This window comes from Lonchura striata, chromosome 1 (genome assembly GCF_046129695.1).
Source record: "Lonchura striata isolate bLonStr1 chromosome 1, bLonStr1.mat, whole genome shotgun sequence".
Classification (NCBI taxonomy): Eukaryota; Metazoa; Chordata; class Aves; order Passeriformes; family Estrildidae; genus Lonchura; species Lonchura striata.
In genome coordinates, this window is record NC_134603.1 from 54,828,315 (window position 1) to 55,116,672 (window position 288,358).

A 288,358-nucleotide genomic window follows, 5' to 3' on the forward strand; every position below is an offset into this window, starting at 1 on the left:
AAATTAAATATCTGAAATTTGTAAATAAATTTCTGGAAACTTCCCAAGTTCTCTGTAGTTTAGTTCTTTGGTTCTCATGTTTACAATTTGATGCTAAAAATTTATTGCCAAGCTGAATTTGGAAGCTAGCCTATGAAATCAATGCCTTTATAAAAGACTGGAAAGACATTTCAATGAATGACAAGTTCAAGCTAATAATTTTCTGTCTCTGAAATCCCAGATAATTTTCTATGGTTCTGTTAAACTTGGAATAATACACTTCACCAGTTTAGAAGCTACAGAAAATTGTATTGTGAATGCACCATTTTAATGTATTTTGCATTATTTTTTTAACATATTCTTGAGTCAAATTGTACAATAAATAAATTGATGAAAGATTAAGAAAGAATTTCCACTTGCCTAGATATATTAGGAAAAAAAAATCCTCCTGGATTTTACAGAACACTTTGAATTCAGGAGCCAATTAAAAAAAAGGTATTATCTTTCATTTTATTGCTTTACAAAGAAGTAAAATACTACTCAGTCTATTTTACAGGTAGAAAAATCAATCAAGATTGTCTCAAAGTCACTCATATTCCAGAGGTATGAACATTGGTTTGATTGAGATTCTGCTACAAGACTGGAACTCAAATACAGTAGAACATAAGTCATAAACAAAAGGCAGAATTCTAGAATAGCTGAATCTTGAAACCATTTTTAGGCACATGAGAGACAAGAAGTTGGTTAAAAGTGGTGAGCAAGGATTCGCAAAGGAGAAGCCATGTTTGATTACTTGGAGAGTCTTCTACAATTAAATGACTCAGTGGGTAGATGAGGACATTGGATACCCCATCCTGTGGAAGGCTTTTGACTCTGTCTCCTGTAAGATCTTCCAAGATAAGCTGCTGAAGTATGGGCTGGATAAGCATGGAAGTGGGTTGAAAACTGTTGAGCACCTAGGCCCAAAACATTCTGATCAGTGGCGTAAAGTCTGGTTAGAGGCCAGTGCCAGGCACTGCATCTCAGGGATCCATACCGGGTCTAGACCTCTTCAAGATCTTATTAATAATCTGAGGGAAATGCTGAAAAAATTCACTATCTGTTCCACAAAACAGATATTTGGCTTGCAGAGAGGTAAGAGGGAGAATTTAGAACCCCCTGCCAACACTAGATATGGCAATGGAGGTCAACTTATGTGACTCTTATAAGGAATTATCTACATAATAGCAGTCTTTCTCAAAAAAAGTCATTCAAAGACATAGTAGAGTGAAAAGTTAGGACTGAGATGTAAAACCAAATGCTACAAAATCTTGAAGCCAGAGAAGTTATTACTGAAGGAAAAAACAAGTTTCACTACTTTGACAGTTGATTTCTAGAGATGGATGTTAATATAACAGAACAAAAATATGTTTTAAAAGCAATACTGATTGAAACAATAAGACAACGACTGAGGAGGAAGTTAATACTAAAAAGAATGCTTGAAAGATTAGAATGTATGGAAAAGAAACACACCAAAATAACTATTATTATAGACTAAGGCAGCCTTGTTTTAGTCTGAGCTCATGCTGCAGTTCCACCATACCTGACAAAGTCAAATCAATGTCATGACATTGACTCAAATGTTCATCAGGAAGAGAAATATAATATATATACACACACACACATATATAGGGAGCTGATAAACAGTTGTAAAATATCTTGCTCCAGAATCCTCTACCAGGGAGTGTAATGAAAAAGAGAAAAAGAAGAAATGAAAAGAAAAGAATAAATGAAACTGAATGAGCAAGTACCATCAGCTGTGATAGCTGGCATCACATATTGAACAACCAGAATTTGTCATTCTTACTTGATGCCATCTATCTTTCCTGGCATAGCCAAGAACCTGATGGTCAATAAAACCTCCATGCAAATTTTATAAAATGAGTTAAGAGGAGAGATACCAACAGAATGGGAGCTTCTATCTTAATTGCCTTTTGTGGCAATTAAGAATATATGGGAACTTTTTCATGCTTCTTGCACAGACAAAGCTCACCATGCTTTATGGTAGTTCATTCTGGAACTATGTACCTTCTGGCTTTCAGTTTAACTTTTTGCACACTAGATTTGGGTATCTTAGATTAATCCTCAAGCCTAATTTATCATCAGCTGCCATACTACTTAGAGTGAGGCACTTTGTATAAGCTCTGACCTCATTACTAACGAGGAGGATGAGATTGGTGCTCCTTGCTTTTCCTAAGCTCTGGCTTCTTTAAAGGGATGCTGGTTGTTTCATCTACAGCTCCCTTTCCTGGCCTCTGACTCTCCTACAGAAACCACTGTAGTCTCCAAACAGCAAGAGACCTATTATGGTGGAGAAGCAAAGGAAGTTCAGTCTGTAACACCTTCTATGATTTCCTTTTCCTATTCTTTTATAAGAATTCTTGCTTTATTCTTTTTCTTAGAGATCTTTTCATTTAATGCTCTCTCTTGGTCTCAATACATGCAGTATTTCAAAGCTCTTCATTTAAAGCAATAAAATTTCACCATTGGTTGGTATTGCTTATTTTTCATTCTTATAACAATAATGTCAAAACAAAACAAACACCTGCTCCACTGCAGTAAATTATCTAGCTTTCCATTCTCTGTGCAGAGTAAAAATAGCTGAAGTTTATTTCATAAAGTGAGTGTTTTCAGGCTGTAGTATGCCTATCATGAGTACTGTTCAAAGGCAGAATTTAATCTTTCATATCTGGTTTAAATTGCTCAAATACTCCCCATAATTTCCAGAAATTTTTGACCCTGAGTTTCTATAAGTCTAATATGATCAATTAATTAGAAAACAGGGCACCACTTGAAGAAACAAGTGATGTCTAATGGAAGATCCACTTCTGCAATTTGCAATGTTATTGGATTCTGTTAAAATAGTTAACCCACAAAATACTGATTCATACTCCCCTGAGAAGCTGCTCTTTTGAATTTTACCCCAACAGTAAAATAATCCTCACAGAACTAGTCAGGATGAGGCTAATATTAGAGCAACTTTCTGCAGAGGAGTGCAGGCAGGCAGGTGTAGATATGTCAAGGCAGGCACATGTAAACTTGTTGTGATTTCAGAGCTGCATAGTGGAGCTGCTTTTAGAACAAGTTAGCACCATTTCTTTCTAATAAGGGTTTATTTATGTGCTTGAATGATAATATGGTTTCTATAGCTACAGCTGGCTGGCATCTGGACAGCTCAGGGGATGGTGAGAATATTCACAGTACTCTCTTTTTTCACACATACAGACACATGAACCAGAGTGACAGGAGCAGAGCAACTCCAGTGCAGAGCCTATTTGTGTCACATTTCTTTTGCCACTTTCCCAGCCACACCTCGTGAAGTAGTGCATACTCCATATGCTTTATTAGATACCACTTTTCACAGCATTTTTGGTGAACTCATCAAGCATTCCTAGTCCATTGCACAGAAACTCTTATTGTCTATGTAGGCAGCAAAGTAAATAATTTTGAGCTATTGAAGGATGAGGATCAAGATCCAAATTAGCAATTTGGTTTTATAGTTAGATTTACTATGACTATATTTTTAGAAATCAGAAGTAAAAAAGTTCATGAGGCAGAAAGACATTGTACATACAGTGGCCTAGAAAAGAAATTCAAACAAATAAAAAAAGGAGTTAGCTTGTATACCTATAATCAAATTGAATCTATTGCTGTTTCTGAAACAAAATATCACTGCATGGAAAATCAGCTGCTTGGAATTATATATGTCTTAAGAGCTCTACAATGCATTCATGCTTGTCACAAGAAGAATATAAAATACTTTAGTATTTTTAGTACAGAATAGCAATAAATATATTTATCATTTTTCTCCTCTCCTTCTGCAACTGAACCCATATAGGTAAGCTACAAATAAGACTGATTTATTTACCACTGTATGTTGCATTAACAATTATGTGTTATTTGATAGAAAAATCACTTGGAAAAGAAAATAACTGAAATATTAACATTCGAATGCCTTGTGTGAATCTATTCTGAAATGAATCCTTTAAGAAAGAATTAGAATTATTTGCAGAATTGGTTTACTAGAAGCTGAAAAAGAGGATGTAGAATAAAATTATTTTATGTGGAAATACTGTATTTCTAGCCAAAGTGTTCAACTGATAAGTGACATAAACTTATTAAAACCTAGAATTAAAAATCCCATTCTGTTGCCACTGAAAAGTTAATCACAGTGTGAAGCTAATCCTGGATATCAGGATTTTCCCACCAATAAGCTCCATGGTATATAAAGTAGGCCCTACAGTAGCGCATCTATGCTTTACATGCTAAGACTTGAGCCCATATGAACCATCTTAAGTGAAAAAAAAAAAATAAAAAGAAAGAAAATAAAAAAGAATCGCAATAATCAGCATTTAAGTAAATATAAGAGCATGAAAGGATGTATATAATAATCTACTTAGTGGAAGCTCCTTGTGCAGTAATTCTCAATAAGCACTGGATCTTTGGGTCTTCTGTAAAGCAATAAAAGTTCATTGCCCAAATAGATGAAAAAACTGTTTTCTGCAACTATCATAAAAATAAATATAAAAAGCCAGCAGACCTAGCTATATTTCATTGGGATTGTTTCAATAACTTTGCAAGATAAGTTCAGTGGATAGAAGCTTTTAATACCACAAATACTCTACTGCAACAACAAAGATGTGTTAGAGTAGTAGTTCAAAACTCAGGCGCTTAGTCCTATTGTTTTACTCTAAAGTTTTAAGTAAGTTGCAGAGACCCAATGGACAAATAAGGTACTTATTGAAGTGTTTAGGGTAGCCCAGAAATTCAGAAAAGTTCAGAAATTCAGAAAAATAGAAAAAGGTTGGGCAAACATTTTCAGAATTCTTTCAAGAATATAACATTGTATAAAACTTCTCATTGTTAAAGGATATAGTATATGAGTATAGCCTTAATAAGCCAATGTGCTTCTACAGACATCCAGAATTTCCAGCAGTTTAGTGATCTTCTTCCCATCCATTAGTCTAAGCAAATCTGCATGAAACATAGCCTCCAGTAAATGGCTCCACACTTTAAAAAAAAAAAATCAACACTACAAATATCCCCAAAATGACACCATTTTAAGGTCTTTTTAAATATGGTTTCTCAGTGTATGGACAATTGATTGTTCCAGCCAAAAATCTTCTCTCAGTAAAAAGAAAAATACCTTCCAAGAAAATCAGTAGACACTTGTTTGTTTTCTACTTGTTTTATATAAAATAGGGTTAAGTACAATCTAGGACTCAGAATATAAGTTTCAGGTGGTAGGAATTTAGAACATGTGTTGTAAATTGGATAATTAGGTGGTTTTTTTTTAATTAGATGTTTTGATGAGTAAGAATGCACAGTCAAAAAAGGCATCTGAGACTCGAAGAAGGAAGTTTTTTGAAAGCTATGTCAGATTGTGATGGACTGCTGCTTGGAACGTGTTCAAAGATTAGCTTAAAAGCTCAAAGTGTAAATAGCATTAATGAAAATTAAGTTTTCCTCTCTTTATACTGTTGCCATATATGTACTTTTGAAAACTCAAAGAGTGTTTTAAGGTATAGTGTCATTTCAAAACAATCATAGAGGAAAGAAAATTGATGTTTCTCAGGTTCATCTTTAAAGTTTACCATTTAATGGTATTTCGAGGCGTGAGTTTTTTCTGGTTTCTTAGTTTTTATGGTTTGTTATAGAATATAAGTTATGACTTAATTTTCTTATTTTGGTTTTGAGATGCATGACGTTTGTTTTCTTTCTTGTCCTCACACATTTTTGTCTAAGGTACAGATTGCAAGGCTTCCCTTCAACTACTCTGAGAGAGCAGTAAATGGATAGGAGTACAAGTCCTTTGGGTAGGACTGGTAGGTTGAATCTAGCTTTTTTTGGGGCATGCCAGCTTCTGAAAAATGGCAAGGAATATTAAATTCCCAGGAAGTCAGAAGCAATCAAACATATGAAAATTGCCTAACTGTGATCAAAGAAAGAAATAAGATAGAATTATTGTGTTTAAGATTATGTTATTTATCTACAAAAGCAGTTTGCATGCCTTCTCTACCTACATATGCATAATAATGTTTTCACCACTCAAAAAAAAAAAAAAAAAAACCAAAACAATATGTTTTGGAGTGGTTGAAGTCCACTTCAAGAACCAGTTGAACTTGTCTGGCTCCTTCTTGTTTGTTTGTTGGTTTGTTTTTGAGATTTTTGCTTTTTTTTTAGTTTGGTTTGGTTTTGTGCAAATTGACATAAAGATTTCATTATCTCTTCCTGAAATATTACCTGTGGACAAGGAGCCCCCATTCTTGAACTTCAGAGGTCAAATTTTTGTTTCATACATGAAAAGGTAATAACAATAAAAATAAAAGGAATATGAGATCAGGTAATTTGTGTTTAACGATCTTGATTACATCTTTGAAATTTTTCCTATTTTCAACTCCCAAGTTAGGATTACAAAAATGCTTCCCACAACACTATCACGAACTTAAAATCTACAGTGAAATATCTGTAACACACCACTAAGAGAACAAAAGAGCGGAAAGCATTGCTAATGTCCCAGGTCTCTGCAATAACAGGAATGCTGTTAGATGTCTCTAAGGGTATTTTGCATCCTACAAAGATAAAAAAAAAGGCTGAAATTCTTTTTTCATTACAGCTTAAGTTTTAGAACTCCCAGTAGGTTCCATTTCTGATTGTCTTTCAACTTGCATTCCACAAGGACACTTTTACATTGCTTGCTGAGATTTTGGTCCCCTCCTGCTCTTTTCTTTTTTTCTCTCTTATCTTTTTTTCCACTTATTTTTTTTCCCCGTTTTAAAGGTGCACATTAAAGAAACATCAAGAAAATGCTCAGACTAAAAAGTGCGCACTTGTCAGAATCCTACAAGCCAGTAAATCAATAAGGAGGAGAGACTTGGAAAGCAAAAATTGTTCTGCATGATCTTTGGAGAAAACCAATATACAAATGCAGTGTGTACTTTGCAAGGAATGACAGAAAAAGTTATTTTATGTCCTGGATAATGCAAAGGAAAATCAGAAAGATGGTACGAACTGGATTTAATTTTCAGTGCCAAAAAATTATTTATTTCCATTTACACCTGTCTTTAGTATCAACCCAATATATCAACTATACTAATAGCTGGAAAACATCTGTTTTATCCCTAAGGAATGAAGATTCCAGAGAGCTCTGCTGCAACAGCTATTTGGTGCAATTGGCTGTCCCTACAATGACTTGCATTACAAAGTTCTTTTCTTGGACAGCAGAAAAAGCAAACAAGAAAACATCAGCCAAGTATATCCTTTGAAATTTTGCTGTTCCAAAATCAGCAATCAGTTTGTGATCTTTTTTAGAAGACTGCTTCTCTAATCATCAGGTTCTCATTGTCTCTGCCACTCTCCGAAAATAATGGAAAATAATTATTTCAATCCTGTTGCAATAAACCTTGAAAACTACTTGTGGTTGGTTGGTTTGTTGGTTGGGTTTTTTATTGAATCCAAAACATCTATAACCTAGGAGCAGTTAGAGACCAGAAGACCAACATATTTTCTGCTGGGTAAGGGATGCATAAATAAAAACGTAATTTTGTAAACGTAAATTTGTAATTTCATATTACAAATCTACTCTGAAGAAATAGTAAGGATGAAGTTACATTTCTGACAAATACATCCAAATTATAATATTCTAATATTGTTTACTTTTTCTCTGATAATGCAGACCAACAGAAAGGTAAGGGATATCTTCACCTCCTTTCAGGGAAATTCCTCTTCCAGAAATACTTGAAATTTTAGGAAATTAATTCTTAATTTCTGAATGTGTTTTCTCTTTGAAAACATTCCAGTGATTGCAGAAGTGTAGGTAGCAGCTATGCAGATGTTATTACTTGTGAGTGGCTTGGCATTAAGATAACACAGGCCAGCTATTCTCTGAATTTATCTTGGCCTGAGAAAAGAAGCTATGGCTTGTTTAAACATAAAGAATTATGTAACCATCAGGTAATTATTATCTGATTTATTTCAGATCTGTTTAGCTTTATGTAATCGTTGGTGTAGCTCTATATATCTGTATTTGTATTTTTGCATTTGTTTGAAAGAATTATTTGCTGTAGAAGGAACCTATGATATTAAAATAAAATCCAGAATAGAATAAAATCATAAAATGAGAAGAGGCCTTGAAAATATTGTTCAATTGGATTCTGCCATTAGAACAGGATGCTACAAGGTGCAAACAGCTTACTAGTGCTTAGCTTCTGATCACTGAATGGATGTCATATTGCAACCTGGTTAAAATGAGCTTTAGAATAAGGAAGTATTCAATCTATGTAGAACAAACCATATAGAATATAATCAGACTTGTAGACCACAGAAAAGGGATTAATGAGTAAAAAAATCTAGCAAACATATAAAATGTCCTCAAGCAAATATTTTGGTCATAGGCCAAATATTTTTTCCCAGTGACCTACAAAACCAGAGCTGACCAACTCAGTTTTTATATGAAATGTTGCGGTTTAAAACTAGCTGAGAATTAAGCTCCAAATAAGATGCGCCCCCTTCACTGTGTCCCCTTCTGGTGAGAGAGGGATGAATGCAGAGCCTATGGGTTGAGATAAAAATTTACTGAAAACAAACATTAATGGAATGAGACATGAACAGTAACAACAAGATTAATAACAAAAATATACAAAAGAGGAGATGATTTACACATAAAGAAGGTGCTCACCACCTTGACTCAGTTCCACATGGCAACTGAGACAAATTAAAATGATGGATGATATTTCAGGATCTACAAGTTGTTTCCAGCTCAGGAGCTAACCAACTACAAGAATAATTTGTCCTTGATTTGATGCATCTTTCTCTGTATTTCCTGAAATTTGTGATATCAAAATAGCTATCTCCAGAAGGAGCTGACTTGGAAATCTTTAGCTGTTAGCAGGAAAATATAAAGAAATAATAATAAATCAAGACTGACAGGAACTATCACCAAAGATAAAACATGGCGTTTTCAAAAATGTACATAAAGGTAAAAAGACTTAAATGAGTCCTTATACTTCTATCAGATTGGGGAAAGTAAATGAAACTTTGAGAGTCATTGTCAGTTAGAGTCTACAGAGATGAAGGAGAGTTCTTTGCTATGGAAGGTGTACTGTGTCTAAGCCTTTCCCATAAGGAAAGATGCCTCTCCCATTTTGAAGTCCTGGAGAGTCCAGCCTGCCTTGAATTTCTATGATGTCTGAGGTAGTGGCAGCACAGGACGGGAAAGAAGTTGAATAAATTACTCCAGATTTTTAGGTAGCTGAGGTTGAGTGAGATGTACCACAGCAGTTGCAAGTGCTTATAGAAGCTGTCTAAGATGTTTTTACATTCAAAGGTGTGAAAGCAGAGTAAGACTTTTGTGACAACAAGATACAGAAAGAACCTGGAAGATGTATTACTTTAGACACCAATCACTGAGAATTCTTATAAAATAATTGTAAAGTAATTGTACTAATAATTTGAAATCATAAGTGATATAAGTAAATTGTCTTTTGCAACCAATGAAATGAGGTTTGTCAGATACCAATGAAAGGTGGGCATATTGAATTAGACTGTTGAATGTCTAGAAGGAGATGTTTAAGGATAACTTACTTTATCACCTCTTTTATATCTCTTGGACACCTTAACCTGGTTTGACAAAGTGTTTGTACATTTGCAATAAATAATAAATTAGAAACAAGATTTTTGTCCTTTAAAAATATTTTATAAAAATATTTGGACTATTTTTGGCATACATGTTTAAATGAATGGGTGAATTTCATAAACAATACTAGTGTGGCTCATCAGAGTCTGACAAACAGAATTAGGTGTCAAGTAATTAAACAGTTGGGTAGTCTATTATTGATTTAGGTTCATAATAAAAATTTTATATTACCTATTGTATTGTACAGGTGTTGTTCATATTTAATTTTTTTTTCTGGAATGAATGTTATAATTTCATAGTTATTTTAGCAGCTAGACTATCCTTGTCCTGTTTAATTGCCTAGTGGATTAGTGCCCAGTATAATAGCAGACTTTTATTTTTTTGAGTACTATTTCTAGAGTGGATGATCTTATTTTTATCAATATATTTTAACCATTTTCTATTTTTCTTTTTTCAGGGTCATCCAATTTTTTTTAACTCTCAGGTGTCCCAACTATTAATAATGCAGAATATTTTTGACATTTTTAAGTCAAATTTACTGAATCAGTACATAAAAAACTCCTTTTCCAGCTTCCAAGCTACTAAAATTTGTCAAAGATATCCTATTTAAAGCCTTTTCAGACGAATTTCTAATGACATAAACGGATTTGCTTACAACAGTACCAGAAGCAATGCAGCAATGCTTCGTATATATACTTATATATATATCTATATCTATTCCTATGGGTAAGTCTGTGTCCTTTTAATGTAATAGCTTTTGTAGTATCCATTTGGTGAGATATATGTATGCAGACTTTCTTGTCTCTACAAACCAAATCTATTTGAATCCATATATGTATGGAGAATTACTTAAAATGTAAACATTAATATTATGAAATTATTATCTAAATAATAATTAAAATATATGGGGGATTAAGATCCTTTGATATCATCTTCCAGCTTCTGCTATTTGAGAGTTTTTAGAAGCACTGATATTTTCTAATTATATTTATTAATTTTTGCTCTTAGTGCTATATATCTAACTGCCTTTTACTGACAAACATCTTGTTGAGTCCTATACATACTTCTGACTAATGTTATTATCTGTTTGCTGCAGGTAAGGTGTTTCATACTGATGTAAGCAATATCTCTGTATACATGTTTTATCCTTCTTACATATCAGTTAAACGTTACTGTTCCTTGAACTCTATGTATGAGACAGAAGACTGATATAAGATCATGCATGAATAATTTGTCTTTTTCCAAACAAATACAAAAGCAACCAAATTTTTATTTTCAAATATGTTGACATTTTTTAATAAACATTAATTCTCTCTCATATAAATTCTATTCTATTTTTTCATAATCTGGATCAAGGTGAAATACCTTATTTTCCAGAGTGAAAAATCACATAAACTCCTCAATTTCTGCTCCTTAGAGAGCATATATTAGATCTGACTTTCAAGCATAAAATGCACACTGTCGTTTCAAACAAATGTTACCCTCATCTGACAGTGTGACCCCTTATAATTAAGAATGATTGCTAAAATAACCAGATTTCCAATGCAGATTTTGAAAGCAAAGCTAGGAGTGTAATGGCAATACCTGTGAGAAAAGATGAGACAGGAAAATTACATGAATTGAAGACTAAGACTACTCTCAGTAATGTGCAGAATTTCTTCTCAGTGTTAAGGTAATAAAAAACTTCCATTGCGATATATAAAGTCAAAACCAAACTGAAACTTTTTATTTTGGCTTATTGATAAACAATATATATTTTTCCACTCACAGCAATGATTCTGAAGCTGCAATATGCTATTAAGTGATTTGTATATTTTTTTTAACTTTAGATATCGGAAAGCTAATTATTATTATATATGCATAGTGTTAATTTCCTTGGCTTTTATATAAACAAAACCAACAACACTCTGAATCTTTATGAGTGAGACTGAAACAGACAGACAATCTTTTGTCTGGTATTTCACCAATTCTTAAAGTCACTTTTTACCAGGTTACAGAAAAAGACATCTGTAGGAATATCTCTTCTAAGCATTCATATACAAAAGCAGTCTGTGTGATCACACTTCCTTTCACCATAAGGAATTCATAAGCAAATAAGTCTCCCTTATATTCCCTTGGGCAGGTCATGAACAGCTGAATATTTATTTATCATCTGTCACCATACCTGCACTCTTCAGCTCAGCCAATAACATAATGAATTCTAGCTAGTAATCAAATTTTGAAAGATAAAGATAATGGAAGATTCTGTTGGGAAAACCATGCAACAATTTAATAGATTTCATCATCAGAAACTCCAACCTATAACTTATCCTTTATTAATTTCATGTTACTCATGATTGTAATCTCTTGAATGATAATTTTTTTCTTAGAATGTTTACTTCCTGCAAATAACAAGACTATTCTAGAAAACCTTTGTCTACACATTGTTCAGAAACCTTAAGGGAAATGTGAAGTAGGTTCAGCGGTTCTTTTCTCACATGTGGAAATTAATTGACAAGGCTAGGTTAGATTTGAAATTAATAAGGTGTGGTCAAATAACAGCTATGAATAAATTCTTGTTTCAGAGCAAAACATGCCCTTTGGCTGTTATGTAAACATGATTTAAGGCTTTTTCAGCTAAAGATCATTTAAGATCCATTGCAGACCATTATTCTTTTTAACAAAGAAATTATTGGCAATGGCCTACATGGGGTTAAAAAAACTATGTCATTGGTATGCACTACTTAAACAAATTATTTGTTAAAATAGCGCACAGTAAAGGCAGAACACAATAAAGACAATGGTTTAGTGTTGAAGGCTATTTTCCCACATAAATGGACAAAATCTGTGGATTGAGAAAGGATCAGACAATGTTATCCTTTTTGTACTAAATACAATCTGAAAGCACAAAGAACTCTCTTAAAGCCACTGGGACCATCTGTGGAATAAGGATTTGTTTAGGGTATAACCCTCATAAATCTATAGACCTAATCCTAAACATGAAATAGCTTTCACTATTGTCAACAACTAGTCGTGTATAGTCATTCTCTCTCTAGTCCTCCCCATGAAGCAAATTATTAATATGTAAAATATTTTCTCAAATAAAAGTAATTTTGCCACGTCTGTTTGAAAGCCATTGGCATAAAAGTTTAGAGTCATTACCACAATGTTTTAACCTTTAAAGCTCATTTGTAGTTGCTCATTCACACTGTCATCCTACTATGAGTCTGGCAAGAATTTTTTTTCTTACAAAACAGATGCTGTTTCATCTGCACCTGGTCAGATGGCCTGTCCCCTTACCCCCCTACCCATAATTTTTCAGCTATGAATATAATGAATAATATTTGTGTTCTTACCAGACCTCACACTGGAGATCTCTCCTGATTTTCAAACACCTCCATGGTTTATTTTTAGGTACCAGGAATTTAAACTGCACTGGCACTTTTCCACTTAGCCTACATACCTTGGTTTTCTTTGGTGAAGAGCAACCACTGTAAACATTACAGAATTTGTTTGATGGGGCTGATTTGTTTGTTTGTTTCTTCCTTGCATAAGCTTTCCTGAATCTGTAATTCAGTTTCACTTACCTAAAATCTTATTTAGAAAAAGAAGAAAAAAAAAAAAAAAAAAAGGAAAACAGAGAAATATGTTGCATAATTTGGTTTATCATGATGCCAGCTTTTAGGTAATTTAATCAGTTTATTGCAGGATATAATTACTGTAAAATGAGTACTCAGTGAAATAAAGGTGAGTAAAATACAGGCAGGTTGTTTTTTTCCAGACAGACCATTTTGAAAACATTTGATGACCTCAGTTCCAAAATTGCTGCTGGGTAGTGTTTTCAGTAAAGAAATGTTCTGAGATAGCTATATATTTGTTATGGAATGGTTGGAAAAAAATACAGTGTGAAATTAATTTTGAAATCTTACTTGGGTCTTGCAGAATGATTCAGGCTCATTTTCAAAGTGGATAACATTTAAAGCATTTTATTATCTTATTATCTAATGTCATACATAAAATTTTATAACCATCAGTTTAACATTTTAAAGATTCTTAATATTGTTATAATAAAACTGACTACTGCAGCTAATTTTATATTCCATAATAAAAAAATAAATCTGTGCTGGTAAATCAGTCATCCTTTAAACTCTTAATAAAAGGAAAAAAAAAGCCTGTATTTGTACAGCATTTTGTTCTAAGTGCAGTAATATATAATGTGGTCAATTGCAATATTTAAGTTAAATATTGATTCTTTTTCCTATCTTATTTGCTAAATTAAGTATTGGTTTACACATTTTCCTATAGCTTCATTAAAAACTAAAATGGCAGCAAATACTTGATGATGTTGTAATGTTCTTTAATTTTTCTGATAGGAAAAGACATTTTAGTTTTATCATCCTAAGAACAATAAATAGATGATCTTGTAGAGCACTTATGACAATGGTATTAGAACATCTAGGGTCTACTTTTTCACACAATTATATTTATATAATGAAGCATTATACAAATATGCGTGTTTAACTTTGGTTAATGTATGTATTCAACTGCAACAGCATAAGTCTGTCAGCTTTGGAAACTGTTTAAAGCTTGTGGAGGACAAAATGCTTACAGCATCCACTTATGGCTTGTACTCCTCCTTATGTACTAGCAAGATCCAGATTTTCAGTATCCAGAAGAGGTTCTAGATATCCAAAGCAGCAAGGTTTGCATTTAAGCACTTAAATTACCACAAGGTTTTCAAACTATTACCTCAATCCCTTCATGTGGTAACACCCCTGGTGTGTTTTAATCTTTCAAGATGTTTCCACATCCAAAACTTTCCATATTAAAACCCTTGGGCTCTTATTTCTCCTGTTTAATGTGGGATGACATCCTTTTTAAAAATCCACAGTTGTGTTTGGTTGCTAAGACTTAGGAAAACAAAAGAACAATTCAAAAAGTGCCTAATCCCCCACAGTTCTGTGGGAAGAATACATGCCTGCAAGCTGTTTAAAGTGAGGTCCCCAGTCTGCAAGGTAGTCATAGCTCTGATCCATGTCTGAAGTGTTTGAACCCAACGAGCTGAGGGATCCTGCCAAGGAACCAGTCCCCTCAAATGCATAGGTCTGAAGTGAGTCATAGGGAGGAACGCTAGGATCTGTATTTGCTTCTTCGAGCTTTTCTGAAATGAATTGCCTGAAGATTGCGCTGTCTGGGCCAACCTGCAGAGACTGTCTGTAGAGGCTCTGGATTTCGGAGGCCACCTTCTTCCTAGGTTTGTGTGTTCGCATGACAGTGCGTGTTCTCAGTGCCGAAATATCAAAGGCTTCTGTGTCCTCCTCGCCCCCTCCTTCATCATCATAACTGACAATGTTCTCTCTGAAGTCTTCCATCTTCTCTGAAAAGGGAGGCTTCTTCTGCTGCTGCTGCCTTATAGTTACAATTGCCAAAAAGAACACTGACAAAATAAAAAGGGAAAGGACAAGGGAAAAATTAAGCAGAACTAGAGACTATGAATGTACTAGGAAAGATTTAAAAAAATCTCTTCTTATCTTAGTATCAAGCCTGCTGAAAAATGAAGCTATCTTAACAAATTTATAGAGCTGTAATTTTATGTATTTTATGGTTTTGAGAGGAGCAATGGGTGTGTTGGAAAATGGCTACAAAGGGACTTATAAAAAAGGCGAATTAAATGGAGCAGTTCTTTTGGTAGATGCAAATTTGAAACTGATGGAAACATAGGTTATGCTTTTTGAAAGTGCTTTTTTATCACAAAATATATCCATTTCACATGCAGAATTTAAATTCTTAATCTTTATCAGTCTCTCTGATAAAAGTCCCATCAAGACTAAATGAAAAATGAGACAATGAGCAAGATATCCTCCTCACCCAGTTGAATCATTCAGTTCCACAAACTATGCAGAATGGTGTTCAACTATTTCTGTTGTGCTCGTTTGTAAATTTGAAGACTCACAAAACTCTGTGTTATTTTACTGCCAAGCATATGAATCAAATGATCTTATTTCTATGTGAAAAGTTTCTTAATTTTTCTTTTAAAACATTATTTTTTAATCCCACATAATTTCATTTTAACTGAACCATCCCTTTGAATTAATCTATGACTTTCAGAGAGATTAAGTCTTTCAGTTTTAACTATATGTTGCTGCAGTTCTACTTAATAAGTATTTTGTGGACTTTAGTTTTGTTACTCAGGACATAAAATGATTCAAGTACTAACAATTGCTTAAGAATATAAAGAACCTGGAGTAGTTATTTTTTCTACATATTTACAATAAATGATTCTATTTGCTTCAGTAATACCAACACAAGTTATGAAAGCACTGAAAGCAATAATTTTTACTATATATTCACAAAACAGGTGGCTTTCCAAATGCTTTGCCTGGTGAACTCTTCTGATGATATACTTTCTACTTGAAATTTAGTTTTCAGAGATAAATTGCAAACTTAATTGATATAGAGCATTTTATTATTTAATTTTAAATTATTACAAAAACACATTCAAAGAATTAAGGAATTTAAAATATGTGTGTTTGTAAAGAGTGTAGTAGATTATGTTTTTTCTTCTTTTGGACTAATATATTTATCTATATCCATGCTTTGACTTTTGTCAAAGTTGCCATGGGCTTATTCCTCCTAGAAAGAGAACATTTCTGCAAGAACTAAAGAAATCATTGATTAATAATTCTCCTGATGGTCTGGATAATGCAGTGGTACAGTTTGCCTGATCCTTAGTCCCTGAAGTCAATAACACAAAGTGAACATATTCAGATACCCTGCAACCATCAATCAAAACTCAAAATGCACACTGACCTGTAAGCTAAAACTGACTAAAAGATATAAGGCAGATGTCTAAACTTAGATTTAAATAAGAAAACTCTGGAAGTGCAGGCAAGCCTAGAAAAAATAAATTAATTTTATTTTATTTCCCATGTCCTCAGTTGGAAACCAGGGCATGGAGGTAGGAAAAGTAGTGCATTCCTGGGGTTTGTGAGTCATTTCTTTGAGTCAAGAAATGGCTGCATCTAGAACGGCCAGCCTTGAGTTGTTGGTTTGGTTTTGAGTGCTGTTTGCCAGCTGTGCACAACCCTTTACAGGGGTACTAGTAAAACTCCTGTGCATTTGAACTACTTTCAATTCTAGTTGTCTCCTCCACAAATTTCCAAATGTATTGCAGGTTAAGCTGGTGTCTCCTGAGAGGAAAAAGAGATGTCCAACCTTTAGAGAAAATGCTGTCTAGAGATGAAACCTTAATTGGCAAAGAAACTCCCTGTGTCTGGAACTTTCTGACTGATGTCAGATTCCCTTTTTATTTTGTTATTCATAATTGATCTCAGTTCTACATTTGCCAATCCTAAGGCAAAATTAGTAGTGTGCTACTTCTTTTAATATATTCCTACATAGCAAATTTTTTGTGCAATGCTGTCTTCAGCTTTACCTGTGATCAATACAGATGTTGGGCTCTGAAATCTTTGCTATTGCAAAGCCAGGAGAGTAAAGAGGAACATGAGTCAACTACACCCAACTTTTAGGAAATTATGTTAGAATTCAAATTTTACTGAAAACTGGGGAAAGGAAGGGAGAAATTATAGTTAAGAAAACAGAAAAGAAACTAAACATTTGCCTTATTTCAATTTTTACCAATGGCCCAGTACTTCCAGTCTTTGAGTCAAGGGTCCATTTTTGCTACTTAACCAATCCCTCTGTAAAAGGAAGCAAAGTAATTTCTTGTACTTACCTAGGAATATTAATATGCAGGCAAAAACAGCAACTAAAGCCTCTGTGCTGAGACCCAAGGAATACATGAAAGCTCCGTATCGGCAGTAGAAGGTGTTAACTTCAGTGTCGCAGTCGCAGACAGTGACAGTGAGAGTATTTGTGCTCGTCAGCGGTGGGGTTCCATTATCCTGAATTAAGATGGGCAAGTAGAAAAAAAACTGCTCTTGCCTGCTGAAACCACTTTTTCGTGTGAAAATTCCAGCTGTGTTATCTAGAAGATAAATTATTATGATTATTTGCATTTATGTATCTTGTAACCACAACAATAATATTTAGTGGAATCTGACCTAGTTAAAAGCAATTGTACTCTGCAAAGCTTTTAACAAAAGTTAAAAACATAAAAGCAAGCACTGACATTTGGTGCATATTTTGTCAATTGTGAATAAATATTTTTAATTTTGATATATGTACTTCAGGGGCAATAATAAAATTTGACTGAGAAGCTCTGGTTTTAATGTTCAGAGCTAAAGAAATTGACATCTTTTTCAGTACCTGGCACCTGCTCAGACTAATTAATTGGTTCTTAAAATGGTTCCATGTATCCAGCTGCTACCAAGCCAGAAGTTCACAGATAAAATACAGACAGTTTGTCAATCAAAAAAGTTAAAAAGTGTTTCTATCAGCACTTAGTGAAAATGGGTGGCAAGGGAAAGAAGAAAAAGCAAGGAAAAGTCTACTAAAATGGTCTTTTATTTCTTTCCCTGGCAGAAAAACTGGAGCTATCTGGACTTCTACCACCTAAAATGGCAAAGTTCAGAAAGTAACTCAGATAAAATACTGGAGACCTACAGTCTCTTTTTCTCTTTGTTAGGGCTATCACAATTCAACCAGCCGTTTCTGTTCAATGTGGTAGAAAGGGGCAGGTTGAAATCTGATTGCATCATATTCCAAAAAGTTTTGCTTTCCCAATTAGTGGCCACCAAAAGGAACTGAATGGGTTGCTTTGTGTGAGGGTCTTCTTGGGTTTTGGGCAGAGAGAGGAAAGGTGGGAAAGGCTCATGGTTTGTGCACAATTTGACCTTAATATGATAACTTATCTCTTCCTGGAAAGGAGGGAGAGATAAAGATGGGAACTGAAATTCTTATTGATACATTGACTAACTTTGAAGATAATTGAGAAGCAGTTTGCCATTTAGCGTATTTGGAACTTCCCAAAACTTATTTCTATTGATTTGTTCCCTTAGCCAGCACATTCAAATAATTAGCATGGTCAATAAGAACGATGTGTACTTTAATTTAGTCTGGAGAAGCTTTACTTTGTAGTCTCGGCAGACTGACTCTAAATGGTCACCTCCTTGAAATTCCATCATATATCACACCTATATTTTCATCTCAGTCTGGTTTTGCTTGATATTATAAGATTCTATTCCTAGTTATCTGAGTTTATAATGTTGGTCTTGCTGAATTAATGAAATAACAATCCTATACTTATATCAATCTTCTCTTTCTAGTGATCTTATTTCTCAGGCAAATAATTTTAACAAGAAAATTGGACTTGACCACCATATTCAGCATTAAGAAAATAATTTTTAAGAAATACCAGTGTATTTTTCATCTCAGCTGTTTTTTCTTTCCCTGAAATAAAACTGCCTTTTGCTGATTATATTATTGATGTGAAAAGGAAAATAAACTCTTTAGTACTATTGAATTATTGTTTTGAAATGTGTAATTTTCATAACAAAAAATTATATTTAAATAGAAAATTTTAAGAATTTAAGAACCTGTTGGAAGCATGCATCTTCCATCAGGCAGGTCTTAAAAAGCTGCGTGACTGACACTACCTTGATTGTCTTTCACAGTAAAATGTGAGCTGTTTGCGTCCTCCTGAGCCAATGAGAAAAAAAAATGATGACCTTCTGCAGAGTCATCTTGATCCACTGCACTGATGCTTTGAATTAGCTGGAAAAATAAGAGAACAGAGTTGTTTAAGAGTAAAGAATTTCCTTGTCCTTTAAAGCAATAAAAAGGATATTACAGGTACGTTAAACTAAACTATTGATGTTGAAGATGTGATCCGTGTATCTGTACTGAGTGCATAACATGCAAATATTCACCAAATACCCAAATAGGCTTATTGAGATATATATTCTGCAAATACTCTGCTTTAAGTTTTCATCCATTTGAGACAGGCAGGCATTAAAATCTTGAGAAAGTGTTAAATGTTTTCCATATAAAAGGACTAGGAACAAATTAAGTGTCCATATATAAAAAAATAATACAGAATATTTTGTTCTTTTTTTCTTTTAATCCAAGGTGAACAGTACCCATTCTTTTTGAGTCCACAAACACATTGACATAATTCAACTGGTATATTGTAGCTCCAGTAAGTGACATACATTGCCAAGTTCACATGCTGAATTGTTGATTCTGGATATTATAACAGACTGGTTATGTAAATTTTTTGGCTACTTTTTCTCAGGAAGACAAAATAGCCTTCATTTAGAAATATGTCAAACCAGACAGTCATTGCAAGATAAAATAAAAAATAACACCATTCAAAAGAATGTTTTTCAACTCTGTAAATAAACAATCACATACTTAACATAATTAGCAGTATTTCTGCTTTAAAAAGTCTATATTTCTTATATTTATCAGTAAATATTTAACTATCAGCATATATTAGTGAACATCCTTGTTGATCAGGAGGAAAGCAAACTGCTGGAAGTCCACCAATTTTCAGAAAAGAGAGGATCAAATTTGAACTTTGGCTATATTTTATCAGTTATCTCATGCTTTGTGTATATTTCTACACAAGAACTTAAATCCTCAAACCACACATCACCTGAATGATACAAGCAGGGCTTTAAGTCAGTGGAAGTGACTACTGCTGCTTTCCATATGTGTCTTTCAAAACTCTTTTCTGGTTAAATCCTTTTTCAAAGATTTAGAACTTCATCACACATTCTTTTACTTTTCAAGCAAGCCAAGTTTGATGAAATCATTGCATCAGAGTGCAAAATGTGATTTACACACCCAAAGCTTTGTATTCTTAACACTGTTTCCTCTTCATATGTGAAATTTATTTTAAATCTATATTTTCTCTCTATGGAAACATGAGGACACTTGAATTTTTAGGATTTCTTTTTATTGCCATTAATGAGAAGAATAATTTTTTAGTGATGTCATAGTGTACAAAGCAGAGAGATTCTCAAGAGCGTTTTTTTTCTTTCCTCATATCTAACAAAATATCTGAGGTGATACAAATACAGATATAAAAATGCAGGTCAAGAAATCAGTGAGGATAAAGTGACACCTAACATTTTCTTAAGTACCACAGGCTTCATTTTTATAAGGAAATGTAGTTCCCAGAATATGCTCAATATGAACAGAAATAGGGTACAAAATTATATATCCAGTCTAAATTCTGAAGAAGGACACATTTTATAATATTTTTTCAGCTACTTCAAAAAATCTAAATGAGACCATAATGGATTTTCTTGAAAATTTGCTGTTTACATGTCACAGATGAGGATAAGTCTTGGTATGGAGGTACGCCTGTCTTTAAAATTCAAGGTCTATTAAGATGTACTAAATATGAAGAATAATATAATTATCTACAAAGACATCTTGGCCACATTTAGTTTGTTTTATTTTGTTTTGTTTTGGTTTTAGTTCAGTTACTTGGTAGAGAAAAATTACCTACCTGCATACTAAAAAAAAAGTGATTTTCATTCAACCATGTAGCATCAATGTCTATTGAAAACATATTTTTAGGAGTATATAATGTGTGAAAATCATAAAATTACAGCAGTTGTGAATTAGAACTGTTTTGCTATTTCATTACTGATTTCTATACTTTACATACAGAACGTATTTGGCTCTGTACATTTTATCTGTATCTGATTCAATCAATAATATTCAAAGGAGAATGTGGCTAACTGAAAAAAAAAAACCCAAACCATCTTCCCTTGCTTTGATCTGCAAAAACCTAAGATTCTTATGGTTTATATATATATATATATATATATATATATATATATATATATATATATGCCTTCAAGGATTCACCTTAGCATAGTCATTAGTCTACAAATTATACAGAGAGCAATAAGTACCTTTGATTTTACTGACTCAGAAGAAAAATCACTCAGAGTGAAGGAAACCCTTCTTTTTTTCCTGATTTCCTAGGTTGTTGTAAATATAACCTAGGAGATTCTAGACTTTTACTAGGGGAACTGGCATCACATTCTCAAAAACTGCAATTACTGCTTATGTGTTGAGGCTTACACACCTACATTTTAGTGTATAAACAGAAAAACTGTAGTGAATGATTTGTTGCTGTTGCTGAAAAACTGTAGTGAATTTTTTTTTTTTTTGCAAGGTTATATCAGTTGTGTTGACGTGGCTGAAACTTAATTGCTTGCAAAACTCTTATTTCAAGTCTCATTAATATAGAAGCTTTAAAGGTCCAGCAGTTCATTTAAAAATGAGTATTTCTTTAAAACAGAGATTAATTCACTAGATTATTTTTGAAAAAGTGATTTAAATTTATGATGGCTTTTGAGGACTTAAAGAATGCAGTGAAATATCTCAATGCACTAGTCGAGAAGAAAGCTTTCATAAAATAAGCCACCACAGGAATGGAAAACAGGAAAATGCTCATTTCAGGCCTAAATGGAAGTGAAGATTTAGAATCTGAACATTGGACTAAGCTCCCCTGTGAGGACTTATGCTAAAAGTGTAGATGGCAACAACAGGCGGATACCAGGTGTGGTAATTTAGTTGTGAGTGATCTATCTGAACAAAAATTCCACCCTGGCAAACTGAAAAAGCAAGTAATTCCTTATACATGTGCCACCCCAGGTTGTTGGAATGGCATCTTGTAAACAAATTATTATATTTGTTTGTATTAATCTTGTGAATAAAAAACTGTGAACTATGTAGTAGTTGACTGCCAGGTAATCTTGATAAAACTTAACTGGAAATTTATTTCCTAAACTCCAAATGGTCTTCCTGAATTGGAATTATGGAGAAATCCAAAAGGAAAGGTCAAAGCTTCTTTGTTGCAGTCCTTTCTGCTTCTATTGGCTTTCAACCAAGTTAAATTTAAGGCATAAATTTTTCATCTGAACAGCAACAGTACTCTCAATTTTGGTGCTAGAGAGCTCTGAGTGTAGAATTTTGAGTCCTTTCTGTGTTAGTTTTACCAATCCCATTAGAGAAATGGAGGGAAGTAGAAACATTTGCCACCTCTCTCTTTCCACTTCAGTTTCTTTGTTATGTTTTCCACAAAACATCCTTCAATAGGAGCTCTGCTGTGGATTATAGGATGTAAGAGACCTAATCACCTTTTTTTTTTTTTTGTTTAGGGGGGAGTACAGAACTGGTTTTGTCCAAATTGGCAGAAGTCTCATAAACAGTAAGACTTTTTCTCAAAAAGTCTTGTAATATTTACTGATCATCAGAGTTTAGAGCAGGTAAAAGATTAAAGTGTTATATAGTCATATAACACTATAGTCAGCACTGCATGTTCCAGGGAGACCTTTTACCTCAGGACCCAGGTTCTCCTGTTGAAAGCTTCTGTTTTGAAAAGCAAATTGGCACAGTATTGAATTTATCTGGGTCTACTGTAAATGTTTCTGTTCAACTATAAATAAAATTGTGTACTTATCTGCAAGGGATTAACATTTACAAAGCTCATACTATGACACTGAGGGGCTCACATGTGCTAGTAAACTTCTCCCACCTGTGCCATTCTGCTAAGAGATAATATTGTGGAATCATTGTCCACATAAAACAGAAAAAGGAATTTTTCCTGGGTCACTGTGCCTACTGTTTCAAAACATCACACGTTACACTCAGTGCATCTGCAGGTATAGCTTGGTGTAAGACTCTGTTATATTATACGTTGCTTTCACAGCTTCATCATATTTTTATACTCTAAAGGATACATTAATTGTTGAGGGCTTTTTTAACTTTTTATTTTCTTATCATTTCTGCTCAGATGATTTTTGTAAATGTTGAAGAAAACATGCAATATTAAATAATAAACATTGTCTTACTTCTCACTTTCATTTCTCTGCTAGGAAAAATAATTTTGCACTATGATTTGCTAGAAAAGATCAGTTCTAGCAAACTACTTATTTTTAACATTAATTATATGCTCACAGAATTTGTTTAAAGATTTCCTCTCTTTTCTTCTGTCAACATTTCCTTACATAGAGAAATAATAACAAATGAGTACTTTTCACTTACACTGTAACTGATTACTATTTTATTATGTGCCAAGTACTGAGTAAATAAATTTTCTTTTTTTTTATCTCTGACTCAAAGTTTCTGCATACTCAATCACTTCTTTGAATCTAATAAAAATTGCTAAGCAAGCTTTAATATTAAAATCACTTCATTGGTGATCCCTAAATTAAAGGAACTCAGAATTACCAGAATAAATATGCATTAGAGATGACAATATTAATTCAGACTACAGGTATGTTCAGTATAGTTTATGTTCAGCTGAAATCAGCTTTCTCTCTGATAGGAAGAAAGGTCAATATTCACAAAAGGGCTGAAGTTACCATGCATAGGTACATTATGGATGGTCAGCTTGCTTACATATCATGTTATGATTTTGATACAGTCTACATCAAACTTTCAAGCTGCATCTTCCAGATGAGTTAATTTATTAATATCTTGGGAATTAAGCTTTTTTGAGATCCATTATTGATGAGATGTCTCTAGTGTTACCTTTGAGGTGGATTTGGTGTCTTGATGTTCTGCCTATTTGCAAAAAATTTTTCCTTTGAAGTTTAAAGGTTTATACTTACTGTACACACCAATAAATGGTAAATACAAAAATTTAATAGAACATTGGGGTCATCATTTACTGTGTTTACATGCAGTTATAAAGTCAAAAGTTTTAATCAAAAGGAAATCACAGGATTGAATGCCTTATTAATATTGTTCTATTTGATCTGAGGATAACTAGAGCTGTAGTGGGACAGAAGACTATTTAACAATGCAACTTTCATGTTCTATTCATTTGGAAAACAATTTATAGAATGGTGTCATTGCAGTGAAAGGGTTTTGCAATGTTTTAAAGAAAACTTCATTTGTGGTGTAGTATACAGCTGATTTCTGTATTATAGGACAGTACTAAACTATAACATTAAATGAATAAGAGAAAATCCCATTTAAAATGTCTAATAGACATGATGAATGCATTCAGTATGATGCCAAAAAGACCTATCTGTCTTCTTTACATCCATTTTTATTGTTAAATTTGGATTATAGTCCCACAGACTGAAATCTAATCCTTTTGTTTGAATGATTTTTGGAGGCTAAACTAAACATAGCTGTAACTCACACAAAAACACCATACAGAGGCTTGAAGGTCAGCACTTAGACAATAAAAGCAGACCAAGAATTTTCATAGCCTTTCAGAAAATCCAAAACTTCAAAGCAAGCCCTCTCATCTAGACTGAAGCTATTATTAACTGTATCTGAGTCTGGGTAATTAGGACAACAATTAGCTTTACTCATTATGTGTTTTATATTCTATATCACAAATCAACATCATCTTAGGCTATGTAAAACAACTTAATTGTGACCTCAGTCTAAATTACTTTCACAGTAAATCAGGTTGACACCAAGATAAAGTCTTGATTGAATACGACAATTAATTTTTTAGTGGTATCTTTCGCTCTGCAATGCCTTTCCTTCCTTTTCCCCTAAACACTGTTAACTCATGCAAATATACTTTGGAATGTCCCATGAAATGAGACACAGATCAGCTCAGATCAGGGTAAGAAGTGAATTGCAGAAGTGCAGAACATCTCTGAAAACATCTCTCAGCACAGTGATTCCAGCTTAAAATATATACAGGTGTGATAGGTTAACTATACAATATTTAATCTCAATTTAACATGTAAGCAAATTCCTTATCTGCCTGAAATTGATTGCAGAAATATGGTTAAGATAAAAGGGTATGTAATATCCTGAATAAGTCCTTTAATTGCTTAAACTAATTCTTCTGAAATGTAAATTTTCTTATTCATTGGACGAGCAGGCCACCTATAAAATCACATTTGAATCTTTTGGATTCTTACTGAGAAAAACAAAGGATATTTTTGCTATGAGTAAAAATTAAAAAAAAAAAGTTAACACCGAAGAAGATACATGAGCTAACAATTCTGTTTTAATCTTAAACACTGAATAAAATATCATAAACTCTGACTGTGATAACAATGCATTTCAGTAGAATTTTCCTGTTGTTCTTCCTAAGATAATTTGTTAATGAGAAAATTATTTAACATTATTGGCAAACTCTCAACAGGCTAAACTAAAGATGCCTGTGATTCTCAAAAACCTATAACAATTAAAATAATGAAAAAAAAAAAAAGTAACTATGCTTTTCTGTAAGGCGAGAAAAATATCACATTCATCCCTCATTCATATATTGAAATGTCAAAGAAGAATTATTCAGTGTACTATACTTAATGAATTTATTGTTATTAACACTACTATTCTTTACAGAAGTTTTATCCAGTGATTCTCAAACTACTTAATATATATATGTAATTGATATTGAAAAGTAGCTACTGATAGGTTAGCATACAGATACTATTTATCATGCAACTATGGAATACTAAAAACCTTGAGAAATAAATCACCTGGGTTTTTATCTCACAGGCAAATCCAAAACATGGATAACAAATATCCATGTTATAAGCATCAATATTTAATTCGTGGTGTCTTGAAGCCAAGGAGCATAAAGTGCAATTGATTTAATGCCTGCACTTTTATCTGTCAATGAGATACCCAAAGAACAATAGAAATGGCTTACTCCAAATATGTCCTAAGCAGAGGTAGCCTTTGCAGACAGGAAGATTTCCAAATGCAGGTCAAAGTAGTTGCTGATAGAGAAACATATCAATGTATGGAAAAGGCCATAAAGAGATCACTTGGGCAACAGGAAAAGCTTTATTTACTGCAGACTAAATGAGGTCAAAATAAACCAAAATAGAATAAAAAGAGAGATTCTTTGACTCAGAAATCAACATAACAAAATGTTTGAACAGAACCATAACAGATATCCCAAAGGTCTTTTTTTATGTCCAATTAATGCTTTAGAGTGGTGGAAAAACATATAGATTTTTCTCTCTATAGATTTTTTTGTTTGTTTGGGTATTTTTGGAGGTTGTTGTTTAGTTTGTATACTTTTATTTGAAAAGGACACAAACCAACCAGTCAGTCAAAAAAAAAAAAAAAAACACCCAAACAAACAAACAAAAAAAAACCCCAAAACAACAACAAAAAAGCCAACAAAAAAAAAAAAAAAAAACAACAACAACAAAAACCCCAAAACCAAAACCAAAACCAAAACCAAAAAAACAAAAACAAACTAGAACAAAACAAACCATACCAAAACCCCAATTTTTTACATCCTGGAGTTTTTTTTTTTTTACAGGAGGAACATGGAAAGACAACAGTGTAACTGGGTATTGGGGCAGCTGTCTGATGATACCCCATTCACGTGGATATCAAATAGGAAATGGAAAATAATCTCCTGGGAAGGATGTTAAATATAACAATAGATTAAGCTGCCAGCTAGGAAAGGCTATGTCTTAAACATTTTTAGACTTGCACTGAACTAGTCAGGATTTGAATTCAGTTCACAGTAAGAGATTTCTATCTGAAGGACACAATGGCTGTGTATTCCAGACCTAGTTCTTATGTTGCTGCTGAAGTTACTGGCCATAGGTATTTCATCCTTAATATGACCTTAATATGAAACAAATTTGCACCCTATTTTTTTTCAGAAGTTTCTGCCTGTACTTTATTACTTTTTTTTTTTTTTAATACAAACAAGGAATACATATTTTGTTTTAAAGGGGGAAAAATACGCATCACTGTATGGAAATTTAAATTTCATATTATGCATGTATCAGCAGAACTAACTTTGGTAATAGAAAAAATGCAGTCTGTATTCACAGAATTGAAAGAATCAATGCTAAACATCTCAGACCAAATCATTGTAATGAGAAAAATGATGACTAACTACTTCGTGCTCACCTGTCCAGAAACTGTATTCTCACAAATGAATGTTTCATAATTTTTAGGGAATTCTGGTACATTATCATTAACATCAAGGACTTGGACATACACATTTGCTTCTGAAATTTTTTCAGGATTTCCTAATGGTTGAAAAAAGACATAAATAAAAAAGTTAGAAATAATCTACTACATATTTTAGAGTAATATAAAGATTAGAAAATTTTACCTATATTATGCAGGGAAGAAAATAATCACAAGACCTACAGACATATTTTTATACTATTATAAATAATACAGTACCATTATAATAGTATGTCTTGAAATAAGATAATTCTTGTAAAATTTTGGATTTGTTAATACTTTTCTTTACCCAGTCAGAAAGTGATTTAAATGTAAAAATAAAACCTGATCAGGAAAAATTAAACAATGTTTTGTTGATTAAAATATTTATTGTACTAACCATATCAAAGGTTATGTGGTAGGAAAATGTTGACTCTTCTAAGAGTATCTGGTCAAGGACCTTTTTCAGTGAAACAGAAATTAATAAGACAAAGAGGAAGCCATAAACAAGACCTCACTGGATCAAAAACCTGAGGTACAAGCGAAAAACAGAGGGCATGATGAGGACCTAACCTGGTCAGATATACTAATTGATGTGGTCACCTGAAGTGTGAGAATGTTTTTTCCATGTGATCATCAGGCCTTGACAATTGATAAACCAATGGAGAAAAAGGGAGAAACAGACACAAAACTAAGAGACAGACCTGACAAAATAAACACAGAGATTATGACAATGAGCAAACCTAATGATAATTGATGGGTTATCAAAGAAAACACAGGACAACAATTGATGGGTTATCAAGGAAAACACAGGACAACAATTCCAGCTAGATCAACTTGGACTTTGTAACTGGCAAGACTTTATATGAGAGGGACCCCAGATTAGGGGAAATGGGGACTCAGTGGAGATGTATGGACCCATGGGAAACATGCAGAGAGGAACAAAGAGAGTTCAGCTAGAAAAGGGTATAGAGGGGAATGGTTGTGTGCAAAACAGTGCATTTTTTTGGCTAAGCCTTGTACCTGCTCACCAGTCCGTTCTATCAACTTACATCTTCTTAATAAATATTTTCATAGCCATGTTTCTGCATCATCCCACTCTTTCTCATTGCATATGTTTGTGTGCTGCAAGGACTAAGTGGCAGCTGCTGGTGGCCCTGCATATGTGTGAATGAAAATTGGTTCCAGATACTGGAGTGGGATGGGGGTCTGTGACGTCAGCTACTGACTCAGGAGCACAGGGGACAATTGTCCTCAGTTCTGGAGTGCACGGGATTTGTGAACATTTTAGTGACAGACTTTAAACTGGACTCAACAATGGTCAGGGATCCTTGGGTCCAGGAGAAGTTCTTGGGAGGTCCACGCTTAGGGAAGACTTGCAAATGGACTTGCAAATGTGGGGTGCATGAGAGATTAGTATGTGAGTTCTGTGGGTTTCAAGCAAACATCAAGTGTGCACTGGCTGGTGAGCTGGGGGCCCATGAATTAGAGAACTTGGGATACAGGAAGGGGTATTGGGCAAACAGAATTTGATAATGAGTGTGTGAGTGCTTGTGAACCTGGAGAGTGTTGTGCATGTGTGTATATGCCTGTATTAGTGATCTTCTGCCTTTCCAGAAGAAGAAGGGAGTGGGTTGCCTGTCCTTGTAGTCAGTGGGAATCCTGTATGTAGGTGTTGCTGAAGGCAAAGCCTTGCCTGTGTCAATTCGAGTGACTGCTACTGGCTGAGTCTCCAAACAGGTCAGCAGCCTTCCTGACCTGGGTCTGCTGGTCAACAGCAGCTGAACATCAGCCAACTTCTGCCCAGGTGAACAAGGGTTGGCTGAGGGAGCTGAGGTTGTTTAGCCTGGAGAAGAGGAGGCCTGGGGGAGACCGCATCACTGCCACTATCTGAGAGGAGGTTGCAGGGAGATGAGGCTTGGTCTGTTTTCCCAAGTAAGAAGTGATGAGTAGCTTCAAGAGACACCAGTGGAAATTTAGGGTGTATGTTAGGAAACTGTTCTTCTTGGAAAAAGTTATCTGGAATTGGAATAGGATGCCCTGTGAAGTGGTTGATTCTCCATCCTTGAAGGTATCTATAGTGCCAGATACAGATCGGGCAGCAGGCACATGGTTTAGTGGTGGACTTAGCAGTATTAGATTCATGGTCGGATTCAATGACTTTATCAGTTCCTTCCAAACTAAACTACTCCTTAATTCTTTGATTCGATATTGGATACTTGGAAGTACTTTACCTATCTGCACGTTGAATCCTGACTTATGCAGCACAGCTTTAAGAAATATCTGCTTCTCCACAATGTAATTTATTATTCTCGTAGGAAAAAGTTCCTCTTCAAAAGCCAAGCTCACATTAACTTGAATGTGTTGTTGGTAATGAAGATGCTTTTCCAGTGATTAAAGTAATCTTAAAATATTCCAGGAATGCAGAACATTTGTCAACATAAATGTCTGTAAATATATCACTCACCTATATCTAAAGCAGGAGTATGTCAATAATTATGGTTAAAATATATCTCATGTTCAGTGCTAATGTCACTGTATCTGACCTGTTCAGAAGTTCTTAAGGTATTGATTTAAATTAGTCAAATGGACCTTTAAGAAAAAAGCTAAAAGTTTTCCTCTCTGCAGCTTTTCAAACTATATTAGTTTGATTGGTTCTTGCATTACTTTTTTTAATGTATAATACAGTAGGTGCTTGAAGAAAACATTTGTTTTCTTGGATCTTATGGAATCTATGCTGATAGCTTTGAGTCTTTTGCTGAAGGAAATGGCAGCAAAAGCAAGTACCACAGCAATAAATGCATAGACACTCAGCAGTTTCACATTTCTATTCCTTCTGTGAAGTCATTACAGCTGTGCTAATTTACCAAACCTTGTGATCTGTCAGACTAATTTCAAAAATACTTCTTTGTGAGATGTCATTTCTCTTGTTTCTCTCAAACATCCATACAATAAGAAACTAAATAGTGCTCAGATTCTTTTAGATAAATATAAAAAGTATCATACATTCCTTTTAGAAATAACATCAAGAGTGTAGGAGTTACTTTAATTCTTTTACTGAAGTCAGAATTGGATGTATAGGGCAGAGATTTAACTACATTGTCTTTCAAAGGAGAGTTTTGTAACCTTTAATAGAAATCAGGGAAAACCTTTGGTGGCTTCAGTTGTATAAAAAGCGGCACAAAAAGGACCCAGCTAGTTTTGCCTATTGTTACCTTGCTTGTTTATAAGATTCGTGGGTACTATATTGTCTGTAAAGCCTACCCTTTGCTTGTACAAAACATTTAGGCAGCGCATTGTTGGAATTGCATCTGTATTCTTTCAATAAAAGACTGGGGGCTTTTTTGGGTTTTTGGGTGTTTTCTTTGGTGGGGGCAGGGGGAATTTTGTAATAGCCTTGTTTCTAATTCTTTAATATATTTGGGTTGTAGCTGCCTTGATGGGATTTTTTTTCCTTAGTATTGGGTTAAATGACGAGGAAGAGCATTTCTCTCATTTCTGTATGTATGGAAGTATTTAAAAATATTAAAACTTTTAATTTTAATTTTTAATTTTTCTGAAATCACAGCTTTGAAATCACAATGGAGGGAGAAACATATTACAAAGCCACTCTTGAAATCAGTGCCTGGTGAATGTTTAATGACAGTTTTGGTGAAGCAGAGTTACTGCATTGGTTGCATTTTGAAGAGAAGGTAGGCAACATGCATTCATCTAATGTACCCATATCATACATTATCTAAATATCTCCCAATTAGCAGAATTATTTTTTTTTTTACAATCTCTATGAGAGAGATCAGGACTTGAAAAACAAGGACTAAGAGAATAGGATGTCAAGTGCCAAAGGGTGGATCAGTGTGAAAATTAAGATGACATTTAAATTGCTAGGGACCCATATTATTAACTTGAAAAGAAGAGCAATGACCATCTCTAGACACAAAACAGAACTCAGTGTTTGTAGGGGATTAAAGAAAGCTTACATTGACATCAGCCAGTAAACATAAACTTGCAATGATAACAATCATGCTAGCATTACTACTAACAATAAATATTATCTTCATAATTTATATTTTTATAGTATGTCTATCATGTATGATAGGGCAAATTTCTTTACTTCCTAAAAGTAATGAAAGTAAATAGTTTTTTTTAAGAAAGGACTACTCCAAAAAGTTGAAAGTTTATCAACAAAAACAAAGACCAAGGCAGGGTGGCATTTAATATTAAATTTATATTATCCATATTTAAATTATCACAGAACTTCAATCCTGTATCCAGGTCTGGAGACCCCCATGAAAAGACACCTGCAGGACTTAGTGGTAAAATGACTCTTGTTGTGAGTTAATTTCTTTGGGACTGACAGTATTAAGTAAAACTGATTACAGAATCATAGATAACTGAGGTTGGAAAAGACTTCTCAGTTAATGAAATCAAAATGTCAACCTAACTCTGACATGTTCACCACTAAACCATGACCCCAGGTATCACATCGACAGTTTTTTTGAACACTTCCAGGGAAGGTGACTCATTTGCTTCCCTGGAAAACTTATTCCAATGCTAGACAACCCTTTACAGGAAAAAAATTTCCCTAGTAGTTAATTAAACTTATCCTGGTGTAGTTTGAGGTCCTTTCCTCTCATCTTCTTACTTGTTACATGACAAAGAAGACTGACCCCTACTTCCCTGCAACTCTCTTTCAGTAGTTGCAGACAAAGTTCCCTCCCAGCCTCCTTTTCTCCAGTCCAAACAACCCCAACTCCCTGAACTGCTCCTCACAGGACTTGTGTTCCAAAGCCTCCACCCTCTCTGTTGTCCTTCCCCAGATTTGCTTCAGCAGCTTCGGGAAGCAAGTGGCACAATACTGAACACAGGGCTCAAGATGCAGTCTCACCACTGCTGAACACAGGGGGAAAATCACTGTCCTGTCCTGCTGGCCACACTATTTCTGATCCAAGTCAGGACACCATTGGCCTTCTTGGCCACTGAGTTACATACTGGCTCATGTTCAGCCTCTCTTGACCATCACCACTAGGTCCTTTTCTACCAGGCAGCTTTCCAGCCACTCTGCCCCTTGCCTGTAGTGCTCCTCAGGGTTGTTGTGACCCAAATGCAGGACGGAACTTGGCCTTGTTGAGTCTCATACAATTGGCCTTGGCCCATCAATCCAGCCTGCTCACGTCTCTCTGCAGAGTTTTTATACCCTTCAACAGAATAACCTCCCACAACCCAGGTTTGTGCCGTAGGTAAGCTGACTGAGAGTGCACTCGATCCAATCATCCAGATCATTGATAAAACATATTGAACAGAGCTGACCCCAGTAACGAGCTTAGGGGAAAACTAGTACTGACTGTCCCTCAATTGGATAGTAATGATTTAAGGATTTCTTGCTCTCAGGTAGGATTAGAATGCTATTGTTTGTACTTCAGCCTTGTACTTGTGAAAGTTTCTCACAACCAAGTAAAAACTTATGAAAAGAAACTTGATTTTTCTTGAGATTTAGGCATAAAGTGGAGAGTCAAGAGTTTGCAAGTTCTCCCTGCTCACATTTAAATTCAAAAAAAATAGGCCTACTTCTGAATACTTTTAAAACATGCTCCCTCAATGGCATGAGGTTAGGATGGTCCACATCACAGGTCCAAAATAACAGACTCAAGCCACTCTCACATTAGTGGGGTCTCTGATTGTTGCAATGGACTCAAAAGTCTTCTGTAGTGTATGAATATCAGGACATATCAACAGGCTCCTAAAGAGGTTGCTGTTGTAACAGAGTTTCAATACTTGACTAAGGTACAATGAACATCTTATTTGGATGAACTCTAATGGCATTTTGATTGTGCTTCGGTGGAGCCACCATGTCATCCACCAAATGTCTCATGAACACAGTACATATTATGACTATATTTCAAGGAATAATATACTGCTAGTTCCTGATACAAATCCTTTCAGGTGTGCCCAGGCCAAGGTGACCTAACTTCAGATCTTTTGAACATGTCATTATAGACATTGACCTTTTAATCATTAAAGAAATAAAAAATAAGAATTTGAACATAATAAGATCTCAGTTTCTCTATAATAACTTTAATTACCATGAGAGTATTACTTTATTTTGCTGCAGGAGGCAGTTATTCATTTATAATATTTGGTTCTCTTCTGTTTTATTATTTAACCAAATAAAAGTCTAGGCCAAAGTTATTCTGCTGTGTTTCCATAGAGCTGTTCAGGACATGCCGGAGATCAAGTTTGCTAACACCTGTCATCTGCCCAACAACATGAGAATTAAATTAATGTGTAAAGTCTCACAGAGAAGATGAAAAGCAAGATAGTACCATCAATTCCAAATACAAGTTAAAGACTTCAATGAAAATGGATGCTGATTATCCAGTAGACTTTGAGCAGTAATGCTCTATAGGGAAGTGTGGAAACCCAGGGCACTGGGAATATTTCTGTTTGCTCTGGGGTGTCCTGGCCCCCCAGGGGAGCACTGACTTTGACCCTTATTCATGGACAAAACTTCCAAAGCCTCAAGGTAAACTAGAAACCTTTAGTGTGAAATAGATTGTAGAGATTGTAGAGAGTAGTGTAGTATGTCACATGGGTGAGAAATGTACATTTCAGGATTTTTAGTATGTTATAGATGGGTTCAAGATGGAGGATATAGGGTGTTGTCTTGAGTTCCTTTCTTCTTTCTTCTTCCTCTTTCTTTTTGGGTTTAGGTGGTATTCTGTAAATGGGCAGAAAAATCCTCATTGCGGGTTTTAGGGGTCAGTTATTGGGTTAGAAAGGGAAATAATCGAGGTGTCACTTCCTACTTGGGTAGCTTAGTTTTTGATTAGACTCAAAAGGCCTTGTAACAAGAGATTGTTGGCCATTTTTGTGCTGTTTTTCCTGCACACAGAGTCTGGTACAGACAGTGTGCTGAAGTTTCCATAAGATAACAATAAACATAAGCTGAAGACCGAAAAAGTCCAATGCATCTCTTGTTCCTGATACTGAACTGCTCCAGGAAAGTCTCCCCTGACAGGAGAGCCGCCAGGAAACTACCCAACTTGGGGCCTGCAAACTCACAGGAAGTCACCCTTTTGACAACAATTCAATTTAATAATATATGTTTAAAGCGGTCATAGCAATAAATGGCATTTAACTGAGATTCAGGTGTAAAGAACAGGTCCTAAGAGTATTTGGCAAAATCTGTCTGATTAATTGATTTTACTTTAGTTTCATATGGTTTTCCTCCTTCCTGAGGATGAATGTGATTAGATTTTAAATAATATCCTAATAATCTTAAACTGCCTTAAACTTAAGGCAGTTAAAGTGCCTTATAAATGAGGAACTGCTAAGTTTCTAGTGTTGCCCCAGATTTAGGACAACCAGATCATCAAAAACACAAACAGGTAATTTGCATTTGACTTTCAAACAAAATTGACATGTAAAATCCATATAAAGGGTGCTTCAAGGCTCTAATTGTCCCTGAATAGACATCTAGATGATTTAGGCCTTAACATTCACAATTAATTTGAGCCACGGGTTTCTGACTGATGTTCAATTAGACCCTGGACAATTTCACACTAGTCAAAAATCTGGTGTGAAATTAACCAGGGTCTAATTTAACATAAGATCTTGCACTGCAGGAGCAATTCTTATGCTCCAATGTAACTTGAAAGCATTACACTCTCGATCCTATTACGATTTCTTTTTTCATAAGGTCATCTTTTATGAAAAAGCACAGGACCTTGGAGCTCAAATACATTCCACTTCTATTTAACTAATCATTTTAATAATGCTCCTTAGTGTAGCAAGCAACAGCAATATAATCGGAAAGAAGAATGTATTCTCCACTTAAAAGAATGCACATACAGAGGATAATTACAGTTCCCAGTGTAAAAACCCCAGCATTCCTTACATTTCTTACTCACTTGTTTCTGTGGCTGTAACAGTTATGTTGTGCCAAGAAGCTACCTCTCGGTCCAAGGGTTCAGTGGTAATGATTGCTCCATTGTGCTCATTGATGCTGAACAGTCTCTTTAAATGAGTGCTGTGGACAATAGAGTACCTGCACCAAAAAAAGGAAAGACATTCTGTAGTACTGAAAAGTTTCATCAGAGGCAAGGACATAAAAAGCTATTGTCAGCTGAGAAAACAGAGCTGTGCATATATGCATATAAATGTGTGCTGCAACAACTCGTAAACCATGAAAAACATACATGTATAAACATTTAAAATTCACTGCCACCAAGATCAAAGCTCTTCTTTTTATAAAACTAAATATGTCTCAGATCTATTTTAATATGAACTGGATACGAAATGCATTATTCATTCTTACTTCTAAGTCTGTCTCACAGCAGGTGAATGACTTCATTGAAAAGAAACAGCAAAATTGCCACTTGTGAAAGGAATAACACTAACATCTAAGTGGAGGTATCATGGCAAATCTATTTTATCATTGCTGACACGCTCTGATGCCAAGGGAATGGGCATTATAAAGACAGACAACTATCTGTAATGAGGTGACACTAAGGCAGAGTACAACATCCTAATGCAGGAGATGATTGCAGGAAAGACTCAGTGCTCTCGAGTCTTTGCTGAAAAGGCTCCAGATGTTGTGGACATGTACATGTGCACATACATATACACATGCCACTCAAGCTGTTAAAGTCTAACCACTTGTTGCAGGACAAAGATGAACTTAAATAGAAACCAGAGATATTGGTTCAAATGTAAAATATATTTACTGATGTTTTTAATAGCCTACAAAGCAAAAGATCATATGATGCAGTTGCTAATAAAGTCTATTTCATGGAAATAAAACCTGTTTGAATAGTAGAAAGATTCTTTCCACTTCAATTTAGAATGACCACATGCAACTATTCCTTTTTATTGTACCCTTAATTCTGCTTGAGAAAGCCTGTTTCCTGTTGACATTGTGTCAGCAGTTAAATGACACTCTAATTTTTTGTTTATAAATACATTTTGTGTCTTTTAAAAATCAGTAAGAAGATAAATTGAAGAACCAGAACAATACTATACATGAAAGCTCTTATAATCTGAAACAAAATTTGGATACTTATAAACTTCTATTTAAGGTATTTATAATATTACTGACATAGCCATTATGTTTGGGCATTTTTTCTTAATAAACATTTTTCAAAAACATTATTTTAGATATTTGGGTTTTTAAAAAAAAAATTATTACTAACATTGTGAGGTTTTCTTGCACATCTTTTTTAATTTATTTATTTGAAACCTGAAGTTTACAAAGCAACACAAGCTGTTTTTATATTTTAAGTAACTGCTGTCATTTATGATAGGAATGTTTTAAAAATTAAACTCATTCTCACAGCACTTATCCCAAAAAACATATGTTTATATTAGAAGTGATATTCTCTATTCTAAAATAGCTCATTGATTTATCACTGTTTTGGGACTATGTGGACATATTCAATTTGAAGCAAGTTCCTCCAAAACATTTCTGACTAAGAAGTTATAGATATATGTTAATGTTTAATTGTTCTACAGGAGATGTTGAAGTCATCTAATCAAACCACCAAATGAGCCCATTTAGAGGGGGAAACAAAAAAATCCATGTACATTTTTTCTTATTTAATTCAACTTATTACTACTCTAATAAATAACAGTAAATTCATGGAAAATCATGACAAATCACCACCAACAGCTCTGAAGCCATAGCATAATATATATGTATTTCCTATTAGAAATCTACACACCATAAATTATTTTGTGCCGCAACCATTTGTCACTGTATCCTGCTTTGCCTAAATTGCATAGTACACAATGATGCTAGGCAATTCAAGAAATTATTTTAATTATAAATCCCATGTTAAAGATTAATTACCTGTTTTCTCATTTAAAGACAGCAAAATTATTTATCATTGACACTATAAAAAGCAGAATCTGCTTTTGCTGGATTGAGTGGCTAGGTCTCAGCTGACTTGTGGTGAGCAATTGTTTTGGGTCTTTTGGCATTGCTTTTTTCCTTGGGGATTTGTTGTAGATTTGGGTTTTTCCAATATCTTATTTTATTTGATATTATTATTATTATTATTACTACTACTACTACTATTACTATTATTGCTATTATTATTATTATTATTATATCCTCAATAAAAATAATAAACAGCTTGTACCCATGAACCCATTTGAACCCATGAGTTCTCACAACTTTACACTTTCAATTCTCTTTTTCATCCCAGTGGCTGTGGGAGGGAGTAAGTGCCTTTATGGTCCTTACCTACTGAGGTGGGTTAAATCATGACATCCTCAATAACCTTGGCTATTGGAGTAAAAACAAAATTAACTGTAATTATGAGCTATGGTGAGGAACAGAAATACCTCTGGAAATACCAACTACATTTGCCTTTGATGCCTGTTCACATTTTAAGACAGGTACCTGACTGGACTCCCATCATCATCTGGATCTCTGGCAGTTACGAGCCCCACCAAAGCACCATTCATAGCTCCTTCGACAATCTCCATCATGTAGTTCTCCAAGGTGAAAACTGGAGGTTCATCAGCATCTTCCACATTGATTTTGACAATGGTTGTGTCTTCAAATAGCTCTTCTTTCAAAAAACGCTCATCAATGTATCTGTTTACAGCTTTTACTTGTATACTGTATCTCCTTTGCCTCTCATAATCCACTCTCTGTTAAGAAAGAGAGTGAGATTTGGAATATTTCTTTCTTAATATTTAAATTAAATATAATTCAATAAATGATATGAGATTAAAGACTAAGTAATGCTATACTTGAAAAATTTTTTTTTTAAAAATGGTTACTACTAAAAGTTAATTCTAAGGTTTCCTTTTTATGTTAGAAACCCTTTCAAATTCAAATGTTTGCTTGTTTTCTTTCTTGCTTTCACATTTCACACTGGCTGCAACACTGCAGTCAAGCAATACTGTAAAAAATAATTCCCATAGAATGTCAGCCCTAATAACACGTAGTTTCATTACAATTTTAGATATTCTTTATCTTCTGAATTAATTAAATAAATAAATAAATAAATAAAACCTACTAAATAAATTGCTTCTCAAACTAAAAAAAAAACAAAAACCACAAACCAAAGAAAAATACCTAAACAAACTAAAAACTCTCACACTTAAAGCATTCAATTCTTTCAGGGTCTTTCATTCCACTAGGCTATTGAGCTCTAACTTCATTTCAGATGATCCCTGAGATGACTGAGGAATCTTCTTGAGTGATTCCAAAATAAATTACACAGTATAAAAGAATATTTATTTTCTTAATTCATAAACTGGTCTTTTTTGATTCTACTTAGTATCGTTTTAAAGCTATGTACCAACAAAAACTCCACTATCTAATATGTTAATAAATTCTTGTTTCAGTTAACAGGAGGTGTTGGAAGTAAGGTGAGATTTCTTGCAATTTATTGATAAATATTTTACAGGCAATGCACAAAAGAGATGGAACATAATCTCATAATGGGATACACTCTGTGGCACAGCTAAGGATAACATCAAAATACTCTGAATGTCACTATTCAGCAGTAATAGGAATGAGTCAAAAATGTCAGAAGAAAGAAAAGCATTTTCCTTTTTATCCTTCATAATATTTGAATCAAATCACAAAGCCTAAAGAAAAAAAATAAGACAATCCAAAGCAGTAGACCTTTTTTTTTACACATCCAGCTTGCTTGAGGATTTTCTTTCAAATATTTAGAGATTTTTTTTAAAGTTTCTGAGATCTCACCTTTTTCAGTAAGATAATTCCTTCTTGAGTCTCATTGTTAGTAATGATGTCAAAAACACCTGAGCTATCTGCTTCAATGAAATAGTCCATGGCTGCGTTGTCCCCAATGTCTCTGTCTTCTGCAAAGACTTTGCCTACAGTGGTGCCCACAGGAGCCTCTTCAGAGACACTCATATAGTAGAGTCCTAAAGAAACAATACTGGCAAAGTTTAGTGATCTGCCATGGTTAATAAGTGCTGTAGCTTGAGGTTCTTGGAGAGCTGGGAAAAGCCCCAACTTCGATGTGATCTGGCATTGTATAGAGTAATGGTTTTAAACTGAAGGAGGGAAGGTTTAGATTACCTATAAGAAAAATGCTTTTTACTCTGAGGGTGGTAAAACACTGACACAGGTTGCCTAGAGAAAAGGTGAATGTTCCATCACTGAAAAAATTCTAGGTCAGTTTGCTCTGAGCATCCCTGCCCAAGAAGAGTTTGACTAGATGCAACAAGGTCCATTGCACCACAAACTATTCTATGATTCTGTGACTGAACATGGTGAAGAAACAGTGGAGGGCAGCACTTCCCAACAGCACAGTTTTTTCCTGGTAGCCCAATGAGCAGCTCCCACATCTGCTAGAAACTACCTGGACAGAGTGGTTCACATCATTTGCCAAAAACTCTCTAGAATGCATCAGAAAAAAATGAAGAGAGGAAAAGAAGAAAGAAGAAGAGTTGAAAATTATGCTAAATATCCTGTTATTCAGATTTTAGGCTGAGGTAGTGCAAATTATAGGGAAAACAGTTTAATGATTTGTCTCCAAACTCTATTAGCAAAAAAAACAGCAGACTTGACATTTTTTCAATTATAGAATTCCTTTTCCTCTTGGTTTTTGAGCTTTTGTGAGGACTTTTTTTTTGTTTTTTTTCACTATTTTACTTTTTTACAGCTGCATGCTTTAGTCAAAGCACAGTCCTGTTCTAAAAGACCTACCTGCAAACCTAACAGAGCTACAGTGGATCTAAACTTCCTCAAGACTTCCATTACTGTAATTAGCTTCTACTCACGCTGTTGAAATTCAGGTGGATTGTCATTGACATCAGAGAGATTGATGGTAACAGTGGCTGTTGCAGACAATGCTCCTGGTTGCCCAACCATATCTTTGGCTTGAATGATGACCAAATACTGCTCTTTTGTTTCTCTATCCATTTGGGGAGCCATTCTAATGACCCCTAAAAACAAGAAGTATAATACAATGGCATATAAGTCTCAGTTTTTTCTCAACATCTGACATGGGTATATAGTATAGATGCATGAAACATGAATTTTCATTCCAAACTGTGCATAGCACAACTGGTCTTATACTGGATATTAGTTCTCATGGTGATACGCTGAATGTATGTGCTAGAGAGAAAAAATTTCATTTTCCTATGGGAAAGAAAAGTTGATTATTTTTTTTCAGGTCTAGGAACTATGCCGAGATGGAAGAGTGTAGAGTGGTACCAGTTGATCTTTTTCTTACAATCAAGAAAGACAATTTTGCTTGCATCCATTTTATGAGTTTATGAATGTACAAATTCATTTGTAGTACCTGTCTTTGGCTCCACAGAGAAATAAGGCTGTCCTTCAAGAAGACTGTAAAGCAGACGAGCACTATTCCCATAAGAAGGATCATCAGCATCTGTAGCTGTTACCTGTGTAACCGAAGTACCTCAAGGAAAAATAAAATAGATTATGTTTGTTTTCTTCTTTTATAAATTATAATTGCAAAACATAAATTCTTTAAAAAACTTTTAGCATACCATTTATACTAACAAACAGTCCTAAAAATTTACAGGACCAAATGGCACCTATTAAATTTACTATTAAAAAGGGAAAATATTTCCTCAGCAGCTGTTTTTATTGCATTCAAAATTTCAATTAAAAGAAAAATAAACTGTATATATGCTTTTTCAGCACAACATTTATATTGCTTAAAATGCGACATATCATGCCTATTTTCTAATGTCAATGGGATAAAGCAAATTGTTTCTCCTCCTCTCCTTCAAAGTATTTTATGGAATTTTCCCATAGGAATAAGAAAACACAGTCACTTTATCACCAGTATGTCCACTGGTGATAAAGAAATTAATTGTTAACAAGCAAAGCAACCAAGAAGTATAATAAGGCTCTAATAAAGTTTTTTATTCTTGAGTCTTAATGAGCTTGTCCCAGTGCAAAATTTGTGGCAGAAATCCCAGTGCAAAAACACAGTGGAATCAAACTACAGAGCCTGGTTTCTTCTTTGATGAGAAGCTGTTCATATCCTAGATAGAAGATTGACAGTAATCTCATGACACCTTCTCTAATGACTGTCCTTTAAAAGAAATATCCACAGTAATATAATTTTTTTATGTAATCATAATTTTTGTCTTTTTTTCTTCACCTAGATTCTGCATTAGAATGCAAATATCACTTCTTGTGAGGAACAGCAGGAAATCAAGCTACTTTATAAAAATCTCTGGCATACATTCATGTGGTTGCACCTGCTTATCGATACAGAAGTATAGTTAGGCTGGAGGAGAAAAGAAGAACAAAAGGTGGAGTGCCAGGAGTTAGACCAGAAACACCATTTTTTTAATGACAAAACCAAATGTGATATTTATCCCAAATAAAATAAATATATTCATTGCTGGGTTTTATAGCAGCTAAATAGTTTTATTTTTAAAAAGAAATGAAAAAAGCTTTCTAATATAAGGATAGACTAAATTAAATAACTTGCTTCTTTAAAAATTATTTCTTTTGCATTTTCTCTCAATTTATTGAGCAGCATGTTATGGAAGTGATTCCATAACATGTGTTTCCTTCTCTCAGGCAGAGAGTAAACTAAGCTGTTATCAGTTCCCACCAAATTTTGGACCTATATGTCCTTCATAACTTACCTACAATATCAAATATCTGACCTGTGGGTTTAGATGCATAAGTATAGATGATTTAGATGTATAGATTTATAAATATATATACAGATCCTACTGCTTTGGAGAAATTTTAAAGATAAAATTACAAATTCATATTTAATCAGGCCACATATATGCCTCAGAAATAACATAATTCTTTAATAAGACTGAAGAGTAAATGGAATCTTCGGCTACACAGCTGTTAACATCCTATCGGCTGCCTTCTATGAAAATTGCTCTCACAATCACAGAAAATTCATCCTCTAAGAAAATTAGCATGACTAGAACACAGTTGCTTTGAAAAAAAAATTGTTATTTAGGAAGGGATCAGAAATTATGAATAATCCAACAGATATAGTCTGCCATTTTCTATTCAACAAACTCCAGTGTCCACAACTATGTTTAGGAATGGACTTATTTATAGGAACATATTTAGTAAATCAGGAGTAAAATCCAATATACATATGACTTCAAAGTCATCATCACAGCTTTTGTACATCTCATATTTAAAGGTAAATCTATTTTCTGCACAGTTTCTAAGGAGTATAAAGAAATATTGAATCTAAACCAGCATTTCCCTCTTCTCTGAGACCAAACACACTTTCCTTCTTGTCTGTTAACTCTTCTAGAGTATTTCAGAGCACAGTAGTAAGGACTTTGTTCAGCTGGAGCCAGTGAGATGCAGCTGGTAGATGCAATCAATGGAAATGTAAATAGTCAAAAGGAATCTAGTAAAGAAGGAGCTGACCTGGAAGGAAGAAATAACAGATATACTTCACTACAAGGAGGAAGACAATTTAGTTCTAAATTTGGGTGACAGATGACTATGTAAAGAGCAGGCTATCATTTCTCACATTTTTTTAGAACAAAGATTGTGTGATAGCTACATGAAACTCTATGTTAAGTATAGACTATGTAGCAAGAAGAAGAAAAATGTTACTCAGGCTTTAGAGTATTTTCTAGGTTTTTAATTTTTCACTTTGATGAAACCTGTATTTCTTTATACCTTTGACCATCAGAAAAAAACAATCCACCAAAATGAGCTAAACTAAAACGGAAACAAACTCCCCCTCAAAAAAAAAAAAAAAAAAGAAACAACAAAAACAAACAAACAAACAAGAACAAAAACAAACAAACAAAAAAAAACCCCAAAGCAGAACCCACAAAAAAAAAAAAACCCAAACCCAACTCAAACCATTTGCAGAATGGAATCATATTTACCTAACATTTGTATTTGGGTCAGTGAAATTGAAATTTTAATATTCTATACTCAAAAATTCCCAAGAGCCATATTTGTAACTACATGATTGTGAGAAGAATAACTGAACAGATAAAAATAATATATTTTAAAATAATCAATTAATATATTGCACACTGCACACACCCCCAAAAAATTAAGAAACTGCAAAGTCCTAATTGTGACATTGTAAACATTACATGATATAACTGACAATTTAACTTTTTGATTAGTTTTATTTAAGGTTAACTGCTACTTTATATGTCTGCACCCTTGTTTTTACCCTTCTTGGGCAAAATATGGCAGAGTGACATTTATATGCTGCAGCCCATTAAGTATACTATGGGGCCCTCATATGGGAAATAGCTGTTCATTTTTCTAACTAGAGCTTGAGATCTATAAAGACATTAAGTACTGATAGATTATTGCATCTGACTCTTAACCACTCCATCAGATATACTGCATTTGTACAATTTTAACTGTTATAAGGAAGACAGTGTAAAATTGTACCAAGTGCCTGAGGGTAAAGCAGAGTCCTGTGTTCTCTGAAGAGAGTCCATTTGCTGACATGCTTTTCATTTACTGTGACACTTGCATATAAAACCCTAATAAAATTTAGTACTGAAGATAAAAGAGAGCTAATAAAGTATTAAAATGTATTCTAATTTGTTGGCACATTTGTATATATATTGGTACTTGTAACTAACTTCAGGCACAGCTATTTGTGTCTATTTTCTGGTTTTGCTGTGGTTGTCTGCGGCAAGTGAGCAGCTCTGAATTATTATCTACTTGCTTTCTTAGTTTCAGACAAAATGTGCGGCAGCAGTGACCTGCTTTCCCAAGTCTTGACCATGCTTCCTAAGAGTGCTTTCTGTGAGGAAATTATCAGGAGGCTGAGCATCAGTGAGCTGAATCAAAGCTAGAAAGCACAGAAACAGAGCAAAGAGCAAGCCTCTCTATTGCACTCTCTATAACTCTGTTCTTCACCCCTTATTATGTAAGAGTATGTTTTAGTTTACTGGGAAAAAACAATAATATAATAAACCACTATGTTATTGATACTGCAAACTTTAGTGGGTTATCCTTCCACTCTGCTGTGAGTTTATAAATTTCCTTGTAAGTTTGGTTTAGAATGTGCACTGAAACAGGTCCCACCTCAGTAGTGCAGTCCCTACCTTTTAAGAAGCAGGGTAAGTGAGTACTCATGGTAGTACACCCCAGAAGTACTCACGGTGTATGGCTCAGTCGTTTAATGTTTTAGAGCTGACCCCTATCAAGGTATACACTTCACTTGCTTTTTAGATTCCAGACATAAGTATTAGTGTTGCAGTAATGTCTCCATGGAAGAAGTAGATGAAAGAATGATCTCTGGAATGGCTATGGTACTAGTGCTTTTGAGGTCAAGTGTAGAAGTAGTAATGCAAAAAATATTTCAAAACCCTGGATGACCTGGATTCATCTATCATACACTGGATAATCATAAATCAGTGAGCTTTCTATTTCAAGAAGTCCATGCTTAAGAGAGAAGGCAAATAGAGATTTTACGTCATTCTTTACCCATTCTGACAAGTGGGACATGGTTTTACTTCTGATTTTTAATTTATTGCTTCATTTAATATATTTCTATATTTCACTGGAATATTTTTTATTTATAATATTACAGGAATATCACAAAAATTACATTTTCTGAAGCTTAATTAATCTTATGCTGAAGTGATACCATGTTTTAGGAATCTAAATACATAATAGATGACACAGGAGAGTGGACAAAGACAGCTGAGCTTTTCATTATTAGTGTATCTCTTTATAGAAAACTCAAGGCAGTATAGAGTGAAACTTCTCAACTGTCAACTGCTTATTGATGGTTTCAGGTAAGAAACAGAAGTATATGGGAAAACATTGCTACTGTTGTTTTTTGTCTTAAGTAGTACTATACTTGACTATTTTTCTTATTTTTTTCTTTTTTCCCCCATATAGCCATTGTAAAGACAGAAAGATAAAATGGAAGAAATTCAGTTTTTCATACACTTATGTGAGGGGTTGCAAGTCTCTGCGCGTATAAATGAAGACATACTAAATGATCAGTCATTAAAAAACATTTTTATAAGAGATTAAGGAGCCTATAAACAGTCTTTTATCAACTTGGGGGAAAAAAGAAAAAGAAAGGTATTATCAAAGCCTTAAATTTTTTGAAATCCCAGATAATTCTACGCAATGAACTGTACTCATTTTTACTATAAGAACATAAACCGTAAAAATACAAAGGTCTTTGACAAGTCACCTATCTTGTCTCCAAACTTGAGCAAATGAACAAGATGCAAAGGCAGGAAGAACCCTCTGAACTAGCAACTGATTATGTTAGAAAAAGTTATTCAAACAACAGGTCAGGTGCAGAATTAAGTCTGTCTACACAGAAGAAAGTCGCAGTGAAGAAACAATAAATGTGATTTCTCTGGTGGAAACTGGTATAAGCAGGTAGCAAGTATCCCTAGCGAGTAAATTGATCAAATGCATTTGAAGTCTTTTGCAGCTACTGCTGGCAGTGATGATGAGCTGCTGCATCCTGGCAGAAATTAGGATACTAACTTCACTTTCAATTAACAGGCGTGAATATCCTTTTCTTTCACCTGCTATCCTGGCTGGTAGAAGAAGATAAAGTTTATGGCTTGCTGTCAAATTTTCACTGATTCTGCTCTAAAAGTTGAGCAGATAATGCTTAATCTCATCACTGATTCTATTGCATTAATGACTTCATTGATTCTTACTATTTAAAGCACCACAATATTTGAATTTCTTTTCAAAATCATTTGCAGTAAAAATAAGGAAAAGGAGTAGTTGCAAAAATTTTAAAGATTACTGGGATCTTTTATGTAAGATCTAAAGAATCTACTTTCTGTTTGATTTTAACGACAACTATTTGGAGATATTATCTATAACATTCCTTTTTTCGTCAGCTCTATTAACACTTTGGGTTTTTTGAAGGCTTGGATGTGCACATATTATGAATACATATGTGTATGTAAAAATATGCATGTATATATGCCTATATTCACCACATGTTGACTTTGCTTTGTATTTGTTGTATTAAGTTTCCAAATACATGACAGATCCTAGTACAGGTCTGTCTGAACATGTGAAAGTGAGAAAGAAGAGGTACAGGGATTAAGTTTTCCTCTTGACAGAAAAATTACAAATCATGTACTTAGGAAATTGGAAGGAAGAATGCATTCACTGCACACTACCTAATCCAAACAAGGAGAAGCTGACTGAAGGCAAAGAGGCTTGACAATGTAAATAAGTAGGCAACATGCCAAGAGTGAGAGTGGCCATCATATCTTCCCAACTGGCTGCAGTACTCTACCTATTTCTACTGAGAATGTTATATTTTTAAACAAGTGAAAATTTCAAGTTTGAATCACTGACGGGAAAGACAAATGTCTATTGTCAATCTAAGCATGTATCCAGAATCTATAAAAGGACGTGGTCAGATGTAGGTACCTAAATATTTAAAAAAAAGAATGTTAAGTAGAGGTACTTACAACCCTCAGGTTAAGAATATACCTTTGCAAATTTCCAAACCTGTAAAAGACTTGCTTTCTTCTTACTGAGATGCAGTCTGTAAAATATGCTATTAAGATTTTACTTCAACATAGCTGTCTAGAAAAAAATCAGGAAATAAAGAGTTTGATTCACAGTATATCATACCTTCAGGTGACATCTCTGGAACAGTAGCCATATAAGGTCCATCCAAGAACTGCGGTTCATTGTCATTGACATCTCGAACCTTGATGATAAATTCTGATTCAGGTTCAACAGGAAGATTAGTGCTCCTGTTAATTGCTTGTGCTCTTAGAGTGTAGAAAGGTTTCTTTTCTCGATCCAACTTTTGTGTTACATAAATTTTGCCGTTAAGTTCATCGATGACAAAAAAGCTTCCAGCTCCCTCCCCGGTCAAAATGTATTTTAAGTTACCATCCTGCTTGTCTAAATCTGATTTCAGCTGAAAGTAAAAGGGAGAAAAATAAGTCACAGTTTGGGAAGAATGAAGTTTTGAAACATTCATTTTATGCCTTGTTTTGATTCTACAGTGTCACTAATGAGCCTTATTGGACACTATTGTTTGAAAGGAGGTACTGTCACATTTTCAGACAACCATTTTAATTTTAAGATATTTAAAATTATTTGATTTTAAAGTATGGATATAACAGACTTATAAATGTGCGATGCACCTGAAAAAAGATGCTTCTGCTACTTTGAAGTGAAGGGAATGCATCTAAGTACCTACTTTGGTTCATTGGTTTTCAGCTCCCCTATAATTCTGCTGAAAACAATGCAAAGGTCATTAAACATAACCTAATTTTTTTTATTATTGCAGATGATACATGTACTTTTTAAGTTGTTTATTTTTTAACCAACAATGCTAAGTGTAAATGTATACAATATGTTCTGTTTCTATTGAAATATAACAGGTGAAAAGACATTCTGCAGTGAAAGTCTGTATTGTTTATTCCAAAATAAATTGATGGACATTTTTCATTTCCTTCCAGGATGATCTACATCCTATGTTTTATTGTTAAGACAAACTTTGTGGTGATGATTCCTTTAATGAAGCTGAGTCTTGGAGGCAATTTTGGTCCAGCTGCATTTGTTCATGATAACAAAATAGTGTGGTTAATGCTAGTGATATATAATAGAGGAATATTTTAAGAGCAATAACTTCATTTCCTAACATGGGAGACATCCACAGTTGAATTTTATGGGAACAAAAATTTCCATTTTATCATTTATTCTCTATTTTTTCTCCATTTATTTTTCTTTTAGAACAAAAAAATATCAAACTCTCTAAGAGCCTGGATACTAATTGAAAAATCCAAAGGTAAAAAAAAATTATTCAACTTGCTTGTCTTATGAAGCAACATGTTTAAAATGCAAATAATATGCCTAAATGTTGACTTTAATTATCTCACTGTTTTGCTTATGTTTATTGACCCTAAAGGTCACTGTAAAATGTGAGGTCATAGGACAGGAAACTAACATTTCCCTGTCAGATCTGCTCAAATATTTTGTACTAAATTCTGAAGTTGCAAAAATAGGTTTAACTTTTCTTTGGAAGAATGCCTATGCCTTTTAAGATTTTCATTATGCATAATTGTCTGCATGCATCAGATGGATAATTTATTCAGAATGTGACTGGGACACTGCTCTGAGATATGAGGAACAGTTTTGAGTTCCTACTGTGAGTTCTGTAAAGGTATTTAATGCCTAAAATATTCAGAGTTAATTATTCTTGCCAGTGCAAAAGACAGAATTTTCAAGTCTTAGGGAGTTTAGAACCATTTAAAATATGAACAACTTAAATATTTTTAACACAAGTAGTTGTGTGCTAAACATGGACCATGATACCCCCTTTATAAGTGGTCTGGTCAAACTCATTTTAACACCATCCAAATTTAGCATCTAATTAAGGGGCAGCGCAGATTCTTTGTTACCCATAAATCTTGGTTTCCTTATCATATAACCCAGGACATGGGAGAAGTAACCTATATCTAGATCTTTAAACTAACATGGGGTTCAGATATGACCACAGAGTGTATCAAACCCTTAGGGTCTGGGAGCATGCCTTTTTGACTGGCTGCTAAGACATAGCCTGTGTTTAGCAATTTCACTCAAAATCATTTATCTACAAAAGATTTCATGACCATGAACATGTTAAATGTGAGGTCCCTTACAGATGACATTTGCTGAGAAAGAATAGCAAAGGTTCTAAGTTTACTTGTTTTTTTTTTTTTTAGGCTGGGAACAAAATAAATGGTCTTACAATTGTAAATGAGAACTGAGAACAAGTATTTTATACTCATCCTTGTGTATCTGCCATTGCAGTGCTTATAGATACATTTATTTTTTTCTTAATCTTGATAATGGAAAAGAAGTCATGAGTCTATGTTAAATGAAATTTGAAAATTTAGTTCTGACTGAAAAAAGATTTTTATATGGAATAGTGATTTAAAAACAGAGACTGTCTACCTTTATATTTTCGTTGATGCAGTTTTCTTCAGGGCCTTAATTACTAAAAATTCATGTGTTGATCATAGACTACCACTTCATTTGCTGAAAGCAGCGCATATTCTACTCAATAAAAAGACACAAGTAAATATGTCTTATTAGACAATGGTTTCACTGCAATACATTAACAATAATCTTCAATAAAATCCCCAGTTAACCTGTGAGAAATAAAAAGGTGAGATCATGAAAATACATGACATTTATGAAGCTTCTTTGCAGGAAATACTTTCCAATGTATTGGAAAAGTAATAATAATTGTTTAAAAAATAGTATGCCTTCACTTGTTCTTTCAGAAGTGAGACATCACACTTCCATAGTAACTACTTTGAAAGGGCAGTGAAAAAGTAATTAATGAATTTTGAGCACTTCACCCTTTGGGCCCAATTAAATTTTAGTGCTAGTTAATTAGCAGTTAAACTTATTTTAGTTCATTCATCTAAAAAGGGCCTTAAAGAAAAGAATAGCAGATCTCAAGATTAAAATTACTCCTAGTGATACAAAAATAAATAATAATAATAAATATAATAATAACGATAAGCAGAGAGAGAAGAGGGCAGATAAACCCTCATTAAGACAATTATCTTACAGCACATTTTTAAAAGAGGGTGAAAAATAATTGGTCGTTGTGCTAAACCTACGCTAATCTAATGAACCATGCAGATTCCTGTAGTTTCTCAGTGGTTAAAAGGATTTAGTATTAATCAGCTTCATTAAAAATTAATGAGGGGTAAATCAGCTGCTACTTAGTGTAACAGAAAATCAAGCAAAATGCTGTTTGTAAACTACACTACACTCAGTATGGCTGCAGTGCCAAAAATAGCACAAGCAAATTGCCAGATGTAGATAAATGAGTCCTTAACTTCCACTCAGAAGGAAGAAAGGAACTTTTCAACTTTATACCTTCATCTGCTGTATGTGGAACTAGTTTTAATAACAGCATGCATGTGGAGTTTCCTTGGCAGCAATTCTCAGTGAAGGAAGGTGCTTGGTACTGTCATGGCCTACAGCTCTCAGACTCCTCTGTCCTTGAGAAAGGTCACAGGAAAGGAGAGGTGTAGTACTGCCTTATTAGAGCTTCCAGATCTCCTCTTTCTATGTTTCTTGCTATTTCCACATCACTGGAGATATTTGGCTTTCCAAGTCAGGGTAGAAGCTGCTACTCAGCATGCTAAATCTACCTTTATACTGTCCTTGAATCATTACTTATCATACCTGTCCAATATACACAGGATCTGGTGAAATCTGTTCCTCAGTTACAAAAAGAGGTTCCCACAGCCAGCTACGTTTCACTCTTCGAACTGGTGTGAAAGACTGAACTGTGTTTTGAGCACTGGAGTTCTGCGTGCTGAGAGAACAAGGCCAAAGTTGAACCAGCATCACCATGAGACGTAGCAATACAGAGGAATTCATGCTGAACCGTTCTTTCAATCAGTCCTAATCTGTGAAAGAGGAAAAAAATAGAAAAATCTTTCACAAAGCATCGCTTTTGTCTTTCTACTTCTATATATTGATTCTGTGCTAATGTAAGAGGTGATTTGTAGTGTTAAAAATCTCCTCCTCTCCCCAACAGTAAAAAGCTGAAATGAAGTCTGCTTCTTATTAAAATTTTAATAAGAAATTTTCAAAAGACCTTTCAGAGTCTCTAAAATGAAAGTCAAGTGCTTAACTGTTCTTTATGAATATCCTACAGAGGGATATATTATGCAAAAAAAAAAAAAAAAAAAAAAGAAAACAATCCTTCAATTAATTCATCTTTCAAATTAAGCTGGATAATTGTATTGTGTAGCCTAGGAATAATTTGATTGGAATAATTGTATGTTTCTGCTTAGACAGGGCTCATTTTGAGCTGCAGTCACAAAACTGCCTGAAGGGTGAATATCTAGTCTTAGTAGTCCTGATGTCTGACAGCTGAAACAGTGGTGCAGATATTTTTTTAACCTCTTCTTACCCACTTTCCCAGCTCAAAAAATGCCTGCAAAAATGTTAAAGGTGATAGGGTACCATGAAGAAGCAGCAAAAATTTACAATTTTCTCCTTCCCAGCTAAACAGTTACATGGAAAAGGCAGAGTGTTTAGTGAATTCTTTGTCTGTGCCTTTGTCACAGGTGATTCACCAAGGGGTCCTCACAGCCCTGAGCTGGAGAACCATGACTGCAGCAATGATCAACTCCCAGTTCTTTAAGATTCTGAAGTTGTGCAGGAACTGCTGCTCCAGCTGGATCCCTAAAAATCTATAGGGCCTGATGGGATTCATCTGAGAATCCTCAAAGAGCTGCTGATGTCATTCAAAACATCTCTCAATGATTTTTGAGTGGTCTTGGGAACCCAGAGGAGATCCCAGCTGACTGGATCTCCTATTTTTCAAGAACAGCATAAATGAGAATCCCAGATACTACAGGATTGTCAGTCTCACTTCAGTGCCTTATCAAGTTATGGAGAATGTTATTTTGGGAGGTGTTGAAAAACATTGGGAAGACAACACAGTAATTGGTCACAACCAGCATGGCTTTATGATAGGAAAGTACTGCTTATCAAATCTGTTTTACTTCTATGACATGGTATCTCACTTAATTGATCAGTGGAAGCCTGTTGATGTAATCTTTCTGGGTTTTAGCAAAGCTTTCAATACTTTCTCTCACAGGATCCTTCTAGAAAAAATTTTCAGCATACAGCTGGATAAACACAGTATGGGTTGGTGTTGGCTGAACAACTTGCTCATGTGTTGGGCACAAAGTTACAGTGAATGGGGTGACATCAAACTGGGAACTGGTCACTAGTGGTATTACACAGGACTCCATGCTCAGTCCTGTATTCTTCAACATCTTTATGACTTTCATGCAGAACTGGAAGGAATATTAAGCAAGTATGCAAATGATATAACATTGGGAGGAGCCTTTGAAGGCAGTCAGACCTTGAAGAGAAAACTCAAAAAATTAGGGGACTGGGCAATCACCAATTGTATGATCTTCAACAAGGGAAAGTGTACCTGGGTTGAGGCAACACTGGATGTACGTACAGACTGGGGAATGGGATGCTGGAAAGCAGTGCCACAGGAAAGGATCCAGGGGTCCTGGTCACTGAGCCAGCAGTGCCCTGGCAGCCAGGACGGCCAACGCTGTACTGGGGAGCATCAGGCACAGCATGGCCAGCTGGGCAAGAGAGGGGATTGTCCTGCTCTGCTCTGAGCTGGGGCAGCCTCACCTTGAATATTGCATACAGCTTTGGGTGCCACAATATAGGAAAGACATTAAGCTGCTTGAGAGCATCTGAAAAAGGGCCACGAGGATGGTGAAGGGGCTTGAGAGGAAACTGTATGAGCAGAGACTGAGGTCACTTGATCTGTTCAGCCTGGAGAAGAGGAGACTCAGAGGAGACCTCATTGAAGTTACAACTTCCTTGTGAGAGGAAGAGGATGGGCAGACACTGATCTTGTCTTTGTAGTGACCAGTGACAGGTTCCAAGGGAATGGCCTGAAATTGTGTCAGGGGAGGCTTAAATTGGATATTAGGAAAAGTCTTATCACCTAGAGAGTGGTTGGAGACTGCCGCAGGCTCCCCAGGGAAGTGGTTAGAGCACCAAGCCCATAGACAGGATTCAAGAAGCATTTTGATGATGATTTTGGGTACGGCTGTTACTCTTGGGATGGTTCTATGCAGTGCTAAAAGTTGGACTCAGTGATGCTTGTGGGTCCCTTCCAACTCAACATGTCCTGTGATTCTATTAATTAGAAGTTGTCTTAACAGATTTACCACCTCTAACATTATTTTCTCCAATTAAACTGACAAAGGACAAATGTATCTTAAAAGTTGTATCTTTCTGTAACTACTTTCATTTCTACTATGCATACTTTCAGAAAATGAAGGGTTTTCACAAACTGTAAGCTGTTACTGACTTTTCAGTGATTTTTGGCACAATGAAGGAAATTTTTAATATAATTCTATGCTCAGTTAAGAATTATATTTATATAATTCTATAAATATAGAATTATATTTAAAATTCTTATTCTTTTGCCTTATTCTATGAGGCAAAAAGAAAAATTTTGAAAATACCTGCCCATTTGGCAATGGCATTAGCCATTATTTTCAAGGCTTTAGCATTGAAGAATAGCATTTCCTATGAAGGACAAGTCTGGTTTATAAATTTGTGGTGCACTAGTAGTTTGAAAAACACACTGAAAAAAAATTGGATTAATTTATCTTAAACCTGAAAAATCCATGGCTTTTAGCTGTTCAGGATAAAATATGAGTCTATGTATTTTAAATTCATGAAGTATTAATGATTTAAATACCCATACTAATCCAAAGGGAAATGCCGTAATTGCTAAAAAAAACCCAGATAGATAATACAGAAAACTATTTCTTTCCTTACAGCAACTTTATATGATGTTGGACAACAGTTTGTTAAAATGTAATCTGCAGCGATGGATAAGAGAGAGGAGTTTTAAAAGTCAAATAGAAGCACTTAGACTAAAGTGTACATTCCAATTTCTTCACATTTTATGGTTTTTGACTGTGAAGCTGCAACAGAGTAAGACAAGATTTGAATAGAAAGAATGTGACTTGGGTACCCTCCTTTTGCAGTTTCCTGTAGAAAACTTATTTTCCCATGGCAGCAAGAATAATATTTGTGACATGGAATAAAGTCCATAAAAACCCAATGTGGCTCTGAAATAAGGTTAAGTGAGGTTTAGAATGCCTAAAGACCTTGGACAGTCTCTATGCTATGGATGTACTCAGTGCTGAGCAGAATCTGCACACAAAGTAACCTTGAAAAGGAGCATTCATTTCATTTCAGCACATTGCGAAGGACAGACTACTCAAACAACAAAAGCTGAACAGTCAAGGAGACCTTTTTGAGGAACCACAGAAAAATGTATTTCAATCACTGTTTATATCTGAAGAGAGGTGTTCAGTCTCGGCAATAGCAACTACTTCTGGCTAGGAATTTTTTTGTTGTTTTAGATGCTTTTTCTGGCATTTTCCACATTATTCAACAAAATATCTCAGGGTTGTGGGGCAGTACTTCATGCAGAGTGAATGTCATAAAAACAGTCATTATCAAATTTGTCTGAAGACACTATATTGACAACAACATAATGAGGGTGCAGAATATGCCTATGCTGGTCTGCTGTTGGCCATCTTCTTGCAGTGTACTCAGCAGTTGCCTATGAACAGCATAAAGCATGCAATTAATGTTTTGGAGCATTTTGGTGTCTCCTTTTTACTCATTTATGTTATGATCCTGTGTTACATGGAATTAAACATCACATCTTGGATGAATTGGAACAAGTAAATATTTTTAGATTCTCATAGACTGCACACACTGTTAGTATATAAGAAGACTAACCTGAAAATTCATATGGTAGGCAAATTCCTTTAAAAACAAAGTTATTTAATGGAATTGAGATCTATATGAGTGTCTGATTTTCTCTCCTCTGCTATAGCAAACATTCTAAATTTGCCTTTACTTTCAGGACCTTTCAAAGCCTATTTGCTTCTGATATCTTCCTACCCATTTGGCATTGAGACACTGCCTCCAGCTTCTGGCCAGCGTGTATTGCCATTTTTTATAGTCCAATTTTAGTCCTTGTGAAAAAATCACTTTCTTTCTCTTCCACTGATTGTAGCTCAGTCTCAGAAGTCAGTTTAATAAAATTTCCAGAAAGTAGTTTCTTATTCTTTCATCATTTTCTGTCTTTTCTTTAAAAAAATCTAAACTTCAGTATTACCTACTTAAAAGAAAAAATAAATATAAAAAGGCTCACACTGTTTAAGATGATTCTGTGCTGAGACTGCTGCCTATCACTTTGTCTAGTATTGCCTCATTATTCCCTTTTATTTTCCTGTCTTTCCCTATCCATCAGTTGTCTGTTGTTTTACACTCATTTGCTATCGTCTTTGTAAATATAATGCCCTTGTACTCTGTGTTATAATTATAGTATGCAGCAGAAGGGAGGATTAGTTAAAGCACTAAGCTTTTATTGTATGCACTAATAGATAATTTTTTAATAGAATAGTTTCTCATTGAAAAAAAAAAAAAGGCAAATATATTTTCAGAGTTGAGCAAATGATCTATCACTAAAAATTTCCCAAGAGGAAGAAAGGAATGGAAACCATTGTTCTGCTCCTGTCCTTTTGGAAGTATGTTTCCAGTTTTTCTCACATGCAGTGAGTTGCAATAATAAAGTCTGATAATAACAGAATAATGAGAATATCTATTGCAGTTGTAATATGTGGGCTGCAGCTTTTAAAGTTTATATACCAACATCTTCCTTTCATACCCAAGGAAAACCACAAATTCCCTGTAGACTAGAAACAGATTTACATTCTTGGAACAAAGTTGATGAGTCCTTTTGAAAGTTTATTTTGGAATCTTCAACCAGTGACATCCTGTCTCCATTTGAAACTGGATGTTATTTTAGGTGTGCCAGTAGTTTGACTTGGTTCTGAGTTCCCTTTGTTTCAATTTTTCTTTTAAATTGTTATTGTGTAATTACATTATAAAATAATACATGCTACTGCCTAGCATTGCAAGAAAAACAATAGGAAGAAGCAGATGTCTATAAAAGACTACTTCTGGGATACAGTGAAGTTATATGTTTGTTGGTGGACAAAATAAAAGACTAAAGCTGGAGACTAACATCTTTCTAAAGCATTAAAAAAAAAATCCAAAGAGCAGGTTAGAGTGCAGGTGGTGAAAAATTCTGTTCCAGTTCTCTAAGTTGAAGAATAAGGAACAACCAGCTTACTTTTGTAGCAAACATCCCATAATTTTATATAAGTAAAGCCTTTTAGTTGGGAGGTAGCAAAACACTGAAATAGGGTAACAAGGGATGTGATAGATATTCTTAAGTAGAGACCATTAGGACCATCTCCTATACATGTTTGGTGCTACAATTTTGAAACTGACTCCTGAGAAGAACAAATCTCTCTGTCCTTGAATGTAGTCAGCCAAAAAAATGTTAAAAACTCAGACTGAAATACATAATACATTCCTTTTGTGAAATTTGGTGCTGTCTTTGCTTGATTTAATAGCGTCAAACAAACAAGAGGACTAATACATGTAAGCCAATCTAATTCATTAATATGCAGCTTCTGAAACATTTCTTATCTCAAGAACAGCCTTAACATGATGTTGTTTCAGTTGCGTGTTCTGCTTTATGCCTTGGTTTTATTATGATGGTAGTGAAATTTGTTTCCCTTGTATGTTGCTATCTTTAATTTTCACTTAATAGGATAAAGAAGAAAGGGAATGTGCAACTAACCCCTACAGATTACCATGTTATAAAAAGCTTAAAGGAATAAAAAACTTCATATTTCTTCCCTACAGACTTGTCCATTTGTTCTATGTCTACTGGCTATTCATCCCAATTGCATTTAATGTGGTTGAATACTGATGATCCTAGTGTATCATAAGTGCTCTATATTCTTTCCAGAAAACACTAGATATGGATTTATTTTCATTGACTAGTTTAGGTCTTGCACAATATGTCTTTGATACATAGACTATATTACTTCTGCAATTCTCAGAGAATCAGTAATACATAACATATATATCTTGACTATTTTAATTAATGCATATATTTTGCGGGTTCGCTTTTTTGTTTTTTGGGTTTATAATCTCTACATAACAATTATAAAATATTCTGGCACGTGTAAAGTACTGGGCTTAATTCTATTCTTGCTACTTCTTACCATTGTTGAATTTCAGATAGAGTAGAATAATAATTTTTACAGGTTTGGTTTGTTAAACCTCTGCTTTATCTTTTTCATGTATCTAATCTGTGATGTGGTCTTTTGCAATCAGTACCAAGATGTTTTTTAAAGTAAGTTTTCAATGCTTCTCTTATTTCAACTATTTTATTTGGAGACATTAGAATAAGGCATATTAAACTCCTTAGGAATAAATGTGGTACACCTAACTCCATAACTAATTACGCTGGAAGTCACTATTGTGACAGTAATGTTTAGCTAAGCAAATAATAAAGCAGCAGTGAAGAGAAAGTACTAAAATTTACAAGAATTTTATTTTGCAATTTGAACTTAATTTTTACTAAATACAGTCACACTTACCATTTACCGTACACACATATTTTGTGAGTGACTAAGTGATTAATTGATTTTTGTGACTGGGTAAAACTGATGCCAGTCCTGCTGTAGCTTAAGGCACCTTTTCCACAAGCCTCTCAACTTATATTTATCTGCCGGAATGCTTTTCTTTATAGTTGTCTAGTTTAGCTGTTACTTTCATTGAGTCTAAATATTTCAATTTCATATATTTTGACCTTCTTGTCTTTCACATATTTTTTTTCTTAAAATAAATTTGGACTGCTTTATCTAACAAGTATTCTGAATTTAATTATATTGTGCTTATCAGAACTTAACATCTAAATGCAATATTCTCTTCAGTCAATTAATTAGAGATATAAAAAAAATATTTTTAGTCTACTGCAAAACTAGCTGCTTTAAAAAAGCTACTACTTAAGTTGAGAGGTATTTTCTTTAATGCACATCTTGACATGACATTTGACCAAATTATGTTGACTAGTAGTGCATATTAACACAGTATGGCTGCATGTGTCTCCACCAGTCACCCAGAACTTCACTTACATGGAGAGCAATTACTTAGATATTATGAATATATTTAAATTTCACTTTATTCTAATTGGCACATTATTTTCTTGATTTTGAAAATATACCATTGTGTCTTTAAGGAAGGCCTTCAAACTATTATATAGAATTAGTAGTGTAATTATCTGTCAGATATACATGAACAAAATAGCTTAGAGAAAGGAATTTTTTACTTGATTAGTGCCTTTAAGGCTATATATTTTAATCAGTGTAGAACAGACTCACTAGAAATCATGTCATTCTTAGTGTTTTATATATATTAACAGAGTATATTAACACATCCCCCATATTTTACTACAATATCTGTTCCACTGTACAAAAAGCCCAAATGCCATTTTGGATGACAAAACTCTGAGCCTTCAAAGCATGACAAACAGTAGATAAATTTCTGTCTCTACTAAATATTCAAAACAACTTTTTCAGTGTATCTATTTCTCAATATCCTATGTCTTCCATTAAAAACTTATGACAACTCTAGGCAAATGTAGCAGATTTGTTCAAAATGAGGGGAAGGGGGGCTGAGGTGAAGGATGAGATTTCTGCAGTGAGTAACAAAATGAGAGGTAGATCTGTTACTTGTTAAGCTCACAAGTCAAAGAGAAATATACAGAGGGTGTGGTGGCACACTCTATGTTCTACAATGTCATTCTTCAGTATCATTGGTGGCTCTCATTTTCTTAGTGGAAAACTCTTTATATTAATCACCAATAGACATGAGTAAACCAATGTTGAGAAACAACTCTAATTCAAGTTGGTGACTATTGGTAGTATTTTATTCCATTTTAACTTTGGCATATAAAACTAGCTTTGCAGTACCTATTTCCTAATGACCATGAGCATACATGATGATGTAACCAGTCTCTTGCATTTTTCAACTCTGACCCACCAGTATTTTTAGAACCAATTAATTGATTGCTAACCTGTAAGTTTGCTGAAGATATATGTAGCTGGCACCAGATCAATATTTCTGTGTGTGGTGCAACATTATTGTGTTTGGCTTAGAGGCTTACTTCCACTCATTGCTGTGATCCTGTGAACAAAGGTTCTCATGAATCTCTGAAACACATGATTATGAAAACACAAAATCATTATTTTATTCTCTGTTATCATTCATATAACATAGAGCTGGAAGCACAGCCTCAAACATTTCAGAAGGCAGGAGACCCAAGTCTTGTCATTGCAATTTTTTTGAGATCCTTTAGAAAGAACCTGGAAAAGATGACTCAACCCACCTAAAAATCTCTAGGGACAAAGAAAGTCACCCACACCATTCCCACCAGCAAAATAGAATGCGTGTGTGTAAGGATAAGTTTCTGTTGGGCAGGTCTCTGTCAGACAGCTTTTGCTCTGCAAAGGTGAACTCTTAAAGTGCTGATGAAGGCAGACACTGCATAGGGACTGAGCCAGAGACAAGCCAATGTTTCTGTAAACTTCCTCTGTCAGTGTTTGTTTTACTGTTTTTAAGATAATATTAAAATTAAATGTGCAACATCAGAAAGTAATCAAGTAATTATTTGGAGTCTACTGACATCCCGCAAAGGAACCAGCAGGTATCATCAGGAACATCAAACTGACACACAACAGATGCAATTAAACCTTTGAAATTGCTTCCTGGTTGATGTGGCACCTTGTGTTCTACTGAAAGCATGGCTTTTCCACGTTATTAACTGAGGTATGAAGTTATTTGATTAATAATTCCATAGACAAGACACAGAGATATTCCTACTTCAATTTCTTTGTGGGGAAGAAAATAGAAGCAGGAGGAATACCTGTGTCTCTTTTCTAAACATCGGTAAATTGGTGTTACATTTTGTTCTTTTTCAGGGACTTTCTGCTATACAGCTAAATGCTACTTCAGTCCAGATGCTTCGTAGCTAAAGAAAAATTGAAAAGCTTACCTTAGAACTTAACTTTATGAAAAATTATGTTCATTCTCTGTATTAATTCAATAGCTTCATCATATAAATTTGATTTGATAAATAGATGCTGAGAGGTTAAAAGATCCAGTTATGCCAGTACATGTGGTTGTGGTATACCGCACTGTCTACACTAAAAATAAGCAAGCATTTAGTTTTAATGGTAGCTTTCCTTAACTAGGACAATTATTTATTTCTAAAATAGTCTGCACTATAGAATATTACTATTAATCCCATGTATTTTAGCATAAATATTTTGCTGCTTTAAAAAGACTAGCACGTGTACACAGTAAAAACAGAAATTCTTGCCTTCTGGCATTTGTCTTTTATTGTAGGCAAGTAGCAAATCCAATTACAAGATGTTTGATTCACTGGGCAAATCCTACTGGAACATTTTTGGCTCTGCAGGATACCACTCAGTACTGAAGAACCACTTGTCAGAATAATGATGTAAAGGACCTCATTCTGTGATTCCCACTTGAATCTGTTTGCCAAATGATTTTCAGGATGGCACTTCACTAAATGCTCCAAAACTCTCTGTAGGATTTAGGTTCTTTTAATCTCTTTAATTCATAATTATTCTTTGCATACATTTAAGCTAATAATGCAGTGAACTCACCTTTTCCATGGTTTTGGAGATTTTATTTCACTAAATATGAGATAAAAAGAAGCTTTGATATTTAATTTAAGAGAATGCTTTTTACTAGAATTTGACTTAACTTCTGGGTTTGGTTTTAGAGTTAGTTTTCCACATAAGATGAGACAAATCAGAAACACCCTGAAATAAAATCATCCAGTATATGCCAATGTAAAACCAGAATACTTATATTTGAGGAAATCTATCAGGATGCGTACATAAAGGAAATAAATATTGCAGACAGCAGTTCCTTTCAAGCAGTTTAGGAAACCATATATTTACTTTAAAAAAAGATAAAAGAAAAATAAAGAAAGGGGAAAAAATTTAAACAGTTTTTGTTAACTTAATTTGTTCTCTGTTTATTAATAAAACATATAAGGTAAATAGAGGCAAGAACAATTACTTTTAATGACATGTAGAGTGTTCATTATAAGCTAGAAATTCTGCTCAGATATGTAATCCAGCTACTAAATTTAAAGGTGCAATTTAAATTCATGGACAGAAAAGGTCCATCCACCACCACTGTGGAAGTCAGCTGGAAAAATGCTGAAAGAATGCACCTTCCTCAGAGAGTCTGTAGTTGCATGAGATAGGAAAGGATAGAATTTGCCTGGTTTTTGAAAGAGACAACACATTGAAAGGTATGCATATTTTTCAGAATTGTGAGTAAGAGAGATAAAAAATATCTAACTGAAAAAATTCCTAAAAATAGAATATATTTCCTTGTCTTTTTATTCTCTTAATATAGTGCTCTGTTGATGAATCTTCCCTTATCTCCTGCAGTGAAAGATAAGGGAGATCCTCCATTTCTGTTTTGTTTAGATCTCAATGATCTGAGGCTTGTCTCTCCCTTACATCTGATTTCAATATTTCACTGTTCTACTTTACTACCAAGAATGTATATTTTCTTCAATCTTTCTCTTCACTCTTTCAATTGCATTGAAGGCTGATATCCTTTTATAACCTCTAATATATCAAAAAGATTTTAATTCAATGAAGTCCTTATTTCATTCAATTAAATGTTGTAAGCATTTTACAGCTCTGAGTTAGTCAGAACATTATAGGAACAGGGCAGTATGTCATCCAGGCAACAAAAAAGGTGTACAATAAGTTTCATAGAAAAATATTTTAAAAAGGATTTATTTTCTTTTCTGTTATGTTTCAAAGTGTGGAATAAAAATTTTCAGAGAGAGTCCAACAAAGCCCATCAGATTTGCAAACTGCTTTTTTAAAAAATTAAATAATACTTTATGAGAGTCATAAATATAGAAAATTGTGAAAATGGAAGGAAGTTTCAAGCTATTGATATTACATGCTCTAAAAATTCTGGTATTAAAAGCTATTCTTAAAGGATATATGTGAATTTAGATATTTCTGACATAGCATCAAGATATACTACCAGGTTAATCAAAAAATAACATTTAAGTTCCCTGGGATTTCACTCTCCATAGTCAAGTTGCCTTGTGATATCTCAGCATAATTTTTATCCGTTACTTGCATGCTTACCCCCAGAATTTCTTTTATTACCTTGCTACTCATGCAACTCTTCCTATAAAAAGGGGGCAAAATAGTCCTTAAAATGAATCAAAATATGATATCTTTGGATATTATTATTAATTATTAATTCCTTTTGGCTGAAAATCCACTAATAAGGAACTAATAAACATCACTAGTCTATGTGTTGAAATTTGCCTTTTGAAAAGTCATTGTTCAGGTTTCACTCTGTTTTTGGGTGAGTTCTGTAAGGTATCAATGTAAGAAAGCTGTTGAAACATTTCTGCTATTATTTTGTGCCTTGAACACCCACATATGCTGTCTTTTCAACACACTTTTATCACAGATCTTTATATTCTGGTCATTCTTCAAGTTTTTACTTGTTTCAGAGGGGTAAAGACAAAAAAAAAAAAAAATTGTTATAGCCATGGCAAATTGGATTAAAAATTCCCGATGGCTGAAGACTTCAGAATAAACCTCAAAACTCAGATGATGTTAATTCAGTTAATTGTTATCGTTAGTTGTCAAGATTACTTAGGTTCTGGGCTAGTGTTCTTGATAGAAGAAAGCCTGACACTGAGATCTCCTTGATTCTGGAAAAAATATTGTTTTTTATTTCTCCTTTTTTTTTTTTTTTTTTTTGGTTCTTTTTTTTTAAACTTTTCATTAATTTCTTTCCTTTTACAACCACTTTTTACCTTACTAAAACATAATTCTTCTTCTTTCTAGGCTACATTGTTGACTCCTTTCTCACTAAGCTGAGGCACTGAATGTTCCACCCCAATTGTTTTCCTTTCTTAATTTAAAAACATTTCCTGTTTGCACCTCAGATTAATGAATTACCTATTCACCTATCACTTCTGTCCCTGCTGCTGTAGGTCATCTGCAATAACAATTTATTGCATCCTTTTTTCTCTTTATAATCTTTGTGTGCCATTTTCCACTTGTTACCTGTGTGACCCTCTGTTGCTTCTCTGCTCCATGTTATCTCTCAAACAGACCTCTCCATGCAGATTTCTTTTGATATATTACTTCATAGAAGCCTATTATAAAAAATTATATTGTTGAACCAAAGTCCCTGTGTGTCATTCAGAGGGTAATTTTGCCAATTTCAAGAGCTCTTACATACTTTGTAGCCTTAGCTTTTGTATTGCCAACTGAGAAGGTAGCCTATGAACTTTATGTATTATCAGAGTATTGAAGTGCACAATCGGACTCAACATTTTTACATTTCATCACCTACTTTTTCTTTCAATTTAAGAAGCTTCTTAAGCCAAGAAGCAAGTAGAGGAGACAGCTAGAAACAGAAGGAAAGTAATTCCTGTCTAGGATGACTTTAATAGAGTAGGAATCACGGTGAATGGTAATTGACAAGAAGTGAGATACTGGAAGAATGAGATGTTTGAAATGCAAGACCTCATTCTCACACAGTGATTAGGCAAGACAGGAGCCATACATGGACTAAGACCTGCATCAGAAAGGGACACCAAGTGCACTGAGCTGGGGGATTTTCAGTCCACAGGAGACACTGAGAGGACAATTTCCCTCCTGGTCAGTACACAGATCTGTTGAGCAGGGCTTTGGAAAAGACCAGACAAGTCCTTTGCATGTTCCAGTTTTCTCTGCAGTTCTAAAAACCATACTAAGCTGAAATCTGTAGATATGTCCAGCATAGCTCAACTGAAGTTATTCAGAAATATTATGGGATATTTTTTTTGTCTGGTCATCTGATATATTTATTAGTTGTTGAAATTCAGTGAAAGAAAGACGTGTCTGGGAGAAACCAGCAGAGCACTCTGTTATGTATGAAATACTCTCAGTTGTTTCAAAAAACCAATAAAGGCTGGAGCTGGTGTTGTGACATCAGTGAGGTGCACTGTGTGGTCAACTAGTGTCTCCAAAACAAAGGAGGTAAGAGAAAGGATTAAGAAAACTATAGAAATTATTGTTATCAGATCTTGATAATGAAGTGGCCCAAGACATTTTACTTCAAGAAGTTGTGCAGTAAAGAAAGGAGCAGGGATTGTGGAAAAGATAATCTGAGAAGATTTCAAAGAGCCATGAAATGCTGTATTGACATGTAGAAGGCAGAAGGTATGGGAGTTTAATTAAGTTGCAAATAGCCAATTTGTTCAATAATTATGCATGTTAAAGAAAGCTAACAGCTTCAGGATAAGAATGAGTAAAGGTGAAATATTAATTTCCTGAGAAAAAATTCTGGATAAAGAAACAGAGTAAAAATGTAGATTTTTTTTTTTTTAAGGTAGCAATGTAAACATTAAAAAAACTCAAAAAACTGAAAACAAAAAAAAAAAAAACCTGGGAAACCTACCAATACCAAACTAAATGAAATTTAAAAATATATTAAGAGTAAAATTGACTTTATACAACTAATTTAATATCATTATCTCTATTGATTTTCTTAAGTAGAAGAGACTGTATAAAAATCAATTATTCACCTTGCAAACTTGCCTATAAAAATTAGAGACTTATGGTTCTAATTTGGCAAAATATGACGAGGACTATTTCTGCCAGACAGTTACCACTTTTTATTGGTAACTTTTATATGACTCTGTAAATTAAAACAGCAACTCATGGAGAAGAGCAGAAAGGAAAAGCATGGATTGGAATTTGTATCTCTCACTGCTTTAATTACTAGGTTTGTAAGACACATGGGGGAATTTCCTCTGGGAAATAATGTTTTAATAAAATCTCAAGACAGGAGATATGACACCTCTTCATCAATGCACACATGTATTTCTTAAAAGAGATGTGCAAGGCTTTAGGTACTTCTTTTAAAGTTAATCCCTTCACAGAGATGCATGGAAATAAGTATTGAAGAAATAGTGCTTCAGGGTTCATTAATGAGTGGATACTTTTCAAGCCTCTTGAAAACCACTTCTTGGCCCTGGACATGGGCATCAACATTCCTGCTTTGTAGAGTTTTCCTTACCTTCATCAGGCTATGGAGCTTTATTTGGTTCCTGTGAAGCCAATTAGATAACTTCAATGCATATAAATGTATGAAGATGCATGAACTTTCAGAGATATAGTGATTCACTAAATCATAATTTGCCCCCAAAATAAGTTCTTATAAAAGAAATTACTGTAATAGTTTTTATGGATAGCTCACTATTTAAAAGCAACTTCATCTACATAATTTTCCTTCTTTCAGGAGTCTGTCTGTGTTTCTGACTTTAATTCATTGCAAGCCAACAGAAACTGGGAAGTCCATGAAGTTGCCATAGTAACTCAATGGAAAAAGACATAATTCCCTAGTTTATATAAGACAGAACTCATATCCTGCAGGTAGTAATGGGCTTAAATTATTTAGGTCTAAAAAGTCAATGGATTCTATATTTAATAAATAAGTGTCAGTTCCTTAGTTAGTGAAAAATGAGCTTTGATTGCCCCATGCTGTATCAAAACTATTTGTGTGTGGGCTATTAAGCCAATCAAAAAGCCAAGTGGCATGAAAAGGAAGAGGAACCTGGATGTGGTGAAAGTAGTTTTTTCCATGTTAAGAGAGGCTATGAGTTATGCTATTAGCGTATTAAGAATTTATTTTGAAAAAAATCCCTCTAACTGAGCAGTTAAGGTTCATAAAGGCCATGTAGATTTAACAGAAAAAGATGATGGCACAGTTGGAATTTTTCAATCTAGTGAAAACAATGGGACTGGCATCAATTGTTATTTACGGTTCACAAATGTAATTTGCAGTAACAGTGCTGAGGTAACAAAATGTGGTACAGCAAAACTGAAGAAGTCTGTTGAAAGATGTGTTATGAATCACATAATTTTGTCATGGGCAGCAAGTTTTACTGAGGGGCACTACATCATTTTGGATTAAGAGTATGGAATAATCAACAATTGGGCTGGGTTGTGTCAAGATGGATGTGGAAAAAAATAATGAAAGAAACTATATATTTGCTTACTCCAGACAATTTCTTGCTTCTCAGCTTCCTGATCACAAACTGAAAATCTTTTACCTAAAATTGATTTGAGATCACCCACTAACAGAACAATAACAGATTTCTTTTTTTTCTGTCTGTTTAATTTTGCCCTCCTTCCCTACACCTTCTTCTTTATGCCATATTTAGTGACTGGGTAGAGTGAAATCATAAACCAGGCCTGCTGCAATGCAAATTTCCTAAATAGCATTGGTAAATATAAATATAATAAACATTCTTTGGGACCATTGCACTAATAAATGTGTAGAGATATTTTAATCATTGAGTCTACCAATAACTTCAAGAGTCTTAAAAAAAATTCTATATAATTTAATTCCCTTGCGTAATGAATTCTGTAGGTCTTTTTCATGAGGTTCCTGAATTAATGAGTTATTTATTTTAATCTTGTAAGTGAAAAAAAAAAAAAAACAGCTCATGGGGGAATTACTACTACAGCTTTATTTCATTTTATGTTGCTTTATTTATTCTTTTCTGGTATTTTAATTTATATTCCAGATTTCAATAAGATATTGAGCCTGAAAATCTACCATGCACATTTAATTTGAAGAGCAGATTGACATTTGTATTTCTTCTGGGATGGGAGCTAATCATACAATCATATTTTATCCTTGTATTTACATTTTTTTGTCATTCCAGCTATCTCCTAACATTCCAGTGTCTTGGGTCCTTTCACAGTTTTTTGCTCAAGACTTGTAAACTGTAGATAAATGACATGAAATGCAACATGGCATGAAAAACTATTCAGACAAATAAAAAGACTGTTACCTGCAATCAAAGAAAACAGGGAGCAGCTAGACATGCCACTATCATAAATTTCTTTGTTTCTCCATATTATAACAGGAGGCTTTGTTTTTTTTGTGATTTTTGTTCAGGAAGTTCTCATGAATTGTGAGATGCCATAGGCAGTTGCCTTAATGATAAGTTTTCTTTCATCTCCCTTTTCCAACCTCCACTGCTATTCAACACACTGTTGAATTATTAGGGGTCTCTTACAGAAAATATCCTCTAATTCTGAACATTTAACATATATATATGAGTTTGGGTTTCCTTTGGCCATGTGCTTTTGGTATTTTTTTCTCTCAAAAAAATTTTTTTTTCTGTTACGGAGCATATGAACTTCACATTTTATGTGCTATAGCCTAGTAAGCCTTCCACTGTAAGCATTAATTTTAACAAAATTATCTGTCCTCTGGACACTCAGAATTACAAGACCACTCAGGAACCTAGTGTCTAATTCATCACTTTCCATCATATATGTCAGTGTAATAAAAGGACGGTATTTTCAAAATACAGATATGTGCTTACATAATTTTCATTGAAACTTCATTTGGTAGTGCTTCATAATTTCACAAGGCCTTTGTTTAAATAAAAATCAGATTAAAGTATCTAGACAACTGACTGAAAATTCAAGCAGAGATAAACTGGGATTACTCCCTGGTCTCATGGTTTTGCTACAGGGAAACATGTAAACAAAAGGGCAATAAAAATATTAGTCTTGAATTTGTGCTGTTATTGCCAATTCCTGTCAGCCAGGAAAGTAAATTCTGTACATTTTCACTCTCATTTTCCTTCAAATTACTTTTGTGACCTCCTTGGCCCTAACTGAAATATGACTCCAAATATACATTGCTAATGCTGATTATGTTATTGTACTATTTCACCTTCTCTGTGCAGTATCAAAGGAGCAGAAGCAGGGACGGGATATTGGCACAGTGCTATGGAATCTTAAACACAGCACAGAAATCCCCCTCTTTGGGAAGGGGCCAGGGCCATTATCCATGCTAAGAGAGCCAGCATAGCAATGTGAAAACAAAACAAAAAATCCCCGCTGGGTAGAAAGTGTCATTTTCCAAAAAAATAAATACAAGGGTTTCAAGTTTTCTTAGTAGAACATTAAAATAAGCTCTACTCTGCAGAGTAATGAATAAATCTAGTGTGTTGATTCTACCCATTGCTGAAATGGTGTCAGGAAGGATTAGGTAAAACTAAAGGAGACAAATGTATGAAGCATTCACATACAACCTCCAAGAGTAAAGAGGCAACATGCCAGCTAGGACAGGGAATAGATAAAGGATTTTAGATCATCTGAACTTGTCTTTTGGGATGTCTTGCTATTTCCTTCTCTTGATAGACAATGAATTGTACAGAATACAAACAGCAATATTTAAAATAAGAAAATACAGAAGTACTACAGCTTAAAATTTAAATATGCTTGAACAAAACATTTTATCTTGAGAAAATGATTGAACGCTGAGCTATTTCAAGGTTGAAAATTTCAAAGTTAAGTAAATTATCTAAAATTTTCAATAGATTATTTTTCTCTGTGGAAGAGAATGAGAAAAGAAAAAATTGTCTCATAAAGATCCAGTTAGTTCATATAAAAAAAAAAAAGAGGGTAGACATTTTTTGTATGGCTCACACCACTTGATTTTTTTTCAAATATTGGTATCAAGCTGGATGCTGAACTATTTGCAGCTAGGATCAAGTAGAGACTCAATAGGCTTTGTGAAAAGGTAAACTTAAAATAAAATATGATCTATTTTCACGATTCTTGCAGAACAGTCTATTTGGAATTATAATCTTTGTGGAAACAGCTACTGATTTAATATACAGGGCACATAATTCATCTGTAATGAAAGCACTTCACCTTGAAGAGCACTTCCACTGGCTCTCAGTAGAACATTGTTCTATATTGAGAATTCAAGAGGGGAATTGTAGTTAATGGTAAATGAATTTTAAGAGCTCTCTTTTTATCCCAACAGAGGACCACGATGCTCTTCTGCAATCTTCTTAAAGAATAATTTGCAGTTCATACCTTACAGTTTAACAGCTGTTTTCAGTAGTCTGCTTTTTCCCTCTCATTACCTCAGATACCTTTGCTTCCCTCTGTCAAACCCACTTGTTCTTTCAGTGGAGAAATTGTATGTTTTGAGTTGAACAAACTATAAGGAAAAAAAGCAAAACAAAACAAAACAAAACAAAAAGCTTTTTTTTTTTTTTTTTTTTGCCAGGTTATTTACTACTTGTACCATAGAAGGTTTGAAGGAAGAAAATGTCTGATAAGGTAGGAGAGTGACTATCATGCTTATATGTTTTATGGCTTCAACTCCTTCATAAAGATGGTTTATTTTGAAGGCTAAGGTTAATCTCTTGTCCCAGGACTTTTTCTTGTACAGTGTTGAGTTTCGTGAGCATCTTTAATACAAGGTTTTAGAACTACTTCCAGCATCACTACATATAAATCCAAATGCTCATTCCTCTTCAGAATGCCTGAACAATATCACCTAAATGATGGGATTTATTTCTGCTGAGGAAGCAGAGGGATCAAAAAAACTGAAAGAAAATTGTTATTTCAAGGTAACATATTTTTTTTTATTTTAGCACATTTTCCTAAGTGAAATACATTTGACACAAAGTAGAAAGTACTTGGAGTTTAAGTCCTTTATCCATCTGATAACCAATATATTTCCTGATTTTCCTGATCTTTGACTAGGTTGAGTTCAATGGAATAAATTGAGCTCTATGGGTTGTGTTTACTGGAATCAGAAAATGGCAAAGTAATCTGAACCCATGCCAAAAACTTCCCTGCTCTAATTGTAAGCTGTTTTCTTTATCATAGATGTAGAAATGGTAGAGTTAGAGTACATTATAACTATTGGAAAACAACACATGAACATATAAACATCTATACAGAAATAGTCTAAATTTTTTTAATAGTTCAGAAGTTCAAAGTCAAAAATAGATTGCAACACTAGAGGTATTGCTTTTTTACATGCCAGTAAGATCTCTGGTGGACTATTTCTGTACATACAGGTTGTAGCCTTTAAAGAACCAAAACAAACTCCAATTTATCTTTGTAAACTAAGCAGCTTGTACGTGGTTTAATGGAAATGCTATCAGTTTACTTTTCTTTTACACATTTATATGTAACTATTTTAAATGGTAAATAGTGGTAAACTATTATTATGTATCAATAACTAGTTGCCTAGTGAAGTAGAACTGAATACCTAAAAAAATTACTGTTGAGGTATGCTCTCTTAACGTCTTTAAGGTTTTTTGTCTTCAGTGCCAGATACTTGAATTAATGTTTTTTAATACAGAAAGTTTCAATTGCATTTTATGACCATTTTTTATAAATATCTTGGTATTTAAAAATAAAAATAGTGGGGTTTCTATGTGAAAACCATGTAGTTTAGTGCCTGAGATTTTCAAAACTTGTTTTCTTCAAATTAATTTCCTCTCTTGAGAGAGAGATGTGCGAACATACACATTTAATCTTTTTTTTTTTTAATTTAACTGAGCTTTCATTAATTGTGAATTGATTTCAAACTAATCTTTATCTAACTCTTAAGCTCATGAAGCAGTGCCGGGCGAGCCGGAGAAGGCTGTGGCTGATAAAACCATCCCCCGTGGTTTGTCAGCAGCGCAGCCGTGGGCTGAGCGCCTGAGCCCTGACTGGCATCAGGGCTGGGCTGGCTCAGCATCCCTCTCATCCCCGGTTATCCCCGGATATCTCCTTCCCCAGCCCTGCGAGGCAGCGAGCCCCCGGCAGCTGCTGAGGCTGTCACCCAGGGTTCAGGCTCGCATCAAGCAATCGATGTGTCTGATGGGCAAATACCTCGCAGTGTCTTTTACAGAGATGAACTTGCTGCCACTTGACAGAGTTCCAACCTTTTACACCTATTAAGGAAGGAAACAATAATGCTGTCCTCTTCTCTCCGGGGTTTTCTGTATGCTGCCCCTGACTGTGTCCTAAATGAATCAAGAAATCAATTTGCAGCCTCTCAGCCTCAGTTAAATCAAACTTATTCACAGTTTTTGCTGAGTGAAAAACATCCCATGCTTCTCCTCAGTACCCACCGTCATTTTAACAAGATTTAGCAGAGCCTTGGCCAAAGCTACACTGTCCAAAATGTTTAGCTTTGCCTTTTTTTCCTCTTTCTAGCTTTCCTTGTTACCTTTTTAATTAATTACTTTACCTTTATTAGAATTGTTTGTACAAATTATTTCTTCTGCTACAATGATTTTCTGCTAAATACAGCTGCTAAATGAGGTATAAAATTAATTTTATCACCAGAAGAAGGGAGCATAATATGAAATAAAGTTCTTTTATTGAAAAACAGTGATTACAAGATGAAATGTTACAGTCTTTATAGTGAACTTATAGATATTATAGGCCTGGTAATAACCCAAGAATTTATCTAATTTTTTCATGCGAGTGTTTACTCTTTATGGCCTAGATTACATTTTTGCTTTTAATAATACAGAGCCTGAGGGACTCATGTTTTCTTGAGATGGCATTTATTAATGTAAACACCTGAAAGTTAAAGACTTAGTAATGTCCAATGAAGTCTTCCTAAATAGTCTATGGAAAGAGAAAAGTATCTGTGCTTAACAGCATTGTAAGAAAGGTAAGCAGCATATTGAATCTAAAACACCATCATTCTGTCCAGAGAGAATCTTGGCAATTAACCTAAGGTAATAAGTTACTTAAAGACATCTACAGGCAAGTCACAAGTTCCTCTAGCCCTTTTTTTTTAGACCATTTTTTTCCTAAATTGAGCAAAAGGAATAATGTTATCCTAAGAAGTTGGCATTTCTTTTTTTTTTTTTTTTTTCAGTATATTTAAAAATAGATAAACAAAAAACTTCAGGAAACTTTTTCTCACACATTTTAATCCCTGCTTAATGCAGCTGATCACCAGAATGTTTTTTTTCCATATGATTACTAAGATTTATGATCAATATGATCATAATGTCATAGTATTAATGGTATCATACCAACATATAAATCCTAACCGCTATGTCAAGTAGAAAGAAAAAAGCATATCTCTTTTGGATATGAGAAAACATCAAAACAAAATGAAGTTTTATTACCTCACTTTATAGTGATTTTGTCAAATATACATTAAAATTATCTCATTTTTCATGCACTAGAGGTAAATATGAGTGCAGTCTTTCACTTAAATTAATTTATTCTATTAACAATATGTTCTGTAGGATCACCTCATTTCCCTGGTTTGGCTACAGTCAGCATTGCTCCAACATAGCCAGACATAAAAAAAAGAAAGCCTACAGGCAACAATTATGAATTTCTAGAAATCTGAAGTTGCTGCCAGTGGAAGGCCACTGAAATAGTTCCAAGAGAGTTTATCTTCAGATATCCTACTGAAATAGTGTGCTTTTTACTCCCTTTGACATTTATGATTAGTAATACTCAAGAATACACTCTATCATTTTTATGATGCAACAGTTTTTGCTGTGCTGTCTAGTTTTCATTTGAAACAAAATAGGCTGAATCAGACTGTAGTAGCTCAGACTTAAACAGTATTTCTCCACTTGGAAATCAGCTATTATTCTGAAGAGGTTATCTATCAGAAAAAAAAGAAAAAAAGAAAAAAGGAATAAACAGGAAAACTACACTACAAAAACCCAATAGAGGGAAAAGCAAAAATCCATGATTTATGACAACTTAACAGTAATTCACATCTCTGAATTATTTATTTTTTGCAGTTTGTGCAATATAGGTGGCAAATGTGAATATAAATTTTTATTTCAGAGTTTCTTTGAAAGTTTCATGCATGCAACTGTACTGTACTTGTAGACACTACATTTGGGAGTAAGTTCATGCTTTCAATTTTCTTCTCTTCTGAGAGAATAATTTCATTTTGAGGGGAAATAAGCAATATTATTCACTGAAAATAACTATTTTTTAATACTTAATTATTTGGAGGTGGTTTAAGTTAGTTAATTTTAGGTTTGCTCTTTAGGGACTCAGTGTAATGGAATCTTATATTTTTTCGTTAGTGCTCCATTACTAAGAGCACACATGTCTGGGTCTTTCAGATGGTGGTGGTGGAACTAGGTCTGCCCATCAAATGAGGATCCTTCAAGATCCAGTCTTGGACTGTCACCTGAGGATGGCTCAGGTGTAAGCAGTTTGTGGTGCTGCTCTGCAGGAGCCGCCAGCAGAGGAGAAAAGCTCTGAAAATCCCAGACACAACTGCAGTCATGGGCTGGTGCAGAGTGCTGAGTGTTGGAATGGGGAATCCCTGCCAGATATCCCCCATGGGACCAGTAATTGATGGGGCTGGGGCTGCTCAGAGAATTACATGGAGGAGGCACTCCCCTCTGTCTCCCACAGAGACTGCTCTGTTGACTTGCCTGAATTTCTTCCTGGAGGGCAGCATCACTGCCACTGCCCCAGACTTCAGGCTAGAGTGGTAATGTCACTCATAAAATTTCATATAGCTCTGATTAAAATGTTCAGGTACTTGGGCCCATTTATTCTGCACACTGTGAAATTGGCCTTATGCTGTGACAGTCTTTAAGTCTAAGCTCTGTTTTTCTGCAATCTTTAAGTGGAAAATATTTTCCTTAATATGATCACTTAACAAAATAGTTGAGATAAAGAATCGAGTAAAGAAAATTACAAGTGAGGGATCAGAAAATGGGTCTAATTTTGTAACTTTTGCATGCCCCTGAAAGAGTGCATATGAAAAGCCGAGCAATCATCATGGTTTATCTCTATGTGACATTTCCAAATGATATTTATACATTTTCTGGGTCAGTCTTTTATGAAAATAGCCATGTATGCCAACTATCTGATGACCTGGCATTTGAAACCAATTCAATTTATATGTTAAATTTGATGTTAGGGGAAAACCAATACACTTAGCACATTTTCGTTCTGTAAGACTAGTTGTCGTCTTAATTTGTCTGGAAACATCTTTTTATTTTCCAGGAGTATCTCGTGAGATATAAAGTAACATAAATCATTCTAGCTCTTCTACTACTGGGAATTACTGTTAAGAGTAAATTTTGGCCTAGTCAATATACATCACACTGATACATAAAAACAGCACCAGCAATGCCCTTAATGTTCTCCAACGACTATCTGCATCTCACAGAGGAGTGAGAAATCAGTTGTTTCAAGTTAAGCTGGGCAGCAATTGAAAGCAGCACTGTTCTCTAATTTGTTAGCAAAGATGGAAGGTTTACAGTTTACATTATGTTGGCACACTCCCTCCTCTGTTTTCTATTCCTGAATTTTTCTGCAGGATCCATGGGGATGCTAAAGTGCCTGGAAAGGATGTTCTGAGTGTGACATATTATAATGGCTCATGGACAATGACCTCTTTTTTGTGTTTTTCACCTGAAGTGTGAATGAGAGAAGGAATCTACTCCATGTAGAGAAAAAAACCATCACATTTAATATTGCTTCAAATGGGTAAGTCAAAAGGGCAGGAAAAGTTAGGGCTGCTCCTAAATTTTGTTTGTTTTCATCTACTCAAAAATACCTGACAATGCATCAAGGCGCTAGGGAGCTTCTCCACCAGTTTGCACATATGGGCTGATGCCAACATGTAACTCAGAGCATGGGTAACAGCATGTGTGCTGTATAGCTATTTTCAGTGACCAAAAAAGATGCAGAAAATATTTAGAGTATTTTGCATTATATAAATTCTTACAAGCAGCTGTGTTATGATTTTTATTAACGATGTTTGTTGGCAGATTTCTTGAGATTTTCAGAGTGTATCAAATCTCCAGAAATCACAGAATTATGAATCACAGATTTATTTAACAAGGAGTCATATGTGTTTTAATTTTGGTTTAGTCTTACCCATGGAGTGGGCAGAGTCCTAGGGAGTGAGCTATGTTCACTTGCGACTGCATCCAGGAAACCACAATCTCTTTTCAAAGCAAATTCACGTATAGATCTTTGTTCCATTTCCTGATAAATTCTGCTGGGGTGTATAGATCTCATTTAACAATTTTAAGTTGTTAAAGAGATGCTAAATAAATATAGCTTTATTAAAACACTTTTTGATTCGCTTTTTTTTTATTAAGCAGTTTTGACAGATTACATTATCCCACCTAAACTTATGAATCACAGGAGGTTGATATTCTCTACATACCCTCGATATCCTGTTCACCTTTCTGAAAAGGTTCTCGAGAAAGGAGTGTGTAACCCAGTGTATTTACCATTTGACAAGCATTGTCTCTTTAAATTCCTTTTCATTTTTGTAATCTTGGTAGTTAAAGAAAACTTATCATTTTAATGACACCATCCAAATGCTAACAATGAAAAGCCTCAAACCTTCTTTATGCTGCATGACAATGAGCACAGAGCATACAAAATATTTGTTAACATAACAATAATGTCTATTATTGCTTAATATGCTTGTAAACCCAGTCTTAAACAGAAAATTTTTAAGCAAAATAAAACTTCAAGAACTTGGATTTTCTATTTTATTTAACACTGTCTAAAAGATCTGTAAAATACTGAAAAAATTTGTAGGCTTATTTTGCAGATCTGGTTACATTTTAATCCCATTAAATACTAAAAATAGTATTCAGTCACACAATTCTCTTATTCTTTTGTTACTTATATTTTTTAATTTACACTACTAGGATGTCTTCTGGCTTCCAAGGTGTCAAAATTATGTGTAAAAAGTAAAATGTTGAATGACATCTTATGCTTCCTCTAATGTTTAATGAACAATTTTAAAGTTGCAACAGCAGTTGTTTCCTAGTTATTAAAAAAAAAATATATATAGAATGCCAATGCAAAAAAGAGTTTTCCCTCCAAAAATTTAACATTGTATCAGAGTACATGTGTTAGAGTTCTCCCTCAAGATAGCCTTAGCAATCTTCAGGTATCATATTTTTAACTTCAATGCTGTATTTGCAGACACAAAGTCTGTTACTTAAGTTTTACTTTCTTTTTTTCCTTATATTTTTATGTTAATTAAATATCCCTCTTTCCTTAATTATGTTTTCTAAGAAGAAGTTTGCTTTAACAGTTAGGTCAGTGGCCTAAGATTGAAAGATTCTAATTTAATACCATCGTCCTTGCTATGTTTGTGTCCCTAATAAAAAGCCTGGGAGAAATGTTCTTTTGCAAACATTGTTAGCAGTTACATCTTGTTAGCAGCAGCAACTGCAATTTCTTTTGTGCTGCAGGCAATGCACATGCAGAGAAGAGACCTTGACGTGTGTATCCACAGCAGAATTTTGTCCCCTGGTCTGTCCCATGTGGTCTTGAGCCACTTCAGCTTCCTCTGCAATGGATGTGTACCATGTCTGCTTAGCAGGGTCTGCAGTGGATAACCAGGATAGCTGAGATGGCCATAGACACTCTCTGGCCCTTTGTTTCATCCATTTGCAGAAACAAATATGTTGTTGGATAAAGAAGGACGGATAGGAAAAATATTGTGACACATCTCACTCCCTTTGGCATCAAAGGGGTTGCAACACAGTTGAAATTGAAAAAAGTTAAGGAACTGTGGTGGAACCTATCTCTACTGCCTGTGGTAAAAATCAAAGCTTTCTGCGACTTACAAAGTAAAAGGAAAATAATGTTTTTTAGCTAAAAATATCCAATATTTTAAATCAGTGTTATCTATTGTATTGTTAGATCTGTTGGCAAAGTTATCTTATAAATTAAACTCATTTAAGAAATAGCCAAATCTTTCTGATTAAGCTAAACAAGAGGATTCCATTTATATTTTTAGAAAATATGATGAAAAGACAACATAATGGAAATTTCATCCAAAATATATACATAAAATTTATCAAACCAAATAAACCAAAGTGCAATGATGAAAAGCAACAATAGCTTAAACCACAGATATCATTAAAATATGCCTGTATAGCATATATTATTTTCTTATTTCAATATAAAATTGTGCTGATACAGTCTAAAAACTACTTCATATCAGCAATTGTAAAACATTCTGACACGTGAAAGTATATAGACTTCATTTTTAGGATACTATACATTTTTAAGTTTTGAATATAAAGTGTGCATTATAGTTGCATAAATTACCTTACACTGGGTAAAAGAAGTTAAATTTTGCTTCTAATTATGCATGGCTTTCCACAGTAGATTTGTGACTTTGTTCTTTAAATTTAAACTACTTTTCTTTGAGTATTTTGTAGGCAGGCCCTCTCTCATCCTCTCTTCATTACCTTGAAATAAGTCCAAGAATAGATTTTCGTTATCTAGCTCTTTCATTGATGCATTTTTTATTCTGTAAAAATGCAGAAAGTCTAAGCTCCTGTCACAGCCCTATATTCATTTCATGTAAGTACTTGGCTCACCACTTCCAACAGAAAAATGCTGAACATTGAAATGTATCTTCATAACTCCAAAAACTAAGTCCACAAATCAATTTTTGCACCATAGTGCAAATTCATCCAGGTATAAAATAAAAGTAGTTTATCTGAAGTGCTTTTGCACTTTTGCACCATAACTGATACAAAGTAACAGTCTATAAAAAATAATATTATAATGCAAAAGGTGGGTAATTCCCATCAGTTTCATAGCAAAATAATTTGCAGAAATGAACAAGTTGACAGACACTCAGTATTTCAATAACAAATCAACAACTATTAAATATCTCTGGGCTATACTTTACTGTATGTTTTTTGGTTACAGTCGATTTGAAGAGTCTGAACTTTAAAAATAAATTGTAGCTATACGCCCTAATTGAAGTGTTACAAAAGAAATATGCAATGCAAATATTTTGCCTCTGTATGTAATGCACTGTTCTTTGTAAAACTCACTTGTTAAGAAATTGCCATTTCACACTCAAGATCTGACAAAAGTGTAGGCACACATTTTCTGTGGTCTGAAAGACTTGGCAATTGCTAGCTGGGAGATTATAAAAAGAAATGGAAACAGAAATATGAATGAAAACAAGAAAAAAGAGATACTAATTCTGTTTCTGGAGTGAAGAGTAACAAGACAAGGAATTCCTTTAAAACAGGAGAATTTTCACTCTTGATGCCACCCTCAAAAATTGTAGGCACACATTCATGACAATCACTTGCATAAGTGCAACTGAAGCAATCACAAGCATTCTGTCAGAGCTGGGGGTCTTGCAAAAAACAGATGAACACAATGATTGAACACAAAACAAGCAAACTGAGTATTTCTTCGGGTAAATCCAATTTATAAATTTGTAATTTCACAGATATAGAAGTTAGACAGTGGACTCTGAAGAAACAACAAAAGCAGATCTCTCTTTCTAGAGGTTTTGAGGGCCTCCTGGGTTTGTTTTTGCCTTTTGTGTCTTTTGCACTAGAGGCACCCAGATAAATGTTTTAAGTTTGATTTTAGAATATAATAAATTTAAAAAAATAATAAACAGAGACATATCTTACCTGTGTAACTTCAGGGCCTTCTAGAGGATTAAAGGAATAGATATTGCAAAAGTTGCATAAAACATGGGATGCAGAGAAGTAAGAAGTCCTGTTTTACTTCACAAATCCGCAGAAAGCTCTAGGAGTTACAGCTTCCTGCCAGTATAAGTCAGTTCTGCTTTTACTTTTGAAAACTCACAGTATGACACTGCTTACTGCATGCTATTTTGGGTGCCCTGAGTAAAACTATGAACACAGGCACTTTTGTGCAAAACATCATAAAGCCTCTCTGATGTTCATTCAGAGTCCAGAATTAAAATGCAGAAGGCTCTAGCAAGGAAAATACAAGCTGATTTTCTTCTTCCTAGTGGAAAAATAAAGTACTCCCTGGCAAGTAATCAGGGTGGTGGGAAGGTAATTTATTTTGTGTGAGAGCATTTTGCAAGTGAAAGGGATATGTCCTCTGTTTAGAGATTAGTCAGGGAAAAAAGTGGCCAGTTTAGAGCAGTCACAAAAGTTAGTCAAAGAAAAGAGTTTCTATAGTCTGGGTTTTGCCCTCTGGCCATTTTTTTTCCACCAAATAATTTAGTTTCAAGAATCATGCACTCTTCACACTGAGTAAAAAAAAAATATACCCAAGATATTGGTTTATCTCCTTACATGTTTCTAGAGACATTAAATGAATGCTTGTTCTTTTGTTATAATTCTGTGTGAAAATTGAATTTTATCTACTAGCTAGTGTTGGGGTTTTATAGTAAAAAAAAAATACAATTTCAAAAACCACAAACCCCACCTACAAATTCTGTGGAATAATTATGCAATAATAATGGAATAATTTTTTGTAGACATCAGCTTTTATTTTAAGTCAATTTAGGAAATTTTGAGCAATAATTCAAATACTCATTGTGCTTTTAAAAAAATTAGGATATTTGGTAAAAAACAAGAACTGTGTAATGCAGTAGAACTTCAGTAATTATTTTGGAAGACATGTTTGTGGTGGGATAATTTAGAGTCTAGTGCTACATCAGTTATAGCTCCAGGCCAAGAAGATTTCTGAGAAATCCTAAATGGGAAAAAAAAATATTTTTTCAGACATAATGTGTCCTGTTAATGATAAAACTTAAACTAAAAAAGCTCTAAGCCACCCATCTCAAGAAAATTCTCTGTCCCCTTTTCTTCTTCCTCATATAGCCTCAGAAAATTTAACAACTCTTTCTAGGTGGAAATGAAAAACTTCTTGTCTGTACCTCTGTCATGTATGTTGTACCTTTTCTTTCTTCTTCTTTCTTTTTTTTTTTTTTTTAATTAAATAAGTTATGAACAACTTTGCAGATCTTAGTCAGATGTTCAGGGGTTTCATGGGCTGGACACGAGAGATGACATATGAGGAAATGTGACTCTTTAGCATGGGCAATGCTATAAAACAACATGATGAGACCATGGTCTGCAAAGGGAACAGTTCTGGTTGATGCAGATGCGAACTCTGGTGCCTTGGCTATTGCTGAATCCCTATTTAATGTATTTACATCTAGATGTCAAGGTCAAATTAACATCTACCAAATAAACACAAGCCCCCTCTCATATCAAAGGCTTTAAAACTTGAATTGGATGGGCTTGAAATAACAGGAAAACTGTCCACCCATCATGTCCATCCTGACAGAGTCAGAAGGACTTGTTCTCTATAGGAAAGTATTATGTAAATTATCTGAGCAGCTGGATTTTTGTAAGATTATTCAGAATCATTTGTGAGTATTTTAAAGGATGATCTCCTGAAAACTTCTTGAGGATTATCTCATTCTAATGACTTTAGTATAGGTTACATAATTTCTGTATCGGGCTGGAAATTAATACAGTTTATCAATTTATATATAGTTTTAGCTTTAGAGGTAGATAGATCAGCTAGTTTTTTTTTTCCTCAAATCAAATCAAACATCATAATGTTATACAGTTTGAGGTTCTTTGATACTACTTTGTTCCTTGTACACATTATTACATTATTTAATTATTCATGAACTTATTAGATCAAAAACAAGCTGTCAGAGATTTACTTCTGCTGCTCTTACTTCAAGCATTTTTTCCTCTGTTAGAAAAAATTTGATTTGTCTAAATCTTGACATTAAATTTGAGTGAGGGAATTAAAATGTACTAAGATCACATCTTCAAATCTTCTACATCAGGCTTCATTTTTTGTTTGCTTTTTTGTTTGCTTGTTTTAAGAAACAAGTATGTTTGGTGAAAGCTGCTACTTAGTGAGAATGTTTAGTGAGAATTTACTGTCTATTCATGTTCTGATATCAGCTCTGTACAGACTGAGGTAGAGCAAACCAGAAAAATGTGAAGAAGAGATAGACACTCTCCTAAGTTCTGGAAATTGAAGAACTGTAATTGGAATTCAGATACATGCTACCACTTACCACCTGGAAAAAAAACAGCTTTTCTATGAACTATGCTTCTCACTGACTTTCTACTAATAGAGAGGGAGTGGCAGTTCATTCACCAAGGTAGAATTAACTAGACCAAGATATATAAAACCTACTGTTGACAGTTGGTAAACAAGATATTCTCATTTACTGAGAATGTTGGATCTTGTCACAGGTTATAATCTAAGTAAGATGTGCCATGTGAAGCAAACATAAATGAACACTAGGAAGCAATCAAAAATAGAAATTTCTTGGAAATGCTTACTGAAGAACTGATGAAGGGGACTGGCCAGAACAATGGCTAGGTTTTTGACAAGGTGAAGGTAGTATGCAGCTGTAAGAAAAAAGCTAAAGCTAGTTGTATAGGCTGCCCCTTAAAAAAGAAGCCAAATGAAGGCTGATTCACACAATTATGAGAAAAATTTTCTAACTCATAAGAAAACACATACTTATTCCCAGTACAATGTTCTCATGTGATAAACAGTCTCTGCTTCTCTTTGTATAGGCACCTGTTAATGCTTAGCAGGATTTTAAATATTAATATTAGATTAAATAATTTGGACTGTCATCTATGAAGGAAAATTTGTACCTGGTTAGCTCTTTCCTGATCTCACAGACCATGATATTTCCTCTAGAGAGGGACCTCAGCTAAATGGGAGAGTTCAGCAGAATAACTACTCATTACCTAAGCAAAACCTTTCAGGAGGTTTGGAGGGGTTGAGTGAATTTTTAATTACCAAATAAATGAATTGCTATAGAGAAAGCGGGAACTAAAAAATACAGTTAACCTGTTTGGAGCATTTTCTTTCACTGTCTTTATTGAAATTTAAAATAGGATTTTTATCCATCCAAAACATAGAGCCTAAATTAGGTGTTTGCTTAGAGGTAAGAGCATAATAAATTTGGAATTAAAATATCTATATAATTTAAAACTTGTATTGATCAGCCAACTATAACATGATATTTATTTACTTTTTTAAAATATAAACCTGAAATATAGTGATCAATCATATTTTATGGATATATCTGTACATGCTAGAATGACTTGAAGAGACAGTCTTAAGGATTCAGGCAAGTTAATTACCTGTATTTGCTTTTTGTTTTAAAGAAAGTATATCCCATTTTCCAGAAACTGAACAAAAAATAAAGATGGAAAACCTGTGTGAATTGTTTGGTTTTTGAAAAACCAAAGAATACTGTAAAAATTTTTTAAAGGGCTAATTTTTCATTCAAGGAGATGTACTCTTGGACATTTACCTAATTGGACTGATGTCATAAGATTTCACTGTCTTGGGCTTACTCAGTAAGCTGATATCAGAGTAAGTTGAATTTATTCAGTGAAGGAAAGGAAGTAGGAGGAGAGAGGGACAAAATTTCCATGATTTCAAGGGAGATGCTTCTCCTTTGAAAAATTACTACCTCTGTCCAGACCATGGCTTCTTGGAATTTGTATTTCAAATTTTCATCAAGCTATAAAGAATTACTCCAGGTTAGGTAAATAGAGAGCACAACACTTCTGTGTTGTGGAAATGCCATGTTGTGGAAAGTGGAAGTGCTGTGAAAATAGGAGTTTAATTGCACGCAATAGCAGTGAAGCCATTCATAATATCTCTATCTCTGGAGACTCAATCCTGAATGGTGGGATTTGTGCTTTTTGTTTTGTTCTCTTATTGTTGAGCTCTTTGCCATTTCTAAACGGACTTTATAATGGGAAGTTTGATAGGCAGCTTTTCCTAAAGCTAGTCCTACTTAAAACCACTTAAGGAAGGTATAGCTTCAAGAGGAACCAAGTGGAACCAAGAGAGAACAGAAGTAAGGTCTGGAGGGCTTCATAGGCTGAAATGTAATAGCTTTTTCTTCACTCCTGAGCAGTCTCTTGTCACTATACAAAATAAATATATGATGTGGAATGAACTTTTTTTTTTTTTAATGCCTCTGATTTTTTTTCCTTCCTTTCAACTTTAATAATTTGCAACTATAATTCCATTCCCAATAACATATCTTACAAGTCAGATTCTGGAAGAGAAGATAGAAGTTACACATGAGTCACTGTAAATACAAAAATGCATTGATTGATCTACAATACTAATGAGAGTCTTTTAAATTGAATTATCTGGAATCTATTTTAAAATAATTTTGTGTCTTTTCTAATATTATTTAATGATAATCTTGTGCAAATTTTTTTCTTTCTGTGAAATTATTATTTTTTCCAGAGGGAAAAAAGTTTAATGAATTGCAACAAAATATAATTACTTATGTCTGTAATTATTGGCTTGTGTGAAAAATCTGTGGAAATGGTGCATAACCAGAACCCGAATATCTCACAGTAGATCTTTCCGGAGACGTTTCCTTTCTCTTTTACTTTCCTTTACCCTTTCCTTTACTTTTCTCAGTGAATATTGTTATGATATAGTCTTTTTCCACTCTGTTTCTATTCCCACCACAAGATAGAACCCAATACGAATTAATTCAGAGTGGGTAAATGGCAATGTATTACTATTAAACAGTGTTTAGATATAAGTTGAATGGAATAGGAGATGTCATCTCTTCTCTGTCTTTAGCCTGAGGTCTCATGCTGATGATCAGATCCTAAGAGCCTGAACTGGGCTGGTATCTGTAAGTAACTAGTTCATATTCTCCATTCTCCTGTAGAGAAGACAGTGCCTGTCATGAGATAAAGATAATATGTAGTGCAAGGATAATTTTGTTATTCAGCTGTGAATAACAAAATATGTTGAAGAATAGCAAGACAAATATTTTTCCCATTTGTTTACATAACCCTCATACACTTTTTCATATACATGATCAGTCACCTACAAATGTTTAGAGCTTTTCTACTTCAATGTAAGTAGCAATATAAGTCTTAGTACACCCATTTACATGTAGAAAAAAAATTAACCATGAAAAAAGAAATATTAGAAATATCAAACATATGTTAATGAAGAAAAAATATAACTGTGTCTGATCAGCCCAGTATCCTGCTGCATTATAATGTCCCAATTTGAAAATAAATTAGAAATTAGTACAACTGGAATAGGGACTACAAGGCTGGGGCATTTATGGAAGAGCCACTTATGTACAAATTTCAGTGGCAAAAAAGTAACCGTGTTGGATTAGTTCAGAAACACTAAATTAAATTTTCCAGTTTCAGAAATATCAATGTGTTTTGGTTTGTTTGTTTTATTTTATTTTATTTTGTTTTATTTTATTTTATTTGTTTAATTAATCCTCATGACATTTCAATTCTGAAAAATGAATGAAATCAAATAAAACAAAATAAAATGTAGGTTCTCATCTGAAGAATTCCATAATGTCAACACTCCATCCCATGTCCCACCAGTGAAGCTTAAATGATAGCTTGAAAGACAATTGTGAATTTTAAATCCTTTGAGATAAGCTGCTGGGTAAGGAACCAACTCTCATCACTTTTGCCAAAAGGAAGATGAAAACAGAATCCCAAGTATTATTATTATTATTTATTATTATTTGATTACACAGGGCAAAGTACCCTCAAACTATGTTCAGTGTACCGCCCTAAACCTCTACCTTATTTTGATTTCTAGGGCATAGAGGAAAGGAGTAGAACAATATTTTTTAGTTATCTGATTTCTTAGAATGAAAAAGTTGAGCTATTGTATTACACCCTGACAAAAAGCTTTTCAGCCAGCAAAAATGAAAGAAGAATTTTGCTTTGTTTAACACCAATGCCACCTCCCATTTTGTTTGGTTTTGGATTTGTTGTTTCTTTTTTGTTTTTTGTTTTTGTTTTTGTGGGGTTTTTTTCCCTAATAATTCCCCTCCTTCTTTCCTGCTTTTCTTATTCAGAGAGAATTTTTTCTGCATTGAGATTCAGAGGTAGACGCTTAGCAGAAGAGAACTTGATATACTTTCCAGTTGCACTCTGGGCACATCAGTTTAACCTAAACTGTGATTATAATGACAATTATACTAACTTGTTTTCTTTCATTTTTACCTAGAGGAACCTGTGACTGGATCTGCACCATCTGCCCTGGGTGGTGGGCCAATGCCTCCACCCAAATGGAGCTGTTGAAGGGGGAATCTCCACTGCAAATGCCAGACTGCAGAAAGTCCCAAGATCTTTCTCTTGGGTTTGTGATGGGCAGCAAGGAGGGGTAATGACTTTAAAGAGGCATAATAGCTTTAAAGTGAAAGAGGCTGAATTTAGGTTAAATATCAGGACAAAATTCTTTACTGTGAAGGTGTTGAGAAACTGTAACAGGTTGCCCAGAGAAGCTGTGCACACCCCATCCCTTGGAAATACTTAAGACAAGGTTGGATGGAGCCTGGTTTAGTGGAAGGTGTCCCTGCCCATGCTGGGGAGTCGGAACCTTAATGGTCCCTTCCAACTCAAATCATTGTGGGATTCTTTTCTATGATTCTGTGATCTTTAAATGTCAAAGACATGAAGGATAGCACTGAGTAACTGCTGTTTGCAAAATGCTCCTATTTGATCTATGAGCAGGACAGGCAAATGCAAATGTACCTCGCTTTATTGGCCACCGTGTACAGTCTGCCAATTAGACCAGCTGATGCCCTGATGTGAAGTCTACATGACTAACAGCATGGAAATGCATTGACCTCAAAAAGTCAGAGTCAAGCAACAAACAAGACCTTGTGTGACAAAATCTGGGGAGAAAAATGAGCTGTTTAAATGAGATATTTCATGGTAAACTGAAAATATTCACAAAGCCTCTTCCTTTTAAAAACTTTATCTCTTCTTGTGTTTTACTCTTTGGTACAAAAGATATAAGTTGTTACTATGGAGTTATTTCTATGAATTTGTGTTGTAAATTACCCACTGGAGAGGGAGAAATGTATATATGTATGTAATTTATAGTGTTGTATCAAAAGGACAATTAAAATATAGTACAAATATAAAATAGAGATTTTAAGCTGTTCTATTTTTTGAAAACAGAAGAGAATAAGCAGGACAGTTGTGTAATTATGCGTAAGCAATCTTGTGAGGGACAATTTCACAGGATTAAGGAAACTTTCTGCTACTGGAAAACAAAAAAGAATCAAAGGAAAAAAATTGGGGAGGAGGTGCAGGGCAGGAAGCCACATCTCCTCTCCACAGTTATGCAGAAGTCTAGCCAAAATTAAATATGTGTAGATGAAGTAAGTAGGCTGTGGAGAAAGGGTTGGAAGAGATCAACTGTTCTAAATTAAAACATCCAGTTCATCTTTCCAGGAATAAACCAGATGGAGAAACTGTGACTGGATTGGTTTGGACACTAGCCAGATGGAAGACCAGTTATTCTGGCAGACAGGAGAAAGGGGAGAGAGACCTATGAGAAGCACAGCAAGGTCCCAGACAGATGAAGATGTGAGTAGCCCAGGAGCAAGGTCAGCCCTGCCTTGGGTGCTGGCCAGCTCACCTGCAGCAAGATGGAGAACAGCTTGTGCAGTGGTCAGGCTGCTGCCTTCAGGAGCCAACCCACCTCCCGTGTCAATGACAAGGCTGTGGGGCTTCACACAGGGAAGGATGCTGATAGCAGAAGCAACTATTGTTGTCACTGGATGACTCTGCTCTTTAGGGAAGGTTTAGAGAATCAGGAAGCTAAATCTAGCGAGGATGAAATGGGGTGCTTGGATTCTGTCGTTTCATGTAAAACACTTAAGATCTACTTTTTATTTTTCATCTTGGCCAGATAACATGCTTTCTGAAGTGGAAATTCAAATTTCCCAGTATTTTTAAGGTCAGCAGTAACAAATATTTTATGTCCAGTCTCAAATCTGACCATTTTGACAAAAGTTTTCTCTGCATCATGTTTTTGTGTGTGAATATTTTATAATGTGTAAAGGTGAAGTCTTCCTTTCTCCTTAACAAAATTCCATACCTGTATGCAAATTCAGATTTGAAATCTGAAAGTTTGCACCATAAAACTATGAAAAAATGCATGTGACAGAGGAAAACTGTGTTAGTAATCTGGAAACTAAGATACATGGATGATAAATATATGTGTAGCTTCTTTCACAGGTACCAGTACACTAAAAGCAGGGTTTATCTATTTGGTTGCACTTTTGATTTTCTGTGCTTATACGTAACCTCATAAACCTCTGCTTTTCAATAAAATGACACACACTGGAGTAACATGTCCTGGTATGCAGGGCCCATATGTACCATGGAGCATTCTCTATTGATGGCAGCTACCTGGTCAGAGTATGGAAGATCACTGAAACTGGTATGAAAAGATATATCAGAGCTAAATTTAATAAAGAATATAGCCATAGCTATCTAGTTCTACACTACATTATATGGACTTGACAGTTTTTTCCTTCAGCCATTGGTATCTGCATTTTACTACCTCTATAGAACTGTAGTTTCCCAATAAACTCCTGAATCCAAACAGTGTTTCAGTCTCTGCTACCATCAGTCAGGACTGCATGAAGAAAGGAGCAGTTTCAAGATTTACAGCTTGTTAGTTTAAACTATGTTACAGAAAACAAAATCAATTGGCATGTGCCACTGCAAATTCTGTATTAAAAGTATGCTCCAGGCCTGACCTGCAGAGAATAATTGCTGCATAGTCTCTCACATGGCTCTATAATAACTAAAAAAAGAAAAAAATCTACTATGCCTATGTCTAACAAGACAATCAGTTTATCAGATTTCCATTGCCAGTGACTTAGGGCCTGACTGTCAGTGAGTGATTATATAAATGCCTTATAAATGGACTATATCTTAGGACCTCCTTTTTCAAGACAGCAAGCTCAGCCTTTGAACTCTGCAGAATAAGGTCTTTCCTAGTTATGGGCTACAGGTTTTGTGTTGAGGAATCATCACATGCTCCAGGGTTTGTCACGCTTTTCCTGGATTCATGTCTGAAAATATTTTTTTAGCTTGTTTAAAAATAAAAGAGGTTATCCAATGTTCAGTTTAATATCTATCTGATTTTGTTTTCTCTTTCTTTGGCTTTGCAAAATTGTGTAGCTGTGTATAGACATGCATTTTTGTGTATAGGTCTACACACTTTGGTAGCTGCTTAATATCCATATTCAGCAGCTGTGTTTGGTGCAGAATGAACTCTCTGTGACCCCGGAGTGAAATGCTGCAGAGGAGGCAGAGTATAAGACTAAAGACCTTAGAATTATGGGCAGGGGATGGTGCCAGAGATGACACGCCGATGTTTATGAGGAGGATGTAACCTTGTAACCTGGGTAAGCATGTAAATCATGCATATATAGTGCACTTGGATCAGACATGGTCCTGCAGACCAATGAAGAAAGATCAAGACACTACAAATGGAAAAAAAAAAAAAAAAAAAAAAAGGATGTCAGGCAGTGAGGAGAAAGATGTTATCCATCCCAAGAGTGAAGGGCTAAAGATGCCGATGCTCCAATGCAAAATTTCCTTCGACCCTCACTGAAACTACAGACTTCAGCACACAGCAGGGCACTAGAAAGGATGAGCAGTTCACCAGAAAAATAAAGTGAGCATACCAGGAAATTTGAGCACAGTAATCTTAATTGTCCATATTTTGAACTATGGTTTATTAATATGGTAATTGCAAAAATATTAGCTATTATTTCATTTGACTCTTGAGACTATAATTTGAAAAAGAAGTTCTTGATTTTGAAGAGAATGTGTTGCCCTTTGTTAATAACAAGATTTGCAACAAATTAATTCCAAAGGAATTTAAGCAACCCATTCTACAGATCAGGTACACCAAACTGGTAGCACAAGTATGCATTTACCACAGTATTTTGGAATTTGAGATTCTCTGTTCATCCGACAAGGTAAAATTTTCCTTTTTGCACAAAGCTTTTCGGGTAGTCAAGAAAAAAAAGTAAATGCTTATAAGTAGCTATTTACATGTCTTTGCTCAGCATTATGAACACAGTAAAAATTTATTTAGTTCACACATAGAAAAACCCAATACAGAAAATAAATGAAAAAGAGTGTTGCCTTCTCATTTCAGAAAAGAGATTCAAGAGGAAGATTTAAGAGGATGTTTATAACTTTAGCTTTGTAATCTCTTCCTAGGTCAAAGCATGTTTAATTATTGCTATAAATAAAGTAATTTTCATTAATTCAATAACTTACATTTTATAATTATAAACAATAAATTAAGTTCTCAAAAAAATGGCATGCAAACAACACATCAATTGGCTGATGTATAAATTGATAATTTCTCCTGGATCATAAAACTTTCTGGAACTTACATTTCTAGGACCATTAACATTCAAATGTTTCTTCTTCAACACAATAAATAAATTCTGGTTTTAGTCTAGTAATGATATTTCCAGAGGCAGTTATTTGATCACATATCACAGATTATTTTTTCTCAATTAATTTGTTTGACTAACCAGATACAATAGGTTTATAAAATATTACATGCCATTAGAATTTTTTCCAAAATATCATCTTCAACAAAAGTAGAAACAAAGTATACAGAATAATACCCTAAGATTCATCAAACAAGGTAGTAAGTCTTTCTCATCTTCCTTTTTTAATGTAACATAATATTTATAGATTATAGCTTAGCAATTTTTATACATAAACTTTTACAATCATTCTTAAAATAAGAAATATAGAAAGAGAATGCAGAGAGGTTCAAAATGTAATTTGTGGCTAATAAAATTAACACAGAAATATTACAAGGAATAATATTCATTCTCTAGAGGTCAATGATACAACATTTCATTTTTAGTTGCATTTGACTTTCAGCCCTTTTTGCTTCAAATGCAAATACATTGTCATAAACTAATTCACTCTTTCATGTTACATCTTTACCATTTGATTTTATTTCATAAAACCTTCAAATTACTAGAAATGTAATTCTGTAAAAAAATAAGGGCACTGCTCAAGAAATAAATTTATTCTGAAGTGTTACCTCAGAAGGTTAATAATATTATTAGTTTTTCTGAGTATGAACAGTAATGTCAAGGAGACTCTAAGAAATAGTATTTTCATTGTGTTAGGTACTGTACCTACAGAGAATAAAGTTCCTTCATCCAAAAATATATATACCCTAAATATTGTAATTAAAAATCAGGGGTTCTGATGTTCCTTTTAGATGTTGTCTAATATTCATAAATTAAAAACAATAATTCATCATCTGTAGTTGTTCTGTTTGTTTTGAACATAATCAAGAAAATGTCAGAAAATAGATTCTCCTTTTAACAGAAAAAAAAAAAAAAAAATCTTGGAAAAATTTGTATGTTCATAACACAGAACTTCCAGTACAAAGAAATTATCATATTTAAATTTACCAGTACCTGTGAGTCTGAAAAGCTAAAGATTTTCTAAGAGGTTATGGATGCATAAGAATTTGAATATTCTGTTTAGTGACCCTAGCAGGTCAGGAACAGGTAGAAAACATCCTGAGACCGCAGGTTCTGTGTATTGCCATTCAAGAAGCATAACTATAAGCACAAATGAAAACTATATATTCACAAATATTTTTAAAAGTAGAAATTTGTGTATCTTTGCTTGCTTTGTGCTCAGTTCTTGATTAGTTCAAATTGCTTTCTTGTCTTAAAGACAAAAAAAAAAAAAAAAAAAATGCGTCTTGGCTGATTTTAACTATACTGGTCACATAAACCAATTTTGTACCAGAATTTTGCACCAACCTATTGTATCAATATTTACAAGGTACGTCCTTCATATTCCCTTAATGCAATATCCATCCTTCTTTACCTAGACAATAATAAAAGTAACAGGAATAATTACTTACAACAATCTTTAAAAATATTTTTGTAGACCATGCATTCTTCTGAGACTATTTATAACCTTAATTTCAAGGGTACTTAAAATATGTTTAGCAGAAAGTTGGAATAGATGCAGTACCAGGACAGAAGTAATTGCAGGAACATTGGAATAGCCACACTGGATGAGACTGAGGTCTAGCTAGAGTAGGAGCCAGTTTTCAGCAGCTTGCAATGTAAACCAATCCAGAAAGTTATCAAAATGAAGTAGCAAGGCATTATAAGGTAACATGATTCTCTCTTCCTTTTCTGAACTATTTTTATCAATAGCCTGACCAAATCCTTAAGCAGTTTCAGGTTTCTCCAACACCTTTATCTTAAAGGCAAAAAAAGTAAAAAACATTTCTAACAGAGCAGAGTAAATCTGGAAGAGAGAACAGGTTTTTGAAAAGGTGATAATACTTCAGAATGGCCTAAATAGCTACAGCCTTTCCACAGGGTAAGTAAATTGAAAATATGTATCATAATTCCCTCCACAATGGTGGGAAAAGGACTCTGCACAAGGCACAAGGACTGTCTTGAAAACATAAAGAGCAAGACAGGATCTGAGAAAATAACCCTAATAAAGTCCTAATTTGTAAACACAGATAGCTAAATTTTTACCATCTAACCTTTGACACTGGAGATTTGGGTTCAGATTGGTTCTATTTCTTGTTTTTGGAAAAGGTGAATTAGCAGTCCAGGGCCTGATTTCCCATATGAGTATCATAAAGGTGTTTGGCTCAAAACACAAAGTCTTCTAAAGTATAGCATAAATAAACAAATAAATACATACATACATAACTACATACATAAATAAATCCTCCGATCCATGTAAAAGTAGTCACTAGAAAGAAACAACACTGTTAGGTAATACATATCAGGAGTGATATCTCCAGATTATAGCACTTTTAAATTCTTGCTCAGGAAAAAATGGAGAAATTGTTAAAATGGTTGTGATAATTTTTTGTGGTTTTTAACCAGTCTTGAAAGAAGGCAGCCAATGGAACAAGAAAACAAAGAGTGCTATTCGCATCATCAAATATATCCAACATGAGAAAAACAGCAATCTGTTATAAGCTAAAGCTCAACTATATAACAAAGGAAACAAAATCAGCTGCATAGTAAAATACATAGAAATGAAATATGACTTGACATTAAATTGGAAGGCTGAAAGCTGGTAATTATTTTTAAATATAGCACCAAATTAAGAAACAGTTGGTATTTGCAAAGAACAGATGTTAAAGATCATTACTATAACCACTGGCAATATTGTATCTTACAATATGCAATATACCAGCACAAAATAGCATAGAAGGAAAGTAAACTTCTGTTGAAAATATGGCTTTATGGGTAAAAAAACTGTCTTGGTTATTATTAATTGAGATCCTAAAAATATAGTACATGGCTTAAGTAATCTAAGAGTCATACTTTGCTTATGAAAAGAGAAAGTAGAAAAAAAGTTCAGTGAACTCTCTGAATAAATAAAAAAGCAAAAAGACCTGTAAGAGTGACACCTTGTGTAGTGATAAGTGAAAAAGAACTTCTGCAATGGAGCAGATGATAAACACGATTACCGTGAACATCCATATCAGCATCTAAGTTACATGCACATTTGAACAGTGCAAATGTACTGCTCCCAAAGGGAGATGTTACTGTTTGCTTCTTACCACAGGAAAGAACATTGTTTCTTGTACCCCGCTGTAAATACACTGCTTTGGAGTCCATGGGACACGGACTCCAAAAGGAAAAATATGAAAATGTAAACCAGTATATACTATTTAGCTCACAGCTCAGACAGCTAATATACAAAACAGGAAGAAATTACAGAAATCAAATATGCATACTAAACCTCCAGAAGATTTTCCAGGAAAGAAAAAAAACAACCTTTTTAAACACAGAATGTGACCTAGCCTCAGTAATACCAGAGTAGATTGTAGGGTGGAGAGGTTTGTTTTTGCTTCGTTTTGGTCTTTTATTCCTAGAATAAAAGGACTGACTAAAGATGAAAGAATAGGTGAGCTTTGAGAAAAGCAATCTGGTAATGGTCCACCTTGATACTTTCTTCTAGTTTTTGCTGTTCTTTCTCCCTAACATGGGTATAAAAAGAAAAGATTTTCTTGAGAAAGTATACACCTTCTTTTTATTAAGGATGGCAGCAATAACTTCAGTATGCATATTAGAAAAACAGATAAATGAAAAGCCAGCAATTTTCAGGCACTAAAAATATCTTCTACACCTTGAACTTGACTCGGTAGTCCCAAGTTGTGTTTTAATGTTGCTGCTTATTATACTTATATTTTATTTGCTCCTTTCCTACCATCTAATAAGGAAACTGAAACTACAAAGATAAAAAAGGCAGAGAGGGAAAGACATACATAATGCAATTCATACAAAAGTGCTCTAAGTGGCTCATTTAGATATAGTTTTGACATATGGGCTAAATTAAGACTTTAAATAGTGCAATACATCTTTTAATGCAAAAGAAATAGTATAAATGGGACTCAATTAATGAGCGGAAAATGCAAAAGACATTCTGGAAAAGCTATAAATTGCTTACTAAAATAAACCAGCAAAATTAATAGATAATGACTTTTGTAGCTCACTGTCATGTCCTCTTAACCACAACATCCATCAGAAAAAAAAACATGCTTAGACCCAGTTATTTTACTTATTGAAGCTGCATGTTTGAACACTCTGATGAGGATAACTGGAAGTCTCCTAAACTGCCAGCACAGAGGTAAAGCAGGACTCCAGATACAAAAAAAAAGTTAATTCTTCCAAGCCCCATGTGTTCAAACCTGGCTCCCTACTGCTGAAGTATAAAAAGAGGCCAATATCATCAAGGCATGAATCCTCAGGATGAGGGATGGCTCTGGTGAGTGCTCCAAGCAGGGCCCGCCTGCCTCCCAGGCCACTGCTCCTGCCAGAGGAGCTGGCCTGCGGATGGATGGCAGAACCATGGCGCAGCGGGCAGCCCTGAGGGACGGGGAGAGGCGGAGAGATGTGGGCAAGGGGCACATCCCTCATCCACTGGCACTGCTGTGGCAGTTTTCCTTCCAGGCAGGAGGGGAAGAAGGCAGCAGGGCACAGTGCTGTGTGTTTCACCACACAATGATTAAGACAACAGAAGTTTTTATTCCCTTTCCTGTAACTGTTGATGTTACCGCTATTGCCATCTTCTGAGATAAATTATTCATTTCAGGCTTCAGCAGTTTATTTCATGCTCACAGAGGAAAAACTGATGAGGTGTTGTGATTATTTATATTACAGCTGGGGATGGTGACTTTGATGGTGATTTTAACTCTTTAACAAAACCGTTGTATAGTTCTGTTTTACAAAAGGTACATGTGATATTTACCATGTCATCTCTGATTAGTGAACTACCATATAGCTCCTCAAAGAACAGTGATTGTTTTCTTTTTATATTATTAGACAAATATGAATAATGTAAAATATTAAGATGATTTCTGTTCTTTGATCTACATGTATGAAGACTTTTCTTGTTACAGTATTTTTAATTACTTCTAAGACAATCCAGCCAAGCATGTTCTACCACTCTTAGCAGTGCCCTAGACTCCAACAAAGTTTTGTGTATTTTTACTTAATATATCTGGTGTCTGCCATAACTACAGTTCTAGGGTTGTTGTTCTGTTTTGTGTTTTTTTTTTCATTTCTTCTTGATACTTATCATAACATGGCACTCTCTGATTATTAAGTTATATGTCATTTACCATAAAACCCTTTCTGAGGTTCCTGAATGCTCTCATTTATTGTCTAACTTCTCTGTGTCTTCAGATATTTATAATTTTCCCCATTATTCTTTTTCCAGTTCTCTCTTGCACACGGTTGAAATTAGTCATCTTTCTGATATTTAAAAGTCAGGAAGCAGAAAAATTATATGGAAAATTATTACTGGAAGCAGAAAAGAGAAGTAAACTAGACAGACACAATATATCACACTTTCAGAGTACCATTTGTGAACCAAGAGATCCTTAGTGTGAAACTTGGCAAATTATATAAGAAGCTGATTTGAAGATGGAAGGTGGGCCATGGCCTTCAGTAACTTCTAATGACAATATACCTTGATATCTGTCTTCAAAGCATTTCAGATTTGACAAACTCATCTTTTCACTAAAATATATCAAGCTGAAAAATTCACATTATTTCTAGTCATCTTGTAAGCTGTTCAGCTTGCAGTGGGCCTTGCTGGTGTTTTAGAGTGATGTTGTCATTGGCAGGGAACTCAAATGTTGGGGGAGGAAGGGATGGAGGGCAGTAATTTTACAGTGATTCTGGAGAAAGTTTACAAATTTAGAGAGACATGACAAGCATGACAAGTTATATGTGATGACATGCTTAGATATATTATCATCTGGAGACAGAACTGTCAAAAATTAAACACTCATGAATTATGCTTGTGAAAACATGGGCATATGGAGGTCTTCATGTATACATCCTGTTTCTGTGAGCTATGGATATCTTTCTCCAGAGGAAAGATGAGATCACATATGTATATTTGCTTTCTTATAACAGAACACATGCATAGATCTAAATGTTCTTATTTGTAGTTTATCATATCCAGTTTAGTTCATCATTTTGCTTTGGATACACTAATAATTTCACATATAAAACAAATGTGGTTTTCTGTTTATTTTTGGAGCTTCATCAAACTAGCTAATATCAATATTAATTTTGGTCATTTACACAGTCCCAGGGATAAGCAATGCCATGATTTAGACATAAATTGGCAGAGTGGCAACATGTGATTGAGAACAAATATTGGAGTCAGACTCTTGAATGCAGAGGAAATGCAAGTTTTTTAAGGAAATTTAAAGATCAAAATGAGGGTAATATTTCAAGAAAATTAATAAAGATGCATACAGATCAATGCATCTGAATGCTTTTGAATCATCCAGGCAATGAGATTATGCTATGGATTAGGCTATAAATCCACAGAACTGAGGAAAATCTCACCATGCAGAATATTTTGAAGAGCCTACATAGGTATTGTGGTGTTTAATGAAGAAGAGCCTAATTGTGAAAGGGCAGTCTATTACAATATATGACTTTTTTAAAATATTGAAGTCTGCTAAGATCATAGGGAAAAAAAAAGAAGCAAAAAATGAAGTAATAGGATGTACACTGTAATCTTCATAGGAAGACCAAAAAATAATTAATTTAATTCTATATAAGACAGCATGAGGATAGATATCAGAGGAATAAATCTAGCAGTGAGAATAGGTAAGTTATTTCTTGGTTATAAACTGGGAGGCATTGACCTAAGGGTAATTTATAGAGGAGTTTACAATATGATGTAGCCAAAAAAGTTTTGATAGTGATGTAGGTCTAGATGCAGGAGGAAAGATATGTGACAAATTTTGGCTTTTAGGCCAAACTATTGAACCATCTGTCAGCAATGTTTCAAGTTCATCTGAATCTGCCTTTTGATGAAGGAAAGACCCAATGATGCCTTAAGGTCCATCCCAGTTTTATTTTCTACGATACCAGGGGCCTGGGATATAAGGTTATACTAAAAAGATGTCTTTAATTGTCAAAAGGCTGCAGTAGCAATTTGTTCAAAAAGTGAGTTTTCAACAATGTAATAATTGTCCTTAGCCCAATTTTCTACCAATTATCCAAGATTTAGAGATTGATTTATATTGCATATGGGTGAACATATATTTAAACTTCAGTTACTCATAAAACCATTTAATAAAATGTGGAAGGAAGGCTCTTTCCTTTCCAAATTTTTTTCTCTATAATTTTTTGAAATCTTTTTAATCTTCTTATGTCATTTGCCTTAGACTGTGTCTTTTTTTTCCCTCTTCTTATGCCATTGTAAGCTCTCATCAACATCAGATAACGTGGCACCACAACTGGTATAAAGACAGTGATTTTGATTTGCACTAGTGACTACAGCAGCTGTACCTCATATGAAACTATGTTCCCATTCCAACTTGATTATAAAATGGGTAAAAACAAAACATTTTCAATTCTTGCTAGATAATGAAGACAGTCTAGCGAGGATGACCTCAAGTTTTATGTTTACATCCAATCTTTGTTTCTGAAAATCAGTGAAATAGAAAAATCAATAATTTTTCTTCCTTCAGAGAATTTAATTCATTTCTGGATTAATATTAATTTTAAAATATTCCTGAGGCTTCAGATACTGGCCATCAGATAGAAATTACAGTTTTAGAAATATGCCAATGCATGCGCCATTCACTCCTACACAGAAGAAAGTAACTATGTCAAGTCAGCAAAACAAAAGAAACAGGTGGGAAATTTGCTTCCCATATTTACAAAAATACATCTATTTTTGCACCACTAAATGTCTGAAAGTGGAGAAGTGATGTCAGAGAATGAGGATGATTTTTAATATGCAAGTAAGTTTATCTATTTTAAACAAAATTCCTTGCACTACTCCCAAATGCTTTTTTTGCTTGAAGATAAATAGCCTAATGGCACTTATGGAATATCCTAAAGTGCTTTACATCAACAAAAGTTACTATCATAGGAATTTGAGTGAATTTTTACTTCACATTGAATTATTATTTGTCATCCCTGCAGAGATATGACTCCTCTACAATGTATTTTCATAAAGATTTAATAGGTTATTCCTAATGAATTGGCTTCTTCCTCTCTTTGCAGCTTTTCCCCATAGTAAAACTTGTTACTAGAAAAAAACCTGTATTTTTAAAACAGTATACCTCAGCGATATGTTTTTTAGTGAATAGTGTGTTTCTGAACTGTTAGCAGAGTAATACTTAGGAGATAATATCTCATAAAGGTTTGAGTACTCTATTTTTCATGTGGTAGTATAATAAGAAACGACATGACAGGCTGGGAGGAAGAACCTTGAAGTGATAGCTACCTGAATAGAAATGAAAAATGGGAGAGAAGAAGTTGAGTGACCTTGCTCTGTCATATGTGTGTCATACTCCCAGAGCAACAATCAATTCTAGCAGGACACAGGCTAGAGGCCTTAGTGACCTCAAATTGCTAGTGTTGGTGCAAGTCAGATACTACTGCAAAGAGCAAAAAAAGAGGTGAACTGATGATAAATAACAGAGAATAGAGGAAGAAAAAGGAAAACGGTTAGAAATCTCCAGACAGCATAAATCCTTGGAGAAGGATGGTTGGCCCAGTAAATGTCATATTTCCTGACACTTTCTTTCTTTTCTCTTTCTTTCTTTTTTCCTTTCTTTCTCTTCTCTTTATTTCTTTTTTCCTTCCTTTCTTTTTTCTTTCTTTCTTTCTTTCTTTTTTCCTTTCTTTCTTTCTCTTTCTTTCTTTCTTTCTTTCTTTCTTTCTTTCTTTCTTTCCTTCTTTCCTTCTTTCCTTCTTTCTTTCTTTCTTTCTTTCTTTCTTTCTTTCTTTCTTTCTTTCTTTCTTTCCTTTTTTTCTTTATTTTCTTTTTTCTTTCTTTCTTTTGTTCTTTCTTTCTTTCTTTCTTTCTTTCTTTCTTTCTTCCTTTTTTTCTTTATTTTCTTTTTTCTTTCTTTCTTTCTTTCTTTCTTTCTTTCTTTCTTTCTTTCTTTTTTTCTTTCTTTCTTTCTTTCTTTCTTTTCTTTTTCTCTTTCTTTTCTTTTTTTCTTTCTTTCTTCGGTTCTTTCTTTCTTTCTTTCTTTCTTTCTTTCTTTCTTTCTTTTCTTCCTTTCTTTCTTTCTTTCTTTTCTTCCTTTCTTTCTTTCTTTCTTCAATTTCATGAGGCTTTGTTTGTTTTTCTGACAATAATAATATTTCACTTTTATGTACAGCCTACTATTCCTTATGAATTTTAAAATTAAAAAATTATTCTGGTTGAAGAACAATTGAATTCAGCACTTATAGGTCTATAACACAAAACCCAAAGAAAGAAATAGCTTAGCCATATACCAGAATACTCTGCAAAGAAAAGGAAACATTCTTTACAAATTGAATAAAGATCATATCAGATACAAGATAAAATAACAAAACTCTTATTCTGAGTTTCAGTAGACTGTGAGTCTTTTTGAACTCTACCATTGTCTGGCAGATAAGTGAAGAATAAACTTGTCCCAGTTTTCTACAATGTCTAATCTGTCTATTGCGGGCTTGATTCGAAGTAAAAACCTCATAATTAACATACTTTTTACATTAATTCCATTTAAAAGCAAGAACAGAAACCAAGGAACAATTCAGTACTTAAATATTTAATTGCTTCTTGTGTGTAAATTGAAAGCAACCCAAAAAGGAGTGATCTAGTGCAAAGAAGCATGCTGTGAGATAAAATTTCATAAAAATATTTTATTGATTAAGATAGTGATAAAGACATAAAGAATGAAGATATGAATATACATGTAAAGTTATAAAGATAATTATAAAAATAGACATACTTCTTCCATAGAAGAGAGTTTTCTTCTCCCATATATATCCTATGAGAAACATCATGGGGAAGATCCTTAACAATATTTTAATGTTCAAGACAGGGTCTAATGTTAATTTTCAAAATTCTCTATATTTTCAGCCTGCTTTAACATTAGTCTCTAATTCTTACTTGCTTTCTGCTCTCTTGAACATGATGCTCAAAAAGAATATTTTATTTCAGCGTAATGAATGGTTTCCCACTTGAGTTCTTTATATTGAACAAAATATGCATCCACATAATTCTGCTTCCTGAAAATAATCATGAAGTACTGTACATGCTTGTTGGGTTTCTGTAATTGAGAAAATATAAATTTGCATGAGCAAGGGCTACAGTCTTCTAAAATGTTCTTGTGGGTGATTTGTACACCATATTTTTGACCGTCACTTGGTCTTGTCTTCTGTGGTTATTCCCTCTTTTTCTGCACTCATTAAATAGAGACAGCCTCATGTAGCACTGGGAGATTATGCCCTCTGCCAAGCAGCATGTCTCTGCCCTGGAGGATGCTGAATAGTACATCTGAGGCAGTTAGGAGGACAGATCAAAATCTATGCTCTGTTGGTTTGCCAAGGGTACTTACACTCTCACCAAGCAGAGGAAGGTTTTGAATATGTTCTCTTTTTTTTTTTTTTTAATGACCCTTTCTCTGCCTATGAAAGCTGCAACTATATCATGCTCTGTATCAAGTTTTGTGGCAGAGCTATATTTAGGCTTATTTAAAAAACAGTTATGGAAATAAAGTAAGTGACAAGACCTTGGAAGTATATAGACACACACAAATGCACACCTATGTGCATACACATATGCATACATATTTACATGCAAAATCAGTGTTGCTAAGATTTGTCACTTCCTCATGTAAGCAGGGAAATAGAACTTCACACATTTGTTCTTGAACATGGCAAAGAATAGTTAATGAAATATATGAATTGAACGCAAAGATGCATGTTGCCTGCCTGTATCTTGTAAGTGGACTTACTAATGTGAGCATGCTGTCTGTATTCATTAGGAATTACTCTGATGGCCTTTTTTTGCCAAGACAAATAGAGTAGTAAGTGCAATAAAATAAACTTTTATTGTATGAGAAGAGAAATACTATCAAGATCTTGCTGAAGAAGTAAAAACCCCATAAGATGGAGTTTTCATCTCTCCTAAAAGATAGACTCCAGAAACAGAAGGAAAATCAGAAACAAGGTACAGGGATGGGGGGAGAGGATCAGCCCTGCTGAGGTGAAGGTTCATTTTCCCCAAAAAAAAAGCAGCTCAGAAAGCTGTGGCAGATGTCACCCTGACAGGGAAAGTGGCAAGCAGCCATCTCAGCTCTGCTTGTAACTTCTTTCACAAGAGTCAAGCTGTTTTTTCCACTCCATTCAGCATGTCTGTGAGCGCCGGGTTTGTTCAGAAGACAAAAAAGGGCAAGAGCTCTAGAATTCAATAGAAGGTCAGAATGGTGATCTTTTTTGCTAGGCTGGGCTTCCTTTTATATTGTGACATCTGGAGCCATTACCAGAACAAATTAGACCGATTCAAACCACCAGCAGGAAAAAGTGGGTTTTCTGTTTTCCATATAGCAGAGCTACAAATCTGAGAGCAAGAACTGGGGCTCCCAACAACTCAGCATAGAAATAGATTTGCTATACTTGTTTTACAGATTCATATGGCAACATGTAATCAGTGATTAAGTTAAAGATGTCCACCCTTCAGCACGGCCTCCACAAAAGGAAGAGAAGAAATAATTACACTGATGAGTTTGCACTTCATTTTCAGCCTGTTAAAGCATGAAGTACTAATAGTTCCTAGGAGACATGCAACAGAATACAGAGCACACCTCCTCTACCTGTCTGGCATTTTAATATCAGTAGCTAATGTAATTTTTTAATTCCATACTTCAGGAAATAATAATGAATATTTTGCTTTTAGGTACAGATGTAGATTCCCTAGATTATTTAGAACATTAAGTCAGTTACTAATGTTAAATATTTTGAATATTTGGCTGACTTTAAATTAGTGTTCATATTCTTTTCCATTATACCATACACTTAAATAGAAACAAACTCTCTCTACTGTCTGTAAATAGGAGAGTTGCACAGTTAATACATCTTCTAGGTACATTAGCTGCAGGCAAAACCAGGTCTTACACATGTAATCTATACTTGTTAGTGGGACTCTGTTCAACAGTAAAACAATTTATTGTGTCAGATTGGACTGAATTTCATTTTCAGGAGACTTTCACAGCTTTTACTGTTAAAATCTTTCCCCTGTCAGAATTCGATTTTCATTCTGATGATATAAGCCTTTTTTTATGAAACATATCTTGCTGTGATTCAAGCAGAAAAAAAATGCATCTTGATGAGGTTGAGCAGAATTGTATGTGCAATACCAAGGTCCCTGGTCTATTAATAGGAAATATCTGAATATCAAAGATATTATGCTCTGTTAACTCAGCATATATAAAAATGTTCCCTTCAAGCACCAATCTCACCTTCAGGCTGAGAGCCTGTTCTGACATGTCTCTGATGTCTTGATATTGGACTGATGGCCAACAGATAATGCCTTTTTCTTGTAGTGCTGAGGGGACTCAGGGGACTCAGACTCACAGAATAGTTTGGTTTTGAAAGGACCTTAAAGATAATCTACTTCCAGCCCCCTGCCATGGGCAGAGACAGCTTCCAATAGATCAGTTTTCTCAGACCCTCATTCAGCCTGGCCTTGAACACTTCCAGGGATTGTGCAACTTCTCTGAGCATCCTATTCCAATATCTCATCATCACCACAGTAAAAAATTTCTTCCTAATATCTCATCCAAAGCTACCCTCTTCCATTTAGGAGCCATTCTCCCTTGTTCTGTCACTACATACTCTGGTAAAAGCCCTTCTCTATTTTGTTGTTTTTTTGTTTTTTTTTTTACTTAAGACCTCTTTAGGTACTGGAAGGCCACAGTCAAGTCCCCCCAGTGGCTTTTCTTCTCCAAGTTAACTGCTCCAACTTTCTCAGCCTGTCTTCATGTAAGAGGTATTCCAAGACTCTGATCATCTTCACAGCCCTCCTCTTTGATGTATAATTTCTCTCAAACTACAGATTATTTGACCAGCTACTATGCATACAGAGGGTTCCTGAATAGATACGTAATATAAAAAGCAAGCAACTTAAAGTACATCTTTTACAACACCACAGGCACCCTCTAAATAGAGAGGATCAGTTTATTCATGCATTGTTATAGGAAGAGCTGATCTCAGTGCAGATTGAGTAGGATTGAAAGATCTAGAAGTTTCAGTTTCAGATGCTAAAATTAATCATGGACTAAATCTTCTAATTCTCCCAATAATAGCAACTTTTTTTTCCTGCCTTTTATATCCTCACTTGCAATTTTTAATTTTGCCAGAATTGTGATCTCATGAAAATAGCATGTTATTGTCTTAGTTCACAGGGGCATGGTGCAAAGTTTTCACCCTGCTGTGTATTATTTCTTATCAGCCAATATTTTCCCATTACATCATCTTCAAGAAGACATGCAGTTTTCTCAACAGAACCCTTGATACTGAAGGACATCAGTCATCCAACAGATCAAAGTAATTTTGAAAAACTGTCAGGAAACAAGCAAATGCTTTCCTATAATCTAGTTTTATAGAATAATGAAAAAAAAAAACCAACAATTTTTTCATTACTGTTTATCCAGAAGACTTCAAACATCCCTTTAAGATGAAGACCTCTTTACTCAGAGATGGTCTACAGTTATCTACCATCAGAACATGATGTCTGTCTTGTTTATGGAGTGTCTCATATTCAGTTAGAACCCTAAGTGTGAGATTAGAACTGGATAAAACAAGGGTTTGTTTTTCTCTATAAGAGATAGGCTACTCTTAGGAGTAGGGAGTTGGAGTCAATGTTCCTTATAGGTTCTTTCAAACCTGAGATACCCTGTGATTCTAGGAAGATGTTATACTTTGTATAACGTGCAAGGTGAATAACTCGAACCAGCTTTGCTTAGTTTGTTCATTTCTAATGGAGCTAATGGAGAGGACATAACCTCCAGAAATATGAATTCAAGCCTTTTCTGATGGAATTTTACTATAAATCTACTATTTTACATGTTAATCCATTAAAAAAACCACCAGAGCTATTTGAGACCTAGCTAACAAGAAGCACAGCCCTTCTTTTCTCACAAAAATCATAGCAGAAAATACAGACCAAAATTTTCACCATTAGTTATATAATATTCACTTGCGAGAATAAGTCAAACGGACCATGCAGTTGTAAATACAGTTGTAAATACAAAAACTAAATTTATACAAATGTGATCAGTTTATCTATTCAACCAATGCAAAATATGTTACTATGTTACCAGGTTGCTAGGATTATTTTACCAATTAAGCCAATATATTACTGCGTTTGGTCTTTGCCAGCACATGGGATCACTATGATGAACCATCTGAATTATCAAAAGGAGTCTATGAATATTCATTTTTCAGAATTTGGCAAGCAACTAATGGATTTTAAAAGTCCATTGTCCCACTAAAAGGGACCTGATCTGAGTAAAACAGTCACCAAGTTGAGAAGTTTGCATTTTATTTAGTTCAAGTTGTGGCATAACTTGTTTATAGCAAACAAAATTTTAGTTTTAGATAACACATAAAGGAAAACTCCATGTCCTATGCTCAGCTTAACCTAACTAAAAAACATCTTAACATAGTAGACATGACATATTGCTTATTTACAGTGTGTACTTTACCTCTTTGGAACTATTCAGGAAAACACATTTTAGGATCTGTGGTGGCACAAGCATATATAGGACTTTGAGAGAGTTGCGCTTCAGAGAGCATATTTTCACCTAGAGGCATTTATTTAATGAAACTATTTATTTCAGAGTCAATATTCCTTGCTTTTATTGTTTCATAGGAATATAGAGATTTCTGCAAATAATTAATATCAGTGAGCCCTGAGGAAAGAAGCAAAACTATCAAGAGTCTCCTTGCCACTAAATCACTTCATGACTTTTGACAGTGACAACGTCCTTAGAGAAATTATGTTTCAGGATACTTGTTTTACGTATTTGTTTCACATTCAAAATGACATTCATTATACTTTTGCTGCAAAGGAACCTACACTTCCTGAGCATACTGACAGAATGTGAATCATATTCAAGGTTGATAACACACTTTGCTGTTCAAAATACATGCCAACCAAAATAGAACTTAATAAAGTTCTTTCATCTAGCCTTCCTCCCAGCTATTCACCTTTAAACAGATGACTTTTAAATGCTCTGTAATTAATGTTAAGCTGGTCTAGTTAAAGCAGAGGAAGAGATCCTGACATGATCGATATCAAAACACTATTCTCCAAAGATGAATCAAATGACCTGTGAAAAGTACTTTCTATTTTTATAGCCTTATACTTTCATATATGAAGACAGTGAGCAGAAAGTATAACCTAGATCTGAAATGAAATGGCCTGTCCATCAATATCCAAAACTAAGATTCCCAACCTGAGTAGTTATTACAACAAGTAAAGCAGAAATACAACTCAACAGATGAATCACTCTCAGACGATAATGCTAATTCAGGGATTGAAAGGAATGCATATAATGCATTAAAATAAAATTCTTTTAAATTAACTTCTATATTATTCTCTTACTCATGCTTACTAGAGCACTGGACTGCAGAGCTTACTGAGGTATGGGATCATAAGGTATTTCCAGGTATATCATTATCTCATTTCTTGTTACTAGAAATACTGCTAAAAGTGTTTTCTGAGTAGTTTTTCTCTTTTTCCCACCCATTATGTACTCTGAGTCCATTTATTCTCTCAAGGAAAACCTGAGTTATATGTCTTTACATTCAGAAAGAATTTTTTTTATTGACCAGGGTGGATAACCAGGATAATTGTGTGTGCAAAGGTAAAGGCTTGTATAAAAACAGGGCAGCAAATCTCAGCTGAGATATTCTGGGGCAGGTCACCTTCCAAGGGTAGAAATAACTCTCCTTTCACCCTCAGTACACAGTCAAGGTTTCCCTTCTCTAATGCATGAGAAACACATCTGCCTGAACACAAGGTTTTTTACTGATTTGTTGTAAAAATCACAATAATGGTCATTAAGCTGACTCTCACAGAGAAAAATAAATCTGTAATTCTTTGTTCTGTAAGTGCAGTGCAGCAGTCTTACACTGTCCTGATAACAGTAGTCTGGCACAAAACCAGCCTAGTTTCCCTCTGGGCTTACAGTCAAACATTTTGTGCAGGCTAACAATAGAAAATGATTTCATAGGCACAGGGTCTGCTCTGAGCTCACCCAGAGGCTTAAAGTAATTCACACAGGCTCCCTCTTCCACTCTGTCCTTTCCCCCTTGTGCCCTTCCTTGACATCCAGAACACAAACCATCCTGACTAAATTTTATATTTATATGAAGTTTTATCTTGCTTGAAACTGACAGATTTTCAGTGCTTTTCTGTACCTTGCTGAAACATCAGTATGAATAATTGGAATTCTGAGACGCAACATAACACATCATGAAGTTGTAGAGTAGAATAAAAATTTGGTAGCATTTTCAAAATAATTTTCTATGTACAAGAGCGCACTTATTTTAAATGAGGCTTAGCCTTTGGATTGCAGCTGTAGATTGTAGTGTTGGTGTTGGGTGCCATGAATAATCCTCCTAAACTTCAGCTCTCACCTGACAACACCTGTACATGAGTACAATGGTGAGTGACACAGGTCCCACTTCTCAGACATAACTGAGAGTTGTTACTGAAAGAGATTGTCTTTCCTCACTTCAAGAAAAGTCAGTTGAAAAGTGGGATTTTTCAGCTATTAAAGCACTAGCCAAGGACTCAGGCACTTGTTCTTCTAATGTGATATTTGCTAGAAACTGCCTTGTTTATGTGTCTCCAAATTGTTCTTCACTGCTGCCTAAATCTAGGAGCTGTGTACTGTCTGGTTGGAGCTGGGGAAAGCTTCTCATGGATATCTTTGGGATCCAGAGAGCTACTCATTATCTGCAACAAGTTCATACATCCAAAGAAAAATAAGAATCCTTTTCCATCATAGTCCCTTGCAAATTAATTTCATTCTTCAGAACTGGTGAAGTAGAGCACAATGTATATTTTATACTGTCAGGAGTGAAGTGAAAATCTCAAATGCCTAAATACAGGTCAATGCAAACCTTTTTGAGATTAGCTATCAGATCCAATGGGAACCTAATAAAGGTTTTCATCAAAGTTTTTAGTTGTTGGAGGGTTATTTCTGTCTTTGGGTGGGTTTAGTTTGCTTTTGTTTTAAATGTACCAATCTCAAGAATGCTAGACATCTTAGATGTATGACAACTTCTCCTTTAAGGAACAGTTTTAGCCTTCCAAAATAGTTGTAGTTTTAGCCCATAAGGGTATTATATTATTTTACAATAATATAATATTATTGTAAAAGTTATAAGGTATAACTTTTACAATAGTATTTAAGAGATAGTATTTTCTTCACAATTTCTTTAGGTCTATATATAAAAGAGATATTTAGCTAGGAACTGTGTCCAAGCTAGGAACTGTGTCCAAGAGAGTTAGATGTTGTCTACCTGGTTTGGTGACAAAGACTGAAACCATTATTAGATGTCTTAAATGTGTTTCTAACACAGAATTGAGATTAGTCTTAATAAGTGGGTATGTTTTATCTCATCAGGTTTGTAGAAAAACTTGTAGTGCCTAGCTGAATATTTTTTGTACTCTCCCTTTCTTTTTTCTTTTTATTTAATTTAGAAAAATAATAAATGTAAAATTCAATGGCACACTTTTGTATTCTCTCTTCTAATTTTCAGTATTTATTTAGCTTCACCTCCCTAGGAAGCTGGTAACTTCAAGGGCAGAAATGGGTGAAATGTTGTTTATATTTTGTTTTGCATTCCACCAGTTTTCCTCTGATTGTAATTATCCAGCATATTTTTTGCATATTCACATGGCCTTTTACACAGCACCAATACAGTAATTCAAACACATTTGTAATATGTGCCACAGTGGTTTCAGTAGCTGCTGTTATTTATAGTCACTGTTCATGCTAAGTCTTTGGAATTACTGTGAAACAAAATGTTCTTATGTTTGCGGGTTTTTTCCGAGCATTACTTGAAATTATGTTTGCGGGTTTTTTCCGAGCATTACTTGAAATTATGTCTATTTTCCACTCAAACTGGAACATCTGAATGTGCTTTCAGACAGGATGTCCCAGTTTCCTTCACTCACATTTCAACTATCATGAGGTATCAGTAATGGAGACATAAATTAGAAGGCAAAAACTCTGCTAGTTTGCATTGTAGACTGAGAAATACTTTGTAAAGTTGTAGAATCACACTTGTTGTACATCTTAGACGAAAAAAGATTGCAAGGAAAGTGAAAAAGAAGAGATATATGTAGGTGGTTATGGTGAAAAAAAGAATGCATATGTTTTAATTATATTTACAATTAGAATATAAATTTTATTAGAATGTGTATTACCCCGAAGTTTTGTTCAAGTTAGACTAAGTTCTCTGGTGTGAATGGTACAAACTCAGCACAAAGAAAAAAAAAAATGTCATGGATATAATGGAGCACCCTTGCTTGAACACTGCAGAATTGCTGTGAGAGATTTTGTCAGCATTGAATCCTATAAGTCATGAGTTTTCTGGTTCTGTTTATGGACATTGTCTGCCTCTGCCTGAGGTACGTTAGATATTAGCTTCCCCTAGAACTCTGATAATCCTTTGTCACCAAAGTGCCTAGAATGACTGGGTTTTGGAAATAAAGTTTTCCTTCCCCAGACACATCCAGCAGCTCTGGTTGAAGATTAAGTTTTTCCTTTACAATAAATGTTTTAAAGAATTTGTGACAGCTGTAAGTATACCTGAAAGCAAATTGCTGTCAGACTATATGTCAGATGACATTAGAAGAACCAGATAAAACAAATAAACAAGAAAACACTCTTCCCTGACTTAATGGTCTCATTGTTCTGAAGTGTTCTGGGATACAATCATGTAGTGTTAAGTGGTTGAAATGAACATTAAAGATCATGTAGTCTTAATTCCTTGACATGGGCAGGGACATCTCCCACTAGACCAGGTTGTTCAAGACTTTCTCCAGCCTGGCTTTGGACAGGGTTTGGGCATTCACAGCTTGCCTGGGTGACCTCTTCTAGTGTCTAAATACCTTTGCAGTAAAAAATTTGTTCATAATATCTAATCTAAATTTTCCCTTTTTTAATGTGTACACATTACTCCTTGTCCCATCATTAAGTTCCTGATGAAACACCCCCTCCATCTTTGCTGTAGTCTTCTTCAAATACTGAAAAGGTGTTGTGAGGTCTCCACATAAACTTCTCTTGTTCAGGTTGAACAGACCCAACTTTCTCAGCCTCTGATTGTAGGGGAGATTCTCTTATAAACTTTGGGGTCCCCCTCCTGATTTTCTCCAGCAGTTCCATCTTAGGTTGGGGGCACCAGAATTGGACATAGTACTCTAGGCGGGGGTCTCACAAGCACAGAGTGGAGGGAAAGAATCACCTCCTTCAGCTCCTTTGGATGCAACCCAGGATATACTGAAATACTATCCAAAAATGTAAAGCCTTAAGATAGATACAAGAACTATGGGATAAAGCCTCTCACCTGAAAAGGTTAAAGTAGGTGACCAAAATGTCTACCCCTGTGGCTGGAAATTGATTAAAGAATAAGGAAGGATGCCTTAGCATCTCTTTTCAACCTGGTCAGTCTTACCTTTGAAGAGAAAGAAAAGAGACTGCAGAAGATGCACTCCGCACCATAAAAAGAATCTTTTATTTGGAGTCAATCTGAGCTTCCATTGAGATTGACCTTTGAGGAGCTTTTCAGCAAGAGTGAATAACAGCAATGCTAAGATAACATTACTGAAAACATGGTATCTGTAAGAAGGAACATTTTAAATTCATCCAGATTTCTTCTCCGTATTGATTTTTAACTAGTAACATTTTGAGTTGTATACATCTATTTTAGTCTTCCCTGACTTCTGTGAGTATCAATTTTTAACTTTCTGAACAGATATTTCTTCTTTTGTGAGAATTTTAACATCACAATCTTCTTTGTGAGTATGTGTGTGTGTGTGTTCATTTCTGACTAACAGAGGTTTCATGCAACACTATTTTAAAATTAAATTCCTTTCTAAAGTAGAAATTGTATATTAAAGAAAAAACATTTTAAAAGTAAGATCAATTTTTTTCTTAGTTATTTTACTTTTTTTTTTTATTATTTTTCTGGTCCATGAAGTATTGTTTTTTCTCTACATGAAGGATAAAGGACCTTAGAAAGATTCCAAGCAACCACTTAGATGCAGCAGGCTTTTAAGGACTGAGACACCCCTAAACTTGAGGAAACATTGCCCTTCAGGAAAATAAAAACACTTGGAAAATAGAATAGAATCACAGAATCATAGATTTGTTCTGTTTAGAAAAGACTTGAAGGCCACTGAGTCCAGCCATTAACCTGACACTGCCAAGCCCACCATTAAGCCATGTCCCTAACTGTTACTTCTACATATATTTTAAATGCCTATGGGAATTGGCCTTGGCATATCAATCCAGTCTGTTCAAATCCCTCTGCAGAGCCTTCCTACACTCCATCTCAGCTCCATCAGGGAAGTCAGCACTCCCACCTGGTTTGATGTAATCTGCAGACTGTCTGAGGATGCACCTCAGTCCCTTCATCAGGATTATAGATACAAGACATTACACAGGACCAGCGTCAACACTGAGTCCAGGAGAAACCCACTCATGATTAGCCACCAGCTAAATGTAACCCCATTCACCACCACTCTCTGGGCCTGACCAGAGAGCCATATTTTTAATTAGTAAAATGTTTTACCCATGCTATTTAGAGACCAGAACGTGGTTGGTTGGTTGGAAATCTAATCCTTTATAGTTGTCTGTCATTCATCTCCTGCTGCTTCAATTCAAAATCCAAATACCTCAGCTCAAATAATGACAAAAGTATATTGGAACAATACTGTATGTTCATGTACTTAAAGGAAAATATAGGTTATCCCAATGCTGATTTGATATTATTATCAATATTAAACAAGTAGAAGGGAGTAGCACATGCAGTTACAACAATGTCAAAGGAAAATGCAAATCTGTTTTTTATATTACTAATTTAATTTGTATTCAGGATTTAGAATCTACTGATGAATATTTTTGTCACATCATCCATCATAGGCTGGCACTAGAGAGAAGGAAGATAGAAAAATTAAAAACTTGCTTGTTATTGCAAACTAAAGAGCATGAACAACATCCATCAAGACAGACAGATAGAAGATAAAAGTGATTGCCAAAGCCAAGTGATCTATGCTGATTTTCTTTTAAACATTTATTAAAATGCTGTAAATGCAGATCCACTTTCCTTTGGTAAATATTTATTGTTATTTCTTTTGCCATGGACTGGAAACTGTGAACAGTGATAAATTAGTTGTAGAGGTCTGTAATATTACTCTTGCTTTTAAAAATACATTTACATTTTCTACTGAAGTGCTGTTTCTTGTCTCTGATTAGCAGGGATGCATCCTATGCCAGCTGTTAAGATGCTTTTTTCTTTTTGCTGCTGAGTCACAGAACGAGGCGTAGGCCAATAATGGAGGACAGATACTGCACAAGGGATGTGCTACAAAGTTAGCTGTTAGTAGAAGTGTTTTCATTGACTCAGTAGACCTTAGATTAAGCTATAGATCATCTCCTTTGTACCCTCAAACCAGAAATATTTGAGCTTTAATTACATAGAAATACATGCACTTTTTTCTTAAGAGGTGTTCTGAATGCCAATTTATTTCCAAACTGGAGCTAATGCAATTGTACCCTCAGATGCACAGTATCAAAACATATACAAGAATTACTTGCTTTTTAGATAAAATTGCAAGGGATAACATTCCTGATAGCAGTGCTATTGGGTATAAGATAACATGTGCAAGGATGGTGTAAGAGTGTAAAAACTTTGCTCTGACACATAACGCACAATTGTTTCCTTTGTTTTCTCCTAACAAAGGAAAACCAAATGTGCTCAAAACAAAATTGAAAGGGTCTTACTCAGAGGCAACTCAAGTAGCTCTACCCATCAATTGTACCAAGAAACTACAGATAGCTCAGAAAGAGGATCCCTTTTTACTACAGACAACAGAAGAGAGAAATGTGTTTGTGGAACTATACAATTAAAGTAGAGATGAAAAAAAGTTAGGAGGGAGAATAGAAGTCAAAGAAATTTTCATGTTAATGAAAAGAAGAGGGACTATGTGAAAACAAAAAAGAAGACACTTGACATGAAATTATATTCATTGTCATCTAGAACAATGTAATGCACCTAGCAGTGAGGAAAGAAAATCCATACAAATTAATAGATTTAGAATTTGTTTTAATCTAAGAGGAATAAGACCTATGTGTCAGCACAGGCAGGATATTGAACTTGGTTTCTCAATGCAAATAAGTGCTCAGAAAAGCTAACAATTTTTTATTTAATTATAAGAGCATAGAGAATAATATGAGAAAGTGTGTTGGCAAAAGCTGACATTCATTTTCAGGACAAGACTGATTTGTACTACATTATCCAAGTTCTGTGTCACCAAAGCTCCATTAAATCCAATGCAACCACAGAGTACAGATAGATGGCTGCATCACATTTTGTTTGCAGCAAAAGGATTCATCTCTCAGCAAAAGCATGTTGGTTGCTGCCATAAAATTCTCTGTAAGAGACTCTTGCCTCTGCATCTGTTTGCTTTACAAAGTCAAAAATAATCTCTTCAGCTTCTTCATAGAATACAAAACATGGGCTCTGGGAGAAACTTCAAGATCCCTCTTTCTCCTGGGCCCTCAGGGCTGTGCTAGGATGAATATTCATGTCTTAACTTCATTTAACTTTGGGCATCTGAATTAGAAGATGACAGTCTCTTAGAGTCTTTGCTGAATGTTGAATCATTCTTCAAAAAAATAGTTAACACATTTGAAGGCAAAATTTAATTTTCAGGCTTTTAAGGTAGGTTTAGAAATTCTGATCATAAGCTTGGTTTTTATGTGGCAATACCACATAAAATACCTGTTAACCCTTCCAAACTATCATATCCTAGTGGTGCAGTTATGTAGAAACCTGACATGACTTAAGAGCTTTCTACCTTCAAAAGAAAGAGCAATATTCCACTCCATCACCTCTGCTGTTTCACCATTTCATACTGTACAACCCTTCCCAACCTTGAGCCACCAAAACATTGTCTTTGTGGTAAATTAATTCAATAAACTAAATATGGCTGAAAAAAAACGCCAACAACAAACCACAAAACACAAATCCCCCCAGCAAAAGCAATACAGTATTTTTGTACTGTTATGACAAGTAGAATAGGTTTATCAACCCATTGCTTTCACAGACTCTTATGTGCATTTGTCTTCAAAAAGGGATGTGTCACAGTAGACCCAAGAGAAGTGAGATTGTTTCACAGAGATGAATGCAAATATCAAATGGGAACGAAAGAGCTAGAGAAGAGAGAGAGAGGAATGACTGGTTTAGGAAGAAGATGGAGATACCTCAACCCCTTGAAACAGCTATGTTGTCTCATTAATCTATATCCAAATAAGGGATTAAATCTTATTTTATGTCTTGTGCATTTTCTCCCACTTTCAGCTTTAAATGTGTGGTAATTTTGATTAAACTATCACATTAGTAACATATCATAATTACTATGTAAGTTCCCATTTCCCAATTTTTAAGGCACTTATCTACCTATAGAAGGAAGGTATAAATAGTGCTCCTGCTTAGTCTCTAATTCAAAAGAGAAGTTAAATATAAATAACTCCACTGCTTCCTGGAATGGATGGCATTTGCTGGTTTACTTGAAAACAGAGTTTTATTTTATTTGTGTTGCTGGGGTTAGAGGAACTACACTGCAGTAAAAGATTCCTAACCCAGCAAGTCTGACACAGAAAGAAATCTGTATCAAACATATTAATATACCAATAAAATAATATAAATATTCAAATTTTCTCTGCTTAAACATGTTTCCATTCTCCATCTAAGATATGCTTTTTTCGTTTCCCTTGGGAATCTAAAACATAAACAGTAAAAATTTCCAAGTGCCTCTTTCCCTGCTGAAGTGTAAACTTAAGCTTTATCTTTCATTTAGATCCAACTTCATTCATATTCAAAGCAGGAGACTTCTCCCTAGAGCTAATAAGCACCTTAAATCTACGTTAGCCTGCCAGTGTGTTATTCTGGGTTCAAAATCAAGAGCTCAGTTGTTATGGGCTGACATTGTGAATATTGAGCAGTGACTTTGCAAAGGTGTTTGCCTAAGTGCTGAAAACCTGAGTTAGCATCAGTGTGAAAACAAACCAAGAGCTTGGATAAAGAGCTGACCTCGAGATCACCCTAAACTCTACCAGAGCCTCAGCAGGGCATTGCAATAGTCAAAAAACAGTAAAGAATTTCACAAAAATTCCTTAGAACAGAACTAAGTCTAACTCTGGAAGAAAATTATATTTCCAAATGCCTTTACTTCTCAGTCTCTTTGATGAAGTTCCCAAAGAATTCTAGTGTTAATGATAAATTTCCTGATGTACACTTGCCTCCCAGAAAAAGAGCTGCTAGATGTATTGCACTGATTTTTACAGATGCTATGGGAGAGATACTAAACTTCAAAAGTCTAAGTGTATCTCTTGATTAGTTAGGTAAGCATCTATGAATTACAGATTAAAATATTTCCCATATTGGAGCCAAGTGGAATTTTCAGTCAAATAAAATTAAGGTTTTGTAAAAAATTGCAAAATAATTTTAAAATACTAGGCAAAAAATTCCTATATTGCACACAACTAGTAAACTGCTTTATGTTCTCTTCACAGAGAGAAAAAAATCTGTGTATGATAGGAAAGATAAATCTACCAGTTTAATGTTTATGGATTTTTTTTTCTGATTTGATTATGTAGTTAAAAAGGTAGATCTGTGGCAATATAGCTAAGAAAATATGTCCTTCTTAAGACATTATGCATATTTGTCAAAACATAAAATGTACCAGCATAAATAGAGAACACTCTTCAAATTTCAAGATTGAATCAAAAGCTTTTCAGTTTGAGAAAGGAAATGATAGCTGTTGGTAACAAATTTTGAATCCAAAGAATATTTTGTAACATTAAGAATCTAGGAGTAAATAGAAAATTAGAGAAGGGCTTCTATAAAAAATAAGAAAGCCACTGAACAAGGTTCAAAGTTCAAGAATAGAGTATAAATGAGTTCAAGAGATTCCTAGGGTACAATTGTTTCTCAACAAGGAAGAAATTGATGGATATGATGAAAAAGTGAGAAGTTGAATTCTGGGAATAATATAAACCTATGGGGAAAAAAATACACATGCTGAGTTGCTTGGGCACTTTGTAGTTCAAACGTGTTTCATGTTCACTAACCTCTGATAGAATTCTTTATCAGTTTGATTTGATTGTACTTCAGGGTGCACTGTTGCAGACTTTTGCCAGAGCTGCTCATTGCTTCAGCAAGTGCTGTTAGCTAAAAGTGCAATGCTGTCTAATTATTTCTTTTGAAATATGAAGCCCTATTGTATGTATTGTGTATTATTTTTAAATACGATTCAAGCCTTTGAGAAAGCCACAATTGACCAAGTTTTCTGAGGCAATCCTAGGTTTTTGTATGTTATTTTAGGGAATGTGCTTTCTTTTTTATGGGAAGATAAATGTGACTTGGTTGTCATTTTGTCAGTAAGGCTGCCCAGGATTTTGCAATTGTTACATGTTTGTTCAAGTCGTATCATCACCCTGGTAACTACTGCTGTACAGTCCATTTCCACCATCTGAGTTGTTGTGACAGTTACTGTTTGAAGACAAACTTGCAGCTTTTCCCAAAGATTTGGCAACCTGAGCTGATAATAATAAAAGAAAAACTGGTGACAATCCTTTCATGCTGCTATAGGTGAGTGGTGGAAGTGTGTACATGATAGGTTCTTTATCTTCTCACTTTCTTCACTTTTTGAAAGACAAGTATGGTTCATCTGACTTCTTTCAGTAGGATCCAGTGCTTTAACTAGGTCCTCTTTACACTGAAAGGAGCCAATGGAAGTTCAAAACATGTGTACCAAATGACAACGCTAGTAGTCTTTATATATAATGCTAAAAAGCACAGGTTTGCTTTTGCTTTTTGAAATATTCTTTGTTTCCTAAGCATATTTTCATGTTGTTTTCATCTGAAACAGCATCAGACCCATAAGATTGTCACTTGCCTCTAATTATTTAGCCTGTATTGTCTGATTTCAACTGATGTGTATTCTGTGAGGGTATTCAGATATGCTTAATCTTAGAGACTTCTTGCTCCTTTCAATTACAGAATTAACAGAGGTCACAGCTAAAATCAGGAGAGAAATTTGGCAAAGCATAAAAGGGAGCATTGTTTGCCTCTATCTCTACTCTTTCACTCAATTTCTGCTGCTTTATCTATATCCCTGTCCATACTAAGTCATTATGTTACATGAAAAAAAATTAATATCTGAGCCTGGGAAAGTCAAAGCTTGGTTTTTGTTTGTTGCTTTGTTGCTTTGTTGCTTTGTTTGAACACAAGGACCCCAAGATATATTAATCATCCCACCCTTCTGAATCTTTTCAGTCTGGTTATCATATGAACTTCCTTTCCCAAAAAGAACTTTTTTATGCATTTTTTGAGGGCTCACTTGAAACAGAAAAGAAAACACTCCTCTCAGACTGGATTTGTATTCACTCCATACTGAGCACTTTGGCTGTGATCCAGCAAAGCATTTAAGGTTAGTTTATCTTTAAGCATAATCCCATTGAAGTTAGTGGCATGATCCATGTACTTAAATTTAAACACATAGCTGAGTGCTTTGCTGGATCACAGCCAGAGTACTCAGTACCTTACAGGATTGAACACTCTCTTTTCCTTGATACTGGCCTAAGGCTAGATATACAGACCCGTGAGAATGTATGTTCCTTATAGTATAGAGGTTAAACACAGTGTTCTCAGATTCTTTCATATTCCATTCAATAGAAGATATGATCCAGTTTCTTAAAACTCTTGCCAGTTGTATTGAAAGTGGAAACATTACAATTCCAAAAGAGTCTTACCTAGACTGTCACTTTCCTTTCTCTTTTTTGATCATGCTGAATTTTATAGCTCAGGAGATTCAGGTCAAGTTGGTGTTCTGAATGAAGGTAATTTGTTAACACACGTTTAAATCCCTGCAATGTTCTGCTGACAAAGGCTAACTTAATACGCAACAGATTCAGCACCTCTCTGGTGGTGATATGTGTTTTAAATTAAAGTGCTTTTTACAGTTTGGACTAACTTGAGCCATTTGGGACTGATTGAATGTCAAGTGCTTCAGGCAGCTGAAGTTAAATGTTTCTGTGTGAGTTTGTTTAAGGCTGGTTTGGATAGTAAGACCTATGGTTCCTATTGAAATGGGGGGATATCTTGAATATTTGTACATAATAAAATGAGAAACACTGTTTCCATCAGATTAATGGATTAATGCATATAAATAAAATTCTGTTGTTAGTGAAAATATATTTTTTTTTCATTGACTGCTTCTCAGCACATTTAAAGGTGATTTCAAATCTGATTAATGGGAATAAGTTTGGACTCAAACATGGATTCACTTGAAAGGTGTTTTGCTTCTCTTCCTTCTTAATGTTTTCTTTTTTCTCCTCACTCTTAAGCACCCTTGTACAATTCAAAGTCCATGTTCCTTATCTGAATGTCAGCCAATCAGACTTTGTATCTGTACAGACTAATGATACATTCCAAGTATTATTTGCTTGATTATAAAGCCTGTTTTGATGGGATACAATCACTTTTCTGTTCTCAATGACCCACTGAATGATGACATTACTCAGAATTCCATTTAGATGATGCAAATGACCTAATCAACTTGTCTTCTGCCATGGCACTAACTGAACTCAAATGTCAAAGAAAACTTAGTAAACAAAATCTTCCTTTTATGTAACTGAAACTATACTGTGGGAAATAGCCATAGAAATTGTTTTGTTTTTTCATTTGCATGATATAGGTGTACAGGTGCTTACTCTTTAATACACTCAGGATTTTGTTTCTAAACAAAGAAAGAAAAACCACAGAACAAAAAAGTAAAATTACATTATGCAAAAATTACAACATAGTTATTTTGCTTCACTTTTCATAATTAACTATAAACTATGTCTTAATTCAAATTTTGCACCAAGTTCTCAATTAAGTAAATATTCCTCTTCTGCATTTTCAAGTATTGATCATAGTTGTTCTGTTTCCTCTGTTTCTTTCTTTTCCAGTAAAACAAGCCTGAGTCATGCAAGTTATGAAATATAATAAGTATTGTACTGGTAGAATAAGCACAGTAGCTCAAGGTTACTTGTATTAAATATTGTGATATGGGTCACACAGAAACATCAAAATTAAACTGTGTATTTGGTAGTAGTCGAGTTTCAACAGCACTGAGATTTCTGGGAAACAGCTATTTATTTTTGCTTTGGTGGCCTATGTAGCTGAGTTTGCTGTTTTAGCTGCTTTATCTAATGTTCAAGATTTCTAGTGAAAAATAGATTAATAATATTTACATGACCTGCTCTCATATCTTGGCTGCAACACATGCTTCCACAAAATTGCCACCTAAAAAGATGGACATAGTTCGCCTCAGACACACACAGGAGTTTTTCCATAAGAAAATGTTTGAAAGTCTAATCCAGTCCTTGCTTGCACATTAATTTGGCAACATCAGGGCAAAAATCTTGATAGGTAATGTAAAAATGCTGCCAACTAGTTTTCGAACTATTTCACTTTCCTCAATATCATACCCAGTTAACTGTAAAACAATATTTGATTGTTTTGAGGGAGTTCTTATGCTGAAGAAATGCTAATTACCATCTTTCTGCAAGACTGAGACTTGAAAGTCACTATCAATGTTAACAATGGTTCATTACAAGTGATCCCACCTTCCAGGTTGTCTGTTCTTTTGATTTCAGGCAGATTTACATGTGCCAGAGGCCATAATGATCTTTCCGTAATAAGGTTATGATCCTGAGGCATTTCATGTCTTCCTTTAAAATGAAGATCAGGACTGAAGTTTGATGGTCTGCAATAAGAATCATACTTTACATTCCTTGAGAGAAATCAAGAGTACTTGATCCATTACATTTAAAGTGTGGTTATGAGAGATAATTTTCATATTTTTCTGGATATTAAGCATACACATATCAGCATCTGTAAGAAATGTTACAGATTTGTGATGAAAACCTTCACCATTAGTCTATGGCTCAGTGATGCAGCACTCTCTTTATGTCATTGAAAATGAGGTCATTTTTAGGTAAACACTGTCTGCCAACAGAGAGATTCATAGAGACATCACATGATCAACTAGACCAAAATATATTAATCTAATGTTGAGACAAGCAACAACAATAATTCAAACAACATTTGAATTTTTTGAACCACTTAGGGACTAGTGTGAAGTTCTGATTTCTAAGATCACCACAGTTTGGGATTTTCTTCAAGAATTAAGATCACAACAATTAGAGAAAAAAATTGTGAATACAAGTAACCCAAAAAAATTTCAAGTAGAACTATATTGACTGTGATGTTTTTTACACCTCAATTACAATGTTTAAACTCCATTTTTCATATAGTTATAAAAATCAAATAAATACTGAATGATGAATAGACTGATGCATTATTTTGGTCTAAAATCTATCTCCAAAAAAGTAAATGAATAATATTTTTTGTGCTGTGGAATTAATCCATAATTTTAGAAGTTGTATATTAACTTAAGCATTATTGTATTTGTACCTTTGATCTGACATATATTCCATTTACAGTTTTACATCCAATTTATAAACTTCTACTTATGGTCAGCAGTCCAAATTCATAAAGTGTATTTTTATGTATAAGTACATTTATAAACACAAACATATGAAATAATATTTATCTTTAGTATAAAAAGTCACCCAGAAACATTCTGAAAAATACAAAGCAAGATAAAATCTATTTAACATAATTAATTTAAAATACATTGTACAATTTAAAGACTAACATCAGCCTCACAATTATTTATTTAATCTCTGGTCTTCAAGTATATTTTATTATTTCTTTCCCTCTTTTTTCTCTCAATTTTATTTGAAATAGGAGTAATTAAATTTAAAATCCCAGTGAGTCTACCACAACATTCATGGGAATGACATAATAAATGTCCTACAACAGCCAAGGCAAGTCATCAACATTGTTTTACTGCTGCTTGATGTTTTTTGCCATAAAGATTATTGTGCTTCACACACAAAAAGCTCTGTTGACTATCAATCTTACATGTATCAAATCTTTGCTTCACCTTTTTCTTCGTCTGTAATATTCCTTGCCTTCACTTGAATATTGTCTGATTCTTTGGTATCAAGATTTAAAAAAAAAAAAAAAAACAGTTAAAATTTTCAAAGCCTTGAACTCAAAAAAAAAAAAAAAAAAGTCAGTTTTATATTCACAGGAAATTATAGTTGGATTTTAAACAACTGTATTTATCATGAGTGTTTGGACTCCATCTGGCACCACTTTTGTTTATTCTTTCATATTTGCAAATTATAAGGTGGGGACACTGAGTGTATAAAGAACAAGATTTTATAAGGAAAAGATTTTCCTTACTGAAACAATCAAATATAAGTATCCTTAAGAGTATTTTTTTCCCTGGATTTGGTAAGTAAGTGGTGTGTGACAAATTAAATCATGATGAGGCAAATTGTTCATCCGATGTAGCAGCGACTACACAAATCAAGTGCTCCTCTGAAATCCAGAATCTAAGAAAAGTCCCAGCCAGAGTCTGCTTTATTCATTATCAAAGTCTGTTCTGGATATTCCAAACCTTGACATCTCAGTTTTTTTTATTTAGCCTAGGGATTTTGCTTTTGTGTTTTCTGACAAAAGTTATGAATTTTATGAAAAGAACCCCTCAAATCCTGTTGATTATATCCATTTTTCTTGTAGCTTAAGGAGAGATGCTTAGAAAACATTGTTAGCTCAAAAATTAAAATCTGAAAGAATTAAACAAGTTGGGAGGAATAGATGTACCTTTCTTTCCCCTACAACATCACAAGTCCAAACATTATTTCTGTGTGTGAGTAGGGCTGATAAAACTAAAGAACATGAGCACATACCCCCATATGTACACACATATATAGACTCAACATTTAGAAAAGCAAACAAAACCTATGTTCCCTAAACATTATAGAACACAATGAAAGTGGTGTATGGATTTCAATAAAGCAGTATGTACTTCAATAAAAAAGATAATTCTAGCAATTTGGCCTGCTAGTTACCTGGTATAAGATGCTTTGTTCTATAACAACAAAATCTTTCAGGTTTTCTATTTTTTGAGTTTTTTTTTTTGTTGTATCTCTCACATCCCTTCCATGGGTCTATGAATTTAGAATGAACTAGTAAGGTCTGAATAAGTTACATACCAGGAAATGGAATATGCAAATTTTCTTTCCAAGAACACCCCTTCTACTAGAGAAATATGATTTTACAGTAATTTTCATTTGATTTTACAGTAATCTTCAACTGATGACTGAAAGTTAACAGAGTTAAGTACTTCAAACTGTTTCAGTTAAGATTTATTGTTATTGTATAAAAGGTAAATCATCATTTGTTATTTTGTTTAAATGTGGAAAATATAATTACAAAAGGCCTGTAGTCTATATTTAAACACCTTTTCATTTCTCTGTTGTAGCACAGAAGCAGGGTATAGCTGTGGAAGAATGGAAGAGTAATATTTCACTAGAAATGTTTTGGCAAACTTGAAGAAAAGGCCTGAATAGTTCTATTTTGCTTTATTTTTCTGTTTGAGTGTTTCCATTTTTTAAATATAACTTTAATCAAGAGAGTTCCCATTAACATTTTAATCAAAATCCCTAACAAGAGCTTCTCCTTTTTATATTCTTCTGATATGGATGTACTCATGAACATTTGTAAATGTAGCCAATTATACTAAAGAAATACCAGACATCACTCTACTTCTACTATTAGGAAGTGATCTTCAGTGTCCCAGACAGGTTACTGCACAGCAGAATAACAGCCACAGCCAACCTTAATGAAAGACATTATCTTACCTAAGAGTTTTCCTCTTGTCTCATCTCAATTGGTTATCCTCTGTTATACTCAAACAAATATGTTGCACAAGTATAAGATCTGATTTGTAACATGTCACTTAAATAACTGTAAAACTTCACTTATAAAGTTGGTAAAAATTTAATATTTTAATTATTGTGTACATTTGGCATACTTCAATATCTCCTTTAGAGCTGCACTGGTATATGAATTCTGGATTTGCATATAAGAAAGCCTTGAATAAATGGATTTATAATCAAACAAAAAAGCAAAACACAAGAAAACCATGCATACACAAATCTTCTTAATGGGCTTAATTTTTCAAGTACACTGGAGACAAAAGTAACAGATCTCCAATGTATTATAATTTTTGGCATAAAGGCTTCTTTATTCGTGGATCATTGATCTGACAGACTGAAAAGGCAATGACTTCTATTTCTTCTGGTGTCTTACATCAGTCTATTGTGAGGAAAATAGACAAAGCATTCAGATTTGTGTGCACTGGCATCAGATTGAACTCCTCTGCTAATGCCTGTGTTTGTCATCTCAAGGAAGATTGGGATTATATCCTATCCAGTGTGTGCACTGTTGCTGATGAGCTGTTCATAAAAGCACTTGTAGAAGCCAGTTGCACAATTTTTGTGTACTATAATATACTGAAGTTTCTAGGCAAATAAGCTTTACAGCTAAGCCATCTTGTCCTTTAACAAATTTATTAAGGGGAATGTGGGTATTTCTTTATACTCTTGAAGAGACACAAGGAATTAATTTTTTTGGCTACTCTTTGTCTCATAAACAAGTCAATTGAGTCATCCAATGCAAAACGAATCATGGGTAGGCAGGTAGTGTGAAGAAAAACACTTTTCCAAACTCAGATTGCTTCTATGGGATGGATAACTCCAGGTTCTGGATATAGAAGACAAGTATTAGACTGTGAAACATAAGTTTCATTGATTATTCTGTTAGATTTGTAATTTCATAGCACAATCCATAGGAAAATATCCAATTAACCTTCCCTACCCCATGCTGTCTGCATACAAAGATTTCATCCTGCACACCAGCTATGAAACTTTCACTCATTGTTTTATTTTCTTTAGGATATCATAAACAATTACTGTGGTGATGTAGACTTTGTACCACCATTGTGGAAGAAAAAGGGTTAAATGTATCCTAGACTTAAGAAAAATCTGAAAACTTCTAGCTCTGTGGGATGCAAGAATAAAAATGTGATTCCGCTGTAAGGAAGAGAAAGACCAGACATGGATACTTGTTACTCTTCCCAGCTTCCTTCATGCTCTTTTTTTCTGGGGAAAAGAGGAGATTTTACTCCTTTCTTTTACATTTTAAAACATGACTCTTCCTGCAGCAGGCCAGGTTAGGAGAGGTAATTGGACCCAGCTGTCTATCTTGTCATGACCCAAACTCAAAATTCAAAGTCCCTTTGTTTAGCCAGCCTTACTACTACTGAAGGGAAAGAAGGAAACACTTGAGTCACTACTCAATCTTAGCATGCATTAGAGGTGCAAAAATTATTATAAAACTAGTGTGACATTTTTCATGGAGGCCTATAATTACTGATAGAACTGAAAAATCATACTCCTATTTTTGGCTTCTCAGGAGTGAAAGAAAATTCATTAATCATTCAATAGTATAGTCTGCTTTTATATCACACCTTCCATTGATCAAATGGATCTAGGATTAATCGAGTTAATTGATTTTGTTGCTTAAATCCAGACTGCTTTAACCATGGAATAATTTTAAGCTCTAGAACTAATTCTGAGAGAATGAATAGGGCTAAAAGAATACATTATCTTCTGATGATTAATATTATTCTTCTACTGACCAGCCAAATTACTTTCTGATCAGTTTGTACCTATTTAATCTTGTTTTGAAGTGAATATGGTGATCATGATCAAGGGAGGCATGACATGACTTGTAACATTTTCTGTGTTCATATTATGAAGTGGAACTGAGAAATAAAGTCTATAAAAATAAATGAGAAAATTTTTGCTTAATTTATTCATTTTTCTATTCCTAGCTGTAAACTATTAAATATATGTATATATATATATATATATATATATATATATATATATATATATATAGTTTCTCTGGCCTATAGGATTTCTGAATTCAATGAAAATAAAAATGAAGTATAAAAGACAATAACTTGTAAATTTCCAGCATTTTTTTATCTCATCAACTAATAATTATTTTTAAATTTTTTATACTTATTTCCTAAAATGAAATAAATTTCAAAATGGAAGTTATTTCAATCAAATACCTGCAAATTGGACAAGCAACACAAACTTTAAAATCTTAAAGCATAATACTTTAATAAATCAAAAGTCTTTTTTCCCTTCCTGTGTAAGAAAAAGCAATTTGTGAATACTTACATTTCTTCATTTATTCATAATACCTTTAACAATTTTTTTTTCAAAAATTAAAATTTCATTAGAACATTGTCCCATATATGTCAATAATTGCCTAAAGAGACACATTTTTTAAAGAAGAAAATATTTTAGCATCAATAGCCAATTAAAACAAGCAATTTTTGATAATTTTGAAATCTATATGTTCTCATTGCTGCTGGATCACACCATTTCAAGTGGATCTACAATCACCTACACTGAGGTAAGCTTAAAATGTCCTCATAGTCCTCCACTGACACCCTTGAATCAGTGTCAGTGAGTCACACTTTAATACTCAGCACTGTTTGGTTCTGAACCTAAGAGCTGAGTGGAAAAAAGTCTATGGTTTCTTTTAAAAACTCTCCTATTATTGCTGGAAGTAGATCAGAGCCTTGTATAACATAGTGCAAATTCTTTGATTTCTGTATTCAAAAGCCAGTGTTTCTGAGAAAATTATGTCTATTCTATTAAATATGTCCCACACCGTAGTCACCATAGACTGTAATTTTTATATTTCCCCATAAATAGGATCTGTCCTAATGCAGAGCCAAAACTCAAAGTGTTCTTTATCTTCCAGATCTTACACATGTTACTGAGCTTATAGGTCAGGATTTGAAGGTGGTTTCAAATTAGATATTGAAGAATAGATAGAGCCAAGATTCATAATTGAAAGATAATGACTGAGGCACTCATCTGTGAAGTTTATGCATGTTTTCAATTAGTTGAAAATGTTCTTTACACAGTTTAATATATAAGACAGGTTAGACTGGTGCCATGTTTTAACCCCAGCTTGGAAAGAAGATCCACACAGCCACTCACTCACTCATCTCCCCAGCAGTGGGACTGGGAAGAGAAACGGAGGGGTGAAAGCTGGAAAACACAAGGGTTGAGATGAAAACAGTTTAATAGGGAAAGCCAAAGCCAGGAGGAGGAATGACTGAGCATGAATAGGCCAAGTTAATGCTTTGAGAAGTGTTTTGTGTTGATTTATTGAAATATTCAATCAACACAAAACACTTCTCAAAGCATTAACTTGGCCTATTCATGTTCAATCATTCCTCCTCCTGATTACAGGGTCAAGAGAACAGTTGCAATGACCCTTTAATAATTTTCATCTTTGGGCTTAGTACAGAAACAAAGTAAAACAAGGAATTCATTCACTGCTTCCCATGGGCAAGCAGGTGTTTGGAAATCTCCAGGAGAGCAGGGTGCCATCATATGTTAAGGGGACTTGGGAAGACAAATGCCATCACTCCAAACCTCACCTCCTTCCTCCTGATTCACACACTTTATATAAAGAGCTTGATGCTATATGGTCTGGAATATCCCTTTGGTCAGTTGAGGTCACCTGTCCTAGCTGTGCCTCCTCCCAGCCTCCCAAGCACCCCCAACATCCTCCCCAGTGTGTCAATAGAAAAAACAGGAAGGACTTTGGTTCTGTGCAATCCCTGCTCAGCAGTAAGAAAAGTGTCTCTGCATTACCAACTCCCTTTTCATCAGAAATCTAAAACACTAACCCATACCAGCTACTATGAAGAAAATTAACTCAACTTCAGCCAAAACCAGGAAATCTAGAAAAAAACTGTACAATGTTTCAAACAATAGAGATGTTGTATAGGACAACTCAGACATTTTGAAACTGGGAATAAAAACATGAAAAATCAAAATGAAAGGAGAAAAACTAGGAACCTGCTATCCATTTTGGGGGAGTAAGAGTAAGGCATGTTGAATCACAGACCCCCTTTTAAGTTTGATCACTGCTTTCTCAGAAGAGCAGAACACCTTTTCATGACCTCCTTTAGATGCTCTTGATCACATTTATACCTATATAAACCCATCCTAGGCACAAAGAAATAAAGGTTTTGCTGTCATGACCAAGATTCTGTCTTGAAACTGAGCATGCAAACAAGTCCCAAGTTTAAGAGAGACCACAGACAGATGTGCGAAGGAAAAAAAAATGCTGTACCTGCTCTCTTCATTTAATGAGTTGCTTCTTTCTGTGAAGGAATTCCTCCCAGACACTGTTTTCTCTGCTTGGCTGTGTCTCAGCATTCACTCGTGTTGTACATCATTTATCAGTACCAGTTCTGGGAGATAACCAGCAACTGAGAGATGTGTAGTATGTTTTGGATGAAAGCTGTCCCTGTTGCCTTTAACAATGCCAATTGTTCTATATCCCCAGTGTTCTGCTGTTGTCTTCTGTGGTTAGAAACAGCATTCCCAGCTGCAGTGGGAAAGGGTTTTGAATAAATATTAGGCAGAGAGCAAGCATGCTATATGTAAGTTTTGCATTAATTGTATTTTTATCTGTGATTATGAGTAGATTTAAAATTTGTATGCATTTCTAAATTAGGGGCTTATTTTCTTAATTGTCAGAAAGTAAAAACCATTATTGTCCTATGTTTTTTAGTCAATAAAAAGAGCATTTCTGATTCAAGATATCGGATTCAGACTTGAGATCCCAGACCCTGGAGGCTCTCACATGACTGGTAGCAATTCCATCTACTCTACATTTTGATGGAAACAATTTTTCCTTCAAAAATATAATCAGAATTTTGTGTCACAACATGATAGCTCCTCTGGTACAAACCACCCTATCTGCATCATTCAGTCCAGTCCTCAAAAGCGTTGGGCATGAGGAAACTTTCTGATGCATGGAGAAGTCTGACACACCTCTCACCATGGTGTCCAAGCAAGCTGTCTGTGGCTGCTGTGAGAGCAAGAAAAACAGCTGAGATCTGTAAAAAGGAGGTTGCCTCAGTATTCTTGTGATCCCTCTTTAGAAGTCGCATGGATCCAAATTTAAGAAGATGCAATAATTTCTCATTTCCATTTTAACCTTGACATGGAGAGTCTCTAGAGGTAGTCTCCAGATGAGAAATTGCAAATCTACATTTCTACACACAAGGTTACAGAGGTCTTGTGTTCAGCTTTACCTTTTCAGTAGTAGTTGTGGAAGACCGGACTGGACAACACTCAGTGTGGGATCCCATGGCTCCTCAAATATGAATGCTTACATGAATGATTTAGATAATAAGATGTCTTTGTTTTAAAAGACAGGTGTCTACTAAGGAAAGCAGGAGCCTCTCTTGAAATGGAAAATGTAAATCCCCTCCCTCTTAATTATTATAATTTTGAAATTAAGGGGTTCTCAGGCAAAGATATGGGAGTAGGAATTACAGTTCTTTATTAGGAAAAGTAAAAACAAAAAGGCAAACACTGACAGAATACAAGCTGACACCCTGTGGATCTGGGTGTTTGTAGCAGTCCATTTAAATGGTGGCTGCAGTCCTCCTAGAGTGACAGGTGTGGTTCTGTTGAAGCAGCGATCCTGTAGAAGGGTGAAGTTTTCTTCTGAAGGTTCATAGGTGGTGTAGATGGGCCTGGTCTTCTTCTGGGAATCTAGTGGGAAAAGGCTACTCCTCTGGGAGCAGGAAAAGTTTGCTCCTCTGGGAGCAGGAAGGTGTTCTAAATCTCAGATTATATCCAGGTAGGAATGCTTGGCTCCTGTCCCACTTGGTTTTAACAAGGGGCCCAATTAACAGAAGATAACTGCCCCACCTCTAACAGAGGGCAATAGAATACACATCCTCAGCCACATCTTGCATTTGCAACTTAAGACTAAGTAATATAATGAAAACCAAGGTGAGATGGTATAAAAAAAAATTGTATTCGTATATCTAATTTAAGGGTTTCTACTCTGACTTCTTTTTTGAGCAACTTACCATTTCTCATTAACACTCTGGAGCTTATTATTAGCTTTGTAGATGAGATGATGGGGACCTGACATACTGTCTGACTTCACAGTTGTTCAAAGACACTTCCACTGCAGAAGAATCTGTCCAAAACCAGGGCTTTACTCTTTCTAATTTGAAAGTTTGAAAGTCAATGAGAAGACAATACCAACACTTCCAAGTCCAAGGGAAATTAGTCCTTTTTCCTTAAATTATGTTTCCAGTTTTACTAAGTTGTTAAAATACTTGCTACAAAATCATTCTTATTAGTTGGTTTTGTTATTGCCTTGGACTTCAATAGCTATTCTGCAATCACAAAAATGGAGGTCGTCAAGGAGAACTTATTTTCTGCTTAACTACAGGCTATTTATCATTCTTGCACTGTATCTCTGCGTATTTGCTGAGACATAGGTACATCAGTCATCTGTCATGTGCTGGTTTGCAGCTAGATCTGGATTGTCCCTTTTTATTTTTTCTCCATTCACGAGGATGAAAGGACAAGGCAGTAGTGACTTTAGCCTTGCCCTGAGGTGTTGCAAGAGCACAACTCAGAAGTAATACCAAGTTCTGCAACCTAGTAAAATTTCCATGTCCTCCACTTCTGAGCTATGTGCTTTATCTTAAGTCTTGGCAGGTTAGTTAAGGTTTTAAGATTAATTTAAAATTGATTTATTTCAGGCACTCTTAAGAGTTTTATTAATACTAAGTGCAGTGAGAAGCCTTGTGATTATCATTTCTAAGATCAGATGAGATAAATAATAGGCAGATAGGGGTTTATGCAGGGATAAGAGGAAATACTTCTTAAATAAGATGCTTACAATCACAGCGTCATCACAGACATTAAGAAGTTATTCCAATTTGCAACATTCCAAACCCCTTGCACAGAAATTAATTTTGGTGATCAGTAGCATAATTAAAAGGTAGAATGAACCAGTGTGAAAATGAAAACTGAAAATATCTATAGGCTTCACCTGACTGTATTATTTCTAAGTTTTATTGGCATTCATCAGCTTCCATTAATCCTGTGTGGCCCTAACACTGCTTCATAAGGCGCCGATTTTTTTGCACAGTCAAATAACTCATCTGACTTGATGTGGCCTGATAGTAAACAAGTGGCTGTTGCAAAACTGAAACAGTGTCAGAAAGAGGAGGCGAATTTGTAATCAACTAAATTTCACCATGATGTTTCCTAATGTATTTAACAGTAGTTTTAAGAATTTTTGATACCTAGAATTTTCAATACCTAGAATTTTCCAGTTGTTTATAATGTCAGATACTATATCTTTCTTCATGGCAATCCTAGTTTTCTTCACGGAAAACAAAATACAATCCAAAACAAATAAAATCCACAAGCCTATTTTACGCTCTGCTATGTCTCAAAGAAGCTGTCAGGTAATAGCATGGAAAGTTTCTGATCATTGAATGTATAGTCTGTGGGGAATCTGGGTGTTGACATGAATACTTTAATATTTTTAATATTATCCTGGAAGACAAATTATTATTTGCCTGATTTTGCTGGATGAATGGGCTATTTTTTTTTTACATAAAATTGTACTCCAAAGCATTTAGAAAAAGAACAGCAAGCACAAATCTTAGCAAAACTAAGATATTACTTCCCTCACTTACTTCTTTAATAGACACATCAATCTCTCTTGTCATGGTTTTGTTGCTATACAAATAGAGGAAACCTTTTTTTTATTCAGACTGATTTACTTTTATTCTAGATTGTGGAAAACTAACAAAAAAGAAAACAGCAAAAGAGGAATTGTAATATGTTGCTTCCCCGCTGGAACACTAAATGGGAGCTCTTTCAGCAGGGAGCATGCTATGCTTAAAGGCATAGTAAACCCTGCATATTTGTTTTCTTTTGCTATTTATAAGCTTCTCACTCCTATTTTTTTTAATCCCATCTAGTATATGAAGAATTATCACAGTCTTCCAATCTATATAACATATTGTATGTGAGTCCTACAGCCACTTTAAATATCCTGATAAACTAAGGAGCAGCCAAGAGTTATCATAGATAATGCTGCCCTGGACATAAATATGATGCCTTTAGAGTAATTATGGTTTTATTCTGTGCAGTTTGGCTCCAGTCTTTTCACCTTTCCTCTGGATTTAATAGCTCACAGATCTTTTTTTCCCCCTTATTTGATCTCTCCTTCAGAGAACCCAGAGAACCTGCTGCTGCACTATGCTAATACCAAATAATGGCTTCTTGGAAACTCCTGCCTTGTACTTCCCATGGCCCATTGCTTCTGACTTACTTTTTACACCTTTCTCACTAATGAACCACTCTGATTGCTCTTAAAATTCATAGGAACCTCTAGAAATCTTCCCAAGTACTATCAAAATGCTGATATTTATTTCTAACCCCAAAAATAATTTTAGAAATTAATGGTAGATATGTATGAATGTATGTATGAAGTAGAAAATATTATAAAACAGTTAATCCTCCTCAATGTCTGCATCTCTCCAGCACTTCCATATGAAAAGAAAATTTTAAAGGTGTTTTTTCTCTTTTTATAGTGATTAATGGGTTATGATATTTTATAGTGATTTAATGGCATAAGGGACACTGTAGACAAGTTTATCAATATGCTCAAAATTAAAACCAGGTATTACTGCAGTGCATCTTACATAGTAAGTATTTTCACATAGTTCTTCCTAATTTATCCCAAGTACAAAGCCATTTTAAGCTTTAACTATACTGTAGCCAATACTGAAAAAAAGAAGGAAAAAAATAATGAGCAATTTAATTTTAGCGTGATTTAATACATTTTTAATCTTTAAATTTTTGTGCATGTATTTAATATGAAAAGTTATTTTCCAGAGTAGTATTTTCAGGCTAGACATGGAAATTTTTCTTTAAAAAAAAAAAAAAAAATCATTGAAATTTCAGCATGAGGACTTCAAATTCTGGTTTGTGCACATTAAATAAGGCAAATAATATTGATTTCTGAACACAGGAAATTTCACTGCATTTCACAATAATGATAATAGAATCAACAGACAGGAAGGACTGTGACTTATTTCCTGGATGTCTCTGAAAATTCTCTTATCTAGCCTTTTCAGCTGTGATTCTTCCATGCTCAATAACTGACATTTCAACTCTCGGTTAAATTTTGATATATAATGAGCAAAACACACAGACAAACATTCATGTATACATAAACCCATATGAATCTTTACTGCTTTTGATATTTAGAAGGAAAATATACTGGTTTCCTCCACCAGCATCTCACGATATGGCAAGGTAGATGCATTACTGTGGCATAAATGGGTGTAAGGATCTTAATAAAAATATTCTTCAAGACTGGTCTTCCAAAGCAATTAAATATGTCAACTTTCGGAAAGGAGAATATAACTTCTTATTGCCCTAAAATCTACAGCTTGAGTAAGATACTTTACTATCTAAGGAAATTTTTAGATTAAGAAAAAAATTGAGAAAATCTTCTTGCCTTCATTCTATAAAATGCCATTCCATTTAACAGTTAAACTTATATGCCTTAACTGCTACTTTTTATTTTTAACTTGCCTTCAGCACAGTTCAGTGCCTGAAGTTCTCAGAAGACATCAGTTTTTCATATCTCCCACAGACTGTGCACATTGAGTACTTTAAACTATACTTAAATAATTGCCAAAGTCCCTGGACTGAGATTGGATGAACAGTAGCTTCTCCTACTGCTGTTGTCATGAGGATTTCCATCCATTAGCAAACATACAGGAGGGATAGGAAGAGAACTAACAAAATGCCAACTTGCTTCCTGTGATATTTAATGTCATATTCAAAGGGCAGCAGATTTCTTGTCTGCACATGAACTGTGGTAAAGCTGCTACAAAAAATAGATATTAAGATTCAAACTTCATACTGATCCAGACACTTGTCAGTCACTCTGCAATTCTGATTTTTTTTTTTTCTGTGATTTTGCTCAATCTCCTTGTTAACCCTTAAGATTAGTAATAAAATTTAAAAACCCTTTACTAATAATAAATTAAAAAAAACATTTCCACTAGACTACATGTATTAATATGTTCATCTTAAAATAATACTATTTTATTAATTTGAAAATTTGAAAATTTTCTGAAAGATCTAAAGATATAATCACTGTAAAATATTAATTCCTACCTAAAGTTTTCATACAGTAATTTTTGTCCCTGATCTCTATCTTGGGGAATTTTTTTCTGATGTAAGTTTACTTTTTTTATTAGATAATCTTGTTCCCTATAAATTCAAATGAAGGAAACCAGTGATAAACCATTGACAGCAGTATGCAATATGTTTTATATGGCTTTGGAATGTCACTGTTTCTTATGTTTAACCTTCCTGATTTTGTAACACAAATTTGACAGCAGACACATCCTTTCAGGAAGTGATACACAGCTGCCATGATGAGAATTCCACAAGAACCTGTCTTGCTACAAACTGGAAAAAAAAAAAAGCTTATGCACAGTAAACTTTTGCAGAGTTCCCTAGTGAAGCTGAAAGCAGAATGATTCTGAGACTGTAAACCCTTTGCACGGAAAAGGCAAAATTCAGAATGTTCAGAGAGAGTAGCTACAATGCATTGTGCTGTGCTCTGGTTTTCCTACAGAACACATTTTGGTTTATTTAATTTTACTTTGTTGTATGCTTTTCCCCTTCCTTTTGTCATTTCTCTCATTTAATGTCAGTGCGTTTGCAACTTCAGTAACCCTAGTTATTAGTCACCACTCAGAGCAGTAGAAGACAGAGACATATCAAGCAAGATAGCTTGGTCCCCACTTGTTGCTGTTGTCTATAAATAATGCTGTCAGACTGCCTAGACACCCCAGTCATTTATATGGATTCCACAGAACTGCCTAAAGGTGCTTAAAAAAAAAGGTCATAAACCAAAAGTGTAGTACAACAAATTTTCTTCACCTTTTTTTTTCTGATTATATTATAAATTATAGAAAATAAGTCTTTGTACATCGTTAAAGATATGTACACTGTTTGAGAATAAGGTTTCTGACACTAATGCTCAAACTCTTAGTATATAGTTTATCTTGCAAAAATAGTATTCTGCTTACTCTAATTTTATTTTCTTGCAGTTCACAAGTCTTATCACTTTATGTATCTACACCCCCCACACCAGTTCCATGTGTCAGAAGTCACTAGAAGTGTAATAGTCTCGCAGTTGGTTTTCTATCCTCTACTGTTAATATTTTACCATATTTCCAGAAATATTTCCACACCACTTTATATTTTTCCCCAACATATCACATATTTCATTGTATTTTCCTTTCTCTCAGCTTCTTGAACTTTAGGTCTTTGCTTATTAAATGACAAATGCCTCTTTTTTCTAGCATTGCTCACGCATTGGTTCAGAACTTAAGAGTCAACAACAAACTAGAGAAGAAAACTAATTTATTTTCAGCTCTGGATGGCCTTATTTTCTGATCATTCTGCTTCCTGACAGTAAATAAGACTGACATCACTTACAGCAAAAGAACTTATGATTCTGATTTTCTGTACAAGTAATTGTGGTTACATAGGCAGGTAGAATCTGGTTCTGGAAACTAAAGGCTGGAAAGAAAGAACTGGTTTTGGTTTTTAGAATCATTTGTCTAATTGTACTTTTTCCATTTGTATTACTTTCTAAAAAAAAAATTATAAACCCTTCTCAAGTAATAAAAATGCTTTAAAATATTTTTTTTATAATATAGGTTTTGCTGACTCTCTGAAAGACTAACAGGTTGATTTCTTCAATTGTATTAGCTTTCTGTTATAAGGAGAAAAAAGTGGAGCATACATGTGTTTTCTGTGCTGAAAAGCAGTTTTTGTGGCCTCCTGTGGATTTCCCTGCATGGAAAAATAGGTTGTGTTTTGGTTTTGGTTTTTATTATTATTATTTCTGAGTCCATTTTCTTTTCTAGTATCGCTATTTTTCATCTGCAGTTCTGAAACAGTGGCAGATTGCTTTTCTGTGTTAGATAATATAATCAAATAGATCAGTGTCTTAAGGAATACCATCATCTCAAAAATTACTTCAGTTTGAAAACGTGCTTGCTCTTGTCATAATTTACAAGAAACATACCATATTTCTATAAAGAAAGGTGATGGGATGATAATCTAATTTCTTTCAGGGTATTTACTGTAAGCATTTCACAGCACTTTACAGTCAGTTTCAGTTTCTTGTGTAATGTGTGCTAGACAGACTCCTCTGTTTCTTTGGTAGAGGCAGGAATATTATTTTAGGTGGAAATCATCACTTTAAAATCACAAGAGGTGAAGGGGAGATTAACTACCATATACAATACTTGAAAATATATTTATATACATTTTTTATAAATAGCTACATTTCAGATTGATGATGCCTTGCCAAGTAAGCTAATATTTTCAGAAAATCCAGTAAGAACATCATCTTCCCTATTTTCTCAGTGTTAGCATATCTTGTATTTTTGCATTAAAGGTGTTTCTTTCTCTTTTTATAGTGATTAATGGGATATGATATTTTATAGCGATTTAAGGGCATAAATAATAAATAATTATTTAAATTATTTAAGATTTGTTCTTCCACTGAACAACCTCAGTGTACATATATTTTCCTAACCAATCTTGAGATCAAATTCCTATAGAGATATAAATTTTAATATGCAATGATAAAATTTTCACTTGCTTAATGTGCAGTTCAAAATCAGGGGGTACTTAAATGCATAAAATTCTATTACTAAATCCTCTCTATTACTCCTTCACAGTCAATCTAAATCCAAATTATTTAAATAAAAAATTCTAAATTATTGTGTCACAATCCTTCGTTTCCTTCCTCTTTTTTGATCAAAAATATTTCCAGTTCTCTATTTTTCTAATTACTTTCTGTTGGAACACAATTTTTTTTTTCCATTTGTATATAGAGATGAAACAGCCTTTTCCATAATTTCTACCATAACAAATTCATCTTTAACTTCACACAGCCTTCTAGTGGGTTTCCAACATAGCAGAGAATTGCAAACTTATCAAGAGTTCAGTATGGTAGACAGAGTCCTTATTCCGTGAGTTTGAAAGAAAAATGAAATGAAATGGAAGGAAAAACAATATAAATAGAAATAGGACAGTGGCCCCACAAAGGGAAGGAAAGAGATACCCATGACTAAAGGAAAGAGATAAAGAGCTGATTTGACTGGAAAAGAGAAGGAATGTAATACCTACTGTGAATTAGAAGGCAGTAGTCCTGCAGAAAGGCAGGGAACAGAGCTGAAAAGGATTTATCCCAAATTAGACCAAATCTAGATCTTTTGGGCCAACTGGGAAAATCTAAACTATGATTATTATGAATTATTTTAAGAATTGATTTCTGGGTTTATGTAAGAATCAAAAACATCATAGTTAAGATGTCTGTACTTCAGCTGAAATGGTACTTTAGAATAAGAGTGCTGGAAAATATATGCTGAAAATTAAGTTAAACAAAACCACCTAGTATTGCTTCTATCAGGATGTCTATAGTTTTTGATTTAAACTCTCACTTTTGTTTATACAGAATTGAAAATAGGGCTTTGGCAGCATTAAACATCTAAAGAAAATCTTTGGATTTAGATAGCCAAGTTAAAAAAAGTGTGTTTAGTTCACAATTCTCGCACAATCAGTGAAAAACTGAAAGGCTAGAGAAACTATGACAACTATGAAATATTCACTTTAAATTAATTGATCATAAATCATAGGATACACTTTCATTTTCAAGCCTGATACAATTTAGCATATCAGATGTCATTGACACCCATAAAAATGTAGAGCACAAAAGCCTATTTCTAGCTTTGATTGCCTTATATATTTAAAAGGAAAAACAATAAGTTCTGACCAGAAGACCATGGCAAAATGTTCAATGAGCAGTACAAGCACAAGGTGCTATTGACATTTTGTGAAACCATTATTTGCCAGCTCATATTTCTAATTATGTACAAAGAGAAATAAGCTTGGAGGGATACCAGTTCTTTATGCTTTTGATCTTCAATTTATAAAATATATTTTAAAGGAGTCATCTTTTGGTATTTCATCTAAAAAAAAAAAAAAAGGAATCAGTGAAGATGAAAATATCCTTGTTTCTCTTTCCTCTGCTGCATTGTCTCATATGTGGCAAATTTTCCTTAGATTTCACACATCCTGATTTTCAAGTAACTACAGTAAAAAAACCCCAAAACAACAAAGTCAAATAAGAAACCCCCACACCTTATTCTTAAAAATTTATAAAATAAAATAATTCATAAATATATAAAAAAATCTTAAATTAATGGACGATTTTTTTGACAGTAATGGAAAAGGTAATTTATTGCAGTCTATGAATACAAGTCTTTTATTTATGTAAGTAAAATTATATGGAAACACTAGACCTTCAATAGCTGTTTACATATGAGCTACCTCCATACCTGCTCTTAGAAATATGAGTTGTACTCAAGTAGTATTTTGAGCATCTGACAATTCTGAGATATATTTATGCCAGTTCAGAAAAAAAAGATTGACCCTGTTTAAAGTTATCTCCTCCTGTATTCTACATAAACACAAACAAACTTGCATTTCTGGGCAGCATTCTAAAAGTCCTGTCTTCCTTTGTTACAAACATTTTACACATTATTTTACTCAGACTAATATTTTTTTCATTCTTGACAGTACTTTATAAAAGCCATTAAATACATTTGTACTCATCAATTTCCAAACTCAAAATTTCTATAGAATGAATAGTGCTTTGTTTTATCTGTTTTATCTTTAATCTTGTTGATTAAAAATTACAGTTCACTGCTGTAATTACAACAGAATGAATTTCCTGGGGGTCTTCCATTGTTTTTAATTTAGGTATAAAACCAAAACCCCATTGATTTTCCATTCAACCCCTGTGAAACTTGAAAAGATCAGTAAGGGTAGGAGAATCTGCAGACCCATGAATATGAGATGATGTCTATATGCTTTACAGCAGAATTAGGAACCCTAGTGAAGAGAGTTACCTATCTGCAGATAAAACTCAAATACTTGATCAATGAATTCTGCATATTTTTAAGGATAAAAACTACCAAGAATCACAGAGCAAGGTGAAGAGCATATGAACCCCACATGGTCTAAATTGGTAGTTTTCTGATATTAGAGGTGTTCAGCTATTTAAAAGTATGAATACTTTCTCCTTTAAACACAGGAAACAAAAAGGTCAAATTTAATGTAAAAGGATTTACTGTGAATGAGGTTCAGAATGTGTGAACTTATGATTGCAAATACAGCTCCAGGTCTTTCTTATTTTTGTGATTTTTATTCCTGACACATGGTATACAGCTAATGGGAGTGGAGCTCTCAAAATATTTTTAGTGATCAGAAAGTTTGTTCATAGATTTTCCTAAAAAATCCATTCACTTACTTATAGAAAACAGCCTCTCATGCTTGTCTGGACAGATAAATTATCTAAACATTCAGAATGATCAGTGTCAGCTGTCTCTCAGAAGTCAAAGAATTTTTCCCCTGGATTTTTAATTCAACCATACAGAATCTTGTAATGATTTTGTGTTGAAGAAAAGCCCGAACACAACCAGAAATTTGTATTTCAGTGATTACTAAGATATAATAAGATGATAAAAGTATTTCAAAATAAGATTATTTATTTCATAACAATGATAAAAGCTACAGAAACAATCAAACAAGGAAATACAGAGCATTGGAAAAACCAGCATTGGAAGACTAAATTTTTCTCTCTCACACTCATTTCTATTTCTTTTTCACTTTTTTCTTATTTTTGTTCTTTCCAAATTGCAGCAACAAAATATTGATTTTATATATTATCTTAATATTTTAAAATAATTGTCTAGGTAGTTAGATTTACATTAGTTTTAATTCTTATCTAGCCTAAAGGAAAGCAGATGTGTGATTTACATATGCCTGAACTGTAGTGCTATTTTTTTAAGTTTGAAAGGAATGGTATCTCTTATTAAACTACTTGATAATGGTGAGAAAATAAGTCAATCAGGTGTTCAGGCCCTTAGGCTTTTTATTCAAACATAAGGATTACAGAAACTGTCCTGGTAAGTGCCTGTACATTCACCAAAGCTGTGACAGGATTTATGTAGGTCATCTGAGTATGGAATAACAAACAAAGGACCCAACTTTGTCAGGGACATACTTTTTAAAAGAATAAGACCTCTCAGTGTATAGAAACACCATTTCCTCTGTGCTGTTTTATGAGGAAAAAAATTTCATCCCTTCATAACATGGGCCTATTTATACCTTGTTCTTATAGTTTATCCATTCTGGAAGAAAATTATAGTCTCATAAAATAGTGCAGGGGTATTCTAACTACATAATTACAATTCAATGTGAAATATAGTAGACTTATTAAGAAATTATTGTTTTGTTTAATTGCTGATTATAAAATTATATTAATCACACCCAGTGGTACAACATTTATAAGCAAAATATTGTAAAGATATGTGCAAATAATATACATTTAATAATTATAAAACATCTTGATGGGGTTTTTAAAATTTCATGAGTCCTGATAAATGTTTGGTTTTCTTTTTCTGATTATATCATAGCCTCTATTAGCTCCACTAAGATAACTTGTATCTACAAATACTTGAGGTAATTGTACTCTATGTATCTCACCTTAAAAATACCTTGCTGCAATTTTTACCCTGGATTATCCTTATGCATAATGTAAATACTTCTTTAATTAAGGCTGGATTAATCTCACAATATTGAGACAGAGTTAATAGAGATTGAATAACTTTCCAAAATGTTGATGGTTACCTGCACTTAACAGAGAATACTCCAGCAGTGAACACAGTGACTAGAGACCTTACCTTCATAATATTTCTTAGCCCTAGTTAGGAACCTGATTACATATCTTTATTTCTTTGTTCACCAGGAAATACAAATATTGAGAGAAAATCAAAGTAAAACCTATATCAGAAGTTTTACTTCAGTTTTTTACAGAGATTGAATCTGCATTGTAATCATGCTATATTGCTCTCCTCCCATTTAACAAATGCTATAATTTAGAATTTAAAATAATATGCTCTCCTTTCATATCAAAAGATGAAAATTTTAGGATGCTAAACTAACAATTAAACAGAAATTCTGATAATAGTTGATTTTCTTTTCAGTAAACCGTCAGTTGCTAATAAATTAAATTTGGTTCTATGGGATTCTATCAGTAATCCTGTTGAATTTTTGCTTGTGTCCCATATTCACAAACTGTATTAAATGCAGATACAGCAGCTGCTCATTTGGTTGACATAATAGGAATTGAGTCATTGAACTCCACAACTAAAAGCAAAAGCTATTACATTACTAGCAAAATTGTCAACATGTTGTTACCAGGGGCTATAAGAAGTTATATCCTTTGTGTAATGGCTCTGAAGGGTAATTACAGTATAGACTCACTAATAAAAATCCCTATTTCCATTGTACAAACCAAGTTCGAAACATTGGAAAAAAAATCTGCAACAGCTTTAATAAGAGCTTAGATGCCTAGTATGCATGTGGGAACTTTTGCATAGACATGTAAACTTATGAATTTAAACTTGATGTTGAATTTCAAGTGGACTTTGTAATTCTCTAGGGCAGAAGAGAACTGTTGGCTTTACTGAGCATTCAGTGGCTTCTGTAAAGCTCTCTGAAGCCATGGGATATTCCCTTCCCCAGCTGATAACAGGAGGAGAGATCTCTGTTAGTCAAACTGATGTTTTCTGGTATATCTCTGAGGAGCCTTCAGAGCCAGCTCAATGAAATTCTGCTGTCAGGAGGTAATCTGCTGCAACAGAAACTAGATAGCAGTTGTACAAGGAAAGTGAGGTCTTAATTTAAGGGAAAAGAAAAATATCCTTGTCTAGAAACGCAAACAAGGTTCTAAGACAGGAGTGTCTGATTTAATGAAACATGGGATATGGAAACAAAATTTATGATACTGTGCTATAGATCCCTAAGTTAGAAAAGACTGTCTCTAACCATTTCCTCTATTTTCAAAAAGTATCTCAATCTTTCCAAAAAGCTCCATCAGTACAGATTTTTAAAAAGAGTGGTAGGAAATTTACTTTCTTTCTACAGAGCAGTAGACTACAAAGCGGTATTCAGGTGATAAAATGTGCTTGTGGCAGACTGAGAATAAGCTGTATGTCTCAAGCAAGCATGAAAATTGTTTCCTTCTCTTTGCTGTCTTTGTGCAATGGGGTACTGCTATTTTCTTCAATTCAAGTGAATTTATCTTTTGGAGAGGGTCTTCTGCTTTTTTTTTTTCTTTCAGTTTCAATAAATATTTTTACTACTTCAAGCACCTGATTTTAGATAAAAATAGGACCTATGCAGTAACATAATCAACATAGGCTGCCTGTCCCCTCATTCTGTCACCTCAGTAATATTTGAACTCATGATTAATCATGCCTAATTTCAGAGAGAAGTAGAGCTCTTAATGCTCTTTTGCTTGTTGTTGGCTAAGTAAGAGTGGCTGCGTTCCTGCTTATTTGCTGAAAGGCACCACCAGCTGTGAGCAATTTAACATCAAGTTAGTGCATCTATTTTCTTTCTCTGCAGTTAGAAATTTCTACAAATGCTTCTGGGATCTTTTACTAACCTTTCCTTATTCTTTTTTTCCTCCTCTTTGCTAAATTATCTTATAGTGTCAAGTTTAGGAAGAAAAAAATTATTAAAAATGTGGACACAAGTATACAACTACCTTGAATAAAAAAATAGTTACACTTTGAACTAGTATAAATTAGAAACTTTAATTTGAAATCCATAAATATGAGCAGATCAACTAAATTTTGCAAATAGGTGTAAAACTGTTAACATTTTATTACTACTGAGTACTACTAAATAGAGAGGGACTGCAGCTCAATCCTCAGAGCTGAAGTAGAGCTGGTAGGAAACAGTTTAGGCAGATTCTTGTCTGTAGTTTGAGAATGTTTGATATGAAAATTGCTGGGAAAGGCAGTAAAAATAGGATCCCTTTAAGTCATTTTTGAGTCCTCAAAAGCAGCAGCAGGACACATGTCCTATAGACAACACCATTTATAAACAACTTCTGTGGGAACTCTTCATAAATGAAATTAGTAGAGTTCAGAATAAAAATTATTAAATTGATACTTTTCCTCACTGAACTTGCCAGTTGGAAGGAAGGATCAGCTAGTGGGACATCTCTAATACAGAAGTAACTGTTAATAAGAATAAATGTATTGGGAGCTTTTTTGAGGTTTCAAGTGCCAATAGGTAATCTGAAGTCCTCCTTAACTGCATTGAAAAAAGGACAAGTCGATGGGGAAAAAGGACTTGAAAATGTTACACTCTGTTCGTTGATTTAAATTCTCAGATGACCATGCTAGAAAAGGAAAATTGGCACAATAGAAAATAAAAATTACAACCTCAAGAGGGCAAGAATTTATCCTTAACAATAATCAGAAAGCATGGACAAGAAATTTTCAACAATAAAATTAAATATAGAGCTATAGAAAAATCAAATAAGGCCTAAGAGTTTACAGCAGGGACCCTATTTCTTTTCTATTAACGTTTGAAAGCTACTCTGTGCCTAAATATGATAAATGATTCTTTGTAAATTACAAAATTTCAGTATCCACATGCAAAAGCCCAGAGGAACAATAGTAGAGGAAGAGATACAGCTTTTATACTGTGTCCAAATCTTATGCAAAATATAAAGTAAGGATTTAAATCCTTCTAAGATAAAGCTTTCAAAAGACAAGGGTTTGTTTCTCCTCTATCACACATTATGGAATGGTAGAACTATGAAGAATTGAAGCAGAATAGAGCAAAAAACTGAGCAATATAATCAACTGATTTCAAAAGCAATTTTGAGATTTTCCTAGTAAATAAAAATAAAAACAATCTATGGGAGAAAATATGAAAAAGGAAAATAATAAATACAGCTCTGGGTTTGGAGACCCTTATTGTCATAGAGAGAAGAAATAATTGTCAAAAAATTGTTTACAATGTAGTTTTCAATATCTGTTTATTTCCAGAGGTATTGCCCCATCTCTGTTGACTTGTAATCAGAATTGTTCTCCTTTGAAGAAAGGGAAGTGAAAGTGCATGAATTATATATAAATATATGTATATATATCTATGCCTATACATGTGTGCACATTCATATCTGTAAAAATGTGTTAAAAATGTTGCATTATATTGCAATAATTTAGATTTTACACATGACGCGTTTGACTACTGGCTATTATTCCTATGTTTCTATTGAATTTGTCATGTTAATACATACTTAAAAGACTGAGTTTTCTTTTACCCTGCAATACACAATATAAGATTTTTATGGTACATCAGCATGGGGCGGAGTTTATATTTCATTTTAAATTCCATGCAACCAGTAAAAGGTCATCTTTCCTGTTACCAAAATAAAACTATACTCCCTATGTCACATTCAATAAGACATAATGCATACTAAAATGCCATGTTAAGTTTAATACCACCATTTCCCACTCTCTACCTCAAATTAGAAAAAAAAAGGAAAAGGGAAAAAAAACCAAAAATAAATAAATAAGACACCCAAGAGAATAAAAGAAAGAAGAAATAAAAGAAAAAGGAAAATAACACTAAGAACAAAGAAAAAGAAAAATAAACTACAGTCCTGAGCCTCAACCAGGAAAAACTTCTTTTTAACTGGCTCAAAACACCTGGCAGAGGTATTCTTGGGAGAAGGGAACTGTCTTAATCTTTTTTTTAATATATATACATTTGTTTAACTAATAAAGCAGTTACTTCTGAAAATTTGCCTTTGCTTTCAAAATTCAACATCTCCACATTTTTTTTATTTAAGTATTTTCATGTGGCTAGATATTACTACTAATCCCTCTGTGGCTATGGAAAATAATACTTTTTTACTGATTGATTAACAAAGACTATATAAATTATTACTAGTTGGCCTTTAATTGTCCCATGGTGGGTAACACAGTAATGATTCTTTTCACTGATGTTATTGAGTATATTAATCAGTTGTAATGGCTTTGCTGAATTCCAGAATATATTCTAATGCAAGTTATTATAGTTGTATATTCTTTGGACATTAACTGCTGTGCCACCTAACTCACCTTTTGTATTGTGGTCAGGTCACATACAAGACAATGAGCAAATAATTCACCTTGAAATGAGTAAAGCTTAGTGGATTTCTGCCTTTCTGTTCCTGGTCACCCATTAATATCTTGGACCACTGAAACAAAAAGCATTCACAAAGATGATTTCAGAATTGAGAGAATCTGAAAATAAAGACACATTTACAAAATCTGGAATGAATAATGACTGCATGCACTTTGTGAAAACTTATGACATACACTAACATTATAAGCCAAGACATTGGCACTTATGAAATTGGGTCTTCCCACTTTGCAGACACAAGAGAACAAAAATTATGATGACCTCAGACTAGTTAAACCAAGAGTTTAATCCAGCCAAAGTCATCTCTGCAAAGCCCTACTGCTTCGTGACAGAGTCACAAATCTGACCAGAGTACAGGCCTGAGGGTAAATGAGCAGAGACTTCTGCCCTTTGAAATCTAATGCAGTCCTCCAGCTACAGATGCCTTCTCTCACTCTTGGCAGGCTGCATCACCTGGAAGCTGTGGGGAGACAACCATGGCAGACAAATAAAACTCCAGGGCATGGCACAAGTGAGGGTGAATGGTCCAGCTGCCATCAGGTGTCAGTGCTGCAATATTTCTGTATCACAGTCCATGTGCACAACACAATCAGACATGCTGCAACACTGACTGTAACATTCTTAGAAGATTTAATTAAATACTGTTTTAATACTAGGGCTGTTATTACTATTATTATTATTATTATTATTATTATTATTATTATTAATTTCTTCCAAAGAAGGGAGCTACAGAAAAGTGCCATTAAGAAGTTCTTGCCAGAATCTTGACATTTACTGCTACACTATGCATATGCATCCCTGCTATTATGCAGTTGTCCCTGGATTTGGTTTAGATCTGGTGCTGTTCATTTGAATTCCATTTTTGCTTTTAGTCTGTGACGCTATTTGGAAGCCACTTTCATAGGTCACAGATCTCAGAAACCAGAAAGCTGATATTAAGATTGTGGAGGTCTTTTTAACCAAAAATCAAACCAAGTGTTTAGTTTTTTCATCAAGTCAAAAACTGCTAGCAGCTTTTCTTCCTTTGCTGTATTCTCTCCTTCCATATTTACAGCCCTATATGGTCTGCTGAACAAAAGAACATGCTGTAACAAATCTCAGCTGTAAAAATGTCTTTTCTCAGAGCTGTTTGGGACATTTTGGTTGCTGACACAATTTTATCTGTCTTTCCCTGCTCTCTTCCTCCTTCATTTAAATAATATGATAAATGAATATAAATAAAAATGGAAGTCTCCTGTTATACCTTATTATGTTGTTAGCAGTGACGAATATCTATTTTCTTAGAATAGTTACCATGCTTCCTTTAGCATCTTGCCTAGATTTTCTGAAATAGGATGATTTCCTTTACTCTCGTGGAAACTTTGGAATTTTGTATCCTGTTAGACCTGTTTTACTGACTTCTTTTCTGACTATTTTGTCACTTAAATAGTGTATATATATATATATATATATTTCTAGAAATGCTACATTAATATAATTTACAGAGGTATCAGGTATTATACCAGATTTTGCAAGTAGCTTATGGTAATGTCTTGTATCAAATCAAGTTCTTGTGCCTTTTCTGCTGAGCAGGAGCTGAATGAGGCTGAGATCAGTCAGATTCCTTAACTCTGAATAATTCCCATATAAACCACCACACAGCATTTCTTCTCCTGCTATGTGCTCACTGCATGGGAAAAGCAGCCAAGCATCCATCCTCGGTGAATAAAGAGTGGTACTAGTTACACAGCGAGAAATTTTTAGGCGTGAGAAGCTCTGGCAAAGAAAAAAAATAGTGTTTATGGTGGAACAAAATAGCCAAGCACATAAAAAAGAGAAAGGCTCATTTTTCATATGTCTCCATTATTGACATCTTGTGTCAAGACAAAAACTAGGAGAACTTCTTTCATTGACAAGTGAGTAATGACAGTGTACAGCAATCCTGATGCCAGGGGGAAAATAAGACCAATCAAAAAACCAAACCCATCAAAAAACCCCCAGTCCAACAGCTAAAGGCATGCACAGGAAGCTGAAACCTTTAAAATTTCTCTCAGAAGTTCTAGGCTTTTCTCTTACACTAGTTGAACTACAGATTAGACTGTATCTAGACTACTTATCCTTCTCTGAGCCTTAAATGTCACTTGTAGGTAGAATTTATTTGCAAATTAAACAGGAAAAAACCTGAAAAATCTAAGAATCTCCTATCCCTCTCTGTCTTCTAACTATCAAGCAGAAAACTAATTCTGTAGGTTAAGTGCAGACAGTAGGTAACTTTTAAATCAGCATGCTCTTATCCCACGCTGAGCTCAAAGTCACCAATTTTATGTCTGCATCTTCATTTGAAGAAATTGCAAACTTTCTCCCTATTTTATATACACAGTGTTGATGACAACAATTTTGAATCATGTCAAGAAACCAAAAAACTGAATACATAAAGTATATGAATCTTTATGACAAACTCTAGAAAAAATTTTTCTCTTACCTGGAATGTGTGTAAGTAAGCCTTGAAAATTGCCCAGTTTTCACCTCCATGTTTTGATTTTGCCTATTATGTGATAAATAAATTTAAAGTGTAAAATTTTAAAATTAGTGTTTTCATATATATATATATATATATATATATATATATATATATATATATAGGAAATTGAAAACCAAACAGTTTCAAAATGAAAATAATCTACTAGTCTTGGTCATAACTCTTGACATTTTCAGTCAATTTTCAGTCAATTTCAGCTGAATAACTAAATGTAAAAGACATGAATTCTTTTGACACAATGTTGGTCCCCCTGCTTTTGCAACACTAGCAAAAAAAATCTTGTTAAGTCTATAAAATAAACTAATAGAGAAACATTTATATAATGCTTTAGTCCTAAACAAAAATTCTGCTTTTAAATTGTATTCTTCTTCTCCAATGTCTGTGCTATATGCAGCTATTGGTATGATTTATATTTATTCTGAGCATGTATATCCACTTGAAAGAGTGCCTATGAGGGATGCTTAAGCTGTGTGGAAGGCACAGATTAAATCACATCAACACTGCTGAGTTCAAAAGCAAGGACCTTCATGTGTTTTTTCTGCTGTCTAGTCTCATGCTGATTCAGAAACATTTTCATGATTTTACATTCTCTTCTAGTCTCATGTTACACTTATGGATTTTTCTGGACAGGTTACTGATTAAGAAAAGTCAGTCTCATAATACAGAATACTGATATATAAATAGTTTTATTAAAATTACTTTTTTGTAGGGATTTGAAGAAAAGCTCAAGCAAATTACATAACATGCAAAGTTTTATAATTAAGTACTTTAAATTGTAGATGGATCTGCAACTCTTTTCTCTTAATTAAAAAAAATAATGAAGCTTAGAGTAGGTGGTTATTAAAAAACATTAAAAATTATTCAACATTTTGAGAATACCAACTATGCTAAATTATTTGATTTGCTTCTACCATATAATTACCATTCTTTTAATTATGGAATGAAAAAAAAAATCTATGAAAAGCCTTAAAACTTCATACTTATCTTCATGTTGACACTTCTTTATATTTCAATTTCTTCCATATACATTGATTCTTATCCTATTTGAAATTATTATAAAGTTCAAGACTTTTACCTGTACATCCAAATGAAAGTAAAATACTATTTTATCACCATGAAAGAAGAATCTTTCCTTTCCTTTCCTTTCCTTTCCTTTCCTTTCCTTTCCTTTCCTTTCCTTTCCTTTCCTTTCCTTTCCTTTCCTTTCCTTTCCTTTCCTTTCCTTTCCTTTCCTTTCCTTTCCTTTCCTTTCCTTTCCTTTCCTTTCCTTTCCTTTCCTTTCCTTTCCTTTCCTTTCCTTTCCTTTCCTTTCCTTTCCTTTCCTTTCCTTTCCTTCCCTTCCCTTCCCTTCCCTTCCCTTCCCTTCCCTTCCCTTCCCTTCCCTTCCCTTCCCTTCCCTTCCCTTCCCTTCCCTTCCCTTCCCTTCCCTTCCCTTCCCTTCCCTTCCCTTCCCTTCCCTTCCCTTCCCTTCCCTTCCCTTCCCTTCCCTTCCCTTCCCTTCCCTTCCCTTCCCTTCCCTTCCCTTCCCTTCCCTTCCCTTCCCTTCCCTTCCCTGCAATGAAGTAGTTAATATATATGATTAAGAGAAAGTGAGGGAAAAAACATCACTCTAATTGAATAATAGCCAGATACACTTTGTTATGTTTGAGGAGTTGCTCTGAAATATTAGCAGGAACCACTTAAATAAGGAAATTTTGTAAGGTTATGATTTACAGGAAAATTATGGGAAAAAAAACCCAACCTTTTAAAGGAGTAAAAATTCTTCAGAATATCTACTAATTTATTCTGTTTACATAGTAAAGATCTAGAATATGTGTATGCAAATGCATATCTCAGAGGTATCTAAAATACTTGAGGAGAAAATGTACATAATATTTATAACAGAATTCCTTAAATCACAGCTGCTCCATCCAGTTCAAGATGGATCATTAAATTACACAGAATCCTGATATAGTATCAAGACATCATTCTCAGGTGTTATTTGAGTGGGATATTATGCTGTTCATACTCTAGTTGTAATTGATGATGACAGTCATGACACAGTGCTATATTTGATTTATATTATTTATTGAACTCAAAGATTTAGCTTGAGTCTCCTGTCCAGTTTTTATAATCTTCTTTTAAGTGTAGAGCTCCTGAATACTGAACCCTTTATAATTATGACAACTGTGTGACTCTAGAAACCTTAAGATTAATATATTAGATGAGCAAAAGAAAAATGACACAGATTCAAATTTCAAAGAGAACTAATACAAAATTTAGTATGTTAGTTTAGTTTTGGGCAGGGGTCAAACCAGATTTTTTTAAGCCTTTGGTGTAATTAATGAATTTTTATTCTCATTTCTTTTAGAACATCAGGGATTTACACTGGTCTTTGAGTAATGTCATGACAGAACTCCTCTCTTTCAGAGGATCAAGTAGAGCGCCTGACAGAACAACTAATCTCTAAATGAAAGCCATGTATTTCAATCATCTCTTTTAGAAACAGTTTCTTATAATTCACTCAGTATTTTCATGGTTTGAAAAAAAAAAAGATGCAAGTCCTTTGAAAATATGAGTCATTGGGAACTTGTTGGTTCATATTAAAATATATCAAACACACATAGGACACATATTGATATCTCAGTATCAATCTCACACAAATATCTCTTTAATGTCCAAATAGTTATATAGATGAAAAATACTGGAATTATTCAAAATCTAGTAAGTTAGTCTTAAAAACATGGATTTTCAAAGTCTTTCAAAGGTTCCTTCTGAAAAGTCTTCAAAATTCATAACAGCAAGTAACAAGAAAGATACTTATGAATTAATAAATATCCACATGCAAGAGATAAAGACCAGAAAAAAAACTTCAGAGTATTTAGTCAGTGTTTATGCATAAAATACATCACCAAAAAATATCAAAATTCTGTACTTAAAATTGAGATTTATAATAAATATCTGTGTGATCTAGAAAAACTTGTGGATACTGATGTCTAAATATTTTCTAATAACGAAAAAATATTTGGAATAATGCAGTTTTTAATATTTTTTTTAAAACCCTGCATAGAAAAGAATGTTATTAAAGCTATCTTATGATACTACTGATACCTAAAGATCAATGCCATCTCATGAAAAGTAGCACACATGAAAAACCTTTAAAAATTTGCACAGAAAACAAAGGCTTAATTCAATTATAGGGGCCCAAAAAACGTATTTTAGAGTTATTCTCCATATTTTTTTTAAAAAGTACTGCTGAGAGCTAAACAATAGTAACATGAAGAATGTTAGGAATGTTTTTGAAGGAACTTGCAATGTGCCATGGTATCACTTACAAATTTTTATTGTGGTCATACTTGAAAGCCATATTTATACAGGCTGATCACATACAAAAGACAATACAGTAGAACAAACAGGGAATAGAGAAGGGAAAGACAGATTATTAAAAGCATTGTAAAGCTTTCACAAGAGAAGGTTTTTTTAGCCTGGAGCACAATGAGGCTTTCTGACAGGTATGTAAAACCATTCTAATCAGGAAAAGGTGAATAAAGGATGATTACTTTCTGTTTCTCACAACAGAGAAGCTAAGGGGAAAAAAACCATAATTTTATCAGTGGTTTAGAAGCAAACAAATGTTTTTGGTTTTTTTTTTTTATAATAAAAAATATCAAAATAATTCATGATGAATACTTCCAGGAAAATAAAGATTATTGTCCAGACAGAATGCCAAAATTCCTAAAAGATCAGTCAAGAAAAGTCCCATGAGTGATCTCTCTAGAGATAAGGTCTTAGACTAAATTCTTTCTCTCAGTGTGTCTCTGTGTATTCCTAGAGTCATAACCTTGAACATTATTTTTCTGGATTGATCTTGGGGGTAATCATAAATCCTCTTCCAACATTTTTTAAACTCTTTCTTCTATCTCAATTTGACTGGTAACATTTTTTTACTTAGGAATATTAATGTTACACATGGTTGCAGAGAATTCTGCTTAGTTATAAATTGGAAATCAGATAAAAAAGGGAAGACTGTATCCACCATTCCTAAATGTGCACCCTCCAGCTCATTTCTAGATCTGGATGACATTAAAGTCAAGTCTCACTGAAAGTTATTAGTACTGGGTTATAACGAAGATTCATACAGAGTGTGTAGAGTTGAGAGGGGCCATAGAGACCATCTAGTTCATCTCACTTCTGAAGCAGGGATTATATTAAAGAGTCCTATGCATACAATAAGAAATTTGGACCTACTAGGCTTACACAATCAGAGGATATAAACTTCCTATTCTCCAGGATTCACAATATTTTCATGATAAACACGTATGAAGTACAATACAACTTTGCACGTTCATGTGGTATTAAATTGTCACAAACACACTTATTTCCACAATGTTGTATAATTGTCTTCTACCTAAGACTATGTCGTAGTCTTTTATGTAACAAATTAAATTTCAACTAGTAAGCTGAGTCAAGAAGAGCTGGCATTCAATGTGGTACCTTGTTCTATCTGTATAAGTTGCATCACACAAATGATTTCTGTGAAACCTAAACTGAATAAAAGGTAAGGGAATTGCTCTGCTACCACAGTAGTGAGTATATAAAATTGGAGATTTTTAAAACTGCTCTCCCATTACAAAGTTAAGGTAGGCTTTTCATGATAAAAACAGAGTTCAATAAGCTTTGTATTACAGCTTTGCAAAATTTGTGGCAAATTACAGGAAATTATCTACATTTTGATAGGATGACATTACCATATACAGAAGAGAATAATATTAGTGTCTTTTTCATGGTCCATCTATAGACATGATAAAAGGTGGGATAAAAGCAAGAATTAGCTGTGGACATATTGAAAAATCATCATTATTATCTCACATTTTTCATGAAGAGGAAGCACTTTTCTGTGCTCTGCCTTGCCCCCTTTATTCCTTCTAGTAGGCATATATCCTCAAAGCCACCAGCTGCACATTAATTCATTACCATTTTCACCTGTGGTATTTTTTTGCCCATCATTTCTTAAATTTCACCAAGTCCTGATCAAACATAAAGAGATTACATTCGGCACAAAGGTTCATTGAAAAATGAGCATACTCTCCTGATAAACACTGGAACATCACAGTAACTTGAAGACTGATAAAGCTCAAAACATTTGGATTTTAAAAAGAAAAACAAAAAAATATAAAAATTTGCATCAAATATTTTTTTGATGTACAATAATTTTTGTGGATTTTTTTCATTGCTATTCTGCCACTTAACTGGGGCATTATATTACTTTTATAATAAATGGAGAGAGTCAGAGGCAGTGGGCACATCATAGAAAAGTATGTGTTGCAAAATTACTTTCTGTATAGAGAAAAGAGTTACATTTGATGTAATACTCTTTCTTTGCTAAAACAGGACTGTTCCCATGAGGAGGAAGGAGATTCTCTGTTAGAAAATTATTACAAAGCTGGATCAGGTTTTTTTTCTGTTTTAACAACATTAAAATTTTAAAGCTTGTAAATTATTTGAAATAGTATTTTTATTTAATTTTAGATTTCCCAACAAATATGGGAATAATAATATTTGGAATAATATTTCCCTAAATCCTAACTTGTCTTAAACATTAATGCAAAGGAATGGGAAAATTAAAATAGCTCTCTTCAATAGAACAAAACCTGTACATTAAATAGAAAATTGATGAGCTTTTGGAAAATAAAATTCTTGTACATCACTGAGACAAAAACTAGAAGGTTTTTGGTGTATTTAAAAAGACTATTAAGGTGAAAGTTGCATGTTAAGGTGAAATCAGTATGTTAGAATAACAAAGCTGGTGGAGTGAAGAGAAAACAGACAAGCAAAAATGGGCCATGCTGCTCTTTTCCTCCTTTAGCGGAAGCACTGAGCTGCTGAAATGATGACTGCTCATAAATATCTGCAATACAGTTGGTCCCATGACCAAGTGTGACAGCTTTCAATAAAACATTCATTGTGATGCTTTGAGGTCTTCAGAGGTACATAAAATAGTTCCCAAACTGCACATTACACGCAGTTTTCCATTATACGCTGCACAAAATGTCCTTGACATTCAAGGGTTTGCCATACATATTTTAACATGCATCACTCCAGGGTGTATTTGAAAATACCCTCCACTTGCCTTTAATAATAATGACTTGTCAAGTAGAATCCAGATCTTGGTTAATCTAACATAATATGGACTTGATGGTTTTTATTAACTGTCAAATGGAGCCCAATAGCCATCAGAAACATTTTCCCCTTCTGTCATGCATTTGTTCCCAGTGTGTTTCATTTTTGACCACTAATGTAAAAGGTTAATAAAGTGCAGTATTAAATGTCATTAATATTCAATATGCATGGCAAGTGAATAGTTTTTCAGATCTTTTATTTTAAAGATGTTGGGATGTTAATGTGACTATTCTGCAGCCTTGCAGAAGTGTACCATGCTGCATACATTTGCAATTTGTCTGTGAAGACTCTGCCACATTAGACTCTGAACTTCTATTAAAATTCACGTGACTGCTTCATAAATCTGAAGGGTTTATCTTGCTTCCATGTCTATCAGCTTCCCTACTACTTTTTTCTTTTTGCTTTCACAAATTATGATTAATCTAATATTCTTTCATAAACATTTTATTCTATGTCAATCATAAAGTGACCAGGGAAAGCAAAGAGGTCAGATTTTCAAATATTTATCTACTGTTAGTATGAGGCTAGCTATCAATGCTTGCATTTCTCCACAGTGTTATGCTTCTCAAATAAAGAAACTAAGCCCAGCCCCCTTATGACTATAAACAAATTGCCTGAGCAATTCTAAAAGTTATAAGACCAGAGATACAGCTGATGTAACTATCATAGATTGGCTGCGCAATGGAACAAAAATATTCTACTGAAAATTATTTTGCCTTTATGTTAGTGACACTGTCAAATGAATTTGATTTAAAAATTCTTAGAATGAGATATGAAGTAGTATAGTAGGCTCATCTAGAGATTATTAACCTGTTCTTCAAACATATTACAAATTATTTCTTCATAATTTTTCCTATAACTTTTAAATTTCTAGACCTCAAATTCCTCCACTAAGATAAAGGAAATATCATCATGTTCAACACATTTAGCAATTACTTATGTGTCTGCTTATATACCTTCTTTAAGAAACTCACATAGATTTTGGCTCAAACTAAAATATTTTTGCTTACCTTTTAAAATGAACCACTTCATTTGAAATCATAAATTAACACAAAATTTCCTATCAGTCCAATCAGTAATAAAATTAATTCTTGTAAACCTGAAACATGCCAGACATGAGCCTAATTATATGGCATTTTTGGTACAAACCTTCCTTCAGTTATCTTTTCTAATATTGACCCCTATAGGGAAATAATTTTCCAGTTCCTGGTGTTTATACTACACTATCAGTCATTGCTATTGCTTCTATAGGTAGAATACAAGTCTACCAACTTGGAACTTTCTGTTTTCAAAAATGTGAAAATCAGAGTTTGATCAGTAATTTTGAGGTGGACCTAGAAAGATAATTTGCATTCTGCTTATGATTAGAAGCAAATATGATCATTAGTGTATCTGTGTGAGAATCAGACAGATGAGATGTACTGATTCCTTTCACTGTACTGTGTTTTTGAACAGAAAAAGGAAACCTGACACTTTTTTGTGGGGTTTTTAAAATATCAAATGAGGATGAGGAGAAATTGATGACAACTTATGTTGTTAAGGACTGTGTGAAGCCAGTTAAACTTCAAACCATTTCTGAGCTATTTAGTAATTTTGTTGTTTCTTGTCAAAGTTTCTTAGGAGACAAAACAAAAACATTAGTGTCCCCCTTCTTCCCTGGCAGGATGTTTAATCACTTAAAAGTCCAATGTATTTGTGACTAAGTTACAATCCAGTGTTTAGTTGAAACTAGGTCAACAGGTCAAACTTGCAGTTTGAAGGCAAGCTCTATTGATGAGTGGCACTTCCAGCCCAGGTGATCATGAGCAAGCTCTTACCTTAATGAAGTTCCAACTCATATTTGCTGCTATCTTCTTTGAAGATAAAATGAATTACTTAACACCTGAGACTGCACAAAACAATATGCTGTTTTATGGCCATACGAAACTTTGGTATTTCCAGTAGACATTACTGCACTTCTATACAGCATTCTACATTTTGATGCTATTAATATTAAAAAAACCCAAATTATTTTTCTTAAGTATCTCAGAAATAGTTCTTTAGAGAAAACTATTACCAGCAATATATTCACAGATCTTAATTATTCATGAATAATAAAATTTACCTATTTCATATGGTCATTCCATTAGCTAATTATATAAGAAAACATTTGCTTGCTGAATAACTGCTTGCCAAAGAGCACTTTTGGCAAACATAGGACCTTAATGCTGCCAATTGCTTTCTTTCACATACCATATGGAAAAGAAAATCCTGAATTAATATTTGGAAAAGATGCAATAATTACTTTGCTATGAGATGGGGAGGTTGTATTGTATCATATCCTATTGTGTTGTTAATTGGCTTTCACCAGCATAAAAAAATCTAATCTAATGTGCTCCAAATGCAGGCTATTCCATACATTTGGTCTCATATTATGACAGAAATTGACTTTTGATGATTATAGGCACAGAACCTGTTGCCACCTTGTATTATTAGGACCGTCTCAATGTTAACATGTTCTCCTCAAAATGAAAAATAACGCAGAAATTATTTCATTGGGTACTAACCATGTTAAAAGTGACACAAGGAAAAGAAGAACAGTAATGAAAGGAATGATAATTAATTCAGAACTTGTAATAATGGATGAAAGATATTTAAAGTTTTACTAAACATGCTTTATGTCCTATTAGTATGGTCCTATCAATACTAAATTCCTAGTTTAATAAAGCATGTGTATATTTTAAAATAAAATATAAGGATTTTGTTGAAAGAATAACAAGGATGTTATGTCTTTTACTACATTGTTAAACAGCTTTCATTTTTCTCCCATGGTGATGGGACCACAGTACTGTTGGGCTAAAGCTGTGTGCGATGTAACTCAGATTGTTACAGCTGGTGGGAGACTGTGGGGAACTTCTTTATGGTTCCACTCTGCAACACATGTGAAATCTCCAATATCTGAAGAGACACAATGCAGGTAAATGGTCTACAAAATTCATCGTGTTCTAGTGACAGTCAGAACAAAATATTCTGTTACTTGAATACAAAGCACCTCCTTGAAGTAAGTGGACTTATTCTGCTGAACTGCAAGGGATGTACTCAGTATTTCAAGCAGCAAAATAGGAAAAAGGATCTGACCTCCAGCACAGCAGTAGTGATCTTCAGCTTCTAAGTTTAATCTAAACTCTTTTTTAGTCACTGAAAATAATATATTTGTGATAAATCTGTATACCAGCCCTTCAGAAATGAGGTGAAGTTTCAGGCATAGCCAAACAGAAAAACTCCCTAACTGTTTCCTTCCCCCACTGCTACTTATTTCACTGCAAATGGGCAGTGTGCAGGGTTAGATGAAATCCGGACAGACTTTAAAAAATGGAAAAAATTGGGAATTGCTTAAAACAAAACTTTATTTGTACACATTTTTAATTAAAAAAAAAATTAAATAGTAACATTTTTAGAGTGGCCATAAGACCCTCCAAAATGAACTCTCAGGGGAGGTAATTCATGCCTTGTCACATAGATGGTGACATCCTTCAGCCTTATGGTTAACAGTGGTACACTAACTGTGAGTTAATGCCGTACAGTTTATGCCTTTCCATACTTCATTGCTTAATTAAAATAAGCCAGTTTATTGAACTGGAGAGACGAAGCTTCACCCCCTACATGCCTGAATGAGTCTTTGAGCAGCACAAAAGTCGCTTTCAACTTTCTTCATGTCAAGGCTCTCACAGTAACTATTCACTGTGAGAGATTTGTTGGCTGTTCTTGAATACAGTCAATGCTTTCGTGCTGTGGCAATCCATGTATTTGCAAGATAATGAGTTGTGGGAATGCCTAGATTCTGCACCCTACCTTTGCTTTTAGCTGTCCTCCTGCCATAATAAAACAACTTTTTGGAAAAACATGCTAAATAACTATTTCTGAAACAGCAATATACTTTACTTTCAGTACTTTGCAGCAACACTGTCAAAAACAGTGCTTACTGAGCCACGAGTTTCAAAAGAAACATATCCTCACAGAACTGCTTAGCTAATATTCATTTGAAGCAGGAAGGCAAAATCTAGGTATGGCAATAATGTTAATGCATTTGCTACAGAATTATTCCCAATCTCACAGAAGCTGAGTTGATAACAGAAAATGGTAGACATGAAGTACTAAAGGGGTTCAAAGATAAATTAGTGTAATTAATAAAGACATATCTTACTGCTAGTGACAGGGCCTTGTCATGTTTCAATAATTTTAGAAGCTTATATGCCCTATAATTACATTATACCAAACTGATTCATTGATCATGTAGATCATGTAGATTCCACTTACATTTAAAAAATTGTTTTTCCTCAATTACTGGATTTTTTTCCACACTGTTTCTTTTTCAATATGCTACTTTATACAACTTATGTTCCCTATCCTATCATTTTCTTTAGTGGTCTTTTCATCAGCCTCCTAGAACTACAAGAAAGAAAAGTTTACTGTAATGCTGTCTTAAATTGAGGAAACTGGTCAGAGTAGTTGATAATGCCTGTATCCTTCCATTCTTCACAAAATGCTCAGTTCCTTTTCTTATTTTGCAGCTAGTTTGCTGCAGGTAGCTAGCTAGAAACTGAACTACAGACAGAAGGACTGGGAAAAAATGTTGATGCCAGTGAGGTTATCACCAAAGTGGTAATAAAAATTACCATAGTTTCATTTTAATTTTTTTAGACTTACAGCTTGTTCAGTATAAATATAATTTTCATCATCCTTTAATGAAAGGGTTATCCACTTCAAAGAGATTTCAAGATGGCATATTTATTTCCATTATTACTGTTTCAGTAGGAAAATTACTGTTAGTTTTATAAAATTATTACCTCTGCATTTTGTTTTGTTTTATCCTCCAGATGTCCATTTCTGTCACTAAATAATGCTTTGAGTACATTATCAAACCTTTTAGTAACAATTCATGCAGAGCAGAGATATGTTTTTTTATTTGACTAATCAGTATCACACTTTTCAATTTTCCTAGATCATTACCCTTGTCATGTGTCAGAATACTTCTGGGGCCAATGAATTCAGCTAACAATTAAAAAAAATGCAAAATGTTAGTTGCAGGCAAATTACTCTTTTCTGTCCCAAATATTCTCTGCAATATGTAGACAGACATGTGATATTATAAATGTTTTTTCCTAGTACACATTTTGGCCCTGGCTAATGAAGGAGTGCTCAACATTTTTGGGTATGCGAAGGGCACATTATGGAAACAATTAGAGTCAAAAAAAGATCTCTAGGAGATCATAGCTCCTCATGGGGCTTCATATAAAATTTACTTGCTAAAAGCTGGAATTATAGTTTGGGCAGATACTAACTCAGAGTGCAGGCTAATGCTGGCTAAGGTTTCCTGTTATGAAGCTGTTTTCAGTTGTTTATAATTTTGCTAAACTTTAGACACTTGGAGTGAATTGTGCATGCTGTATCACTTCAATTACAAATTTTGACATAAAAGGATCCACAGGTTATAAAAATGTATATAGAGGAGAAAAAAAATTAGAAAAAAAAATGAAGACAAAAAAAGTTTGTGTGAAAAAGAAAGGTTAAGAATGCTTCTTGTTAAAAGACAGTAATATGTTTATAGTTCTGGACAAGGGTATCACTAAACAGTTTTTCAGCTTTCTGCCACTTCTGTTTATCAAAAAAAAAGTAAAAAATGGCAGACCACACTTCAATCACGAATTCCAAATCCAATGATGTTATTGACATGCATTCAGGAGAGAGCTGTTAAAGATTTGCTGCTGAACTCTGAAGCTGAGTTGCATTTCATCAAGAGAGGACACATTGTTTGTATTTTCTGAAGAACTCTGAGCCTCCAAAGAAGTAATCAGCCACAGCCAGAACTGACTGAACTTGTAGAGCTTCACGTGAAGGACCCATGAGCACAGACCTGAAAAATGAGACATATGTTTCTTTGTGATTTATTCCCTTTTCTTTCAGCTTCAGGAGAGAGAGGAGTGAATGAAATCACAGATGATAGAGACGTTGTGGGACAAATGAGAGTGTGGTAAATAAGGAGAGCTGTTTTATCTGAAAGAGAAGCAGAATGGCTGAATCAGTAGGGAGGAAAGCTATTTGCTGATACGGAATCCAGAGATGCATTAGTATTGTACAAGAGAAGAATTATTATCCCAGGGTTCAAGAGCATGACAGAAGAGGAGGTTGAGGAAGAATAGGATTAAATGAAGACAAACCAAGAAGAGTAGAGGCAGAAATATGTTTTGGGTTTTGTTTCTCGTTTGGCATAGTCTCATCTACAGCTGTAACTGAGTGCAAAGTTGTGAGATGCTACATTAATTTTCTGACTGAGAAGGCTCTCTAACAAAATAAATTCCACTCTGAGTACCATTTCCAAATAAAAAAAATCATGCTCTGGTATGATTTCTTCATTTATTTTAAAGGTTTTTTTACTTTTTAAAGGAGATTGCATCCAAGAATCATGTAAATAATTTTAAAGTCGACCTTGAATTGCATAGTACCATCAGTAACATTTTCATTTCTACATTATTACTGGAAACTTCTTCCAATCATGTATTATTAGCATATTTTGAAAGACAGAGCAGTTCTCTTTTCCAAGTTCACAGCTTCTCAATTCAAAAGGAACTGGGGGGAAAGAAAAAACAAAACAAAAGAATGGTGATAAAAAAAGGAAGATGAAAAGGACAGAACTTAAGCAGCAGAAGCTAATCTTTGGAGAAGAAGAAGAGAATTTAATTCACACTGAAATCTTGAGCTATTTTTGGAGTGGTTTAAGTGGCATTTGGTCTACTGACAATGTTATAGGACAAGAAGAAATTTCATTTCCACTCAGTGTAAGCAAGGAATTTCAAAAAATATCTGGGCAGTCTTTTGAATTTCAACAATTATATTCACTCAGGAACATCTTTGTTTGAAAAAAAGTCTCTGCATATAAATAAGTAATATTTTACAGAGGGAAGTGGTTTATATTTGAAATATATAGGATATATTAATTACGGAGTGTGGTGCACTTTGTCTCATAGTTCATTCTTTTTCATGTGACTGAAACTGTGGCAACTTTTGAAATACTTCTGTTTCCTTTCCAGCAGTTCATCAGAATAAGGAAGGGTTGAACTCCAGATACCTAACTATTTTTAATCTTGTTTATAGCATAGGTTTGCAGAAATGTATCAACTGTGATGTTCCTCTGAAATAAAAGTTAAAAACATTGCCTTTTGGCAACATTTAAGCACTCCTACAGCAAAGGAAACAAGTGTGTTGCAGTCAACAAACCTAAAAAATATTTGAAGTTTGGTATCACTGTTGAGGTACTCAGGCAATCACTTTCTTACCTGAAGGTATAAACAGACAGGCTGCAGTAGGGGTTTACAGAAGTACTTGAACCTCAATACAGTAGGTGACAGCAGATACAGTAGAGAACAGATATATATAGGACAAAGGGAAAGCTGCTACTCATTTATCCGTCTCAAGAAAAGACTATTATAGATCAGTGGTTGCTTTTGCTTTCCATTTTTCTGTAATCATTACATATAATTGGGAAAAAAAGAGGCATAGTGCATTCTTAGGTATTCTTTTACTTCATAGTTCATAGAGAGGACTTCTTGTAGCATTTGGAGGAGCATTTCCTTCATACATTGTAAAGATGAATGATAAACCGTGATTAGAATGAAAATAATGTTCTCTAATGATTTTGAAGTCAAGCAGCAAATAAGAAAAGTGACTGGTAATTCATTTTGATTTTCATGTCTGTCAATAAAACACCTGAAGCAAGAGAATCTCATAACTTTGTGTAGCCACCTTTATTTCACTAACTGAATTTGCTTTGTGGATAATTATGTAAAAGACAATGAGTCTTTTAGCACACTGTTTTTCCTAGTGTATTATAAAAAAATAGGTGTGACTTTTTAGGTGAAAATTATTCTTTTGGTGCTTTTTCCTCCTTGAATATTGCTAACTGTGCTGGGAGTCGCAACATGCAGAAGGGGAAATTCAATTATTGTGCTGAAAATATTCTAAATGTTTTCATTTAGAATTTTTTGTTCCATTCCTAATATGAGTCTCTAGCAATGTGTTAGATTAGTCCTTGGGAAGAAGTCTCATTCAGGATATCTTATACCTGGTTCTCCTATTATTGAGTGTGTTTATACAGATGTCTTATTTTAGAGGGAAGGCATATTTCATTAATCTGAAGCTTCATCCTCCTTGTTTATACTACAATATTGTGGTAGGTTGAGCTGGTCTGTCTGTGAAAGACATCCATTCAGACATTCTTTCTCTTTCCTTCCTCAACTAAGCTCATGAGCTCAGATGAAGAGAGGGAAATCATTTACTGATTAATGTTAGGGGATTTTTTACTCTAAAGGAGATGCACTCTCTCAGAAGTTACTCCCCATGGTTATGGGGCTCAGGCTATGCCCTGTGGTTTGTTGGACCTAGCTGCTGGCTAGGTAAGGTTCAGGGAAGCCCAGCCTGTCCTCACAAAGTGTATGCTGCAGTCACCCTTCTGCCAGAGCATGGGCACTTGAAAATACACATTGACATTTTCTGTACCATTTTGAAAATAAAAAATAAACCCCTGACTTTACTCATTATACAAATAAGTATTCAGTGTAATAAGCTAAAACTAACTAATAGTAAATATGAGAAAGCACATCTTCTTATAGCTTTATATTGAATAGTAAAGAAAGATCAAACAACAGTCTATTACATTCAAAGTTTGCAAAGATTTTAAATTTTAAATCAGGTAGTTCAACAATATAATATATCCTTAACAGGAAATAGCTTGATATATTAATTTAAAACCAAGAAAGAAAATACAGAATAACAGAGCAGAATTTTCTTTGGACAATCTCTTTTTGCTTGTTTCGCATCTTAGCACAGTCAAGAGAATGATATTTGCCATGAAAGGTTTGATAAAACTAAATCCACTACATCCTGATGTATGGAAAAACCAAAGAAATTATGAGCAAGGCACGAGAAACTATAGGAGGTCCTGCGAGATGAGCAAGTGCAATTAGAGTGTCAGTAACATTTAAATGAAAATTAATATCACTTCTCTTATTATGAACTAAACCTGTGAGACCCTACCTAATCTTCAAACAGAGATCTGCAAAACCAGGGCACACAGAGCTCAGAAATAACACTAGCAGGATTAAAACACAAGGAAAAAAAAAATCATTATAGTATGGGGAACAATGCCCAGAAACCACAAATTTAATCTCAATATGAGGAAGAACTGTTTTATGTTAAGAGTGGCAGAGCACTGGAACAGGCTGCCCTGGGAAGTCATGGAGTCTTCCTCTCTGGATACATTCAAAACCCACCTGGAAAAGTTCCTGTATCATCTGCTCTAGGTGACCCTGCCTTGGAAATTGGGTTGGACTGGATCATCTTCAGAGGTTACTTCCAACCCTAATGATTCTGGGATTCTTAGAAAGAAAGGGCTGCAAATTAATTGGAGCTGGCATGCAGATTTGATTTTGTTTTGTTTTGTCATAAATATTGCCATTAAGGTCTAATAGACTTTCAAAGAAATCCAAATGAATATCATATATTTGAACAACTGCAGAACTGCCTTATCATGTGGACATCAGGGAAAAGTATGATACCTGCATGATTTTGCTATAGTAAATGTCCAGAATTATTATCTTCAAATATTCTGTGATGGAACTAGAGATTTTTAGGCTGGGGCAATTCAGCCTAAAAATCTTTGTCCCAAGACCATTGTTTGGAGTGCACCTGTCCCTTCTAGCTACTAATCCTCATATTTCTACAAACTCCTATTCTAACAACTTTCTTTTCTTAATCCTGTCTCTTTGTTCCCTTTCTGTCTTTCCTATTGTGTTGGAGTCCTTAAATGTAGCATGGAAACTTTAAATCTTATTTATTGTACAAATAATGCATAGATTGTCAATGAAAAATTCAATGACCAATTAACATAGAAAAACAACTAAAAGAGCATTCTGAAATTAGCTATATAGAGTTGCCAGCAAATGGAGAGAATACTTTATACTGTTAAATTGACTATATTTTAGGCTCCTAATGTGTTACAAGTAGTGAATTAGATTCTGTCTTGTATCAGCCTTTTACTCCATTTTTAAATTAATCAACATTAGTGGCTTTACTTATTTAAAAGTACTAATATGTGATCCTACTCCTAGAAATTTTACAATTTAAGCTTTAAAAATCTACTCTTTAAAAATAATTTATTTTTATTTTTGGTTTTGAATGTTCAGCACATCAATAGTAAATTTCAAATCTAAAATGAAAAATATTCTGCTTATGGGGTCTATTGTCCATATAATTAATAGAAGTTCAGTATTTTTACACCAAAAACTACTAGCTTCATTTTTACTGCTGAGTGGATATAATTCTGTTTTCTCATAGTTCTCAGTAATCATACCTAAAGTAGCTAAAGCTAGATCCTAAGTTCAGAACTTCAGGCTTTGCCCTTATGTCAATGGCACTGTCTTGATTGTTACTAGTTGAGAGACAGCTTGTATGTTTTAAACTTAACAAAATTTCTGGTGAAAATTTGTTAGTTGTGGAACTTATGAAGCACCTTGATTAGGTGCCATTCCTTTTTTCCCCCTCCACATGAATAAAAGCAAACTTTTCCCATAGAATTGTAAATCATGCAAAAACCACTGTCGTGAAAATGTGGGGTCACAGTCTATTTTAGAGCACTGGTGGTAATAAATGGCAATCACTTACCCATAGGACAACAATTCTCAGCAATTTCTTTTTACTGCAACTGGTACTTGTGACTGAAAGGTGAGAGACTGTGAATGTGAAGAGCATTTAAAATCCTAAGTATCTTGTTTATTAACCCAGAATTTTAACTATTAGCATTACAGACAGGCTTCTATATTTGTAGCATGGTATTTTAGGATAAAAGGTGTGTGTCAAGTTTCATATAGAAAGAAGGGTTTTTTGTAAATGTATTTGGCTTATGTATTTTTTTTTTTTAACTTTTTCTTTAAATTGCTTGGGTTTGACCAGTACAGTAAATTATTTTTGGTAAAAGAATAATAATTACCTGTCCAGATCACTATGAACATAAATTGTGTTTAGACTCAGTATGCCAAGGCCAAAGAATATAATTTTATACATACAGTTAATTTCCTCACAACAAAAGTTATACAATTCTTCTGCTTTATGATGCCTGTGTCTAAAACGAAGTAGATACAACTTATTGTTCCTAAATATTTCTTCTTCCCCAGGTAAAATGTATTTAACAAAAAAACCATCTTCCATAAACAGGGTTAGAACTTGGCACCTATAAAAAGTCCTAGGGTGAATTAATATAATGGAAGTATATTTAAAGCTACCTATTGCTATCTAATAATTACATAAAATATTCAGGACTATTATGGTAGTAATAGAATAATCACTGAATACTGGCATTCTTACTTTAAAGTATGGAAAGTAAGGTTTTTTGTATTTTTTTAAATGCAGAAATTCTATTATTTATTCCTTAAGTGAATGTATCAGGCCAACACTTTAGTCTCTTCCTGGGGTTTTTTGAAAGTGTGTTCCCTTTTAGCCCATCACTATATAAAATGAAACAGGAGTGAACAGCTGATACATCAGCAAGACAAAACACTTTTGTATAAAGTTGTTTCAACCAAAACAACTGAAAGAGCTTATAATACTACAAACTTTGAAGAGTTAGTGAACCTGTGCATTCCTAATTAAGGTGCAGTTTGGTGAGGAAATATTACTTTAAATGAAATTTAAATGCATTTCTTGTGCATCAGAGCAGCACTTAGTTTTACTTGCACATTTACAGATACTGAAGCGATAATAAAGTTGAGCTCAAATCAAAAACCTGAGATTAAAGCATTCAGTATTTGCATTTTGCAGATCACTTTTGCTGTTGCCTTGTACTCAGAATTCTCAAGGTCTTAAACACTGACTATGATAAACATAATAGCATTAATTTTTTTCAGTCTATTATAATATATTTTATTTGTCCTAATTATCTTTTGACATGCTGAAAAACAAAACAAAAAAAATCAGAATACCAACACATTAGATATCTATGGATATGGAAAAAATAATTACATAGACAGCCATAAATTAAAATATTTCCATTTGACAGTAATCATAAATTAATAAAATATATCCTTTACCAGAGATTGCTATGCCTCTTCTACATATATGGACTTTATAATCAATACAAAAAATAACTTTACTGGAATAAATATTTTATTTTTTTCTCTGATGATGATTGATTTCAAGCATATATATGTCATGAAATGTTCACTCTACTGTTACTGCATTTGGGGAGTTTTTGTATTAACTCTGTGCTTAGTAAGTCCATTATTTTACAACTGCACAAGCTTAAATGAAAACCAATGGTTAAGTATAAAATTTCTGCTACTATATAGTTATTATTTTTTTCAACCATGATTTTTTTTGTGTTTAAACCCAAATTAATATTTTAAATTGTATGTGTATTTGTCAATTTCATTGTGAGTTGACCTTGGCTGGTGGCCAGGTGCTCACCAAGCCTCTCTATGACTGCCTTTCTCAACTGGGGTGGAGGAGAAAATAAGATGGAAGAAAACCCCTAACTTTTAGGTCAAAACAAAGGCATTTTACTAGAACAAAGGAAGAATGCAAAAAAATTTTCTTCTATACTTCTGATCAGCAACTAATACCTGTCCATTTCCCAGGAAGTCAGGCTTCAGCAAAAATAGCACTCGTTCTTGAAGGAAAACACTATAAATAACAAACACCCCCCTCTTTCTCCTCTTTTCTTAGCTTTTATATCTGAGCAGATGCCATAAGGCATGGAATATCCTCTTGGCGAGTTTAAATCAGCTGTCTTGTCTGTGTCTATTCCCAAGATCTTGCCCACCCCTAGCTTAGTGGTGTGTGGTGAAGGTTGGAGAGACAGAGCTGAAGTTGTGCCAGCATTGCTCAGCAGTAGCCAAAAATCTGGTGTGTTGTCATCACCTTTCTAGCTACCAATGGAAAGCACAACACTGTGAAGGCTGCTGTAGGGAATAGCATCTCAGCTAGATCCAATGCAAATGCATGCTTGTATGTAAAAATACTTTTTTTTCCCATATGTGTCTGTGTACATGTGTATGATACCTGAAAAAAAAAAAAAAATTTGAAGTCTTCATCCTTTTGGGTTATTAAAAGTAACATTCAGAATTAAAGGGAATCTAATATGGGTTTTCACATTAATAAAAACTTATTATTTTCATGTCTTTTACATGAGCCCTCTGAAAAGCAATTTTCAGAAGACTGACAAGAAAAGGTTTTTGTAGTGAAACAGAATAGAAGAATATCTTTAGATGAATAAATATTAAAAGCAATCAGTTTGAATGTAGGAATCTCGGACAAGGCTAGATAAGTTTGTGTCACTTTGGTACATGAAATAGAAAAACTCAGTTAAACAAGATATTAAGAGAGAAAATATCAATGTTTTCATCTATAATATTTCATCCTTAATCCCTTGAATTTGCCAAAAGTAGCAAATAAATTTTGCAACAGCTAGGAATGGGATGGTTGGTGTAAGATAAGAACATTTTCTTCAGAGGGTGACTTTCAAAATGTTTCTCAGTTGAATAACATGGAACAGTTTCAGCCAGTGTGCACAGGACGTGGCTAAAGAGAACCAGAGGTTCTTTATAATTTAGAACACAGCCTGAATACTTTGTGCTGCTGGGCTGAGTAGCAACACTGATAAAACAACATTCAGATGCAAATCACCTTGAAAAATATTACTGGTCTACCTATATAAAAGACTCAATCTAGAAATTATTTTTAACACCTTTTTCTTTTAGCATCTTTTTGAATCCAAGTATCTTTACAAGTTTAAAATTAAACTTGCATTTATAATGAACTGGAGTGTCTAGTAATTGAATTTTGTGAACTGCACCCTTGAAAAATACTCAATTGTCAAGTTATGCTTAAGTAAAGATTGTATTCATTTACTGAAAAGCTTTTCCATATTCTTTATTCAATACTGTACCCACAGAATGTGATTATAATTCTGCAGTGTTGACTTATATAAAACCACAACTTTAGGATTAATTTGGGTTTTTTTATTTTTTTTATGTTTACCACTTACATTGCCAGTGGATCTGTTTCTTAATACAAGCATATGTTTTCTCATTCATATGAGAAATTAGGACATAGGAAAAATACATTATTTGTACATTTTGAACATTATAATTCTATAATAAGATACATTCACAGCTATAAGATAGATTCACACCTAATGAATTATCCAGTATTAATTCAAATTTGCAATGACACTCTTGTTCAATGTGAAAGCACTAAAAGCCTGTAACACTTTTTTGCAAATACCTATGAAGTATCCAGGAATCACCTTTCTTTGCTTTCAGAAGTTCCATATTTCCTTGAAAATAAGATGAAAGTATGCGTGTACAAAAATAAATGATCAGTCTGTTTCTGATCATTATTTAGGAATTCTGAAAAAAAAATATATAAAAGATTGCATGATATGGAAAATAAATGCCTTAAAATAACTGATATAGTGTCATTCCTGTAATGGAAAAAAAGTGCCAAAAAATGCAATATTCTGTATATAAAATAGCATTCAGCTGTAAAATTTACTTCAAAATAAATGCCTTCAAACAAGACTTTTTGAAACAAAGCATAACTCTTAAACACTTCTTGCATATTTGCTGACAGAGCACACTATGAACCATACAAAATCAATAAATACTCTTAACATTGGATATATTAGAGAGGAAGCAGGATTATTTACCATGGCCTAAGCATGGTGAGCATTCTGGCATAAATTTTTTTAATGAAAACTTACTTGCATCTGCCAGCTTGGAATTCATGTGTAGAGATATACAGAGCCCTTTGTAATACTCGAGTAAAATCAAATGCCTGGGTTGCTGGCTATGCTCTGCATCTGACTTTTATATAGGCATCACCTGAGCACTGGCTTAAAGAGTACTTGACCCTCCCTATTAAAGCATTGAGATGCAAGGAAGGCTCCTGTCACCCTGGGCTGAGGTCAGACTGAGCTTGTTAGGAGGTGCTGGAGCTCCCTCTGGCTCATACTTGTGTAAGTCTCCCCACATCATCACTTAGCAGCATCAGGTACCCTTTCAGGTTTCTCCGTTTCCCAGGTATACTCCAATGATCTTGAACCTTGTACCCAGTTTGCAGAAACTTCCAAAGCAGAACCCAAAGCCTGTTGTGCAAACTGTGATATCTGGTGGCTCCTCTGCTAGCTGCACTCTAGGGCTGTTCAATTATTCTCCATCAATGTTACCCATTTAAGCTGACAATTTTTCTCACAGTTCTTCGACATGGCAAAGTTTTCCCTCTCCTTTTCCCGTGAAGGACTGTCAATTCTCAGCTTTACCAGCATTCACAGGATAACCCAAAAGCTATCAAACTATAAAGAACTTAGAAATCAAAACTTAGTAGAGTTTTGATTTAAAATAAGCTTAAATTAAGTGCTAGAATGGTAGGAAAATACTAATGATAATGTTGTTGCTTTGTTTTTCTAAAAGCGGTAATAATTAATATATTATTGAATTCAAAGATTTATTAAAACTTGTAAAGAACAAAATTATAGCCCATACCAATAACACAAAAAGGACTTTGGCAAAAGAATTTTGTGAAAGTGAATAAGGATGAGACCATAGTAACAACTCCTGCACCCCTCTACTGAATAATATTAAAAAAAATTAATCTTGGGACTTTACAAAAATAAGGTCATACTAGATGCTTTTTGTTTATGTACATGATCAGCTACTGATGCAGAACTGTGTAATGGCTAACAAAGCTGCTCACGTCTGCCAGACTAATGGAAATGACTTTAAAAGTACAAAAAAGTCTGTATTGAAAAGAGCTGGTTGTGCTGAGATCACTTCAGACTTTGGTGTGCAGAATTGATCACACAGAGCCTGTTACTCTACTGTTACATGTACAAGAATATCTCCTTGTCAGGAAACTGTACCTTAATATGTGGTATAAGGCTTTGCTGCTTAACTTTGCTCTAATTACCCAACATTGAGGAGTGTCTGTTAAAAATAATGAAAATATAATCCAAAAATGCTCCTGCACATTTGGCTTAATTTCCTTTAACCTTTTCCTTCCTTCCTTCCTTCCTTCCTTCCTTCCTTCCTTCCTTCCTTCCTTCCTTCCTTCCTTCCTTCCTTCCTTCCTTCCTTCCTTCCTTCTCCCTTCCTTCCTCCCTCCCTCCCTCTGTGTTGTCTGTTGCATAGCAATGACTTAAAGAGAAATGACAACAGCTATTGGTTACACCTTTTTTAGTACACATAAACACTGATAAATACTGTAATGATCAGATCACTTACCATTTGCATTTCTCAATATATAGCAATATCCAGTCTGTCTGAGGTTTGGTTTTGGTTTTGGTTTGTTTTTTTTATGGGTTTCAATGCAGACAAATAATATAAAAAAGCAGCTCTTCTGCAGACAGAAGTTAAGGGTGCTGGTGTCCATGGTAAGGGTAGAAGTGAATAAAACAAGGGACCTGTAAGAAACTAGATGTTGATTCAAACTCCATGCTTTTGGAAACTAAAACCTTAAGTACTTAAATATCTGGTGAAATTAAATCAACATCTTTTTTTTTAATACGTATGTTATCCTGCAGTTGCTGGTGAATTAGTATATAATTAGCTGATAATACTTTCTGAATTGCTAGCTTAAATTATTATTAAAGCTGTAATAATATAACTTGCCAGAAATACAGTTGCTGATTAAACCTTGAGTCAATCTACTTTACTTCTGCACAGAGAGGTCTTTGGTAGGTTCTCACAGGAAGGGGTAGATTCCAGATTACTGTTCCTGAGGTCTATCCATAAATTAGGGTAAAGTAAATCTTCATTGAGATTTCATTGTCCTCGTCGGGTGGGTTGCTATCCATTCATCTCATGTGATGGCAGAATTCTTAATTTGTATTTACAGAACTGATGTACCCATTTGAGAAAGCACACATCATGCACATCTTCTTATGGCAGGCAAGGAAAAAAAAGTGAGGATTATATATTTCATATAATTTTTCATTTATACTTCAGATTCAGTCTTGTTGTATGGTATCAATGCTTAAAAGTAGGTATTTTGAATCAAATCTATGTCTTGATAGAAGTCTAACGTTATGAAACAATTGCAGGAACCCATACCTGAGGCAGGATGTTTTTTGGTAGAAATTATGTATGTTTCAGTGAAGTGATTTTTTAAAATTATGGAATGCTTCCGATGGGTACAATTTTCTTCATATCCAGTCACTAAACACACACACTCCTACATGCATGTCCACATTATTTACAATGATTATAAGTATTTTCAATTAAAACAGAAGTTGATTTATCAAGACAAATTATAAGTAGGACAATAGGACTTTTAAAGGTTACTGAATATAATCTCATTGCAGGAGTCATTGAGCATCTCATTGCATTAATACCATTCAATAACACAGTCAGGAACAGCCAGTATGCCTTACCCTCTCCTCTCCTCTCCTCTCCTCTCCTCTCCTCTCCTCTCCTCTCCTCTCCTCTCCTCTCCTCTCCTCTCCTCTCCTCTCCTCTCCTCTCCTCTCCTCTCCTCTCCTCTCCTCTCCTCTCCTCTCCTCTCCTCTCCTCTCCTCTCCTCTCCTCTCCTCTCCTCTCCTCTCCTCTCCTCTCCTCTCCTCTCCTCTCCTCTCCTCTCCTCTCCTCTCCTCTCCTCTCCTCTCCTCTCCTCTCCTCTCCTCTCCTCTCCTTTTTCCCTTTTTATTTATTTATTGTTTTTATTTAATAAATGCATATTTTTTTGGTACGTAGTGTAGTTTCTTATAGTTTCCCATATATATTTCAAGGATTATAATGTGTTGTTCTGATGCACTATTTTAGTACCGTTGATTATGAGAAAAACATTCACTGAAATAAAAGCAATAGTGTGAAGAAATATTCCAAATATGCTCCTAGAACTTAGATTAGAATTTACATTGAGTACTTAAGTGCAAATGCTCTATATCTCATTAGCACTCTGTGAGCTATTCTATTATATTGCTATAAACATCTTTAGGACAAAAAAATGAATGTCTATGAAACTGTTGGCTCTGCAGCTGATCATCTTTGCTTTTAATATGTATTGATGTCAACTAGTTGTAAGAAAGGAAAGGACAATAGAAAGACCAGTTGCCAAACAATTTACATTCCCTATAGTGAGGCAATTATTCCCTTGGAGGCTCTTATCATCTTTTTAACATGAATTCTGCACAAGCCTCAAATGGCTAAGCATTTTCTACTGCATTACTGGCACTGTAGTTCACACTAGGGACACAAATTACAGAGGAAGAGGACTGAAACAAATCTGTATCACTGACATAAAAATTAATAGACCACCCTTCAAATGTCAAATTATCAGTTCTGAGAAAAGTTTCAATTTTATAAAGGCATACATGTCCTACAGGAAGGGGGTAGGTGGAGGGATAGATAAAAAAGAGCAAATTTTTTTCACATTAAAATAATGAATATTTGCAAATAAAACCCACCTTGTACAAAGTTGAAGTAGAATATCATAATATTAAAGGAGGAAACACAATCTCCTAGAAGGAAATACATCTATTCTGATGCTTTGAAACATATTTCAGAAGGCAGAAGATCATATTATTGTCATTGTTTTTTCTTCCTCAAGTGTAATCAGCATGGCAACTCAGCAATGACAGTTACCTTTACCAATTGCAACTGGTAATACCTTTATGTTTAATACTAAAAATGTAAGAAGTTTTTCATATCTCTGATCTGAACATGATATTGACTTAGTCACAAAGACACATTCCTGGGAGATGAAAATGAATAAGTGACATAAAACATAGCAAAATGTGATAAATTGTTACTAAGTTTTATACTGAGCACGATAGTAAAGCATAAGGATATCTCTAAGTGTGGTTGGTTTATGAAATTCACATATTTTTAATAATTTCATTTTTTCTTTATATTTTTTTAAGACTGAAAGGTACACGACTTCATACAATTTATTAAGTTGTATATTTATCTGTATTCCTTACTTTTGTAAAGTTGGAGTTTATATGAGTTTTTTCATTTTGCATATTTGAATTCAGTGTACATTATATTGTTTATTGGTTCAGAAAGTGCATAATTTGTGCATGACACCTAATCACAGCAATTGTATAGGTGTGCTCAGGCAAACAGCTGTCCGTGAATTTCAGCCAAATGCACTCATGATTACATTTCAGCGACTTCAGTGACAGAAATGCAACAGAAACAAGATTTCAATTATTGTATGATAAAGATTCTTTGTTTTTAGTAAGTATTTGAGGTCTTGGAAGGTGCAATTTTAAGCAATGTCTGGCTTACTATTAGGCTTCATGTGCTAATTTTTCCCTTTTGTCTTTAGTGCACTCTAACTTAGGTATGGCCTCATATTAGTGCTTGAAACTAAAGATATGTCATGGCTGTTGAATTTTGTCAGACTTGGGTTTTAACTCAGGGCAATGATCGTTGCTAAACCCTTCTACAATAAAGAATGAGTCTGAACAATGACTGAAAGACAACTATTACAGGTTCCCAATATTTAGTCCTGTATTTTTTGTGATATTAGTTTGTGTGGCCACATTTTGGTACTGGGGGTTACATTGGATGCTTCTGTGAGAAGCTGCCAGATACTTCCTCCAAGTCTGGCAGAGCCAATGCCAACCATCTCCAAGATGGGTGTGCCACTTGCCAAGGCTGGGCCAGTCAGAAATCGTAATATCTCTGGGATAACATATTTAAGGCAAACAAGTAATTGTGCAGATGCATTTTCAGCCAGAGATGAGTGGGCTGAGAATGTGTGAGAGAAGCAGCCCTGCAGACACCAAGGTCAGTGGGGAAGGAGGGAGAGGAGGTGCCTCAGCATAGGAGCTGAGATAACTTGGCCATGGTGCAGCCCATGGTCAGGCAGCTGTGCCCCTGCAGCCCATGGAGGACAACTGAAATGCAGAGATCCACCTGCAGCCCATGCAGGAGACCCATGCCCGAGCAGGAGGATGCCTGGGAGAGGGCTGTGAACCCATGGGAAATCCATGATAGAGCAGGGTCCTGGAAAGGACCTGCAGACCCATGAAGAGGAGATCCCAACTGGAGCAGGTTTCCTGATAGCACTTGTGACCCTGTGGGGGACCTATGCTGGAGCAGCCTGTCCTTGAAGGACTGTACCCAGTGGAAGAGTGACCTATGTTACAGGAGTTTGTGGAGGATTACCTGTGGGATGGAATTACATTGGAGAAGTTTCTGAAAAATTGTCTCCCATGAGAGGAAAACCATGCTGGAGCAGTGGAAGAATTCTTCTCCCTGAGCAGTCGTAGAAAAAAACAGTGATGAACTGGCCATAACCCCCATTCCCCATCTCACTGTACTGATGGAGGATGGAAGGTAGAGCTAGGAAGGAGGGAGAGGTGGGGGAAGGCTGGTTTTAAAATTTATTTTACTTCTCATTACCAGTCTCTGATCCTGTTAGTAATAAATTAAAATAATATCTCTAATCTGAGTCTGTTTTGTCTGTGAGAGTATTTGGTGAGTGATCTCTCCCAGTCCTTACCTCAAGTAATGAACATTTTGTTATATTTTCTCTCTCCTGTCCAGTTGCACTGGGGAGTGATAGAGCAGGTTTGGTGATTGCCTGGTGTCCAGCCTGCATCAACCCACTACAAGAGCCCTGGAAATCAAAACATTAGCACCATGAACTGAAATGTGTGACTTCTGTAACATGTGGCTACAGGACTTTTTTTGCTAGAACTGAGAGAGCAAAAGAACTATAAACTGCTAGAGAATCAGTGTAAGAGCATAAACAGGAATATTTAAGCTTAAAATAAAAAATTCTGTGCAATTCAAGCTATGTAGCTTTGTGACCTTTGTTGCTACCTCTGAGCTGGATCCAATATTTCCTGTGGGGGAACCAGGACTGCTTCTGATCAGAGAGCACAGTTGTTTACAGTGACTTGATTACTCAAAACAATATTCAATTCAAAGAAGAAATTCAAATATGCAATTTAAAAAAGAAACTAAAATAACAAAACAACCTAACCACATAACAAAACAAACAAGCATGTTAATGTTTTCCACTGAATGCTATAGTCATGTATGATCAAAGCCTGTTTTCTACAATGCAATTTGGAGACCTTGGTCAAGTATCAATTTACATCAAATCAGTGTTTATATTCCAAGAATTGATATTTCTCATAAATATTTGCTGAAATGTATGCCAAAACACATGCTTTTTCTTTTCAAGCATTCAGACAAATATTTTCCATTTCTGCATTCCAAGCCTAAATTCACCTAAAAAATCCTCTTTCACTGAATCCTCTCACTTTTCACCATAGAACTGATTGCATTGCTTCTTGACTAGGCTAAAACAGAGTAATTTCATAAACTGTGAACATTCCAAAATACAAATTATTTTAGTTCCTAGTGACATGTGACTATTAAGGGAGAAAGTGAGGGCTATTAAATTCTCAATTGTCACATCAAGTCACACTACATGTATAGCAATATGAGGAAAGTACATCAAGGCAGATACATCAACCACCTTTATGCAATTCAAACAGAGAAAGGTAATTTCCTAGGATCCTGCAGTACCACTATGAAAAATCTTAGAAAGCACTTCTGTCTGGCACATCCTTCTCATCCGTGATTCTTTTAAATGTTGAATTATGCTTTTAGAATTTTATATATTTTTGCTTAATTATAACTGTTTGAATCCTTGGCTACTAACCCATTTTATTTTATGATGGAAAACGCTAACATAAAATATAAATCTTTGTTTGAAAAGTCAGCAATAACTAAGCTAAACATTCCTTAACAATATATCTCTGTAAAAAGAATATGTAGGTGAAGGATGTTCTTCCTTGCACCATCCAGTAATCTTCTATATAAAGAGTTCAGAATATGGAAACTAGAGACTGCTGGTATAGAGTTTGGGAGTTACACTTCATTTGGAATGAAATAGCATTTTTATTAATATACTCTGTAGAACATACCATATGCTAGCAACACTTCACTTCTTTATTCTTTGTTTCTTCTTCTATCTCTAAATTTTCTGTCTCCAAAAATCACAAAAAAAAAAAAAAAAAGAAGAAATCTGTGTGTAATTCTAGGTATTTATCAGCAATCAATCAGCAATTTGAACATGAAAAATTAAAGCATTCCTGTAGACTACAAAATAAATTTTGTTCTTTATTGTGTGAAAGTCTGCAAAAGCCTCTATATGCTCAATTTCTTCTACATTATGTCTGCTAAAATCCTCCAGAACCTTTTACTTCTGTAGCAAATAATGTATTTATATACATTGGATGTGTCTTTAAGGTTTGGCTGCTGTGGGATACATATAATTTGTACTTGGGGTCTGCAAAAAGATCGGATACAGCAAAAAAAAGTATCAGGAATTGGACCTGTAATGGACTCCTGGTCATACGCAGCTCTAAACAGCTCTGTCACTGTTTTGGCACATCAGCCAGTGGTTGCACTGAAGTTTACTCTCTTTTGGGGCTGTTTCATGATCCACCTTCTATCTCATGATCTTTTGATGCCTTATCTCTACATGCTGAATGCATCAACCTGGAAGCAGTTCTTCCAAATGAAACTTGCAAAACACTCAGCAGATTTGGCTTCCTCCGCTGTCCATCATCTTCTAGATTTTTGTACAATACTAAATTTGAACAGCATGGACACATGTCAGTATATGTCACTTAACTTTTGTGATTTGGTTATATCTCAGTTTCATTTTTTACTTGACATTAGAGATGTTTTAGTGTCTCCTGGCAGGCATTAAATCTTTATTTTCCTAATGACATCCATGGCAGCTCAGATTATTCCACAAGTATTGATGTTACGATATCTTTATAGTGTAGCAGATTTAAGCCTTGGTGATAACATCCTTCTTAATCATTAATTCATTATTATTCTTTTCTAATTAAAATTACATAAATTAGCAAGTATGTTATAATATAGTATAGCTAGTACTCATCTGATATTTCAGATGTCATCTTTTTGTCTGGCTTCCAAGATTACTGGTAAGAAACATTTGGAAGAAACATGTTCACACTTCCAATTAGTGTTTATACCACAAAGAGCTTGATATACTATTGATCTCTCTTAGCATGGTTGCCAAAAATCTCTCCACTAGTGCAATATTCTGTAATTGCACATATACGGATGAGAAAAAGCAAAAGAAAAAAAGGTTCCCATTTTAGGACTATTAAATTTATATGATATTTTATAGTAATAATATAATGATGTGGAAATAAATTCACACTGAATTCTCTATGACAGGTCTGCTTATAGACAATATTCTTACCACATGCATATCAAAATTTAGACATCATCTGTCTTCCTCCCTTTGGTAGTGAAATAAATCTTCCCCAGCTTTCCCTTCACCATACCCAAATATATAAGTACTTGGGTCTTTCTCTTCAGTGTAGCTGAAGTACTCTCTCTTTCAGGAGTGCAAAATACAAGGTCTCTGATGTGATCAGAAAACCCATGGTAACGAATAAAAGTGAATACATCGCTCCATTCCTGACTGGTCTACCTTGACCGAGGTACACATGCACATACCATAGCATTACCCCTGGAACAAGAAATGCATAATTGTGAAAAAATTACCCCAAATCTCTAGAATAATAGCTACAAAAACGATCTTAATTTGGGTACACAATGGGTTGAAAGTTTCTTAAGTTTTAAGCGATTTTTGAAGGTGTGGAGGAAACAATTTTTGCCTAGTGATTAGGCAAAGCTATCATTTAGTTTTCAATGATAGATATCAAGTTGAAGCCACAACTTGCTTTGGGAAAAAAACAAAACAGGCAAATAAAATCTTTAAACTTTGCAGTGTTGAGGAAGGACAACAAAATAAATCTATCTTTTCCTTCCCCATAATGAAAATAAATATGTGATTTGGCAAAATAATAACAATGTTTTATTACATTTGAAAATTGCATGACCAAACCAGCAAAAGTTCCTTTTTATATCACTATTGCAATGTTTCAAGATAGTTGTAGTTCACATATCCCATGTTCTCCTGCAGGGTCAAGCTTCTCATTTGATATTTCTAACAAACCCCACTCCTAGTAAAAACTGAAGTGAGGGTAGAGATTTGCATCAATGCACACCACAAAGGATAGTAAGCAAGAACTACATAGAAGAAAAAAATGAGCATGAACAGAAAGCTTTTGTTAAAAATTTACTTCAGACAAAAATTAATTTTCCATCAAAAAATCAGACTAGAATGAAAATTTGAGCCTTGATTTTTATGTACTCCCAAATCTACAGCTGGTTGCAAAATGCAACGGCAAACCCTCTATTTAAGTGTCCTTTTCAACACTGTCTTTTTTTTTTTTTTGTAAACATATTCACAGTGTAAATTGCCACTCATTTTCTGTGTTGATCAGCACCTGCATTGATGCATTTTTAATATTTATCATGGATCATATCTTGTAACATTTTTCAATATGGCTGAAACAAAAATCTACTGAATGACCTGGAAGTTAGTCTCAGACAGACAAGAGTTTTAGGGAAAAAGTTATAAAAAAACCCCACCACAGGTTTGTAAGAAGTGGCTTCAGATATTAGGAGATCAGCCTTCAATGTTCTTGTGTAAAAGAGCAGTAAATTCCTCAGTATCATGTGAATTCTTTTTTGTCTACATCCTGGGAGCTAAATTCTATCTAAATTCTATATCAGTGGAGAGTATTTTCTTATTCAGCTCCAGTCATATTCATTGTCTTGACATATGGATTCATAAGTTGATTTATTTACCTATTCTTTCCATACAATCTTTTCTATCTTCCTCTATTTCATCTATCCTTTATATCTCTTGCTATAAATAAAATGATGTTTTTGTAGCTTATCCTTCAAGTGTTACACCTCTGATCTTCCTCTGATGAAGTGTCTGCTGTCAAGAGGAGTTGAGGGCATACAGCTCTTCATAGCATCAGTCTGTATCTTAGCTCTCAAAGGCATTTCCTACAAGTCTCTGTAACCTATTTTTGTGAAAGACTTTGTACTGACCAGACATCATTAGCAGTAGCAGACATTGATGCCGACATGTCCAAGCTGGTCTTCTCAACATTTCAGCGGCATTTTTCCTTAGGGATGATATTTGCTTTTTTTCTACATTTTCTTAGCAGCCAGCCCCTCCCACCAAGTCCTATAGATTAAGATCGAGACAATGCCTTAGTTATCCCCACATCTGTCCTGTGTTCTTTCATTCCTGTGTATGGTACATTTGCTGTCATTTTTGATTAAAGCTTTGAAATTGGCAGAACTTTCTGACCTTTGTTTGTATCAGTCTGGCAGAAACCTATTTTAATTAAGAGCTTTCTACCTATTAGTCACACACATTTTTCATTTCTTACAGTATAGCAGGATCTTTGGGTACTCTAAGTAAATTCATAAACTTTAAAATTGAATTCAGAAGGAGAGAGGGAGAAGAAAAAGTCAGTAACAATGAAACAATTTTTCTCTATTTCTTTGTCCTAAATATTTGTCTTTAAAAAGAGCTAAATAACCTTTAATTCAGTGGTTTTTAATGCTTGCAAATGCTTGGCATTCAGCTCCAGTAGCTGCACCTTTACAGGGCAGTGTTAGTATACACAAGCCTTTCCCTACGTTTATATCTGGAGAGCTTCAATGAATTGAAAGAGGTCATGCAAAGGAATAAAGCAATACAGAACTTGGTGTAATGCCATTATGAGGGACAATCTCTACCTGTTTCCATGTAGTCATTGGCAATACTTCACAATAGCTTTACTAAGCTAATGCCTACTGTTTTTCAGTGCATTATGTGTAACAGTAGGAAGCATTACGAGAAAGACTCCCTTAGACCAAGGTCATGAATGTGAGCAGTAGGAAATAATTCCTCCTACTAGTTTTATACCAGCACTGAAATTTCTGCTGCATGTTTCAATGGGTCCTAAATCATAAAAAGGATTTCAAGACCTGGCTGTGCATTTCAAATAAAAATGTCAGCATTAAAAGAAACATGGATTACTAAGTCTCTCATTCAAAGAGTGATTTAATCATAGAGATATAGGATTACTGTTAAGCTCTCTCTTTGACATAAAAAATTTAAGACAGGAATGTTTTTGTTGGATAGACTAGAAGAGCTCCATTACAATAAGACTGTGTGTCTTAATAGATAGGAGATATATATTCAAATCGTTCATAGATAGGCGGGGTTTCTCAGGAAATTCTCAGGAAATGAATACTATGCTTATATTCAAGCTGCTTCATAAAAGCCAGAGCATTACACATTAGTTTTGGATGTATCTTCTAGCCACAATCTCTTCCATTAAGATTTCTATAAAAAAAAGGACTAGTCGTACCTATATTTTTCCAAGTAATCTTTTTCAACTGCCATGTGTGATCAGAGAATATTCATTGGACTGATATCATTAGGGACCCCTGTGGAAATTGTGTAAGCTCCTGACTAAGCTTCAAATTTGTCTAAGTGCTACATTTCTAAGGTAGGGGAGGGTTTTGAGACATATAGAAAGGCAAGATTAGCCAAAGGCAAAAATTTATCATGCAGTGATGGCTCAAGACACCTTAAAATAAGGGAAACAGTGTTGAACTAAGAGGTTTGGGATTACAGTACTGAAACTATATGATTTAAATTCTGATTTGTACTGAGCAAACCCCACTTGCAGATAATCTTAGTTCCAGACAAAATATGGCTTTATTTACTCAACTTCTTAATTTTCTTATTGTTGGTTTGGTTTGGTTTGGTTTGTTTTTTTTTTTTTTCTGAAGAACATGTGCTTTTTGGGGTCTTCTGACAAAAGCCACGATTTCATCCATTTTTAATTGAAAGTATTTTTTGTGATTGTGTCTATTTTTCTATTTTCGTTTTGGTTTTTGTTTATGGTTTTGGTTTTGGATTTGTGGTTTTTGTTAGTATAGTTCAGCTTGTTAGTTAAGAGACAGAAGGAGCGTGGAACAAAGTCAAACTACATTATTCTTTGTTGTGTACTGGCAGTACACCAAGGAAGAGTAATTAAATAAACAGTCCTGGAGTCCAGCAGCAGGGAGCACCTTAGGCAACAACTTCCAAGGGTGAAATACAGCTCCTAGGGAGGCCAAGTCTAGGATATACTGTTATGTTATATGGCTAAATACAAACATGAAAATGGATGCCCTTTTGAAGGGAAAGGAGAAAGGGAAAGCAGAATAAAATTCTTGAGTTAACCTTCAGCATGTTTATTTCTAGTGATGAATGCTAGAGGAAAAAGTACTGTGAAATAAATTGAGATGAAGAGCTAGAGACAGGGCTAAAAAATATAATTCAGGTTACCTTTCTCCCTTCTCTTTTCCTTTGTCCTCAACATGGTTTCAGAAAATTAGCTTACTTTCTTTATTAATCAAAGAATCCAGCCCATGCAAAAAAGACTTTTAAGTTAGGCTAATAAATTATGCTTATAAGAGCAATACAGTACCATGATGAGTTAAAGTGCATTTGCACACCTGAGATGATGATCTCTTCCCACTTTGGTCATATGTTAGCACCTCTAATGTAAGGTTACACAACAGGGCCAAGGCTACAGGTATTGACCAACATTTGTTAATATTATTTGATCCATGTGCCATAGTTTTCAAACAATTGTGAAAGAAAATATATGCAAGTTGCCTCACTGTGTGAGAAATAAATAGCAAAAACCGCATGCATATAGAGCAAAGAGCTCTTCTGTCTGCATTTTCAGGCTACTGTGCCTCCTTTTGTGTCCATTGCTGCCCATTTTGTGTCCATTACTGTACATTCAATTGTTTTGTCCTCCCTCTCTTCTAGTATTTAGCACATAAGCAGAATTTAATGTAAAGCAAATAAACTATTTTAGTCAGGATTTAATTTTCAGTAAGTAAATTTCCACATCTTAGCTCCCTCCAAAAGACTTCAGCTGTTACTTTGCTTTCTTATGAGCATGTGAGAGTTTAAGCTTGGATTCAGAATACCTCATATTGTCACAAATTTATCAGTAGTTTAATTTAAATCAGATTCTCATCAGACTTGGGGAAGAGAGATAGAAAAAAAGATAAGAGAAAGAGAGGGAATTAAGTTGTTCTAGTGTCAGATGGGCTGAGGCAGTAAGCTGCAGTCAGCAACATCTGAAATTGGTAAGGTCATGGAATTGTATGGAATTGTAAAAGGAATTTCATGTGGAAGACATTTTTCTTTTGACAGCAAATTGGGGGCAGGAATCTTTGAAAGCATAAGCTTTTGATAATTTGGGAAATTGTTTTGGCTTTGATTTTGCTTGATTTTTTTGCTTGCAATGGAAACATTTGACTGCTGGATGTGAGAGAGGTGAAGCAGAGTCTTGGTTTACAATAGTCTATATGAAATGGCATACATTTATGTCATTTCATATATACATAGATATACATTTATATAATAAGTCTAGGACATACATAATCAAAATCCTATTTAACTTTCTCTTTACCTAAGGTGGGTTTCCCATTTCTCTGCTTTCATTTGAAGGGAAGGAGTTTTCAATGAAAAGAGCATATTTTAAAAAATCATAGAATGAATGCTAAGGTACTTCTCATTTCCCATGATCAAAGCTCTAAAGTGTGTTTTTCTTTCTTTTAGTTTGGGATTATTTTTTTCTTTTTTTTTTCCAGTATTGTAATCTTAATGGAAATGGTATATACAATTAATAGTTACAAAAATAGACTTCAGGCATAAAGCCACACAATTAATGGAAACCAGACTCAAGGATATGTGGCAGTGACTACAATACCAGAAAAAAATACAAGCATGGAAGAACTTCACCTCCCAGGTACTTGACTTTAACCCTGTGCAAAGTTACACTTTGAGATTGAATTCAAATATGTTATTTGCAATGTTTCTTGTGAGAAAAAACAACAGGTATAGGCTGTATTAATCTGATGCAGGACAAAATGCAATTGTAACTGAAAAAATTAATAACAGGGTCAAGAGTTAATGTACTTGGATTTGAGCTGGTTCTAGTTGTCTAAAGTGAGAACAAAACATATTCTAAACTGCAGTAATTAACACATAATGATAGAGAAATTAAAGACTCATATTTAAAAATCCAAACTAAACAAATATATGCTATGGAATTTGGATAGCAGGGATCTAGATGTAAATTTTGATGACTCCATTTTGTCTAAAATACAGAGTGAGATTCAAGTCTGTGTTCCCTTCTCCTCCAGCAGAAAGTGAGACTTGGAGAGTGACACAGGCAGAGGTGCTACGCACTTAAAACAAGTAAATTTTGATTACTTGGAAGGAGTGCTGCAGTCCAGTCAAAAAGAAAAATTGACCCTGGAGTACAGTACAGAAGTGCAGCTTGGAGAATAGGACAGTGAATTCAAGTATGAAGTTCTGTGTAGAAATTATGAGAATTTCACTAGTGAAAACTCATGTGTGTCTGTGAGCTTTTTTTATCATTGTTTCTCCTCCCAGATAAGCTGTGGGACAGTGAATTTTGATAAATGTGTACTCACTACTATGCATAGCCTTGTGGGTGTGAAAAGAAAACAGCTGCAGGATGTTGTGCTCTACCACATATATAACTTTACAACACATATAACTTTACAAGGACACTGGATACTACCACATTATTTTTTAGCTAGAGGAGCACCAAACTCTTTGTGTCCGTCTGTTTGTTGCATAGAATATAGATAATTTTTATCAGATATAGCAAATATTCCATGTAGGTAATAAAACACCTGTAGTTGATTTGTTACTCCTTAAATTAACAGAAGAGAGATAGCCTCCTTCAACTGTGTCAAAAAGATTCCTTTTTGAAATGATTGAAACCATTCTTCTAGTAAAAGTGCCTGCTACACTTGGTTTACTGCTGAATACTTTGCAATAAATAGCAGAAAGTATCTTGTAGTGTAAGGTAATTTTCAACTTCTAGACGGCAGTTTTACAAAAATTTGTTACTAAAAACTAGATTTTCAAATAAAATAAATTTCTTAGAGAATATAAGATGAACAGAGTGCCTTATTAGTTTTGCTTTTACTTTTAAAAGGACAATGTGCTTGAAATTATAGGTACAACATAGAAGTGTTAATACCTGAACAGCATTCCCAGATTTTGAAAAACCAAATTAAATACTGGTTTAGTATGATTTAAGTAAAATTAGTTGTGCGGTGATTTAAAAATGTTTAGATAATATAAACTTCTGATCCTTTTTTTTATCTTATCAAAATGTTGAGATTAAGGATTGCATGCATAGACTTCCTTCAGATATTTCTGGAGGAGAGTCCAGTCAATCAGGAGTCTAAAAATAAATAATAGTCTTTGTGTATATATTTTTACAAAAACCAACAAGAAAGTAGAAGCAATCATAAAAAAATGGCAGAATTTTGACTTAATATCAGGTGTAACAATAGCAGATCCACAAACAAAAATATGATTATATTTTTGTAATTTTCAAATGGAGATCTGATATTTCTTTCTCTTTTATTTTTTATATAAATCACATATAATTTATGTTTATAGATCTGATTTTGTATTTACTCATTAATATTCTGCTAAGTGCTACCAATAGGTTTCCTTTGGATATTCACTTGCACACTCTGAATAGGTACATTTGGAATTAAGTTGTTAGATAAATGAATAAGTACAAGCATGTCTCGCTTAAGGAATGAGTTATAGTTTTGTACTTTTCTGTCAACTTGAAGAAAGCAAAGAGACAGAAAACAGCTATTGGAAAGCTTCTTCATTGGAAAAGAAGTTGTCCAAGGGGATAAAAAAACATCTGGATATGTAGCTATTTTTGTAGAATACTGAAGTTGCATTAAATTAGGTAGGAATTTCAAGGAGAATGAAGTATGTTAGTGCTTTGTTTAAAATTCTTCATCCTTTAAATGAGTACTTTGAAGCTACTAGCTTACATCTTTATGATTTATCAAAAGTGAAGGCTACTCCTTAATCTCCACAAGTCAAAAAAACAATGATAAATAGTAATGAAAAGAAGTTAATAGCACCACACCATTGAGTTTTCTTTTTTAAAATAATCTTTAATTCCCATACTCCTTTTTCACGCACAGACAGCTGAAGATTCATCTTCACCATAATTTATTTCAGAATTAGTGTTTGTGAAAAAGTTGACCACTCTGTGCTTCCACTGCCTAAAGCTTTATGAACTCTGTTCAAGTTCTCAAGTGAAACTTTGAGATAAACTTTCTGCCTATACTTTTAAAGCTGAATATAAAGTGTGAGATTTATAAAACCTGGTTTCACATTCTAAGTGTGCTATCAGCACTGATCAATGTCAGTTGGAAGAAAGAAACTCAAAGGACTTTAATAGTTCATTTGAAACAAACAAATAAATGCCCTCATTACAGATACTATTGGAATAGATAGCAGCAAGTGCTTTTCAGCATGTTTCAGAAACCGTCCTTTTGGTAAATTTTTGCCAGAATATCTTTAACTCTTAGTTAGGACACCTGTCCTTCAAAGGATAGAAGACTTTCATAGCACTCTTTTTTCATTTAAGATATGAATTCATATAAATTATGTAGAATTTTCTGCTAAAGACAATTGAAGATTGCAATGATTTAAGACAAGGATTCTTGCTTGCATTTAAAAAGCTGTGCTATTTCACATAATTAGTACTGTGATCTGGCTGAATAATTACAGTCCAAATATTGGTCTATGCATCCATTCTCATGTTTTCAGTATATGTTTTAAGGAAAATACTAACCCATTAATATGGCTTAATCTCTAATTTATTCTAACTTTTTCACATGTATGTTGTTAGATGCACAGAGTTTTGCTATGCCCCCAGTAATTATGTGGAATTTAATTCAAAGCAGTATGGTACAATTAAGTGTTTTTTTTTTTTTTTCTACTAAAAAACAAACTCACAAGAATAGTAATATTCTTTTTTTAGCTGCTGCCCTTAAATTTTCTGACAACCTGATATTGCCTGAAACTGCAAGTTCTGCAGCTAAAGAGAAGTCATACTAAGTTCCCTGCAGTAATCTCCCACCTTTCCACAATCACATAATTGTCTTCTGAATTCTTTCCAAGCTGTGTTCAAAACTGACTATTGATTCATGCTAAGGGTGAACAGCACACATATTGTTAACTTTTTTTTCTGAATATTGGGACCACTATTCAGTATTAACCCACACTTTGAAGTGGGGCAGACCCCACTGTGCCTCCAATAAAATCTACTGAGTTTTCATGCATGGCACAGTTTGCAGGTCAACTCAAGCTGTTTAAAGTTATACAATCTTTAAAAACCTTAACCATTGAACTTTTCTCTGTGTACTCTGCATCAGCACAGGCTTCAAGATTGTTTCTGCAGCTGAAGTTCTCCAGGGCACTTTAGGAGAATACAAAATCAGATCTGTTGAATACCAGTAAGTTCTCAGTATTTAACTCTCTTGTATTCCTTGAAAAATCCTACCTTAAATACCTTAATTTTTAAAAAATCCAGTGTATCGATTACAGTTTCAAGACGTGCTTGATATCTGTGGGGAAAAAAAAGGGCATTTATTTTAGGTGGATTCTGTAGGGATTGATACTCTGGTTGTAACAGTGAATATTAGAGATGAGATTCTTCACAGGAAGATGTGCTAGCCCCAGAGGAGAGTAGTTATGGAACAACACAGAAGAAATGCCCTACCTTTTCTCCACAGCTAGAAGTTATCTTGCACTTTCAGACATGAAAAATTGTTTTCAAAATTTGAAAGAAAAGCAATTTTTTAATAAAATTCTTGGGTTGCCAGTTGTCCAGTTGTCTTTCTTTCTTTTTTTTTTTTTTTTTTTTTTAATCTATGTGTATTCCCACCTTTTGAGTAGTTTTTAGGTCTTGGTCTCAGTGGTATTGTGTGGCAATTAGTGAATTAAATCTCTTCATCTTAGGCAGAACCATCATCACCAGAGTTACTAAGTACATTAATGAACACATTTTGACTAGATACCCAGAAGGGCTCTGTGACTTACAGAAGCAGAATCTCTTTGTTTCACAAAGAGGACTGGGGCACACAGCTCCTCACTGGTCTGACAGAAATTAATGGAAATTATACACCTAAGCACCTTTGAGGATCTGCAACACAGAGATTAAATTACTTGCTCAAGGTCATTGCTCAAGGAGTTTTTCAGTGAAAAAGTAGTTCCTTAAATCCACAAGTATTTTAACTTCATCTCCAGGCTAAATTCTCCTTTAGTTTTTGGATTAAGGAGGTGGAATTAACAGAGTACTTTTAGGTAATATCTTGCTGAAAGCTGCTGAAAAAATATTATCATGTTCTTTGTACCCCACCTTTATATAAGGACTAAAAAGGACAGAACTTAAAAAACATGAAGTCGTTACACCAAATTCTTTATCCTATGAGGAAACTAGAACTGCCTTTTTTGTCTGCATGTCAGTCAGGAACCTCAGGGGAAAAATAAGTAAAAAGACACATCAAAATAAGAAGAACACTCAAGGGGGACAAATGGTTCAGAATTAAGGTCTATAGCCCCTAAAACTCCATCTCATAAAACTGAAAAAATACAAACATGCATCAGCTATAACTTGTACTTTCTGCATGGAATTTGCTTACAGTGAGAAATCAACTATAGCTTTTCTTTCATGCAGCCAGTGGAGACCCATAATGATAAACCATTCATTATTTAGTTAAGCATTTGAAATGATGCTTTTCAAGAAGTCCAAAATTAGGCACTGATAGTGTACTGACATTCAGTGAAAAATTGATTTCACCCATTTTCAGAAGCTGTCTTTCTAAAAGTTCTGTTGTAAAACTCCATTTTGAAGGTGTGACTAAAGCCTGAAAGACAGGCTAGGAATATGGAACTGGAGCCTTTACAGAAGTGTTCTCTGTGCCAAATTATTCCTCCATTTTTATTTACCTCTTCCTATTTCCCTATTTCCTTTATCACTCTACCCACAGCTGCTATCAACATTCATGGATTTGATCTTCATAAGCCTTAATAATGTCTTCTGCAATTTTTATTTTTGTGACGCTTAGATTAAAATTGTGTTCCTGAGAGCCTGTGTACCACATTACTCATGGATTGTGAACTATAAATGGCACCTGTAGCCATATCCTGACTCCCTATTTTTGTGCACTAACATCAGTAATATCTTTTCTTTCTAGAGCAACTCATAAATTATTTGATTTTTTGCACTCAAAGGCAGTCTTGATTTATGGATGTGCTTTCTGGTGTGCTGTAGCAAGAAAAGGAAAGTCATTCAAACAATGGAGGATTGTTGACAGACTGAACTATCAAATTTAAGCAGAAAAATCAGAGATTGAACAGAGTAAGAGCCAACATATCCCCCATGAATCTCCAGGGACACAAGGTGAGAGCTGAAGGATCATGCTTTTCATAATGCTTTTAAGGAATGTCATATTTGTAGTGAGACATAACATCTTTTGTATAGCTTGTTTCTTGAAGCCAACTTGTAATTATTCTAATTTTTTTCTTTTTTTTCCTGCATGTTTTTCCCTGTTATGCAGTATTAACCATTTTGATGGCCTGGATTAAAAAATAAAATAAAACAAAGAAAAACACTGCCTTGTACCAAAGACCTAAATATACTGCATCATAGTACTTTTATAGGGCTTTAAACTCTGAACAAAATATTGAATGTTTCTTAAGTGCCTTCATCAATCTTTGTAGAAAACCTGATTTTGTCATGAAAGGATTTTTTAACCATTAAAGTAAAAAAAAAAAAGAAAAACAACATTATAATATCACACTCCTATATAACAATTGTAGGAGATTGCAGAACACTTTACAAAGAAGTTTAGTACTCATTTTAGATCAAGGAAGCTAAAGTGCTGAGAAGCAAAAAGACATCAGGTTTGTGAAAAACAAATCATCAGGGGATTTTTTGGGGGTTTATTATTATAATTTTAGTTTATTTTCTGTATTATCATAATAGGTATGATTATGTAGGTAACTTTTAAAGTAATTTTGCAGAGTCGTAACATATTCAAAAAGACTGTGACAACTGAAGCATAAATTAACTTTGTATTTAGTTGAGGAGGATTATACTATAATTGCAGCTCAGATAATGATTGTCAGACTCATTGTTTTAGTTGGGCAGATGTTGGCAAACAAAGATTCAACTTTGAGTAAAAAAGACTGACAATATAATTTTACATAGTATAAGCTTATGCATATATTCTTATTTAAGAAAAATGTATTTTTAATTGCTATAATTTTGCTTCAAATTATATTCAAACATGTAAAGGTAAAGCAACTGAAGGAATAACCAAAATACTTCTCTTGTAGAAAATCACAGAATTTAAAGAGTTCATGTCTCTTTATGTGCTTACATGTCATCTAGTCCATTGAATAAGCAGAGCTACAGCAATTTTTCAGAGCCTTTAGAAGCTGTTCCATCAGTTTCCTCAAACAGTAAAAGTACTGAAAAGGCACTGGTCTTCTTCAGCTGCATTGCTCATCTTCATATTCATGATCATTCCTTATACAGCTCATCCATGACACACCTGAGAACAGTTCTTTTTAGAAACAGAGCTTCTGGAATCTCTTGCTGTGAGTGTATTTCTTTCTCCATGGTGGTGCTGTGACAATCTACCACAGAGTTGCTCCTGATTAAGAAATATTCGTCCTCATTAGAAAACAAGCAGAACAATAATTGCACAACTTTTTTTTTTTTTTGTAACATTAAACCACCTTTCTTAGCAGACAATGTATAAACAGCAGTATTCCTACAGATCACCCGAATACCACACTTTTTTCTCATCTACACTGGTTAAGTCCATAGGATTTTCCCAGCAAGCATTCCTGAGCATTTGTTTCCTAAATTGTCTTCATTTTCTATGGCAGAGCCTTGTTATCATAAACCAGCAAAATCTGGACTTGAACAAATGTATAATTAAGAGATAGCAATGTATTATTAGAATATTTTTTCTTGTGATACAGTCTTTAGAGTGTTCTGCATGAGAAATACCTTCCATAAAAAAACCTTAAAAAACAGCAAAAAAACCCAAACAACCCCAAACAAATTAAAAAACCCCAACTAATAAAATGAAAGAGTATTTACAGAAACCTCAAACTGGATGGATCTGTATGTAACTGTGCAACATGATAAAAATTCAGAAAATTTAAGGGAAATAATTGCAAAAGGTTGCATCTCCTTAAACATATTTGAAAAAATATGCTGAGAAATGTCTGCTATCAGTTAGCAAACTAACTGATGACCTTTAAATCAGCTTTATAATTACGCAGATAATTTATCAAGAAGTTTACTTTATGAAAGAAAATATCTATATTTTAAGATCAGTAACTGCTAGAAGAATGTACTTATATTGTTGAATGCCAACATCAGAATCATCTAAATTACAGTATATTCTATTACTGATATTATTGTTGAATATTTTCAGATTAGTTATCAGTGTTCAATAACACCAGGCATGGTTTATCATGCCTTTTCACATTGACTAAAAAAAATTATTTTTAGTTTTTGTACTCTGTGATCTTGAAGTCAGTAGTCGCATTTCTTTTCCCTTTCAAATTAGAACTGTATGCTTTTCCAGGTTTAGTAACAATTTAATGTTCATGTACAAGACAAACAGAGAATTGTTAAGAATTGTCACTGTCTGCTTTTTTGACTCTATTTTAGGTCCTTGTCTAAAAATCTAACCAAGAGCACCAGATGCAGCTTCAGAAATTGAGGGAAGGAGGTGAGAAGGTTTACCTGGTCCCAAACTAGGCACATGTTAATCTGGAAATAATCAAACCGAAATGGACAGCCTTCCTGAGGAACCCCTGCTGGACTTTCATCTTTGTGAGGCTATATTTGAAAACAAACCTACTCCATGAAGGGTTTCTTTCTCATTTGGAAGATAGTAAATTATGCACATTATCTGAACTTGTTCAGATCTGTTCCTACTGACCATTATTGGAACTCTTCAGGTCCTTTACCCACTACTGCTCACCCCAGCCTATATGCCCAATGCTCCTAATAAAAACTGTAGCATAGTCTTCCTCTGAGACCTTATTTCATTAGTCACCCACATCAGCACAACTCTGGTTTCTTAATAAGATTCTTCTACTCCAAGAGTGCAGCAAGCATTCTGTGCCCAAAAGTCTCAGAGGTGGAAGGTCTAGATAGAAATTAAATAAAATTATACCCAAACTGACAGATCAGCAATCCCTTTGTTTAATGCTGTCATTGAGTATTTTTAGGGGCAATAGAGAAAAGTTCCTTCCCCAAACTATCCTATGGGATAACTTAAGTCTTGAGGAACTTAATAGGAAAAGAGGGGAATTAGGAGTACAGGCAAAAGTCCTGTAGAAAATACTGATGTTTGGCAGGTATCATCCAGTGAGTGATCTAACAGCTCTCAACTACAAAGTCAGAATACTTAAATTCTTTAAAAATCACATCAATGTCTCCTTACACTTATTTATGGCTCTTATTATGGCAATAATTAGAAGCATTACCAGCTGGAAAGTGTGCAAAAATTTGAGAACAAATAATTATTCTTTCATAAATAAAAACAAACCCACAGAGTGTTTAATGAGAAACAAAGGGGACTAAATACCTGAAAAATGGTTATGTACTCCATGCAAAATGGTTTTGGGTTCTGATGTTGAGAGTTTTTTTAAGTGACAGTAAAAGTGGTAAATGGAGCTAAAATAAGTGCAATTATTAGTTTATGTAATTTTAAATCTAAAATATGAATAAAAATTAATTTACAATAACTAATTAATAACATAAAGTTGGGCTCTGTTAAAGACAAGACACAAAGAAATAAAGAATTCCAGTGGGATAGACTCAAAGCTGAGCTGAATTTAGAGTTGGAGAACTCAAAATTTACCTCAGTATAATCTAGAATTACACATCTCTTCAAATAGAAGTAAATCAATTTTTAAATCCACATAAATGTGTGTATATATTAAATATATATTTTACAATGAGAGGAATTAAATTTCAGGATTTTTAAAACAGTTTTTTAATAAATCTGCTTTTATCTTTGTATTATTTGTATGTATATTTGATACATACAAATAATACTTGATCAAAAAAATTTGAAAGTGGAAAAACAAATTCCTTCAGCCTGAGGAAAAATCTACACTGGCAATCATTTTTCAGCACCATTTCTTTGATTTTAATGGTGTGTAATGTATGCTTACCGAGCTTTCCTAGAATTTGTGTAAGGTCTCAATGGGAGAGTGGAATTATGAACACTGATCTTGGCCACTCTTGTTATTGTACTTCACATACAATGCATGAAGTGTCATAAATATTTTGAGCATACATAGGAAAAGGATAGATACTCTTTGTCTAATCCAAAGCATGTCAGTAAAGGGTTAGCTTTAGGGTTATTGCAAAATACATAATTTTCAATCCACTCAAAAAACATGGATAAACCCAAACTTAACAAAGTGTTTCAAAACTTTTTAATCATTATTCTTGCTCAGAGAACAGTGTAAATATTATTTCATAATATGACTGGTTCAATATAAAATTGAAAACAAGTTTAAGTGATATGAACAAAATATTCTGACATACCCAAATTATTTACTCCTCTTTAAATAATTGAAAACTAGTCATCATACTGAATCAGTCTCTAAAGCTCTTTCTATCCATAATGATTTATTAAAATCTCAAGTGTAATAGCTTTCAAATTTCCATTACAAAATGAACTTTACAGATCAAGATAACCATGACAGTAAGATTGGACAGGAGAATATAATCTGGCTCAATGTGTGGAATTGATGCACTGTAAATGGGAATTTGTGAAAAGGAAAATCTGAGGCAGTTATAAACAAGTTTATAGAAAGCATCGTAGGCTTGGAGAAAATAGAGCCTTTGTGGCCTTTGAATAGCATAAAAACTATGTGAGACAGCATTTGTGACCAACATAGAAGCTTTCTAAACTGTCAGCGCATTGAAAAAATGCTCAGTGACTCTCCCTTGAGGACTTTGCTCCCAGCAGATTCCAGAGTCACAGATTTCTCCCTCACATCCTTGATGCATGCTAAAAAGCTATGGCTGACATCTGCTCTCACCATTTTCTGGATAACTTTTTCCTCTGACTAATAATATGCATTCTCAATTTCCAAAACATACCTCTAACAGAGCAAAGAATAATTTAGGTGATTTTAGGGAGTACCTTACTTAGGGTAGGAATATAAGGCACTGCCAATAATGCATCTGACATATTTTAAGAAAAATGTAACATGCATATTTTTATATTAGAAGACACAGTGTAAGAAATAGGATACTGAATAAACATAGAGAAATATTGCAAAAAAGACTGTCTGAATTTTTTTTTCTCCAGTATAACTTTGACTTAGAAGCTTAAGGTGAAGGTCCAAGACAACTCCCAAAGAAAGTCTGAACTGTTGCTTAAAGCTAGTTTCAGTCCTTTAAGGTACAAAGTTTTGCCCAAATGGATGATGACTTTCATCACCACTAATGATCCAAACTAATGTGGAGCATTAGTTTATATGTAGGATTTTGTGCTCTCGACAGCTTTAATGACTCAGCTAATTGACTCCTGTATCCTCTGTAAATAATTTCTCATGTGATAGAGTTTCACATTCTGTTGAGTAGAGCTCTACATATGTGGAATGTTGCTCCTACAGATTTTGGAAAGGAGCAAAAGTTTTCAGCGACATACTTAGCTTAAAAGGATTCAGCAACATAGTTTGTTCTAAGCATACATATTTACACAGTGCAAATACATAATTTTGTGACAAATGCATGGCCAAGAGTGATACGACCTCCTCTTATGTGGAATTGGACACAAACATCAAACTCTTTTTTGATATAGAGCTTCATTACATGTATTTTCCCACAGGACACAAACATCAAACTTTTTTTATATAGAGCTTCATTACATGTGTTTTCCGACACAAGGTTAAAACAGTGAAGCTCAATTGCAACTCTTAATAGAGAATAAAAAGTATGACACAGTTGTTTACTGGAGACAGAAGTGTATTTGAATCATAAACATACTTTCTTGGAACAGGGATTGATAACCTTCATAAAGAATTGAAAGGACATACAGTATATTTATCCAGTTTGACATCTGAAATCATGGCTTCAACAGATGTTGACTGGTTCACACCTAAATAAAACCAAACCAAAACAAACAAAAAGAAAAACTCTCCAAACTATATCAAAATTCAAATTCTGTTGAAATTGGTTTTTTGAAGCCATTAGAAAATTGCATGATGATTTCAAAATTCATGAAAATGCAAAGGAAAGTCTCACAGTCATGAATATATTAAATCAGCCAAGTTTTGGGCCATCCCCATGATAGTCACTGAAGAAAATGAATTGCTTCTGAAGGATGGCCTGTGTTCCATGAAGAGTGCTGCACTTGCATCTAATAGATATGTCCATCATTAAAGTTTGATTGAGTTGAATGCATGGCTGATAATTCCCTCTAGTCACTTGGGAGTTTCCACTAGACAAATAGTTAAAGTGGAGGAAAAAATGTCAATGGGTACCTATGATTTTGGATTTCTTTACTATTGATTGACTTTGTATTAAGCAATGGGACTTTGCTGAAAGTCAATTAATCTTTATGTTTTAGTTAGGCAAAGTTTTATTTATTTGTATGTGAGTAAAAATATGTGTAGAACCTGAGAGCCCATCCATGAATATCTGTTTTGGAGCTCCTACCTCAAAGCAAAACAAATTCAGTTACTATTCTCAAGGGCATAATCGAATTCTCAGAGTTTGTGGGAGAGTTGCTTGGTGAATTGATGCTCCCTGTAGTCTGGTTATGCAATATCTGTGACTTTCACAATATCTGACTTGTTTGTATGCCACATCAAGAAGGTGAGACATACCACATTTGTTTAAACAAGCATATGAGTGTTATTTCCATTGTCCTGTAGAGATTTATCAACATAGGTGCTCATACATGGACAGTTGTATGCTGATCTAAAAATAAATATCAAATAATACTTTCATAATTCTGTATTATTCACTGAATGATATAGAAATTAGCTAATGCTTTATTTCCTTGTTTCTTACACCAGGCATCCTCATTTGTATGTAGACGCTGCTACTTAATTAGTTTACAGATTAGTGATCCGGGTATCTGTGATGTGCAGGTAATATTTATAATTAGAAACTAATTTGAAATGAATATTTATTTTGTTGTCCATATTTCACCAGATTAATTCAGAATCCACTGACCTATTTGTAATTTACTCTGGGGATTTTCATTGTCATTTTTTGCCTTTTAAAATAAACACCTTAGATTGTTTGTGGGAATATTCTGTTGTGTACTCCAATGTTTAAGAGCTACTACAGATACTCTTTGTTAGAAAGATGGTGTGAAAGACTGAATACTTTCAGTACTCAGAAAACTTCAGGAACTGAATATTAGCTTTTAGTATGCTTTCATATAAATAAAGAAATTTATAATATATGTGGGGATATTTCTACATTAAGACTTGGGCAAGGAGGAATTAATGAGTAGCATCTATCTATCTATCTATCTATCTATCTATCTATCTATCCATCTTTTTCTATCAATCTACCAATTGCCTGTAATGTTTTTAGACATTTTTGTTTGAGTGTAAATTATAAACTACAATGAAAGCATTCTTTTCTTTGTGAATGCTAGAAAACAAAAGTTCTATCACAAGTATGGAATTCAAACAAGACATATTAAAAAATAAATAGATGAAGACCTATAGATAGGATCTGTTATTTTTGACTGGATCTTGATTTATTTTCTAATTAAAACAGGTTGATTTATTCTTAGTTTTATTTCTAAGAATGAATAATATTTATCCTTAGTTTTTTACAGGGATATCTGATTGATAGCTCTTATTAGATTAATATTTCATTAATTTATTCCAATTAATTAGAGCACTATTAAAGAAGAATAACACTGCTGTGCATGACTAAATTACTTCATTCTACACCAAGAACTGGCTTAATTCTGTGCACGGAACAGACAGGTTTATGGAATAAGTGCATTAACTTTCTGAAGGAATTGACAGTGCTCAGCAGTTATGATTTTTTTCCTTCATTTTTTCACCTCTCTTATCTTATACATTTCGGTTTTTATGAGAGATCGTTATCAAACACTTAAATTCCCATTTCTTTCCTGAATTTGCAAGTAACAGAAAATACAAACTTAATTAACCTACAGCTTGGTAACTTGTAGCAACAATAGAATTTCTTCATTTTATATGTTGGACCTGAATTAAACTTTGGAAATTTTCATCATACAAATATTGAAATTTTCTGTGAAGTTCAGTGTAAAAAAGGAACGATATATGTACAGACAGATCCTTCCCTCTCACCTAGACTGCCATTTTAAAAATATATTTTAAAAGAATAAATAACAATTACTAAGGTTGCAAATATTCCATGATTTGTCGCAACATCAATGGAATTAAAGTATAAATAATTTGAAGATTTATAAACACACTATAACTGATAACCACTTAAAAATATTCTGTTTATGCCATTTCACATATTGCTATGCTTAATTTGTTTAATATTATGCCACATATAGCTTTATGAAAGATATTGACTTCAAATTGCTGGAAGTTTCCATGATATTTATCTTCTCAAAACAAGCAACAAATTAAAACACACCAATATGCCTGATAAATACAGCAAAGCAAAAATGAGTCCTTAAGTCCAAAATCTTTGGATGTTGTTCTTCTTATTGCCACCAGCCAGAAAATCGGGAAATTTAAGAAATCACCTGATGTCGAAGACAATCACACCAAGAAATAAATTTTTCAGCTAACCTGTAGTATTTAATAATGTCACATTTTGGATGCTGTGGGATTAGGTTTTTTTTCCATGAGTCAGAACACAGAAAATGGAGTTTGCAGTTGTAAATCAGCAAATATTAATTTCTTGGACTGATTTTCATGAGTACCTTTGCAAAGTATCTCCACAAAAGAATCATCAAAATGTATGGATTTTATACATGCGTATACCGAGATATATCACATAACTCTGTGGAAAATTAATGAAAACCCCAAAAGATGTGATAGACCAGAGTGGTCCCACAGAGGAAAGCAGAAAAAGATAAAAGTGACTGTTTGCCAATGTTTTAATACAATTTTTATCAAACAGCCTTTCATCTCCCCTACTTCCACTTCTATCCACTGCAAAAAACTGCACAGTATGCTCAAAAGAAAAACTTGAAAACCAGCATTCAATCAGTGGGCAATAAAGGTGTATGTAATTAGCCCTTTTTCCTCCTCTTAAGTCCCAACCAATTTTTGGTTAAGCAGCATTGCAGGGTAAGCAACATATTTAAACAATCTCAGCACATTGCAATGCAGAATATATATACCTCAACGTAAGAAAGTCTTAAGCAGACAACCTACATGTATTTTCATTTAATTTATTTCAAGATGCAAAATACATGCTGGGAAAAGCAATTTTGTTATTTTTTATTGAGTAAAACCTGAAAAGAGGTTTTCTGAAAACAGAAAGAATAAATAACTGCAACTTTTGCTTGGCATCATTATTGGCTGTGGGAGAGCCAACACCTTCTCATGGGACTAAAGGTTTTGCTCTAATTACAATTTCCTATATGGAATGTTAAATGTCTAAAGACTAATGAAAAAATCTTACCTGACAATCTAACATTTTAGTAGTTACATCATCTGTAGGCATCTTAATTTTTATAGATGCTGAATTAATAGAGATTTTTAAGACAATCCATCTCTGTTTCTTTTCCTCTACAGAGATAGTTGCAGTAAATAGTGGTGGAATGTGCAGGGCCCTGTATACTTCCTGTTTGACTTTTATTTGAGTGGGGACGTTCACCAAGGTCACATCCCCAGCTCAGGATAGTGCTGAAGTTTGAGGATGGGCTGACACAGCACTACTGAAAGAGTTTGAGCTTTTCATTCATTCTCAAAGCCATCAATCCTGACACAAATGGACACTGAGATGAGGCATTCAGGCAAGCATGGAAAATGGCACCTTTTCCCTATCATAACTGCTGAGGGTGGATAACTTTTGGTAGGTCTGAAGACATATGTCATTCCACTGGGCACAGCCAAATTGCCCTGGAAGTGGGAGTAGGGATGGGTTGGACAAGTTCATCGATCATGGGGAACTCTACCTCCAAACATTATACTGCTTGGAAGCAATATGCCCACATGGGTCTCTTCCAACTTTTGAGCTAAAGGTTGAAAACTGCCACTTTACAGACATAATTAGATGAAGTTTAGTACCACAGTCTGACATCCTCTCAAAAAGTATAAAACTTCTCTAAGGAAAGCATTAGAAGTACTCTAGGGAGCATTCCTGCCCAGCTGGGAAATCCAGCAGCAACTCTTATTTCCATAGTTCTCTGAAATTCTTCTGGTAATGATTCACCATAGCTATTAAATACACACATAACTCCATATAATCCCCTGCTCCCACCCCTTCCCATTTACTCATAAGATATTTTCAGAGGAAGAGATTTCAAAGTAAACTGTCATCCAAAGTATGCTTTATTTTGGTTCTATGTCATGATTTTTGTCTTTTTTTTTTCATGAGAAACTATGTTTTTCGAATACCATTTTTCTACTAAAGGCATTTGGAAATTGATCAACTTGAGGTCATACTGAATACATTTTTGGAAAGATGGGGGGGCACATGACTGAGCCTGGGAAAAAGAGTTACAAGGAAACTCTGTTTACGACTAAGCAAACAATTTCTGTTAAAGAAACTGCTAAGGATGCAGTGTCTGGGAGTTTCTAAGTTTAAAGATGGACACTTGTGTAGCTTTCTGAAACAGAGACAATACAATTCTCAACATGACTTTCCAAGTGACTTCAAATATCTGAAACAATAAAACAATAAAGAAACAGTGTCAGCGTGCTAGAGTGCAAGATGAACACTGAGAGGTAGAGAAAGAAATAACTACATGGAAGATGTCAGGTGGAGAGCCAACTCTCCTGCAATTGACGGGATGATTCTCTGGGACTATAAATCAAAACTTCACCATAATCAAAACGCCCTTGGATTAAAAAAAAAAAAAAAAAAAAAAAAGGGGGGGGGGGAGAAAACACTTTTTTTTGTGAAAAAAAAAAAAAAACAAACCCAAAACCAAACAAACCCCACACCAGCAACATTGCTTAGTGTAGGGAGGTGTAACTTAGCAAAATCAACTCCTTACATTTATGAACACTTGATCATACATCAAGTAATTCCTGAAAACATCAAAAGAAAAGAAAAATCTCTTATTGTACTCATTTTACTCATTATTTTCCCCATTTAGAGTATAAATTTGTGGTAACATTTTTAGTTTCATTATCCTTTGAAAAGCCCCATCAAATTTGATAAATTTATTAACTTATCTGTTACAGCTTCACTGGCTTTCTATCTCAGAAGCACTCGAGAAAGTAGAGAAATTAGGCAGCACATTTGAACAGCTGCTCTATTAGAAGCATCTAGATCTTTTCTCTGCCCACAACCTTAACAATCTCTAAGAAGCCTAAATTCTGGGAAACACAGACTGTCTATACTATGAGAGACACTATTTACATTTGCAGTAGAACCCTTTAACTGAGTTGAACTAAAAGTATATTTTTTTTTCTTGGGTGTAGGTAATTTTATGGACGAGAAAAAGGCTTAGGATTATTGTACCATTTTCTGCAATATTTTTTAGGGCTTTATTAAAATGAAGAAGGACGTGCAGAAATTCATGGAAGATTGCAATACTTTACCTAGATCAAAGCATTGACTTTTACCTCATAATTATAGTTAGACTAAATGTTTCACCATGTTTCTATACAGTTGATGATTGTACCACACTGCAGTCCTTTAGCATTTCTACTTTCAATGTGCCTGAGGCTAGTGATGAAATTCCTCCCTCCTTGTGGTATGCATGATTGCAAATGTGGCAAATTAAGAAATCTGTGGAAAAAAAAAATCCTTCTGTGTTAATCTTGTGCTTACTCTTTTTCTCCTTATTTCCTATTGAGATTCTGACAGGAAGTGGTTAGTTGAAAAAACGTAAAAAAGACTGGCAGGAAACATCACTGGAGGAAAGCTGAGTAGAGAGTACAAGATTGTAGAAAGTATCAGGCTGCACAGGCAGAAAAAGCTTGTGCAGAGGATTTTTATGAGACTGGCAGTCAGCAAGTAGGTGGAAATACTCAAGTGACAGCTCCATTGTCAGTCCACATGTCCATCAAAAAATCCCCTGGCCTCTTTGCCTACCTGCCTTCCCCTGATGGCCTCAGAAGCTCTTCACCTTGGAAATGGAGGGAGATACCTTCCTGGATTGGATGTCCTGAAAATAGACCAGAGAGCAGGGGATGTTCTGTCTGCTGCTTATTGTGCTTACAGACATGTCAAGGGAGAACACTTTTACACACCTTTGCCCCAAGGACAAGATAGGAAATGAGAGTGGAAGCCATGTCATTGGCTCTTCTGTATCTTACATGTCAGTCTGGTCTCTTCTTTTTAGATTCCTCATTTCACTGCCAGTCACATTTTCATGAAAAAATTGTCGCATTTCTTTAATCCAATGCTATTTGACCACATAAATATTTATGTTCATATTTGCATATGAAAATGTCATATATGTAAGGATCACAAAGACATTTCACAAAAAGAATGCCTCAAGTTATCAAAAAAAGTAAGGTGAGGATGATTAAATACTTACATAGTAAGAGGATTAATAAGTACATTGAGAAAGTAAAAAAAAAAAATCATTGAGGAATTATGTCAAAGTATGGATTGGAAGCTAACCTTCTCTAACGCACAAACATTTTGCTAAAAACAGGGTATACCTTGAATATCATCTGAGTGTTAGATTTGTGGCAAATTATATGCAGTATCTCTTGTGTCTATGCCCTAAAATTTATATATGAGAGGATTTTGATGCTCGTTTTATTAGGAAAATTTTGAAACTGCTATTTAAGCAACTACTGACAAAGCCAGTTTTTCTGTGGGTATTTCTCGTTTGAAAAATATCTTTCAAACAGATGACAATTTTCAGCCAACCATCGTGTTGTGAAGAAAATCCATAAAATGTGAAAATTAAATTAGACATAAAGAAAATTCTTTGAAGACCAATGTCAATTAGAGAGTGACATAAGGGAAATTGTTGATGCAGAGTCACTGAAGATATTTAAGGCTATTCTAGTAATACATAGGACTAATTATATATCACTGTCTGCTTTCAAAGTGTTGTACAGACATGAACTAATTAATCTACTCCATCAGAGACAGAAGTGAAAGTATTGCAAATTATAGCACCACCTGCCACAGCTTCTGGCAAAGTAGAAAAAACCCTTATCTTCAACAATCACCCCATGTTGGGCTTTCTGTATTTGGTAACTAAATGCACACGCATGTGTATATTTGCAAACTGAAATAACTGAAGACATGTAAAAGTAAATGAGAAAAAATTACATATAAAAGTCTGGTTTTGAAGGACACTAAACATGTATTTGGATTACTGAACAATGCTACAACTCCTGCTTTTGTGATTCATTGTGGTCAACAGTGTTCATAATTAAAATATTAAATACTTACTAAGAGTGTTTCTTTATGCTACATCTCATCATATACTGAACGGTGAAGCTCCAAAATCTGGGAAGTAATTTTTTATCCTGCACTGACTTGTGTATCAATTGTATTCTTGGTTTGTCTTACTGCAGTCACTAAGATCCCTCTTTGCTACAGTTGTACAAACAAATTAAGGATGTTTTAGTGAAAAGACAACAATTCAAGAAAAAACAGCAGATGAATATACCCAGAAACAACATACTGTTCTTATGTTTGTCTGTGACATAAACATATCCTAAATTTTCAGCATTGAAACAAAAATAAATTTTTTTACATATTGCTTTGATAACTACTCACATGGAGTAGATGAAATGTTCAGTGGCAGTGTTTGACTGACATTTGTCTTCCTTGAAATATCAGAAAACAGAGAGCTCAGAGAGTTCAAAAGTGATGTGCATGTCATAGAGTCAAAGACATGATTATGTTGTTTAGGAAAAGTGGTGAGAAAAGAAGTTAGCACTGAACTTGAATGGGGAAGTGTTTATTATTCGTATGCATTGAAGGAGTATGTTGCTACGTTTTTTTTTCTTTAAATCAGTTGTGAAAAGAAATGGCCCCATCTTTCTTTAAAGGAGACTTGTGAACCTTGTCTGAAACTTGAGCAGAGAGTGATATAACACACACATTACTTGTGAAAAGGTAACTAGTGGATTTTCCAGATAGTAAAGTACAAGCAAATCTTCTTAATTGCTGTTTAAGCTTTCTAGATTTCTTATAGAAAAAGTTAAAGGATCTCTAAAATATTTTGAATGATTAGAAAGAAATTATATACTTGGACTTGTATATGACAACATTTCAAACTGCCAGTGAATATTAATTTTAGAATTCCATGCCCAGATTTTCTTAGCTCTTTTAGGAAGCATAATGGTTTTAATGTCAGATTTCTGGTCTTTAATTTAATCTTAAAGACAAACTTATAAGTCTGCATTAGAACTGGGGCATGACCTTAATTATGGGACACTAGTCCCTTTAGTCTTTCAGGTTTAGAACCAGGTTTAGTTTCGAGTTTTGAACTTATAGAGAAAAAGATGGTATCACGCCTCTTTTTTATAGTGATACCACTTTTCCTTTCCTTCAGTGCTGAACTTCCTTAAATACAATGAAGGAAGATTATAGATAAATAATATTTCATAATTTATTATAGAGTTGTGAAATTTATAAAATTTATATTTTTGTACAAATAATATTACTATAAAACTAAATAGTGACCAGATTAGTGTAAAACTGGGGAACCTCAGAGCAGCAAAAGTGAAGATTCATGAGATCACTTTCATTTTCTATTTAAAAATATCTAAAAATAATAAAAGGGGGAAAAATTTACCTAGTGCAAAATAAAGCCATTGCTCTTATTGCTCCAAGGCATAAGCAAGGCCAAGACTTAAGAAGAATTTATATTAGTTTGGATAAAAAAGTGAGGGCTATAAATCTTCATGCATTCAGATATAGGCTAGGAACTATCTAATAAGAATTCAGAAGAAATTTTTCCTTTAGGCAGATATTTCAAAAGAGATTTTAGTATCTTTTTCTGATGTATTCAATCCTGACTATTGAAGATGAAATAAATAGAGAGAGCCTTGATTCATTGCAGCAGTTTCTACGTATTTACATGTTCTTAAAGACCATTTCGGCCTTGGCAGACTGGAGGCATTTCAAAATTGGTAGTGATGACTGCACCTCAACTTTCCAACTGTAAAAAAAAATCCATATATTCACTTTAAAAGTAGGCTAAAGTTTGAAATATCTGAGCACACTGACTGCATTTCATCCTTATTTTTTATGTGTTCTGAATGTAGTGCTGCCTGAGTGCTCTAGACATAGTATAGGCAGAGGTATATGATGCCCATCGTTTGGTCTTTCACTAGAAAACCTTAGAATAATGGAGGATCTTGGATCTGTTGAAGCAGACCTGCAATACATGTGAAAATCTGTGTTGTAGAAGATGCCTTATTCAAAATGTTTTCATTGTCATAGTGTCATAGCTCAAACTTTACCAGATAAATCATATTTTATTTGTTTCAAATGTGAAGTTAAAAGTTATCTGAAATAACACAGAGATTCAAATAAATATTATACCAGTTGTTTATTCTGCTCTGCTATGTGCAAATGCTATTTTTGAAGTAAGAAAATTCTAATTCCAAAGGCATGTCTTTTCTGCTGGAGTATAGTTTGACAAACACAAAAAATCACAACCAACAACAAAATAACAACCAAAGAAAACCACACAAAAATCAAGAAAATCACTTTATTTAGACTAGATAATTCATATTCATAGTTATCTGTAGGTAGGGGTTCATTTTTAACACAGGCTTTGAAGCAGCTTGCATGAAGATCATCAATGAAGAATAAAAGTAAAAACTGCAGGTGATATTCAGAATTCTGTGGAGATCAAGAATGCCTTTCTATAGTGAGAAAGAATAAGACTATGCATCCACCAAAACAAGTTCTCTCTCCATCAAGGATAACAAACTTTTGAAGAAGATCCTAGGCTCCAGTGTAAAAACCTTGCTAGGCCAGATTTTCAGGGAGATTCAAGGACTTCTTTCTGTACTTGAAGGCTTATGTTAATCCAGTCAGTTAAGCCAGTAATTTATTGAATGCACAAGGATGGCAGTCATTTGGGTCATCTGTGTTTACTCTGCTTTTGTAAACCACATTTAATGGAGAGTGATCTCCTGTGACAGAAATTGTATCTCACCATAGCAATTGTGCCATGAAAATTCTCCAGTTTCTTCTGCACAGGGCAAGGGTGTTCCTTTCTAATTATAGATTTATTTTATATTTATGCTCCAGAAAATGCAGTCAAAGATCACAACACCTGGATAATGCAAAACTCTGAAAGGAAGATATTGCACTTTGGAAAAAATAAAATACCAGTCATGACTGGAAGACTGAGGAGGAGAAGCAGGAGAAGAAAGCGAAGACTAATTTGGAGGATGTTTAAAGCTTGGATTTAATAATCAAAAGTTACCAGTAGTACTCTAAAAGTCAAATCTCAGCATTTATATTTGTTATTTCACTTGATCTTGGAGAAGAAACCAAGAGAAGGGCTGATATCCTTCTGCAAAAAAAAAACCCTCTTAGTTCAATGACAAAATTCCCAGTTTCCCAAATTATAAGTTGAATTTTGTTTTACTAATTATTCTAGATGTATAAGGTAAACTAACAAACCAACCAGTAGATTTAAGCCTTGAGGTTTTTTTTTAAATAGTGTATATTTTCAATACATAGTGGTAATACTTGGATATTATGCACAGGGTAAAATTGTAGATTTTATCACAGAGGAGGAGACATAATAATAAGTAAATACCAATAATGAGATCTTAATGCTAAAAAATTCTCATAAGCTCACTGACTTAAAAAAACCCAAATGTTTAAGATACATGTTTGAAACTTAGCATTAATCAATATTTCTCTTGTACTAGACTATTTGGAAGATTTTTATGTAGCAACAGGAGAGCATAAATGAGAACCCCCTGCCTTTTGAGAGTTACTTGATTTGACAGTATTTGTGGAACATGGCCCCTCCCTAAACCACAAAGAATAAAATAAAATAAAATAGAGGGGGGAATTTCTAGATGCAAAATAAACTTGCTTGTTCTTTTTTGTTGTTGTTTTTTGTTTTTAAGCCTTTCTTGTCCAAAATGTCCTATAACACATATATCTACTTAGATTTCACCACACAGAATACATAGAAGTGATTTGCTGGTGATGGATGAATCACTTAAGGTCTGCTCTCAGAAATGAATGGTTCCATTCCCCAGCCTAGAAATGATGGAAGAAGGTATTTTCACCAATATTGTTGTTTTTGTGACTGGGGTGAGGGTGTATCCTGTAAGATCCAAAGGTTGTACATCAATTTGGTGATAGGCAACAAAGAAAGCTGACATTCTCTTCAGCTACTTAAGGTATTCCCTTAAGGAAACAATAGGTGTTGAGGGCTGGGTATAAAATACAAGTACTGTCCTGTGGCATTACTTTTGGCATCATAGAGGAATGATGTGTAAGACAAAGGTGGAAAAGGTGGTTAAAAGCATGCTGATAACACTGCTTCCATTGACTAACCTCTGACAGAGCAAGAAGCTTTTCTTCCAGGAAGAGATGACACAAATATGTAGGATACTTACTTGTGTTTAGACCCTAAATAATTCAATACCTAAAAGCTTCTATACTACATGTTATGCATCTTTGCTTCTATAAAACCCAGAGCCATGAATTGTTGTAGAATGTGAATATATTTATAACAAAACTTTGACATTATATTAAAGGAAAGAGTAATTTTAACTGAAGTAATAAAAAGTGGTTCTTGCTTTAAGAGGAGTTTCTAAGACAATAAGATTTACAAAACAAAAATAAACCCAAACTCTTCTACAATGATTTAATTTTGAACTTTCTAAATTTTTTCAATACCTTTATATTTTACAGTCAGCATGCTATCAAGATACTCTTCATACCTTCAGCCTCAAAGTAAGATGGATTTTATCTGCCTCCTGAAGTAACAAATGCTTTGGAATGTCTTCTATGAGATTTTGTATATCTTGAATAAGGTTGAGAGTGGAAAATGTGCTTCTCTTTCTAAGTACCCCAGAATAGAATACAGCCACTTAGGTGACTAAAAATAGCAATTGTAAAACTGTTATAAAAGCTTGAATCAGTTTTAGTTTGCAGTTTTAAATACAATTCACTCTGTTGATTTAATGTGCAACAACATGAAAGCCATTAAGCCTTCAGCTTAAGCTTACTTGAATTGGATGTCACTGCTAGAGATTTCTTTGAAATATATCCAACAGTTGGGAAGTGTCCTCATAAGAAGATCTTAAATGAAAATCTTTCTGTATCATTCTAATGTTATTTTTTTTCTCCTCTCTGTCCATTACAGATGCAGGTGTTTACAAAGGTAGGACTATTGCAAGGATTCAAGTATTACAGAGCTTCAGCAAGAAGCTAGACTCTGTGAGTGGGCACTGTCAAGCTGATGCCACAGAACATACATTCTGCTGGAGGGCATAAAATTTTTCAGTCTCAAAACAAAGGAAGGCAAGAAATTTGTTCCTTTTTTTAGCAGTGCATTCTTACTGTGCATACAGTCTCAGTGACTTTAAAAGCAAAGAAATACAACTCTATTAATTTTGGAGATTTAATAAAATTCTATTTAGTAATAAAAAAAAAATCTGCAGATTGTTTTTCTCCTCCTTTCTTAAGGCTTTTCATGAAGATGAATCATATTTCTGGCACACTGATAGGACACTTGCCTTTATATCTTACTTTTGCAGATCACTGATCTGCTGTTTTGGCAGATTTTAGCAAAGCATATGAAGTCAGTTTTTCCTGGTATTTCAAATTACTTAAAGCTCCCCATTACTCTACCATCTTTAATGCTATTTTATTTTTAGCTCTTGGAATTTTTTTTTAATATTTTATAGTGATTGTGCATGATATTCCATATCCTGCTTCTAGATAACCTTTGAAAGCAAGCTGACTTACAGTGATAGCCTTTCTCCTGCCTCAGAGTTCCCTGTATATGCAAATTGGATGAAATGTTCAGAATTGCGCTTTTACTGCCATCTAGTGCCACAATTAGAAAGGAAAGCTTAAAATAATTTTGCTTGGGGCTTGGAAGAGCGGGTCAGTATCGGCTCTAAGGGAGACTTCTTTATTTTCTAGGTGAATAAAGTACTGTAGAGAATTATTAACAAATTAAGATAAGTGAGATTTTATGAGATGTTAAGAAGATGGGCCAAAATGTACTAAACGGATACATGCTCAACCTAGTATCATGCACTATGCTTACCCATACACATCTATATATTTACTTTGGTATCTGTTATTAAATGAACAGCAAAGGGAAAATACATTTTTTCACATGGTGTTCTAAATATGACTGCATTTGCCTCCTGGTTCTGGCTGGGAAAGAATTCATTTTTTCATAGTAGTTCTTATGGTGCTATGTTTTGTCTTGTAATGAGAATAATATGTTTAAAGGATGTTTAAGTTATTGCCTTTTGGTGTTTACACAGGGTCAAGGACCTTTCTGATTCTCAGACCTTCCAGCAAGCAGGTTGGAGGTGCACAAGGAGGGGACACAGCCAGGATAGATGACTGCAGTCAGAGGGATATTCCATACCAAATGGCAATAAAAGCTGTGGAAAAGAAGGAGAAAGGGGAGGATATTTGGAGTGATGAAATTTCTTTTCCCAAGTAACCATGACAGGTGATTGAGCCTGGCTTTCCTGGGGATGGCCAAAGAGTTGTGGTCAATGAGAGGAGGTGAATGCATTCCTTGTGTTTGCTTTCACACACGGGTTTTACATTACCTATTAAACTGTCTTTCTCTCAATCCATCAGTTTTCTTACTTTCACCCTTACAATTCTCTTCTCCATCCCATGGATGGAGTGAGTGAGCATTTGTGTGAGGCTGAGCTGTCTATCCCACAGGTTAAATCACAGTAATTTGTAAACATAGAACTAAACCCCCATCCAAACTAACAAAAATAATACCTCTATATTAATGAGGTGGGATTGTTAGTTAAGAAAGAAACACCAGGCAATCTCAGAGTGGCACACTGCATGTTATCTCAGAATAGAAAGCAGAATAGAGTGAGAAGAATGGCAATTCAAAAATTAAAACTACTAAAAGATGCTGTCTTTACTATAAGGTCTGGGCTCTAATATTGTTAAGCAAAATATTACGTTGATAAATACAGTGCAAAAATTGAAGTTCTAGCAGTTTTTCTCCTTTTGACCCTGCAATATAAAGAAAATGACAGAAATTTGATAAACACATTGAGAAATCTCTTTAAATCTCTTTTTTATGTCCCCAAAATATGACAGAACCATAGAATCAGTTAGGCTGGAAAAGAACTTTGAGATCATTGAGTCTAACCCATGAACCAAGACTACATTGCCAACCAGACCATGTGGCATTAGTGCTACATCCAGTCTTTTCTTAAACACCTCCAGGGCTGGTGACTCCACCATCTCTCTGGGCAGCCCATCCCAATGACCCATCACCCCTTTCCATGAAAAACGTCTTCCTGACATGCAAACTAAATCTCCCCTGGCACAGCTTAAGGGTCTGTCCTCTTGTCTTGTTGCTTGTTGCCTGGAAGAAGAGACTGACCCTCATCTGGCTACAACAACCTTTCAGGGAGGTGTAGAGCGATGAGGTCTTCCCTGAGCCTTCTCTCCTACAGGCTTCTCTCCTACATCCTTTGGATGCTCCTTAAAGGACTCGTGTTCCAAGCCCCTCACCAGCCTCATTGCCCTCCTCTGGACACGCTCAAGTGTCACAATGTCTTTCCTAGGCTGAGGAGCCCAGAACTGGACACAGCACTCAAGGTGGGCCTCATCAGTGCCAAGTACAGGGGAATGACCTCCCTCCTCCTGCTGGCTACAGGATACAAGCCAGTTCCTGATACGGGCCAGGATGCCACTGGCCTTCTTGGCCACCAAGGCAAATTGCTGGCTCATGTTCAGCCGGCTGTCACCAGCACCCCCAGGTCCCTTTCTGCCTGGGCACTGTCCAGCCACATCACCCCCAGCCTGTATCATTGCAGTGGGTTATTGTGGCCAAAGTACAGGGCCTGGCACTTGGTAATGTTAAACCTCATGTCATTGGATTTGACCCATCTATCCAGAACCCTCTGCAGAGTCTGCCTACCCTCCAGCAGATCAACATTCTCCCCAGTTTGGTGTCCTGTGCAAATTTGCAGATTATATGGTCTGTTGTGTATGGTTCACTTCTGACATACAGCTTTTTGTGTTCATTTTTTATTTTTTTTTATTTTATTTTTTAGCTTTTTAGTTTTTAGTATTAGATAACATACTGAGAGTAGTTCAGTGTGGCCAGCCAAATCTCTGTAGGGGTCATACTAATGTTAAATCATATTGTGCTATAAAAATGCAACAGTCTGCCAAATTTCTATCAGTACTGTTGATAGAAACATAATTTAATCTCACTGATGTGTCAAGTGTACAATAGCCATAGTACAGGCAATTTTGATGTCAGCAGGTATGGTATTAACAGTAGTGGTGTATCAGTTCTACTTTGGCTATAAAATTTACTTTTAAATTGCAAACAGACAGCTTATGGAAACTGTGAGGGCTGCCCACCTAGCAATCTAGAAAAAGTTCACAAGTGTGCAATGGTTAACTTAGGGAAATATTGCATGAAAATCTCCTGACTATGCTGAGAATGCTAGTCCTGACATGAATATATAAGGTGACAAAATGAAAGTACATAGGAAAATATAGGCTTATTGTGTATTCCTTATTCCTACACAGTATATATTTTATTAAGCATTTTCCAAAGGTGGATGAGAAATATAAAAAAAAAAAAAAAATATCAGAAACCCAAAAGAACTAAGACAAATTTTCTGTGTTTAGCTGCACAATAGTTTTTCTGAAAGTTATGTCTTCTTGCTGTATAATACATTGTCTTTATATTGCCTTATGTTAGTGAAAGGAATTTCAGAATAACTCATGCTTGATGAAGCCCTTCACAGTTGAAATTTTATTTCTTGGTTTATAAAAAGTACAACAAAATAGAAAAAAAGGCGGGGAAAGTATTGCTAGCCTAAGGCAGACAGATTTACATTTGCATCACTTTTTAAAGTGTTAGTTCAGAACAGCTTGGTCCTGTAGAACATTTTGTTTTCAAGCTTATACTTGTAATAAAACACTCACCAAGTAATTGATTAAAGATGTCTATTAACATATACACATTAACATCATATTTCCCTAGCGATTTGGTTCTGGAATTAGCTCACAGATCAAGCTGAAAATAATTAATTCATATGAACATAAAGCATGTAATAATGGATAATGTTTGCAATTCAGAGTTGGATGACTTTTTCATACACTTAAATTTCTCAGAAAACAGTAATATTTTTAGTCAAGTTTAACATGTAAAATAAATGTACTGCTTTCCCTCATCTCCTCAAGCATCTTTGCATTTTCTCCCAAACTTTCACTGAGAGGAGATGCCCTTTGACACAAGAGGAAGAGCCAATCCTTTTAGACAAATTATGGTAATCACCATTGTAGCTGGAACCTTTGCTCATATCTCATGGGATTCAAAGGAAAGAATTATGGGATACAAAAGCCCTGAGACTTGCAAATAGGGAAGTGTAGAATTTTGAGAAATGTTCTTCTTTCGTAGGAAGCTCCATCACAAAATCATTTGCTCAGGGCTAGGGGAATGGACATAACTGAGTAAAATGTGTGTCTGTTTTATATGACAAGCCTAACCTGACACCAGAATAGTCAGAAAATTAAATTGAAATCTCCATTGTTGTGTCTTCCCTGGATTCTTGTGCTTCTCCTATGTTGTGGCAAAGGGAATAGGAAAAGAGAATATTTAGGCAGTCAAGGGAGATCAGGTATGGACAAAATAGGTTTTTAGAGGAAAAAGTTTATTTTTCAATTAACCTCTAAGTTTAGAATTTGTGCTTTTCTCCATTTCTCCATTTCTGCAGCTGTATCCCCACTCATTTAGTCAAAAAGATCAAGATTGCCTGCCTTCTTCCTCCTGTGAATGGTTTAACAAGAGAGCAGGTGGACCTTCACTGATTTTTTTTTTTTTTTTTTTTTTTTTTTTTTTTTTTTTTTTTTTGGAGAGGAGGGAGGGTTTGGTTCAGTTTTTGGATTTTTTTTGGTGGATGTTCAAAGCACAACTACTGCTCTAAGATTTCTCATGACACAAGCAATTTAAGTAAAATTTTCAGCACATGCACTAGACTGTCAGAGTAAGTAAATGTTGATTCCCCAATTGCACTGCACAGGCATATTAAAAACATAGGTATGTGCCTGTACAATGTTTAACTTCAGCCTTTAGTCTACTAAAAATAATCTCACTAAGAGATTACATCTGGTGAAAATTGACCAGGTGTGATGCTGCTTCCTGTGAAATAGCAACGACTATGAAGAAAGACAAAGCTAACTTAAAACATCGTTTTGTTATGTCTTGCAAAAATATATTATAACTCATCGGAAGGAGCTTCTTTGTATGGGTATTTTGGTTTTAACCTTGACTTGATGAATAACAATAGTAATTATTTTTGATAGTTATTAGTTATTTCTATGATGATAGAAGTAACACTGTTGGTTTTTCCTGATTGGAACTCTACATATTGATTTATAAAAAGTTATTATTACTGCATCTATTACTGTAACTCAAACTCCTCACACACGCTGGGAAAAGTTTTAATGCTAAACAGCTAATGGTTATTTTGCATGAAAGCTCTTTGGACAAATTGATATAACCAAAGTCCTCATTTCTTGTTACAGTATCATCAAAGTGCTATATATAATGATTTCATTGTCTAATTGTATTTACCTCATAATTACTATACAATAACAGACAGCATCTCATATAAATATAAATAAAGGTTGTCTGCAGAAAGCAATAAATTTAATTTCCAAAGAAAAAGAAAAAAATTAAATTACAATAAATACAATAAATAATACCAACTGTGAAAACCAAGAAAATTATTCAGATTGTTGATCAAAATGAAAAAGCTTTACAAAAATTCTTTGGTTATGTGCTTTCTTTGTATGTTATTTTTCTTGTACTATTTAATCAATACTCCAAGTACTTTTTTCTTTGAATTAAAAGCCTTCTGTCCTGAAATATCTGGATACACCTGTGTGTCCATACTCTGCTATACTATGGTTTTGTCCTCTGCTTGTTCTTTCAGGTCATATGAAAGCCAATCCATGCTAATCTGAAATCAATAAACTTAAAATGGACAAATCTGCCTTTAAGCAAATGCCAATATTCATTTCTAGTTAAAGCTAAAATATTAGCAAATATGAGCTTTCTACTAGGAAGTCAAATTTCACCTTTTAAAACCCTTTTAAAATTCTAATTTAATTCAATATAGACACTAAAAAACCCTAGAAATGCCAATTTATATTTTAATTCAGGGATAATTTCTAAATGCTTGAGAAATCAGTAATATCAAAGCAAAATTCCTTGTCAGGTCAATTTAAAAGATTTGTCACTCTTACTTTTATTTACTTTTTATCCTTAAAATTTAAGGTTTGTCAGTTTTCCATTTCTGTGCTGTGTATTGGTTTTGAGGTTGTTAACTCTGTTTGTTTCCAGCAGGAAGAAGTCAGAGGGAGGAGAATAGTAAATTATCCTGGTAATATTTTATTATCTGACTATAACAGCTCTCTAAACCTAACTAACTAGGAAGGAGTTGCATGAATATTGAAGGACATTGTAATAATATATTAAGAAAAGGTGTATGTGAATTGTACTATTTTACTGTTGCTCACCTGTAATCAGTATCTGATTTTTGACATTTTTGCCATTGTAATACAATTTTACAGTGTGTGGCTGATGTAGAGCATGACATGGCTTTCATAGAATACATAGCTTGCTTGGCAAACAGATTAATTTTCAAGAAATTGAGGGCACAAAGTTGAGAAATGGGCATGTTTCCAAAATATATGGATGACAAGGTGTTCAAATCCTCATGAATATTAATTAATTTTTTATAATATACTTGCATATTACCTATCATTTCCTACGAATGATATTGCTATTTTAGTTTTTGGGTTCTAACTAGTATTTTTTTATTCCAGTGACACTTCTTTTTAGCAATTAGAGCATTTTCATTTCCTTTCCATTACTCCACAGTAGCCTGCGGGACAGGACAGAATCTAAATCCTTAGTGTTTTTTGTACTAGGCAGCCAACAACAAATTCTTATAAGAGCACTTCCATAACAGCAGGTATCAAAACTGAATCTACTCATAACTGCACTTTCTCTCCATTTCAGTACTGTAACTTCACCTTCTGCAATAGTTTATCTACTACTGACAGAGTTATGGGTTTCTACTTTCTCACTTACAAAGGAAGTTCAGATAAGGGCATTTATGCCTCCATTACAGTTTTACACTTATTGTGATATCACTTAAGTATTTTCTCAATTGAATAGATAGAGGTTTTAAAATTTAGGTGTAACCTAAATTGGATATAAATTTTTAAATGTATGTGTAATATTAAGTTTTTCAATGAATCAGGACTTGAATTCCTCCTACTGGGCTGCATTATTTACATGTAAAGTCATTGTTAGATAAATAATTCTATAATCTTGACTATTCTATGGAAGCCTTTCTAACTCATCAAGCTACCAGATACAAATTAACATCATTGAGATGTTAAAAGCTTTCACCTATGATTTTTAACACCAAACATCTGAAAGAAGAGGGATTTCAAGGCAGGCTGTATCCAGTAAAAGGGTGAGACACTTATATCCAAGAAATTTCCTAATGAATGCACTAAGAACTCTCCTACTGTTTAAACATAAGCCACAGTTACTTACCCACACAGTTTTTCACAACACTGAGACATATGTGAGTGTAAAGTAAAAGATCAATTCAAGTTCAGAACATAAAATACTGACCTAGAAGCAGCATTCATTTTCTTACAAGAAAAAAAAAAGTGAAATAACAAATTCACGAGATGCATTATTTCCTCTTGTTGCACTGAATAAAATGTTACAAAAAGAAAATAGTGCATAATGAAAAAGGGAGAACAAATAAAACTTACCCCCTGGTGCCAAGAATTCTTTCCCCCATTGGTAGGAGATGAAAAGTGGAATGCTTCTGACTGTAATTATGACTAGCTGGATAAACAGTATGCCTGGGCTATGTTAATGTCCTCAACATCCTTATGATATATGTCCCATGAATAGCAATTCTACAGAATTCCTAAGAAAATGTTTGAAATAAGTTTTTTATCATCTTCTTATCACAGAGAGAGTGGATTTCCTAGTATAGAATATTTTCAGGATCTTCAAAAAAACCCTTCTTGTCATTGGAATAATTTTAAAATATTATCTGTTAGGATCTATTGACTCCATTCCTGCTTTATACTGTCAATCAAACTGTTCCAAATAAGGACATGGTAACCACACACAAGAACTGAATATTGTATTCCTTCTTATCCAGAGATGATTGACTCTTCTCAAGAACACTCTAAGTTTAGTCAGTGTGAAGGGTGAAGTCTCATCAAAGTCAGTGAAGCCATATTATCTTACATCAGCAGTGGATTTAACTGACGACTTCTATATATTATCTAGGACATATTGCCATTTTTTCTTATTATTTCCAACTATTCATTAAATATACAAAAATTCATAAAATCACTGTTGCCTTCTATTTAAAACCCATTTGTGTTCCATTCTAGTTTTTTTCTCAAAATAATTTTCAAATAATTTTCTTCTGAACTACATACACTGTTGACAAGCCTTGAATGATTATTTTCGGTTTAACTGAGATTTGTAAATAATTTACTTCAAAAGAACAATTCTACTTTGTTGACAACAAAGTTAATTGTCAACAAAGATGGAAATGTGCAAACCAGGATAGCATATTGAAAAACAGACTGCAAACACACACGAAAAACTAGACTTAGATCACAGGAAACAAAATGTGCAGAATAATTTGCATGTAAACAAACAAGATTTTAAAGAATAACCAAAACAAACAAAACCCAAAAAACCCTCACAAGCTTGTTTATAGTCCTGTACTTATAGTACATGACAAAATAAGCTTCAGCATTAAGGTTACTAGAAAATCTTCAGGAGATTAAGAATTAGTCAAATTAGACTAGCTGACCAAATATAATAGGCTCTGATTATTAATAAGATGAGGCAAAGAGCTGACTTACCTAAGTAAATATACAGAAGAAATAAATAAATTTGAGTATAAAGATAAGTTTGAATTTTAATAGAATCCCAGAGCTGTATTTTACTGGTGTGCAACATTCTTATGGCTCTGTTTTGTTACCATTAGGTTTCATACCTCTAACACAGTTTGTCAGATAAATATTCCTCCTGTGAGAGCTGTAAACACCAGCCCTTCTGAATGATGGCAACTATGAAAAGCAGTTGAGATGAAGCGGTCACATCAGTTAACAAGGAATGGAAAAGTCATTTCACCCATGGTGTATTGCAATGCAGAAGATAATTCATTAGGGTGATTCCCTCTGCTTATTCAAACATCCATCACTTGTACAGGATTGAATAACAGTATAAGAGAAACTAAAGCCCTTGTCAAGGTGGCATAGGATTCTTGTCTAATATCCAACTAATAGGAACGAACAAGGTCAAAACAGAAGATAATTTGGCATGCCAATTTGATAAGTGTCAGTGTGTTCCTGAGTTGGAAAGTCTTTATGCCTGTATACAGATATACGTATCCATGTGAAACCTCTTAAACTGTGCGTGTTCTTTATGCTCTTATTAAAAAGGCACACTCTCATATCAGCTCTAAGGCTGGGAAGCAGTGCTCTGCTCCAGTTTGTCAGCTGAAGGATGGGTTGTTCCTGTCAGCAGATCTTGTCAGGACGAATGAAGTATGTATCTGTGCTATATACAGCAACTCTTTCTAAATTAGACTACCTCACCTGAATACCTGACAATTGCTTTGGCTGTTATCATCTACTTTCTGTTACATTCAAATCACACTTTATGCAATAGTAAAGAGGTTGCCATGACAACTTTGTATCCCTAAACTTAATAAGAGAGAACAAAACATAAATCATTTTGCCTTTATAGTATTTTCTTAGCATGGTTATTTATTTTTTTTTTTCTTGACTTAATAAGGGAAACACTATCCATTAGACACAAACATAAATGACAAATATCTGGTACCAATTTTTTTCTCTTTTGTTTGCCATGGAAATGTTTTCATCTTCCTCTTCCCCTAGAATTGGATACATGGATACATATAGGTGTATTATAATATTTTGAGAAGGATGATGAAGATAGGAGACAGTAAGTCAAGGGTTCTATTGAATAAGAAGATAAGACTTTTTAAAAGAAGGTTTCCAATAGGATTTAAAAGCTTTAGACACCTGTATCTTATTGAATTCAACTCCTTTAGGGTCTTGGGAAAATTTCAGCCAAAATGGTTAACATAAATATAGGTGGACAAGTAATTTTTCCCCACAGAAAATTAAGATAATAGGAATAAAATATCAAGCTTTAGGAAACAGAGCAACTGGTAACTGCTTGGAATGCAACAAGGTTTTCCGTTCATGAACATATCACAAGTACTCTCTTGGTTCCCATTACATGTGATACATACATTAGAGGGATTTCTTTGATTATTAAGCATACTAGTTTCAAGTCTATATAAATAGCTTAACTCCTAGGTACATTGCACTGATTTCTGGTTAAAAATGAGCAATATTCTCAAAAATTCTCACATACCTTTGGAGATTGTTTCTCTCCTTTTTTGACTTTGACTTATTCTCCTTTTTTGCAAGTGGCAGTTACTTAAATTTGACTTTTGAAAGCCTCTGTGTCAGTAAGTAAAACTTCAGAGAGTAATGAAAATGCTTTCAGCTAAGATCAATACCCATGTTTGTGGTCATTCACCTCCAAGTTATCCTTACCCATGCTAATAATGGCTTGCATTTTCTGAACAAATCCATTTGCAGTGGTTTTGGCAAAAATGTTTTTTCAAGAAAGTCTATTTCTTTCAATTCCTGTCTAATACACTGTTTTAACAAATTGGTATCAACTGGATCCAATTTTCACAATTTTAAGCTGTTTTCATTTTCATTACGTAAGTCATTTGTGGTTAAAAAGATTGATGTTGTGTCTTCTGTTCTCTTTGTATGAAGAGACATTTCTCATAAGTATATGCATTGCATAATTGCATAGGACTGTGCACTCATATTTTGACTGTGATCTTTCTTAACTCATGATTATTTTCTGTATACTCCTGCTTAAACCAGTTCAATGGATCTTCCTGTGCATATATTTACTTAATTTAAGGCACTTTGATGCCCTGCTAATAATAGAATAAATATAACATGGTAATTCTAACAATAAATATCTTGGTTTTGCATCTGAAAGCTATTAAATTTAAGAAGGCTTTCAGAGGTGTTTTATGGTCAGTAATATAGCACACACACTTGTGGCTGTAGAGATAAATATTACATTTGATGTTATTAAGGGTGTTAAGGTGTTTGGATACCAGTAGTGAATTTCTCTGTTGTATCACAAATATGACTGACCACTTTGGAAGTTTTCAAAGAAACAGGAATTAAGTTTCTAAGACTGCACAGTTATGCATGCTTTCTATTTTAACAGTATAATTTTTTGAGAGAAAAAGGAAAAAGTTAAATAGAAGGATCACAATCTGTATATCTAATTCAGTAAGAAAAGCAAAAAAATAAATTGAATATTAGAAAACTATAAGGTATAGAATGCATATAAGCTGTGATTCTATATAAATATAAATTTTAGCTACAACTATTTTGAAAATAAAGTAAAAATAGAGTCAGCCTTTGAAAACCATCAATTTGAATTAGACTGGCAGAATCTGGACCACAGTAAATTAAAGAGAAGTTCTATTAAATATTGAATAAATTTTGATCATGGTATGAAATAGATACTATTTTATTTATGATTTGTATTAATTAATTCATTAAAAACTCACTTATGGCCCTGGCTACAAGGCCAGATGAAGCTGAAAGGCTAGCTAAAACTTTTTATGCCTGATTGAGGGTATTTGCATCTTTAAGCCACTCCAGGGTAAAATGAGATAGACAGATAGATAGATAGATAGATAGATAGATACATACATACATACATACATACATGCATACATACATACATACATACATGCATACATGCATGCATACATACATACATACATATATACATAGAGAGAACTGCTGCTGATCTGTACTTTTTCTTACTGTCTTAGTGTGAAGTTAATAGATAGACTTAGATGAAGTCTCTGCCCTAATCTAGTGAACAGAATTTAATTTTCATTGGGTTGAACAGAGTTTATTCCTGCCCAAATCCAGTACTGTAGAATTCCAGTAATGCCACCAGAGAGCACCTCCTTTTCTCCAGACAGATGTTGCTGATGTCATACCCTCAGGCAGAGATAGTATAAGTAGCACTGGAAGATGAGAAGTTCCTCGCCCAGATGAGTTTTAGCTCTGTGTGGAAGCCTGTGGATGAACCATGGTTGGAACTAAGAGTGACACAAATTGAATGTATAGATATTTTCATTTACATACTTTTTTTATCATGACACTAATAAGTAGTCTGCAGCACAGAGGTGGTATGGGAGTAAGATATGGACCAAGGTAAAGGCTATAACACTTTATTTCCTTCTTGAACTTGGGCTTCTGGAATTGTAACAGCTGGTATTTGTGTCTGGAGTGGCACAGATTACATGGTATCAGCGCAATGATTAGACTCTGAGACAGGGTAATAAGTCAATTTACAGGTGCAATGCAGATAGAACTACTGAGGCTTATGACATATCCAGGAAGATTGCATTATGCATCTTTATCTAATGCAGAGCACTCATGAACTGTACGTGCTGTTGAAAAGTTGCTGGTGTTTTTAGCATACGAAAGTCAGATTGAGATCCTGAAATTTTCTGTCTTTGCTGTAAATAAAAAATATTTTGCTATGTCTTCCTGAGTGGTTTGCACAATTTATATATATTGCATGTGGGATTTACAAGGAACTCATATTCACCTAAAATGTCTATTTCCTTTTGTATCAAATGTATAGTAATGACAAAATCTGTCTAATCATAATCAGCTATAAGAAGTACAATTCAGTCTTAGAAGAAAAGTAGCAAATTTATGAAATATAAAAGTTATTTCTAAGTATATTTTCAGTATATGGAAATATTAATTTCTGTATAGTTACACAGTAAAATTTCATAACAAAAGTAGATGAGTAACAATATAGATGACAATGTTTTGAAGACTGCCAGGAATTGGAAACAATTGCTAAATTTTATTCAATGGTCCTTATGCTCATAGAAAAGTTGGTGGAATGATCCTGTGTAAAATTTGCCACCTGTCTTCTAAAATTAGTAATTGAAATCTTCATATGTACATACAAACTCTTTTGTTTGACAAATACTTGTAGTAGATAGGGACAGGCGAACGGAAGATTTCGGGATGTGACGGAAAGAAAGAACCCCATCCCCCTCTCACCCTGCAACATGTTATCCATTACCCCAAAGAATGTAACCACACCTAACCCAGTAGTTTTCCACTCCTGACTAACCCTAGAGACCCTGCCAACCCCCCCTGACGTAGCAGAGTCCCCCAAGACTATTTAAACCCATGAGATAATAAAGGCTTTCGACCGTCCACCACATTGGTGTCCAGCGTGTGTCATTAGACCGAGTGGCCCAGGGGAGACTGGGCTGCCGTGCTGTTCCTTAAAACCAGGTCGCCGTTGTTTTCCATGAAGGCAACAATACTTATTTAAAAATGCTCATAACAATAGTGGATATTTTTTTAATACTGACTTTCTTGTAATTAAAGAGTTGTTTCCCTTTCCTTATATCTTTAAGGTACAGTTTTTCTTAGTAATGCTGATGGCTGCCCATATTTTTCCTTTACTCACTAGCATGGATTCTTGCTTGGAAACATGCAAAAAATTTTTTCCATCTACTTAATAAATTGAGGAGGAAATCAACCAGAAACACTACATTGGAAACCTATTTTCTATATAAATCTGGATGTGTCTTCATAGTTAAGATATGTTTCAGGTTAGTATAGGCTGACTTCCACAAGAGCATAAAAATATAGACAGAGGTCATAGGTCAGTCTCTAATGTCAGCATTCTGACTGAGAAAGGTGTGAAGATGCATTGTGATGTGAGGGACCTTTAAGCGATGGGGAAGTTTTTTCTACCTAAAATTGTCACTTACATATTTTTAGGAAGGTGCAGAGAGGTCAGGAAGCTAAAAAACATGTTTCTTTATCTTTTCTGTCTCTCTACCCTACAGCATATTAAAACATCTTGCAGTGTTTCTGTTCAGATCTCCAGCCTGGTTCCATTCTTTGTAACAGAATAAAAGTTTCTATATCTCATGCACTAGAAAGTAAGGACAATATTAGTCTAGTTTACAGTCCTTGTTTTCTGTGAGATAAAAAGCTAGAGGCAGCTGAAGAAAAAAAAATACAGAACCCTTAAGATGTTATTGATGTTAAATTTCCAAATAACAGAATTAGAAAGTTTTGTTGGATAAAAACATTTGAGGACATTTCATTACTACTCCAACCATTAATCTGCAGTATACAATTTAAACTCTTACGTGAAGTTAAAGAACAAGTTGAGTCACATTAGAGTCAGGGTAGTGTAGCAGAATCTGAGTTGTATTGGGACACAGACAATAAACTGCTATGTCTGTTTAAATAAAGCCTTTATTTATGTGCTGAATTAAGGATTTCAGTGATATTTATAGTATATTTTTTTCAATTTGCTAAGGTCATATATAAGACACATGCTTATTTACCAATATGAATAACAACTAAAATGTCAGTGGTTTGAGGATGTCCCCTTGAAACTTCTAACTTCTACAAGCAAATTCTTGGTGGAGATGTGGGAGGAGAGGGAGATAGAATAAAATCTCATTGCTTTAACAGTGTAGTTTCAACTAATATTTTTTGATTGACAAAGCAACAATTGCTCCTCCCATTAAAAGTGTAAAAATATTTATTATTAATATGCAAATGGCTTGAAATAAGATACCTGTCGTGGTCCAAACCTATGTGGTAAAGAAATTCCTAAGCAGTATCTGTTTCATATTATCACACTTTTTGCTTCTCATATATATTTTGTAGAGTGATGGGATTGTACCAGTATTAAGTGTGCAGGTCTGCAATAGAGAAGCACAGAATCAAGAAGACGTGGAGTGTAAACTTGAAGCCATTCCTCTCATAAAGTTTTCAGACTTGTGCTCTGTCTGTTTGTGTATTTATTTTAGTCTTGTTTTTGCTTGCATGTAACTTGTGGTAACCCAAGTTGCAGCTATACTAAAATATAGGTAAAATTACCAAGTTCACATTCTTCCATTTCCATTTTTTTTTATCACAAAAGAAGGATTTTAATCTCAACAGTTGTGAAGTTCATGATGTCTGCGATATTATATACTATATACTCCTGTGTTTATGCTCCTGATTGTTTTATTGTACATTTGTCTGTATTCTTCACATCATTCCCCTGTAAGCTAAATTTCACCTTTAAATATGTGTGCGAAATCTATGAAAATTCTACTAGCTTGTTTTGCAAATGGCATTGAAAGCCTACAGCTGAAAAGCTGAAAGTTTTCTCACTAAAATAAATGGAGCCATGAAGACAAGGCTTGTATTACAGAAAATCATTGTAAGATATGTAATATTTTATTGTTTAAGGAACAAAGAAAATAAATATTTTTAAAAGCTAATTATAGAAATAACTGTAGAAAGTAAACAAGTACCTTCATGCAGTCTGTAATGACTAGTACAAGATAGACTGTATTTAGAAAAGGGTAAGTATTAAGAGAACTAAGAGAACTAAGTGGCATATGATCCTCTGTGGAATTTCAGCTTTCTATCAATTGCTATTTAGGCAGTAAATTATTATATATACTATCTTCACACAACATCTCTGCTGAAGTTCCAGTCAGCCAAAATAGGATATCAGTATGAAAAAATCTATATTGTTTGGTTGCTTTTAAATTATTATTATTACAGCTGTAAGTTGATGTAAGTGTGAAGATCCTTAGAGACTCATCGGGTCAGTATGGAAATAAAAGGTCAATTATTGCAATGAAAAATTCAATCTAGATTAGTGGTAAATACTTTCTGAGTGTTCATTGATACTGTTTTCTCCAGATCATAAAGCTTGCAGAAATTAACTAAAAATTGGGTACAATTGGTGTTTAGCTAAAAAGTCTATCTGAATAGTTAGTTAAAAATAATTATACACCAGAGATTACTCATTTTCCTCCTCAGAGATGACAAATTGAACACTATTTCATAGATTTTTACAGGCAAGATTTTATTTTTAGACATTGAAGTTCTGTTGATTTATGGTGAAGTAGATTAGGATGAACTGGCAAAATTTGATCTATTAATAAAATCTGAAGATGTCTCCCTTCAGCTTTCAGAGAGCAGCTTAAGTGCAAGAGATGTATCTTTTCTCACTGTTGTGAATATTACAAGAGATAGTATGTAATTGCCTACATAAAAGTGTTATTGAAAGAGAAATTTATACATGAGTAACCTAAACTTAGGGTAGCCTAAATTCATTGACTTTCCAAAATAAAATTAAATTTATTAAATTTTACTTAATATTTCACCAAAAGCTTGGGTGAAATCTTCCTTTACCTTGTTTTTAAGGCCACCTATATATTTAGCACAAATACTTTTCTTCTAACGCTCAACAAATATTGTTTGGTGTGGAAGAACAGAGATTCCCTGGAGAAGTGGGAAGGGTTTCTATTGTCAAGCAGAAGGAATATTGTAGTCAACCAGAAATGTCTTCTGATTGAGTCCCAATTGATTTTTAAGAAGATGAGTCTTCAGTGCATGGGAGAATCTCAGTGTGAATGGAACTTCTTTTGCATTAAAATAAGCCTTGATCAAATCAGGTAATTTTATGATATGAGTAAACAATATGTAAAAAATACTTTCTGATATGAGTTTAAACCTGGAGAACAGGTTCAAACAACATAATGCAGAGCATGGATTCTCAGAATATGTCCAAATAGTAGCATCAGAACCTCTGTTTTGCTTGGAAAAAAATAATTCTATAGAGAAACTTTAAAGTTATTTGTGCAATCTGAAAATTTTTATTCAACTTAAAGCTCAAGGCACTTTATTTTAAGCTGGGGAGGTTTTAAGGTTTTCTGTTAACTTTTTACTTTAAATTTGTCTAAATGGGTAAATTATAAATGTGACTAAAAAAGAAAGAATATCAGCCCCATAAAAAAAAAAACAACTAGATTTAGAAATGAAGAAGTGCTTTTGTATGATCCATTTAAATTTTTCAAATTATTTGCCAGATTTTAAAAATTTGGAAATATTTTCAGTTTTATCACAACTTTTTTTTTTTCTTTTTAAATTTGTTATTTAACAGGAAATCTTGTTCTACTGTATCCAATACTGGGCTTCTTGCAAAGGCTCTGAAGGCAGCCAAACCACTGGAAGTTCTCCAAAAGAGCTGGCAGGGCTGATCCTCACATCCATGTAGATTCCTCTTGGAAATCAACACTAGTCAAAAGGGAAGAATGGATTAAGGTATCTTTATTACCTTTCATTAAAGGGAAAAAAATATGTAAGGGATCAACTATTACTCAAATCTCTTTTTAGAACTAAAATAAAACCAAGCACTTTAATTCAAGTAAGTGTATATTAAAAAAAATATTACCCTTTCCTATGATATATCAAATATGATTAATTACTATTATATTAAACTTCTGTAAGACAGGTACATATCAAAGTTCAGTGAACTTGTCGGATGAAGTAAGCTTTGATCCAAAACTTCGCTCAAAACTTAATATTTCTAAATTCCAAATATTTAATGTAAACTTTTTTTGTTTTCTCTTATTTGTGAATTTCCCAGACTTCAATTCATGGATAGCATTTTAGCTATAAAATCGTTAACAAGACATAATTATTTTCTTACTGTTCCTTATGTGATCAATTCTGTGAAGAAATAGAAAATGTCATAAACCACTCTAATCAGTAGAAAAGTGGTTCCTATTCAGAAGAAAAACTAAATATTTTAATATGCAGTAATTTCAGAGGAAAAATAGGTCATTAGTATTAAATACAAATAGATTAAGAACTTAACCCTACAAAGGGACTGGAAAGACTTACTTGTGAGTCAATGTGATCTCATTTTAAAATCAATCTGACATTTTGAGTATAGTCATATGGGAAGAAAAATTCAATATATGTGGGCTCTTAAGTCTACTAAAATGTATAACAGTGCTACTCAAGGGACAGAAAATATCAAAACCAGTTGATTGCATATCACTGTTGAGAAGAGAGGAGTGTGAGAGTGAGTGTGCAAAATAATCACTTTGGGTGAAAACTCTAATCTTGCTAGTTCTCAAAGAAACACTAATATCCAAATCCCCCAAGGGGTTTTCATTTATTCTGCGTTGTCCATGAAATTGACCTGATATGCAAGCCATTCATATTGTGAAGGATTCCACAAGACTTGTATTCCCTAAAACCCATTTTCCCTCTCATTTTATCCCATGTTCTGGTTTTCTTTGGTTTTTCACAAGGTACAAATTAATGGGTCTCCAAGCACCTATTTTTATTCTGACATTATTTGTAAGTAAATAACTACAGCTACCAGTTCTACCTTATTAAATCTCATAATTAACTAAATATTGTAAATATACACTCCAACATGAGGAGGAACTGCAGAAAAACAGCAAAGTTAAGTTTGCTATTTAACAATTAGCCAAGGCTAAAGTTGGCCACTTTACCAGAAAGGCACAAATAAATTGTGGAGTGCAATATATATGTGATATTTCCAAGCAGAAAAAGAAAAAGTATATAACTAAACTTGAAAAAAACTCACCAATATTAAATCCTTTTCGTGTTTGATAATATTCTAGAAATTCTCAGTAATACAGTAGTCCTTGACACAGATCACTGCAATTAAAATATTTCAAAAATATGTGTGTACATATATAAAAAGCACAGACAAATATGGAAGCATAATTTTGTGTTGTGGATTTAGCAGCATAGAAAACCTTTTCTCTTCTGCAAAACCTTATATCATCTGTAAAATATCCACAATCTAATTTCAAAACAGTCAATGATTCTCACAGCATTGCTATGTTCTTACAATAGAGGAAGTTTCATTATGATGAAGGGTCCAGAAAAGTTTCCCTCCTAACTCCTATTCAGGACAAAAATGTCATGTGGTGATTTGTAGCTGAGAAGAGAATAACTCCATTCCATGGCAAATGAAAATCACATAATGATGAGATTATATTGTTACTACTGAAAGTCTATACTCCTTCAGAATACTGATCAATTTCACTCAGAATTGTACAGAGTAAATTGAATAACTCATCTCTAAAAGTTATCACTGCTTAGAAGTTTCCATGGATTCCAGAAACTATACATGAAATCAAAGAGAAGGTGGTATAAGGGCACATGTGATCTTGACAATAGATTGAGAAACTTCTATGCTGAATACCCAGAGGAAAACACATCTCCGATTTGTAAAATCAAGGTGTTTTCAAGTTTTTGGGTGCTTTTAGAGTTCAACTCTAATTTTCTTAGAATTATAGGTCATCTGAAAATAGGTCTTGCATTGGAAATGTAAAAACCTGGAATAATAAATATAGCACACTGATGCAAGGAATCAATTTTTTTTACCTTTAACATTGAATGTTCTGTAATATTGACTATTCATGCATTTGATTCAGTGAAACTCAGAAGGAATATAAGACTAATCCTCATTCAAAATCACAAGGAATTATCATTAAACCCTTTTGGTTTTCAAAATAGTCAAATAAATAGTTACAAGAAGCAGAACTGTAGTAATAAATACAACACTGCAAGCTATTGCATATTTCCATTTATTGCCTTTATAAGTCTGTTTGAACCTTACGTTAACCTGCCCCACTTTATCTTCCTTTTCATTCTACAGATTTGTAAATAAATAGAGTTATTATAAAAATATACTAGTCTTTAGCCCACAGGATCTATTTTCATAGCCTTATCTTGATAAAATAATTTAGCATATGATTTTATCTGATCCACAAGTCTAAGATATTCTCAAAGACTATAAACCAGTTGGGAAGGATGTTCCCATGATATATTTGAACAAACAGATATGACCCACTCAGCAAATTTGTGCGTGACTCAATGTTTCTCTGAATACCTCAATGACATCATAATGAAACCACAACTAGCAGATACCATCCCCTCTTTTTTCACAGGTTTCTTGGTGCTGTGAATTCTTCATACTTTCTTTCATTCTTGTCAGTTCTTAAGTGCATTGACTAGATCAAGCTTCCCACAACAGGCACATTAAAAAACCAAATATTTTCTTTAATCCCTATAACTCTTTCTAGATTTATTACATTGATTGTACTTTTCAAAAAAGAAGTGCTTTTTTGTGCTTCTTACCTACTGAAAGGTTTGTTGAAAATTTCAAAATGCAAACTCATCATAATTGTACTGAGTACATGGTCTGAGTTTTGACATTCACTCAAAGGTGATGATTTTTATCTATACTTATGACATTAAATACTAGGAAGATAAATTCATTTACAGTGAGCAAAACTGGGAAATTCAGTTATTAATCACTACATATACACAAAGAATGGTTGTTAACAATCAATTGAAGAGCAAATATTTAATATCTGAGGTTTGCCTCCTTCATGTATCATAGATTGAGTCTGTAGTTTCCCAAAGCTATTTGAAAGACATATTTGCTTTTGACTGTCTTATTATGAATATGAAACAATGTAGCTTGCTGGCAGGTCACAAATTTTCAAGATCAACATTGAATTGTATGTATGTATGTATGTATTTCTTCTAATCATCTATTTCTTTTAATCTTCTTGATCACAGTGATTCTGTGATAGGAATAAATAATCTCATCATTTTTCAGGAACATCACACAATTCTTTGGAAAGACACCATTATGTGTATCTGCTTTTTACTTTAAACAGCTTCAAAACAATTATTTAAAGAATGCAAATTATATCCATTTTATATTAAACAGAGGCCCTTTTTTCTTTTTTTTTTTTTTTTTTTTGTTTGTTTTGACACTCACTGGAGAATTAATGCTAACACATACATCAAGTGGTATATCTTCACGGATGATTGTATATATGGAAATTTCTGAACGATATGAACCTAAAAATACATCTTATAATATTAAGGAGATATGTAGGCTTTTTTGTATCTTTCCAGGCTTCTTTACATTGTGAGAAGAAAGACCACAATAACAAAATCTCTTTGAAGCTACAGCAAAATAACTAATTTCAAAAGATTTACTAGGTTCAGTTTATGTTACATGAATTACCTGCTTTGTGGGAGTTTTTTAGGTCAAGAAAATTAAAAGCTAGCATAAGGTTCGTGGAGATATAATATGAAAGTTGTGTGCCTCTCCCCTTCTCCTGCCCTCCTATCTCCATGCCTTGCTTTTTCTTGCCTTGTGTTGCCTTGTCTTGCCAGAAATAGTGATAAATTAAATAAAATTATCAGAAATTTTGGATACATTTACTAATAAACCCTCTGCAGTGTAGCAAATTGTGTAGTGTGAAGTAACAATTGAAAATGTCTTTCAAGTTTGTGTTGATAAATGTATTTCAATGCTGTGATGGACATCACACAACACATTTGGATCATAGCAGTATCTTATAATTTTGGTTACTGGTCGTGCATGTTGCTAAATGACATAATACCTTAAATAATTGTTCATAATTAGCAATCTTCAATATTTATAATCTCTTCAGAGAAAAATATGTACAAGGATGGTGGCACCATCCACCATTTTTCTAATTACTGTCTTGTATGCAGCCAGTCATGCCACAATTATCAGATTGTTCCTTTCAAATTTATTTGATAAAAAAGAACTTGCTTTACCCATTCTTTCCCCTAAAAAAGGTCACTGCCTTCCTTAAACAGAGTGAATTTTAAATTGTGACTGCACATAATTATTTCTTGTATAAAGCCACTCATGTTCGCAGCATACACTATCATACAAAGAGAATGGACTTCATGGACTTCAATAAGACTAAGAATTAAAAAATAAAATATGAGACAATATACCGACTCAGGAAATTAATCACACTACTAAAAAAGCATATTTAAATCTAGTTCTGCAAAAGAAAAACATTTTATCTTTTTAGTTTTATAAGCCAGCTTTTCAATCTTATAAATCAGCTACCTGAAAGTAGCAAGAAGGAAGATGTAAAAATAACATTTTCAGCATCAGTCATCAAAGATCTTTCTTAGAATTTAATGGTTTCTGAGAAATAATTTTACATCTTTGCACCTTTTTTGCTTCTCTACTTTCTGTAGATAGTGCATAGTGAAATGGCTTTTGTGGTTTTTTTTTTTTATCCCTTTGTATATGTGTGCAAAAAATGTATATCTGACTAGAATTTCTGATAGTGGGTTATGTTTTCCATAGGATTTATTTAAAATATGACAGGAATACTACTTTCAAGAATAGTTTAATCCACCTGCCTTCTGAATTATATATATGTTTTTTATTGGATAACATTCTTGGAATGTTTCTGATTTCCCAATATAAAGCAATGTTGAGCATAGGCATACTGGAAGACAAAACACTTAGCATGTCAGAAAACCAGAATAACTGAGATGTTGGGACATTTCTGAGTGTTATATATCGTAACTTTTTTGGCCATTCTTTTACTTTGCACACAAGAATTTCTTGGGAAAATATAAAAAAAAATGGCTGGTGCCAGGTATATATGCACCGATGCAATATAATATATGAGTAATTTTCTTTAAATTTCAGCATGAACAAAATAACAAAATTAATTTATTTTTATAAAAAGATTTTTTTGTCAAAATTTTAATCTCCTCTGCTGAGCAGGAAATAATGCATGCATATTTTGTTAATTTTGATTCTTAGCTTTGAGGTATGATCAATTACACACCTGAGAAATATTCCTTAAATGCAACTTTAAAGACTAAAGTTAATTAACTCTGTGTGTCTCTGGACAGATGATACCAAATGCAGGAGAAGATGAGAAAGTTTCCTTACTTGAATTTTTAACTGAAAAACATTAAACAAATTGTACAGGAAGGAGTATCTAGGAGGAGAGAGATTCTGTGCAATTAACTTCTGTAGGAAATGCAGTCCATTTAGAAACATGACACTTTAGGATTGTTGCAAAATCATATCTTCATCTTCTCTCTCATACCTCTGTGATAGGTATGTTGTAAGCAAAGAGGAAGATTCCACATGTCTGTTACAAAAGTGTATCATTTTCTCCCTGTTAGAATATAAGAGAGAAATGACACATGGCACATACACAATTCATCTGCAGTATTTATTATGTTCTTTCTCCATTGGAACTAGAACAGGATTTAGCATCCATTCAAGCTGGTATAATCTTGGGAAGTCATTAAACCCATCAGGGTCACTATCTTCATCAGTGAAACAGCTTATATATAATATTGCTGAATATTCCCATCTTGCATTGCAAACAGACCATTCTACTAATTAAAGGCTATATTCCCAAAAAGAATTGAGGAAATTTCTGGGTAAGTAATGGATCCAAAAGTTAGTGTAGTTACACTGTTGGCCCAGAAAGAATTTCAGGATAGTGGATAATGTGAATTCCTTTCCAGTGTGAAAAGTGGAAGCAGAAATTTGAAATTCCATATGACATCATTTACCTGACATTGTTGGTGAACAGTGACAAAAGAGAAAGAGCTAGTAATTTGGTGATTAAGTCAGTTTTCTGGGATGAAAAAAATCCATAATTACTTACACAAGTAAATTTATCTTAAAATAAGCAATAGTATGAGGTTAGGAAAGCCATGACCTGGAAAATACAGATTGAAGTCCATGTTCCCAAGAAGTCAATTTCACATGAAGAGTTGGTAAGAACAGAGTCTTTCTAAATCATACTTTGACTACTTCCAAGGGATTTTCCATTTTGGAGAAAAGGCCTTCAGCATTTTTTAGTCAAAAAACTGGCCGTGAGCTAACAATATACTCTTCAGGCAAAGGCACCCATCAGTACTTTGTGCTGTTTTGGACAAGTGCTACCAGATGTTTGAGGAAAGTTATCCTTCCTTCCTGTTGAAGTGAGTCTAGCAAAGAACCACAAAGATGACTGAGGGCTTGAAGTATTTGTCATATGGAGAGCTAAAAGAGCAAGCTTTTTATCCTAGAGAAGAGAAAGACAAGGGGGAAACTAATTAATTTTCATAAATACCTGAATGGAGGGAATAAGTAAGACAGAGACAGATTTATGTGTAATGGCCACTGGCAGTACAAGAGACAAGGACATTAAAACTTATGCCTGTAAATGAGACAGAGATACCTGCCATCACAGATGGCAGGTGGATATTTCCAGGCTTTTACTGTAAAATTGTCAAGAAATATGGGCTCATTTTTCCCTTCATTCAATATCAAGGCCCTTTACAGGCAACAAGCAAAATAAACTATACAGTTTCATACTCCGAGGTATCAAGTTCTGACCACCCGTCACAGGATATCACAACAGATAGTGGTTTGAGATGCTTTTCAGAGTAGGTATTGCTGTCACTGTTTGACATCCAAGTAACAGGTCAGAAGACCTGTTTGTAAAGTACATTTGATTATGGAATGACTTTTATTCATTTTAAGGTCATTGCTGAATAGTGGCTTTAGGAGGAAAATTTAGGAGGAAAAGGACACAGTAAGACACATGTAAGTGACATCTTCTAAAGGGGGAGGAAAAGTTGTAATCAGAATTAAATGTAGACCTTGCCTTAGAACATTATCGTCTCATGGCTTTGAGGAAATTTCTTTTGAAAGAAAAAACTACTATGAAAGTTATTTTATATACATTACAATATGTTAAACTGTATTTGATTTTCTTTCACTCTCCTGACCTGTGCTAAAAGAAATTGCAGAGATATGGTTTAGCTCTCTCTTACATTATTTTGAGTCATCACCTTTGAACCTGTCCTTCCTCTGACACAACCTACAAGAGGCAATTTATACAAAACCTTCAGCAGAAAATCATGTAAGTACAATTTGAGGGCAGGTGAAAACCACACAAATTAACTACAGTCCTCCAGCTCATAGAACAGCTTGAAAAAGTGAATATGAATGCAACTTCGCACAGTGAAGCATTTTAGCTTTAACAGACCAATGTAGATCTGCCATCCACCAAGCACTGCAGCTGTACATAGTTAGCAGGAGTAGCAAAGAATTTTGTATGGAGCATACTTATTATTAGTTTGATTCAAAAATCCAAACTAAAAGGTAATTTTCCCTTGAAAACCCTAAAGAGAAAGACTAATATATGCATGAAATAAATCCATAGCCAATTGCTATCAATCACAATGTTAAGATACGATATGTGGAAATTGGCTTAATGGTAAATAAAAGATGTATTATTTGCAAATTAAGGTTTCAAATGTTTTTATATCTATATATATAAAGCTGATTGGAAAAACCAAACCCAACAGCACCATAAAAAGTTATGAAGAAAAAACTCCTGTGCAGCTCCAGAAGAGTGGTTGAAACAGTACCAATCATAGCTATGTAAGAAAACTATCATGGCAAAAATCTTGTCTTGTAATAACTTCTCTCAGGCACAATTGCACCTCCATTTCTGTTCAATAGTTGCCCAAGTGGCAAAGCTATCACTGGATTATAAATATGAAACAGTTGGGAAGAACAAGAGTCTTATTATGTGTTCAGTATTTCATTTAGACAGTACTGTATCAGTATCAGTACTGTTTTCCAACTACATTGTTTAGCTGAAAACATATCAAAACATATTTAAATCATCTGTTATTGATCAGTAGGGTATTTTTATGGACATATGTTGTGCAATGCTGTGCAAGCAGACACCTGTATCAGATGAAATCTATAGCCATGCCCAATAATACTGCTTGATTTAAGTGAAAAATGCTCATAAAACCAGTCACATGAGAAATCCCTAAGAAGAATAAAATTTTAAAATTGCATCCAAAGCTTGTGGATGCAGGGGAGACTGTTATAGCATTTCCTAATATAAAATTACCTGCACCTCATGTATTACTGCTCATCTCCTTCAAACTGAGAAAAGGAAAAAAGTGACTTTTTGAAAAATCCTAACATTACTAGTATTCCAGTTACGAGTATTATTATGAATTAAATTCCTCTGTAACCAAATCAACATTTTTTCTCTTGTCCTTCAACATAAGCTTGGTTAGGACAGGCTTGCAAGGAAGGACTCAAGGTCTTTGTAATACATCCATAGGAACATTGTCTATGCTAAAATTTTATGTGTTAGTTTTGATTACCAGGATGTTTGTTGTCATTCATGTTTAAAATATTTCCTTTTTCAGTGGTGTTTTCATAAAATCTTGGATATTTAGTATATTTAGTTTATTAAATACAGCCACTCACTTTAAAAAGCCAAATATTTTTTCTTCATAAATCGGTCTGATTCATGATTTAGGAAAAGGTAGGACAGTGATTATGAAGGAGTTTAAATCAATAAAAAATCATAGCCTTATATTTATAAAAAATCTTAGAAATAAATTAGCATATATTGGTAAGAAGAAAATGAAGCTACACAATTATAAGGAAGTGGTCACCATTTCTACATGACCTTTGTGTGTATCTTTGAAAATACCAAGCACATAGTTGATATTGAATAGTAAAGTACAAAAGAAAATTGCCTTTTGGATGTTACAAATGAAAAATAGAATTTACAGCATCTGTTGACTGCTCAAAATGAGAGTGTCATGTCTCTATGACATGAAAAGGACTCTAAATTTTTATCGAAAATTGAGTTTTTCTCTCTGAGAACTTTCCATATTGCCCATACTTTTTCTTACATAAAAAGGCAGAACTTCTCAAAAACGTTCTAAGAAATCATGGATTGTCCCTGGAGATGCCTGATTGATTCTAAACTCAGTAGCATGGATTATGGCTGGTTCATTTTATCCTATCCACTTTGGGATGGTTAGGCCCTTCTTCGGAACTAATTTATTCTCTGGGATGGATAGGTCCCTTGTGAAATCTGTCTAATATGTTTGATACAGGTATTATATATCCTTATCCATGTCCATAATAAATATATCTACTGTTTTAATTGTTGACAATTTGCTTCACCAATGTAAGTTTATAGTAATGTGTCATAATGTGATCCTACTTGGTTGTTGCTGTTATTGGTTGTTGCTCTACAATTTTTCACTGCCATACTCTTCATTGATACTATATTACTGGTCGCTGAAATTTGTAATAGCATGTATATTTTATATAATGTATATATATAAATTAATCATAGGTATACTTGGCGGTCAAAAAGATATTTATGGTAATAAACTTGCTAGTGGTAATTTTTTGCAGTATTTATGACAATTTGTAATAAATTAATTTAATGGATAAAAGCCTCCATGTCCTTGTATATTACAAAATCCAACAATATGTTAACAGCATAGCTAGAAAAAGTATTTGCAGTGCTTTCTTTATTTTTACAACAGTTTTTTGTCAGGAAGAATATTAAATTATTACTTTGTCTCTTTTTTGTCTCAGTAAAAAAGCCTAGGTTTTCTTCTTCAAAATACTTTAAGCAGAATACTGTTCAGAATCACCTAAGGAATTTTGGTTTCTGATCTCATTACTGTTAAATCTATTGTTCTAACATTTATTTGTATTCCCCCTCTCTCTTGTTATGTATATACGAGAGCAAAGAGTGTGGAGTGTGGGAGGACCAGACTGAGAAAGTTATGATAAGTCAAAAATACCGTGGAAAAGTAGGTGAAAGATTGATGAGAAATATTTTGGGATAACCTTTATCTATGGATGCCTCCCTAAAGGTTTATTAGACAGCCAGTGCTGTTACTACCAACTTGTTCTGACTGTCTTACACAGATAAAAAAAATATATTTTGACTTGTTAAAATGTTTTGCAGCATGAGTTTAACTACATATTTCCAAGCTTTTAATTTTGCTTCAAGATGTGTTTTCTAGTGAATACAGGTTGTTGTTCTTGTGTATTACTTTTTAGATTTTTTTAGATTTACTCTTGAAAATCATAGATATGTTCATTAAGTGTGTCTTTTATTCTGTTTGTGTAAAGTTGTTTAGAACATGCTCATGAAGAAGATTTTATAGTGGAGTTCCAAGCCCTTTAAAATAGCAGCTTATAATGGGAAAGCTGGCAGACTTTCAACTAGTTCCATGCTACCAGTCACCACTGTAATATTGCATTTTTATAGTAGAAGTAATATCAATCTACAGACTATGTCTGTATGGTACAATACTATAAAAACTGAAATACCATGAAATGAATTTTTGTTTATTTATTGTATAGTGCTACCGTAATGATTTGTGAATTGAATCTGTTTTCTACAAGTTTTAGTAGCTCAAAGATTAACTTGTATTATAACGTCATTGCTTGTGTATATCAGCAGATGTGGATTTCCTGTATTGATGTATTTATATGTTATGCAACAGCACATTAAAGTCTACTTTTCAAATTTAGCTCCTAAAATAGCAGACACTTTATACAACACAATCAAATTACTCAGTTTGTTTCTTTAGAGAAGAATCTCAGAGGTTTAGAACTGATAAGACTAAACTGTGTAAGTCTCTAAGTGTTTGTTGGATCAAATATATTTGCAGCTAATTTAGAGCTTGGGTTAAGAATAAAGTACATTAATATTTCTATTTTCTAAGTTTCTGGCTGACCAGCTATTGCAAGGTGAGGATGCTTTTCTTTGAGTGTCCAGCAATGCAGCTGGATTGAAAAGGTTACAGTAGCACAGGACTCATTTCCCGATATCCATTCACAGTGCCCATCTGATTTGGAAACTTTGGAGGGAAAACTTTGGAAGTTTTGGAGGGAAAACTCTGGAAACTCTCTCAAGTTAGCACTTCCCCTAGCAATGACTACTATGATACTGTCATCAAAATAAGGCATAATGCCTACTGGGGCCACTCTAGTTGGAATTTAGTGGTATGATTTACTTACATATAAACTCTCTTGAGAAAAGAGTGCATTTCAGGTAGGACTCATTCATCGATATTTAATCATCTAAATATCTAGGCTGCTGTAGTCATCTGGGCTTCTGGACTAGTTCCTAGACAAAAAAATTTGATGTGTTCAAACAAATTGAATATATCTGACATGATGGAAAAGGAAAGGAAAGGAAAACCTACTTTTAAAGTTGTTTTTAGCATACTTATAGATGTCTAAGGACAAGTGAGAGGAACTTGTGATTAAAAGTAATATTAAGGAGTTCTGATCATGACTGAGCTTTATAGATCCTTCAGTAAGATGGTAATGGTTAAAATATTTATTGATTATGAATCATTAGTGAATGATGTGACTAAAGTTACAGTTTATTATATAATTGTATCTACTAATTAGCAATTCATGGGTTTGAGTTATGAACACACATATGGGGGAAAGAAGATTTTTTGTATATTTGTTAAGTGATAGCAAGTAAAATTTCTTTGGGCTGGTTCTTTGAAATAAGTTTGATGCAACAGACTTTCCTACCACGTATGTGTCAATATTGTTTATAGTGTTCATTTTCAATCATGCAAAGTGAATCTGAGTAGCAGGCAACAGAAGCTTTATAAACAGTTGTGAAAGCAGACACACTGGGAGATCACTGGGAGCTTCACAGCAGGTGAAATAATGTATCTAATAATTAGTATTGAGTTATGGTTTTAAACAAAAATATGTTTTCATTCCAATAGTATTGACTGTTTCACTAGACTAACTACCCTCTAAATCTGAAAAGTGGTTTAATCTGTTCTCATAAACATCACTGGCTGTACTCTGTGTCTCAAATGAAAACTGCTTTATTAAATTAAGTATGAAATTATTTTGCAATTTGAATTTTATTCTTCCTTGAAAGAAAAATGAAAACACTTTTTCTCCCTTCTCCTTCTCTGTTTTGGTGTATCAGTGTTACCTATATCAAATATATCAGTGTTATATATATACCAGTGTTACCTATCAGTGTCACCTCAGAAATGAGTCATCTCAAAAATACCTTTTTCCTGGTAATTTGTATAAAGAAACAGTAGACCCTTGACATCTGATTCTTAATTTGTGTGTTAAAGAGGGTGCTTTTTGGACTAAAAACTTAATATATATCTACCAGATTATTACACTGAAAATATTAGAAATATAGGATATAATGTGCATATGTATACACGTGTGTGTGTGTGTGTGTGTGTGTGTATTTATGAACAGCCTTTGTGACACTGTAAAAAAAAAAAATACCAACTACACAATCATAATTGAAGATATGTACTGAAGATTCAGCAAATCTCATTCTGCTTTAGCCACATTATCTTTTCTTTTTTTTTACTTCAATGTGATTTTAAAGGTTTTTGATGGACAGAGTAATGTGTGTTGCATCTTCATGCCTAAAATTCTTCTGCTCCTTTTTTAGTGAAATGATGAAAAGCTCAATTGTCAACTTTTAAACTTTTCATAATTTTTCCAGACTACCTACTTCCACTTCTTCGACATTCAAGTCAGAAGAAAAATAAGTGGATAGAAAAGAAACAGAACTGTTTGCTTCATTAGCAGTATTGCATTTTTCCTCTGAAATGAGAAACGTTTTAAAATAATTGCTATTTTACAGTCAAAGAACACCTGTTGCATAGAGTCTGGTTTATTGATGGTCTATAGGAATTATACATTTAAGGAGTTATAAATGGCACTCAACAGGATTTCAAACAAAGCTAAAGCTGCTTCATCTTTTGAATGATAAGCAAACAATTCTGTAAAGTATTGAGGAAATTAATTTAAAAACAGATGAGTTTGCACAGATATTGAAATGCTCTATTTGCAACTTATGATTCTAGAAGACTAAGGAGGAAAATAAATTTGCAAATTCCAATAAAGTTGCCATAAGATATATGAAGTTAATTCACTGAGAGAAGATATAGAGTTTAAATTAATTTTAAATAAAAAAATCTTTGAAAGAATATGTTTAATACAACTAATTATTTATCTTTTCTTTTTCTCTAAATAAATAAGAAATTTTTCAATTTCAAAATATTCTAAGAATTTGGTAAGAGAAGTAGCAACATTATTCAAAAATATTTTATAGGGTTTTTTTTTCCTTTTTTTCTTTAATTCTCTTTTGTAGTTTTGTCTTTTAGCATCCCGTTCTTTCATTTTTACAAGATCAAATTATATTCCTCACTTTTGCCTAAACTATGTGATTTCCAATGTACTTTTTAGTCATTCTGAAATTAAAATACACAAAATAGGTTTTAGGTTTTGCCTTTTTTTCCAAAAGAGCTTTTGAATCATAAATACTTGATAATATTAATCACTTTGAATTTTATGTATGTATCTTCTCTTAAGAAGTAGAGTTCTTTAGAACTATTGAACTGTTAGGTGCATAATATTTCTCTCTAATTTTTATCACTTACATATCTTCTGCTTCCTGACTTCTTATCAAACTCTAAATTTTATAATTTGTTCATGAACTGTATATGGAAATAAAATAATGTAATCCTTTCAAAATAAATAGTAAAATTTAGAAATCTGTGCAAAATCAACCATATATTTATTTTTATATACACTATTGAACACATATTTTGTTTGACATAGGCCATTAACATTTGTTGGTTTGTGTGATTGCTGTGGTTGGTGTTTTTTAAAATTGTGAGTAGTAAAGGATCAAGCATGTTTTTCTCTTAAAAAACTTTTTCTCTTTGTCCTGGGTTGTAAGATAAGCTTGTATTCCATTTGCCATCTGTCGAAGGCGAACCGGTTGGACAGGTTTTTTGTTATCTCTCTCAGAGACAATGGTTTGTGTATACACCTTTGACTGATTCAATGAAAGGCTGAAAAAAATGTAACGCCGTGAGGGGTCCCACCCAGAGGGGGGAAGCAGCTCTCTCACTCTCTCTTCGCGGGATTCCGAGAGAAGCAGCTCTCCCTCTTCTTCGCGGGACTCCGAGAGAAGCAGCTCTCTCTCTCTTCTTCGCGGGACTCCGAGAGAAGCAGCTCTCTCTCTCTTCTTCGCGGGACTCCGAGAGAAGCAGCTCTCTCTCTCTGCGCGGGATTCCCGGGGAAAGCAGCTCTCGCTCTCTCTCTCTTCGGCGGCACTCGCAGCGAAGCAGCCGGCGCGCGCAGAGGCGACGGCAGCGGAGCTCAGAGGCAACCCCGGCGCAGAGGAAGACCGGCCCCCACTGCCACCAGATCTTCAGAGGAAAATTATACCCTTCTAAAGATCACCACTTCAGCTGCAACTCATCAACTATTGCAAGGGAAAGCAATTGTCCCAGCAAAACCTGATACTGGCATTCCTCAGGTTCTAGACTTTTTCTTTCACTAGTTTTGTTTGTACCGATTGCATTTTCCCTTTTAAATTGTTGTCTAGTTTTCTCCTAGTAAAGAATTGTTACTCCCACTCCCATATCTTTGCCTGAGAGCCTTTTAATTTAAAGATCCTCGTAATTCAGAGGGAGGGGGGTTTGCCGTTCTCCATTGCACAGGAGGCTTTGCCCTCTTTCACAGACTCCTGTCTTGTCTAACCAAGGCAGAATTTGGCGCCCAACGTGGGGCCCGAGGGCATTGAGAGGGAAAAAGGATTAACAGTTCTTAAGTAATTTGGTTTTGTTGTGTGTAAAAACATCTTCAGCATCACCATGTGGTCTAGTTTACCTTGGTTTGGGTGGCATGTGATCGTAGCTATACTTTTCCCATTTGCAGACCCTTATCTAAAAATGGGTCCTATGACTAAGGCTACGGTGTCTGTTATCAAGTTTGGCTTCTGGGTTAATTGGGTGAGGAATTCATGGATCTTTAATTTCCTCTGGAAGGCAGGTACATGGATTCATAGCTATCACACGTTAACTGTATGTTTTTGGGGTTACTTTAATAACGGTACCTACTGCGAGGAAATAGCACCTGGGCAAACTTTCTCTCAACCTTTTAACCATCTTTTTGGGTCTGTTCCACCAGTTCTCAAAGGGTTAAGATCCTTTATAAGTGCTAATGATACCATACAATGGGTGGTGTTGCTGATAGTCCTGTTATATTTAGCATTCAGAGATAAGGGAAGATTAACCTGGATAACTACCCTCACACCTACACCACAGACTCGAGATGCTGCTGCTCCAGAGCCTGACCCTGCCCCACAGCCCACCTCAGAAATGAACCGCCCAGATTGGGTGAGGGTTCTGGTTAAGGAGATACGAGAGATGCTGAAGGAGTGCATTTCCCCAGCTGGTGAGAAACCGGCCCTTTGCCTTGAGGAGGGACAGTCTAATAGTACAGCTGTGGAACCCACTAATGTTACAACTGTCCAGGTTCCAGCTGAACCACAAGGGCAGTCACGGTCAGCAGCAGTGGCCCCGGTAGAAACAAGGAAGTCTAAGGTGAAAGCAGAGCACCCTGCAGATAGGGACAGGAATGGAGGAACCTCACAACCCACAGGGGAGCCAGAGATTGCTATCATCACCGAGTCCCTGACGTACGAAAGTCTTCGCAATCTGCATAAAGACATTGTGCGACGAGGGCGTGAGGCTTATGCTACCTGGCTACTCCGGGTTTGGGATCTTATGGGTACAGGCGTGCAGCTGGACGGTGGTGAGGCAAGGAACTTGGGACCCTTGACCCAGGACTCGGGTATAAATCAGGTTTTTGTAAGGGAACCAGGGTCCCTTTCTCTCTGGGAGCGGCTCTTAATGAGTGTCAGGGAGAGGTTTATCCACAGAGAGAGAATGCAAGAGCACCATCATAGAATGCGCTGGAAGACCCTCGAGGAAGGGATCCAACAGCTGAGAGAAGTGGCAGTATTGGAGGTACTCTTTGGGAGGGATGGACGACACAATAATGACCCTGACAAGGTCAGGTGTACGGGACAAATGCTGTGGAGTCTGGCAAATCTTGGGCCATCTCAATACGCCACCTTCATTGCAACGATCAATGCTGACACCCACCGGGAGACAATAGGTTCTGTTGCCAACAAACTTAGGAATTATGAGAGTATGATTAATGGCCCAATGCAGGCTCATATCTCAGCTGTGATTAAGGAGTTTAAAGAGGAGATGAGGGAGGAGATAAGGAAGGTTAATACAGCACCCGTGAGAGTCACAGGCCCCAGAATCAGCACCCAACAATCCCCAGCTAGAGAGAGAGGGTACACCCCAAGGGCTAATCTGTGGTTCTTCCTGCGTGACCATGGGGAAGACATGGGGAGGTGGGATGGGAAACCCACCTCTGTCCTGGCAGCACGGGTCCGTCAACTCAAGGAGGGAAACTCTAACCGGGGGAGTTCCACCAAAGTGAAGGTAGCCTCAACCTCCCGTGACCAAGCTTGTGGGTACGATCTGTCAGACCCCCTTGAAGGGACCTCTAGTATGTATGCCCAGGGAAGGAATGATAACCAGTGTTAGAGGGGCCCTGTCTCTAGCCAGGGAGAGGCACGGGAAAACCGGATCTTCTGGACAGTGTGGATCCGATGGCCTGGCACATCAGAGCCACAAAAATATGATGCTTTAGTTGATACTGGTGCACAGTGTACTCTGATACCATCGGGACATGTGGGGGCAGAGCCTGTTTCCATTGCTGGTGTGACAGGGGGATCACAACAATTGACTCTGGTGGAAGCTGAGGTGAGCCTGACTGGGAAGGAGTGGAAGAAACACCCTATAGTGACTGGCCCAGATGCTCCGTGTATCCTAGGTATAGACTTCCTCCGGAACGGATATTACAAAGACCCAAAGGGACTCAGGTGGGCTTTTGGAATAGCCGCTGTAGAGGCAGAAGACATTAAGCAATTGAACACCTTGCCTGGACTGTCAGAAAACCCCTCTGCAGTAGGACTCCTAAGGGTGGAAGAACAACGCGTGCCAATTGCGACCTCGACAGTGCACCGCCGGCAGTATCGGACGGATCGAGATGCCGTGATCCCCATCCACAAAATGATTCGGGAGCTGGAGAGCCAAGGGGTGGTCAGCAAAACCCACTCACCCTTCAACAGCCCCATCTGGCCTGTGCGCAAATCTGACAAAGAATGGAGATTGACTGTGGACTATCGTGGCTTAAATGAAGTGACTCCACCGCTGAGCGCTGCTGTGCCGGACATGCTGGAACTCCAGTACGAGCTGGAGTCCAAGGCAGCAAAGTGGTATGCCACCATTGATATTGCTAATGCGTTTTTCTCCATTCCTCTGGCAGCAGAATGCAGGCCTCAGTTTGCTTTCACCTGGAGGGGCGTGCAGTACACCTGGAACCGACTGCCCCAGGGGTGGAAACACAGCCCCACCATCTGCCATGGACTGATCCAGGCTGCACTAGAAAAGGGTGAGGCTCCAGAACACCTGCAATACATTGATGACATCATTGTGTGGGGGAGCACAGCGGCAGAAGTGTTTGAGAAAGGTGAGAGGATCATCCAGATACTACTAGAAGCTGGCTTTGCCGTCAAGAAGAGCAAAGTCAAGGGACCTGCCCGAGAGATCCAGTTCCTGGGAGTGAAATGGCAAGATGGACGGCGCCAGATTCCCACTGAGGTCATCAACAAGATCACAGCTATGTCCCCACCAACCAGCAAAAAGGAAACACAAGCTTTCCTGGGTGCCATAGGTTTCTGGAGAATGCACATTCCTGAGTATAGCCAGATTGTGAGCCCTCTTTATCTGGTTACCCGAAAGAAGAATGATTTCCACTGGGGCCCTGAGCAGCAACAAGCCTTCACCCAGATCAAGCAGGAGATCGCTCATGCTGTAGCCCTTGGCCCAGTCAGAACGGGACCAGAGGTCAAGAATGTGCTCTACTCTGCAGCCGGGAACCATGGGTTGTCTTGGAGCCTTTGGCAGAAAGTGCCTGGGGAGACTCGAGGCCGACCACTGGGATTCTGGAGCCGAAGTTACAGAGGGTCTGAAGCCAACTACACTCCCACAGAGAAGGAAATCTTGGCTGCCTTTGAAGGAGTTCAAGCAGCCTCGGAAGTAATTGGCACAGAAACACAACTCCTCCTGGCACCCCGACTACCGGTGCTGGGGTGGATGTTTAAAGGAAAGGTTCCTACTACCCACCATGCCACTGACGCCACATGGAGCAAATGGATTGCCCTCATCACTCAACGCGCCCGTATTGGAAACCTGAATCGCCCTGGGATTTTGGAGATAATTACGAACTGGCCAGAAGGTGAAAACTTTGGTCTCACTGATGATGAGGAGCAGGTACAAGTGGCAAGGGCTGAAGAAGCTCCACCATACAACCAACTACCAGCAGAGGAGACCTGCTACGCTCTTTTCACTGACGGTTCCTGTCGCATCGTAGGGATGAACCGGAAGTGGAAAGCAGCCGTATGGAGCCCCACACGCCAAGTTGCACAAGCTACCGAAGGAGAAGGTGGATCGAGCCAACTCGCTGAACTCAAGGCCGTTCAGCTGGCTCTGGACATTGCTGAAAGGGAAAAGTGGCCAAAGCTCTACCTTTATACTGATTCATGGATGGTAGCCAATGCTCTGTGGGGCTGGCTGGGAAGGTGGAGAAAGGCCAACTGGCAACGTAGAGGAAAGCCAATCTGGGCTGCTGATATATGGAAAGACATTGCCTCTCGGGTGGAAAAGCTGACGGTGAAAGTCCGTCATGTAGATGCCCATGTCCCCAAAAGTCGGGCTAATGAGGAGCACCGGAACAACGAGCAGGTAGATCAGGCAGCAAAAATAGAGGTGTCAAAGATAGACTTAGATTGGCACCATAAGGGGGAGTTGTTCCTGGCTCGATGGGCTCATGATGCCTCAGGTCATCAGGGCAGAGATGCCACCTACAAGTGGGCACGAGACCGAGGGGTGGATCTAACCATGGACAGTGTTTCCCAGGTTATCCATGACTGTGAGACGTGTGCTGCCATCAAACAGGCCAAGAGGGTGAAGCCCCTATGGTATGGTGGGCGGTGGTCCAAGTACAAGTATGGGGAGGCCTGGCAGATTGACTACATCACACTGCCCCAGACACGCCAAGGCAAGCGCTACGTGCTGACCATGGTAGAAGCCACCACTGGATGGCTGGAGACTTTCCCTGTACCTCATGCCACTGCCCGGAACACCATCTTAGGCTTGGAAAAACAAGTCCTGTGGAGACACGGCACCCCTGAGAGAATTGAGTCTGACAACGGCACCCATTTCAAGAACAGCCTTATCAACACCTGGGCCAGAGAACATGGTATCGAATGGATATATCATATTCCCTATCATGCTCCAGCTGCCGGCAAAGTTGAACGGTGCAACGGACTCCTTAAGACTACCCTGAAGGCACTCGGTGGGGGAACATTTAGAAACTGGGAAATTAACCTGGCAAAAGCAACCTGGATGGTCAACACCCGGGGGTCTGTCAATCGAGCTGGCCCTGCTCAGTCAGAACCCTTACACGCAGTAGATGGAGATAAGGTCCCTGTAGTACATATGAAAGGTATTTTAGGGAAAACTGTTTGGATTAATCCCACCTCAGGCAAAGACCAACCCATTCGTGGGATTGTCTTTGCTCAAGGACCTGGTTACACTTGGTGGGTAATGCAGGAAGATGGGGAGACCCGCTGTGTACCACAGGGAAACTTAGTCTTAAGAGAGAACTGGGTGTAAGATTTCATGGTGTGCAGATGGAAATAGAATAAGGGGTGGATAATGTCCTGGGTTGTAAGATAAGCTTGTATTCCATTTGCCATCTGTCGAAGGCGAACCGGTTGGACAGGTTTTTTGTTATCTCTCTCAGAGACAATGGTTTGTGTATACACCTTTGACTGATTCAATGAAAGGCTGAAAAAAATGTAACGCCGTGAGGGGTCCCACCCAGAGGGGGGAAGCAGCTCTCTCACTCTCTCTTCGCGGGATTCCGAGAGAAGCAGCTCTCCCTCTTCTTCGCGGGACTCCGAGAGAAGCAGCTCTCTCTCTCTTCTTCGCGGGACTCCGAGAGAAGCAGCTCTCTCTCTCTTCTTCGCGGGACTCCGAGAGAAGCAGCTCTCTCTCTCTGCGCGGGATTCCCGGGGAAAGCAGCTCTCGCTCTCTCTCTCTTCGGCGGCACTCGCAGCGAAGCAGCCGGCGCGCGCAGAGGCGACGGCAGCGGAGCTCAGAGGCAACCCCGGCGCAGAGGAAGACCGGCCCCCACTGCCACCAGATCTTCAGAGGAAAATTATACCCTTCTAAAGATCACCACTTCAGCTGCAACTCATCAACTATTGCAAGGGAAAGCAATTGTCCCAGCAAAACCTGATACTGGCATTCCTCAGGTTCTAGACTTTTTCTTTCACTAGTTTTGTTTGTACCGATTGCATTTTCCCTTTTAAATTGTTGTCTAGTTTTCTCCTAGTAAAGAATTGTTACTCCCACTCCCATATCTTTGCCTGAGAGCCTTTTAATTTAAAGATCCTCGTAATTCAGAGGGAGGGGGGTTTGCCGTTCTCCATTGCACAGGAGGCTTTGCCCTCTTTCACAGACTCCTGTCTTGTCTAACCAAGGCACTCTTAAAAAACTTTTGGTATGAAAAATGTGCATATATATATATAAAATACAATTTTTTTAAAGTGCTTCAGAAACAGAAGTCAAGTCAAAGTAGAAATGCAATTAGGCTATGAACAACACAGCATGAAATAGAGATGCATATACATATTCATTTCAATTTTAGAAAGCCAGACAATCAAAAATATCCAAGATTTGTATTATGAAACATTCATTACCATCATCAGCAAAAATAACTTCTAAGGTTTTGCATGCATTCTCTGAGAGTTTTCCTTGACTTCACTATTGAAATTAGGCTAGAAATATGTTTTATGTAAATACATCATTAAGGAAAACTTTGTGATTATACAGAACTGATGAAAGCTTACACTGCACTGTACAATATCAAAGCAATGTCTTTCTGACCAAAGAATACACATGGTAATAGAGGACATAAATATGAGCTTTGGCTTGGGTGGCAGGAGGTCAAAGATTAGGTATGAAGGCCATTAGTGTTTAATTTCCAGTTTTGAGCATCATTATCCTACTGTGAATGCTGTTACTGCCTTTTGATGAAAGAATTTCTGTATTGTAATCCCATCACTGATTCAGTCTATTTGCATTACTTCTTTCTAGTGACTGGTTTCTACTGTTTAGTACCATTTGTTTAATATTTAATATACTTTCCCACCTAATTTTGCATTATTTTAAGCTCTGTCTTATTCTGAATTCCTAATTTTTAGAGTACATTCTTTGAACTCATTTTTGAAAGGCTTTATCTCATCTAACTTAGGCATCTAAAAGTTAGGTAAACAAATAAGTGTGCACAAGGTATTTAAGGTTGACTTTATGCATGCTGGTTTTCCTTTCTATTTACTATGAAGGTATCAGGATAACTACCTTAAATATTTATTCCCTATCTATTAAAGCATAGATGACCAATCATGGTCTTAGATTTCATTCTAGATACCTTATTTCCATCCATATGTGTTTTAATAATCTGTGTAGTTACAAAAATAAAAAGCATGAAACATTTCATCAAGCAAGTAATCCATAAAGCAGTTTGGTGCCTTATACAGTTCAGTGCTTTTATTAGAGTTCTGTGAAATCTCTATAGCCACTGGTTCAAATATAACCAAAAAATACTTGTTAAAATTAAATCATACTTAATGGTATCAATTAAATGAAAGACTGAAAAAGTCTAGAAAATGTTCTGTATCAGCATTTCTAGAAAGTGGATTGACAAAAATTAGTTATGAGTATTTAGAGGAGATAAATCCATTGCATGGTTACATACCTATCTGCAGTGGAATCCAGGGATTCAAATTATATCCTTCAATATGCAGTTACTCTGTCTCACAGGTTTTTTTCAGTTTCCATATTCTTGTTTATCTGTATATTATTTGCTCAGCTTTCATTTCAGATTCTGTAATCCAGTGTGAAGCTGGTTCTAACAAACTCATTTGAAAAAGCTATGTAAGAGCCACACTTATCACTGAAAATTTTTTTCATTGCCCTTATTTGCTGTATTTATTTTACTTTACTAAATGAAAGCTAATTTGTGCTGAGCAGTAACAGCTTAGATTTTATAATCAATACACAATGAGGAAAATATGTGAATACATTTTACTATTGATTTTGGTTTATCACTTTGGTTTCAAATGAATCCTTCCCTTTATTCATCTTCAGTTAATACCAATTTCTGCTGTTAACAGAAATACAACTTCTGCCTCAGTGCTTTGGAAGGTGATCACAATGCAACATTAACTTGAAATATTATGTTATTCATCATGTATATTGTCCAGAACATTATGCTAAATATTGTGAAGTAAATGAAATCATAGAGGTGTTTGCTTCATGATTTCTCTTGAAATGGAAATTTTCTGTTGTTCTGAGATATACATGGTGCAGTAGAGAAGTTTTCAGCTCTTTCTGAGCTTCTGTATGCACTGTTTCTTCATGGAGGCACAGTCACATTGCTTGTTTCCATCTTTTAAACTAGATGCCCTCTCCTCAATCTTCTTATGTTGCTATCTTCTTTCTTTTGTCTTGTAAAGTTCACGCATGGATAAAACTCATACATCTTTGTATCCCTTCAAATACATATATGACCTGTGCACATTAGACAAAATTTATACAGTTTTAATAGATTAGTTAACAGGGATAAAAACAAATGTTTATCAATTAAAGTATTTAAAAAGAAAAATATACCAATTTTTTTTTCTGCTGAATGCAAGATGAAATTTACAGAGATCTCTCTTCATATTCTTGGAGGATCTGTATGAAAGGATAGTTTCTGCTCCCGAATCTACACAAAAGATAGGGAGTATATTTTGTTTCCTTATCCAGACAAAAGGCATAAGAATCTGTGGTTGGTTAAGGATGGCTCACTGACAAATTTCCACACAGATGCTCACTCACTCTCTCCTCAACAGGACAGTGTGGAAGGCAAGACAGAAAACATGCAGTTGTAGATAGAGACAGGGAGTTACCAAACACCATCACAGAAAAAGCAGACTTGATTTGGATAAGGTTGTTAAAGTAGTTTATTGTTAATTTAAAACAGAGTAGGATTGTGAGAAACAATGTCAGCCTGTGAAATGTTTCCACCAACTCCGTTCTTCCAAGGTTCAACCTCACTCCTCCACTTCTGACTCCTGTGTCTCTTCCAGTCCCTGAGCAGTGCAGAGGTAAGGGGAATGGAGGTCCTGGTCATTCCATAGCAACTTCTCCCTGCCCCTTGTTCCTCCTCCTTATCTCTTCCCCTGCTTCAGTGAGGTGTCCCTGCTGTGGGATATAGACCTTCACAAACTGCTCCAGTGTGGGTCCTATTCTCAAGCCACAGCCTCAGTCAGCAGCCTGCTCTGTGTGTGCCCTGCACAGGCTACATGTCCACTTGCTGCCAAGTGGGTCCTCCACAGGCTACAGAAGGATCTCGGATCCACCACATCCTGCACGTACTGCCGGCAGGCAGGATGCCTGCACCACCATCTTTATGGTAATCTCTGTAGTGCCCATAAAGTACCTCCCCCCACCTTGGGGAGCCTGGATATTCTGGCCTGGATATCTGCAGGGACATTTCTCAGACTAATGTTTTTATTTTGTCACTCCGTGCTGCGCCGTGTGGCATGTTGAGCTTTCTTAAGTACTCTTTCCAAGAGGTGTCACCCCCTCAGCTGCGTGGCTCAGCTGTGCCCTATGGTGGGTGGGCTGGAGCCTCCTGGAAACAGCTGTGCCCATGGTGGGGCATCCCAAAACTCTCCTCACAGAGAGCACAGCTTCTCCTACTGCCTGCACTTGGGCACCTGCACTCCATGCAGAATATTAGGAAAATTTTGTCAATGTGTAAGTGAATAATTCAACACTTATGTTCAACAGAGGCAGGAAGAGTTTTGGCCTTGAAATGCCAAAACTGTGTTTCACTCAGCACTCACCCGCATAAAATCTTATTCCCCTTGTGTATTAACAAAGTTCTTCCCATATGTCAAAGGGGTACAGTTCATATTCTGAGATACAGTTTTAGAGATTTATTTAATTTCTTAAAGAATGAGAGTCTTTAATACATCTGTGAGTTTTTTTTCAGGAAAAATTTAATAGATATTTTTGGAATGACTATGAGAAACTGAATTCCATGGATTTTTTAAAGTTATTTTTATATTTTCTTTTGAATTTCTGAAAGATTTATTTTTCCACATCTTTTTTAATATGACTCTGGTTGATGGGGCTGTGATCAGTGTGGACACTTGTCTGATTTCTTTAAATTTTCTTGCTTCAACTGTGAAAATCAGATCATGAAACATCTGTTTTTCAAGTCTAAGTCATGATTTCCCAGACAGCATGATTAGAGTACATCAACAAAACTCTACATTCACTGTGGAGGAGATAAGGTAATAATCATCTTTTTCTACTTCTCTTGCATTTGAATATTTGGAAAAAACTGTGCGTTCAATCCCATCCCAGTAATTTCAGAATGAGTGTCTTTGTGAAAATCATTTTAGCAGAACAACTCAAAGACAAGAATATTGAATCTATGTAATTTTTATTATGCAACTGTATGTATATTTAGTAAAGCAGATGTGAAAATCTGGAGTTGGGACAGGGAGTGTGGTGGGATGTGAAGCTGTGGTGTTAGTATGGGAAATAGCTGATAAAATTTCCACAAAGAAAGAGGAAATTCTGACTTTGCTACCCAAGTATACTTGTTCTTGTTTTGAGGCAGGTATAACCAATCCTTATGAAATCAAATATAGAGAAGAAGCAGATAAAAAATTGGAGTACTTTTTATTGCAGTTCATGGAAACACATGTGAAAGAAAGGACTAAGAATTAAAAAAAAAAAAAGAGTGTAGGGTTGTTTCTTACATCATTGCTGTTATGTGTTTGCAAGCGGGAGGACAGGTATTATAATTTTCTAGGAAGTGGTAAGACAGTTGTAGCATTATAATTTCGTAGGCATAAAGTAAGACAGGAAGGTGTAAAATAAGACACTTGTATTTAAGATGAACTTTTGCATGCTGTGATTTGTAATTTATAGGAGAGTGGATGACTGCTTGCAATTCAAGACTTTGAAGGAATAATTGAATTATAAATAATACAGTGTTTGACTATTATGGCATCTAATTAAATTTTCTTAATTTTAATAGTCTTGATTTGAGATAAAAGGAGTTCAAGGTGTATCCACTGATAATAATAAAATTATATGTGTGGTAGGAGGAAGTAATTCTGAATTATGATTTGGAATAACAGATTTAAATGTTTGTTTCCTAAAGATATTGACTGCTTAGACCTGAGAAATGAAATGACAGAGTCCTGGAGTTAGGCATTATGTTAGCTCTGTGTTTCTAATATGTCAAGTAAAATGGAATAGCCTTGATCAGGGCTTCTTAGTACAAATACACAGATAGAGAAACACATAAAAAATTACATTATGTTAAGCAATGGAATACCTTGACATGGCTACAGTTTGTTCTTCAAGAAAATGTATAAAATTATGTTTTCGCCCTTTACCACTCTGTTAAACAAAAATATGTTTCTGTAGAATGAACCTGAAGTCATGAAGCTTACTCTTAAACATGTATGAGCAAGCCTTGGCTAGCCTAGTCTCTTGATTAAAATTACTTTCTCAAATAAAAAACTGAGAATAATCATTGATAATTCAGACTTAAGGAAATGTATGTGATATAAGTTCTAAATGTAACATTAAAGTTAAGCTAAGTTTTTAGATACTTATTCCATTTCAGTAGAGTTAATAAAGAATTTAAATTTTGTGTAGGAGCCATTGCGAAAAATATTTATGAGATTCTAATAGGCTTAAAATATTTATAAGCCCATCTGAAAAATGAAAATAAGATAAACCATAGTTAATGATCTGAATAACATTAAATAAGCATAGAGAATAAAGTTTTTTTTGTCTTTTACATCTGTTGATCATATTAATGTTAATAAAGCAGCATTTTTGAAATTGCAAAGCAATTTAAGAAATCCTGAAACTCTTAAACAGTTGAAAAGTGATAACATTTGTTCTACTACTTTTTTTTAATGTGTAGCCAAACAGTATCTCTGATTGGAATTCCTTGACACAATAGAAAAAACACAAATCAAAATTAAACAACTAAGTGTTTGGAGAGATAAACTGCTCCATTTACTTAGTTGAAACAAATTCAGAACTGAAACAGTTTATTGATTTAGTAATGGCACATTATTAATTGAGAGTCAGTGAAGTATGTGTGTGGAATCAATACCAGGAGTACAACAGATAAAGCATGAGACTGGAGATTATTAAGCAACACCTACAAATAGTGGGGTGCTGCCTGCAGCTCCCATCCCATGGGAGAGGGCTCTGCCTGTTGCAGGGGGAGGTGATGAGGCCACTGGGAGGGTTGCAGGCACTGCCCAACCTCGTGTGCTCTATCTCTTCCTTCTCTCCCCAAGGGGATGGTTTTTTATATGTCATTTGTCACCTTAACACTAATAAAGGTATAATGATGTTTATATGTAAAATAAGTGTTCAGATGTACCCATCTGCAGTCATGTCAAAATCCTTCTACTGACCACTATCTTAGAAGGAAAGAAAAAGCCAATGTTTTAAATGGAATCTGAAACAAAAGAAATAATTCATAGCCCTGATTATATTAAAAAATACTGAGCCCTTTCTCCACTGCCTATTTTTCCTTTCTTTTGTATCTTTTTAATAAAAAATGATGTTACATGCTGGTGGGAAAAAAAAACACCAAAATTATTGACTATGTTGGAAAACAATTGTGTTGTTGTGTTTGGTTATGACGGTTTCAATTTATCTTCCATTCAAACACATATAACTCCTGACAGATATTTTTAGAAGTTATGTCTTAACATGCAGTTAAAAGCAATCAGCTTTAACTCAGGTTTTTCAAGGAGCTTAAGCAAATATATGAAAAGGATACAATGGGAAGTTGGTTTTCACAGCCATTGATTTAATTCTGATAAACAGAAACATTGAAAATTATTTTTGACTGAAGCTGTAATGGACTGACTTCCTTAAAAAAAAGCAGATTGACTAAAGAAGTGAGAACTGCTGCCATAATTCACCTCATCCTAAATCAAGGAAGCAACATATTTTCAGTGATACTTGAATTGATGAAACATATTTTACTGATCCCTTTCCTGTCAAAACCCCCTCTCATTTCTATCCAGATTTTCCTATATAATTGTTTGTTTCTGTATTTGAGATATTTTGGAGTCTCTTTGTGTGGAATTCAAAGGTTATTTTATAAATAGGAACATGGACCTAGTCGCCTCCGGTGAACAATTCTGGACAGAATGTCCTGATATTTTTGCCTTATAAAGCAGGTTTGTCTTCTGTGTAACATGCTTTGTTCTGGCCAAAGTGTCAGGACAGACCCTCATAATTTTTTTGTTTTTCTCTTGTGGTCCAGAATTGGGTGTCACCATGCTTCCTTGGTGGTCCTGGAAATTAATTTTCCAGCCACCCAAGTTTGCTGCTACTTCATTTCAGAAACTGTTTCAGTGCAGAGATTTGAAAGTATGAGGAAACTCTTTTCCTGTCCAATTTTTTGCTTGAGATTCAAGTGTGATAACAAAGTTATTTATTAAGAACGAATACTGCCATTCTGGCACAATATACATTTCAGCCTTATCTTAATAATTGATTCCTTCAGTTGGCTAGCATGGGAAATTATTACTCAAGAAAACACTGCTGAGGAATATATCTGGAGCAGGTAGCCAGGTTTCCAAACTGGAGATTGAGATGCAGATTGAGCTCCAGGTGGAAGCCTAGAGAGACAAAGGGCTATGAACTGCCCACCCTTTTGTTCACAAGGGGCACAAAGAGGGTGGTGCCACTCTGGTGAATGAACACTGAGGGACACAGCAGGCGTGAAAACTTAGAAGAAGAAGCAGATTTAGGAATGGTTAGACTGAGGCTATAAAACCCAGGGATTCCTTTGTTGGGGTCCCTCCTCAGAGGCACCAGCTGTGGCTGTTTCTGTGTTACAGCATTGTGAATAAATTGCTTTATGGATTGAGACATTTGAGACTCTGACCTGGGAAATATCAGGTCAATCTGGTAAGGAAACCTGGCCTGACTGTATGAGAATGGGGTGTGTGGTGAGTCAAGCAGGGTACTGGAATCAGCCTTTGGGAAGAGCTTCAGCCCCAGCAGTGACATTCTCTGGCCTTGGGAGTGTGACTGACAGAGAATCTCTTGAATGGTCAGTTTGGAAAGTTTCCTAGCAGCTCTACAGCTCTACAGAACTGTATTTCAGCAACAGCAGAAGAGGAAATCAAGGCAGGTAAAAAAGCAATCTACTTAAGATGAGACAGAGATAGACAAGGAGAGGTTTTTTTATCGTGTTTAAAAATAATTGGTCTTTTGTTTTCTGAATGAGAATTTCTAACCCCTGTCAATCTGTAGGAAACACATTCTGATAGAGGGATAATGCTTTTCTGGAGTGGGGTGAGAGATAAGTGCATTAACTTATTCTAACATTGCACCCAAAAGCAGTTAACCCATTTCTCAAGAGAGGGAAGAAACTTCCATGTCTGAAGTGCAAAAAGTGAAGCATATGGGAATGGGTTGAACCGCTCAGTGTCATAATGCAAGAAACCACAGAAACTTGTCAGAATACTAAGAAATTAGTATAGATGTTCAACAAGGGGCTTTCAGCTTAATTTCAGATTAATATTTGGTGCTTATATTACAGAATTCTCTCCTAAAGCACTATACCACATTACAAGCCTTCAGATTATATCAGAACCCAGAAGTTGCCCTTTATTTCCTTTCTTTGCATTAAACTACTAAATATTTCTGGACTTTCTCTCATCTGCATTAAAAGAAAAAAAAAAATCTTCTGTTGGCAGAATGAAATGAATATTTTTAATTTTTTTATCTGCATTGTAGTTTTCTTTGGGATTTTTTAGGGTTTTGATTGCTTGGAATTTTATTTGTGGTGGTGATGGTTTGGATTTTTTTAACTTGTCTTGCATCTTATTTTCTTTGTTTCTTTGGGTGATTTTGTCTCTTTCTTCCTTACTGCTGTTCTTTGTATTTCACTACCTTCTTAGATTGATTTCTGGTGTGCTTTGGTCTAGTTTAGTGTTAATTGGAAGGAATGCACTCTATATGGTATCCTTTCTAAGGGAGCTTTATATTTCCCCAAAGTACTACATCTTTTTAAGGCAATGATGTTGAACCAATGAACAAACATCCCTTCAGTTTTCTGTAGAAGGCAATGACTTAATCTATCTTCTTTCTCACAGTAATTTCAACAGTGTTTTTGATGTTCTGATAATGAACCAGATGATTCCTGGGTCCTGGAAGGAAAGTTCTGCTATTTTTCTATGCTTGTGGATAATAATCTTCTCTTTTGCTTGGGAAGTCAGAAGAACTGTCTAGTAGCCATTTTTCTGCAGATATCTTGATCTCGTGCTTTTCTATTTAAAATATTCACCTTCTCTGATCTCTCATTTTATACCTAGAAATTACATAGGTGCATGTATGATACCTGCTGTTCATGGAGTTGACTCTGTGGTCAGACTATTAGACACAAAACTTAAGTAAACATTTGAATATTATTGATGTCTTTATTTCTGAAAACATCCTTTGCTTTCAGATATACTGATTAATTTGTGGGTTTCCAGGGACAGAATTTCATTTTTTTCCACAGAGTTATGGTGTTAAAAGATTTCAGTGGAAAATGAGAACAAAAATCAGGAGTTCTTTTCCCAAGCCTTTGCACTCACTGGATGGATGAAGAGAAGGAAAGACTTTGATCCAGTAATTATCAAAGATCAAACAGTGAGAAACAGAAATAAGCAGAATGACCTAGCTTATATGAAGAACCACACAGCACTGAGAAAATGAGGAGTAGGTGACAGAGACTCTGGAAAAGCCTGAAGTAGGACATGTTGCAAGTCAGCATGGAGCTTTCTTCTTCTTTACTTTTGGAAATAAGGAACTAGATTTATCTATATGGTCTTTCTTGGAGTTCTTTTAAGCTTCAGGGAATACTAACTGAAACAAAGATGTCTGGAACAAAACATGTCTGGCTCAAAATTTGAACATTTTGATGGAAAAATTATATACTAACATGAAGGGAGGGTTTGCAGAGTATGTTCATGCTATGTCTACACACAGCAGGAAATTCTTTTGCCTTCCAAATAGTTTTTCATTTCTTGAACTTGAGATGGGGAATTTCCTTGATTGCTGATAAAACAAAAGTCAAATCCTCTTCCTGTCAAAACCAAAAACCACCCAATTACATGGCTGTGGTAAGAAATAAACAGATAAGAATTCAATTTTCTCTCATTCCAAAATAAACAAAATACAATATTGTATATTTGGAGATAATTTTTGTAATTCGCTCCTAATTGATTCCACAATTATACTCTCCTTTTCTCTTGAATGGTAAACTTTTTCTGATGTTCTCTGTATTTTTTTCCACAGGGTTTTCCTCAAACTTATACCAGCAAAATCTATGCCTCTGATTTTAGGATTCAATTTTGTGAGCAATATTCAATGAGAGATGTTAAATAAGAGCAGACTAAAATTAAAATAAGTAAATGTATTCAATACATAAATTAATGTATTCAAACTGTCGTAAAAAAACCCAGAGGTTTTACATGCAAGACATAGACTTAGATCTAAGCTTTTATAAGAGTTTATTTATTTAGTACATAATACCTCCTAAATTTAACTTAGATGACGAGTCAAGTCTAGCTGAGTAACTCAAGGAAGAAAGAAACTAATCACATAGGCAGGTAAATTGGGATACTGCATATTTTCCACACGTAAAATCAGAAATTACTGTCCATGAGTCATCATATCATGCTTGCTCTAAAAGATTTATGAAACAAAAAGGCCAGGTTTTCATTTAATGGCTTGTTTCATAAAATGTTCCATGATAAAAGCCTATTTCAGTTTGCCTATAGTGGAGGATAGGATACAAGGGTTCAAGATAGAGTTAATAACAGATAATGTTTTCTCAACTCCAAGAAGCTGAACAAGGACAACTTGATCTCTTTGGCCACTGATTTGGTAACGGAAGCTTCAATTATCTTTACTGTTGAATGTAAAAGAAAATGCAATTCCAACAGGAACTTCATTTCCACAAAAGGAAATCTGACAGAGTCAGATGTATGATCCCAGTCAAAGACAAAAATATCACAAAGCCACTTTAACCAGGTCCAGGAGCAGAGGCTAAACCCGCACATACAAGGAAATTTCAATACAATACATTTATGATTCTTGTCTTTATACTGTCTAAGTTTATTAGACATACATGAAAAAAAAAAGGATTCTTAAAAGGAAAAAAATAATTTGAAATTTTCTAATTTTCTATTTTTAAAAAAAAACAGGCCTCCTATTCTTCAGGGGAAGAAGAGCCATGGTTCAGTACATTCTATACTGATATATTGTTTGTTTGTTTGTTTGATTTTATAAAGAACACTTTTCTCCCTACCAGCTGTTTGATATTATGCTTTTCAACATAAACCTTTTTTTTTCCAGAAATCTCTAGGATGATTTAAGAATTCTTTTAAAATACGAGGCTATGGAAAACATAGAAAACTAAACTTCTAGTTCTCTGTCCTGTACTACAGGCACTCATTTAAATTTTGAGAATTAATTTCCCAAGGCGCAATAATATCTCAGGAAACTGGGTGACTCTAAGCAGAAGAAATTTCTTTCATTCCTATTGACTTTTTGTGTGCAGTACTACTCTAAAAATGAGAAATATTTATTAAGAATAAAGTCCTTTGAGATCCATAGATCAAGATTTAAGAGAACAAGAATATTTTTTACTTAAATTCACATCTGAAAATGTAGCCTTTCCTGAGATCAGCAATGTAATGTCCTCCAGTTAGAATTGCACTGTGATTTGAGGTTCGCCTTTGGAATTATCCTTAGGCACTTATATCAATTGTAGTTGTCCAGCCCTTAGCATAAAGAAGGGGAGAGATAAAGGGAAGTGAAACCATCTACTGAATGTTATCTGAATGAAATATAAATTTCTGGTCTAGCATATACAGTTTAGCAATCATTTTTCTGACATTAATCAACATGTAAAAATCCTCACCTTTTTTTGTTGTTGTTTGGGTTTTTGGGGGTTTTTTTTTGTTTGTTTTTTTTTTTTTTTGGGGGGGGGAGGGGATTTTTTTTTGTGTGTGTTTTTTCTTTTTTTTAGTACTAAATGGCAATTGCTTCCAAAAGATACTCTAGCTGTAATGAGTTAATGAATAAAATCCAGCTCTTTTTAGGTAAGGCTGAAATACATATTGTTCTGAAGATGTTACAAGCCCTGCTCTTGTTGAAACCTAAGAGAACTATCATTGCATTTTTTTGACAAAATCCAGACATTTGTAAATTGTTTAGATGCTTAGACATTTAGATGTAAAAAAACCCCAAAAGTGAGGTCTAATAAACAGAGTTTGAAAATAGTGTTAGAGTTTCTTTATACTATTTTATCTGATGCAAATCTATACCACCAGTGTTGAACATCCAGGTTTATGCTGTGATCTACATTTTTTCAGGGTAATCTGACATTTGGACTAACACAAATTTATACAGAGTATTCACTATTGCCTGTTATTCTGCCTACCTTCTGTTTGTCCATGACAATATTAAGCGGGTGTACTTACATACTTCCATTTCATTTGCCAGTCGTTTGTTTGAGCAGTAAATTTAGTATTTTAGTCTTGTATCTTTTAAGTATAGTTGGTATTTCTATGGCAAAATTTGCATATCAGTAGCTCCAAACTCAAGGAACTGTGAGTAGTAAACTCACTGACAAATCCACACTGACTAGTCCCAATAACCCTCCAAGCTCTTTGATTGTTGCTTACTACTTTCACTAAAACTATAACTCTTACAACATTTTTTTGCCCCTCTTTTTTCACCCATCATCTCATGTGGCAACTTCTTAGATAAGGTATCTTAGCTTGATACAAGCAGTTATGCCTCTCTTCTTTCTTGCTGACTCCAGCTTCTGAATAACAAGCTACATTTCTAGAACTTCTAAAGCTAAATATAATCTGGAAGGGATTTTAAAAGCATAAATTTATTTTCCAGAATAAAAGAAATCAAATTCAGCTACAACAAAGCCTTGATGAATAAGTAATCCACAGGGAGGCACATGAAGTGTTTCACGCTCCTTGCCTTAAAAAAAATTTAAAATATAACTAATGTCTACCTTGCAGTATAAGCTCATTTATCATAATTTGGTCAGGAAATGCATTCTTCAAAGATTTGCAAGGTGATTCTAAGTCTAAACAAAAAGCAAACCAGATCTAATATTTTCAACTTTTCTTCTTAGGTCAATCATATTGTTAAAGCTTATAATTACTGCTCTCTTCCAGATTTTCTCACACTGACTTACACATTTGCTGAAGTACAATGGCTCAGACTGAGCAGAGTGTATGCATTAGTATTAATACATCCCAAAACGGCATGTTTCTTCTTTAGTAAGTATGTGAATTTGTCTCTTCTTCAGTTAGTGATCCATTATAAACATTTTTCCTATTCTACTTTCCTGCCCATCCTTTTCTTGTATTTCTGTAGTTGTTCCTACATAGGCACAGAATTTTTTTCCACCTTACTTATTTTCTTTATCAAATTTTTCACAAATTTGGGCTTATTGAAACCTTGAATCCTGTCCTCTAGTGCCCCTGTAGTACCTCTCAGATTTTCTTTTTTATTAATAAATTCAAAAATATACATTCTCTTACACCCTCTATTCATATGTCCTATGTGGAACAGCAATAGATATATCCTTCCATTATAACCACAAGTTATTGATAATTAGTCTTTGGGATTATCTTTTCCAACAGTTTTCCACCTACACTGTTGAAGTTTTCTTTGTTCCATGTTTAGCAGATTGTAATCTTTCATTTTAATCTTTAGGAAAGCCAAGATAAGACATCTGTTGATTCTGTGATTTTATCTAAAAAAATAAGGTCACAAGGAAGCATTTTTTGTTTCCCCATTACTTGAAGTTACGAGCTTTCTAGCAGTCATTTAGTCTTAGCTGATCTCTTCCTGAGGACTGAAACAGAAAAGACAGTAAAGACTATAATTCATTATACCATTCCTTTGTCATTCTTTTCCTGCATTGTGCAACAGAGTCATCCTTTCCTCAGTCTCTTAATAACTGATTGAACTTGCAGAGCAAATCCTTGTTATCTTTTTTATTTTACTAGCAACATCTCAACCTTTGCTTTGCCTTTCTGGTCCTCACAAGCCTATGCCACACATCTGATTGTGTCCCCTGTAGTAAGGTCAGAGGTTTTTTTTCAGCCTAAATTATACTCTTACTAAAATTTGCAATGCAAGCCTTTCAAATTCTAATTTTTTACTTTCTGCCCACTAAACTATAATGGCTGAATTTGAAAACTCCCTGGATCAATGTCTGAAGAGGTACTTTAGCTCCTCAGGTGGAAGAGCTGAGTATTGCTTGTCTGAATAAATTATAACCTCAAAAGAGTAATAGCAATTGGCTGAGTTGAACCAATACTGACATACAGGTTCTATTAACCTCAAATTACCATTACAGATAAGCACATATTCAGGAAGTGTGTTGTATCAATAAAGCATGCTACTTTATTAAATCAATAAATGAATAACAGGCCTTACAATGGGGAAAGTGCTGCCAATTTGCAAAGAAGGCTATGCAAGATGATTTTTAATTAGATTACCTCCCACATCTTAATATTGACCTGAAAAGTCTACAATATGAATAGTGGTAAATAGCTTTTTTTTTTTTTTTTTGAAAATACAAACCATTATGATAAAATCTATTTTAAGACTATCATTTTCATTTAGTTATTCTCAAAGTGAATCAAGCTGACTTTGTATATATCTATAGTGATATATTCCTTTTATGAGGAAAATCCATAAGTTAACTTCTATGTGTCTTCAAAGAAATTGTGGGTGAACAACATCTCTTCAGTTGCTCCTTTTACCATGTTTTAAAACGAAGGAAAGAACAAAATCATAAACCCCTTTTAGAACATGACTGGAAGACAGAAAGTGAAAGGGCAAGAAATGTATCTTTGCAACTGTATATATATTTAGACATTGACTTTAATCAATGCTGATATTAAGTATAATCATCTCACATGAATAATTATGCAATACTCAAATTCAGTAGGGTTAATACCTTTAGGACTCTAAAGACATGTCAAAATTTTGACTTTCCTAAAGAATCTTGAAAACCTCTGTGTATTGTACATAAACTCAGAAATTTTTATTCCTATATACAGCTGGTTCTATAATTCACTTTGAAAGTCATAGATTCACAGAATATGTTGAATTGGAAGGAAACTACAGCATCATCAAAGTCCAGCTCTTGGCTCTGCACAGGAAAACCTTAAGAATCACATCATGGGCCTGAGAGTTTTGTCCAAACACTTCTTGGGCGCTACCAATTTTGGTGCCATGATCACTTCATCTGAGTTTACATTTGTGCCCCATAATTTTAAAGCTATTCATTAAAACAATGTCTTCTTTTTGAAACTGCTTAGAACATAAAATAGAAAATCTGTAATTTTTTTTTTTTTCATTGTATATTTAGAGATCTTTTCTTGAGATCTTCTTTGGCAACAGGAGAAAGCAATGACTGGGTTTTACCTTTCTTCCTCTTTAAGGTCAGGGATCCAATCCGTTCCATGAAACTGTTTGGGTTTTTTTCAGTTACATGACATTCTTTGATGCTACATTTCATGATGGCAGCATCCATCATGAATATTTAAGCATCTCTTTCAAAATAGTGCTGCAGCATCTCCCAGCCTGGCAGCTACACCTAGAAAGTGGACCTGTGCTGCTAAACTATAGTGAAGGTTACTAGACCTGTGTCTGCAGTCCACCATGCCCTGTATGTCACTGTGTCAAGGGCAGCTGTGCATGTGCTGGGTTAAGGACCAGCAGAGTAAGGAAAGCACTGTCTCAGTGGACTCAACCCTTGAGAGATATCTGCTACAGTGGGGCTCAGAGATCAAACCATTCATGCAAGAAATAGAGACCAACTCCACCAGTACCTTTCACTTAGCTCTGATATTTACAAATAGAGCTGTGTAAAAGGAAAGCCACAACCACTAAAATCCTAGTTAACTGATTCCTTATTTAGCTGTGAAATTGTTTCTTGGAGCCTATTCATTCATGGAAGTAACTTTTGTTTTTCATTCTGCAACCATGTTTTTTTTTTATTTTAAGAATTATTACCATCAAAGGAGACAAATGGCTTCTGCTAGGTCTGTCTGTAAAAGGAGAAAGGACATGGACTTGAAAAATATGAAGAAAGATTGTGAGAACTTTGGTAAAAGGTTGAACAAATGTTGTTTTCTTTAGAATGCTTCAGAAAGGCAAAATATTAGAAAATAGAGAAGGGAATATGATGTCTAGGAGAAGATACTTTTATGAAGACAAATTAGGAGGACACGAGTGAATGTATTTCTGTAAACAAAGAGACAACATTTTCAAGGCATCTACCTGTCCTAATCTTGACCAAAAAGCCTGAGAGGACAACAAAAGCCTAATACCTTTTATGAGTTGAAGAAAAACCAGATTTTTTTTACATCATAATAGGATCCTAAAAAAGGCTGAAATAATTAAAACCCATGGATGTTCTTGTTTTCCTTTTACAGAAGAAGTATTCCAATAACAAGAACATTAGAGAAACCCTAGGAAATTCATCACTAATGTCAAACAACACTTACTATGTGGATTTGGACAAATCAAAGAATTTCTTGTGCTTAATTCACTATTTGCATTTCCCTAATTTCTAGAATTATTTAAAGATAAAAGATGACAGAAACACAGTGTAGGGTTAAATTAATAGGAGACCAACATAATACAAAGAAAAATCACATTAATAGAGTCTCATGATTGTGCATAATAGTTTATATATCAGTGGGTCTAAGTGAATGTGTATCACAGAATTATAGAATGTTAAGAGGTTTGAGAGGAGACTTTAAAGATCATTTAGACCCAATCCACCCTGCTATAAGCAGGGATACCTCCCACTAGATCAGGTTGCTTAAGGCCTCATCCAGAAGGATTTTGAACACTGACTGGGATGGGAGATCTACAACCTCCCTTGGTGACCTGTTATAGTGTCTCACCACCCTCACAGTAAACAAATTCCTTCTAATATTCAGCCTAAATATTCTCTCTTTCAGTTTTTACCCATAATCTGAATCCTTTTGGTTTTGAAAAAACATATTCATATGATTTGGATTTAATGCTAGTAACTTTAACTGTTAATAACCACAATCTGTCAAAACAAGAAATTGTAGTCACTTGTTTTGAATACTTTGTCCACAAAGAGCATGGCTGCCAGAATGCCATGTGCTGACAAAAGAAGATGAACTTAATTTATTAAATAGGATCCACTAAAGGTTGCACAGAAATTATGACAGGCTTAAGAATTTTCAGAACTACAAATTTTACAAGATAGGCAAGTACTCAAGAAAGAGTAATCTGTCTTTTCCATTTCTTACATACATCTTCTTTCTGTTTCTCTTTGCAGCTATTGCTGAAGACAGGGTGCTGGCTTTGGTGAACTTTTAGTTCTGACCACTTGAAACTGCTTTTATGCTGTCTAGTTAAAAAGGGCTTTTCCCTAACAAAACACCTCCTGAGTCAAGGTAGATAAAAGGTGACTAAAAATAGTGTTGTTTTTTCCTTAGCACTTTGTTTCAGCACAAACGTTTACAACTTTGTTAGCTAAAAATTCTTGTTTTCTGAATTACCTGATTGTCAAAATCTAAGTAATTGACTTCACCCTTAGGGATTCTACCTTTTTTTTTCTATAACAGAATCTCCAAACAAAAATAACCACAGTTGAATAGCAGGTTTTTGGCACTTGGTCCACTAAAAACAATAAAACAATGCAGTTCAAAATGAGTAAAGGTTTGTAAATACCAGATTTGAATACATTTAATGTCTGTAAAGGAACAAAAGAAAAAGTAATTATTAGGGTCTTAGCTTAAAATGTATTTTTTAATTAACTTCTGGATTAAATTTTATATTTCTGATTTTTTTTTCTCTTTTTTTTTTTTTTTTTTTTTTCAGGTGAAAAACAGCTGTCTGGTTTAAAACAGCATTTAATTTTTGTTTTGGCTGCTGAAAAATCCACTATTGCCATTGGTTGGCCAAAGGTACTAGTCATGTGTCCTATTGTGTGATAAAAGTGGTGTTAGTTTTATTATCTTTTGTCTTAACTCTCTTTATAGGAAAAAAAAAAAAAACAAAACAATTAGACACTAACTTAGCTATTAACTGCCATTTTACTTTCCTAATGCATTTGCAAATATTCTTTTTCCACCTGTAGTGGCTTCCAGATGACATCTTTTACATTTAAATTATTTAAAATCATACTTCTCTTACCAGAAGATTAAGAAAATATCATGCCAAGAGAGACACTGATTATTATAATGCTAGTAATAATTTTTTTGTTTTGTTTTGTTTTCTCTCTGGAGTTATTAGAAAAAGTCTTATTTTAAAATTTCTTTCCATGGCACAAAATATACAAAAAGAAGTAAAAGACATGAAATCGTGAATTATTAAGAAAAACAAACCAACAAGTTCTGAGTTAGTGGTAGATTAACCCTTTATTTTACATTTGCTGTGAGTTTTTTTTTTTGTGTGGAACATTTCTATTTACATGGAACAGTTGCTCTGAATATAACTAACTTAACATACCTGTGTCCTACTCTGCCCTCAGCACTCAAAAGAAGTTATCAGGAGGTTTTTTGGGTTCAACAGAAAGAAAATTACTCCTGTAAAGCAATTTTAAAGCCTAGTTGGATTTATAAAATATGAAATACTAATCCATATATAATTCATACATATTATAGAAGGTATCTTTAGCTATTTGTTGCAATAAAATGCCAACTACCTCCTGGGGGAAAAGAATACAGCTCCAGGGTCCTTGTTTGCAATGACTATAATAAGGTTTCTCTCCCATTTAAAAACAAGAAAAACCAAACTAAAACCCAACCTGTAGTGTAAAAACATTTAATGCTAAACCAGATATGTGATTAGATGGTGCAGTTTGGAGTCCATAACTGCAAAGATACTATTGTAAATAATGGATAATCTTGCAATCAAGAAGGAATCAATTTAAAGTGCTGTCACATATTCATTTTGCACTAATGTAACCTAAGTAGTAGCAGTTCTGCAGAAATAAAGGACAGCACAGAATATATGTGGGGATATTTTTTTGACAAAGAAATTCATAAACATCCTCTTCAGAAATAAAGTAGTGGTTGATTAAGTTCTGCAAGGCAGTATGTGTTTACTGTGTCTACAGATCTATCCAGATATTCACAGGTCATTTTGCTGCAAACCTCATTTCTGTCCTTGAGGATTTCCTATGTTCCAGCAGAAACACTCCAGTATTTTAGAGAGACAATCTTTTCTGGTGTTATCTCAGAATGCTTTCTGCTAACGAAGGCGGCTGCTATCACAAAGCAAAACTGCTCAGTTCATATAGTTTTAACCAAATCATATCTGAAATGGTTTTTTGACTTGCTAATGACGCGCAATTAACTTGCAAATACTGAATGATTCTTCCAGGATCAATTTCACTAGAAGAATGGATAAATCAGCAGATATTATGAAATGTTAATAAATACTTATAAATTTCTAAGCAGTCTTTTATAACTAATTCCTCAAAGGTATAATGCTGCACAGTTTTGTGCACTCCTCCTACACAGACACAGGCCGTGTGAGTTACAGATGTGCATATTGTCACTGGGGAGTGCTTGGACACCTGCCTGCAGACCCTCCTGTAGGATATGCAGTGCTGTGGCTCTGCCTGGACCTCTCCTACTCCCTGTGACCCTGTAAGATCACACCCATGCCCTGGGGCAGGTCTTCCCATGCCAGACACCCAGGAGAGGTGTGCAGGCCACATGTCCCATGTGAGAGAGCTCTGTCTGCCCCAGGCAGGCAGAGGTGGGGATACTGATGGGGTGGCTGCTAGCAGTGCCCAGCCTGGTGTGATGGAGATCTTCCTTCCTTCCCCAAGGTCTGTCACTGAAAACCCAGGAAATATACTACCCAAGCAGTTTGTTAGGTTAGAAAGCCAGCATTACTTTATTCAGTGCTGAGGTACATGGCAGAACACTTTGCCTATCATGTACACCAATTATGAAACTTTTAACTATTTATACATTTTAGCAAACAAAGGGATTAGTTTTCATTGGCTACAACTGACATGGTTCTCTTCTTAGTCTGTATTCTGTCTTCTGGTCATTGATGATTCTGTCACTTCTCATCCTAGTTAGTATGCATGCTCAGTTTATCTCTTCTTTTTGGGTCATTGGGTTTCTTGGGTTGGTGGTCTGTGGATCAGTGGTCAGAGATCAGAATTACCTTTTACCCACTTGGAGCTGATTTCAGCACAACTGCTGAGTTTGTTGTATTAATTTCTTCTTTATCTTAGGAGTCCTGCCAGATGTCCTTTTGGCCCATAAATTCTGCCTTTATCAGTGGTACATCCTTTTCCTAAAGCTATGTTAACTTCCTCCCCCAGGTCTGTGGTCACTGAAGCATGTCAAATCCTAACCTTTAATTTGAGATGGACATTACTTGCAGCTTGCTTGTTATCTGTTTCACAGATTAAATCTCTTATTTTCTTCGAAGATATACTTATCAAATAAAATATGCTTTTATTGTACAACTTCTATGGGTGAACTTGTACAAAAAGTGTATTTTGAAAATAGTTTAAAAAGTTTTTGGTTTTATGTCATTGTGTTGGAAATAATATTGCTTTATGCTGATATGACAGCCAGATAAAACTAACATGACAGCCATCTTTACTGTTATACCTGAGGATGTAGGCTTCCATACTTCCATACTTCTTCCATTCCTTTCTGGACTGGGACAATTAGAACCTTAATGGTTCAGGAATATGCTAATAATTTTGTTTTACCTTAATAAAATGAGAACTGCATATATGATTTATTAGTAGGTCTTGATTACTAAAGATTATACAAATATGGAAGCTCTGCATAATTGAAAGGCTGTACTGTGAGAAATGCTGTGATGCAAGCCAAATTTAGGCTCCAAAATATGATATTTCCCTAACTACAGATCTGGTGTCAGCACACAACATGAGCTCATGCTCAGATTTGGTTTAAGCAGCACTTCCTACAAAGGAGCTGGTGTTAACACTCTGGTTCTGAGCAGAGATGAATTGGGATTCAGTGCAATGAGAGCTGATACATGCAGATAAGGTCTGGAATAAAAAAACAGTTGCCAAACTATGTTTGCAATCTGTTCATAAGGATCATTTGGCTCTGCTCATATCTTAGATGTGTAGAAGTTCCTATATTAGATTACATTTGGGTTCAAGTTTGATTCTGATTAGGAGCAGGAGGATATCTTTTAGTAAATTTCCTTGCAATTGTCACTCCATCAGTTCTGAAGTTTGCTGCCTATTCTTCAGATCATAGTTTCTGAAGAAGAGATGCCTTCTCCAGTCACATCTGATTCCTCTGATATTTCTTCTGCCTTCTCTTAACATGGTACAGGACAGCTGTAGTTTGGATGTGAAATGTCTTTATTCCTGACAGGTAAGTAGGTAGTTTGCCCTCTGGAGTTCCCTGTTATCAGGCTGTGACTACTTGTCCTTCCTAACACTTTTGCACCCTTATGGATCAGTCAGTATACACAATCTCAGCAGACGTTTGCACTAGGAATTTTCATACCAAATTGAGACTCAAATCAGGGAAAAATAGTTTGTCTGTAAAGTTGCCATAACCAATAGAAGAAAAATGCAGTGATGTAAAAGTACTGTTATAGGAGAGCCCACTGACAACTTTAATTATGCTATTTCCAGGATCAATTGATACAGTTTCAATATAACCAGATAAACTGTGGAGTAGTAAAACAAGGTCCAGAAAAGAGTTATAATTCTTCTACTTAATTTAAGCAACACAAGTTCAATTTTTTTGCCTTAGTAAACAATTTAAAGTAATGGGAAGTCTGCTTGGGATAATGCAAATTTTTTCTTGTGCAAAAGAAACATAGTAATGAAATCTGCTTTTACACCCCCAGTTAAGTTAGAAAAACAAAGAAAAAGAAATTGCAATTGCCAAAAATAATTTACTCAGCAAGTCCTAATGTTAGTGTCCTGAGTGACAAAGGCATTGTGTTCATTGCAATATTAGCAGAACAGAGTAGCTTCTTTGTCCAGAGAGATATCTTGCCAAAAGTCTTAGAACTTTGATTTAAATTTGGCTGTGCACAGTGGTACCTTACTCATTTGTTTTGAATTACTAGAGTTAACAAAGAGAAAGAAACAGGTTTTTTTCAAAGTTTTATTTCTGTACTATTTTACTGTACAAGCAGAAGGGAGGAAAGAAACCTAGATTTCTCAAACACAGCTGTTCCTTCAATCTTCTTTTATTCGTCAAATATTGAACTAGTATTATAATACATTATGAGATATGGAAGTTTGTTTGTCAGAAGCAATTTCATGGCTTGATATACTTTTTTTTATCATAATTGCATGAAATCATATTGGTGAAATCATTTGCAAGATGCTCCAAAATGACAATGAATAAATCTATTAAATGTAAGGAAATGCATCCTGAGACTTCAAAATAGGAACCATTCCTTCATGCTGATGCCTGATCATCTCTGTCTTTAAAAATCAGTCAAGCTTTCTGTTATGAATACTTTGATATTTTTTTGTATTTATATTTAACATGTCAGCCCATATAAGGTAAATTCTATTGGTTTATGAATGGAATGTAATAGTGGCTGTCAACACAGATAAATACTTGGTTCATCAAAATCAAAATATATTCATGTTTGTTTTTCAATTTAGAAACAACATGGATGACAAAAGTCTAGCTCAAATAGTTTGTGCTTTCTGAATTCTCTTACCCACACACAAAAAAATAATCTAATTATAATTTTAGGAGTATATCTCTGCTGGCAAAGTTTTAAGTCCTGGCAGCAGATATTTGTTAGAAAAATAACCGCATGAGATATGAATCTTCAAAAGTATTTTCTTTGCGATTCTCTTTCATATAAAATGTTTTATGGTATATAGTTAGAAACACCAAATAAAAAGACAGAAAATCAGTGCCCTCAGTGACCAGCATATATCAGAGTACTGCATTTGCACTGGAAAAGTTTTTTTTAAAAATCACAAAGATACTAGCTGTGTTGAATAAATTAAGCTGGTGAGAACTAGTTGTGATGGGGAAAAAGAAAGCTTCAGCATGTAATTAATAAAGGGTAGCAGCCAGGGAGTAGTAGGAAAGGTAAATTACAGAACTAGAGCTTCTCTTCTGCTTTATTTCAGGCTGTCATGAAATAAGTTTTTCTCTTGAGGTTGCTGCTGGAACTTTTAATTTCCATTTTTGTTTAAATATATTGAAAAAAGGATTTAGAGTCTGATCTCCCACTATTCAGGAAACAAAAACACCCATGAGATTATGGATTTCTCTGTGTTTTTGTGGTAAGTTTCAAGATAGTTTTTTTCTAACAAAGAAAAGAATATTTCATGTTTATAACATCTGAGGATTTAAGCTATTTCTTGGTCATTTGAAGTTCAATGATGTGTAGCAGTCTAAAAAGATGTAATGAATACTGGGACATGAAAGTATGGGAAATGGGGGAGGGAATTGTCTCACAGAAAAACGTTTTTTGTACACCTGCCTAAATATTTAACTATGAAGATTAGAAAGGGTTGCAATGCTTGCAGCTGTGTTTGCTCTGTGGTAAAAAGGGACAAACAGGATAACAAGATGATTTTTTTAAAGGCAAAAAAGTGTTTATAAAAACTTTTTTATAAAAAAAAGGTTTTTTTATATACAATTTTTATTTAAAAAATTTAAAAATTGTATCAATAAATAATATATGGCTAGAAGTAATTATTGGCCTATGATATGCTTACCAGACTAAATGAATTACTAGTCTCTATTTATGAAAAAATGTATATGAAAGAGGAACTCCACAAGACAATTATATCATTTTTGTTGAAGAAAGTTCCAAAAATATATTTAAAACAATATGATTGATATTAGTACTATAAAGATTATATATGGGAGAATCAGATATTTGAAAGACCTGTAGGCAGGTATCAAAAACAGCTTTAGAAAAATCCCAAGATGATCCTGAAAAATAGTGGTGACCGGAAAATTTATGTCAAATTTTTGTGCATATATAATACAATTATTTTTTAGTCTGAAGAATGAAAATTAAAACTCATGGGTTTTTTGTGTGGGTTTTTAAAATTGAAAAGCTATTTTTAATTTAAAAGAAAGAAAAAGAAAAATATGTATAAAAGAAAGAAAAGTATACATATCAAAAATGCAAAGAATATAATAGGAATGTAAATTCACATTTCATTTTTTAGCTAAACTTTCATTTCCTTGTGTATATTAACATCTTCTTCCTTAATGCTATGCACTCTAAATGCTCTCACTGGAAATAAGGAATATATATTACAGAACCTGTATGAATCTCTGAAGAGCCAAAGATGAAGTACAGGACAATAAATTGGTTTTTATATCTGAAAGAAAGTGAAATGAAAGCAATGTCTGAATAATATATAGTTTTTTTTTAAATTATTTTGATTTGCTTATGTTCTAAGTGGCAGCTGAGAATTCAAGACATAAACAGGATCTCATCTCTTTTTCTATAACAACTTCAAGCCTTCTTTATATCTTCCTTTCCTCAGACAAAGTATTCCTAGATCAGACCATTTTACTTGTTCCTTTGCATCAAACCATCAGTATATATAATGTAAGAGCACTTCAGTTCTAAGTGAAGTTTTTAACATTTAAACAATTATATTGTTATTTAATAACTTTCATTTATAATGACTGTATTATTATCTGTTATAGCTTTGCATTTTTCAAAAGTTTTTAACTTTTAAGCTTATGTTTAGATTATTAATAAGAGGGAGTCCATGGGCCATTCCTGATAGTCTGTATTCCTTCAGCTGCCTGAAATTGAAACCCAAGACAATTTGCTGACAGAGGTGTGGGCCATTCAGTGCTCAGTCAGCATTAATACTTGGTATTGAGTTTGGATACATTTAATGTATGTTGTATATAGGTGTAAATAATCAAACCCATGCATACCAACATGTAAAAAATAACCTAGCATGTGGCCACCTGGAATGGGACAACTCTGACAGTGATTTACTCTGTATCTGAGCATCATGACATCTTTAATTTACCTTTCCCCAGCATCATACTTTGAGATACAGAGTTACTATCATCCCATGTCTACAAATAGGATATAGAGAAATTGTGATTGTGAACATATCTGCTAAAGGTATCACATGCTTGGTCTATAAACTCAAGTACTGATTCCTCTTTTTTTCCTGCAGTGTGAATAAAGAAGCATCATTGTATATCACTGTCTGTTTATCCCATAATTTAACCTTTAAAGAAATAAGAAATCTGATTAAATTTTCCATATACTAAATACTCTTCAGAAAGTAGCATTTGGAAGCACTTACAATGTATATGAACAGCTCTACAGACAATACATCTGAACATTTAAACTTTATTAAAATAAATTTATAGTTTAAGCAGCTCTAGATTTGATGGCATTATTCATATGTATACATATGTATGCTCCTACTTATCACTTCCTTTTAGAAACAGAGGGGCAATACCAGAAGTGCCTATTTTGCTAAACAAGAAGAGAATATAGAAGAAAATAATATTTTTAATTTCATCGCAAACAAAAAAAAAAAAATCTAAAATAAAACAACTACTAAGTCAACAGCTGTAATTTTCGGCTTTTCAAGATGTTACTATTCGCCAGATTTTTGAAAGATCTCACTTTAGTAGCTGTTGTGTTTTTTCCTAAGTTTGGCCATAAGCATTGCAGTGGGAGTGACAATATGCTGAGCATGCTGTCGGTGCAGAACAATTGAATGAAATATTTTGGTCCTGAGCCCTGTAGTATAATAAAATCGACACCACCAAGCTCATGGTTATAGTTTATAGCACCTGGCTCTGCTCTCATTCAAAAACCTGAATATTATTCTGGAGATAAGGAAGCATTAACCATATAATTCATCTCATATATAACCTGGAGGGGAAATAAATTCCTGATTGGATCTTTTGTTTCTTTTTTATATTAACCAGATGTTGATATAAAGTACTACTATACTAAGTTCAGATTCTGGGATGTTTCTGGTTAAAAGTATAGATTTTTTTTGTTATATTATTTTTTTTATTTAATTTTTGAGGTTTTTTTTCAGTCTCTAAAAAGAAGAGGAAGGAAAGAATAGTTAAGCCAAACAGCACATAAGAAAATAAGATATCTAAATAGAATTAGGGATTATGTCTTAAAACCAGAAAGCATTTCTTAAATAATTGTATACTTATTTTAGAAATGTTATAAATTTTCCAATTTTTTTGTATTTGAAATTTCATGGCATTGAGGATAGAATATTTAATGCTTGGGTAGTCCACAACATAAATGCTTCTTAACACTTTTCCCCACGTAAATTTTTTTTCTCATACTCTATTCCTAATTATCATCCATTGTAATTTATTTCTCCTTCGTCTGTATTTAGTCTGTGCCTTCACGCCTTGAATATGAATGCAGTTCTCAAATCCTTATTTTTTACGTCCTTTCCCTTTAATGTCAAAGCACAGACAAGGACAACATGGATAATAAAGACCCAAATGACTTTCTGTATAGGATAGAAATGATGCGACTTTAGGAGGGATATGTAAGAGATCCAAAAATCTTGACAAGTTTAGCTAAAATTATTAAGAAACAACTACTTCACTCCTTTACTCATAATAAACTCAAAGACATCTAGTAAAATCAGATCATGGGTTCAGAGCAAGTAGAAGGGATTTTTGTTTAATTAAATGTGAAACTCATTGCTACAGGATACAGTGGATGCCAGATTGCCCTTTTTTCCCATTTTTTGGCAAAAGGCTATTAGTTAGTTTGGAAAGATAATGAGCAGATCAAGTAGAACTTGTAGAGAAAAGGAGAGGTTCCACTGTCCTCTACTGAGTACAACCAGGATGGGGTGATAGGAGAGGAGGCTATAGCCTTTTAAAAATCAGAATCCAGCAGTAAGGTAGAGGTAATTACTAAAAAACTACAGAACGAACAGTTACTTTGTGGGATTAAAACAATCACAGAGAACAATAGCAAGAATACGAGAAATCTTTGCTAATGTGAGTATATTGCATATAAGTATGGCAAACCATAACAACCTAGAATGAGTATAATACCTCATATTCATTATTAAGACACAGATTGTTAAGTCATTTGAATTGAACAAACAATTGATCAGTTGCTGGTCAGTGAATAGTAAAGACTGAATTATTTCTATTCTGACTTTCTAAAGGTGGAGATCTCAATTCGAAAGGAAGAGGAAACTCTTCACATAATTTATATAACATGTTACTTTGTTGTTTTCTTTGTAGAAATAATTGTAGCTTTGGTATATGTGTGTTGTCCTTTATATAAATGTGCTGACTGCTTAGACCAAGAAGCCAGCTTCAGGGAATGCAAGTCACAATACCACAAACCTTGCAGGGGAATTAATTTTGGGGTTTACACATCTTTGGAATCAGACAAAACAGGGCATATGTGTGCCTCTCCCTGTATGAGCACAGAAGGGCCTAAGATTTTTTGCAACATCCTCATGTCAGTCAGTCAATTTATGTGAAACTCAATTTTGGAAATTAGGTTATACCTTTATAATTGTCCCCTGGTGGTTAAAAGATAAACTGACTTTGAAATGGAGGGTCCATTGCCTATTAATTGAGGAAAAATGTGAGGTTGTGGAATTCCCCTGGGTCCCACCCCAAATAGGATTTAACAATATGTATTTTGCAAATTATAATTATAATAACATAGTAGGATTTCAGAATACATATAAATAGTTAGGATACAATGCAACACAGCACATCCAGAAGACAATGAATTGCTCTGGGGATATTGGTGTACCTGGAGACACCAAGGAAGGTATGCTATTACCAGGGATGTATAGAATTCGAAGATTCATATCTAATAGGACTCCTGGTCAGTCTTTCCCTGTTTCTCACCCTTTAAGACGACCAGATTATTTCAAAGCACCATAAAAGTCAGTTTTTCACAGTGCATAGAATTACCCAGCTGGGCAGGAACATTACCTACAAGTTCTCCAAACTACTATGTGAGTGTGGTCCAGAGAGAACCCTATTTTAAAGCTTTAGAAGTACGTGAAGACCCCCTCAACAAACCCATTCACACTTGTCCACACACATCTAACAAGTATCAAAATGGCTTTAGAAATTGTCTGGTATTAGATAAGCAGCTGTAAAATAGTGATATTGCATTGTAAAAATCTCTACTGGTCTCCTGATATCTAGGCTGCTTGAAATTTTCCTGGGCTTTCATCTCTGCTTGTAGTAAATGTGGCTGGTTTAGTTATAGATTATGGCCACTATATTGACATGAACTTATGGACATACTAATTTTTAAAATGTAGAAATACATTATTAAAGAGAAAGAAAAATAAATTAAATATATATTCGCATATCTCCTCAAAAGAAAGAAAGCTGGTACAATGAAAATATTTTATACCTGCTTCCATATTGACTGTCATATATGCTTTGAAATGTACAAAGCTGACCATTCTTTAAATCCAATCTACCTGATAATTTACTTTTTAACACGACCATTCAAATTATATATTAGATGTGAAAATAAAATATTTGAAATGTATTTCAGAGCTCTGCTTTTTTATTCAAGATTATCAGAAAACAAGCCAGCAAATAATTTTTGCTGTGACTACTTCAGACCCCAGTACTGCATACTACATTTAAGTCCTCTGTTACATCAGAATGACAACCCACTGAAAATTCTGTTATGTTGCCTTAAAGAAATTTAAATGTTGTCATTCTGTGGTTAAATAGGATTTGGAAATATTACATCTAATGTTAGAAAATAATTTTCTCGGCCATACTGGCTTATACTTGACTATCTTCCCCACAGTAAAAATGTGAGATGTCTTGATTTTCTCTTCATCCAGAATCAGGTCTATGAAAGCATGATTACTTTTATCTAGTGTTGAAAGAAGCCTGAAATGTGAAAGGTTAAGTGGCACATATTAACTGCCATCTATTAAAAAATATGTACACTCCTGAAGCACCTATATATAAGTAAGAGACTGTGATACTATTGCCTTACTGCTTTAGGCTCTTGATTAGACAACAATTAATTTCCTTATTCTATTAATATATTTATTTTATGTGAATAATAACAAAACAATGAAAATAATAATTTCATTTTATTCAATTATTTCAATAATATCAAAATAAAATTTGAATAATGAGACAATGTTTTTATGTTAAAATATTCTTACAAAAAGAAAGGGAAATATATTTAGATCAAGGCAAAGAATATGCTAAGAATATTTAACTGAAATTTGTGTATAAGTATTCAGTATAAGTATTCTTGAATAATACTTCTTGTTTTTTATAATATACAAGCAAAAATTCTAATGCTATGGTTAATGCTTCCAGTTCAGGAATTCTAAGTGTAGACTGACAAACTACCTTGACAGTTTTGCTAAATGAAGTAAATGGGGCCAAGTTTTTACCATTTAGACTTCCCCCAAAAAGATGTCCTTTGGAAATTAGAAGGAGCTACTATCTAAACCATGCATCCAATTCTGTTAAGAACCACTAATAATGTAGGGTACAAATCATCTGGTGGTTATTTCATTTTAATTCATTTTAATGACTCTGTACACAACACATGCATAACTAGATTACACTTAGAAATAATTTTTATACCAAGACCACATAACAGTGAACCTCACACCATATCTGAAGAGAGCTGTATGTTCTTAGAATCATATAGACCTAAGCTGAATGTTGAATTAAAAAAGACAGCTGTCTTTGTAAATCCTAAATCAGAAATAACATAAAATTTTGAGGTCTGAAGTTGTCTTGAGACATCCCAGAAATATTTATTTATACATTTTTAGATCTCTGGATCAGTGCACAATTTTGTTTGATTTTTAATCTATTTTTTTAAGTTTCTTATACACAGAAATATAATGTGAGGATTAGATTAGTTCCTCTGTGTTTATTTGGGAGGGTTTTTTTGTAACTTTTATTTAAACATTCAAAGAAGTCTTCCTTGAGGACAGTCTGGATAATTAATTACCATCTGATGAGCACACTTATTTGCTACAGAAGATTCTGATATTTAAAAAAATCAGTGGATCCTTCATATTTTCCTAAGTCCTTTCTTTGTTCCAAATAATGTTTTCTCTGCTTGTGTGGCTTTCAGAAATTATATATTCAACTTTCCCTTCCTAGTAGTTTTTTGGCAAGGTGACCATTAAAAGTTACAGCTGAGTGTCCTACTAAAGTTTAATTATTGCAGGAAATTTATGAGAAGGAGTGGCCTCTAGGGGAATATCACATGCACAGCTCAATAATCCTAATCAATCTAATTAAATTTCTGTGAAATAAGCATTTATAAAAGATTTTCAGAGGTTCAGTAGCTTTGTCTTATTGTTTAGTGTTGCAGGCTCCATCTCAAATCAGGGAAGGATTCTCAAGTATTGCAATGAATAAATAATTACTTTTTAATAGAAAATCCTCACACAGAACCACTGCAATAGCATAGCAGAGAATACTTTTCTTTTGAGAGCAGACTTTTTGATGTAATTTCCTGGTGCTTTATGATGGGTTGACCCTGCCTGGACACTAGGTTTCTATCTAAATAATAATATTCCTTCCCCCCTCAGCTGGAAGAGAAGAGAGAAAATATAAGGACAGTCTCACGGGTTGATATAAAAGCAGGAAGAAATCACTCATCAGTTACAGTCATGGGCAAAAAGACCCACCTTGGGGGAAAATAATTTAATATATGACCAATCAAATCAGAGGTATGTAATGAGAAATAAAACAGAATATTAAAAAAAATACTTTTTCTCCACCCTTCCCTTCTTCCAGGGCTCAACTTCACTCCAGATTTCTTTATCTACTCCCCCACCGTGACACCAAAGGACAGAAATGGGGCCTGTGTGTCACACATTGTCTCTGCTGATCCTCTCACCTTAGGGTCGTGTGGGACTCTATCAAAGGCCTTACAGAATTCCAGGTAGAAGACATCCAGGTAGAAGATGTCAGTTTATGCTTTTTGACCATTGCAGTCAATCATAAAAGTCCACCAGTTTGGTCAGGAACAATTTTCCCTTAGTGAAGCCATACTGGCTTCCTCAGATCACCCTTTTGTCTTGTGTGAGCTTTAATGTTTCTTCTGTGAGGATCTGCTCCATGAACTTCCCAGGCATAAAGGTGAGGCTTACTGCTTTGTAGTTCCCTGGGGCTTCCATTATCCCCTTTATAAAAATCAGACTAATGTTTTGCTTTTTCCAGTCACCAGGGACTTTTCCTGACTGCTGTGACTTTCCATGGCAACATCAGCCAGTTCCTTCATAACCTTGGGATGCATCAATGCATTTTATCAGAACCCATAGCCTTGTGACTATTTATTTTCATCAAGGGGTTCCAATCCTGTTGTTAGATTACAGTGAGAGGAACTTTTCCCCTGCAGTTCCCATCCAAAGGTTCAGGTACTTGAGAGACATAGGAAACCTGACAGCCAGAGGAGACTGAGGTGAAAAACTCAATTAATTCATCAGTCTTCTCCATATTTGTATTATTGGTTCTCCCTTCTCATTCATTGTGCAGGTTCACTCTTCTTTTTTTTTTTTTAATTTTCTTCAGGCTTTTTATTTCTCACCCGTGTATTTAGAGAATCCCTTATTATTCTTTATATCCCTTAACAAGTCCTTTTCCAATAGTGCCTTAGCTTTCCTGATCCTATAACTGCACATTCAAACTCTATTCCTGTTCTTTTCCTGGGTCACATATCCCTATTTCCACTGTCTGTGTATTTCCTTCTTGCTCTGTGTGAGAAGTAGATCCTTGCTCAGCCATATTGAGTTCTGGCCTGCCTTGTCTTACTTTTTAAACATGGAGAAGAGGAGCTCCTCTGCTCCAAGACACGTGGCCTAAAGTTCTGAGATCTGACTTTACTATTAGAAAGGTCCCTTTTCTTCAAGATCATGAGGAACTCAACCAGGGCACAGTTTCTACGGCCCAGACTGCCAGCAATCTGAACATCTCTAATGAGCTCGGGTGAACTAGTGAGCACCAGGTCTGGTCTTCTCCTGTTGGTTTGTATAATAATTTGACCTGAAAGTTACCCTTGATGAATTCCAGGAACCCTCTGGATTGCTTTTCAATCCAACCAACTGTATTGCTTTTCCAGCAGACATCCAGTTGGTTGAAATGCCCTGTTAGAGGGAGCAGTTGGCTCCTGAAAGACTGCATTCCTTGAAAAGGGACCATACTGAAGAAGCTTGTCAAAAACTGCAGCCCATGGGAAGGACTTATGCTGGAGACGTTGTTGAAGGACTTTCATGGGAGGAACTGCAGCCGGGGCAGCGGAAGAGTGTGACAAGTCCTCCCACTGAGGAGGAAGGAGCAGCGGAGTCAATGTGACTGCAAGCCCCATTCCCCATCCCACTGCACTGTCAGGAGGAAGAAGGTTAAGAATTCAGGAACAAAGTTGAGCCTGTGAAGAAGGGAAGCGTGAGGGGAAGTGTTTAAGATTCAGTTGTATTTATCACCCTACACTCGCTTGATTGCTAATATATTATTTTTCCTCAAATAAAGTCTGTTTTATCTGTGATTGCAGACTGATCTTTCCCTATCCTGACATTGAATCACAAGCTGTTCATGATATTTTCTCTCCCTATCCAGTTGAGGAGGGAGGTGATGGAGCAGTTTTGGTGACATATGATGTCCGGCCAGCATCAACACACCACAGAAACAAAGTTCAAACCTGCTTGCAATGTCAAAATTATGTCAGTGGATTAGTCATTAGTCAAGCCAGCTAAAGGACTGAAGAAGAGAAAAATTGACATGAAGAATGCTGACACTATAACAAACTATTAAATAATCCAACATTTTTTTATTCTAAATGCAAATATCTTGATGCAGTCTTATTAAACAGTCTTAGTAAAGGTGTCAGTCATAAGCAAAAATGAGATCTGCATAAGCAATCAATAATTAAGAACAGGTGCTTTCTGTGACTTTGATAAAAAAAAAAACCCTAAAAATAAAAGTATAAAATAATTGAAGATTTAATTTTGGTTAGTAATGACAAGCATACCAGATTTTTTGGTTCCTGAATTGCTCATGAATATTTTCCTCTAAAGAACCTTTGGTGTAAAACATAAATCCCCCCCAAGATGACTTACTTTAAATGAAGCTACCTTTGCTCTTCTGCAATTATTTTCTACAGAAATTGTTACAATTAGAGGATTTGTAATACTTGAATTTAAAAAGAAAAAACGCAAAGCAAAAAGTACCTGGCTTTTACTGACAAAAAACCATTAACCTTTAGAAAAATAATGTACCAAATATAGCAGTGTAAAATTACACGGGTGGAAAAAACTCACGAGTAGAAAACTGAAAGTAAATTCCATATTGCACGTGGCAGCATTATTCAGATCAACAGGCTTGGGAAATTTGAAAAATAGATATTCCAAAGCATGTATTTAAGCTCCATCTTTTTTCCTCTCTCTTTCTCTCCTTGCATGCCCATCTATGTGCATACTCCTTAGTGTTTCAAATTAATGATATATATACATCAGAATGCAAATTTCCTTAGTTGAAGTTAGAATTAAAAAGAAAACTTGAATTTTAGAACTTAACTTCCTGTAAGTTTGACTCATATTCCCATTATTCCAATGAGGATTGATTTCTATTAAAATTCCAGGCCATTTTAGGCTTTGTAATGAGCCTAAAATAGCTGCCAGCTTGCAGTGCTGGAATTAATGATAATCGAATGTAACACAAAATGTATTTCCATATTTTGTATTGCTTAAATGATTTCATCTCAGATGTAGTATGATTCTTTTTAGAGATGACTACTTCTATTTAATCTCTTTTCCAATTTTAATTTGAATTTCATATTGTTCCTGACTGTTTAATGAATATTTTGGGACATGGCCATAGTGTTGTTAATTATACTGGAGACTGAGCATAATTAATTCTTTTGGACCCAAAGTCAGCTAGTTAATCGATTTCTGATGAAACTGAAGATTAAACACAGATAGTTCACTTCTTCCTTCATTCATTTTAATTTTTCCCTCTTTGAATTCCATCAGATTACTTTGGGAAGCCATTGCTGGCAAATCAATTTGTGGACCCATTTGGAACATTATCCAGATGATAATAAATAGATGATCCACTCAGGCCAATCACCTTCCTATCAATTTTGTTTTTTTTAATGTTTAAAGGAAACCTTTTGATTCTTTTCAGTAGATTTATTAGCTTTATTTTTAATTCATATTTAAATGATTCTTTACTGTGCATTAACAGAATAAAAAGGGATCCTCAGAACAGTTTTCTGTAGACCAGAAAAATCACAAAGTGATAGGCACTGTAGTGATGTATAAGAAATTCCTCATATTACTGAGATATTAACTCATGTCACTAAATTTGATTTTAGGGAAAGGCCCGTAAAGGCTCAAATGAAAAAGAAAAAAAATACGTTAGTATGTCCAGGAGTTGCTTTCACATTTTCTCCCCCTCCCATGGGGGAGAAACCATGCTATTAAATAATGACTTGTTTTAATTTTTGATGGTGGGAAAAGCCCTAAAGACTATAAAGAGATAATTGAAAAAAGGGCAAATAAAAAATTTAAAAGAATAGAGAAGGACTTCCAGTCAGTGAGGGAAACCTTGATCATTTCTCAATTATTACTTTATTATTACAGTAACAGATAGTTCTAGTTCACTACTTTCATATTGCAACAGCTGATGATCCAAATGTACTCTTGCACTGTATTCAATATCCTATTGTTAACAGACTTAAGACAGTATTTCTTTTAGGTAAGTGAGAAAAAAGCACAAGTGTACTAGGTGACTTGTTATCTATAATTTCTGGAAAACTAGGCCCAACAATAAAATATTTAACAATGGCTGCTTGCATAAATTAATCCCTTTTGGAAAAGATGTGTAAATATATAATGCAAACTCCTCAGCACTTGAGGACTTTATATGTTAAATTTATATTAAAGGCATTACTGAATAAAAACCTTGGTATTCAGAAATATTTTCTGTTTCCCAGATGAAGATCAGATGTGCACATGCTTTATCAGGAACTGTTCTGTTTTACATTCAAACAGCAATTTTGTCAATCTGTAGAAACAAAGACTTCACCAGATTAAAAGCTATTCAGTTTCTAATTAATGTTCTTTGGTATAATCTTGGCAACATTTCTGCATATTTATAGCTTTCAGTGGTTATTGTGAAATTCTGTTCCCACAAAAATCAATTTTACATTTTAAATGAAGTGAAATATTAGCAGTTTATTGTAATATTAAGGCTTTTTAAGTTCAGCCTTCTTTTAAGAGAAATGTGCGTAACTATTTAACAGTAATGTAAGAGGAAAAAGACTTTAAAAAAGAGGAAAAACCTTTAAAATTTTGCATCTAAGTTTTTTTTATAGAACTGCAGAGCACTAGGTAAGGAAAGTATTTGGTCTCAAAAGTATGACATGAAGAGAAACCTAATGACAGTAATGGAGGATGTTTGTACTTGAGAACACCTCCACATCATGAAAAAAGTTTATCTTCAAGTTAAGTCTTGCTCTAGGTGATCATGAAGAAAACTATCAGTTGTTCTAGGCTCAAAACAACTTACTCAAAATAGTTGTCTTAGCTATCTGAATCTGGGAAGATTAAAGTGTTAGAATATAGAATGCCTCTTTACAACCTTCTTTCCCCTGAGGTCTAAACAATGCGTGTGTGAATAGGTGATTAGGTCTTCAGACTTGTAACTGCACACTAAATCTTGATGTGTCAGAAATTTAGTTCTGTCTCTAGGAAAAACATGTGAACTTCCATAGTGTTTGGGTGGTTTGACTGGGCACTACTATGGCCATTGTGTTTATGAAATATTACTTGAATATTAAATTCAATTTTTTAAATTAATTTTTAACCTAATTATTAAATTAATAAAATGGAAGGGATATTTGAAGTAATCCAAGATACTTATGCCTTGTGTTCTTTCCTCTTCAGTGGCAAAAACTCCTATTTCATGTTTATGTTACCTGAGGAGATATTAAGAACCAGGGAGTCAGATTTAAGTGCTGTTAAATTCGCATTTGCAGTGACATTTAAAGCTAGGACTTCAGAGAAGCATATTTTAATGTGTTTTTGTTTTGCAGCTATTCTCACATTACCCAGCTATAAATGGACAGCTGATTATATGCATAGGGTTATTGAATGTGAGATAAGCAGCAGAATATGGTATTAACTACATTTTCCTCTTCCTTTCCCTTTCTATAGTTTCACCCCAAGCCAGTGTAATTTGATCATTGAACTCTAATGGACATATGACCATATTATTAATTCAGAGTTACCTAATTAATATTCAGAGTGTCTCTTTCTATTTCTATTCTTGGCTTTTAATATGTATTTACCTAGATAAATTAGATGGAAATAATAGGAGGATCTGCTGAGTTGTGGGTGTTCCCTTTTTAATGAAAGAAGCAAATTCAATTAGACTACTTATCATATAAAAAAACCTGATTTTCTACTTTATGTAGAAAATGTCAAGAGGTAACATAATTTCTTTTATTTACAACTTTCATAAGAGCAAAAAAAGAAATCACCATTCTTTCTGACAAATCTAATCAGAAGACAGTAAATAATCTGCTGCAGTAAGCTTGCCACAATGCAGTAAGGTAATACTGTCAAGATTCATTGACAAAGGAAAACCCTATGTCCTGGCAATCTGTATTTCCCCTGTTGTATTTCCTTGATTTATCTTTCTAAAAGTACTTATAGTTATGCTGATAATGATGATGATGATGTTGATGATGATGATGAAGGCAGCAGTCATAACAGCAACAGCCGGTGCGTTAGAAGTAACTTCAAGCAAAAATAGTTTCTTTAATTTAAAAAAAAATATTATGCATCCAACTGCTAAATGCTAAATGAAGCTATTGGTTACAGTATGTAAAAAACATTAAAATTAAAAGCTTTGCAAAATTCTATGTAAAAAATGTTAAGAAGGATTCCAGATTTTCCATCTACTTCTGCTGACTACAGCCAGCTTCAGATTTTGGTAGTTTGGGGGTTAATGCTATGAATCTGAATATGTACAATGAAAATTAATTTTGCACTTTGGCTTGTTTTATTTTTACAGATGCCAAATATAGTCAAAAACCTATCTAAAAATCAAACTGTATATTCTGTCTTTAACTCTTTCTTTGTTCCCTGCAAAGAGTTCATGATTATTTGAAGAGTTTGCTGTACTATTAATAATAATTTCATACCAAAGGGAATTCTTTCAAAGTTTCTGTCTTAATTTTCATAGGATGGCTTAAATATGCCAAAACGATTCTGGACATATTTTTTCATATAAAACTGCACTTCAAGCTGTCTACCAAAGTTATCCTGTGGATGAGAAGTAGGAAAAAACCCAACGAAACCCAAACAAGAGCACACTAGGGAAAAAAAAAAAAAAAAGCCAAACTAGAATCTAAACATCTAGACATAAAATAGACATAAAAATGCATTTTCAAAGGAGTAAAAATGAGAAGCTCTGAAGTTTTTATGGACCACATGATTTTTTTTTTGCTGCACATAGCTGTTTCTTGAAATTTATCAAAAGCAAACTGCCAAAAGAGCAGGATTGGTATTGCTACAAGCAGTGCTATTAATAATAATAATTTTGTCAACTCTAGATTTACCAGTCCTTCACTTTCATTATTGGTCCTTTGGCAAGAATTTATTACTGTGCTTAGCTCTTTACTGACATGACTCCACTTTTTCCCCCCAGTCGCATTCTCTATTCACCTGTTGCAGGCTGAAGATTCAAAAGATGAAGGCTTTTTGTGAAGAGGAATTTTTACTAAAAGATTAAGATGAAGAAGCATCACTATGTTATATGTGCTATTAAGCATAATATATAGGAAAGCTCCTTTCTTAAGAGAAGAAATTGACTAAATATTTAGTACCTTCTCTCAGAATTACTTAGAGATTAAACTATGACTGTGTAGAAATCTATAAACCCTTGAACCTAGAACTCTTTTGTTCCAAATTCTCTGAACCAGAGGGTTTCTTGACTGCTCTTATTTTTTGAGTCTCTTTGAGGTAGATGACTTCCAGCATTTATTTCAGCACAAAACTCACCTTCACAGGAATAGAAAACTAGTCCCGCTAAAAGATGAGTTTACAACCTAGAGAAGAGAGCAATGTCCTGGAGGCAGCTAACTCTCCAGGCTGGACTGCACAATGAGTCAGATGGCAACTATATAAGATACCACAATGAGCTGCTTAAAACAAAACCATTACAAAATTTCTGAAAGGGAAGCTCTGAACACTGGGTCACGACGGTTTAAAGATACCAATATTCAAAGTAGAGGAAATTTAGGCTCATCCTTACTTTTCTGTTTCATGTATTCCTTATAAAGATGTAATTTTGGAGGACAACAGTCTCTTTCTGCTCATTTCTTATGAAATCTGGCAGTGCTAGTATAGCCTTACAAATCTGGCAGTGCTAAGTGCTGCTCTGGTTCATCCAGCCCCTATCATCCAAGAAAATCTTTTAAAAAACAGATAGAATGAACTTATATTTCACCAAGAAACATGTTTACAAGCCACTATAGACTCACTGACAAAACATTTTTTACAAAATGTACTCTTTATCTGAACTAATTTTAAAACTAGCCATTATTCAAAGCTTGAAATATTGTACTGACTATGGCCATTTCTACAGAAAACTTACCGAAAATCTGTCGCCCATCCTAATGTAAATTTTAAGAAAAATACTTAATGAGAGAAGGCATGACAGTGATTATAAAGGAATCCATTTCCATATGATATGTGAATGTTTGCATTTAATTTTTATGAGGATAAATATCAAACACCTGATGCTTTACAAAATTAATTGTCTGATGCTGGATAGATCAGCTAATATCATTATGGAAATTTCTGAGTGATATACTTGCAATTGTCATGCATATTGTAGTAAGACAGTGCAGTGGGAACTCTTATTTGCCATGGCAACCATTAATTGGATATGCAGGAGGTTCTGTTTTGCTTTAAATAAATCTGACTGGGTCAGCAATTGAATGTTTCAAATACATGATTATATTTTACACAATTTTCTACCTTTTTTTTTTCTGTGTTTAAATTAGTTTTTTCTTCATATCTACATATTCCTCAGAAACAAATGGGATAAAATTGAGTGAAACCCTGGGACACTTTGTTTTATGATTATTTTAGTGAATGCACATTTTGTATTTCTAAGTCTGACAAATAAGAGCTGATTGTAATTACATTTGTGTCCCTGCCATGTGTTCTCAGGCCTCTTTCTCTATTGTTTCTTTCTCATGTGACTATTATTATGGATCAAATAGCTGCTTTGCATAAATCATTTCCATAAAAATGTACATTTGGCTTTTGATTTACAGAGAATTTCACATAGGAGACTATTTTTGTATATCTCACTGGGATTTTCAGTAAAATATGTTGGGATGTATATATGAAAAATTAACTTCCAAAGAAATGAATCCTAAGCAAATAGTCAAAGAGAAACTATTAAAATCTGAAGACATAGATATTTCAAGGCAGGAAAGTGTGAAATGCAAAGAAAAGGCTCTTCTTTGAGTTACACATTCCATGGCATATTCAACAATAATTTGTTTAGAAAGGGTATGATCTTTTCTATGTTAAATTCTGAAGGCATTTATAAATGTGATTAATTTTATGCAAGTGAATAGTTGTGCCTAAGTCTGGAAAGATGACTAGAGTTTTCAAGATCATATTATTTTCTTTGCTTACCTGTGAAGGCTTCTTCTGACATTAATAAGTCAATATTCCAAAATATATTAGTCTTAATATTTTCCTGGTTTTGGAAAGCATCTGGATACGCGATAAAAATATCTCCCTGATATTAGTCAATGAAGATATTGATGCTTCAGAACTAGTCCACATAGCTTCATCCTGGAACATAATCCATGACTTTGTCAGACTCCCAGGCAGGCTTGAACCCAGGGCCAGAGCAGAATTTGGAGCAAGGTGTACACAAAATACTGGGTACTCTGTGTGGATCAATACACAAGGTGTCTAGGCGAGCAAGACTTATCTATAACCCTGAATAATTTGTTAAATGTGTCCCAACAACCTGCAGTCTTTGTTTTAAATATATGGTGAACGTGGCATAGTGTGTGGTTTTGTTTTGCATTTTTTTCTGCTTACTTGTTTTATTAAGCAAATTATCATTTACTTTTTTACATGTATAATTTAAGTAGAGAAATCCCCCAAAAAGAAACTTTATGCTACTGTTTACCTGACAAAACTCAGGAGAGCAGAAAGTAGACCATCTTATTTTCTCTTTTTCAGTGGAAACCACACCACCATATTTCAGTCAATAAACTGCTATATTTCCTTCTTATGCAATGCAGCATGAATCTATATTTAGTAATAATGCTCTGCAAATTGTCTTTTGGATTGGATATTTCAAAGAATACAGGGTATGAAACTTCTATTTGACATTTGACTTCTTTATTCCTACAATCAATTAAAGGGCATGTGAATTTTTGTGTTTTCCAGATTCTTTACAGGGTCACAGCCATCATGTTTTAATGTCCTGAGAAAGATGATCCATTTAAATGTATGATCTTTGGTTCAAAATCTCAAATCCTTTTTTTTTTTTTTTTTTAATACTTGGTTTCAGATCAAGCAAAATTCTTATGTGAATTTAGTCATGATACAACAGGAACTGTCCTTGACAGTTTTGTTCTAAGCATAAGGAGGACATAGTAATTTTAATTGAAATCGTCACTAAGATGTATTGACCTGAAATCCTGACACAGAACTACAATGGTCAAAAAGTCATGATGATGACATAAAAATTTCTGGTTTTAAAATAACCTGTCATGCAAGCCATTATAACAGAATCTGTCTAAAAATGCAAGTATAATCTTCTAAATTATTCTATTACATTGACCTTGAATAATCTGTTCTTGTCTATGATAACCAAAACAATATCAAGGGGAGATATAAAAGGTTTAACTAAACAAGGAAATTGGTAGTAAGTACAGATATTTAATTGTCTGCTTTTGAGCCCATATTTTTTTTTTTTTTTTTCTGGAAAGAAGAAGAAAAACAGTGAAGGGGGAAGGAAGGGAGTGAGGAAGGAAGGAAGAAAGGAAGAAAGGAAGGACAATTTTGTCAAATTGCTGTGTTGCGTTCTTTTAATGCAATGTTTAAACAAAAATATATTTAATTTATTTGCCATCTCTTTTTTCTGTGTGAAATGCAGCAATTCTTTGGGGGGATATTGCTGTCATCCAGGCAGCAATCATTTCACAGAACATGACATTGCTTGTCTAGAATTCAATTATGTTTTCTTTCATGTCAAACAACATTAAATGATCATTTGAATTTTGGTCCTTTGACATCCGTAATTGTTACAATTCATGGCAGATGACTCCTCAGATGTCAGAAGTTTGGGCCAATGTAGAAAAATCCTTTTATTTTTGATGTAGATAACAACTGACTATCAAGAGGACTCAGAAATGTCTATTACAGTGGAAATAGTTTTTATTTATTTAGCATAAAGTGCTAGTCAGAAGTTTGGTTGTGCACTCATTAATTTTAGAAGACGTTTCCATGACATGCAAATTGGTAGCTGGTTTTCTTCACTTGAGAATGTCCTGCATAGCTACCCATAACATCCTTCTTGGTTTTCTTCCTCTTTCACCGGGTTCTTAGTCACATCTTCATTACACTTCCAAAGAAAAGGTCCTTCACATTGACTGCCCTTTGTGTTATCAGGTTTATTTGGCGGTGTTGATGTTTTCACCCATTATCTAGTATGAGTTGATGCATAGCTAGTAGTTAGAGTTCTTTGACAGTTGTCTAACACGTGGTAGAAGGGAAAAGATGTTAAGGGAACCATTGCTTTGGCCTCAGAGCTGAATCACACAGAGGGTGTACAAATCTGCTTAAAAATGAAATGCAGATAACTGCTTAAATTTCCATCTAGTGTTTGGGAAATTGTATAGAGGTACTGTTCAAGTGTTCATCCCTTTTATTTTCCTCTTCCTTCTATTCTTCCCTTCATTTACCTGTCTGAAATGAAAATTACTTTATGATACAGATCTTGCTACAGTCATGTTTGTCTACCTTATTTCTGGATTAATGATCTACACAGGATGGATTTCAATGCTTTTTAGAAAATACAACTCTTAAAATTCAGAAAGGTTAGTTATTAGCTGCTGTAATTTATTAAGAGGATTATACTTGTGATCTTTCATCCACACTTATTTAACCTAGTTTCTACAGAGTTTTTACAAGTTAATTGGTTTTGACCCAATTCTCCCAGAAGTGTAGATTTTTGAATTTATGAAAATGAGTTAGAGAACCTGTTGCTTTTCAACAGAAGAGGTGTCTGTTCCCTGACCCTTTTGAAATCTCTTCCTCATTAATTGAACATGATTTTTAAAAAGAAATTACTCTTTCACAAGATTCAACACTAAAATTATCACAATTTTTGGTACATTGCTTGTTTCATATAATCTCATTTTCAGTTGCTTTTTCTTAGTCATTAGCCTCCTCAAATTTTGCATCTTTAGGACATTTTACAAAACCCATATTTTTTTCTAAAGTATAAAAAAAAAATAAAGGCAGGAGACCATTTTTTTTTCCTTTGCATGGAGATTACTAGTGCATATTTGCAGCCCAGAAAGACAACTGTATCTTGGGCTGCATCAAAAGCAGCATGAGCAGCAGGTTCAGGGGGATGATTCTGCCCAGTTTTGCTGTCCTCATGAGACCTCACCTGGAGTGCTGCATCCACCTCTGGGGGTCTCAGCTTGAGACCTATTGGAGTGAGTCCAGACAAGGACCACAAAGATGATCAGAGGGCTGGAGCACTGCTCCTGCAACACAAAGGCTGATAGAGATGGTGTTATTCTGTCTGGAGGAGAGAAGGCTCCAGAAGACCTTAGAGGAGCTTTCCAGTACATAAGGGGGTTACAGAGAGCTGGAGAGAGACTTTTTATAAGAGCACATAGTGACAGGACAACGGGGAATGGCTTCAAACTAAGAGTAGATTTACATTAGATATTAGGAATTCTCTTCTCTGAGGGTGATGAAGCACTGAAAAAAGCTGCCCAGAAAAGTTGTGGATGCCCCATCCCTGGAAGTGTTGAAGGCCATCATGGATGGGGCACTGAGCAATGTGATCTAATGGAAGGTGTCAGTGCCCATGGCAGGGGATTGGAGCTAAGTGATTTTTAGGGACCCTCCCACCCAAACTCTTCTATGACTCCATGATGATTATTGGCTGAAATAGATATTTTTGTTACGTCTGGGTGATGCAATTATTTTTTAATTGAATTTTGCTTTTAAGATGGTTTTCAAAACTTATGGAACTGAGCAAGCCATCTCATCCACACTGTATACATGACTATATACATATTATATTGTGGTAGCGATTACTTGGAATAAGTTATTAAAAACAGTTAAAAATGGATGGTTTATGGTTTAACATATGTCTTGGACTTCAAATTGCTCAGATATAATCCAAAAGTGAGAAGTCATCTCTCAACAAAAGCAAAAGTTATTGTAGAATACTAAAAAAAGGCCATGATTGGCTTTATCAAAGAGTATTCAGAATATCACAATATTTGAGGATTTTAAGATGCACCCTGAATGTGTACTTTCTCTATTTACAGATTTCTCCAAGATTCATCATCATATTTGTTTTTGAAGATTGTATCAAAATAATTTTTAGACTGTATATTTTAATTACATAGTACCATGGTAGAGAAAATTTCAAAATAATCTGCACAAGATCCGAAAATACAGTGTTCCAACCCTACGTCTGCTTAGCCAGGCTGGTCTTCTTCTCCACAGGCTTGTCTTCAGGCAAATGAGGTTGGCCTGTCCCTGTAACTAAGTTTTCCTCTTCAAGGCACATCCGTCCTTCCCATTCTTTTCCTTTCAGGTCTGCCTCCCAAGAGACTCTTTAGACCAGTCTGCCACAGGTCTGCCCTCTGGGAATTCCAAGGCAACAGTTCTGCTGATGTTCCTGCTTGCTGCTACAATAATCAAAAACTATAATTTCATTATTGCTGTGCCCAAAAGGGCTTCCAACCATTGATAGCACCTATCAGCCCTTCTCTGATCACAAACAGTAGGTCCAGAAGGGAATTTTGCCTAGTGGGCTTCTTCACCAGTTGTTTCCACACATTTCAAGAAACTCCTAGACATTTTCCTCTCTGCTGTAATGCTGTAATGTATTGCCAGCAGACATCTGGTGGGTTTTGCCAAAGAAACTTTTCCTTGCCTCGTATCCTGTCATTTAGCTAAGGAATCAAGGTGTAGTTATTTGGTATAATTTCTTTTAGAAAGTGAATGTTAAGCCTGGGTGCTAAAACTTTTTGTCAGCCAGTTCTATGGGTTGTTGCTATAAAAAATATTGTTTATTCTGCTTGCGCCTTCAAATCCCAGAAGCTTTGTGAAAATAATTACATTCTATGTGCAGTCGAGGGCATGACAATAAGCAGTCAATTCCATTATTGTGAGGGTGATACTATGAGGGCTGTATCCAATGTCATTTGCTTCTCTGTAACACATTCACAAAACACTGTGAGTTCCAGTGTTTCCCTGTTACCATATTTTAAATCATACAGCTAACGATGGCTTTATAGTCACTTGGGAGCATGTGTGCTGTGAATACAAATACCTAGAGGCAATATTTCTGTTCTAAAAGCAAAGGATTGATTTATAGTGGGATAAGCAGGTAGGAAATTACAAACTTTTTCCTCTCATCAATAGTAGTAATAATTATGATTCTCATAATAATGAATAATATATGATGATGACGATGATGATGACTTAATTATAGAAAATTATTTTTAAAATTATGCCTATGGTCAGAACTTTATTTTCCTTTTTTAATGCCTTCCAGGAAAATCAAAAGAAAGGACAAGAAAATAGTAGTTAAAAGTTAATCTCCTTTTTTTAACCATAAAAGTAAAAATCCTCATGATTATTAATGGCATTAAACAAAGAAATCCACCACATTTACTTAGAAAATTTCTTTGATACTATGTCAGAAATGTAAAAAAAAATTAATTATCTCAAAAGAGAAACAATAAATAATACAGTGTCCCAGACCTCACATTTGAGAAGTGCTGTGCTTATCTGTTGAAACAATGCTCATATAAAAGTTTTCCTTGACTGTGGGATTTTTTCCTCAAAGGAGAAAACTGAAATGACAAAAAAACCATCAGAATATTTTCTGCTATTTTTCTCAGAAAAAAAAAGAAGGTGGAGTCATAGGCTATTTTATTGTAAGGGGTGATATTGCTGTCCTCGTGTTTGCAACATTAGAGAAAAAAGACACTCTAGAGAAAATATGTATGGACCTTCATATATTTTTATACTGTGCTATTCTGACAGCCTTTTCTCTGCTTTGTTAAGGGCAATATCTCACTCATGGACATTTTCCCTAGAGCAATACATATTTTAGTTCCTTGGTCAAAATTTTTACCCATTCACATATTAAAAAAAAAAAAAAAAGACAAAAAAAGAATAAAACCATATTCCAGGGACACTTGCTTAAGAGACAACATGAAAAAAAAAAAACAACTGGCACTAGTTTCTCTCTCCTGACTTTTAAGAAGGGAAAGGATATTACTTAGCAAAATGCTTATTCTGGTGATATTTAAACTTTACGAAATGTCAAAAGGCACAAAAGGGCATAAGATTAAATGCAGCATTAAGTGCCCTCCTAAAAACATCAGGTTCTTAAGTCTTGCTTGCTACTCATAAGTGTTGAAGATCATCTTTTACTTTTTTTTTTTTTAGTTTCTGTCTAGCACAATTTGAAGAACAAATATCTGAAGGAAACCTCTGGTTCTGTGGAATCAAGGGTCTCAGATGATGCCTCCACTCTTAACTTTCAATTGTCTGTAAGGTTTCCTGCCTGTTCCCACTGCCAAGGCAATTCCAGCAGCTGTAAAGTTCAGAGATCTGCTAAATCAGGAACTAAACAATGAACCAAATGCCACTATTTCAAAGACAAAGTTATTAAAAAAGAGAATAGTTTACTATGTAGCATGGGATTTGCTATTGCTGATGAAGCAACAAAAATTTGAAACTGTTTTTTTCTTCCCAGCAGTGTATCTAGGGGACATCACAGGAAAAGACTATTTGCAGCCACAAATTGCAGGTGGAAATGCTATCATGGTAGCAAGTGATAATAGACTGAGAGATGTTAGGCTAAGAAGTGATGCACAGAACGTTAACAGATTGAAGTGTGAATAATACACTTTAAATTATTTTAGAGTATGTGTGACTAGGGATATAGCTTTTTATATATAGAGTATATATCTAAGAAATTTTGCTTCTTTCATCAGCTGCAGCAGAAATCATGGCATCTTCCTGATTTTAAAGCAGGACCAAGTTTTCACTGCAGTGGTTGTGCATAAATAAGATACAATTATAAGTAATTATATTTTCATCTGGATGAATATCCTGATCAAGAGAATTTTAATCAGCTCCTAGATTTTTCATTTTCATTTAATTTTACTTCATTTTTCATTAAAAAAAGTTCAATATTTTAGTTACTTAGAACTGGGCAGAAACTAAGTATAATTGAGAAAAATTAAATAAAGTTCTTAACTGTCCCCACTACCACTTTATTAATATGAAATTAAATGTCAAAACAAGACACCAGAAGCATCTAAGACGCAGGAAAGTGTACTTCCTGTGAGAAGTAAGCATGTCCCAGATGCTGTATTCAAGCAAATATGGGTCATGACAAGTGAAATCAGAACAATAAAAGATTCAAGTTAAAAAAGGTAAAGTGTAAGGAAGAAAGAAACAATGATTGCAATCCTACCAATAGTCTTCTGTGACTCAAAAACATGTCAGTAAGAGGTAGCACAGATATAGCACCACACAGAAAGTCACTAATGTTCCCTTGTGTTCATGGCCTAGCAGATTAACTCTGAGTAGTCTTTGTTAAACTGACGATTTGTGCAGCTAGTACATTTTGCCAAGCCTACGCTGTGAGACATCATGGAATTTCATCTGAGAGAATCATTGTCACACTTTTCTGGTACAAATTGCACTTTTTTAACACACCTTGATCTTTCCTTTCTTTCTTTCTTTCTTTCTTTCTTTCTTTCTTTCTTTCTTTCTTTCTTTCTTTCTTTCTTTCTTTCTTTCTTTCTTTCTTTTCTTTCTTTCTTTTCTTTCTCTCTCTCTCTCTCTCTTTCTTTCCTATATTCTAAGTTTGGATTTCAAATTTACACCAACAAATGTAGGGAAAATTAAAGGAAATAATGCAGATACAATTATTAATTTTATTTATTTATTTTTCATTAGAATTGTATCAGCATCAAAGATATTGGGAGATTGAAAACAGAGTTAAGAGTCCAATTAAGTAGCTGGGTGATTTTCCTGCTTTTTCTTTGCTGGAATCATTTTCATCTAGCTAAAGTTTCAGAATGGTTATATGGATTGCACCTACATTAAATGCAGTTTTATATATCCATTTTACGTGCTTGATCCAGAGATTCAAAGAGGTTGATTTACAAAGAAATTGAAAAGTGCAATGTAATCAATGGAAGTTTGAGGGCTAAGTTTTGGAAC

General features: G+C 34.5%; 1 protein-coding gene across 4 annotated transcripts; it reads right to left on the reverse strand.

Moving 5' to 3' along the window:
• Positions 1–13,276: 13,276 nt before the first annotated feature.
• CDH19 (cadherin 19) lies at positions 13,277–125,348 on the reverse strand. 4 transcript variants are annotated; one of them, XM_077784511.1, is made up of 13 exons: positions 125,184–125,348; positions 58,945–59,080; positions 50,607–50,833; positions 47,037–47,331; positions 40,750–40,869; positions 40,226–40,390; positions 39,180–39,364; positions 37,856–38,113; positions 35,368–35,500; positions 27,419–27,540; positions 19,189–19,306; positions 17,367–17,618; positions 13,277–15,068 (listed from the first exon to the last, which is right to left on the reverse strand). In XM_077784511.1, exons 3-13 carry the CDS (start codon positions 50,802–50,804, stop codon positions 14,575–14,577), a joined length of 2,340 nt encoding a protein of 779 aa, XP_077640637.1. In that variant the 5' UTR covers positions 50,805–50,833; positions 58,945–59,080; positions 125,184–125,348; the 3' UTR covers positions 13,277–14,574. The 4 variants fall into 4 exon arrangements, with proteins under 4 accessions (XP_077640637.1, XP_021386562.2, XP_077640635.1 ...); XM_021530887.3 differs by lacking the exon at positions 58,945–59,080 and having other exon boundaries at positions 35,368–35,504; positions 37,860–38,113; XM_077784509.1 differs by lacking the exon at positions 58,945–59,080.
• Between the last annotated feature and the right edge of the window lie 163,010 nt (positions 125,349–288,358).

Coding starts and splice junctions, on each gene's coding strand:
- CDH19 (XM_021530887.3), bottom strand. CDS start 50,804: ATGAATTCCTCTGTATTGCTACGTCTCATGGTGATGCTGGTTCAACTT. Junction 39,365..40,225: donor TCCACCTGAATTTCAACAGC/GTGAGTAGAAGC, acceptor TTGTTTCTTTAG/GACTCTACTATATGAGTGTC. Junction 17,619..19,188: donor TACTGTGAAAGACAATCAAG/GTAGTGTCAGTC, acceptor TTTATCTTCTAG/ATAACACAGCTGGAATTTTC.